This window comes from Haliotis cracherodii, unplaced genomic scaffold (assembly GCF_022045235.1).
Source record: "Haliotis cracherodii isolate W230 unplaced genomic scaffold, xgHalCrac1.p SCAF_3, whole genome shotgun sequence".
Taxonomy (NCBI): Eukaryota; Metazoa; Mollusca; class Gastropoda; order Lepetellida; family Haliotidae; genus Haliotis; species Haliotis cracherodii.
This window is the reverse complement of record NW_027266286.1, coordinates 3,340,446-3,628,803: the sequence shown is the minus strand read 5'-3', so window position 1 is coordinate 3,628,803 and position 288,358 is coordinate 3,340,446. Positions and strand designations below refer to the sequence as shown.

At 41.6% G+C, this 288,358-nt stretch overlaps 6 protein-coding genes and 1 pseudogene across 7 annotated transcripts; 2 read left to right on the top strand and 5 right to left on the bottom strand.

Moving 5' to 3' along the window:
- Window positions 1-301: 301 nt before the first annotated feature.
- LOC139474172 (uncharacterized) lies at window positions 302-909 on the bottom strand (annotated as a pseudogene).
- A 10,026-nt stretch (window positions 910-10,935) lies between these two features.
- LOC139474169 (cilia- and flagella-associated protein 251-like) lies at window positions 10,936-12,171 on the top strand. The gene is made up of 3 exons (XM_071257066.1): window positions 10,936-10,981; window positions 11,392-11,657; window positions 11,857-12,171. The coding sequence occupies exons 1-3, from the start codon at window positions 10,936-10,938 to the stop codon at window positions 12,169-12,171; spliced, it is 627 nt and encodes a 208-aa protein (XP_071113167.1).
- A 67,994-nt stretch (window positions 12,172-80,165) lies between these two features.
- On the bottom strand, window positions 80,166-81,846 carry LOC139475011 (uncharacterized). The gene is made up of 3 exons (XM_071258220.1): window positions 80,956-81,846; window positions 80,625-80,857; window positions 80,166-80,276 (listed from the first exon to the last, which is right to left on the bottom strand). The coding sequence occupies exons 1-3, from the start codon at window positions 81,423-81,425 to the stop codon at window positions 80,266-80,268; spliced, it is 714 nt and encodes a 237-aa protein (XP_071114321.1). The 5' UTR covers window positions 81,426-81,846; the 3' UTR covers window positions 80,166-80,265.
- Window positions 81,847-81,927: 81 nt separating this feature from the next.
- Window positions 81,928-86,181, bottom strand: LOC139474162 (uncharacterized). Its single transcript, XM_071257049.1, has 3 exons — window positions 83,274-86,181; window positions 82,540-83,030; window positions 81,928-82,329 (listed from the first exon to the last, which is right to left on the bottom strand). Exons 1-3 carry the CDS (start codon window positions 86,179-86,181, stop codon window positions 81,928-81,930), a joined length of 3,801 nt encoding a protein of 1,266 aa, XP_071113150.1.
- A 398-nt stretch (window positions 86,182-86,579) lies between these two features.
- Window positions 86,580-87,041, top strand: LOC139474161 (baculoviral IAP repeat-containing protein 3-like). Its single transcript, XM_071257048.1, has one exon. It carries the CDS (start codon window positions 86,580-86,582, stop codon window positions 87,039-87,041), a length of 462 nt encoding a protein of 153 aa, XP_071113149.1.
- A 4,999-nt stretch (window positions 87,042-92,040) lies between these two features.
- On the bottom strand, window positions 92,041-210,655 carry LOC139474715 (intermembrane lipid transfer protein VPS13D-like). Its single transcript, XM_071257815.1, has 77 exons — window positions 210,538-210,655; window positions 199,460-199,599; window positions 198,875-198,952; window positions 190,645-190,757; window positions 189,211-189,288; window positions 188,465-188,560; window positions 186,549-186,665; window positions 185,163-185,288; window positions 183,080-183,372; window positions 182,416-182,584; window positions 181,076-181,171; window positions 179,027-179,234; window positions 178,076-178,213; window positions 177,449-177,615; window positions 176,560-176,708; window positions 176,214-176,329; window positions 175,723-175,805; window positions 174,559-174,763; window positions 173,727-173,889; window positions 172,789-172,920; window positions 171,828-171,918; window positions 170,898-171,028; window positions 169,441-169,541; window positions 168,271-168,436; window positions 167,735-167,922; window positions 164,151-164,345; window positions 163,877-164,001; window positions 163,377-163,527; window positions 161,131-162,856; window positions 160,590-160,734; window positions 159,918-160,095; window positions 159,150-159,399; window positions 158,153-158,333; window positions 156,822-157,541; window positions 156,007-156,246; window positions 155,264-155,492; window positions 152,667-152,891; window positions 152,070-152,194; window positions 151,870-151,968; window positions 150,264-150,503; window positions 149,569-149,707; window positions 148,836-149,002; window positions 146,935-147,016; window positions 146,000-146,117; window positions 145,239-145,300; window positions 144,846-144,942; window positions 142,457-142,612; window positions 141,349-141,490; window positions 140,246-140,383; window positions 137,170-137,308; window positions 136,540-136,599; window positions 134,482-134,686; window positions 133,070-133,280; window positions 131,742-131,921; window positions 130,809-130,975; window positions 129,684-129,737; window positions 128,569-128,649; window positions 123,278-123,422; window positions 122,488-122,657; window positions 121,386-121,509; window positions 120,882-120,954; window positions 120,120-120,276; window positions 118,974-119,046; window positions 117,211-117,438; window positions 116,690-116,762; window positions 115,833-116,011; window positions 115,167-115,427; window positions 114,755-114,901; window positions 113,351-113,484; window positions 111,879-112,060; window positions 110,811-110,884; window positions 110,537-110,704; window positions 109,805-110,008; window positions 107,182-107,435; window positions 104,377-104,543; window positions 102,510-102,664; window positions 92,041-100,775 (listed from the first exon to the last, which is right to left on the bottom strand). Exons 2-77 carry the CDS (start codon window positions 199,554-199,556, stop codon window positions 100,683-100,685), a joined length of 13,389 nt encoding a protein of 4,462 aa, XP_071113916.1. The 5' UTR covers window positions 199,557-199,599; window positions 210,538-210,655; the 3' UTR covers window positions 92,041-100,682.
- Window positions 210,656-238,417: 27,762 nt separating this feature from the next.
- LOC139474699 (uncharacterized) lies at window positions 238,418-287,701 on the bottom strand. Of its 2 annotated transcripts, none has more exons than XM_071257799.1 (6): window positions 287,533-287,701; window positions 263,831-263,878; window positions 263,106-263,162; window positions 262,329-262,528; window positions 255,100-255,326; window positions 238,418-239,636 (listed from the first exon to the last, which is right to left on the bottom strand). In XM_071257799.1, the coding sequence occupies exons 1-6, from the start codon at window positions 287,606-287,608 to the stop codon at window positions 239,492-239,494; spliced, it is 753 nt and encodes a 250-aa protein (XP_071113900.1). In that variant the 5' UTR covers window positions 287,609-287,701; the 3' UTR covers window positions 238,418-239,491. The 2 variants fall into 2 exon arrangements, with proteins under 2 accessions (XP_071113900.1, XP_071113901.1); XM_071257800.1 differs by having other exon boundaries at window positions 263,106-263,159.
- Window positions 287,702-288,358: the final 657 nt, after the last annotated feature.

The following is a 288,358-nucleotide window of genomic DNA, read 5'->3' as shown; positions in this document are numbered from 1 at the left end:
CAAAATAGATATAGTTCACACACGACTTCCTGTGAGTAAGAGGACACATAGTGATGTATTAGTCATAAACACCAATGTGAATATCAGAAGAAACTGTGAGGACCGGAAGTATATTGAATTTGTATGTTGTAGGATGAGCAGCCAACGGAAGCGGCGTCCCACAAAGTGAGTGTACGTTGTCAGTTGTGCCCGCCATCCCTACAGTTACACACGCATGGGGTACTGGGGACCAGTTCTGACCCGCCATCCCCACAAGGGACACAAGCATGAGAAACTAGGGACCAATTCTGACCCGCCATCTCTACGGGACACAGGCATGAGAAATAAGGGACCTATACTGACCCGCCATCCCTACAGTTACACACGCATGGGGTACAGGGGACCAATTCTGACCCGCCATCTCTACGGGACACAGGCATGAGAAATAAGCGACCTATACTGACCCGCCATCCCTACAGGGACACAGGCATGAGAAACTAGGGACCAATTCTGACCCGCCATCCCTACAGTTACACACGCATGGGGTACAGGGGACCAATTCTGACCCGCCATCCCTACAGTTACACACGCATGGGGTACTGGGGACCAATTCCGACCCGTCACCCCTACAGGGACACAAGCATGAGAAATAAGCGACCTATTTTCACCCGGAAGCCCTACAGGAACACAGGCATGAGAAACTAGGAACCTATTCGGATCCGCCACCACTACAGGGACACAGGCATGTGAAACTGGGGACGTGTTCTGACCCGCCACCCCTACAGAGACACAGGCATGTGAAACTGGGGACCTGTTCTGACCCGCCACCCCTACAGGGACACAGGCATGAGCAACAGGGGGCCTGTTCTGACCCGGAATCCGTACAAGGACACAAACGGGAGAAACCGGGGAACTTTTCTGACCCGCCATCCCTACCGTGAGAATCTAATCAATGCATAGAGTATTTGTTCACAATACATGATACCGGTCTTTGACACTGTGACTGCATCCATGGTCTAATGGTAGAGAGTCCGCACGGAAAGCAAAAGGTCCGGGGTACGATCCGCGGCCGCGTCATACCACAAGACGTTAAAATAGGTACCTGTTACCCTGCATGTGCTCGACAGTAAGTGGCTAAAACAAGTACTGGTCGGCTCGAAGTCAGTATACTGTGTCTGAATGGGCACTATAAAATCGGCATCAGTCCGGTCTAGTACAAGTACACACACACACCACACAACACCACACCACACACACTACACCACACCACACCACACCAAACCACACCACACACACACACAACGCAACGTTAAACACCATTTCACCTCACCTTTGACCACTGTTGTGAAACCAATGGCCCAACAAACTAAGACGTATGGTCAGGGCTAATCCTTAGGGATGCAACTCTGCACAGTGAATTGCCCAAGACGACTGATCCACCCAGAGTCATTTCAATGCGAGGCCTATCACGGCGCAATATTATACTATATTTTTCAATACCTACACAAATATTGTTAATGAGAATACAACGTATCTGTGATGTTGTCACATGTTTGATGTTTGATAGTGGCTACACATGAAACAAACAAGAAATGGTTATTCGATGGTGATGTATTTGATACAGGTATCATAACTTCTTTGAGAGGCATTTAGAAGTTGGAGTACTAAGTAAAGATGAGATGAACAACTTCTTTATTACAATTAGGAGCCACATTTCGGTATAGGTTCCAACGCCGTTATCAAGCAAGTGATGTGCAGAGTATGGTTGACAAGTATATATATAGGTAGGAGACAGTGTTTATACAGTTGAGTAGATTTAAGGTGTAGTACATTTGAGTTGAGAAACCTGTTATGTACACAAAAGGGTAAACATATTAAGTAAGCATAAGATATATGGATGAACAACTTCTTTATTACTCCAACTTCTAAATGCCTCTCAAAGAAGGTAGACATACTGACCAGTGAAGCCGGTATCATAGTTGTGTTTGGACCTTAAGATGGTAGTGTTTCGGCGACTGTTTTCAGCCTAGTAACGCTTTGATAACGTTTGTAATTTTGGAGTCAAATACAAAACTCAAGTGTATACTTCAGTTTGCACGGCAGTTATTAAGCGGTAAATGTATCAGCTGAGGCGCTACCATTCATGTAAATGCGACACCCCACTTCCTACCACAACATACGGTCCACTCCAAGGGAGTGTATGTTGATCAAACCCAGGCCCCTTGCTGTTCCATAGCGCACGGGGGCGTATAAGGTCAAGTGGCGTTTTATTGATATAACGTTTATTTAAAAAAAAATTCAAACCAAAAAATTATGTACATAACTTTCGATATTTCTCAACATTATGCTTATCTTGAAAATTTAGACCTTTTTGCAAATGTGGATGTGTATTGTTTTTTATTATATAAATATATTGTTTATTACAGCCATGGTGCTGTGTTTTAAATGATTTAGTGTTCAATTTCATTGTAACTATTTTTCAATATTCCGATCCGGTGCCACACTAGCTTCATGACAAAATATGTTCTATATAATTAGTCGCTTCCTGAAAAATTCTTGTATTTATATGTAAATCATGTTTTAATAGCACCACGTTTGCCAGAATATGTCTACATTTGATTCATCTTGTATCGTCTATGTAGTGTGATATTTTTTATCAAATATAAATGAATTAATACCGCACGATTGGATAGGCTGATATTCCATAATCTAAGTCGGTCCTGATTAATAAATTTCTTTAGGGATGCAGGCCTCTTTGAATTGCTGCCAAAATAGAGGGATCATTTGTCAGTGCCATACTTCCCCGATACTCCATGCTTTTCTTGAAAGAAGTTTTCTTTGACCGCCGTAATTCATATCTTAAATGAGTAGGAGCCACCAAAAGCAATACCAATAATGGCTACGACGACAAGAATGGGTGATGGTCAAAAACACGGAACATTTTAATATGTGCGAATCTGTGGCAGATGCGACTGTATTGTGAGGAACTCCGCCAATCAACATCTCCTACAGCGTTGTATTTGTTAGGCGATAGTAATCGCCTTCAGCGATCGAGAGATGTGGGGTTTTGTCAGCCTCGGACTGGCCAACAAGAGACGTCAGACGCGGCGAGATGAATTGATCGACTTACAAAGCAAAAAGGACAATGGGAGATCTCTGGAGAAACAGACAAATTAATTTGATAAACTGCATAATTAACACTCTCGACCCCCTCCTATAGCTGGGGTCACTCGTTGAGTGGTTCCAGCGATCAGGGCACGAGTTAGGTCATGGGGTTTGTCAAACAAGTTACGATTATCGCCCCTGATAGCCGTGACATTGACATATGTTACATCTCACCGGTATCGACTCACCGGATGAAGAAATAATGCCGTTTTAAGCGGTTTGATTTAAAGGCACGGAAAAAGCTACCAGTTTCTATGTGAGAAAGAAAACCATTCTCTACACTCTCGGTTTTTTGTCACCAACTGAGAAAGCACATTGCCAGCTGTTGCGTGGAGATTACGTGATGACGCGGGCAGATGTAATCAAAATAATTTATGAAGGCAGATTTACAAAGCATGTAACCATTGGATTATAAGCTATATTCAGAATCTGTCCCTTTACATAAGCAGATACATTCAGCAACGATTCGTTAATCTTCTGACGGGCGTTCATATTTTTGTAATAACGAGGTTGGTATTGTATCAAAGACGTGCAGGCACTTTTCATAATTACTGACACCCGCTTACGTAACCTCTAAATTACGTTATCTATGATCCGTGCCAGTTTCATATGGGTTGTGTAAATTGCAATGGTTTCATTTTGATATAATACGTGACCCGGGTGCCGTTGTACAGAACAACCTTAGCGCTACGACTGTCGTGAGTCTATGTTAAGGTTTGGGAGTTACGATCATCTTAGGGCTAAAATTGATTTGTACAACGGCACCCTAGGTCCACTTCAACGAAGCTATCTTACCAGAATTTTTACTCCCATACTTTAATATTGTCGTAGCTAAGATTGCTTTGTGAAGGGCCAGGGCCCCGTTCCTCAAAGCGATCTTAGTGCTACCTTGATCGTAAGCCTATGTTAAAGTATGGGACTTACGATCACCTTAGTGCTAAGATCGCTTTGAGGAACGGGGCCCTGGTATGTAAACACGTTGTGCATCTTCTTGACTGTCGTGTTACGGCAGCTTCTGGACCTGACCTCCACATGACGGAGACCAAGCACTTCGACATGGAGATCTTACCGTTCTGGGTTACGAGGACTCGTAGGGACGTGACTGGTGTGTTGCGAGTGTTGAAATGAGAGGATGATACGTTGGGACCGACGACGTTAAACTCAAAACAAGTTGAGATAAGAAGGTTTCGAGATGAAGATACACTGATATGCCGGTACGTTGAGATGCGGGTACGTTGGAGTCCCGAGATGCGGGTACGTTGAGGTGAGAAGGCGTCGAAATGAGGGTTTGTTGAAATGAGGGTACGTTAAGATGAAGATACGATGAAACGAAACTACGTTGAGGTGAGGGAACTTTGAAAATAGGATACGTTGAGTGAGTGAGTGAGTGAAATTGGGTGTGTGGGTGGATGAGCAATCTAATTAAAATCAGATCTTAGTTTTCGCTTCCGCTAAACAAAGATCTGAGGACATCCCATTACGGGTCACGTCAGAACGATACTACCGACCAATGAAATGACTAACAAGAAATCGACATTAGTCAATCAGAAGGCAGCTTTCTCGAGCTTTCTACGACACTAGTTTCAAACTGGCGACTACGCCTCGAAACATATTTTGACGTATTCTCGATTAAAAAAAAATAAAACTGATAAGAAGAACATTCTGCATTCTGGAATGGCTTATAGATGGCCTAGATTGTATGGATATATTCATAAAATCCGTAACTGTCGTTCGGAATACCCCGTGTTAAATATTTCGTGGTTTCATGATAAGAAAACACATTCCAACTGTCACTTTCGTGATCTGGTAAGCGACGCTCAGATTGGTTGGATGAAAGGTCGTTCTGACGTGACCCTTAATGGGATGACCTCAGATCTTTGTTTAGCATAGCGAGAACTAAGTTATGATTTTAATGAGATTGGGTGGACGAGTGAGTGAGTGAGTGAGTTAAAGTGTGCGTTGGGGTGAATGAGTGAGTGAGTGAGTGAGTGAAAATGGCTGTCTGAATGAGTGAGAGTGTATGGGTGTTTAACTCTGCTTTTAACAGTATTTCAGTGACACCACGGCGGGTCATCTTGATGTCTTAAATGCTCGAAGTGATGCAAGTCTAAGACGTTTACCACTTTGGCAAAACCTCTGAGTACGGCTGACAAACCTGGACAGACCAGGGCAATCCGGGATTCGAGCCAATGATCATAGTTTCCTGGCACGACCAAGGGACGCAACTCTGCACAGCGAATTGCCATCCGTTTCCCCATCTGAATGATGAATGCGTTTGTACATGCATATTTGAATAGTTAACTCTCACTGGTCGACAGCAGCGTGTCTGGCTATATAACAACAAGAACTAGGTCACAATGCTTGAGTCAAATGACATTTGTTCAACGCTAACTTACACGTACTACAATGCTGCCAGTCTTTGAATACTGCATTTGCTTCGCCCAGAAAATTAACGTTTTCTCACGTTTTTTGATAAATGTAAAACTTCGTCACAATCGTGCTGTCGTTTCTTTTCATTGGATATGGATTATAAACGAAAGACTTGGATAAAGAATTACAGCATCGCCGCCAAAAGTACGTCGAAATCGCTACGTCACACTTTTGATCACATGCGCGCCACTCTCCGCATGACTAACCTTGCTTACACACATTGGAAATGTAATGTGTTTGGTAAAATACGCCGATAATTTGCAAACGTTAAAAAACCCGAGTCTCCCTGAAAGCATTGTGAGTCCGACACATGTCGTAGTTGGTGGAGACGGGTGGGGTGAGGCCGACGTTAAATCACGTGGTTCGTAACCGTTATGAAAAGGAAGAGGACAGATGTGATGCATCTTAAAATATCATTATATATTTTTTAATAAATTTAAAAGAGAAATTGATGTATCCATTTGATAACGTGGCGACTGATGCAAGGTGCTGTGCTATCGCTTGCCTTCTTGCAGACAGGTGCGTAAATGTTGCATGAATGTGCAATCAGCGCCATGCAGGTGAACGTCCACACGCACACCGGCGTCACAGATGCACACTGCACAGCGTTCCCATCATGCTCTTGGTGGGGAATGATTACCCAACAGGTAACTCTCATTACCCTCGGCGTTAGACGCTGATTAGGTCGTGTTCTCGCGAGACTAGAACAAAGCTCTCGTTCATGTATAATCAATGTACGTCTTAAACCGTTAGCATCTTCAGTCGTTGATACTGCATGTGCTGTACGTTCTCCACGGGGGGTGTCGTGTCTTGAAGGTGTTGCCCAGGTATTTTACAAGGGCGCCGCAACTCACACGTCGACACTCTTCGTGTCCGCTTGTCCTTAAAGGCCAAATAACATTGTACCTCTTAATTTGATAACATGGTAGTGTTTAACACGCATGTAGAAATGGAACTAGGGAAACGTGAATGAGTATAGTTACGCCGTTTTCATCAAAATGACTTGAACATGATGGCGGGGGACACACGAAATGTTTCACACATTTCACCACGTTGGGAATTGAACTGGGTCCTTCGGCGTGACGAGCAAACGCTTTAATAACATTACTACCACACCGCCCTAAATGGAGCATAAGAAAAGATACCAAGAACAATCTCTCAGCTCATTTGAGACAATTATTGACGATGTTTTTTTAATAAAATATATATTTCTGTGGACAATATTGGTAGGTGAGGTTGGGGCAAGGGTGACCTGGCGGTCTTTAAAGCGACATACTGTCTTATAATAATATAATATGGAAGAATGCATTTATGAAGGTCTGACTTCCAAGTTGGAAATCTGCCCTGCAGCTCTAAACAATATTATTACTCCATTCAAAGGATCAATGGATCATTCTCAGCTCCCTAGATAATACAACCAAATCTGCCTTTTAGGCACTAGAAGGTGAACAGCCACTTTACCATCTCATTCTACCGGGTACCCATTCACTGCTGGGTAAACAGAGGCTTATTTCGAACAAAGTCACATGACCAAGGAGTCACCACACGTGCTGCATATGCTTCAGTGTGGGCAGGACCGAAGCCGTTGAAACACTCAGGAGTGAAGCTTGCTGCACACAGTTACCCATCCACCTACTATCCGCCACCGTTGCTTAACTTCGCCTGATTGTGACACGTGCGCTGTTAACAGGCCCACGTGCCACCCCGTGACTACGAACCTACATTTAAACGCTAGTCTGGGGTTACAATATATGTGAATCAAATTCAATAATACTTCTCTTATTTGAGCATAGGCCCTATTAATGTATTAATATTTATCTGTAAATACTTAATGAAGCATTTTGTAACCTTTCGATGGGAGGCAATGACAGTTTCCTTTAACCTTTGAAATGTGTCAGATGTTGATAAAGGTAGAAATAATTGATGGAAGATTGACTTCTGATCTGGAGAAAAGAACTAGGTTTCGACAAGGCCCATATCGCATTCAACATCGCTAGCAACACTGCATTTTCTCGATCATATCGATGCTCATGATGTCAATCACTTATTTGTCTGGTCCAGACTTGATTATTTACAGGCAGCTGTCATATAGCTGGAATATGGCTGAGTGCGGCGTTAAACAAGAAACAAACAAACAAAAGAAAAGAAAACCAACCTTGATCTGTGAGCACATCGTGGCTGATGTCATTCATGCTCATACTATACTCCAGGAAGACTTTGATTTAATAGATTCCTGGAGAGATTTTAATCCATCAGAGACCTACTTGGCGGCAACCTAATCCCATAATTTTCTTTTGTAAAATGTGAAATAGAACCTAGTTTTAAATCCGACCACTCATCTATTTGGATAACTCTCAAACTATCAGGCTAGCGAGGGAAAAGCTTTTGGAAATTTAATAATGATCTTTTACGAGATCCGGAATGTGTCAAAACTATCAGAAACGTCATGGAAACAAAAGAACAGTACAATAATGTGGAAAATGGTGAGGAGGATGAATTCATAATTAGCAATCAGATGTTTTAGGAATTCACTGTGCTGAGTTGCATCCCTAAGGATTAGCCCTGACGTCTTTGTTTGTTTACAGTGGTAAAACTTAAGATGAAATTGTGTTTAACGTTGCGCTTAAGATTATTACTCTTATATAGCGTGTGTGTGTTTGTGTGTTTGTTTGTATGTATGTATGTATGTATGTGTGTGTGTGTGTGTGTGTGTGTGTGTGTGTGTGTGTGTGTGTGTGTGTGTGTGTGTGTGTGTGTGTGTGTGTGTGTGTGTGTGTGTGTGTGTGCTCGTCCGGACTGATGTTTAACATGAATACCCCACTCAGACACAGCATACTGACTCCGAGCCGACCAGTCCTTGTTTTAGTCCCTTTATGCCGAGCGTCAGACAGGGTAACAACAAGTACAATCTTTTAACGTCTATTGGTATGACGCGGCCGGGGATCGAACTCAGGACCTTTCTCTCCCCGAGCGGACACTCTACCACTAGACGACAGAGGCGGTCTACTTGATAATGAACCTAATGAAAAAGTAAACAAGCACTTCGTAATTGAAATTGAACTGATTAATGGAAAACTTGAAGAACTACGTCGGGTTAAACCAAAGGGAATGTAAATAAGATCAAAAGCGTTCTGGCTGGAAATGGGGGACAAACTATTTAAACATTTCTCAAACCCGGAAGCAAGGAATGTCACAAACAAAGCATACATGCGCGTTGAAACTGTTAGTGGAAATATGAAAACGAGATTCAGAATAAAGTGAGATTATTCTACAAAAAACTCTACACTAAACAAAAAGTTTGAAATATTGATCTAAACAATCTGTCAGGTACATTTCACATCTCTAAACTTTTAGACAATACAGCTGCGAAAGCAGAAGGGGAACTCAGTTATGAGGAAAAACAACTTGCTGCGAAATCCTTAAAAAATGAAAAAGGTTCTGGCCCGGTCGGATTTACAGCAGAATTAATTACGTTATTTGGGTTAGGCCTAGGAAAGTATCTTATTCGATCTTTGAATGCAGCCTTTTGACAGGGTCGTGTTTGTGTCTGTGAGTCTATGCGTGTGGTATTTTTAACTTTCAAAGTTGCATTTTGTCCCCGATGTGTCTGTCATAGATTTCGAAACTGGTGATGTATCCGTTGTGTTTTGCCGACACATACATTAATCACCAACCACACAGGATGCCTATTACCGCCATGAACCGGAACTATGTACACAGGTTAGCCTTTGTCTGGGTGGGATGTAACACATATCGCGAGGTGGATGTTTACTAGTGGTATGTGTGGTCACATGGAACGTGACGTCTTTAACAAGTTAGCTACACACACACGGAGATGTGATGACGAAACACTGAAGTTTAAACTTCAATCTGTCACTGTCAACCAAAATACCTAAGGCTGTATTGGCTGATTGAAGTAAATTAACTTGAATATTTATTTTAAAAAAGCTTTGGAAGCATTTAGTGGTGTTCACCGATTAATTATATTATATTGTATTGTCTATTGTATTGTATTGTCTATTGTATTGTATTGTGTATTAAATATTATATATTGTATTGTATCGTCTATTGTATTGTATTGTATATTATATATTTATTGTATTGTATCGTGCATTGTATTGTATAGTGTATCGTATTGTATTGTGTATTGTATTGTATCGTGTATTGTATTGTATCGTGTATTGTATTGTATCGTGTATTACATTGTATCGTGTATTGTATTGTATCGTGTATTACATTGTACCGCAGGCATCCAGGTACAAGTATCTGCTCAAATGAGGTTTTATTTGTTCCTTGACCAGTGGATCCGTTTGTATTCCATTTATCATTCTCAACTCCATGGGGATTATATAACCCAAGCTGGCTACGGGCGCTAGAGGTATTTTACATCCACCTAAAATATCGGGTGCCAATTTCTTGCTGGGTGAACAGAGGCACATTTGAACTAAGTCACTTGGCGAGGATGATACCACACGTTTTGACACTTGTGTTTCGGGGTACCAAGTAATGCCGTATCGAGTGGACCAACATGCTTTTTGTTTGTTTGTTGTTTTACGCCGCACTCAGCAATAATCCAGCTATGTGACGGCGGTCTGTAAATAATCGAGTCTGGTCTAGACAATCCAGTGATTGACATCATGTACATCGATCCACGCAATTGGGATACGATGACATGCATCAACCATGTCAGCGAGTCTGACCACCCGATCCCGTTAGTTGCCTTTTACGGCAAGCATAGTCGCCTTTTATGGCAAGCATAGGGTTTTACCCCGGAACTTCACGGGTCACCAACATGCCAGAGAGGAAGATGAGCGACGTCAAGTTTCATCAACTCGTGTAATTCTTGGACAAGCAGTATTGCAGGTTACAGAAAGGGGCGAGTGGCGACGAATGGTCAAATTTGATCGAAAATAGAATGGTTAAAAATAGAACCCCAAAATACAACACAGACCACATATGCACGTGCATGAACGTCTTTATGAGCGACGTTGGTCCCTATTTCACCGCCCCTAATAGTTAATATGGGTCTTTTAAAGGGAACAGTAGTAGAGCGACTCGTCACTCGGGTGTGCAAGGTCTTCAAATAGTTGATACAAGAGACGTGGCTAACCCATTCATCACAGTGGATATATATGCACGATTAGGTTAGAATAGAGAGTGTACTCTCTGTGTGAAATACAATCACACGAGGAACGGCGAGATTTGCCGGGTTTTTGCTTTGACTGTGCCCTTGTTACCTGCGCAAACAAACAGTGGAACCAGTTTAGTTTTTTGCTGAAATTGAGCGTCACGAGAAGGTACATTCAGGCCTGCTGTCGCGGCAACTAGAACTACATCGGGCCGGTCGCGACATCATCGGTAATGACCCCAGATGGTCTCAAATTAACAACTGATTACTCAACAGAATGTAAGTCTACGCTTGCCATATGTCGCGTGGGTTCGCGTCAGCCAATAGACTAGCCCTGATTGATCACGCAGTTGAGAACGAGACAGACAGTCGAACAGTCTCGCATCTTTTCGGTCGTTCCCGAGATGTTTATCAAGGACTTTTGTCGCTGCCTGTGAAAAGAAATAAAAATAATGTCCATAAGTGCAGAATTTTCGGTACCTGTTTGAGTAATAATTCTGGTGATTCTGCTTCTTGTCGATGTTGGATATGTCTGACGGCACCAAACCGTGTTGTACTAAACGTCATCACAAGCGGGATGCGCAAACGCTGTTATGGAAGTCATCTTTCTTCCATTCTTCCAGTAAGTGGGAAGAGAAGACAAAAAGGAAGAAGAAAAGGAAGAAGACGAGGAAGAGAATGAGAAGAAGACGAGGAAGAGGAAGTAGAGAAAGAAGAGGAAGAGAAAGGAGAGAAAGAAAAGAAAGAAGAAGAGGAAGTAGAGAAAGAAGACGGGAAAGTAGAGAAAGAAGAAGAAAAAGAAGAGGAGGTAGAGAAAGAAGAAGAAGGGGAAGTAGAGAAAGAAGAAGAGAAAGAAGAGAAAGAAGAAGAGCATGAAGAAGATAAAGTAGAGAAAGAAGAGGAAGAGGAAGAAGAGAAAATAGAAGTAGAGGAAGTAGAGAAAGAAGGAGAGAAAGTAGAGAAAGAAGAGGAAGAAAAAGAAGAAAAAATAGAATAAGAGGAAGTAGAGAAAGAAGAGGAAGAAAAAGAAGAGGAAGGGGGAGTAGAGAAAGAAGAGAAAGAAGAAGAGCAAGAAGACGATAAAGTAGAGAAAGAAGAGGAAGAGGGAGTAGAGAAAAAAGTAGAGGAAGTAGAGAAAGAAGAATAGGAAGTAGAGAAGAAGAGGAAAAAAAGAAGAGGAAGAGGGAGTCGAGAAAGAAGAGGACGAGAAAGAAGAGACAGAAGAAGAGGAAGTAGAGAAAGAAGAGGAAGAGGAAGAAGAAGAAGTAGGGAAAAGAAGTAGAAAAAGACGAAGAAGAGGAAGTAGAGAAAGAGGAAGTAGAGAAAGAAGAAGAGAAAGCAGAGAAAGACGAAGAAGAGGAACTAGAGAAAGAAGAAGAGAAAGAAAAAAAGAAGAGGAAGGGAAAGTAGAGAAAGAAGAGGAAGAAGAAGAGAAAGAAAAGGAAGATCAGGAGGAAGTAGAAAGATAAAAATATATGTCAACATTATACCATACATTCATACAGAAACACAAACACAAGGACATTGTAAGTTTATAACAATTAATTTTTTTTCATAAGTATATGTAATAAGTAATATGGTACATCTTTTAATAAACGTTCATTCTTAGTACCAAAACCTGACTTAATGGTATATATACTGGGATATGTCCAAAACTTTAATATGAAGAAATAAATAGAAAGTGGAATTCATCCTCTATGTCGTAATTGCAAACTGGACATATTCTCAGTGGTCTATCAATTATTGCCAAATATTTCCCGTCTTTGTTTTCCATTTTAAAAGATCCGCTCTAAATCTTAAGAGAATGTTTCTTAACTTGCCGACAGACTAGACTGAGACATATTTCTCTGGTGCTAATAAATTCTTAAATTCTTTTTCTTAATATTAACGTGGACTTGAATTTACGAGTGAGTGACAGTTTTGAAAAAATATATATATGACATATGCATCCTTAAATATGTTTTATGTGTAGAAAGGACATTTGATTGCCATCCGTTTGAGATACCCAGAAAAATCCAAAACCATGAGAAAAAAGGTTATGACCAAATATTAGAGTCCCATGTGTCTCATCCATAGTTATCTACACACGCTAACGTGCTGGGTGCCTTTTCGGGTAATCTGTATTCGTACATATGATACTGTGAGCCAATAGTTTATTGTTCTAAGGAGAAAGTTTACATAAATCGGAAAGCGACCTGTTTCTCCATATGCTATAGCATTAGGAGTTTGCAATCCGACATTAAGAAACCTTACACGCTAGCAGATGGATCAGTTTGTGAGAGAATTAGCTGTATTTGCGCATAAAATATCTTTTGAAAATACCGTTTTCGAAACAATGTCAATTTTACTTAAAGTTTCTAATGAATTAAAAAAAGGTCTTATCCCCTTATTGGCTGAGTCTAACGTTTCCTGAAAAATTAAAGAGTAAACGAAAATATCTGTAACTGGACACAGTTTCAATAAACTTACCTTTGTAATGTCAAAAATCCTTTGTCGAAAACGGACCTGCCCGTTTAAATACAGTTTTTTACTGTTTTATCCAATATTTCAAGTTCCACTTATCGGATTGAGTTTCAAGAATATTTAATTGCGTCTGTAATAGCATTTGGGGCTGTCTGTCTGTCTGTCTGTCTGTCTGTCTGTAACAGCATTTGTAATATATCACATATTTCTAACGCATCAGGAAATTAGGAATAATTTGTCATTAGGAATAACTTCTTTTGACAAATCACTTATGAACAATGAGAAAGGTACATCTTTGACATAAACCATTTGCGCAGTCAAATATCTTGGAACATTTACGGTTGTTCTTTCACAAGATTAAACACATTTATGAGTGTTTATTACTTCTTAAAGCGTTCAGCACTTTATCTTTCAGACAAAAAAGTCATAACATATCCCGATTTACTAAATCGAAAACGTTCTTAAAAATCTACTAAAAACAGACAAAGTTTGCATTTATTTTGCTTAGAACTTTCTGTACTATAGAATGTAATGTACATTATATGGTCAGTAGAATAACCCTGTCTTAAGCTGGTTCCTGGTATTTAAGTGAGTGAAAAATAAATGGAAAAAAATGAATTGTCCCCTCCAAAAATTAAAAAAAATAATTATGCATCAGACTGTTAAAAAATATAGAAGTTTCCGGCCACAAAATTAAATTGTGTGTGTTTCGAATTCTTAAAATATTTAGGCTCATAGCTTTGAACTTCAAAAATATTAAATTAAATTAAATAAATAAGTTTTTTTATCTTTAGCTGGAAAAAATAACTACTTAGTATTCGCATACAAAAAAAGCCCCAACAGATTTCGCATAAAACACAATTGATGATGATTGGTACCTCAGACATGTTATGAAAAAATCAATAAATTTGCTCTAACGGCACAATTCTGCAACATTTCAAACATGGTGGGGGTCATGTAGTTGCAAATTCATTTCTTACCCCAGTCTTCATTGAGCTGTTTTATTTAAACGAATTTACCCAGCCACAGATTACTTTTTACAAACTGTTGCAGGAGTGAGCAATTTTCAATTTAAAAAACCCACGCTAGGTATATTTTCTTTTGCCGCTCAGTTTATTACTCAAGTAAATATGTATATATAAGATATACATTTTTTGAAAGTAAATTTCGGGTAGTAGAAGATACAAACCCGTATCGACGTTGTAAAAGAAGAAACAATGACAAACCAAAAACGAAATAAACAAACTTTACATAAGAACATTCTTCTCAGCTTCAACCGTTTTCATGATTCAACCGTATATATATTTGAAAAGTCAAAATATTTCTCATTTCCAGATTTCCGGATATTGTTGTTGTCTGACGATCCCCGTGTTGCATGCCATGGCCAGTAGATCTGCCGGGGAGTCAGCTGCTGCAGGGGCCATTAAACGCAGAGAACGTGAAACAACTGCATAATGAAAGGCTCTAGAAATCTGATAAAATGTACATTTTGATTTAAAGCCTCATTTATCAAGTTACAACTGAACTGTTTTTATTGTGAAAATTTAACATTTGCACGTGTTTGTTAGGTGCTCAAGAATAAAGTAATTTATTTTCTATGTTTTTTTGTAAATTGTATATTACCTAGTAATGGCACACACGCGCTAAATCCGCAAATGTATTTTAAGTCACATCTGTTGGGATTCAAATTTATTTTCGAGGTAAAATGTATTATTGTGAGCTTTACTTTTAATCCTCTCTCGTTAGGATGGAAATATTTGCCACGACGACAAAACATATTTGAAATCCACAGAGCATGTAACGCACGTGCGTCAATTATGATCCTTTTGTTCAATCACGGCGCCAAAACACACCTAGTACCCGAGATGTCTACTCGTTCAACGTCAAAACACATGATCGGATATGAATGGACTCATTTTATTTTTTCGTAAAACATTGTAAACAAAGATTAAAAACCATCATGAAATAAAAAACCACCATATTACCCGATTACCATTATTGCAGCTTACTAAGCGCGATGAATTAATTGTGTCATAAATTTCACAATTCCCGTAACGTCCACATGTTTGCTCTGCATGGGGTCTACGAGTCTACTCGAGTGTGACCGATGATGGCCGAACCGCTCGGATTTATTCGGATCTCCGTTCTTTATTGTTTGACTGATCGCGGTTGCACAACTCCGATGTTTGCGGTCCCAGGCTGGTCGGAATCGTCTGCCATACGTTTTTCATGGCGGCGTTCCTCGTTTCCGCAGGGCATTTAATTGTTCCTCCTGGTTTGGTTTTTGACGGAGTTCAGCGAGTTTCAAAGACGCGCTTGGTGGCAATGCGATTCCGTGTGACTAATAATCTCTTCGTCTCCCTCGGGGACGTGAGACGGCTTCAACGTCTGGGGCCCTTTCGACTGCGGAAGAAGAAGAAAAAAGACAATAAAAAAATTCACAAGGAAGTAATGGGATCAGTCCAAAACATGATATGACAGAAGCGTTCAGATATAGAAGTAGGAGGTAAAGGGAACAGCCGTGCGATCTTCTACTATTATAATACTTCATTGAAATGTAGATTTAATTAAGCGACAAGGAATGTTTGGAGACGGGGGAAAAGATTAGAATTTCGTATACAACAGATTCTATATATATATTATAATGTATTTAGTGCCATGTGTAATCAAGACAACCTCGTCCAACCTTTTTTGTGGAAAATTAATATCTGGATGTTTTGTGAACAGTGCCGAATGCATTTCGTGTTCATTTTCTTATCAGATAAGCGGTGTTAGGCTTTACGTACCATTTTATATTAAGCGTACACATCCCCAGGCACATAATGTCTCTGGACATTGCAATAACAAAGTGCATCGGTGAATTTCAGCAGCACCTTGTTTTTACGTGTGTGCAGACAGATGTGAAAGTGCAGATGGGCGTCAAGATACAACAGATAACATGAAGAACTCTGATGTTGAAGTTTGTTTGTTTGTTTGTTGTTTAACGCCGCGCTCAGCAATATTCCAGCTATATGACGGCGGTCTGTAAATAATCGCGTCTAGACCAGAGAACCCAGTAATTGATATCATGAACATCGATACGATGACATGCATCAACCAAGTCATCGAGTCTGACCTCCCGATGCCGTTAGTCGCATGGGTTGCTGAAGGCCTATTCTCTACCCGGATCTTTACGGGTGCTGGTATTGTTGTATAAGTCTAGGACAACCTATCTGGATAGATACGAATCATCTCTATTTGCCTACAGTGCCGATCGCCTACAGTAAAGCTGGTTTTTGGTGCCCTTTGCTTACACTATGAATAATGCATCACTGATATTAATTGTGGACTTGTCCAAAGTATTTAGTATGTTATTGTAACTTAACTCTCTGTTGGCAAACTTGTGAGTTTTTTGAGACAATGTGTTGTTTATATATTTCCTCTCAACACCGAGTAGATGAAAAAAAACGAGTTGTGTTCATAGTCCTGCTATTGTTATCTGAATCTCATGAGCAGCCGGTGACCAAGCCAATCATGGACAAGACAGAACAAGAATAAGAGGAACTCCAAACCTGGTAAGAGATTTAGCTGGAGCAACGTCTCGTCAGCCACCTGGCACATCTATAGATGCGTGTGGTGCCCACTCCAGTACCTTCATGGAGCTGAACGACTGCTAAAACTGGACTGAGTGAGAACTGTAAATCTAATATTGTGATCAATGTCCGCAAACAGTGTCTAATATTTGTCAGTGTCAGTGATAACTGAGTATGGCAATGATTTTACCATTTTAAATTTCAGTGTTAAAATGTATTCATTTTCATTGTAAGGATTTTACAATTGTCAAATGTTTTACAATATCAAATAATATATAAAATACAAAAAGTCCAAAGATGAGCTGTATAATTTACTCAACCAGTTTCACGAATGTGAACTATAATATTATATCATTTTAAATTATGTCAGTTATAATTATTTTACATTATATTTTTTATAAATTTGTATTATGTTAAAAAATGTCCACTAAATATACCATAAAACTATTCCTTGTTTGTTGAGAAAGGCATTGCGTGGATAAGTTACCGTATAGGGATGAAGGTTTTGCTGTTATGTGCCCTGAACCATGAAGATGGTTTGATAATATTGTAGGAAATGTGCACTGTAGGCACTAGGAGAAGTTACTGACATTGATACCCCTTGAGAATACTCCGGGGCAGGAGAGGTCCCGTTACATTCAGTCAAAGTAGTTTATTTGTGTCTCACCATTTGTACATTAAGAAGACAAAACTCAGCGGAGCATGACGCATTAAAACACATGTACAAAGGGGCTATGGGAGACAGTAAAGTCAAGAATAATTCTTGGTAAAAACTTCAAATTGTGAGAAGCAAGCATATGTACGCACACGCACATGTTTAAAACTTACACTAATAAGTAAACGTACATTTATCCCTACATACACATAAGGTATATAAGTATAAATACATAACTTAGCTTAATATACACCATTGAGAAGGGACAAGGAAAGGAAATAAAATAAAATAATTAAATGCAAATGAAGATAATAAAATTATACATCCTAGCTACTGTAGTGAGTGAGTGAGTGAGTATAGTTTTACGCCAGTTTAAGCAATATTCCAGCAATATCACGGCGGGGGCATAGGCCTGAGCTTCACACATTGTGCCCATGTTGGGAATCGCGTTACAAGCGAACGCTTTAACCTCTAACATCAGAGTAAGTGTTGTTTTAAGAAATAGGCTATGGTCTAAATCATTCGTGATTAATTATGTATGATATACTGTCTGTAATATACGGGGGTAATACTTTAAAGTGCATGTATATAGTCTCGCTGTATTCCTCTGGATAGCTGCGCTTCTATAACCTGGAAGACATCCTCGTCTCACCCACGGGGTAGGCACACAGTGTCATGTATATGGACTGTATAGGTTTTATATTTGTGTAACACATTGAATGTGTCACGCCTGTAAATTCATGTCATGTGAATTAATTGCGTTATTAGTTAAGTATATAATATGTTCAGAATAACCTAGTACCTATTTATCATGTGTATGTATTTTGTAAGAGATTTATAATCTTTTTACACTTAATCAAATATATGTACTTGGCTCTTACACCGTTGCTTACTGCACATCATAAGAGATGAGGTGGAGTAAGATCTATATTATGTAAAACGGTTTGTACTACTGTGATGAAGACTGGATTATGTGTGCAGTAAATATTTTTATTATTCCTTTAATATGTTTCAGTGTGTAAAATATTTGATGTTCTTACACTGACGAATAAACGTCTCACTCCCGAAGCGTGATCGTCCATCTTGCACATTCACTGCCCAGCTACGCGATCAACCACTGGTTCACCTGCCCATGTTTTAGGCCCATGTTTTTAAACATAGCTGGAACATTGCTAACGTAAAACAACATTCACTCCACTGTTGGATCCCGCCAGTTTATCATGTTAAGTATCTAGCCATGGGCAAACTGCGAGAAATAAGATGATTTACGTTTGGGTGGATCGAAAATCTGACGGGTGAAACGAAGAAACGAATGAACGGAATGACAATTAATCCCAAAAGTTTGTCTGAAACGGAATTACTGTCAAACGCATGACACGTGTAATTATACAATTTATTACACGAACACCTTGTCTATTATCTTTTAAAGCTCCTAATGGTGTCTATTAGCTTAATATTTACAACGCCAGAAGATTATCGTGATAACATATGTTTATCGACATGACCATCCCAAACAAACTTGCCTCACTACTTCCGGCAGTGGTAATATGCTTATAAACAACCACACTAACGATGCCACCAGACTTCTAGAGTGCGAATTGCAGGATGCAAATTGTCGCAATATTGCAGTTATAAACAACGCGATCTTTTCATCTAGATAGAGGTTTGGGGCTAATATTGTAATCAAAGTTAATTACGTTACATTTGCCCCAGAGAATCACACGCATCCTTCCTCGCTGAGACAATCACATGCCTACTGAGCGCAGAAAACGAATAACTGCAGACAATGAATGATTTAGAATGTTAAGGCTGCGCCCGCCTCTTTATATGTAGAGCCGTTGTTATCGGGCATCAAGTCACCGCTTTCTGAATTATCTGCAAACTTATCATGACTTGAAACAAAGCATTTAATCGGGTTTTGCGTACGAAGACATGAACATGTTCTAAGTTAACAGTTATAGAAAAAAATATATGGAAAAAAATATTTAAAAGAATCGAACGTGAAAAGTTTTAAGTTTTGGGTTGAATTTGTTTAAGTATACACACGCAGTTAAAAGTTCGAAATATTTCAGGAATTCAATAGTTTTTAACAACGTTTTTCAACCAATCAGATTGTAGTGCACCCTATTGCTCGTGTTTCAACTTGTTATCGGAATGGAGAAAATATATATTTGACATATTGTCTTATATCATAATTTTTTTCTTTGTTGTCGCACTCGGCATTATTCTAGCCATATGACGGCGGCCTGTAATAAAATGAGAATGGATCAGACAATCCAGTGAATGACATCATGAGCATCGATCTACTTAATTATAATATGATGGCATACATCAACCAGTCTGATCCTTCAGGGAGAACCAAGGGTTAAAATCGGATCCTGTCCTTGGGTTTCGATAACTGTGCTCTTCAGGGACGCAATTCTGCCCAGTGAATTTAAGCGTCTTGGGCCATTTCCTTGATACATGGGTATGGCAAACAGAGGCACGGATATAACGGACATCTACAAGTTCCACTTAATGATTAAGTTTTTCTTTTGTTTGTAACAGATATATATTAATAATATGTATGGATCTTCACTGTTACCTTTGAATGTATGGATTTTATGACTATTGTGATAAGGTTATATGTCTATATGTATGATAAAATTAAATCAAATATATATACTTGCAAGTAATGTTAACGTCAGTCAAATATCGATAATGGTACGTTGACGTTAACGATATATATGTGATACAAGGACCTATTATAGATTGACTGTTGCGTACTAGGACCCCTCCACAAAGCGATCTTAGTGCTACGACGTCGTAATTGCAGTCCTCGAAAAGTGTGGAAACTCCTATATGGGCTTAGGGTGACGTCCACAAAGCGGGTTTAGCACAATGTCGATCGAGACGACCATACTTAACATAGCGTTAAGGCATACTTAGTGCTGAGATTGCTTTATTCACAGTGGCGTCGTTCCCTGATCTTTAGGTTTGGTGCTGCACAATGTCTTGGCCCCGTTTCACAAAAGGCTGTCCTCCTCTAACATAGATTTAAAATGGGCACAATACTTTTTGATAGCTTTGTTAGGGTCCTCGGTTCCTATATTAGCGTTAAGACGACCGTAACTCCCATATTGTCATATAGACTAACGACAATCGTAGGAGCTTAAATACTGTGTAGAACTATCCTAACTCCAGCGCTTTAACATGCACAGACATATATACGCATAGCTTGGTCATCAGTGTTTAGATAATGAATGTCTCCACTTAAAGTGGTCGTGTCCGAGAGTGATTATGCCAAATAAGTATGTCAAAAAAGACATTGCACTTCCGATGAAAGTCTTTCAGGTCAAATAACAAGGGTGTTTTTTTCACGTGTCCAGTAAATGACAGCTCGCCAAGAGGGAGGAAGGACCTGGGAGTCCGCTAATTGCCTCATTAACCTGCTTGACCTGCGTGTTTACAGCTGACCACTGCCCCGGAGGCCCGCGAGAAGGGCTAGATGCACGTTCAGCACGTGACGTTGTGACGAAGAACCACGTGCACTAAGATGACAAATATGCAGAAAATATTTCTAAAAAATTAATATTTATTCCCGCCTTCACATTAAACCAGCAGTAAGTTAAATTTCAGAGAAGTAAAATTGATTTTTTAAATAATATTCTAAATATGAAAAACGTTAAAATTGTATTTTGCTCAATAACCTGTAGGCTCTCGTGTGTGACTAAACTGCCAAAAGAAGGTATTCACTTGAAAATTGGAAATCATAGAAACGTTATCAAAACGTTACTAGACTGGCAACAGTCCCCGAATCACTGCAAACTTAAGGTCCAAAACACAAGTGTGGAACATCACCATCGAATAACCACTTTTTGTTCGTTTCATTTTAGCCACTTTCAAACATGGGTGAAAACCTTTATTCCCAGTAGTCACACTTAATCACAGCTGCATATCACAAACACGTGGCTTTGAGGAAATTGGGTTGCAAAACAATATTTTTTAAAGTGGTCACTGAATACTATAGTCTGTAGGATCAGAAAATACATCACTTGACCAGGTTGACTACTGTATAAACAAAACCTAACGGAATGAGAAAACAATGTTATTTGTATACACGCACTTTAATGGATACCGTTTATCGTACGGGCCCCGAAGATTGGCCTGTGTCGCGTCAGTTATAAAAAAAAATCAGTGAAATGTATCAACCCACACAGTGGGAATAATAAAGAATTTCAGTGAAAAGTATCAACCCACACGGTGGGAATAATAAAGAACTTTTGATTCTATTCTGCATCTGTGTAATGTAGAGACGTCATACACCAGAGGCTGAAGTTCCACTGAGCACATCACGTTGCTCTTAGTTCCCCGTTTAGTTGTCTCCCTTTGATGTGTACGGATCCATGGCCATGGGTTAGAAGACCTGCATACCTTTTGAATATTCTCCCAAACTGAAGTGACATAACTGATATATTAACTAACTGATATATAAACTAACTGATATATAAACTAACTTATATAGGAAATAACTGATATATAAACTAACTGATATATAAACTAACTGATATATAAACCAACTGATATAAACGTACTGATATATAAACGTACTGATATATAAACTTACTGATATATGAAATAACTGATATATAAACTAACTGATATATAAACGAAGCGGCTTTAGACTCAACCTCTAGTTCTGACCTTTCGTTCAGAGTTCGGCAGGTGTAACAGTCTGTCATACAGACCCTGAAACAAATATATCCAATACAGCCCATGCAAGTCAAAATGTTTGGCACGTCTAGATCTCTGCTGTATCTGAAAATGAAGAAAGTCTTTGGGCTCCTTTTTATCATATTTTTTTATAACTATAATTTAACAACCGTTTTTTCTGTAAAATATGTTTGTTTCAGAGACTAGATGCCAAAGATCACAGGTTAATAATAGAACTTACGTATTCAGTGCTAATAATACATTTAAGTATAAAAGATCTTTCTTTGAGAAAAACAGCTAAGAGCTAGAAGACGCGAATGTCACATGAGTCACATCTTCTAAAATATATTTATACTTATATGCGTATATTCCTTTTCAAAAGTAATGTGATGATTTACTTGGATCGCATTAAATGAGAAATATAACTGACTTTGGTCGGATTAAATGAGAAATATGACTGACTTTGGTCGGATTAAATGAGAAATATGACTGACTTTGGTCGGATTAAATGAGAAATATGACTGATTTTGGTCGGATTAAATGACAAATATAACTGACTTTGGTCGGATTAAATGAGAAACGTGGCTTACAACTTCTCCACTATTGCCTTGATTAACATACTGACGGAGAGAAATTAGGGAACATGAAGGTTTGTTTGACGTGAGTGACGTCTTGAGTGAACCTGATTTAGTAGCTTATGCATGATTGTGTTCAATAAAGATCTCCTTGCCTCCACTTACCTACCCACACGAGGCCGAAAGAGAAGAGACCAGTGAGGCCGCCTCTTCTGTTTCATATTTAGATCGGGGCGGTCGGGTAGCCTAGTGGTTAAAGCGTTCGCTCGTCACGTCGGGGTTCAATCGAGCATACTCGATCTACCTTTATAAAAAGGTAGACATGGAACACTTCCAAACATCAGTGACGAAAATGATGTAAGTTACCTTTTTTGACTTGTACCATATGTTCCCGTGTTTATTTCAGGTGAACCATTGACTTGCCTTTGCATGAGTTCGTGGTGGGTACCACCGGTGAGGCAGGATACTATTTGATTTATTAACGCTTCTCATGATTTAGCCGGAATCGTGGACAGTGCATTGCTATCAAGAGAGATTTCTTATGATAATGGCAAAGGTTTTGTGGCTTGTATTTGCATGATTTACAGATTGAAAGCAAAAGAACAAGGTACGATCGGTGGTTTGTTTAATTTTTTTAAGCCAGTCTGGTGAAATAAAAAAAAATGTAAGCCCTAATGAGGAGTGATTTTGTTTCCGCGTTCCCATATTATCCTGCTATGAAGGTTTCCGCTTACAAATTAATCAACACTTTGTGAGAAGTAAAATATGTCTTCTCAAAATTTGATCTTTTCCTTCATATTTGTGGCTGTTTGCTTATAGATCACACGCCTTATGCTATGTCTCACATTGCATTTAATGTTTTTCACATGAAGTATATACATATAATTAATCATTACATTCCTGCTGATAGTACCACATGTTCTCTAATTTGTTACCATGAATATATAGACATCCCTGTTTCCATATCCCTGCTCCGATAATTGTATAATTGATGTGTACAGACTTTAATGAAAGCGAATGTGGTGCTTATATGCATCACATCTGCAGAGCAAGATGATAAAAAAACGCATTTCCCTCAACACTGCTGACAGCTTATATTTCAAATCTTGATTATGAGATTTGGCCGACATGTGCTCGTAAATTTGTAGTCGTGATTCCAGAAAGCCATTAGCCTGAGGACTTTTAGGAACAAAGCACATTCTGGCAAATCTGTTTGATGCTTCTGACAATTTCAGCGTTATGTTTAAATAACTAATAATTGACCTTAATCCCCGCCTTAATCAGAGTCGCTGACCATTGACCCTTAGTGACATGGGGTGGACGAAGAAGGCACCCCCTTAAGAGTGGTCTAACAGGCTGTCATTACGGTAATATTGGTTTGTGTGGTCTGACAAGGGTATATATAATTATTGTATCCAGTGCTGCCAATTATGAGAAGTTGTTAGGCGAGTACAATAAGGAGATGAATCTCCGGCCACTCGTGACCACTCGTGTCATTCCGGAAAAAAGCGGCGTGGAACGTTGTTGTTTTATGATCAGACAGATTCACTGAAAACGTTGACCATATCTTTTTATGGACACGTTGTCGTGGTAACCTGTCATTACCATTCATTGTCACTTTCTAAGTGTCATAGACACTACAGCTATCTAGTGATCCTTCATAACATGTTCACACCAATACCCACTTTCCCTCCACCACCACCCTCCTCCACCAACACCCCCCCCCCCCCCCCCCACACACACACACCATACCCCATCCCCCACACCCCCGCACCCACATCCCTCCCTGTTCCTCTTTTCGCTAAGGATTCGATTGAAGTATTTATTTTAAAATGTTATTTTAAAAAGAATGCTTCTTTCAAAAACGCTTCATGTCCGGTTAAACCAATCAGGTAGCCCTATACAGCACAACTGCCAAATACGTCAGCACCTTTCACAAGTTGAATCATAACCGTCGCATAATACACAAGAAACAATATCATGCCTACAACATTCAAGATGTAATGAATCGACAGCATTTGTTTCTAATACCGATTCATATTTACGGAATTTACGGAAAAGGCCGATATCGGCCAAATGTTGCCAGCATAACTCCAGCTGGTCAAATGCCCACAGGTAGAGAGCTTGGATTAAGCAGTGCTATTATATTCAAGACGCTGCCCAACTGCAAATGATTTGGTTTAATCAATGACCGTATCGAGATAACGAGGCTTGGTACTTGCATGTTCGCTCCTAATTGACTTCTGACCTGTCCAAGATGGGCGGGTCTTTCACCACGCCCCGAGGGTATGGTCCTGGTTGGTCATTAGTGTTGTTTGTGGACTTGTGATTGATGTTGTAAGCTGTTTATTCGCCCTGTGTATCCCACCCTGAATCAGTTCATGTCGGAACATCGGGAAATACGTGAGTTTTTCGTCAGAGCAATTTTTCGTTTCAGCTGATTTGGATCGCATTAAATTAGATGTGTAACTGAATTGGATCGCATTCAATGAGATATGCAGCAGACTGGATCGCATTAAATGAGATATGTAACTGACTTGGATCGCATTAAATGAGACATGTAACTGACTGGATCACATAAAATGATATATGTGAGTGAGTGAGTGAGTATGGTTTTACGCCGCTTTTAGCAATATTCCAGCAATATCACGGCGGGGTCACCAGAAATGGGCTTCACTCATTGTACCCATGTCGGGAATCGAACCCGAGCGAACGCTTTAACCACGCTTTAACCACTGGGCTACCCGACCGCCCCAAATGATATATGTAACTGACTGGATCGCATTAAAGGAGATATGTAACTGACTGGATCACGTTAAATGATATATGTAACTGATTTGAAACGCATTAAAGGAGATATGTAACTGACTGGATCGCATTAAATGAGACATGTAACTGACTGGATCGCATTAAATGAGATACGTAACTGACTGGATCACATTAAATGAGATATATAACTGAATTGGATCACATTAAATGAGATATATAACTGAATTGGATCGCATTAAATGAGACATGTGACTGATTTGGATCGCATTAAATGAGATACGTAACTAACTGGATCGCATTAAATGAGATATGTAGCAGACTGGATCGCATTCAATGAGATATGTAACTGACTTGGATCGCATTGAATGAGACATGTAACTGACTGGATCACATTAAATGATATATGTAACTGACTGGATCGCATTAAAGGAGATATGTAACTGACTGGATCACATTAAATGGTATATGTAACTGATTTGGATCGCATTAAAGGAGATATGTAACTGACTGGATCGCATTCAATGAGATATGTAACTGACTTGGATCGCATTAAATGAGACATGTAACTGACTGGATCACATTAAATGAGATACGTAACTGACTGGATCACATTAAATGAGATATATAACTGAATTGGATCGCATTAAATGAGACATGTAACTGATTTGGATCGCATTAAATGAGATACGTAACTAACTGGATCACATTAAATGAGATATATAACTGACTTGGATCGCATTAAATGAGATATGTAACTGACTTGGATCGTATTAAATGAGATATATAACTGACTTGGATCACATTAAATGAGATACGTAACTGACTGGATTACATTAAATGAGATATGTCACTGAATTGGATCGCATTAAATCAGACATGTAGTTGACTGGATTGCATTGAATAAGATATGTAGCTGAGTGGGATTACATTGATTGAGTCACACCGAGGACTGAGTCATACGAGGACTGGGCCAAACCGAGGACTGGGCCACACCGAGGACTGAGAGGACTGGGCAACACCGAGGACTGTACCACACCGAGGACTGAACCACATCATGGACTGGGTCACACCGAGGACTGTACCACACTGAGGACTGGGTCACACCGAGGACTGTACCACACCGAGGACTGAGAGGACTGGGTCAAACCGAGGACTGAACCACACCGAGGACTGGGCCACAGCATGGACTGGGTCACACCGAGGACTGTACTGAGGACTGGGTCACACCGAGGACTGTACTGAGGACTGGGTCACACCGAGGACTGTACCACACCGAGGACTGAGAGGACTGGGCAACGCCGAGGACTGGGCCACACCGAGGATTGGGGCACACCGAGAACTGAGCCACATCGAGGACTGGGCAATCCCGAGGACTGGGCCACACTGAGGACTGGGTCACACCGAGGACTGTACCACACCCAGGACTGGGCCACACCGAGGATTGGGGCACACCGAGAACTGAGCCACATCGAGGACTGGGCAATCCCGAGGACTGGGCCACACTGAGGACTGGGCCACACTGAGGACTGGGTCACACCGAGGACTGTACCACACCGAGGACTGAGAGGACTGGGCCACGCCGAGGACTGGGCCACACAGAGGATTGGGGCACACCGAGAACTGAGCCACATCGAGGACTGGGCAGTCCCGAGGACTGGGCCACACTGAGGACTGGGCCACACTGAGGACTGGGTCACACCGAGGACTGTACCACACCGAGGACTGAGAGGACTGGGCCACGCCGAGGACTGGGCCACACCGAGGATTGGGGCACACCGAGAACTGAGCCACATCGAGGACTGGGCAATCCCGAGGACTGGGCCACACTGAGGACTGGGCCACACTGAGGACTGGGCCACACTGAGGACTAGGTCACACCGAGGACTGTACCACACCGAGGACTGAGAGGACTGGGTCACACCGAGGACTGAACCACACCGAGGACTGGGTCACAACGAGGACTGTACCACATCGAGGATTGGGTCTCACCGAGGACTGAAACACACCGAGGACTGGGCCACACCGAGGACTAGATCACACCGATGACTGAACCACACCGAGGACTGAGAGGACTGTGTCACAACGAGGACTGTACCACACCGAGGACTGGGTCACACCGAGGACTGAACCACACCGAAGACTGTACCACATCGAGGACTGGGCCACATCAAGGACTGAACCACACCGAAGACTGTACCACACCGAAGACTGTACCAACCCGAGGACTGGGTCACACCGAGGACTGAACCACACCGAGGACTGAGAGGACTGGACCACACTGAGGAGTGGCCCACACCAAGGACTGTACCACACTGAGGACTGGGCCACACCAAGGACTGAGTCACACCGAGGACTGGGCCACAGCGAGGGCTGGGTCACACCGAGGACTGTACCACACTGAGGACTGGGCCACATCGAGGACTGAGAGGACTGGGTCACACCGAAGACAGAACCACACCGAGGACTTGGCCACACCGAGGACTGGGTCACAACGAGGACTGAACCACACCGAGGACTGGGTCACACCGAGGACTGAGCCACACCGAAGACTGTACCACAACGAGGACTGTACCACACCGAGGACTGGGCCACATCAAGGACTGGGTCACACCAAGGACTTGGCCACACCGAAGACTGTACCACACCGAGGACTGAGTCACACCGAGGACTGGGCCACACCGAGGACTGGACCACACCGAAGACTGTACCACAACGAGGACTGTACCACACCGAGGACTGGGCCACATCAAGGACTGGGTCACACCGAGGACTGGGCCACACTGTAGACTGTACCACACCGAGGACTGAGTCACACCGAGGACTGGGCCACACCGAGGACTGGGCCACGCCGAAGACTGGGCCACACCGAGGATTTGGGCACACCGAGAACTGAGCCACATCGAGGACTGGGCAATACCGAGGACTGGGCCACACCGAGGACTGAGAGGACTGGACCACACTGAGGACTGGGCCACACCAAGGACTGTACCACACTGAGGACTGGGTCACACCAAGGACTGGACCACACTGACGACTGGGTCACACCAAGGACTGGACCACACTGAGGACTGGGTCACACCAAGGACTGTACCACACTGAGGACTGGGTCACACCAAGGACTGAGTCACACCGAGGACTAAGCCACACCGAGGACATGAGGACTGAAATATTTAGTAAGAGGCACTTAATTACCGAATTCATGTGAATGTGTGACCCTAAAATAAGTATAAAATACTATACAATACAATATGTGCTTATTATGCCTGATGCAATATATTTGAATTAAAACAAAGAAATCAACCCACAATTTGCCATATTCGTTTTATGAAAACCCCAAAAACATTAGAAGGTTAAATTAACGAGGACATTCCTCGACCACAAATGTTTCATGTAATTGATTTTTTAACGGAAGATAACCTTAAATCTGAAAGAGCTGAAATATTTAGTTGTATCATGATCAGGTCCATGATGCTTCATACGCTAGCCCTGATTGAGCGTTTTATACAAAATAGCGCCTTTCTCTCAACACCGCCAGAAGCCAGGAAATCGTTGCGACCGATTTACGAAGAGATACAGGCAAATGAGAGTGGCATATGGGCGTGGTCGGACAAGATGGGGTAGGGGGTGGCGGTGATTTGCAGGCTAATATTACATTGGTTTTCCTGTATAACCTAAATCTTTTCTTATCTTTACATCTGGGACTGTACAATAATGTTTTTTTCTAATACCTACAACGGCTGGCGGTGTATTAGCTATAGGGTGCTGGCATTGATGGCTAGCCAATTACTGCTGACACAAAGCATGTAACGTATATTTGACACAGAATATTTAAATACAGTGATTCCAACTGCACAAGCCCGTGTCTGATTTACAGGCCATTATATCAAAGGTGCTATGTGTCATGTATTATGAGAATGTCAAACTCGAGAAGTTGTAAACCTTTGTTGAGTGTCAAAGTCAGGCTGTCGTCCCTTCATGAATAAGCTAAAGTACAACGCATTTGCTGTGTTAAGCTTGTGGGAGAGGTGGAATTCGTGTAACGCGCACGTGCTGGACGTGTACCCTCGCCCTGGCGCCCGGTAGGTGGGGTAGCATTGTTGGTCAGAGATATGGTGTTTGTCGTCACCTACTGAAACAGGTGTTCGTCACACTCGTATGCGTGATGACGCCGATTTGGCGCTTCTTGGCACAGCGTGGGGTCGTGTTCATCTCTTTGGATTGACAGCACGGGTTGTGTATGAAATTATTGAACTAAACAAAGGGGTGTAATTATTACAGTCAATGAGAACGATTAGATTTTGTTTGCCACTGTGTATATGCGATATCGATGCGGTCTATGAGTGATCGAGTCTGGACTAAGCAAACCAGTGATCGATAGCACGAGTAACCCTTCCCAACAAACGCGGTATAATGAGACAGAATTAGTACCATTATAAAGCATCCATTGTGACATTCCGATCTCCTGTGGCTATCCAGTTCTCAGTATCGTTAGTCTGTGTAGATAAAAAGTCAGTGCGTTGGCTTTTATAGCAAGGTGGTTGAAGTTATTAAAATCAATCTGAAAATATTTATTTCAGGTCGGCAAAATGTGGATTGATCCGGAGCTGATTTTTGTGTGTGGAAATATACCTGAAGGCCCGGGTTGTTGCCATTGTAATTGCTGGGTAGTATTTGTACTAATTTGTAACCCTAGTTAATTTTGTAATACAATTGTTGATTGTATACCATTTGTTGTTTGTTTGTTTCACACAAAATTATTTTGCGTACATAATGTTTCAATTTAAGAATCGACAAGTATCGACATAATCGAAACCGTACAGTGATTATGAAAACGGTTTTGTCGCTTTTGGTTATAGCATTGCATTATAATTATAGATGTTCAGACATTTTTCGTTGTGCAGTCTAAGACATTGACTTTGTCATGACAAACTGAACAACGTGGAAAATAACCGACGTTAGTCACTGCATCTAAATAGCCCCTTGACGTCATAAAGTGTATACTGTTATTGAACAGATACTTACGCCAAGTTGTTAATAATACTCGATTGTTATAACACGCCTTTGACATCATAAAGTGTTCTTGTGTAGATACTAACGCAACCGCCATGTTGTTAATAATACAACTGATCCGATTGTTATAACACGCCTTTGACGTCGTACTGTTTATGCAAAAACTGAAATGATAATTATAATAAAACATAAGACGTTATGAAGCTTATACAATAAAAAATCATACTGACAATACAAGACATTTGGCAGTTTATTATGGGATGAAATGGGGTTTAACGTCGCGTCCAAGATTATTGCACCTATATAGCGAAGTACACATGTGTGTGGCTGCTTGTACTAGTCCGGACTTTGCCGATAGTGCTAGCCCACTGAGATACCATGCCGCAGTTTAACATGAATACCCCACTCAGACAGTATATTCACTCAGACTCCGAGCCGACCAGTCCTTGTTTAGCCCCTTCATGCCAAACGCCAGGCAGGGTAACAGTTAGTACCATGTCTTACCGTCTTTTGATATGACGCGGCCAGGGATCGAACCCCCAACCTTCCGCTCTCCGGGCGGACGCTCTCCCTCTAGACCACGGAGGCGGTCAAATTAGTATGTACGTAATGTAATGTTTCAAATAAATATCAACAAACTGACTAGCGGGCCTACGCAATAGACATTTGTCGACATCCAGTTTCAAACAAGGCATACAATGCATACCCCAAATGCGTAGGTTGATGATCACTATGTCAATCACTGGATTGTCTGGTCCAAATTCGATTATTTACAGTTCGCCGTCATATGGTTGGAAAATTACTGAGTGCAGCGTTAAACAACAAACAAACAAGCCTGATGCTTTTGCGTTCTGGTAACATATTCACTGTGCGGAGTTGCCTCTCTTTGCAAAGGTAGGATCTGTTGATAGGGAATTTGAATCCCCGAATGCCGGTCTGTCACTGATATCCTTACCGACGGGTTTCGCTGAAGCAGTAAATATACTTAGGAAAAGAAATAAGGGAACAGATATTAAGGGAATCATTGACATGAAATTTCGTAAACATCTGAAGAGTGTCCTGGTATAGTTTTAAGTCACGTATTAGCAATCTCCTAGAAACATCACGACATAAATTTACATAATGGGGGGCGTGACAAGCGAACCTTTAACCACTACACTACCCCGCCTACTCGAAAAAAATTGAAACAATAGCCAGCCATAAAGATTGTTTGTTTGCTTGTGGTCAAACTGGGATTTTTGTTTGACACAATATTTTCCAAATATATATATATCTTTAATCTCTGAAAGGAGACTCCAAGCGATATTTGGGGACCACGTCACGTTACTTCTAAGAACACCCAACAGGTGCAGTGGATAGTTTATTTGTTTACGTTAAAAGTGAAGATAAATTAGTTTTTAACATTACTCTTTTCAACAGTTATCTCATACCGCATCAGAGTATCAAATGGTCAGCACCGAGCAGTGCCTTTGCGATACATTCTACAGAGACCGGGAATTACCGGACACCTGGACAACGTTAACGCCAGGAAGGATATTGTTCCGTCAATGTTTCTAATACACTCTCCAAAGATGGTTTGTTACAACACGAATAACGACAAACACACATGTTTACTTTATGACCCAGATCTAACTCTTTAATGCGAAAAACTAGTTCGATGGTCCCCCGCGCGGCGTCTACCAAACTAAAGCCAGGCGAGCACAGATGACCACTTAATGTCTACTGGAGCAGGTGATGGAACGGTTTTAGTATCCAGCTTCATCTGCCGTGCAAGGGACATTGTCATGTCTCCCTTTGCGAGTCTCGTCCCGCTAATGCTTGCGTCCGTGAAACAATAACTTGGAGTTAAGCCCTAATAAAGATCTGTCTGAAGAGCCAACCACAAACAATTGATGCCGTTTTAAGCCGTTTGTGGGTTAGATGGGCCTGGCTAGCGAGGCATGTGCTCCCTCTGTGTGTAGACGGAATTCATTTCGCCTACCACTGGCTGTTCAATTAAGGCCGGCTACAGTTACCAAAGTTTGAAATCCAGTCTTAGACTGCTGGAGATCGCAGTTCTTGTTGTCTAGTTCCAGTGTACCATTGTACCTCGCTCCAGAGAGGTCGTTATTGTCCGTGTTTTGTGCGTGTGCGCCGGGGACTACTTTCCTTAGCCGTTTACCATCGTGGCACGTGCACCGTTGATGATGTATTCAGGCGCTCCATGGCTAAGACGAACAGCCTCACCCCCTGAGTTTGTTGATAAATAGATTATACTTTCATTGTATAGGAACAGGATTATTTTACGCAAGATAATTTTAATCCAAGGCCGACAATGGACCCGAATTTGCCACGCGACCTATGCAGATATTTTTGCTCGTTATGCGGAGCTATTGTGGTATTTAATTTGATTTCCTTCCCCGTTATGTACCCCAAGGAAATGATCAAAATTCAGGTTTTGATGGGTCCTTTATCAAGTGAGATCGGTTTTAATTTTTCATGCAAATTAATAATTACTGCAGTCGTGCGTAATATCAACTTCTGTCTTTTAAGCAGCTACATGCACCAAAGGGCAGAAACTGCTGCGCATTATGACACCTTTATATTCTACCAACAGAATAATTACAACGTCACAATCAATATCTGCAACACACAAACTCCGAAAATAAATTTTCAACTCTTTAAAATGCATTTGCGTTTCCTTGAAATACTCGGCATATTGAAAGTTCTCATTCACGGTCCTATAAAGCGTAAACCACTGGTAATGCACTGCACATGCAACAAGAAAGGCTTACGTTTAAACTGGGTCAATATAGCACTGGCTCTCCTTGACAATAAAAATACAATTAGCATTTTCCCAATATGTAATGTAACTTTCATCTCTGGGACAAAACCAGCAGCAGAAGGCAGAGGGGAGAATTTTTTGGTTGTCCAAGTTCATTAAAGAACACAATTAAAAAAATCAAGACCTCAATCCTGCGTTTTCGATTACACGATAGCCCTGTGCATTTGTCTCTAAATTACTAATTGGCCGAAATGCCGTCAATGATAAACTCCTAACTCGCAGGGCCCTGGATTCGCTTTGGGCGAAAACTGCCTCAAGTATTTGACTGGAATCAAGCCATCCGTGAAGATAAACACGCTGTCAGGAGCACTCTCGTCACAGCCAGGGAGAAGCATATGTTGCAATCGAGCGAGGCCAAAAAAGCCTGCCCTTGGTAGCTGCCTTTGACCTGACACGTGACCGAACACACCCGAGGTCAGCGCGCGCTGACCTATGTTCGCCGACCAATCAGGGTCTTCGGAGCGCCGGTTTATCTTGACCGTTAATCGGTTTGTTAGTAATCGGTCTTTTTCTGTTTAATTAAGGGGCCCGTGTGAAGGATGTGGGGAGAGGGGGTGGATTAAAGCAGCTACAATTAAAACGCCATCACCAGTTGCCGATAATAGTGAGCATGCGTGGCATTAACATCCAGGTCTCCTGAATATCAACCGACATGATTAATAGGTGAATCAGTTAACCCTTTCCTGATGGACTGTTGATACAAGCTGTTCCGAGAAAACATTACACATCCTGGCCTTGGGAATAAAGGAAACGATTTGGGGTAGAAACCATGAACAGATGAACGTTACTAGCTCGTGTTTGTATATCTAATGATGACAGACGGAAGAATCAACATAGATCAGCAGTTAGAGAGAGTAAAAGCGACAAAACCCTTTCAATAGCTACAAGAGATCTCGGGAGTAGGCTTCCGACTGTATCATTTGCATGTGTTTATAAATCATTAAAAATTAGTGATGATAACACGTGTTCACGAAAAGGTGAGCGTATTGCACTGGTGGCACCCGTCAGAAACACATGCAAAGGCAAGTCAATTGTTTACTTGAAAAACACGGGAACATATGGAACAAGTCATTAATAAAAGAGGCAATCCTTCAGTAAGTGAGTGAGTGAATTTCTACGCCGCATTTAGAAATATTGACCAACTGGTCGGATTTACGTAATAAAAACAATAATGTGCATATTTATAATGTGCCAAATCCACGACCTAAAGCATGCTCAAAGCGCTACATTATTACCCCGGTCAGTTGACAAATGTACACTCGACTTTCATTCTCATCTCCCTGGGGAGTATACAGATACGTACATATAATCACAGAGACGTATAGAGGTTGCAGAATTTCTGTGTGATGTCAACCGTTCCTCCTACAGTGCCTGAACCGACAACGCGTAAAATACGTAGGCATATTTCCTGACCAGAAGAAGTTTCAACTTGCCAAGTTCCAAGGATAAAAATTGTTTCTTAGAAAATAGTTTATAGACTAGTTTTGAAAATAGATTCACTATAACATCCAATCTGTCTGTAGTGCACACGAAGTAGTATATGGTTTTGACTCAAGAGGTGGTATTTACCGTAAGAATCACAGAGTGTGTGTGCTTGTTCTTGTCAAAAGTACCGTACTTCCTTCAATAAACGAGTTCTTTTTTCCGAAAGGTCCTTAGATCCGACGATTAATATTTGTATTTTTTAATTTCTATTTGTAAAAGTTTAATTCGTGATCAGATGTTTTCTTTTTTTTGTTTGTTTGTTTGTTTGCAATATTCCAGCTATGTAACGAATAAATAATCGAGTCTGGACCAGACAATCCGTTGATCCGATTCATTAAGTTGCCTCTGACGACAAGCATGGGATAAAGGGGGTCTATTTGAACCCGGAATCCCCATGGTGTCTTTGTGATTGAAGCACATGAATAAAAAAAACATGTCGGCAACAAGGTGAACATCAAACATCGTGTACAACTAATCTTCCATTTTTAATTAAAACCTACTTTGATTTACAATAGTTCCGCTGTGACGATATTTAAACTTTCCTCATCCGGTTTGGAATCTAGGAATTTAGTACAAAATGACTAGCTATGCGATGGAAGTGTACCGTGACATAGTATTCCTTTCATAGCAATCCCCATTTCTTATAGAAACAGCAAACGTTTTTTACCAGAAGGGTTCATGCGATCATATAACGAAAAAAAAACATGGCTATGGTTGCCGATACCCGTATATTTCGAAATTAATCTTGCCTAATAACAGTTTGGTTGATCTGACATTGTGTTTGAGTTTTCAAAAACATCGTTATCGCACCTCGCAGGGATTGAACAACATGAAGCACAGATGTGCCCCGGCCAAACGGTGAGCCACACGCCCAACTCATTACCTCCCCTTTACGAGAGAGCTCTCTAGATGAAAGTCACAAAGCAGGTGCGGGCGGGGTTAGAAGTGTATATGTTTCCGTCAACGCATCATCTCCGACATCCCACTACACGCCAGTACGACATAATAGAAGGATTTCAATAATTACAACTTAATTATATATTGTAGCATATATAAATTATTTTAAAAATCAAAGCTATTATTTTATAACTGGGCTCGACTGAGTTTAGTTGATGTTCTATCTAATCCCACAAAACTCCGGGGAAATATTATTACAACTTATAACAAAGAGGATCATCTGCTATGGTGGACCATTTGCCTCCGGCCCAGCATACGGGTTGCACATATGTCGTCACTTCCCATTAGCGCCCCCTCGTGGCCACCTTCGTCACCACAGTAACCGGCATGGGTAGATGGTAACCGCCGCACACCCCCACCTCGTTACAGTGCCGTTCTCCTCAGGTTTCTCATCGGAGGCCGCCATTATGGCGGTTACATGAAGCAGAATCTGTCTGTTGGGCCAGATCCAATGTCAACCTTTTTTAATTTTGTTTTTAACATAGCCGTAGGTGAGTGAATAGGCCTGGGTAGGCACTATAGGCCACCCTTCAGTCAACCTTTGTTGAAAAACGAGTGATTTAGCTTGGTTTTATGTTTTTCGATTGTTTCAATTTGCTGAAATCGCGCTGGTGCTGACAAACCAAGGATTCTTATCAGGAATAATCTGGAATTCGAACTTGACCCAGCATACACCATTGGACCACCTGTCCTATCTATAGAGTAGTTAAAACGACTTGAAATATCTGTTTTGGACCATGTGTCCTGCATATTCAGATTGACGTACCAACATAGGACAATATCATAGCGAACACAGACCCTAAGATTACTGGGTCATCCGCGCTTCCCTCCTTCGTTGTTATATCCCAGTTTCGTCAGTGAATGACGTTTCTTAACATTCCTGTCATCAGAATAAAAGTATATCAAAGCGTTTTCTGTTCAATCATAATGAGCGAGTATGGTTTTATGTCTCTTTTAGCAATATTCCAGCAGTATCACCTGAAATGGGCTTCATTCATTGTTTTTGTTTATTATTGTTTAACAATTCACTTCGCAATATCCCAGCTATATGACGGCTGTCTGTAAATAATCGAGTCTTGACCAGACAATCCAGTGATTGACATCATAAGCATCGATCTACGCAATTGGGATACGATGACATGCATCAACCAAGTCAGCGATCCTGACCACCCGATCCCGTTAGTCGCCTCACACGACAAGCATAGTCGCCTTTTACGGCAGGCATGGGTTGCTGAAGACCTATTCTACCCGGATCTCCTCGGGTGTCATTCACTGTACCATGTGAGCAATCATAATTAAAACCTATTAGTCCTCTGTTGAAACCTAAACTCTGTTAACACTACCTATATATATACAGTAAACTACGGATATTACGAACTCAAAGGGACCACTTATTTTAGTTCGTTATAACCGTAGTTCGTTATAAGCATATATACAGCATATATACAACACATAGACAGGACTACAAAATAAGTTCGTTATATCGGTCAGTTCGTTATAAGCGTGTTCGTTATAACCGTAGTTTACTGTACCTATATATGTACGTTTCGTCATGTTCTGAACACTCATCCAAACATGTTGTACTTCAAATGTGGCTATATGATATACCGACGAACATCTTGCCTATTGACTGTGTCTCGGTGCCCTATAAGCCATCGGGGTATACTGACAAACATCTTGCCTGTAGACTGTGTCTCGGTCCCCTATAAGCCTTCGGTTATACTGACAACATCATGCCTATAGACTGTCTCTAGTCCTCGATATTTACGACAAGCATGGGGTAGAGTAATTCTGTCCCGTTTTCCCCACATGGTTTTATAAAAGCTCAACTATTATTAGGAGGATGGGTTGACATTACTTCTAAATAGTTGTGCCAAACCAAAACAGAGTTGACAAACATACACTGATCGGCAAAGGAAAGTATACACTTGAAAACTGGATTTGACGAAATGATTACAAAGGTTTTCCAAACGTTACAGTCGCCGAAACACTGCAAACCAAAGGTCGATATCACAACTTTGAAACCCGCATCAAGTACATCACCATCCATAACCATTTCTTGTTTGATATATTTTAGCCACCATGAAACACGCGTGCATACCTTCCTTTGCCCGGCAGTGTATAACTGTATCTGTACTTACTGGGAAACAAAATTCGGACGGTAATACTTTTCACAATCCGAGAAATTGGATGGGAATCTTTAAAAAAAAAACATACCTCAATTTTTTAAAAAATTTTTTCAGTCTTCTTATAAAAGTACATTGAGTAAAAATTAATCTAAATAGATGGGCACTTGCATGGAGTTGTGGAGCGTGTCGATGATTAAACACAACATACAAAGAGCAAATAAAGCACGATATTTAGTATTCAAATTATCCCTGAGCGTTTTATCGTTATTTCTGAAACTGCCAAGTCCACTTTCGGTGCCGATGTGCGACAACAGCCAGCCATTGTATAACATGGGCAATATGCACAGTTCCGTGAGTATCCGTCAAATGTGACCATGTCAAATACAGATATTAAAATGCTTCTGAAAGATGAACTGTGAAATGAGCTGTATGGCAGTCGCATGCTCCTGTCATTTCAGAATGGTTTAAATGAAGAATGCACCGGCTTGAGACAAGATGAGTCACATACGAACTGTGTATCGCAGCGCGCGAGCTCGCGAGTCTGTCTTCACGCGCTCGTTAATACACACTGGAGATGCGCTCGGCAATCACGCGCCGATTGCGCCTGTCGACCAAAAACTTGAAAATGAATTATTATGAATTGCGAATATTAAAGGGTTGATTATGACAATGCCCTCTCACTCGCATCAAGCGGACGGGTCGCTGTCGTTTGTTCACGCCTAATATCGTCAGACATTGAGATTAACCTTTGCCTTGATGTTGTGCAAGATCTCGTGAGATCTGCCGTGATCGTCGGCATCGCAGTACTTTATCCTTCCCTGTCGCCAGTTATCTCCCTTCGTACGGGAATTATCTTTTTATGAGTTGGGTTGGTTTAGATTTTTTTTTTAAGCATCATTCAAGTCTTTGCCCCAAAATACCCATCTGTCCAGTTTTCACAGTTCTTGAAAAGATGAGATTGTTCATTTTTTGGTTACACTTTTGTTTATTGTGATGTGATGTCGTCTTGATTGTTTTGTCAGTAATAAAGTAGGGGGCAAGTGGGGCAATATAACTGCTTTCATCACCGATGCCGGGCCGCTGCAACCATTGTCACGGTCCCCGGTATTATTTAGATTGTCATCACGCCATAATCAGGTTTTTATTTAGTCATGAGACAAATTTATTTTATTAACACATAATGTATTCCTTCACATGGATGGCTGGAGTTGGTACATTAAAGTGTTAGGCCAAGCATTTGCTTGAGTGTTGCTTTGTTGCTTGTGTGTCGCTTTAACGTTGCTTGAATGAGAAGCTTGAACCCCACATGGTATTGCGTGTGGATTGAGTGAGTGAGTGAGTGAGGTTGGTTTAATGGAACTTTGAACTGCATTCCAGTTATATCATGCATGGGGGGGGGGGGGGGGTCCTGAAGTGATGCAGACCCTCTGACGTGTTCCTCATAATAAAGAAGTTGACATTCATATAGTCTTTTCCTTAGGTGAATCACCTCTAAATGCCATTCTTCCTTATGTGAATCACCTCTAAATGCCTTTCAAAGACCTGATGCGACATCAACATGGAGATGACAGGTATAAATCTATACTTGTGTTAAAAGTCTCAACGTATAAATCTATACTTGTGTTAAAAGTCTCAACGTATAAACCTATACTTGTGTTAAAAGTCTCAACGTATAAATATATACTTGTGTTAAAAGTTTCCACGTATAAACCTATCGTAGTGTTACAAGTAATCAACTACCACTAATATAGTTGTGTCATTTTTTCCATGTGAAAGAAAGCGCCGAAATATTGAATTTTTAGTTTGCAACATCTGAGTAACAAATATGTTAAAAAACAATTTAAAACACCCCCCCCCCCCCCCCCCCCTCCAAAAAACAACAACAACAACAACAAAAACCACCAAAAAAATAACAACAAAAAACCCAACCCAAATCAACCCAACAAAAGACCCAAAACAAAACGAAAACAAAACAAAAAACTTCAAGTGCACGGTCCCTGGGGTTACAAAAGTAACCCCTGTGTGGTTGTGGTTCTGTGGGTGGGAATATCGACTCTAAGGGGTGAAGTGTGAGCAGCGGCAGGTCCGATCCCACAATGGCGCAGCTGAGGTCAACAATAGCACATTTGAGGTCACCAACCGTACAGCCGGAGTTACAAAAATGGGCACCGATGGCGGTGATGGGGCTGGTCTATAATCCATCATAATCCATCTCCAAATTGTCCCATCCAAGACAGGCACCTCCCTCTACGGACGCCCAGGACTGTACATTACCCCCGGAACACACTAGGACCTTTGTCATTGACAAACCGTTTAATCGGGGCTTATTACAATAATAAAAGCCTTGATAGTGATAGACAGTGGGAGTACCGACCCACAATATTACCGGCTATTTGTGTACGATACTGCCATAGCTGTCCGTATTAATATGACGATTATGGCAGTTTGACGTGGAATGAAACAAACTGGACATGTCCGATGTTAGCTGAAAGATTAATTGTACCCGTGATCAGCGATGGCCCTGATGGACAATAGGTAGAATATTTTTATAGAAAAAATGACGGATCGTTGTTAAATTACTGCTTTTATCCCCGCTTAATTTGATGAGGAAACTATAGGCTAAGGCTTCCCATATGTCGGTGTGTCGATTGTCGGGACTTGTAGGAAGACAATACTGAGTGAGCTGCACGTGAGATTGAATGGGAGGGCGCTGGTGTTAGTGTCAACCTGTGTGACGGAAGTGGATGAAGGTCACTCGAGACCCGTGGGTGGAATAAGAGGGGTTGATAGTGCCAGGACCGCGGCGAATATAAGTTTTATTGTGATATTATAAAGAGTGAGGACTTTGTATTAGGCTCTGACTTGCATATATCAAGTCCTGAATGTTTGGGGTACTGAAAGGCCAAACGACTTCAGGACAAAAATATATAAGAGAATGCGTGTAAACAATCATATACCGGACAATGGTCACATACACAATCACATATGGGACATATATATGCCAAAAATATGATCCTATATAACACTATCAAATACAGTACCAAAAATATGATCCTATATATGACTATCAAATACAGTACCAAAAATAAGATCATATATATGACTATCAAATACAGGACCAAAAATATGATCCTATATATGAAAATCAACTACAGGACAGTGATATATGACAATCAAATACAGGACAATGATCATATATATAACAATCAAATACAGGACAATGATCATATATATGACAATCAAATACATGACAATGATCATATATATGACAATCAAATACAGGACAATGATCATATATATAACAATCAAATACAGGACAATGATCATATATATGACAATCAAATACAGGACAATGATCATATATATGACTATCAAATACAGGACAATGATCATATATATGACAATCAAATACAGGACAATGATCATATATATGACTATCAAATACAGGATAATGATCATATATATGACAATCAAATACAGGACAATGATCATATATATGACTATCAAATAAAGTACCAAAAATAAGATCATATATATGACTATAAAATACAGGACCAAAAATATTATCCTATATATGACCATCAAATACAGTACCAAAAATAAGATCATATATATGACTATCAAATACAGGACCAAAAATATGATCCTATATATGACTATCAAATACAGTACCAAAACTAAGATCATATATATGACTATCAAATACAGGACCAAAAATATGATCCTATATATGACAATCAACTACAGGACAGTGATATATGACAATCAAATACAGGAAAATGATCATATATATAACAATCAAATACAGGACAATGACCATATATATGACAATCAAATACAGGACAATGATCATATATATGACAATCAAATACAGGACAATGACCATATATATGACAATCAAATACAGGACTATGATCATATATATGACAATCAAATACAGGACAATGATCATATATATGACAATCAAATATAGGACAATGACCATATATATGACAATCAAATACAGGAAAATGATCATCTATATGACAATCAAATACAGGACAATGATCATATATATGACAATCAAATACAGGACAATGATCATCTATATGACAATCAAATACAGGACAGTGGTCATATATATGACAATCAAATACAGGACAATGATCATATATATGACAATCAAATACAGGAAAATGACCATATATATGACAATCAAATACAGGAAAATGATCATCTATATGACAATCAAATACAGGACAATGATCATATATATGACAATCAAATACAGGACAATGATCATCTATATGACAATCAAATACAGGACAGTGGTCATATATATGACAATCAAATACAGGACAATGATCATATATATGACAATCAAATACAGGAAAATGACCATATATATGACAATCAAATACAGGACTATGATCATATATATGACAATCAAATACAGGACAATGATCATATATATGACAATCAAATACAGGACAATGATCATATATATGACAATCAAATACAGGACAATGATCATATATATGACTATCAAATACAGGATAATGATCATATATATGACAATCAAATACAGGACAATGATCATATATATGACTATCAAATAAAGTACCAAAAATAAGATCATATATATGACTATAAAATACAGGACCAAAAATATTATCCTATATATGACCATCAAATACAGTACCAAAAATAAGATCATATATATGACTATCAAATACAGGACCAAAAATATGATCCTATATATGACTATCAAATACAGTACCAAAACTAAGATCATATATATGACTATCAAATACAGGACCAAAAATATGATCCTATATATGACAATCAACTACAGGACAGTGATATATGACAATCAAATACAGGAAAATGATCATATATATAACAATCAAATACAGGACAATGACCATATATATGACAATCAAATACAGGACAATGATCATATATATGACAATCAAATACAGGACAATGACCATATATATGACAATCAAATACAGGACTATGATCATATATATGACAATCAAATACAGGACAGTGATCATATATATGACAATCAAATACAGGACAATGACCATATATATGACAATCAAATACAGGAAAATGATCATCTATATGACAATCAAATACAGGACAATGATCATATATATGACAATCAAATACAGGACAATGATCATCTATATGACAATCAAATACAGGACAGTGGTCATATATATGACAATCAAATACAGGACAATGATCATATATATGACAATCAAATATAGGACAATGACCATATATATGACAATCAAATACAGGACAATGATCATATATATGACAATCAAATACAGGACAATGATCATATATATGACAATCAAATACAGGACAATGACCATATATATGACAATCAAATACAGGAAAATGATCATCTATATGACAATCAAATACAGGACAATGATCATATATATGACAATCAAATACAGGACAATGATCATCTATATGACAATCAAATACAGGACAGTGGTCATATATATGACAATCAAATACAGGACAATGATCATCTATATGACAATCAAATACAGGACAATGATCATATATATGACAATCAAATACAGGACAGTGATCATATATATGACAATCAAATACAGGACAATGATCATCTATATGACAATCAAATACAGGACAATGATCATATATATGACAATCAAATACAGGAAAATGATCATATATATGACAATCAAATACAGGACAGTGATCATATATATGACAATCAAATACAGGACAGTGATCATATATATGACTATCAAATACGACGATGATATACGTGACAGTCATACACAGGAGACTATCAATACAGCGAACAGTCAATAAGTATGTACAGGACAGAAACATTGGCAGAAGATGGAGGCTTGTTATTAGGGATGATGATTTCAAATTCTTGAGGATTCTGTTTCTTTGTTAGAGACATTACATTTTCTCGGTCACTGCTTCAAAACATAATTATAGTTTTCTGAAAGAAGGAGTATTTCTTATATTTTTTAAATGCTTTGATTATGCTCAGGGGGTAAAATCTCAGGAAAAAGTTATTTGTAAATAATCCCTAGACATTCAGGGACAAACTGTTTCTTTCATCATGATTTTGGTGCCCACACACATGTTTAAATAGGAGCGATGTATGACACATATACACGTCACCCAGACACGTGTTTAAATAGAAGCAAAGTATTACACACATAGTCACGTACCCCAGACACGTGTTTGTATATATCACGTTGACAGAAAGGTCATATGGTCGTGTGCATGGGTTTCATCATCCTCGGCTACCAAAGGTATTACATATAATAATAATATCTGATTGTTATATGATACCACCCCCGGGCCCTTTCGCTGAGACCGTTAACATGAAGTCGAAACTTTTCATAACCCCAAGAATTGCTTACGTGATATTTCATAACCCGCTTGTATATTGCTTTCTTCGTTTGTATTGGTGGTTGTTGAATCAACTTTTTATTAAAAAAACCCAACTTTCACAACCCCAAGTGGTTTTTGGGTATTGATTACATCCAAGTCAATTTTACTGGCTTGATCCCCACCTCTGGATCCGCCTATGACACCATAACCATAACAATATTACACGCTGAGTTGGCCGAGAGCTATAAAGTCAAAAATAATTAAAACGTGGACTGAAAACCGGTAGCCTCAGATTAATGGTAGTAATTAGTCTTAATTCACAGAGACGGCCCCCAGTTAATCCTATTGTTATCGCTAATCCTCCAGTTCAGATGCGCCCAGGCCGACAATAAATCTTTGTATTTTAGCCAATCTGAACGAAAGTAGGTCACCAAACAAGTATCATCTTCTTTAACCCTGTTGGCCTTTTGGGGTGAGTGAGTGAGTGAGTTGGGTTTAACGCCGCTTAGAACGCGAGTCCAGTTATGTCCAGTTGGTCAGCTTGGTGTGGGAGGGAAGCCTGGAGTAATGCCGGTCTAATGGACCATTTACACCTATCCGTATTTTCTTTTCCAGCATCCGTATCCGCGAAAACCGCTTTTACATCAAACTCACGACCACAGGTTTCTGGCATGTCTAAGGGACACAACTCTGAACAGTCAATTGCAGCGCCGTACACTACTGGGCCACCCCTTATCTCTGCCTGTGTACATTCAGAGTAGATCCCCAATATGTACAAAATATGACCGTCATGTGAACAACGTGCCATCACATGATCTCTCAGGAACCGTAGCGTATAAAACAGCCCTAGGTCTGGCCCTATCCCGCTGTCTGACACTGCCCGTTTGGGGTCATCAACTGTGCAAGTCGATGTTCTGGCTGACGCAACTGAACGCGATGGGAGGCTGGGTTATCGCCTTCAAGGACAACGGAATGACCTTGAAGCAATGCCTGGCTATATACGCATTCATGAACACTGATTGGTTACCCGTGATCCGTGTAGATTTCGATATTACGAAGGACACAGTTAATTTATTTCTTCAACATACACAAACACAAAGAACGGAGGTTTATCGGATGCCACTACACCTGATGGTTATTTTTTTATGACAAAAGGGGGAGTCCCGTTTCTGATTGTCTGGATGATAACATCACTGAGATAGATTTGCATGCCATTTCTGTATTTTATAACTTGATATTTACATACAACATGGTTATAGACCGATAATAGTGAAATTAAACATGCTGTTTAACAACTTTGAAGCTGAAACACAAAACCCCATGTTTTCCATTGCTTGGCTCCTGTAAACCTCTATCGGAGGCAGATTGACTTAAACCCAACCAAAGACGTATATACAATGGTGCACTCTTTCTTTTATACAAATGCGTGTTAATGTATCAACAGGGAAGTTCAGTTAATATTCAAACCAGAAACGACCGTTATTTTTTCAGACAACTAAATGTAATATAATACACGACAGTTACTACTCCCTTCTTGTCATCCATGTTTCCTGGTATAACCCTACACCTATGTGTTGGTGGTCATTCACTTGAAGCTCATGTAAAAGCCCCACAATGTCCGAGTCCCTTGATGGGATTCGAACCACGGACCTTTTGATCCGAGGTTGGAAACCTTGTCGACATGACCAAAGTGGTTAACCCCGTGAACAAACTGACAAAGTAAGGATGTCATCTGTGGGATGTCTCCACGCCCTGCTACACTGACAAGGTAAGGATGTCATCTGTGGGATGACGCCACGCCCTGCTAGACTGACAAGGTAAGGATGCCATCTGTGGGATGACGCCACGCCCTGCTACACCCAGTTAATGACTTCATTACAGGTGCAGTTAGTGGTAGCACTTCTCTGTCCTTCAAATTACCTGACAAAGACTGTCCGGAATGCGCACATGTGAGTGGCTCCCATTTGGCGTTTCCCTTGTCTTGGGAGATTATTCAAATCAACATAGGGTTATAAATCCAGCTCGGGTGCTGTGAGTGAGTTACATCTGATGTAATATGCACGTGGCAGCGCAGCAAGAGAGGAATTATCACTGGGTTGCAAACAACATTAATCAAAGAATTAACCCATAATACGTTGATCGATTAATCACTGTTATCCCATTAAGTGGATTTGTCCAACATTAACTTTTTATATGTGCAGTTTTACTCCAGCAGACGACATACACCCATCTCCGGGTTTGAAGTGCCTATGCATGTTGTGAAAACAGTGTTCAAATAATTAGCCGATAATACATTGATTGATCATTCGATTTGCTGAACAAGAGAGGACACGGTGGAAATAGTTGTCGTTATGCTATCTTTGTTGACAAAACGGATTTGACACCTGTCTGAAACACCGAAAACAAACAACTTACGTGATCGGTTGAGAAACGAACACGACCCATAACATCCCGAATTAAACGGCGAATAATTTTTATTAGAATGTTACAAAGACACGTGGCATCGAAGAAATGTTTTTGTATAGGTGCAGAAGTATGGGATATTGTTCATATATGTGGATATTGACGGCTACATTCCAAGAAAAAGAATGTGCCTAATATTACACATATAACTTTTATCAGATGTAAGGCGCATTTTAAACATTTCATTTACAGTGCAAGCAGTTAAATTAACAATGTTTAATTCTGACGATGAACTGAATTTATTAAATGTTACGAGGCTATTGTGCGATTTCATATCTAAATGAAATAAAAGAGAAAATATCATGTGATTGTAAAATATTCATTTCAAGAGGGAATGGGTTTCGGTTTCTACACAATTATAGAAAGGGCGCAAAGTTTATTTCACTTTTGTTCATCTATGTTCCAAAATTACTCCGCCAAGTCTTTCTTCTTGCTCGCGGGCATGTGTTCACATTGTAACATCCGGGCTGCGCACCGCTCAACTCGAAAAAACAGTCAGTAAAACATAACCAACATCAGGCTGACTGGGTGCTCGTCCATTACAAAACTGCCAGCACATAATTCGGGAAACGATTTAGGTTCGTTAGCAAAAATGAGTCAACTAGTTATATTTTTGTTGAAAAAATCCCACCTTATGAGTTAATTATATACGTAAGCATGATTATTGCAGTGGGTGGGGTGGGGTGTGGGTGTGGTGGGGTTGGGGGGTGGGGGGTGGGGTGGTGGTGGTGGTGGGGGGGGGGGGGGGTGGAATTGCAGGGGGAGCGTATTGGGAAGTTACCCCACCACACTGATAGACGATCAATGATAGATGATAAGGCGATCCATCTCCCCCTCTCAACGGGTAGAGAGTGATTGTTTGGTCAAAGGCAAATTTATGTTCTTTTATGAATATAGGGTTCAGGTCCGAACTCTGGTTTGGCACTTGAATGACATTTCCCTCTTGATGCCATAGTTTGATCATTGAGCCATCCTTGTATAAACTGGTCTTAAGCCTACTGTCTACAGTGGACGGCAACCATTGGAGGAAAACTCATCTCGGCTCTCCCGGAACCAGGCAAATGAAACGAAGGAGTACCGCCCATCAATTTCATTACCGTAGTTAATGTAAAGAAGTGTACATACATGTTGAGGTACATATATAGTCCTTTCAAGTCCAGTAGAAGTGGTTCATGCACAGAGGGGTCTTTTGGTGATCAATGGCGGGCGTCGAGTGACGGTAACGTCAAGGTGGAGTCCACGACCCAAGAGGAAATGTGTTCGTCGACCTCGGCATGAACGCAGTTGTTCTGCTAGGGGCAGTGGAAACTGTCCCCTCACAATATACAACATCGGAGATGAGAATTCCGTAGCCTGCATCTTTACTTAGTGTCATACCGATGTTATTACAATTCCGCACATGTGAGCTGTTCACAGACATAGACATAGTTTATTCCATAACTAACCACTCTCAGCGGTACATGGACATTAATGCAAGAAAGTCATTTAATAACAGAGGATATTCGCATGATTATAACTATGAGAATATACACTATATGTTTTTAGGTATACAGGAGACAAATCTGCTGAGGTTTCTTAGCACTGAGATTTTAGGAGTAGGTTGTTGAAGTTTATGATAATTAGGCTTGACATAATAGTACTTTTTAAGATAGCGCTGACGATCTGTTTCCAAATGTGTACACTCACACAAGTAGTGAATCTCCGTCACCGACACTAGTACTACAACGCGGACAGACCCTTTCAACGTAGTGTAAAATCTAGCCATCGTCCCTTCTCAGCTGGTAGAGAGTGATTGCTGGTTCTAAACATTGTCAATGGTAACAAGTTTATATTGTTTTTATAAATATAGGGTACAGGGCCAAATTCTGGTTTTATACAAGAGTAAAATTTTACCCTTGATGACATAGTTTAAAAAAATAATTTAAACACGTGCTTTATCTGTAAACACATGCACATCGTGAGAAGATTCACTGCTAATTACCTGTAAATTGATACTCTGGTGAACTGTATAACTTAAGTGTATTTTTGTTTCATACATTTATTTATTTATGCGTAATTCGTTTATATCACGTAACGTCTTTTTAATTGTATTTCAGTATCCCAAACTCGAATCTTATCACCGTTATGTCTACATTTGACGGTGAATTTTGGGAATACAATACGTACATTTTAATAAAGAAAGCTCTTATCGACATTCTGAGATCCGTAAATACATTCCAGCTGAAACATATAACAATTGGTATTTATATCACGTCTATCATGTTAAAACTGTGCCAGCGTTGTTAATATTGTTTAATATAAAATTTCAATTATTTTCAGGGTGTCCGATATGTTTCCTCCCCACGGGAGGGGGGAGGGGGTGGTGGTGGGGCGTATGAAGTAGATGTGACAATGAAAACTAATGACTTCATTTGCCGAGATTGTCTCTCAGTCACTCCCTCCCCGCCTCGATAAACACGAAGTGCAGCGTGTCCCTTTGTAGCGTAAAAAAACACAATACAAAAACAAAATTGTAACCTATAAGAAATAATTATGCAAGCTTTCGCACAAAGCGTCTTTTCAAACTGCAGAGTTTACCTAACCGTCTAGCGAGCATGTGCCGGTGTCATGCGCCATTGCGGCACGCTCCGACACAGGGTAAAGCCGCTTCTCCAGGCATCAGGCAGGGGCAACTACTAATTCAAAAGAGATCATTTACATACGTCACCGCCACGACACACGTCGGCATCAACGACGGATCGGTACGGAAGGCGGTGACGACAAGCATGGTTTCCCTGGCGATACCTTCCTTTCACCTTCTCTTCAGTACTCAATCCACCCGAAAAAATCGCTTCGAAAGTTTTCTGCCTGTTTATTACATGTGGCAAATTATCCTGTAAACGATATTTCGGGGCGAACGACCGGGGCATGGCGAGTTCATGCAAGCTGTCGCATGCTTCAATTTGAAGGTACGCCACCCTGTCTATATATAGCGGTACTTTTGGGAAGCTTTTGAATAATTTCCAGGTTGAAAAGGTTTACTAATTATAAAGCAGTTATACCAACTTGTATTATAACACTATACTTGTCGACCTCTTTGAACTTTGTTTTACTGCAGAGCGGCTCGTGTGTTTAGCATTATTATTGCAATATTGCGTTTCGTACTTTGAAGGTGTAATGTAGAGGTGAAAATTGGAATGAAACTTTTTATTCATTTTGCAAACGGTTGTCAAAAATTTCATTGTGATTTAAATGTGGGTGCATCTTGCACAAAGAAACTTATTGGTCGTTAATGTCAGCAAAGATTTACTGTTAAAACAGCTAGGGTGGTGTGAACTTGTACAGTTGATTAAGTCTGCTGTACAATGGAGAAACGAGCAGCCGAACCAGGGCAAACCTTCTCCTGCTAACCCAAACCAGCGGTAAGATGGTACTCAGTGGATCGGGTGGTCAGGTTCAGTGATCTGGTTGGTTGCCTGTCATTGTACCCAGGCGGCGTGGATTGTTGCTCATACTATCAATCACTGGATTGTCTGGTCCATACTCGATTATTTACAGGCCGCCGTCATATAGCTGGGATATTGCTGAGTGCGGCGTTAAACAAACAAACACAAACGGTATATGTGTTAAACATACTGAATCCGTTGATAAAAAAACATACGCAAGCATTATACTTCTAAAGTGTGCATGTAATTAAAGGCAAAAAACAAGTAAGAAAGTTTGAAACGAAATATAGAAAGCTACCCATAACATAAGTCTGACATGTTTCGTTTTAATTGTAATATCGGGAACAGAGACCGATTCTGGTTTTCTTGAACGCCACTGTGAGTGAATGAGTGAGTATGTTTAATCATTGTACCGATTATGGGAATCGAACCCTGGTCTTCTGTGTGACGAGCAAACGCTTTAACCAATAACCACTAGGCTACCACACCTCTCCGAACGCCACTTTAAACAATACTGTTATATCAAGAAGTGTCAGATTAACGCGGGAGGACAATCCGAATGCCACAGGTCTCGGACGTTTACCATTCCGATGAAACTCACGAGCAGGCCTATGGTGCTGACATGCCAAGAAGCATACATTCAGCAGATGTTGACTACAAAGCGGTAGGGTAGCCTTGTGGTTAAAGCGTTAGCTTCCCAAGCCGAAGTCCGAGATTAGACCACCAATGAAAACATAATGCGTAACGCCTATTATGGTATTGCATATTTTCTAAAAGGGGTGTTGACCCTGACTGACTGACACACACACACACACACACACACACACACACACACACACACACACACACACACACACACACACACACACACACACACACACACACACACACACGCGTTTAAATACGAACCATGTGGCATACACTCATTCATGTCTTAAATAGCCAGGCATATCACACACACGCACACACGCAAACACACATGCACGCGCACGCACGCACGCACGCACGCACACACTTGTTTAAATAAGAACCATGTGGCATACACTAATTTATGTCTTAAATAGCCAGGCATATCACACACAAGCACACACGCGAACACACATGCGAACACACACGCGCGCGCGCACACACACACACACACACGCACGCACGCACGCACGCACACATACACACACACATGCACGCGCGCGCGCGCGCACACACACACACACACGCACATACACACACACGTTTAAATAGGAACCATGTGGCGTACACTCATTTATGTCTTAAATAGCCAGACATATCGCACACACGCACGCACTCACGCACGCATGCAGATCATTTATCAATTTAATCTCATTTAATTATTTAACTTAGGTTCTGACAATAGTGGATTTATTTGACTTGGACAACTGTACCTTACAAACTACGAAGTTTATAAGAAAATATGGATATTTAAAGTTGATATATTTTTCAGAAAATGAGGAAGGGTTACATGATAAATATTATGAAACGCAGAAAAAAACACACGTGGTTGTCCAAGGATCACCCTCAATCACGTACCATGTGACGAAAAGCGACACAGCCTTCCATTATCATAACACCTCTCTGCTAAAATTCGATTCCATTGCTAGATTCCGACTCTCATGAGCAAGTGTTTATGAATCAGTATCAAATAGTGATGACACCAGGTGTTCGCAAAAAGGTGAGCGTATCCTGCCCCACCGGTGGCACCCGTCACAAACACATGCAAAGGCAAGTCAGGTGTTCCCCTGAACAAACACGGGAACATATGGCAGAAATGAAAATAGGAAATTGTATCGGACATATTTTTTTGTCACTGACGGTAAAAAACAGTTTATTTTTGTTCACACATAATTTCTTTCCGATTTGCCGATGTGATGTGAATCAAAGTCTGTGTTTTGACGATAATCAAGTATTAATTACTGAACTTTGATGGTGTGTATGCGAGTGAAGTAATGGTCAAGGTCAAAAGATGTTTATTGTACAAAAGGCCTCCGGCCCATATACAAGAAAGAGTTACGCATGTAGATACAATCATATATGTTACACATTGGGATATACACGTTGTTTGATTAATTCATTTCTTTTGGCTGATGCATGCTTAATATAAAGAGAAAGATTTAATGTATTTGATTCGTTCTTTGTCGTCAGCATAACTACAAAGGCGTTTATCGGTGACATTGCTATTAAATAATCTTTTATATATTTCTTTCGGAGATCATTGTAAAATGGACAGACAAACACAAAATGAATTTCATTTTCTATCTCTAGATTACACAATGGACAAATTCGTTTCATTTTTTCAATGGACAGTTTTCTTCCTTCATTTACAAATAGGTCTAGCAAACCAAGTCGATATTTAATTAACTGTTTTCTTAAGTTTTCCGTAGTGAGTACTGATAAATATATTTCTGGTTGAAGTAAAGTCTTGAAACTTTTGTAATATTCATAACGTGAACTATCCTCTAACGTGGAGTGCCATTCTTGGTAGAACATATTTATGGACCGATTCCGAAATTCATTAAGAAACATATTTACATCTCCAACTGACTGACATAGCCATATAAATCCAAAACCATGCGAAAATAAAACATTTCTTATATGTGATGTCCAAGTATTGAAACCAAATGTATATCTATATATTCTGTGACACTATCACTAAAAAAAAGAAAAAAAAAGTTTATAGAAATTTAGAGATACTTTTGCTTATAACTCGAAAACTGATAACAGATATATCGTTAAGTGTGATAATTCGCTCAGGAAGGAATTACATGACTCGATTTAAAACAATTATTTGATACTAATCCTGGGAGTTGGGGCAAGTTACTGATGTTATGAAGGATGAACGAGAAGCCTGCAGGTGGGAGATGGTGACCGGATTCAGTTAAAAGATGCCTAGAATATTCTGGCACACCTTTTGCTACGAGTGAGTGAGTTTGGTTTTACGCCGCTCTTAGCAATATTCCAGCAATATCACGGCAGGGAAACCAGAAATGGCCTTCACACGTTGTACCCATGTCGGGAATCGAACCCGGGTCTTCGGCATGACGAGCGAACGCTTTAACCACTAGGCTACCCGACCGCCCCCTCCTTTTGCTACGGACGAAGCAACATTTTCTAATAATAATAATACATGATCAAACTTTTGGAAATTCGAAACAACAACTTACCGAACAATGTTCATTCAATAAGCGTCAAATTTGCGTAATTTGGAAAGGGAAATGAAATCAACAACTAATCTTTGATCACTGCTTGTTGGGGTCTTCAGAAGTACGTGCAATATTAATCACGTGATGTCAGAGGAACATGGTGCATCGTGGGTTATTGAAAATCAAAACTCAGTTTGATGAAATTAGAATGTAAAAAGAACAAAACAACTTTTGTTAGGCGATGCACATACTGATTATTAAGCCATATCCTATCTTAGACATACAGAAATATTTCTTATTACTTACAGATTTGTGCAGGAACACTTTATACAGAAATTTGACAAATATTTCCTGGCTAGTTCTAGAATCCGATCCAAATTTTGAAAAAAATTGAGTGACGACTTCGTCAAGAATTATAAACGCTCCGTGACCTGGTTTTATCAGTGAGTGAGTGAGTGAGTGAACAAAACACTTCGGTAAAACAACAAGGATATGCCTCTAATGTTGTTTCTGTACCGTCGTTTAGCTGCACCCATACCCGTTATAACCGATTTTAAGAGTTCATCATGCCCAGGACAGTCACAATATATACGGGTGGACCCGACTTCACCCAGCAGTACCACCACAACGCACTCGTTGTTCCGCCTCATTACCACCCTCCCCACCATGTGACGCTACCCCCCTCAATCCCACCCTCCCCACCCTCTAACGCGAAGGGCGTGGAGCGGGGCTCGGTTTCAGCGTTGTGATTAAGCAGCAAATGCCCGTCAACAGCCCATGAATATATTGTGATTTCAGCGCAACCTGATCACTGCTGATTACTTCGCTCAGCTGCTGTGTCTTACCGCACTTCTTTGTGTGTCTACGTCATCATTAAATGTGGTCTGGAAAATCAATGGCGGCGGTATCCTTGCGCCCCTGGTTTCGTCCTCCCTACCCCATCTGCCCTCGAGTTGAGTGTCGCGCTAATTAGAACACCCAGTAATTAGCATTCATTTACGTAATATAATTACTTCACCTTCGCCTGATGACTGTTAACACCCGAGCGCTCACGTATGGCTCCCCGGCTGAGGGTGACAATATTTAGTTCCATACATCCAGTTCATTAACACTAAACAGGCCGCTAGGGAAAGAATATAATTCCGGGGGCTCTTATCTCACGACCCGGTTTTAAAGATTAAAGTTTTCCAATCGTAAATGAACAGTGAGAGTCTTGGTGGCATGCAATCCAATTCATGCAACGTTTTGAGAATCTGGAAAAGACGCGTTCCTACATATGAATTGCTTTGTTGGTTGATGTGTTTTCTGAAATGTAGGGGCGGTCGGGTAGCCTAGTGGTTAAAGCGTTCGCTCGTCACGCCGAAGACCCGGGTTTTATTCCCGACATGGGTACAATGTATGAAGCCCATTTCTCGTGTCCCACGCCGTGATATTGCTGGAATATTGCTTAAAGCGGCGTAAAAAATACTCACTCACCCACTCTGAAATGTGCCTGCCTCAAGGTCTCTGATGCAAGAGGCACCAGTACCGCATGGTCGTTGTAAGAGTAAAATGGCGTCAGAATAGAAACTGATGTGCACCTTGTGATTGTGCACCGACGTACTCCACGGGGTGGAGCGTTGTTCCAATGTCGACGTTAGGTCATAACATCTATCTTGTCACTGGCCGTCATTAAGCTATGATGAAAAACAACCCATCGGGTCATACACCCGACAATATATGTGTTATAAATCACCTGTTTATACCATGTGCCGTGTAAAAAAACCATAATTTCATGACGTGAAAGTCTGAGATTTTATCACATACAAATGGTGTCTCACACTTCATCACATAACGTCGTCAGTCTGTACAAAGAGAGTCTCACACTTCGTCACATAACGTCGTCAGTCTGTACAAAGAGAGTCTCACACTTCGTCACATAACGTCGTCAGTCTGTACAAAGAGAGTCTCACACTTCGTCACATAACGTCGTCAGTCTGTACAAAGAGAGTCTCACACTTCGTTACATAACGTCGTCAGTCTGTACAAAGAGAGTCTCACACTTCGTCACATAACGTCGTCAGTCTGTACAAAGAAAGTCTCACACTTCATCACATGACGTCGTCAGTGTGTACAAAGAGCGTCTCACACTTTATAATATGACGTCGTCAGTGTGTACAAAGAGAGTCTCACACTTCATCACATGACGTCGTCACTGTGTACAAAGAGCGTCTCACACTTCATCACATAACGTCGTCAGTGTGTACAAATAGAGTCGCACACTTCATCACATGACGTCGTCAGTGTGTACAAAGAGCTTCTCACACTTCATCACATGACGTCGTCAGTGTGTAGAAAGAGAGTCTCACACTTCATCACATAACGTCATCAAAGGGTCCAAAGAGAGCCTCACACCTCATCACATAACGTCGTCAGTGTGTACAGTCTCACACTTCATCACATAACGTCATCAGTGTGTACAAAGAGCGTCTCACACTTCATCACATAACGTCATCAGTATGTACAAAGAGCGTCTCAAACTTCATCACATAACGTCGTCAGTGTGTATAGTCTTACACTTCATCACATAACGTCGTCAGTGTGTACAAAGAGTGTCTTACACTTCATCACATAACGTCGTCAATGTGTACAAAGAGAGTCTTACACTTCATCACATAACGTCGTTAATGTGTACAAAGAGAGCCTCACACTTCATCACATAACGTCATCAGTGTGTACAAAGATAGTCTTACACTTCATCACATAACGTCGTCAATGTGTACAAAGAGAGCCTCACACTTCATCACATAACGTCATCAGTGTGTACAGTCTCACATTTCATCACATAACGTCGTCAGTGTGTACAAAGAGCGTCTCTCACTTCATCACATAACGTCATCAGTGTGTACAGTCTCACACTTCATCACATAACGTCGTCAGTGTATACAAAGAGTGTCTTACACTTCATCACATAACGTCGTCAATGTGTACAAAGAGTGTTTCACATGTCATCACATAACGTCGTCACTGTGTACAAAGAGAGTCTCACACTCCATCACATAACGTCGTCAGTGTGTACAGTCTCACACTCCATCACATAACGTCGTCAGTGTGTACAGTCTTACACTTCATCACATAACGTCGTCAGTGTGTACAAAGAGTGTCTTACACTCCATCACATAACGTCGTCAGTGTGTACAGTCTTACACTTCATCACATAACGTCGTCAGTGTGTACAAAGAGAGTCTCACACTCCATCACATAACGTCGTCAGTGTGTACAGTCTTACACTCCATCACATAACGTCGTCAGTGTGTACAGTCTCACACTTAATCACATGACGTCGTCAGTGTGTACAGCCTCACACTTCATCACATGACGTCGTCAGTGTGTACAAAAAGTGTCTCACCTTCATCATAGTGAGTGAGTGAGTTTCGTTTTACGCCGCTTTTAGCAATATTCCAGCAATATCACGGAGGGGGACACCAGAAATGGGCTTCACACATTGCACCCATGTAGGGATTCGAACCCGGGTCTTCGGCGTAACGAGCGAACGCTTTAACCAATAGGCTACCCGACCGCCCCCAATTCAACATAGAACATCCTCATGTTTCGCTGAAGATGCCCATACGCTCCGAATCATGTGCTAGCCGTGCCACGTCCGGTGGGTGGTCTGTTCCAAGTCGGGGAGAGTTCCTGAAATAGAGAGAGACACAATTGGTGTTATATCAGTACAAGGATACATTGATCAACAAAAGCTTTTGCTCCTTGGTAAGCTATGTAATTCAAACCTAATGTATATTTTCGAACAAATGTTTCTAGTCCGACTTGGACAGTTTAGATATAAAACAACACTAGTTAATAAGAACAAGTGACACACGAAATCACCTATCTTTAGCATGCTACATCTTGTCTCCAAATATAATTTATCTGACGGGGTTAATGATTATATGATGTGTTCAAATTTCATCAAGAAACGATTATGGTCAAAACTGGTGAAAGAAAAGATTCACCTACACGAAAAACAGTTACTAAACAATGCGCTTCTGAGCAGATTATCTCTGTCAAGATATCTAATAATTCGATCTGTACGAGAACATAGGTTATGGAAACTTGCTCTCAATAGACGAGAATATTTTACTTCCTTAGCTAGACCAGTTCGCTTAGGTTCAATGCCAATAGAATCAAAGGAATGTATTTGTGGAACAGTTGCGAATGATACAGTGAAACACGTTTTCATGTCATGCCAAAAGAATTTAGAAGAAAAAAATATCATATTTGATAAAATCATTGATTTGCTTGATGTCAAAATATTTGTGAGAATCTGGACAGACGATGACACCTTTCTGACTTTTCTGCTTGGCGGTTTACCTGAAAAACTTGAAGTTGAATTAGACTACAATGTATGGGCAGAGAGCATGATAAATATTGGTGGTGCAGTTAAAAAGTGGGATGAAGTCATCCGAAGCTGTTTATACTAAACAATGTATATATTGTAAACAAGTGTACATTTGTTAATAACACATGCTAATTGTCCATCTAATAACACAGATAATCAATACGATACATATGTATATGAACTATTTCAGACATATATGTAATCTATATATGTATGTTTGTGTGCACATTTATACTATAGATGTTGTCTTTTCACTGTATACCTTGTACTCTTAATGAAATAGAGGAAATAAAGAAGATCTATCTATCTATCTATCTATCTATCTATCTATCTATCTATCTGTGTTAGTCGTGCTACGTCCGGTGGGCGGTCTGTTCTAAGTTGGGGGAGAGTTCCTGAGCAGGACTTTACGTACTTGTGCACCATCAAGAACAAACTGGATGGAACCAGTCCAGGACACTGCGCCATGTAAGTTCACAGAGACAGAAGTCAAGAGACGCGTTTTTTCTTTAAAAAAAATATGCTTCAACATCAGACGAAATGTCCTTGTGTTCCTGAGAACCACGCTTGATTTCCAGAAATATGAATTATGACTTTTTCACCTGCAGTGGTATTGTCAGCGTGAGACATTCCTTATTTCATACGACTGAAAGACATATAAATAAATCCAGCTATATCAGGGATGACACGAGGCTTCACACATAGCACCCGTGTAGAGAATCGAACCCGGGCCTTCAACTTGGTTTGATAAGCGAACGCTGTAACCACAGGGTTACCCACCGACCCTTAAGTGAAACGAGATGTGCTTATTCACTGCAAAACGTGAACCCATTGTGAGATGTTTTAACCATGAACCCACCCGTCTCATAAGACCAGGAACAAAGTTGATTATTTCGTATATTAACAGTTACGGCTGTCGAATACATGACAGGAGTACTGCTGTGCTGCATCAGGCCATAGATACTACATCTCTGTACAGTGGTGGGTGCTGCCGGTGGGGCAGGACATGCTGCATCAGGCCATAGATACTACTTCTCCGTACAGTGGCGGGTGCTGCCGGTAGAGCAGGACATGCTGCATCAGGCCATAGATACTACTTCTCTGTACAGTGGCGGGTGCTGCCGGTGGGGCAGGACATGCTGCATCAGGCCATAGATACTACTTCTCCGTACAGTGGTGGGTGCTACCGGTGGGGCAGGACATGCTGCATCAGGCCATAGATACTACTTCTCTGTACAGTGGCGGGTGCTACCGGAGGGGCAGGACATGCTGCATCAGGCCATAGATACTACTTCTCTGTACAGTGACGGGTGCTACCGTTGGGGCAGGACATGCTGCATCAGGCCATAGATACTACTTATCTGTACAGTGGCGGGTGCTACCGGTGGGGCAGGACATGCTGCATCAGGCCATAGATACTACTTCTCTGTACAGTGGCGGGTGCTACCGGTGGGGCAGGACATGCTGCATCAGGCCATAGATACTACTTATCTGTACAGTGGCGGGTGCTACCGGTGGGGCAGGACATGCTGCATCAGGCCATAGATACTACTTCTCTGTACAGTGGCGGGTGCTACCGGTGGGGCAGGACATGCTGCATCAGGCCATAGATACTACTTCTCTGTACAGTGGCGGGTGCTACCGGTAGAGCAGTACATGCTGCATCAGGCCATAGATACTTACTTCTGTACAGTGGCGGGTGCTGCCGGTGGGGCAGGACATGCTGCATCAGGCCATAGATACTACTTCTCTGTACAGTGGCGGGTGCTACCGGTGGGGCAGTACATGCTGCATCAGGCCATAGATACTACTTCTCTGTACAGTGGCGGGTGCTACCGGTGGGGCAGGACATGCTGCATCAGGCCATAGATACTACTTCTCTGTACAGTGGCGGGTGCTACCGGTGGGGCAGGACATGCTGCATCAGGCCATAGATACTACTTCTCTGTACAGTGGCGGGTGCTACCGGTGGGGCAGGACATGCTGCATCAGGCCATAGATACTACTTCTCTGTACAGTGGCGGGTGCGACCAGTAGAGCAGGACATGCTGCATCAGGCCATAGATACTACTTATCTGTACAGTGGCGGGTGCTACCGGTGGGGCAGGACATGCTGCATCAGGCCATAGATATTACTTCTCTGTACAGGGGCGGGTGCTGCCGGTAGAGCAGGACATGCTTACCCTTTTCGAGTACACCAGCTGTCACACACTGATTTTCAGTGGTCCTTTCATATAGCTAAAGCTAATTTGCTCTTTACCCAAATGGAATCTGTTTCAGCGGATGATCTAGACTGGTTATGTATTCTCTTGCATTGACAATGTATTACCAACTTATAAAATGACAGCTGCGTACGAATGACTGAAAAAAGTGTGTTTGTGAGTAAATCTGTGATGTAATCACGTTACGCGTTTCCAAGAGACATAACATACCATTGTACTCTTTCGCAACGACATGGGAAACGTGATTACATCAGCGCCCTATTAAAAATGAACATGTCTTTCAACACCAGCAATGCTTGTTTAACTACATTTCATTTGCTCTTTTGATCAATTCGGATGAATACCTATCAAACCGATCAAACCGTTAACCCGCACCGATCAAACCGACTGATCCCGTTTAGCAAACACAGATAATGCACTGTGCTCTATCGCAGCAGATGCGGTTATGATATAATACAATTCGAAGACAAAAATCAAATAAAGTAAAATAGTTCAAATCAGGTGCGCCCCCAACAAACTTCTAGACAATTCAAGGATCGGATTCAGGTACATAACTTTTTATGACTGTCAATGATTTACTGAAAACTGTCAATCTGCAGTGATATAGGACACTTTAGAATGCAGGTGCATATTTGCATTATAAAAATACATAATATCCTGCTAATGCACGATTTATTAGAACGTCTATAGCACAGGAGTGGCGTTCACCGCTCTCCATATCCTCTTCGCCTGTTCACTGAGTGTGCACATTCGCGCTCGAGGTAGAATAATATTGCAGAAAATTTGGGTATGTTGAATTTAATTGAGGTAATTAGTTGTTTTGTGAGGCTACCTCGAGACCCTTCAGCTGCCTGAACGAGCACAAGCGCCGCCATCTTGAACAGCTCCGCCTGGCGGACAACTGCGCACGTGCTGTAAAGGCCGCGTACTCTGCAGCGTACACGCGCGCATCGTTTGTGCACCTCGAAATGCGCCTTTGAAAAGTGAAATTTCAATGGAGGTACTTAATACAACAAATTTCAGATCAAACAGGAACTCTTTGTTTTACAACTCGGCATTTCTCGGATTTAATGGCTATGTTTCTCGCCAGTTCGCTACTTAGCTGTTTTTTTCCTCTGATTTCTTTAAACAGACAACAATGTGACACGTTTGATTCTAGGCAAAAAATCGATTTTTGAAACAAATTTGAGGTAATTATGAGAACTGTTTAACATCTTTTGAAAAACTGTTTCGCTTTATTGGATGAATAAAAGTTTGAGCATGTCGAAGAGACTTGGGGATATAGGGTATAGAAAAAGCAATGGTTTGAGAGTATAAGGGGGATAATTATGACACGAGAGCCCCGTTATGAAAGCCTGTCACAATGAGGCGGGCCCTCCAGCTCCTGCAGTCGTGCAGCTTCGAGGCATGCAACTGTAACAGCTCACAAAAAACAGTATAGAACGAGTTGGTTTTGGAAATTGTAAAAAATTCAAAGAATAGCCTTCAAGAAATTTTAATTCGTTAGGCTGTGTAGGAAATGTCAGCGAGGCGGATACAGAAGAGACGTTGTTGGTCTACATTATTAGTTTTGTGTCGACGCTAAAGTGATTGTCTTCTACTATTACTGCACTGCCATTTGTTGGCGTTATTAGGTTGTATTACAGGTTTACATTTCTTAAGAAACAAACTCATTACAAGACCTTTGCCAGTTGTATCAGTTGGAATATAACAATTTCAATATTGGAAGTTTTACCTCGATTTATAATGCCTTTCCTTACAATTATCTCTCGTTATAATACTTATTCTTATATTTGCATCCCGTTAAAATACCTATTCTTATATTTGCCTCCTCTTATAATACCTATCCTTATAGTTGCATCCCGTTATAATGCCTTTCCTTACATTTGTCTCCCGTTATAATACCTTTCCTTACATTTGTCTCCTGTTATAATGCCTTTCCTTACATTTGTCTCCCGTTATAACGCTTTTCCTTACATTTATCTCCCGTTATAACGCCTTTCCTTACATTTGTCTCCTGTTGTAATACCTTTCCTTATATTTGCCTCCCGTTATAATACCTATTTTTACATTTGCCTCCCGTTATTATATATATCCTTATATTTATCTCTCGCTACAGTGCGTACCCTAATGGTTGCCTGCTTCTCCATATGTACCGTTATATTAGTCTCCAAGTACAATATGTACCGTTATATTAGTCTCCAAGTACACTATGTACCGTTATATTTGTCTCCAAGTACACTATGTACCGTTATATTAGTCTCCAAGTACAATATGTACCGTAATATTAGTCTCCAAGTACAATATGTACCGTTATATTAGTCTCCAAGTACAATATGTACCGTTATATTAGTCTCCAAGTACACTATGTACCGTTATATTAGTCTCCAAGTACACTATGTACCGTTATATTAGTCTCCAAGTACAATATGTACCGTAATATTAGTCTCCAAGTACACTATGTACCGTTATATCAGTCTCCAAGTACAATATGTACCGTTATATTAGTCTCCAAGTACACTATGTACCGTTATATTAGTCTCCAAGTACAATATGTACCGTTATATTAGTCTCCAAGTACACTATGTACCGTTATATTAGTCTCCAAGTACAATATGTACCGTAATATTAGTCTCCAAGTACAATATGTACCGTTATATTAGTCTCCAAGTACACTATGTACCGTTATATTAGTCTCCAAGTACAATATGTACCGTTATATTTGTCTCCCGCTGAAATGCTTATGGACATTTGCCAAATCGTAGATGTCGTGTCAACTGATCTCGGTCATTTGGCAAAGCGAAAGTGAAAATTCCAGTATGACTTGTGCCAAAATTATGGATAACGCATGGCGACGATATATTCAAGTCAAATGATAACAGTGCACAACATGTGGCCATGCGGCCATGATATTGTTTTCTTTCGGGTTCAGGGACTGTACATTTTCTGAAAAACATACAGACATACTTTTCCTCCAACATACAATTCCTAACACTAGACATAACCTTTACACTCCCCTTACCTTAACCCTAACCCTAACTCTCACCCTAACCTAAAGACTTCCCTAATCCGGACCTTAATCCGGACCCTATCCCTTACCCTTACCCTTACCCTAACCCTAAACCATATCCATAAACATAACATTCTTCTTACACTCAATCTAACCCTAACCTAACACAGAACCTTCTTACTTTCCTTACTCTGACTGTTACCCTAAACCCCAACCCTAACCCTAACCCTAACCCTTACCCTAACCCATACTCATACCCATACCCTAACCCTTAACCTTTCCCTAACCCTTACCCTAACACTAACCCTAAACCCCAACCCTAACCCTAACCCTAACCCTAACCCTAATCCTAACCCTAACCCTAACCCAATCCCTAACCCTAACCCTAACCCTTACCCTTACCCTTACCCTAACCCTTACCCTAACCCATACTCATACCCATACCCTAACCCTTATCCTTTCCCTAACCCTTACCCTAACACTAACCCTAAACCCCAACCCCTAACCCTAACCCTAACCCAATCCCTAACCCTAACCTAAACCCCAACCCCAACCCCAACCCCTAACCCATACCCATACCCTTATCCTAACACTAACCCTTAACCCCAACCCCAACCCCAACCCCTAACCCTAACCCTAAGCCTTACCCTAACCCATACCCTAACTCTTATCCTTTCCCTAACCCTTACACTAACACTAACTCTAAACCCCAACCCCAACCCCAACCCCAACCCCAACCCCTAACCCTTACCCTTACCCTAACCCTAACCCATACCCATACCCTAACCCTTATCGTTTCCCTAACCCTTACCCTAACACTAACCCTAAACCCCAACCCCTAACCCTAACCCTAAACCTAACAATAACCCTAACCCTTACCCTTACCCTAACCCATACCCATACCCATACCCATACCCATACCCTAACCCTAACCCTAACCCTAACCCTAACCCTAACCCTTACCCTAACCCTAACCCTAACCCTTACCCTAACCCTAACCCTAACCCTTATCCTTTCCCCAACCCATTACCCTTACTGTGACCCTAACCAAAGACATAAACTTAACATCCACTCTAACCCCAACCTAACACAAAACATACACTAAACACTTACACTAACAATAACCTTAACTCTAACCACAGACATAACCTTTTCACCTCCCTAACCCTAACCCTAACCCTAGCCCTAACCTAACCCTAACCATAGACATGACCTGAAACCTGACCCTACACTAACCCTAACCCCAACCATTGACATAACATTACCCCTTACTCTAACCCAAGGCATAACATTAATCCTAACCCCAACCATTGACATAACATCACCCTTACTCTAACCCAAGGCATACCATTAACCCTAACCCCAACCCTTGACATAACATTACCCCTTACTCTAACCCAAGGCATAACATTAATCCTACTCTAACCCAGTAATAAAGTCCTAACCCTAACCAAAGTGTTTTGTCATAAAGGCTGTATAATGAAGGATTTCCATGTGTGCAATACAAAAGAATATCTTTCCTTTACTAATCATCACTACATGACACTACATTTACAAATCATATATATGTTGAAAATAGCCACTCACATATTCTCCACCCTCCTGGGTGCCGTTGTACAAAGCCATCTCAGCGCTAAGGTGATCGTAACTCGATCGATACCTTAACACCATACGACTTACGACAGTCGCAGTGCTGAGGTTGTTTTGTACAACGGCACCCCGGATTTAAAAGTTTCATAAAAGAATTTTCATCAATGTTCCTGCTGTTTATATCTGTTCAAATCAATGTAACATTCTTGTACCAAATACCCAGACAGTATTTCAACAACCTTGACAGTACATTTGTTCATGTAGCCAACTACCATCAAATCGTACAGTTCTTGTTCACATATTCTCCAGGATCCTGGAATCTGAATGCCGTTACTATCATTGCATTTACCTGTTTAACATGTACATATCGCACTGTCTCGATCTCTTAGCAATTGTCTATAGGTTCTCATGTCAGAGACTATAAACAGCTGATATAAAGTCTTGTTCAGATGGATTGTATTCAGTCTTATGAAGGCTGGGTTGTGTCTTCCCAGCAGCTACAGATATCAATCAGATGTTCTCCCTCGGTCGTGCCAGGATCCGATGATGAAGGATAAGAATTCCAGATTCTCCCCGGATACGGTTCTTGGTTTGTGCGCACACTACGCAGCAATTTTATCAACTTTTGACTCGACTCTGAAACGTAAAGACATTTCCATTCCTCTTTTGTACTGGATTTTAAAGTTCCATGAAACTCCGTATTGCTAGGTCCAACAAATGTACCTCCACATCCCTGTCTCGGGGATTAACCCATCTTCCCGAGGCAAGAGCGTTAACTGACTTTACAAGTCCAGATTGGACTATGCAAAGACTCGTTAGTCCAGCCAAAATGTAACTCCATAATCCCAGCCTAGTTCGGCACGGGTGGCAACTGGACTTTTATAGTCAGTTAACTCTCTTGCCTCGGGAAGATGGGATTAACCATAGTTAGCAATACAATCGAAGGGAGGCCTCTTTCTTTATATTCAAAGAAAGTATTTGAGATAAGTGGGATTGGTATCATGTGAATTCACAAAAACTCAAAGGATTTGCTTGACCTTTTACAATCACAGAATAGAACCAAGTTCAATTCCGTCAAAACATTTGATTGTTCAGCTTTGTACACACCTTTATCCTACACGACAAACTTAAGGGAAAACTTCATTCCTTTAACCATGGACCGCCTCCGTGGTCTAATGGTAGAGAGTCCGCATGGAGAGCGCAAGGTCTGGGGTTCATGTTAAACTGCGGCATGTTATCTCAGTGAGCTAGCACTATAAATCGGCATCAGTCTGGACTAGTACAAGCAGCCACACACACACATACTCGTGCATGCACGTTTCTATATAAGTGCAATAATCTTGGAAGCGACGTTAAACCCCATTTCACCTCACCTCAGCTCCTTTAACCATGGGGCATTTGTTACAACACGTGGTGACCATAGTCACAGCTCTATCCTTAGAGGTTCAGGATAAAATCTCCTAAATGAAAGAAAATGTCAGCTGAAGTTTACTGAGAAAACAATATATGTGAAATGCTGGACTTCCTAATTGATAACATTTATGTGAAATTTAAGGATAATTTAGGCAAAAATTACACATCCCTATACACACCAGTTGTGATCCCCTTATAGTGGCTGAATTGTTTCTGGTATATAAATATGAATTGGAACATCTGCTTGGATCGGTAAAATCAAAACAAGGGAATTTGGCCAAGAGGTTTAACTTAAGCTTGAGGTATATCATTGGTCTGATCAACCCACCTGAACTAGAAATAAAAGAGACCTGTGAAACTGACTAATCTGTTTCACACTTAGATCAATGCAAATAATTTCAGAGAGGCAAAAAACAATCCAAATGAGAAGAGGTGTGCCTTTTACTTTCCAACAGTTAATTTTCCCTGTTGTGGAGTAATATTCCAGGAGCTCCAGCCATTGGTGTAAACATTACACATTTTCAGATACAACCCAGCATGATCTTTCTTCGAAGATGTCAAGGAGCGTCGTAAAAATTATGTCTGATGTAATTCGGTAGTTTGACTTGTACCACATGTCCAGGTCTTTTTTTCATATTTGCATTTGCACATGTTTGTGATGGTGCAACGGGTGGGGAGGGATACGCTCACCTTGTCGTGAACACCTGGTATCATCACTATTTAATGGTGATTCTTAAAAACATGTGCATGAAGAAGTTGGAATCGTACAATGGACTCTGCTTTCAGAAGAGATTTTTTATGGTGATGGAAACGTTGTTTTTTTGGTCGTTTTTATTCAACAAGAGAGTTATTTCTTAACGTCACGTAAGGAAATTTGCGGCTATTCGCGGCCAAACCAAGGAAGGTGAAGTACTAGGAGGGAATACATGGACTAACAAAAAGTCCTAAATCGTCTTCACCAGGAACAAATTTCATCAATATCACTGTTGTTTAGATCTATTCAAATCAATGTAACATTCCTATACTAACTACCCAGACAGTATTCCAACAACCCTGGCAGTACATTTGGACACGCAGCCAACTACCATCAAATCGTACAGTACTTGTTTTGTTAAATATCTCAGAATATATTCATCACACAAGGTTATACATTGCTCCACATACTAAAATAGCCCACAAAGGCTAAATCTGACACAAAAGTAGGCTAGTGTTAATTATCAAAATCGTTTTCAAGCTGTAAAAGCACCCAGTTCTCGACTCGTCGCTATTCGCGCATGATGTCGTCAAAAGTAAAGATAAAAACTTCGACCTTTTTTGAGTGTTCCATATATATACTTTAACGATTATGATGCTAAAGCCTTTCTGTGCATAATGTAAGTTCGATTTAGTTCTGTATACATTTTAAAGGAACTAAAAAAGTGCCTAAATCATGCTTCATCTGCTCGAGTGAAATCACATTGTTTTCACTCACCAGCGAGAAACTGGTCGTTGCTACCTACGTACTTTCGGTTTGGCTTACCCCCTCTGGTCAATGTCTTTTTTTTAAATCAAGCTTCGTGACGCCTGCAGACCAAACTTACGGGAATAGATACGACGTATTGCTGTGTGAAAAAAACATATCACGCCCATTGACCTCAGTGACGTCTTTCGTTTATTGACGACTTTAAGTGACGTATTTGTTAAAAATAAGATGTGCTGACGTGTATAAACAACATGTCCGTGAACAAACGTGTGAAAACATAGTTATCAATAGTTATAATTGTTAATAATTCTAAGAGTACTACCCCTATACATCTCTGCCATAAATACTGTATTTTGACTTCAATCACACGAACTAAAATTATCAGATTTTCAACAGACGTCCTCTTCACTGTATATATATCTTGGAAATAGTCACTCACATATTCTCCACCCTCCTGGGTGCCGTTGTACAAAGCCATCTCAGCGCTAAGGTGATCGTAACTCGATCGATACCTTAACACCATACGACTTACGACAGTCGCAGTGCTGAGGTTGTTTTGTACAACGGCACCCCGGATTTAAAAGTTTCATAAAAGAATTTTCATCAATGTTCTTGCTGTTTATATCTGTTCAAATCAATGTAACATTCTTGTACCAAATACCCAGACAGTATTCCAACAACCTTGACAGTACATTTGTTCACGCAGCCAACTACCATCAAATCGTACAGTTCTTGTTCACATATTCTCCAGGATCCTGGAATCTGAATGCCGTTACTATCATTGCATTTGCCTGTTTAACATGTACACATCGGACTGTCTCGATCTCTTAGCAATTGTCTATAGGTTCTCATGTCAGAGACTATAAACAGCTGATATAAAGTCTTGTTCAGATGGATTGTATTCAGTCTTATGAAGGCTGGGTTGTGTCTTCCCAGCAGCTACAGATATCAATCAGATGTTCTCCCTCGGTCGTGCCAGGATCCGATGATGAAGGATAAGAATTCCAGATTCTCCCCGGATACGGTTCTTGGTTTGTGCGCACACTACGCAGCAATATTATCAACTTTTGACTCGACTCTGAAACGTAAAGACATTTCCATTCCTCTTTTGTACTGGATTTTAAAGTTCCATGAAACTCCATATTGCTAGGGCCAACAAATGTACCTCCACATCCCTGTCTCGGGGATTAACCCATCTTCCCGAGGCAAGAGCGTTAACTGACTTTACAAGTCCAGATTGGACTAAGCAAAGACTCGTTAGTCCAGCCAAAATGTAACTCCATAATCCCAGCCTAGTTCGGCACGGGTGGCAACTGGACTTTTATAGTCAGTTAACTCTCTTGCCTCGGGAAGATGGGATTAACCATAGTTAGCAATACAATCAAAGAAAGGCATCTTTCTTTATATTCAAAGAAAGTATTTGAGATAAGTGGGATTGGTATCATGTGAATTCACAAAATTCAAGGATTTGCTTGACCTTTTACAATCACAGAATAGAACCAAGTTCAATTCCGTCAAAACATTTGATTGTTCAGCTTTGTACACACCTTTATCCTTCACGACAAACTTAAGGGAAAACTTCATTCCTTTAACCATGGACCGCCTCCGTGGTCTAATGGTAGAGCGTCCGCCCGGAGAGCGGAAGGTCTGGGGTTCATGTTAAACTGCGGCATGTTATCTCAGTGGGCTAGCACTATATATCGGCATCAGTCCGGACTAGTACAAGCAGCCACACACACACATACTCGTGCATGCACGTCGCTATATAAGTGCAATAATCTTGGACGCGACGTTAAACCCCATTTCACCTCACCTCAGCTCCTTTAACCATGGGGCATTTGTTACAACACGTGGTGACCATAGTCACAGCTCTATCCTTAGAGGTTCAGGATAAAATCTCCTAAATGAAAGAAAATGTCAGCTGAAGTTTACTGAGAAAAACAATATATGTAAAATACTGGACTTCCTTATTGATAACATTTATGTGAGATTTAAGGATAGTTTAGGCAAAAAATAGGCATCCCTATACACACCAGTTGTGATCCCCTTATGGTGGCTGTATTGTTTCTAGTATATAAATATGAATTGGAACATCTGCTTGGATCGGTAAAATCAAAACAAGGGAATTTGGCCAAGAGGTTTAACTTAAGCTTGAGGTATATCATTGGCCTGATATCGTTCAAAATGGTCACATAACCACTGCTATACCCACCTGAACTAGAAATAAAAGAGACCTGTGAAACTGACTAATCTGTTTCACACTTAGATCAATGCAAATAATTTCAGAGAGGCAAAAAACAATCCAAATGCGAAGAGGTGTGATTTTTACTTTCCAACAGTTAATTTTCCCTTTTGTGGAGTAATATTCCAGGAGCTCCAGCCTTAGGTGTAAACATTACACAGTTGGAGATACAACCGAGCTTGATCTTTCTTCGAAGATTTCAAGGAGCGTCATAAAAATCAGATTTGCATTTGCACATGTTTGTGACGGTGCAACCGGTGGGGAGGGATACGCTCATCCCTATACACACCAGTTGTGATCCCCTTATGGTGGCTGAATTGTTTCTATATAATTATGAATTGGAACATCTGCTTGGATCGGTAAAATCAAAACAAGGGAATTTGGCCAAGAGGTTTAACTTAAGCTGTTTGGTGGGGAAGGATACGCTCACCTTGTCGTGAACACCTGGTATCATCACTATTTAATGGTGATTCTTAAAAAACATGCGCATGAAAAAGTTGGAATCGTACAATGGACTCTGCTTTCAGAAGAGATTTTTTATGGTGATGGAAACGTTGTTTTTTGTCGTATTTATATAATTATTCAACAAGAGAGTTATTTCTTAACGTCACGTAAGGAAATTTGCGGCTATTCGCGGCCAAAACATAGATGGTGAAATACTAGGAGGGAATACATGGACTAACAAAAAGTCCTAAATCGTCTTCACCAAGAACAAATTTCATCAATATCACTGCTGTTTAGATCTATTCAAATCAATGTAACATTCCTATACTAACTACCCAGACAGTATTCCAACAACCCTGGCAGTACATTTGGACACGCAGCCAACTACCATCAAATCGCACAGTACTTGTTTTGTTAAATATCTCAGAATATATTCATCACACAAGGTTATACATTGCTCCACATACTAAAATAGCCCACAAAAGCTAAATCTGACACAAAAGTAGGCTAGTGTTAATTATTAATCGTTTTCAAGCTGTAAAAGCACCCAGTTCTCGACTCGTCGCTATTCGCGCATGATGTCGTCAAAAGTAAAGATAAAAACTTCGACCTTTTTTGAGTGTTCCATATAAATACTTTAACGATTATGGTGCGAAAGCCTTTCTGTGCATAATGTAAGTTCGATTTAGTTCTGTATACATTTTAAAGGAACTAAAAAAGTGCCTAAATCATGCTTCATCTGCTCGAGTGAAATCACATTGTTTTTACTCACCAGCAAGGAAACTGGTCGTTGCTACCTACGTACTTCCGATTTGGCTTACCCCCTCTGGTCAACGCCTGTTTTTAAAATCAAGTTTCGTGACGCCTGCAGACCAATCTTACGGGAATAGATACGATGTATTGCTGTGTGAAAAATACAAATCCCGCGCATTGACCACAGTGACATCTTTCGTTCATTGACGACTTTAAGTGACGTATTTTTAAAAAAATAAGATGTGCTGACGTGTATAAAAAACAGGTCGTGAATAAACGTGTGAAAACATAGTTATCAATAGTTATAATTGTTAATAATTCTAAGAGTACTACCCCTATACATCTCTGCCATAAATCCTGTATTTTGGCTTCAATCACACGAACTAAAATTTTCAGATTTTCAACAGACGTCCTCTTCACTGTCAATTACACACACAACTAGTTGTGGCCAAGCAGTCTCGTAACTACCCAAGCCATCATTCGTCACCACTCGCCCCTTTCCGTAACCTGCAAGAAAACTCATCCCCCCTATCGTACATATGTCTTGCATCATAAAAATATACCCAAGACACAGTTAAATGTGTTTAATCATACTGGTTAATTCTGCATGTCCAGTTGTGCTTTAAATTGCATCTGAAATATATATAATATATGGGGAAATATATGTGAACCATTCCGCAACGAGTTGACAATTGTTTCAGGTCTGCCCGTTTGCGCTAAGACGGAGCCCGGTAGCTAAAATGGCCATGAGAGGGGCACGAGTCGCTATTCGGCTTGTCCCGGAATAACACGAGTTGGTCACGAATGCCCAAGCCATGGCGTCATAATGGCGACAACATCACTTTTTTCCCTCATCTACTACTAGAGGTAGATATAATTGGGGAGGTGGGACGGAGTACTTCAGATGTAATAGAGGTGGTATTCTTAGATCTGCCTCTAGTTACTCCCTGTGCAATTGACAGCAATCCTCATCTGGAAACCATTATTTACTGATTCTAATCCTACTTGAGATAATTTCCTCTGAAAATCCCCCTGATGATTTGAATATCAGGAATTTGTCAAGAATCAGTCAAATGTATGATATTTTCACTAGATTTACCGTTATATTTGCTGATCTTGATTGTAATAATGATGTCATTTCTAATCTGTTTCTGCTTAAGGACGACATTTCTTGTTAAATTTGGTCTGTGACTCTAATATCGGTGATGACGTCACTTCCGGTATGTCACTTCCCTTGTTCTAGTTAATGACGTTTCTATTGGTCTATTTCTACCCGAAGACGTCATTTCCTTATCTGTCCCTTCCTGTCTAATGGAGACATTTGATATCCAGGGTGCTTCTAATCAATCCTGCACCTAACAGACAGAATACCACCCACCCACCCCTTTTTTTCGATAGAAGGGGTAAAACTATTTTGATGATAGTTTGCGCCGCGACAACCGGACCAAGGGAATATATGTCCTCTGCACGTCACGCAAATAAAAGCCGGTGTAGATGGTTTGTGAGGCCCATTGACAGCTAGAAACTACTTGTTCTACTGAGACTGATGTCCATGAAGCCAAAATCGTGGCTAGGACTCTGATTTCGTGGGCTGAGCAGGATCCAAGACGTGGCGTAGAATTCTGAGTCTGGGTATAACTTGATGCAACTGTAGCTTTTAGCCAGCCTGCTATAGTAGCCTTGGTAATGTCCTTCTTGGAATTAGTCTTACAAGATAAGAAGTGTCTCCTTCGATGTCGTCTATGTTGGTCTGCAGCTGCGAGATGGAACTTGAGAGCTCTATATTGGACATAAGAGTCTGTCTGGGCGGTGCACTGTTGGTCCTAATGCAGGAATTGTATAGTGTCTATGGCCCAACAGTCCCATCATGGTAGATTGATTCTTGGCTACGAGGTCTGGGAGCGATCTCAGACTTATTGAGGTCCAATGTTGATTATGGGTGAGACTAGAATATTCGAAGGCATGTAATTCTGAAACTGTTGCTGCTGTTGCCATGGCTAGGAGGAAAGACGCTTTCCTGGCTTTTTGGAGTAGGGTAACTTTAGCCAAGGGCTCGTAAGGTTCCGTTAACAGTGCCGATGGTACCACAAATAAATTCCACTTGGGGAAGATACGAGGTGTTCGAACATCTTCTAGTAGAAAGGATCTCATTGGTCTGTTTAGAATGGGATGGTTTCCAATAGAGAGTCCGACATGTTGAAGTACAGAATGAAGGGCTGATCTATAACCTTCTATCGACCTGTGTCGGACTTTATTGTCTTGACGTAGATGAAGAAGGAAGTCCGCAGTCATACGGATTGATACAGCATTATCAATAATCCCTTGTCGTCTTCTCCATTGGACGAACTTGTCCCATCTGTTGTCATATATAAGGGAGGATAATGTGACAGGATCAGATAGTTGTATATATTTTTGAGAGTTTAATTAGTTTAGATTTTTACTGAATTAAATATTCAGTCAAGTATGTTTTAAACATTATATACTTCACACTTCAGCTCTCCTAGTTCTCTGTTTCAGCTTACTGCATGAGTACTTTGTCACAGCCTCAATCACCTAGTGCACTATCACACAATAGCCTGCCCAAGCGCGCCCCTCAAAGCACCTTTGTGTTTAATATAGGGTTTAGTTTTTACTACAGTAGAGATCACATTTGATGTTACTGTCGAACGCACGTATCACGTATATGGGACATTTTAGAATTCACAATTTGGACTAATTGTGGTGTTTGATCTATGGACTTTGGAATTCACTTCTAAAGATGTAGCTCTATTACTCGTGCAGAGGTCTGTGTCTGGACTGATGAACCCAGGTCCACACACTTGGGTTTAAAAACATTTATCAGTAATAAACTTGGCTATAACTGCGAACAACACTTGCGTCTGTCCTTCATGCCATGAAGCAGTCCCAGTTTCAATAAGGTCTCCACGATCAAATGAAGCCTCAGAAGCTATGGCAAGCTCAGAGTATTCGGATGTCTGCATCTTCTGCGTGATAACTTCCAAGCGGTTAGATGTATGCTAGGTAGATTGTCGTGGAAAATGTCTTGACTTGGGTTGTCGTAGCAGATCTCGTCAAAGCGGCAATTGGATAGGTTCCTCCATTAGTAGTCTAAGTAGTCTGGGGAACCAAGACCTGCTAGGCCATATTGGAGTTTTCAGTATTATTACGCAGTCCGTCTCCTCCACCTTGTGGATGACTTTGTCTAGGAGAGACCATGGTGGGAATGCGTAAGCAAACAGATTCGTCCAATCCATCGATAGTGCGTCGATTTGGTGAGCTCTTGGGTCGGGAACTGGACTGATATAAACCGGAAGTTAGTTGTCCCATAACTTGGGTATACAGGCGACTATCTGTGGATGTAAAGTCCATTCCGTTGACACTATTCCCCCCAGGCTGTCAGCCAGTTATTCAGTTCCCCGGGTATATGTTCTCGCTTCCATCCGGCAATTGAAGGAGTCTGCCAAGACAAACAATTGTGTAGTCTCCGTCATCAGGGAGCTGGATCTGGTTCCTTTCTGCTTCTGAATATAGGCCACTACTGTGGTGTTGTCCGTGGCTATGAGAACGGATGATTGGTAAAGATTCCATTCCAGGATGGCGTAATAGATGGCCTTCATTTCCCTGCAGTTGATATGAAGGTTCTTCTCTTCTGTATTCCACGATCCCTGTACTGTGAGGTTTTCCATATGGGCTCCCCATCCAGAATCTGACATAGCCGTCCAATCAAATCGAAGACATGAGCGAGAGAAATTATGTGCAACCTTAGCGATAAGCAATATGGAGATAGGCGTCACTTCAGAAACGAAACTTTGTGGCGAATGGGTCAATGGTATTTGTCATAATACATTTGAAGATATACCTGGAACATCGACGATGCTGCAAGGTTTCTGTTTAGATAACAGTCTAGACGTCAGACCATTAAAACACCTGTTTCTAAATGACACTTTTATACATCCACGAATCTTACCTGTTCTCATCAGCACTTAATGCTGCCATTTTGTTTGAGAAATGTTTTTATTTCCTTTTTGTTGGTTTTATTAGAAAAATAAAGTGTTCAGTGCAGTTTGACAACATTTACATACTTGCAATACGTCTTTGACCTTTGCCTTTTAACGTGTTTAGAGTGATATATATGTGTCCATGATTTGTGAACCTTTTTTCTCATTTGGCACCAGTTAAATATCATTATGTTTTCAAGATGAAATGGTTGTCATCAAAGAGAAAATATGAACAAGGGATTGATTACACATATTGAACAGCAAACGAAACGCAGTTTGTATAGGAAAATGCTGAAATGATGACAAGTAAGAAGTCGTCCATTCGCACAAACACAAACTCAACCAAACCGAGGAATGTTGCAGGCACGACCCGGGGAAAAGGCAAATGCATTTTCACTCTTAGGTACTTATAAAGTATTTTTTATAAAGGTGGCTGTCAAACAATATCGATTCAATATTCACACAAGAAGGTCTACAGTTCAAACGAACGAAGCCTAGACTGCCTCCTGGGTACAGAGGAAAGGGATGGTTTGCTTTGTTTGTTGTTTAACGCCGCACTCAGCAATATTCCAGCTATATGACGGTGGTCTGTAAATAATCGAGTCTGGACCAGACAATCCAGTGATTAATATCACGAGCATCGATCCACGGAATTGGGATCAATGACATGCTTTAACCAAGTCAGCGAGCCTGACCACCCGATCCCGTTAGTCGCCTCTTACGATAAGTATGGATTGCTGAAGATCTTCACGGGTACAGAGAAATGACCTTAGGAATGTTGCAGTCCGGTAACTCCGGTAATTGCTGTAGCCAGACGGTAAGGACGTCATCCCACCACTATCACAAGACATACCCAGAATCACCAATAAACATGGTCCGTTGCTGATCAACAACATCCTGGCCGACCCAGGGTCACAACGCAAGAGTCACTCATCTCAGGAACAGAACTCAAGCAGCAGCAAGAACAGCACATGCAACAACATCCCCACGTCGACGTCCGTATGTGGGACCAATCTTGACACGAAATCGTCAGCGACGTCTACAGAAGGCATTCTTTCAGACACTTGTCAACTCGATAAGGCGACGTTGAACCGCCTGTGTGCAAGCTTAAGACGGCCACACTCGCTACATCTATACAACGAAGGGTATTTCTCTTTGACGTTCTCTGTTCCTTTGTAAACGTCTCCAATGCCAGCGTAACAATCACCTTCAGCTCTTAAACCGACAGTTCTCTCTATAAATATTCACTCAGCCATCAATAGTCCAGCCATATCTCTATAAAAATGTGATTTGACAACACTTGTGGACAACCTCCCAAAAGTTCAGATCATTAATGGCCGATATATTGCTAATATGCTTTGACTGCGAGAAACTATCAATATATACATATATACGTCGTGCAAAACTCACTAAATGTGTGTTGTTCCAGGACAATGCATATGTGCACAAGCCAAGGCTGAATTGCATGACTGTGGCTTTGAACTCATTGAACATCCTCCGTATTCACCAGATTTGGCACCGTCAGATTTCCGCTTCTTCCCGACAGAAGTCTGGCAAGCGCTAAAATGGTGATGACGTCATTCTTCTCTTGAGGACATTTTACACCACCAGAAAGAAACCCACAGCACCTGTGAGTGGGGTTCAGATACGCCAGCATTGTTGGCAGCGTGTGGATCTCACAACATTGTTGGCAGTGTGTGGATCTCCGAGCATCGTTGGCAGTGTGTGGATCTCCCAGCATTGTTGGCAGTATGTGGATCTCCCAGCATTGTTGGCAGTGTGTGGATCTCCCAGCATTGTTGGCAGTGTGTGGATCTCTCAGCATTGTTGGCAGTGTGTGTGGATCTCCGAGCATTGTTGTCAGCGTGTGGATCTCCGAGCATTGTTGGCAGTGTGTGGATCTTCCAGCATTGTTGGCAGTGTGTGGATCTCCCAGCATTGTTGGCAGTGTGTGGATCTCCCAGCATTGCTGGCAGCGTGTGGATCTCCCAGCATTGTTGGCAGTGTGTGGACCGCTGAGGGAATGATGTTGAAAAATAATTAACAACCAACAACGCAGTCAGTCGTAGACTCATAACTCTTTCTGTTGGGAAAATATAAGATATCGATTTCTTTTGTGATTATATCTGTTGTGTTTTCTATGAGGATACTATCATATATATCTCTTGAACACGCTGGCATGGAACCTTTAAACCACCTATTGCATATCAATTGGCCCTTCGTCATAGCCTGGTATAAATGTTGTTAGCAATTACGATCCATACTTAGTACAGATTCGACTTTGATTGTCTTAAAAGTAATTGGACTTTTCGTGGGATACTGGTATGCTGGAAGCGAACTGTTCTGAGTTCATGTTGATAGAGCCAGTCAGTGCCCGCCTGAAATGTCGTGTATTATATTCCAAAGAATTACTTCGAAACAACACTCTTCAATTTGCAGTGGAAGCATATATTAACACCACACTCTTCAATATTCCAGCTATAACCGTGCCCCAAAATAAGTGACTGACCTCCCGTCGGGGTACGATGGCAGTAGTTAAGTACTGTGGTATGGAACACCTCAGGATTATGGAACCGCTCAGGATTATGGAACCGGAAGTGACGTCACATCCTCTGTGACGCCACTTCCGGTCACGTGACCTGCGCAGTGCATGATGGGACTCTGCGCGTGCGCCTCCAAGATGGCGTCGCTTCCGTTTCCGGTGGCGTGCGCCTCCAAGAGGGCGTGGCTTCCGTGTCCGGTGGCGTGCGCCTCCAAGAGGGGCGTCGCTTCCGTGTCCGGAGGCGCGCGCCTCCAAGAGGGGCGTCGCTTCCGTGTCCGGAGGCGCGCGCCTCCAAGAGGGGTGGCGCTTCCGTGTCCGGTGGCGCGCGCCTCCAGGGGGTGGCGGTGGTGGAGGGAGGGAGGGAGGGAGGGAGGGAGGGAGGGAGGGAGGGTGGTGGTGATGAAGGGAGGGAGGAAGGAAGGAAGGAAAGGAGGAGGAGGAGACGGGTTCATGGTGTGGGTGGGTGGGTGGGTGGGTGGGTGGGTCGTCAAAGCAAAGGAGGAAAGTTGTCTTTCGGGAGAGATGGGTGGCCCTGAAAAGGGCCGTTGGAAAACAAACTGGAAACTGGAAACTGGAAACGACAGGAAACGTCAGGAACACTGGAACACTGGAACACTGGAAAAACTGCAAACGATGGGACACTGGTAAAAAACAGTGGGGTAGCATGGCCCCATGCGTTAGTCACTTTGTTCAGATGATCTCTCTTCTTCACCCTCTACTTCCATCTCATCCTCGGACTGAAGGTGTCGTCGGCGCTTTGAAGCGTGCTTTCTTGAGAGGCTTCTGACCCGTTTTCTTTTCTCTACAAGAGGTGTGATGTCCGCCCGGAGTTGTGCGAGGTATTCTTTTAGGTCGAGGACATCGACGTGCACGTCTTCGATGAGATGAACCACTTGTGTCACGGGTGTCACGGGTGTCACGGGTGCCACGGGTGTCGACGTGGACGGTGTTGCTGGCGTTTTCTTTCGACTGGGTTCTGGGCAATCTGCAGCGAAATGACCCAGGGCTTGACAGTTGTAACAGCGGTCCAGGCGATGGGGGGTCTTCTTTCGACTGGGTTCTGGGCAATCTGCAGCGAAATGACCCAGGGCTTCACAGTTGTAACAGCGGTCCAGGTTCCGATTCTCCTGCTTCTCTTGACTGTTCATCTTCGGACAGACATAGTGACGGTGACCTTGAGTGCCACACTCGAGGCATGTCACTTCAGGGCAGTACAGGTAACTGTGACTGTCGGTCTGGCACTTCATACAACTGTATCGAGCTGACATGATGGGTTTGATAGAATGCAGTGTGTGTGTGTGAGTGGCTTCGCTCTTGTTTTGTTTTTTATAGGAGAGGTACTGACACCCACCCTCCTGATTGGTTCCCCAGGCAGCGCCGCCGATTGGTTCGTTTCGGGGCCTGGTCTGCACCTCGGTTTTCCAAAACGGACCGACCCCTGTGTTTCTTTTCCATAGGAAATGGATTTTACCATGGGAGAGAAAGCACAACCCCGGTTCGACCAATCAGAGTCCCGCATGACCCGAGCACGGTCTCTGATTGGTCGACAACCCAGGCTTCGGATTGGTCCGATTTCGATCCGGTTTTTTAATCGGGGTGTGCATTTCGATCCTGTTTTGTTTTTCTTCATCCTACAGACCTCAGAACACGACTATGAGTTTTTAAAAAAAATTTAATCCCCTCGCTCACATGAACCAACACCACAAAACAAAAAGTCACAGGATGAGGGGGCCGTCCCTGTGACTTTTGTGAACACTGGGGGGTATGAACGTCTGTACACTTTGAAAAAAGAAACGTTGTCACTTGGGGTGAACAAGACACTCGACTCTTCTCTTCCGTGCTTCTTGGGACACCAAACGTCTGTATTTTTCGTTCACTTCTCCATCAGGACAAAACACACACAAGTATTCGCAGGGGACTTTGGCGTGCTTCAGATGTTCTTTCCAGGGTTGGTCTGTGGCTTCCCATTGGCGGAGTGCCACACCGCAGCAATAACAGGTCACACAGTCACCTTGTCCTGGATAGAAATAGCCAGCCATGGCCATGTCATACGGGGTCTGGGTCATCTGTTGAGGCCACGTTTTAAAAGATCTCAGACGTTCTTGAAATGAATCATAGTGGGGATGAGAAGGATGACACAAGGTGTAAGAAGGAAAAGGTCCCTCCAGAATGTCACTGAGTCGCCACGTGTCGTCCCTAAAGAGGGAACGTTTTCTCGCTTCTTGTTCTCTTGCCTTTTCAGACACCCGTTCGGAATCGGTGACGACATCTCGGGAGGATGACATGGCATTCATAGAACGTCTTTGCTCCATGATGACGGTGACTTCACTGAAAGAAGGTCTGAGGGTTCGCCTGCTTTTATGAAACTCTCCACCCTACTCCCTTCCACGGAAGGTCATGACCTTAGCTTCCACCTCCTCCACCTCATCACGTGACGTCATCCTGTGTTTGGGTTGATGGACACACGGCATGATCCGTGACATGATCCATGACATGACATGGTACACGGAGAAGGGGTGTGGGGATCGATGCGTACTGGAATGACCGACACCAGGCAGCTGATCTTTCAAGCATGGCCTTTCTCTTTTATCTATTTTTTATTTTAATTTTACACTTGGGTGTGCACTGACATGACAGATGCACAGACAGACGGACAGACAACGTCAACGACATCTCAACTCAACCTCTACCCTCGGTTCGGCACTCTATTGGAGTTGAGATCAATCAAGACACAAAGAGTCAGTTCAATCAATCACTGTTTAATCATGAAAAAACCAATCACAACCAGATACAACGGAAATACGAAAAGTCAATGGAGGAGGGAGTGCTTTGCATGTCCCTACAACAACAACAACAATAACGCGACAACGTTTTCCTCTTCCATCTTCAAGCCCATAAGAGGTGGTCCTCCCTCAACCCTGTGAGAGGTCCATCCGTTCAACACGTACAGTCTATGGTCTCCCTGAAACAGACATGACACATCACTTGATCACGGTTGCAGCTTACGTGTTGACAAGTTCTTCGAGTGAAGAGGAGGATCACCATAAGATGTGATCCTCAGCAGATGTGATAGGCATGTCATCATGTGTCATTATGCGGTCATAGGTCAACATACTACAAGTACAGTCTATGAGCTCCAGACCACAGGTATGACACATCACTTGCCCGCTGTTGCAACTGATGTATCTTAACATGTTGTTGTGTCGGCAAATACGACATCCGCGTTGTAGGGGAGTGAGTTGAGCTTCTCCATAAGGATCCAGGCCAACGTCGTTGTCATCTTCATTATCATCGCAAACCAGGGGCGTACCTGAGGAGTAGACATGAACATCTTCCGGGGATGTTGGTGACCAAGAAGCCTCAAGCAGGGGGAGCGTGTCCAGATCCATGGAAGGGAGAGTGGCCAGCTTGAGCGCTTCATGATCCTCACGGTCACCCGTCGCCATCGTCACAGCAGGGGCATTCGGTGAATAGGTGGGCTCCCGAGGGGTTTGTTCCCACCACTGTTCTAGCACGCCCTGGACTGAACTGACATCAGGGGTCCTGTCAATCATAGGACAGAGTCCATTTATCATAGGAATAGGTCATGAATATGAATCACATCAAGAATGACTGAGACAAAGAAGAGCAAGGGTACTTACAGCTGTTCTTGAGGAGAGATCTTCAGAGATAATTTCTTCCGTGATCGTCTTTTTGCAGGCGTTGCAGGTTTCAAAAAGGATGTCCCCATCGTTTCGATGTCTGTGGTCGCTGCAGCCGTTGTTGCTGTTGCTGCTGTGGTGGTGGTGATGGTGGTGGGTGTTGCTGCTGCTGTGGGGATCACAACGACTGTGGGCTTGCTTGTCTTTTTCTTCTGGATCTTCTTTATCGTCTTCTTCGATGTGCCTTTCTCGGGTTCAGTCAGCTTCCTCATCTTTGAACGTATCTGTTCGCACATCAGGTTGTCGCCCTTCGCACGTAACTTGGCGTACGCGTCGTCGGTCTTCATCTTTAAACACAGCAAGTCGTACACTTCACCCCACAGTTCAGCAGTCATGTCACCGTTCCCATCTCCACTGCTTCCTTGGCCACTCATGTCGCTTCGTGTCTTGTCATTCAATCGTTTCGACATGATGTTGTCCGGATGTTCTGTTCGTTGTTGTTTCTTTTCAAGTCTTCACGGAGGTGCGTCAACACTTGATGGTACTCTCTCCAAACACGTGTTTCTTCCAGATAAAACGCCAACAACCAACACAACGTGAGGAACATCAATCAGAGGGGGGCGATGTGGTTGCTTGGTCCGTTCAGTGAAAAGTGATGACCGGAGAGCATCGGTCGTATTAAAAGCCACGGAGGTCCTGCTTTCTGATTGGTCCGTTCCGGTGTCTGGTCTGAGTCTCCATTTTTCCAAACTGGACCGACCCTTGTGTTTCTTTTCCATAGGGTTAGGCTTGTAGCGTGAGAGAGAAAGCACAACCTCGGTTCGACCAATCAGAGCCCACCATGGCTCGAGCACGGTCTCTGATTGGTCGACAACCCAGGCTTCGGATTGGTCCGATTTCGATCCGTTTTTTTTTTTTTTTCTGTAAGGGGTTCATGTCGATTCAGTTTCGATCCCCTTGTCATGCAAAAAGTTATAGAAAGTCGTCTCTGTACCCAAAGGGGAGCGTGTCTACAGGTAGGCCTGTGGTGTCGTCGTAGACCACACGTCGCTTGTCGTACACGGTACGATAGTCTTTTCGGGTGGGGCGGGTCACGAGTGCGTTTTCGTGCCGAGGTCCTTTTCGAATGATCTGATGAGGGTAATCCAAACTGATTTTCTCTTCCTCCTCTTTCCCAGACCGTTGTCCCAGTATCAGTCCTTTCATGGTGTCAAAGTTGAGATGGCGTTGGTTTCGGTAATTCAAAGTGAACCCTCGCACTTTGCAGGTCGTGCGCGTTCCATCGGGTCTGGGGTTCATTAACTCATAGCCATAGTTTTTGGGACCTCCTGACACAAACGTCTTGATGGTGTTTCCGTCCAGTTCATCCGTAAACTCACCCAACGAATGACCCAGCTCTGGATTCGCGTCGTGGGGTCGATGAATGTAAATGACGCTGTCCGTGTCAAAGTACAAGACCCTGCGGCCCACCAGGGCAAGGGTCTCGTACAGCTTGAGACGTGCTTGGGCGGTGACCCAAGCAGCGATGGCGACATTGAAATGAGAATGAGGGGTTTGGAATTCTTTCCGCTGGGTATAGGTCACTTCCACCATGTGTTCGTTGACAACGGTCACATCCTCGATGGTATTGCGGTCATCCCTCCACAAGGCAAAGTACTGTGCAGGATCGTTCATATAGACGTTCTGACTGTAGTCTACCCGTTGCCCAAACTTGCCCCAGAGCGAATTCAGTTGCATCTTGGCAATCGTGCGGCGTCCTGGATTTTTTTCGATGCGGTCCTTGTCCAACCGAATGCCTTCTTTGTCGTAGATCTCCTGGATGTAAGCGTCGTGATCCGTACATCCTTCGGGGTATCCGCTGGCTTCGAGCTTCTCCTTGAAATGTCGATCGATGTAAGTGTCAAAGAGTCCCACTTGCTGGGTGTCGGGGTCATGCTGTGCAAAGGTGTCAAAATGCCAAACGTCGTAGATCTGAAGCACCCGGTAGTCATACTTCTTCACGGCTTCCTGGAGTTCTACGTTGGCGTACGTCCCCACCCATGACCTCTCTTCGTCCGTGTGTTCGCAGGGGGAGTCTGACCGGGTATCGGCACACGTACGGCACAAAGGACAGAGCAGTTTGCCGCCCGATCTGTAAGGCAGTAGCGGATGGTAGAGTCGTTTCGGGGGTAGGACACGGCATTGGATCAGGCCTTTCAGTTCAAACAACGTGTCCACAGGGGGTTGATGGAGAAGGGTCGGGTGTCCCGTGGGAAACGCTCCGGTCTTACAAATGTAGGGATAAAGGGAACAAATATCAATGTACTTGATGGTTTCACCTTCTTGGGCTTCGTAGCATAATCGCGTGGCATTGGTGCGTCCTCCATAGAAGGCGTCGCGAGGGTTGAGCGGCCCGGGGACGTGACGACAGTGGGGTCCCTGCAAGAAAGCACGTAGAGCGGAGTCCTCCCGTTGCATTTTCGTAAATTCGTGCTCCCACAGGGCGACGACCCGTTTCACCTCAGGGTGTTGACTCAAGAGACTCAAGCGGTAGTGGGTGTCGGTGTAACGGGCTCCCAACGACGTGCCCAGGACGGGATGCGGTTCTCCACGTCGGGTCTTGTGACAGGTGTTGCACCCATGCCAGAAACAGCCCAGGAATTCGTAGACGGTGCCTGTCGCTGGATCGTACCCATCCACGCTGTACCGATGTTGACCCTCTCCACAGGTGAACTCTTTTTCACCGCCATTCCTGGCGTGCTGGAGGTGCAGATGGGGGTCCCTTTCCATCAGAGAGTGGAGCCAGTGCATACAGGCCTGGGAATAGTTTCTCTTGGGTTGGTAGCCTTGAGGTGGAAGAATGGCGATGGTATTGGGTTTCAGGTCGTGTTTTCGGAAGGATTTCATGGTGAACGCAGCAGCTGTCATCACTTCCACAAAGGGATCCATGCCCACCGAGTGGATGGCGTTCTGTCGGAAGTCAGCGCATCCCCGTCTCAAAATGTCCACATCGCTCTGGCAGTAAGCTAAAAGTTCTTCTTGTAAGTCGAACAAGGCTCCTTCTTGCACTTTTTGGGTATGCCACTGGAGGAAGGCTGAGCGTTCCGCGGGAGACATGCCATCGGGATCGTACGTGACGGCTGGTGGATAGGGACCTCTGTAGGTCTGGTTGACTCTCGTATTGAAAAAGTGTGGAAAGTACCCTTTCTTCATTTCTTTCAACCCAAAGCTCTTGGGAAAGGCTTTCAGGGGGTAAGGGATGAAATTTAAGCTGTCTTCGAAACACAGCCGTCCCAGGGTCATCTGTAAAATTTGTTGGCCATGTCGAATCTTGGTGGGGAGCGTCACCAGGAGGGGGGACAGGCCCTTCAGGATTAAGTGTAAATCATAGGATCGTGCATTGTGGGCCATCACATAAATGCGATCCTCCTTCGGGACTGTATGGCAGGAGGTGTTCTTGTTCTTTGGCTTCTTTGTTTTCTCCACTTCCATGACCTCTTCCACCTCCTCCACCTCTTCCGTCTCCTCCGCCTCCTGCTGGGGTGATGCATGCCGTTGACGTTTGGTAGCGTCCTTTCTTGAGGGGGTGCCATCCCGTTTTCTTTTTTTCCCCAGGGGGGCTGTTGTGCCCTTGCGTGTGCTGTCCTCCTCTTCCTCCGGGTTGGGCTTCTTCTTCTTGGGTATTTCACACAACGTGGTCAACCACACACACACATCATGTCGCGTGGTGGGCCCTCGAAACACGATCTCACGGCTGGGACCATACCCTTCTTCTCTCCATGGGCAGTGTTCGCACAAGTTCTTGCTCACTTCACTGATGCATCGTCCACATCCTAGTTGCACCACGCACAAATTTGGAATGTGTTCCCCCGTGTCTTGCATGCATTCAAAATCGTAGAAGACGTATTGGACGTCGTCTCGTACGTGATGTTGTTCCTCTTCCCCCTCCTTCTCCGTTTCCTCTCCCCCCTCCCCCTCCCCCTCCTCCCCCTCCTCGTTTTCTTCACGGAGAGGCGTCATGTAACAGCGATGGTCTGGGGTCATGGGTTCTCGGCACACCAAGCAGGGATGTTCTTCGTCGAAGCACTCGTGGTGAACCATGGGGGTCTCCAAGACGCGGACCAGCTGAAAACAGTTCGGGCACCTGTGAATCGATTGACAGGCGCTGGGTTTTCCCTCTGACGGTGACTGGAGATGTCGGGTGTAACACGTTGGATTGGGGAACCAACCTTGACATGTCAAGCAAGGGATCCCGAGCTCTTCCTGGGGTCCACAATAGCTAGAGTAGAAGCAGCGGTGACAGCGGTATTCCTTGGTGCAGGGATGTTTTTCGGGATGGTCGTAACGTTTGTCGCAACGTTCGCAGTAATGGTCAGACCCGTAAAAAGCGGACATGGAAGTGATGACATCGTAGTGCTGATCATGATGGTATAGATGCAGCACCGTGGCGTGAGGTGGAGCCTCATCACACTTGTACAACAGTCTCTGACCCACCTCTTGACTGTAGACTTTCAGTTGATAATGCAGGTGGGTCAAGGCCCGTCCCACGCGTGCGAGGTCGTCCAGCCCCCGACAGGGACCTTCAGGCAGGCCAAGGCGTCGAAACAAGGCCCGTGCCCGTAGGCCTTGAACGTCGACGCGATTCGTTCTCATCAGTCTCACTAACTGGGCTTTCCATGCTGGGGTCAAAGGATGGGGTTTGTGGGCATAATGCTGTGCCACCACCAGGGCCCGTGCCAAACAGGATTGATCTTCGTTCTTGATCCGTACGATGCACCTTTTGCGTGTTAAAAAAGCTTCGAGTCCAATCACGTTTTTCACCCGGGGAGCACCACTGCCCGATCCTAGCCTGTCGGGATCTGCGACGTGTACTAAAGTCACATCCATGGTGTCATCGATGTTCAGGTCTTTGTTGGACTGTTGGACTTTTTCCACGGCCTGCAAAATATCTGGCCCATGGAGATCTTCAAAACGTCGAAAGGGAATCCGTATGGGGGTGTTCAAAGCGGGATGATCGATACCTAGACCAATACGATCTCCCTTCTGACCTGACATCTGTTCATAAAAGTCATCGATCACCCTGTCAAATAAAGCTGGCAGTTCCAGGGGGACGCGTTCCGGTGGTACGGTGTCCAAGTAGTCTGGGTTGAAAGTCAAACGATAGGTATGATTAGCAGTTCTTAACCGTCTGGAGCGGGTGGTATCTTTCCTCTCCAAACGATAGGGCGTACTTTGGTTGCTCGTCATGATAACGATGTGTGTCTGATGAACGCCTGTACTCTAAGAGGGTCTGAACGTCTGATGGATGGACAACCCTTCCCCAAAACAGGATCGAAATCGGACCAATCCGAAGCCTGGATTGTCGACCAATCAGAAGACAGCCTCGACCAATCAGAAGGCAGCACCCGACCCGAGTTGTGCTTTCTCTCCCATGGTAAAATCCATTTCCTATGGAAAAGAAACACAGGGGTCGGGTCGTTTTGGAAAACCGAGGTGCAGGCCAGGCCCCGAAACGAACCAATCGGTGCGTTGCGTTTTGGACCAACCAGGAAGCACCCCATTTCGATCCGGTTCTTCCCCCATAAAACAAGAGTGGATTCGAATGGGTCAGTGTCACTTGTAAAATTGATGTGATAAAATCAAGAATGGCTGAAACAAAGAAGAGTGGTACGACGACGACGACGACGCGTGGCGAAGATGTGGGAATGGAGGGTACAGATACTCGTGCATGTTGGAGTAAGAGTCATGCCGAGGAGACGGTGTCACTGCTCAGTCAAACACCATCGCACTATTATCTGCGCTTTGAAAGAAGGCTCGCTTCGTTTGAGACGTGGCCCACGCAAATGTATCAGACTGCTGAGGAGATGGCTCATGCGGGCTTTGTCTACACTCAGGGTGCCGATGGTGTGTGCTGTTTCCAATGTGGTGTGCGGCTGAGACAATGGGCACCCCACGACAATCCTTGGGCGGCACATCACAAGTGGTCCCCAGACTGCGATTACCTCAAGCTAACCGGGCTGGTGAAACACCAGAAGCAACTACAACTACACTATCTCTGCGAAGAGAAACAGAGGTACACGAATGACGTAGCAGAGCCGGCTGCCTAGGAGGACGACGTTTCCCGTGTCCTGCGTTCCCGTTCAAGTTCCCGTTCCAGTTCCCCGTTCAAGTTCCCGTTCCAGTTCCCGTTCAAGTTCCCGTTTGTCTACAGTTGTTGTTGTGAATGGTTCAATCTGTTTCCGCTTCCTGTTTCCAACAAACTTTTCTTTGTTGGACCCACAAGTGGTGTCACGGTGGTCACCCCGATGACATACCCAGATGGCAGCAAGTACCCCTTCGACGATCCTTGTCTTGTCAATAAGCTTGGACATGATCATTCTTCTTGGACAGCAGCAGAAAAGTTTTCTTCTTTCCCAAAACGGCCCTTTTCAGGGCCACCCATCTCACCCAAAAGACAACTTTCTACCTTTGCTTTGCCAAACAATGACAATCCAAAACAAAGAACCCACACCCACCCCTAGGCCTCTTGGAGGCACACGTCTAAAAATAAAATAAATAGATATAAATATAAATAGATCAATAGAGACACGTGGTACACCACGTCAAACATCACGTGTGCATGAAAACACGTGTCACAGTACGTCTGTCGACTTACACGGGTGTCAACACCTCGGTATCCTTAAATAATCATAATAATAATAATAATAATAATACTAATTTGAAGACACACACACACACACACAGGACACCACGTGTACATGACGTTCACATCGCGACACTACGTTTTGCCTGACCACACGCTATTCTATACATCAACGTCAACGTCTGTTTGAAGACATACACACATACCCACACACACACATGCACACATGACATTCCGATTGGCATGGGAGTGACACACACGTACATCACGTAGGCATTCCCACGTTCATGTCTACCGATGAAGGTCCACCTTCCTTTAGCATTCAGACGACCGTCTACCTCAAAAAAAATACCAAGGCTACCCAAGAAGAAAAAACCGGATCGAAATCGGACCAATCCGAAGCCTGGGTTGTCGACCAATCAGAAGCGGTGCTCGGACCAGGTGGGGCTCTGATTGGCCGAACCGGGGTTGTGCTTTCTCTCCCATGGTAAAATCCATTTCCTATGGAAAAGAAACACAGGGGTCGGTCCGTTTTGGAAAACCGAGGTGCTGACCAGGCCCCGGAACGAACCAATCGGAGCTGCGGTCTGGCGAACCAACCAGGAGGGTGGGTGTCAGTACCTCTCCTATAAAACAACAGTGGATTCGAGTGGGTCAGTGTCACTTGTAAAATTGATTCATCATGATGAGCAGCAGCAACAGCAACAGCAACAACTACCACATGAAAGAAAACTGGGATTTAGAAATCGCCACAGTGAAACAACCTTTGCCCGGGTGGAAAGAAGCATCACCACCACCACCACCATGGTCTCCAGCATGGCAATGCGACAGATGCCAAGGGGGCCTGCCTGTGTACGCCCTTGGCACAAGGGCACGGGATGGGACTTTCGAATGTGTGTACTGTAAGACCATCCTCAAGGACACCTACGTGCGTCGGTTAACGCACACCAGTAGGTGTCCTGTCAGACGTCAAATGAAAGTCCACCCGTGCCTTTGCACCATGGCGTGCACATGCATGTAAATATCAAAACGGCCCTTTTCAGGGCCACCCATCTCTCCCGAAAGACAACTTTCCTCCTTTGCTTTGACGACCCTCCCACCCACCCACCCACCCACCCACACCATGAACCCGTCTCCTCCTCCTCCTTTCCTTCCTTCCTTCCTCCCTCCCTTCATCACCACCACCCTCCCTCCCTCCCTCCCTCCCTCCCTCCCTCCACCACCGCCACCCCCTGGAGGCGCGCGCCACCGGACACGGAAGCGCCACCCCTCTTGGAGGCGCGCGCCTCCGGACACGGAAGCGACGCCCCTCTTGGAGGCGCGCGCCTCCGGACACGGAAGCGACGCCCCTCTTGGAGGCGCACGCCACCGGACACGGAAGCCACGCCCTCTTGGAGGCGCACGCCACCGGAAACGGAAGCGACGCCATCTTGGAGGCGCACGCGCAGAGTCCCATCATGCACTGCGCAGGTCACGTGACCGGAAGTGACGTCACAGAGGATGTGACGTCACTTCCGGTTCCATAATCCTGAGCGGTTCCATAATCCTGAGGTGTTCCATACCACAGTACTTAACTACTGATGGCAAGAACTAATTCTAACCCGGCATCCCCACGGGGATGTCCAAGAACACTGGGTACTAATGACGTGGTCATAATTATATTGAAATGCATACATCAATAATACAATCAGACAAAGGTTATTTGGGTTCATGTGTTTTTGGATGAGAAGGGTGAACCCATGCTTGTTTATCGCTACACTAACAATATTCCAGCTATATGGCAGCCCTCTTTAAGAGACCATAGGTAACTCGGTCCTATTCAGACGATTGAGTGAGTGAGTTGGGTTTTAACGCCGCTTTTAACATTATTCCAGTTATATCACGTGTCAGCTTAATGTGGGAGGAAAGCCCAAAGTGATGCAGGTCTCAGACGTTTACCACTTCGGTGGAACCCACGAGCACGGGTATGGTGCTGACAAACCTTGATACATAAACGGGGAGAACCGAGATTCGAACCCACAATCATAGGTTTCTGGCGTGACCAAGGGATGCAACTCTTCACAGCGAATCGCGGCGCCTTAGACGACTGGACCATCCGTGCCCCCTCTATTCAGAGGAGCTGGACCAGGTACACCAGTGGTTGAAAGCACGGGCAACGATCAATGCCTAAGAATCTGCCCAGACTAAACCCAAACCGCTCATAAGGAGCAGGGGTCGTCACATTGTTTGGTTGTTGTTTAACGCCGAACTCCGCAATATTCCATCTGTATGACGGGGGTCTGGACCAGACAATCCAGTGATTGTCATCATGAGCATCGATACACGCAATTGGGATACGATGACATGCATCAACCAAGTAAGCGAGCCTGACCACCCGATCCCGTTAGTTGCCTCTTACGACAAGCATAATCACCTTCTACGGCAAGTATGGGGTGCTGAGGACCTATTCTACCCCGGGCCTTTACGGGTCCGTCACACTGACAAACTCTCAGCAATACTGCTGGCTGAAGTGGTGTTCCCCAGCATGTATGCTGTTCGTAAGAGGCGACCAAATGGATCGGGTGGTCACTACATTGATAAACCAGGAACTGGATGCTGTCAGTCAAAGGACATTATGAAACCGAATCGTGACAGCGGTTAGATTAGTCCTGTTTGTTTCTATTGTATAAAAAAGAATGAACGAACTGGGAACACGTTGCAACCGGTAGTGAATTATGACAGTAGATGTTATGACCGTCAACGATCTTGAGGTGAGGTGAAATGAGGTTTAACGTCGCGTCCAAGATTATTGCACCTATATAGTGACGTACATGCACGTGTGTGTGTGTGTGTGTGTGTGTGTGTGTGTGTGTGTGTGTGTGTGTGGCTGATTGAACAAGACCGGACTGATGCCGATTTATAGTGCTAGCTCACTGAGATACCATGTTTAACATGAATACCCCACTCAGACACAGTATACTGACTCCGAGCCGACCAGTCCTTGTTTTAGCCCCTTGATGTCGAGCGCCAGACAGGGTAACAAGTACCACCATATTTTAATGTCTTTTTAGTATGACACCGCCGTTGATCGAACCCCGGAACTTCCGCTCTCTGGGCGGTCGCCCTACCACTAGACCACGGAGGCGGTCTATACGATGGCGATAGGGGTAAGATGACAATGTTTAAATTCAACGTTTTTGGAACAGCAGTGCGTAGTACCACCACAATTTGTCAAACATTCATTCACTCGAAGATGCATACTGCGTATGAGTCTCCCAAAGGCAATTTGAGGGAATATGTCCCACTCCTCTTGCAGCACCTGGCCGAATTCAGCCAACGTTGTCGGCGGCCTATGACGTCTCCCTATCGTGTGTTTAATAGGGGAAGGGTCTCGGCTCATGGTTGGTCATGGCATTCTTAGGATGCTGGGCGACTGGAGGTGAACATTGACGTTTCGTGTACGGTGGCCACAGGCGTTGTCGTCCTGTAACACAAAACGTCGACCCACATACCATGCAAACAGAACAACAAAGGGCGTCAGTATGTTATCCAAATAGAACAGTCCAGTGATCCTTCCTTGCACAATATGGAATGGGGTTCGCTCAGTTATAGAGTTGCATAACCACAAAATAAAGCTGTCACGGACATTGGCTTGACGTTCATCTTGACACTGCCAGACACGACCATGCAAAGTGAATCTGAAAACATGACACGTTACCCTAATTTTGACGCTGTGTACGTCATTGACGACTGTTGGCAATATGACAATTTGTCAGGTGCGGCACAACACATGGCCGTCAGTCATGGAGATGTACTTCATGATTCCTAATCATCTGACCCATAATTCATATTCCAGTAGCCTGGAGAGTGAGTGAGTGAGTGTGAGTGTGAGTGTGAGTGTGAGTGAGTGGTTATACGCTGCTTTTAGCAATATTCCAACAAAATCACAGCGGGGGACACCAGAAATGCAGTAGCCTGGAGAACGTTTGCTGCAGTTTCGATTTTGTAGAGCCTGATTTTGGATCAATCCTGTACTGTCATTGACATGGGACGACCTGAATGTGCTCGATCTTCAACATCATGAGTTTGTTGGTAACTGTTCCAGTCTGCTAATCACAGTTTGTTGTCAGCACTTGTCTTTGTTCTAATTCTTGGCATTCATATTCATATGTCATGATCCCCTTCTTTTGTTTAAGAGTATAGTATAAGAGTGAGTGAGTGAGTGAGTATGGTTTTACGCCGCTTTTAGCAATATTCCAGCAATATCACGGCGGGGGACACCAGAAATGGGCTTCACACATTGTACCCATGTCAGGAATCAAACCTGGGTTTTCGGCGTGACGAGCCAACGCTTTAACCACTAGGCTACCCGACCGCCCCGTATAGTCTAAGAATCACTGTGAACTGGTCCTGGTGGGACAAGGTATATCTACAGTTATATACACTGGTATAACACGTCAACAAACAACAGCAACAAGGTGGCGATGAAAGCAGGCTTCCCCTGTTTATTACCAAGTTTGATCATAGAGAGGCTTACCTGTGTGACCCAGCTTGTTGGGGAAACCAGCAACAACAACAACCAACAACAAACAACAAACAACAACTCTTCACAAAGTGACGGAACAGCTGGCTGATGCTCCCTTGTCACACACATCACATTACATCAGAGAGTAGGATTAGTATTGCTATTCCAGAGTTTCCCTTCTCAGGCGACCTAATTACAACCATTCCTGGGTGCTTTATTCTAGTGGACAATGGCGCTTGTGGAACACAAGGCCTACAGCAGATGGCAACTGAAACTGGTGGTTTTATGGAACATCCAAGGCTACCCAACTGCACCCAATAAATGATGGAGTAGAAAAGTTAAAAGACAAGATTTGTTTCTTATATACCCATCGAAAAATGTTATACACCACCCTTCCTTATTTTCAAATGCAAACATCCATGCATATTTTTGAAAATATCCACACATGACACTGATCTGGTTTTGAAACCACCAAGACCTATTTCATGTGAAGAGAACATTTCATGTTTCTTGAGATAGCAATAAGGACTAAGTATTGTCAAATGTTGCAAGATAGTCAGTGCAATCAATTGAAGGGGTAGTCATACCACTTTTGCCACAGAATAGACGCAAAACAAGTTATTAATTAATGGATTAAGTTTCAGTACTGATCTTAAATGTCAGCATGTCACATTGAAATAAAGTACAAGCTATGCGTCAAGAAAAGATTTTTTCACTATATTTAAAAAGTATATTAACCAGTGCTTAGCCTTTTTCTTGGTGCATATATGAAATAAGAAAGTTCAGCACCATTTTTAATAAGGCTTGCATAAGAGCTCCAGGGCAACCAATTTAATGATATTCTGTATGTCCCATGTTCAGATCTCAAATATTTAAGTATGAAGTTTAACATGAATTGTTTCCAATACCTGTGGCTAAATACCAAGGAAAATAAGAAATATTGATATACGTTTGATGTAATAAAATGCTTAAAGAGAAAAGAACAAGTATGAAACAAATTCAAGATTAAGCATCATTATTATACAAGGCACTTTCTACTGGTCACCCTCTGACGGACTGGAACAACCCACATGACAGGTAATGATCCTCATAATAGACAGAGACATGATCAGCATTATAACATTCTCCAACTTTAAACTGGAAATGTGTAAAATCATCTTAAACAATTTCAACGAAATACAAAAAAACTAGGGTTGTGATGATATGCTGTTTACATGAGGAACTGCCAATAATCACCATACATGGATGCAGCAGTTGTGTGCTGTGTTGTTAGCATAGGAATTCCTGATACCTAAAACAAAATATTACTTGTAAAGGAGACGTTTCTATTTGTTTGTTTATAAATAGATTGATTTGATACCAAATACTATGAGCAAAAAGTGGAGAAATCATTAAATTGTATTTCAGTTTACCCACAGGTTCTGATTTAAATGGATTTCAAAAATACAAACTTGCTTCTGAAAATAATTAAGATAATAATGGTCAGAATTAGGTAACTCATACCCAGTATATATCTTAAATCCCAGCCACTGAAACCTGTGAGAAATGGAGATGATATCTCTTTTACTCTGTGAGGTCAACAATGTAAAGAAAAAGAAAATATAATATTCTTATATACAATAATTTATTCTTCTTTCAGTATTTTTAAAAAAGGTCCTGTAAAACATAAAATAACACAGTGTCAAGGACTACTGTTTTGGGCTCCTAGGTTGTGTCACGTTCTGACTCACATAACAACTTGTTCTTCACAGATTTCTAGAGAAAACTGAAGGCTGTTGCTTCATAAAAAACAAATCCTTTCAATAGTCTTATGAAAATAACCTCTGATAAAAATATTAATATAACACTTTCAGTGAAAACTGATGCAGATACTCATACAGTTAGTTTTTCTTATTCCTGTTTACCCAAGGTGAAAATTTCTCATGATATTTACACAAAGAATTAAGTAATATCATGACATACCAATGGGCATTCCAGGGAAGAATAGATCCCCAGTACTCCATGAGTGTCCCCTGTAGGGATTCCAGGGAAGAATAGATCACCTACACCCCATAGTGATTCCAAGAATAGACCCCCAGTACCCAATAGTGATTCCAAGAAAGAATAGATCCCCAGTACCCCATGTGTGTCCCCAGTAGGGTTTCCAGGGCAGAATAGATCCCCACTATCTCATGTGTGTCCCCAGTAGGGTTTCCAGGGTAGAATAGATTCCCACTATCCCAAGTATGTTCCCTTTAGGGACTCCAGGGACAGAATAGATCCCCACTATCCCAAGTATGTTCCCTGTAGGGACTCCAGGGCAGAAAAGATCCCCACTATCCCATGCATGTTCCCTGTAGGGACTCCAGGGCAGAAGAGATCCCCACTATCCCATGTCTGTTCCCTGTAGGGACTCCAGGGACAGAATAGATCCCAGTACCCTTGCCAAAACAGCAGACCAGTGAGTTTCAAGGGTTACAATGTTTGACCGGGTGATGGTGTGTCATCCTACCCTGATCGTAGGGGATCATTGCCTATGCTATAAACCTCTGGCTTGCCTGGTCCAGCCTTGATCAGGACTTGAAAATTTACAGGCAGCCATGATACAGCTGGCATAAATACCCACATGCACTTCCTTGCTCAAGTCAAGGAGAACCTTAAGTGATGCAGGTCCTAGAAGATGCCCCAAAGCATTTAATTACGTTTGATGCTATAGTTTTCAACATCAAGATAGTAAAATAACCTAAACATGTGGACACATCAGATTTGACAGCAAACAAATACTAATATAGCACAAAAATATATTTTTAAAGATCTTCGAAAAATGTTTATCCAATTGATTGAAAGAAAGTAAATGTAACCTCAACTCGAAACTATGAATCAGAATTGTCGGTGATTACAAGACAAAGGCTGTGCTGTGTGCTACTATCTCTGTGCATGACTGAGTCCATCAATATTTCGGAATCCAGACGACTATTTATACCATAGAAATATATATATTTATGGTTTATGATCAATACTATTAATACCAAAGACAAAACATTGTGTTCTGTTTTCTAAACTTAAAATGATGTTATCCACAAAATGGAATGGGCAACATTTTTCAGCTACTCATAAATGCCAGGTGCCCTCATCAAACCATGGTGATTATTCTTTGGTATTTTTAGTGCTCATGGAACAGCTTCTTTCAGTGGCATTTAGAAGTTGGTGTGATGAAGTAAGACGAGTTCTATGGATGAACAACTTCTTTATTACAATAAGTGCGACATTTCGGTGTAGATCCTAACACCTTTATCAAGCACACTTAGGATCTACACCGAAACGTTGCACTAATTGTAATAAAGAAGCTGTTCATCCATAGAACTCGTCTTACCTCATGGAACAGGTTTGTACCAATGCCTAATGCCTGAAAATACCGTAGCTCTTCTGCTTCACACCTCATGACTAAAATTCAGAGATGGGGTTGGCAGTGAAGAAACAAACCAATTATAGACATTGTGCATTTCAAAATTCTAAAGTGATCTGAAGTTACTCAGGGAATGATTATTTTGCCTTTATCCTTAAACTTAGAAATAATGTAAAGTTGTTCAGTGGAAATGCTGAATGTCCTAAAAAAATGGTGATGTGAAAAAATAACTAAAATAGTTTGGATCCTTCGTTCAGAGAAAGTTTCTGAATGTCTGGAAACGCTAAAACAAAAACAAACCTCAGTCTTAGTCTGGAGGTTTGACCATGCAAAATTGAATTTGGACCTGAACATACAGCATGAGGTTTCAAATGTTAAATTTGCATGATCTAATCTGTAATTGTATATCCTCATTTCAAAATGCCAACCTACAGTGACTGCGAAAGAACTTTACAAAACATTTACAATTCTGATAGGATGAAGGTGTCAAATCAGCTTTTTAAAATCATAGGTGGTTATTGTGGTTTGAAACCTCTGATTGGAATATAGACTTTTCATGCCAAAATTTGCTGGCAGTCATTAGGGCAAATCTGGAATTCAAACCCATGAGTGAGGTGCGGCCACCCTAAGCCCAACAATGTAATAGCCCTGTCATGGTTGTCACATCAATAAATCACTTCAAACCCAGGAGAAAAAGCAAAACTAACAACAATCAAGTAAACTGTCCACATACAATTGCACTAGGAGCAAAAACAATTCAAACACCAAACAATATACAAATGATAAAACTCAGTTTTATACAAACAAAACATGATAATCACATTGGCACTTGTGTTCTAGATAATCCTGAGTGATGAGTGCATATTTCATAATGAATGTCTCCTTCCACCATGAGAAGATGCCAGTCTACCAGGAACCCAACTTGATCAGGTCACATTTATACACTTCTACCTGGTAGTTCAGTAACCTTCAACCTGGTCAGTGTATTGAAACAGTCGCCAGGCATTTCTTGACAAATATTCTTGAACCAAGGCTCTAAACAACACCTATGCTATCAATGTCAATCATCTGGTCCTTCTGAACACAATACACTTCTAAAAGACTCCGTAGAAAGACAAGTGTGGTTTATGCATATAACAAAACATGGCAGTTTATCATCGAGGGACCGGTCATGTATTATAGAGGGGTGGATGGGGAGTGAACAGCACCCAAATATAGGATGAATTGTCACTTTACTTTCAAATATTGCTTTTTCTTTTTTCTCAACACACTACTTTGACTATTTTGTATCCATGGGAGTGTCATGATTAAAAAATATACTACTCCAAAGAAGATAAAGAACACTTGATTATGTATGTTACAATAATTAATCTGTCATGTATTTCAGTTATGATGGCATGTCGTGATGTGGGAGGAAAGCTCACCATGGCTTAGACATTACCCTGAGCATGGGTTGGCACTGGCAAACCAAGAATCATAACAAAGGCAAATTTGGGATTCAAACCCAATTGAATTTTGGTATACCTCTGGGCCCAAACTGTGAACAATGGTGTGTGGTTCTCTGCTTAGTGGGCCATCTGAGCCGTTAGAGTGCATTGAGAGAGGACCATATATATTTGGTGTTCCCTACTGGATTTCACTCCCAATACAGCTCCCTCTACAATATAACTCCGGTCAAGCGAAGTATATACACTATGGAATGTAAACAGGTCATGCTATTCTCAATGAGCTGACATCTACAAGGAACAAACTCTCCTCCACTAGATTCAGGACGAAGCCACAATGATGGGTTACCTCCATCTCTCATGCTAAAACAGACAGAAACCTAAATAATCATACAATGTGGGCTTTCAGCCTCATCATTTCGCTGACTGGCAATTATACCAGGAACTTGGCACAATGCAGGCCAGGGCTGGACGAACCATTAGGCTTCCTGGGCCTCACTTAAAGGTGGGAATAACAACATACTGACAAGTGTAGGCCTTCTACAAGTCTCACACTATGTCAATATTTCCAAAATTCATTGTTTCAATTTTACATGCCCAAAATGTCCATTTTCAAAATCACAGAAACATGCATGGCTTCATCACATAATCATTGTTGAATCTAAACATGTATATATACCACTCAAAAGAAGTGAAACAACACCTTTTGTTTCACATGACTATAGTTAATCTGTCATGGCTGTTGGTATTGCTGTTGGTATTGGTGATCCTTAACTTGTTTTGAGTGGTATAGTTAAGTGGCTTCAGAAGCCGTATGAAGACAGGATATATTTACGGAAACCAACCTGTTTCATTCTTAGAAATCCATGTCAATCTTGCCTTCATAAATACCATTCATAAATACTATGCTATATATATACACACAATTTAAGTAGCCACACAATACTGACGGACATATATACAAGTGTAAGATGCTTCTTCACAAAGTTCTATGTACAACGCTATGTATATATCTACAGATCACAATATCATTATGCACAACATGACTCCCGTCTACTTGGAACAAATCCATTTATACAAACTAGTAAGACTGGCTAACAAGATCTATAATCGGAATTATTGTCGATGGAAATATTAATATTTATTGATATCAAACTGTTATCATCGATAATAACTCACATAAACTGTTGTGATAAAATAAAGTTTTGATTTACCGACTTGACAATGTGAATAATGGAAATTGTCGAAGACGGAAGTGTTTTTGTTGTATCTCAAATGTGGACAAAGTAATCAATGCATACATGTGTCACTGCTCACCAGTGGTGTGAAATCTGTTGATTTCTTTCAGGACATACTTCTTGCATATTTGCTTAAAGTTCTTTCGATATTTATGGATAATTGATCAATATTTAGTAAGCAATTATTGACCTCCATGACCTATATTGACAGCCAGCCCTACAAACAGAATAATATGCATGTATCACACAAATGAAAGCCCTCTCAGTGTTGTTGATGTCGGGAGGTAGGGAGATGATATAGGGTCACCATGACCACCGTCTAGTCTAGGAGGCATGGATCTGGGTGATATGATGGTATTCATGGGATACTGGACCATGCCATCGTAAACTTTCACTGACATTATATCACCATGTCAGTGTTAAACAATATTTCACAGGCCAGCTCAACTTAATTACATAGTTTACACATCTCTCATCAGTTTTAGCCATAAAATAATACCCAAACAAGAAATATATAATAGTGACAATTCAATAATACATTTAGTCACTGAGTGTTCGTATCATAAAATGATTTATTTCTATCCCTCCTGCCTTCAGGTATTTGGAGACAAATAAAACAAATAATTAATGTGGCCTGGACTTATCCTTGAACATCAGCATAATTCTTTACACTTTGAAACCTAACATAACCACAGTTTCTAGTGCTGGAATTGACAGCATATCGGAGGTTGTGGCTATAGTATTTGAATCAAAGGACCCCCTCCCCCACCATGTTCTCCAGTTTAAAGATACAGGTTATGACAAAAACATGGCTTTCAAGCTTATTTCAAACACTGTTATTACATCACATACTTTTTTTTGTTCTCTCCCTTTTAGGAGGGCGATCTTTAACAAGCTTGTGTTAATGTTGTCATATTTCATTCACTGAATTTCATACAGAAGCTCCCTGTCAAGGATCGATGCATTAAGAGTATTTAACTTTCCTAAAATAGTTATTTTTCAAATCCAAATGATTTTTTTACTTATTTCCCTCAATTTCTAACTTGCAGCGATATCCCCTTGATGATGTCCTATATTGTCAGTAACTAAACACTGCTGCTGTAAGATGAGAATCAAAACACTTCTTGTTTCATATAGAATATTCAATCCAGCTTTCTCATCTGCACTGCTTCATGTTGGCCAAAGATCTGCTTCAGCTTTGCCGTTAAGGGTTCCTGATACCACAGTCTAGGCAATATTGCTGATGGGGACTTTGTCTAGACCGCAAACATTAACAACATAAAAAGATATAAAACAACTTAAAGTTAACTAGGTTCCACTGCATATGCATATTTCTTGTAATATTTAAAAAATTATTATTATTATTATTATTTAAAACTACATCACAGGCTAACTTTACGACTGCGCACCAAGTTATTCCCATCACTAAATGGGAGTAACTACAAAGCTGCCTGCAAGAGTTACCTCCCTTAACATAAACGCTTCAATAATACAACTGACAGCAATCTGTCTATTAAGCAAGGATAGTCAATTGTATCTCCACCATTGAACCTGGCTATCAAAGACATATTGCATACAAGTTATCATTCATCAAATCACTACAGACCTACCAAGTCCTGTACAGTAGCTACACTGGAAGATTACATAACTAAATGCTGTTGAGTATTTCCTGAATTGGTATTACTTCCACGTCTCAGATGGCGTTCACTCTTTTCAAAGCTGTTTTCATTAGATCCAGTTTACTCAAAATGTATCTAAAATTACTATTACATGAGAATTTTGAAACCAAACTAGGTAGCAGAAACAAACCTGTTCTGTTTTTTTTAGTTTGTTTCCATTTTTGGTGTTCATTTCCATTACAAACTACAAGAAGCCTGATTCACAATGGTGGCAAAAACAACCACGGCCAGGTTGAATCTAGGTTGCGGAATGACCTGTTTTCATAATGATGTTTTCCTGTTTGGGATATCATCACAATGTCATCTGGTGTGTTTGTCAGTTGTCCTTGTGTTCGGATGTCATCATGATGTCATCTGGTGTGTTCATCACAGATCCTTGGTTTCGGATGTAATCATGATGTCATCTGGTGTGTTTGTCAGCTGTCCTTGTGTTCGGATGTCATCCCGATGTCATCTGGTGTGTTCGTCACATATTTGGATGATGTGATGTCATGGAGGTAGGAGGTGATACTACTGAATGTCACGCAAGGACTAGATTCAGATGTCGTCATGACATGAGTGTTAAACTGCTGTGTATCATGACGAGACTAACGACCCACTTCCTGGGACTGTTTTTGGTAACATAGGGCCAGGACATGTTTCACACATCTGGGTATTGTTTTTTCCCTGAAATCAATGACCTTGCACCAGCAATCTGAAGCACATTTCTGTGGATAACACAGCATCACACATTCTCCTGTGACAGCTGTTATGTTATGATGTCATACATCAGTGCCATCTTGTGATGAATTGCAAAATACTAGGATTTAATACACATGTGCTTTGACACAGTGTCAACCAGGCTCTGTGTGAGATCACAATTCCAGGTCGTCTGTTGATGGGAATGGCTGCAGAGTGTGGACAACCTCTTCATACAAGCCCTTCGCATAGTTGATCTCATTGGTCACCTGCAAAACAAAACGATAAAACCCTTGCAAATATGTTTTCCTTATTTCTCCCTACTGATAATTCTAAAGAAACATTTTCCAACTTTGTGCTTATGTAATTTATTTTCATCTTAATTTCACGACCAACACTCGGGTTTTGGAAACAATACTTCAGACAAAAGCTGCTGGAGATCTGGGTGAAGGAGTGAGTGAGTTGGCTTATCACCACTGGGAATGTTACTTCGGGGACATGATGGGGTGTCAGTTTAATGCAGGAGAAAGTGATGCAGGTAGTAGACATCAGTCACACTGGTGAAATCCTTGGGCATGGCGCTGACAAACCAGGGATAACAATCAGGTAAATCTAAGCACCAGGTGAGGTGAAATGGGGTTTAACGTCGCGTCCAAGATCATTGCACTTATATAGCGATGTGCATGTACGTGTGTGTGTGTGTGTGGCTGCTTGGTCTAGTCTGGACTGATGCCGATTTATAGTGCAAGCTCACTGAGATACCATGCTGCAGTTTAACATGAATACCCCACTCAGACACAGTATACTGACTCCAAGGCGACCAGTCCTTGTAAAAATTTTAGCCCCTTAATGCCGAGCGCCAGACAGGGTAACAACAAGTACCATCTTTTAACGTCTTTTGGTATGACGTGGTCAGGGATCGAACCCCGGACCTTCCGCTCTCCAGGCAGACGCTCTACCACTAGAACACGGAGGCGGTCTCAAATCTAGGCACCATGGTCACACTCTTGAAGATCAGGGTAGAGGGGGCTCTGTCTGACAGCCATGGGCTGCTGAAGACCAATTCTTCAGCAAACCCATGCTTGTCTTAAGAGGCGACTATGCTTGTTGTAAGAAGCGACTAATGGGATCGGGTGGTCAGGCTTGCTGACTTGGTTGAAGCATATCATTGTATAACAAATACGTAGATCGATGCTCATGATGTCAATCACTGGATTGTCTGGTCCAGACTTGATTATTTACAGACTGCCATTATATAGCTAGAAATATTGCTGAGTGCAGCATTTAACAAGAAACAATCAACCAAACAAACCAATGATCTATTATCAGCAGATCCTGGCACATTGATGGAAGGCAACTCTGCAGAGAGAATCACTACCCTAATCCCTATGCCTTGCTAACTGCAGATCAAACTAGAAAGTGTTTTTACTCGTAAAAACATATGTCTCCCCCCACTCCCCTAACCCCCATTCATTCGTTTACTTCACGTTAAACCCCATCTCTTCATTCCCACCCTCCATTACTAAATAACAGAGACAAAAATAGAACTCCTAGAAATTTCAAACAACTAATGGGCACCACTTCAGGACTTGGTTAATATGTTACAACTTCATGAAATAATATTGAACAGTTTTTGAGTTATGGTCAGGAAACAAAGCTTACCCCCATTCAGAGTCTATGTTCAACTTATCTCCATGGAAACGAGAAAAAATAAAAATGTCAAAAATCTCTAAATAGCAAAAGGCACCACCTCAGTGCTGGGTTAATGTGTATACAAAGTTTCGCGAAAAAATATTAAACGGTTTCTGAGTTATGGTCCGGAAACGGTGGGAACGCCGACGCCGACGCCAACGCCAACGCCGACGGGAACCGTGCCAAAAACAATATGTCTCCCTCCATTCTGGGGGAGACATAATTCATTTGGTGTCTTGCATTGTTTTGTGCGAGGTGCCATTTAGGGCAACTACAGGTTCGGAACATTACACTCAAGAACTTGTATTTACCTTTAGTGCCACACTATGACGCTCACACCGCACCTGCGGCCGCTTGATGTTGTCGGATGATGCAGATCCTCCGTTGTCGGCCTTCATGCTCAGCTCGATGTAGTAGCGCTTGGGGATGGGTTTACCCGTGGCGGGGTCAATCGGCCGGCCCACAGCTGCAGCACCAGGACACATGTTAGATGTACATTTCATAGCATGCATTGTCATCAACTACTAGACTGATTCTAGCATACATTCTCACTGCCCATCAAATATAGATGACCATACAAAACTCTAGCCTGGGCCAGATGATCTTGTCCTTGTTTCAAGCTCAAAAGACTGATGTTGATGCTATGGAAGAAAACAATATACTACCCAAAAAACCTGATGACTATTGTTAATCTGCCATGACATGAGAGACTAACTATAGTCACGTGAGGAAATTGGGTGTTCTTTAACTTCTTTTGCTGAGTATATTTCTGCATTGCCCATGATTCACCAAAACATTATGAGATACGTACTAGTAGCCCTACATTCCAGTTAACAAATCCCCTAATTATTCTTTATGAGAACTTAGGATTCAAATCAAGGCTTCAGATACACAAATAACATGTTGTTGAACACTGCCTGATTCGGTTCTCTGTTGAGAAATCAGAAAAATCTTCTAAGACTGAAATATTAAAATTCCACACATGAAGTATGCTGACTCCAGTTTGTCAGGACAAAACTAATGTGAGCCAGGGGCATACTTGTAGTGATGTCTTTCATGATCCACAGGATTCATGACAACTTGGTCATTCATACAAGACTTTAACACGATTCATGACAACTTTGTCAGTCATACAAGACTTTAACACGATTCGTGGTCAGTCATACAAGACTTTAACACAATTCCCACAAAGCTCACAATATTTACTGATGATCGACTTATGGATGTGTACTGGTCTGTATTGAGGGCATTTAACTTTTTGCAACACAGATATTTCTAAAATCTTTGTTGTTTAAGCTGACTGTCCGATTGAAAGAAGGGTGTTAGAGTGAATTTGATTATAGTAGGCACTCTTGTGAACAGAACTTCATCAAATTCACATTTTGATATTGAGGTATTTAGGCAAATCATTCACATTATGAACAATTTTGAATAAAAGTACAATTAAGAGTATTTAACTCAATAAAATATTTATACACATATGGATAGAGCATTTCTGGGAAGAAACATCGTGATGTCTCTTTGTAACTGGGCTCTGTTTTGTACAAGTCAACAAAAACATGCACATTTACGTATTCCCTCAATTTCTAACATATTGCAAAATGGGAATAGATTCTCTAACTGGTTCATATGGAATGCCATATCTTCCACAACTTGACTTTTAGCTCATGATTCTTCAGATTGACTTACATTTAGTCATTAGAACACTACCACACACAACAGTTCAAGTTTAGTGATTTAGCGTTGTGATAAAAAATCACAACAACTGACCTCCTTAATGACAAAACAGTGCCAAACTTCAGAAAATTGCCTTGTAACAAAAAAAAGGTGTCTCCAAACAAAATAAGGTGAAGGAAGAGAATTTATGAATGTCAACTTCTTTATCACTGTATATGACCGCAGATAAGCAGACTCCGTAGATAAGCCGAGGTATTAACTTGACCATTGAAATACGAAAGAAAATGATATAACCCCCAGGTAAGCCGAACCAGGAAGTCAAAGGCAAAAAAGTCGGACTGCGAAGTCGGACTGCAAGAAACACAATAAAGAAGTTGACATCCATAAATTCTCTTTCTTACGTGTATCACTTCTAAATGCCTTACAAAGACCCCCCCCCCCCCCCCCCCCCCCCTCACCCCCAAAGCGTAAAAACAAAAGTTTGCCCTAACAACTACTCACGATCCTCCTGAACATTACAGCGAATGAGGTCCTTGTGTAGGATGTCGAGGACAATATCGTCCTCCTGCCCGGACGGTTTGCGCAGGAAGTACACCTGTTTGGAGGTGATGAGGACGTGGAGGGAGTCCTTGTGTGCCTGACCACGCATCTGCTCCAGGGCGATAGGACTGAGGACAAACAGGGCACATAGATACACCAGTCTCTTCACACTGTAGACATGTCTAACTTAAAGTGTCATCAATACAATATATAGGTGAGGTGACATGGGGTTAATGTGGGGTTCAAGACTATTGCACTTATATAGCAGTGTGTACCACTCAGTACACAGACTCCAAGCCTACCAGTCCTTGTCTTATACCTTCTATCCTGAGTGCTTGCTGTGCAGAGTTGTGTCCCTTGGGCACGCCAGAACCCTATAATTGTGAGTTCAAATCTCTGTTCGCCCTGATTATGTTTCTAGGTTTGTCAGCACCATACTCGTGCTCGTTGGTTTCACCGAAGTGGTAAACATCTGAGACCTGCATCACCTCGGGCTTTCCTCCCACATTAAGCTGACATGCCATGATATAACTGGAATATTGATAAAAGAGGTGTTAAACCCAACTCACCCACTCACTCATTCCTGAGCGCCAGGCAGGGTAATAAGTACCATCTTTCCATGTCTTTAGGGGGGGCCTTGCAGGAGGATTAAACCACTGACCTACCGTTCTCTGGGCAGTTACTCTATCTACTACACCATTGAGGCATCCCAAAAACATACAGAGGCCTTAGTTGATCTTCACAAAGCAATCTTAATGCTGCAACTATTGTACATCTCTGTGAAAGTATGGGAGGTATGACAGTCGTATAGTGCATTGATCACTTTGAGAAACAGCACGTGGTCACATTGTATTCCTGTGTCACACAGGATTCACAGCATGTTCAGTAGACTCTCTTGTTTTATGTCTAAGGAACTCCATTGGTTGTCCTACATACGGTATGTTCATACAGAGCCTAAACAATCATGTATGAGGGAGGGAGTTCGGACTAATGCTTCTTTGAGTGAGTGAGTGAGTATAGTTTTATGCCGCTTCTAGCAATATTCCTGCAATATCACGGTTGGGGACACCAGAAATGGGCTTCACACATTGTACCCATGTTGGGAATCGAACCCGGGTCTTCAGCGTGACGAGCGAATACTTTAACCACTAGGCTACCCGACCGCGCCTACTTCTTTGAGGAGTAGTCCAGTTATATCACTGTATGTCAGCTTACTATGTTTGGTTATACTATGTGTGGTTATACTATGTGTGGTTATACTATGTTTGGTTATACTATGTGTAGTTATACTATGTTTGGTTATACTATGTGTAGTTATACTATGTTTGGTTATACTATGTGTGGTTATACTATGTGTGGTTATACTATGTGTGGTTATACTATGTGTGGTTATACTATGTGTGGTTATACTATGTGTGCTTATACTATGTGTTGTTATACTATGTGTGGTTATACCTCTGTGTGCTTATACTATGTGTGCTTATACTATGTGTGCTTATACTATGTGTGGTTATACTATGTGTGGTTATACTATGTGTGGTTATACTATGTGTGGTTATACTATGTGTAGTTATACTATGTGTAGTTATACTATGTGTGGTTATACTATGTGTAGTTATACTATGTGTGGTTATACTATGTGTAGTTATACTATGTTTGGTTATACTATGTGTGGTTATACTATGTGTGATACTATGTGTGGTTATACTATGTGTAGTTATACTATGTGTGGTTATACTATGTGTAGTTATACTATGTGTAGTTATGCTATGTGTAGTTATACTATGTGTAGTTATACTATGTGTGGTTATACTATGTGTGGTTATACTATGTGTGGTTATACTATGTGTAGTTATACTATGTGTGGTTATACTATGTGTAGTTATGCTATGTGTAGTTATACTATGTGTAGTTATACTATGTGTGGTTATACTATGTGTGGTTATACTATGTGTGGTTATACTATGTGTAGTTATACACATCCCCAAAACATACAGAGGCCTTAGTTGATCTTCACAAAGCAATCTTAATGCTGCAACTATTGTACATCTCTGTGAAAGTATGGGAGGTATGACAGTCGTATAGTGCATTGATCACTTTGAGAAACAGCACGTGGTCACATTGTATTCCTGTGTCACACAGGATTCACAGCATGTTCAGTAGACTCTCTTGTTTTATGTCTAAGGAACTCCATTGGTTGTCCTACATACGGTATGTTCATACAGAGCCTAAACAATCATGTATGAGGGAGGGAGTTCGGACTAATGCTTCTTTGAGTGAGTGAGTGAGTATAGTTTTATGCCGCTTCTAGCAATATTCCTGCAATATCACGGTTGGGGACACCAGAAATGGGCTTCACACATTGTACCCATGTTGGGAATCGAACCCCGGTCTTCAGCGTGACGAGCGAATACTTTAACCACTAGGCTACCCGACCGCGCCTACTTCTTTGAGGAGTAGTCCAGTTATATCACTGTATGTCAGCTTAAGCCATGAAAGCCTGAAGTCATGAAGGTCTTAGATGTTTACCATTATGATGAAACCCTTGAGCATGGGCATGGTGCTGAAAAAACAGGAATCACAATCAGGGCGAATCTGGGACAAGAACCAACAATCATAGGATCCTGGCATTTCCAAGGGAAGCAACTTGAGTCACCTTAGATGGCTAAACCACCCATGTCCCTCCTACATTACTTGTTTAATATTTCAACATACAATTACAAATCCAAGTCTGTATACAAGTCAAGATACAATCACAAAACTTACAATTCTGAGAAGTCGTTGTCATTGAGCAAGTACAGGAGACGCTGGGCCTCTGCCTGTTGGCTGGAGTATGATGGGAGAAGTCCCCCCGGGCCCTGGCAGCTGCGGGGGTGTCGTACCCGGGGAGGCAGTTGCCGAGAGGAGCTCCGACTCGTGTCCCGGACAGCATTGGCCACACCCGACGTCAGGTCAAAGACCCCGGCAACTGGCTTGGTGACTGTGCCGATCACGCCCTTCCCGACTCCCTTGAAGAAACCCTGCAACACCAAGTCACACTACAGCAAGATCCACACAGCAGGAGCATTCCAAAATATGATCCTGCTACCTACCTAGCTTAATTTTAACTTCATCACAAAGTCACCATCAACGTAGGAAGATTACTTAGAAATATGTCTAAGATATTTCGTCATGACAATATTTCTCCTCTGATGCACTCATGATTGTTACATCTGTATTGATCTCCCACACTTAGTGATCTGATTCGGGTTTTCTCTAGAAACTATGGGGATTCTGATTTACAGTAGGTCCCATATAGCCTGTGCTTGTCCGGAGGGCCAACTGACTGGGCTTGTGTGGTTATACTATGTGTGGTTATACTATGTTTGGTTATACTATGTGTGGTTATACTATGTTTGGTTATACTATGTGTGGTTATACTATGTTTGGTTATACTATGTGTAGTTATACTATGTTTGGTTATACTATGTGTAGTTATACTATGTTTGGTTATACTATGTGTGGTTATACTATGTGTGGTTATACTATGTTTGGTTATACTATGTGTAGTTATACTATGTTTGGTTATACTATGTGTAGTTATACTATGTTTGGTTATACTATGTGTGGTTATACTATGTGTGGTTATACTATGTGTGGTTATACTATGTGTGCTTATACTATGTGTTGTTATACTATGTGTGGTTATACCTCTGTGTGCTTATACTATGTGTGCTTATACTATGTGTGCTTATACTATGTGTGGTTATACTATGTGTGGTTATACTATGTGTGGTTATACTATGTGTGGTTATACTATGTGTAGTTATACTATGTGTAGTTATACTATGTGTGGTTATACTATGTGTAGTTATACTATGTGTGGTTATACTATGTGTAGTTATACTATGTTTGGTTATACTGTGTGTGGTTATACTATGTGTGGTTATACTATGTGTGGTTATACTATGTGTAGTTATACTATGTGTGGTTATACTATGTTTGGTTATACTATGTGTAGTTATGCTATGTGTAGTTATACTATGTGTAGTTATACTATGTGTGGTTATACTATGTGTGGTTATACTATGTGTGGTTATACTATGTGTAGTTATACTATGTGTGGTTATACTATGTGTAGTTATGCTATGTGTAGTTATACTATGTGTAGTTATACTATGTGTGGTTATACTATGTGTGGTTATACTATGTGTGGTTATACTATGTGTAGTTATACTATGTGTGCTTACACTATGTGTGGTTATACTATGTGTAGTTATACTATGTGTGCTTACACTATGTGTGGTTATACTATGTGTAGTTATACTATGTGTGCTTACACTATGTGTGGTTATACTATGTGTGGTTATACTATGTGTAGTTATACTATGTGTAGTTATACTATGTGTGGTTATACTATGTGTAGTTATACTATGTGTGGTTATACTATGTGTGGTTATACTATGTGTAGTTATACTATGTGTGGTTATACTATGTGTGGTTATACTATGTGTAGTTATACTATGTGTGGTTATACTATGTGTGGTTATACTATGTGTAGTTATGCTATGTGTAGTTATGCTATGTGTGGTTATACTATGTGTGGTTATACTATGTGTGGTTATACTATGTGTGCTTATACTATGTGTGGTTATACTATGTGTGGTTATACTATGTGTAGTTATACTATGTGTAGTTATACTATGTGTAGTTATACTATGTGTAGTTATACTATGTGTGGTTATACTATGTGTGGTTATACTATGTGTGGTTATACTATGTGTAGTTATACTATGTGTGGTTATACTATGTGTAGTTATACTATGTGTAGTTATACTATGTGTGGTTATACTATGTGTGGTTATACTATGTGTAGTTATACTATGTGTGGTTATACTATGTGTGGTTATACTATGTGTGGTTATACTATGTGTGGTTATACTATGTGTGGTTATACTATGTGTAGTTATACTATGTGTGGTTATGCTATGTGTGGTTATACTATGTTTGGTTATACTATGTGTGGTTATACTATGTGTGTTTATGCTATGTGTTATTGCACTCTGGCGTTGTTCATACATGTTCATGCTATCCACCACTGTCTTGTTTGGTTCAGACTCAACTAGAATCATGTTTGAATTATGTGCCAAAACAGAGCTAGTCCCATCAGCACCTTTTACATAAGGATTTGATTGCATGCAGCTTTAAACATTCATTTCCACCAAAGGACATTCATGCTCATTCATTTCAGGTAACCTACATAAAATCAACGACATATTTTTCTGCTGATTCTGCAGTTTCTGGCCACTTTCAGGAGCTACAACACTATCACACGTCCTCTATGAAACACAAGCCAAACATATACAAGATCCCAATACTAAAACATGTTATCTTCTCCAGCAGTTGTTACCTCAACGCCCTCTGCCTTGGCGCCAGATATCGGCTGAGTGAAGACGCTGGTGATCCCACCGAAGATGCCGTAGCCGAGGCCCTTCATGCCGGCAATCAGGTGGTCCCCGGTGGAGCAGGACTGCTGGCGGATGAGGTCCCGGGTCTCCTTGTGGTTCTCATCCATGGAGGCTGTGGTCAGGCCGTCTGACAGAGACCCCGCCACCTGGACACACAAGATGGGGATATGTATAGCTCATTCGTGTATTGCTGAGTCAGCACACTTAGATTTGTAGATCATTGATACCCTTGTCTGTTTGGGTAATGTATAACCTGATATATCAGCTGTAGTCCATCAGTGTTTACATCATTTCAAGAATTCAGTCTCGTAAAAAACATATGAATGTCAAATTTTCGTTTATACACTTATGAACATCAATTTCTTGGTTATCTTGTCCAATGGAAAAGCCTTACATCATGTATATTTCACATTGATAATCATACACAGTTATATGATATAATTTCAACAATAGATTCACTGAGCTGTTTTCTCCACTCAAAAAAAAGAAGAAAAAATAGTTTGATAATACACATAATAACCTATTCATAATCCAGGATTAATGGATTATCTGTCACATATGAAATAATATTGAAAGTCCTGCCTTCACCAAGGCATGGAAATTACAAAATTATTTCCCTTGAGACAGATTATCTGTAGTCTTTGAAGCTTGTAAGTTATTCTCTAAATCCTCACCTTGGCAGCCGAGTTTGACACTCCGTGAGCCACATTCTTGAGGAGTCCCCCTACATTGCCGTCCTTGATGAGACCGGAGATGCCCTCCGTCACGTCGTTGAACAGCCCCAAGGGGTTGCCCAGGAAGTCCACAGAGCCAAGGATCTTGGCAGCTTGGCTCTTCAACTCCTGGCAAGATAAAACAGTTTAGTTGAACACATGCAACATTTGTAATGGCACATATTTCTGTTTTGTCTTGCCTGATGTAACTGATGCATCGACGCTGAGACCTTACCTCTGTGTAGTGGCTCATGATCTCGCTGATGAGGAAGGAACTGGTCTCAAACGGATGACTCCTCACATAGGGATCTGCAACATGTCATAGGAGTGAGTGACGTGTGCTCCAGGTGTTGCTCACATGGCATCGGTATCACTAGGGTTTTACAGTATTCTTTAGAGGCTTAATGTTTTTACTCAATTTACTCCAGTCTATTGGGTAAAACAAATGACTGGACATTTCTAAGGACATGCTTACCCTTTTCTTGAACTCCTGGTGTCATCACTGATTTTAAGTTATCCATTCATTAATTATGGCTATTTCGCAATTTACGCCCAATGGAATGCTTCGGCGGGTAATAGAGACTGGTTATTTACTGGCATTGATGTTTTCTGTAATAAATAATTAATGTTGTGCCCAGTGGGTCTGCGCCTAAGTTACTATAAGTGAAACATATTGATGTTTGAGCATCATTAACTGTAGCAGAGCTGTTGTATATCATGCCTGCAGTCTATTTGTACATCACTATAAAGATACACCATTACGCAAGGCGACACTGGATAAGTCAGCTCATCACAGTCACACAATTGGGTTGTTGAAATGTTTCATGCATATTTGCAAGAAAGGAACTCAAAATAATTAATTTCTTTCTGTGTTTATTTTCTGTAGATACACAACTTGTCTGGAGCACTGAGTCTGTTGACATAAAATGGAAAAAGTACATAAGTGAATACTAGCCCAATATTAGGAGGTCCTGCCATGGTTAGTTGGTTTGTTGTTTAACGCCGCACTCAGCAATATTCCAGCTATATGACGGCGGTCTGTAAATAATTGAGTCTGGACCAGACAATCTAGTGAATCATATCGATGACATGCATCAATCAAGTCAGCGAGCCTGACCACCCGATCCCATTAGTCGACTTTTACGACAAGCATAGCCGCCTTTTACGGCAAGCATGGGTTGCTGAAGACCTTTTCTACCCCGGAATCTTCATGGGTCCTGCCATCAAACACCTCAACGTTCCACAATGAAACTGTAGGCATATTGGTTGATACACTTTGAGGTCAAACGTTAAAACTACTTACCCAGATCCACTTTGGCATCCTCAAACGCTACGAGTGTGGTGGACTGGGCGTGTTTGATGGCCTTGAGTTCGGGGGGCAGTTTACTGGTGGTGACCATGCTGAGGGTGATGCGGCTGACGTTCAGCTTCAGGGCACCAAAGTAGTACCGCTTGGCCTGGATAGAGGTGGCCGCTGACAGCACTCTGAAACAACAAACACAGTCCTCCGTCAGGTCCAACTATTGGTGCACTATGATAAATTCTGAGTCTGTGTTGTGTATGGAAATAACGTTAGGTAAGTCGATGTAAGGCCATCATAAATTTATTGTTAGATTTTCAAACCTTGCTCCCTCACCACAAAACAACCCACCTCACCCTCAAAAACCCCACCAAATGACCAAAAACCCCAACTCATGACCAAACATCCAACCTTAACACCAACAACACATCAACACCAAACACCCCACTTTAACACCAACCACCCCACTTTAACACCAACCACCCCACCTCAACACCAACCACCCCACTTCAACACCAACCACCCCACTTCAACACCAACCACCCCACTTCAACACCAACCCCACTTCAACACCAACCACCCCACTTCAACACCAACCACCCCACTTCAACACCAACCACCCCACCTCAACACCAACCACCCAACCTCAACACCAACCACCCCACTTCAACATCAAACACCCCACCTCAACACCAAACACCCCACTTTAACACCAACCACCCCACTTTAACACCAACCACCCCACCTCAACATCAACCACCCCACTTCAACACCAACCACCCCACCTCAACACTAAACACCCCACTTCAACACCAAACACACCTCAACACCGAACACCCCACTTAAACACCGAACACCCCACTTGAAAACCAAACACCCCACTTCAACACCAAACACCCCACTTCAACACCAAACACCCCACTTCAACACCAAACACCCTGTCTCACATCATCTTAAAATCACCAAGTACCTACAAAAAAAAAAAATCCCTACTTGAACCCAATACAAGAAAACTGGACAGTTTTCCCTTCTTTACGATGCTGTTTGTTGTTTAACACCACAGCACAATATTTCAGCTCTATGTCGACCACCCGTAAATAACTAAGCCTGAACAAGACAGTCCAGTGATTGATATAATTCAGGCAATGATCCTTGCTGTCAGATCAAGCTGTAGGCCTGTTTTAACCTGGACTCCCACAGGAACCTCTTTCAAAAGTAATCCTGCACAAGTCAGATCCTGCTTAACCTATAACGTATTGTTATCATAATCCTGCAAGTATAGCCTGTGATGCTAAATGCAAGGTTAGAAACTAACAGTTTTCGGCCACTAATCCTTATAATGATAACATATAGCAAAACCCTTAAAAAGGGCAAATTTCTACTAGTCCTTATGATACCTTTACCATTGGGCAGTTTGGCAAGGACTATAGGACTAGTGCCAATTTCTAACGCTGCTAAATGGAAATGTATTTCACCTGTGTGTGTCGAAAGTGTCCTCCAGTGTTTGAATATTGGCATCAGCTTTGTGATAGCCAAAAAACTGAATCAGTTTCCAAAGCAACATCTCCTCCAAATGAACCGTCATCCTCTTGTTTGACACATACAAGTGCTGGAAGATCAAACACAATACATTTAGCACCAGAACAGATCTATGTAATCTTAACCTTTTTTGATTTTGTTGTTATTTACCGCCTCACTCAGCAGTATGCCAGCTATATGTATATGACAGCGGTCTGTAAATAACTGAATCTGGACCAGACAATCCAGTGACTGACATCATGAGCATCGATCTAAATAATTGGAATACATTGACATGCATCAACCAAGTCACCAAGCCTGACCACCTGATCCTGTTAGTCGGCTCTTACGACAAGCATAGTTGCCCCTTACAACAAGCATAGTCGCCTTTGACGGCAAGCATGGGTTGCTGAAGACCTATTCTACTCCGTAACTAAATAATTGGAATACAATGACATGCATCAACCAAGTCACCAATGAATAATGATTACTTGTGTCAATAGATACAAGTCACTGAGCTGGCCACTTTTTCTCTAGTCTGTCTCATCTGTAGTCCGTTTTAAAATAAAAATATGTTGTGATTGTGTATTTAGGTTTGACACCCACTTGAACAGTATTTCAGTTATTTTATGACAAGTGAGACTATTATAGCTGGGAAAAACCTTAAGTGACGCAGGTCACTTTAATGAGATCAACACGCATGAGTATGGTGCTGATAACCAAGGACCAAGGATTAGGACGGCTCTTGGCACCAATAAGGGATATACCGTATACGAGGTAATAAGCGCCCTGCTCTAATAAGTGCCCACTGCGATATTTGCTAATATATTGGCGAGTAAACAATCCCAGTTAGCACCCCTTCCGATTGATCAATGTACACAAGACTTATTTATTCATGTATAATATGCACTCATGTGCTATATGCAGCCTTAATTATGGGCAATTAAATTCTCGAAAATATATCTGTCGTGTATAATACGCACAGACTTTTCTTTTGTATCATTTCAGGCTGTCAGCATAAACCACGAAATTTACGATCTTTCAACTCTTTTTTTCTCACCAAAATTATATTCTATTAAGAGTCCCCTATTTCTAAGTTTGAGAGCCCCCCGGGCACTTATTACATCGAATACGGTAACTGTATTTGTTAATATGTGGATACGAAACTTCCTCTCAAACACAAAACTGCTCTATGTACTTTGGGAATGACTTAATGGCAGCCATCTTGGTTTGCCTAAGGCTGGCAGTTGTGACAACATGTGTGAGTGCAGGAAGTGTATTGTGTTGGCAGATGGATACAAATGAATATATGAAGAACCTGTGTCTGGCTATTTTAACAACCTTTCCATCCGAACATGTACCTTGAATATGTCGGCATTCCACTTGGTGCTGGGGACTTTGTGAGCTGTGATGTGGAGAGCTGGGGTGTTGTCAGGAACGTCTTTGCGGGAAATCGGTGTCACGTACATCACCACGCGCCGCTGGGCACCCAGGAACTGATTGTCAATCTGGAAGGAAGGCAGCACTGAACATCAGGGAAATATTTGTACATATGTTTCAACCATTGAATAGTGCAATCTTTCGTTCCAGTTACTCATTCTTTCATAAAGTTGGCTGATCTCATGAACCACAATCGTATCACAACTACCGTTGATCTCTTCCTTCATAAATCATTTGAAGCTTAGTCTTACATAACTTGACAGAAGCAGTTGATACTTTTCACACATCAACAAATATTACACGACCGAGGTGGTAGCACAAGATGTAGTTTACCTGAACTTCTCCCACACTGAGGTCCAAGGTCATAAGGTCAACTCTGGAGGTCATCTCCACGGTGATGTTGGAGAGGGATATATAGACAAGTTCCTCAGGTACAGAGTTGACAAGAGACACCCCAAGTCCTCCTTTAAGGTTGAAAATGACCTCAATGTTCTGGTTGGGCACAAGTTCTGCCTTTGGTGACCCAGGACTCTTCTTGCCATTCTGTGCGTGATCGTAGACCTCCCACTCCCCTATGGTCCTCTTGGTTAAACTCTGGAGTCAAACAACACTGTATCAGACATTGTTCATAAATACTTGGTTGTACAAATGTAAAATAATATAGAAATTGGTAATTGTCAGTGTTTTCTTCCCATTTAGTCTTTTTCTACATTTTATAATGCAAAAATGTCAAAGCAGGTAATGGGAAGTCAAATTTTACATCACATTGGCTTTATCACGGACTTGAAGAAAACAACCCTTTTCTTTCATTAATGTTTCAGAGAAGTCCAGACAACATGGAAGTATACATCTCACTGTCTGTTGCCTGTCACAGAAGCCCAGACACACAGAGGTAAAACTCACTGTTTGTTGTCTGTCAGAGAAGCCCAGATACCTAGAGGTACAACTCACTGTTTGTTGTCTGTCAGAGAAGCCCAGACACACAGAGGTACAACTCACTGTTTGTTGCCTGTCAGAGATCTGCAGCACACGGATAGGCCCCTCCATTGTCGCCCTGATGACCAGCACTCCCGAGCCAGGGCGGAGCTTGCTGCGAGATATCTGCATGTGGGGTGGGGTCGGTGTCGAAGCCTCACTCTCGCCCTGCGATTGCCAGGGACCCAGTACAGCAATGGCACCTGTGACAGTCAACACACGTGTTGATACACTAACTGGGGAGACGGGATGAACACAGTGGTAGACTCAAGAAGCAGCTTCGACTTTGTATACATTTATTCAAGAAGAAAACCTTCTGTGTTTTCAATTTTTTGGTTTAAGTGAGTGAGTGAGTGAGTATGGTTTTACGCCGCTTTTAGCAATATTCCAGCAATATCACGGCGGGGGGACACCAGAAATGGGCTTCACACATTGTACCCATGTCGGGAATCGAACCCAGGTCTTCGGCGTGACGAGCGAACACTTTAACCACTAGGCTACCCCACCACCCCTTTTTGGTTTCACGATTTGTAACCTGTAGAACACATTCAAAACTGAAAGTATAAGTATGTGTTTTTCCTTTTATAGAAAATATACAAGGATGCTGACTGAAGCTCTGTGACATGGTTAAGATGCCATACAGAACATGCTGGCATCAAATTTAAAAAATCTTTGATACACTTCTTTTACTCTCTCTTAATCTTTATTTGTCAGATCCAAAGTAAAATATTCTAGGAACCATTATTTTGCACCATTTATTCAGGAAAATCAGTGTTTGAAATTGCCTTTCAGTTGGGTTTGAATTGTAGAGGCTTTTAGGGAAATCCTTTTAGCTGGGAGACCAAGCAGCTTGCAGGATTCACATATGGCAGGATACGTACCATCTTGCAGTCCTCGAACTCCATCTATTGACTGGACACAAAGGGTTCCAGCACTGCAGCAGAGTCGACCATCCTACAACACAAACAGCAGCATCCAGTCACAGGGTGTTTGTGTGGCCGCCTTGGCCTGATCACTTATTACTGATAAGTGGAGGGTGAGTGAGTGAAGATTTACACTTCTTGGTGGGATCATGGCATTGGCATCGCAATTATCATAAATACCTCTAGTTCAGGCAATGTGACCCAGTTATATGAAGATGGGTGTGTTTGTGTGTTTAGATGTGGTTAGGTGTTTGGATGGGAGAGGGGTGGTGTAGTTGAATTTTGGATGTGGGGGGTGGATTAGGGTGCGTGGATTGGCAACTTTCAGGTAATTTTACTCCTGAGGATTTTACTGAACATATGCGTTCATGTGCGACTAAAAAATGTATAGAACTAAGATGATTAATGTGTCACTTGTGCAGTTGAATACCATCATTGCGTTCAAGTACTTGGACAGAAACTGAGAAGAGCACACACACCTCAGTAAACCTCCATGTCTGTGTAGACTTCCTCCTCAAATCCGGTTTCTTCAGCACCAGTGGTACACATCTTCCAGGCTGGGGTGCGATGTCCCCGATGTCCAACACCAGTCCAGGGGAGGGCGTCGTCGTCGACTTCTTCTGGGGGTCACGCGGTGGCATTGACCCCTCATGTTCGAGCATCCCTGAGCTTGTCATACGCCACAACTGACTTCTCTTCCCGTTCTCCTGAAATAACAAGTAATGGGTATGTGTGAGAAATTTAAATGACTTCATGAGCATGCATCCATGCCTACATGCACACAGGAATACATGACCAAGATGACGAAAATCTGAACGTTTGTGGATAAGTAGGACCTCTTTTGCTTAACCATCTTCATGAAAGAGATGCTGGTTGGGTAAAATAAAAACAAAAACGAAAAGAATTTTGCAGTGTTAATCCCTTCCACATTTGTGACATTTTGGTTGTAACATACGACTGACTTATGTTTTAGACTTTGGTCATAAAAATCTTGACCTGTGCAGTCAGCCCTGGGACAGTCACATGACCGACATCGATTCAGGTCATCACAATCTTGACCTGTGAAGTCAGCCCTGGGACAGTCACATGACCGACATTGATTCAGGTCATCACAATCTCGACCGGTGTAGTCAGCCCTGGGACAGTCACATGGCCGACATCGATTCAAGTCATCACAATCTTGACCTGTGAAGTCAGCCCTGGGACAGTCACATGACCGACATCGATTCAGGTCATCACAATCTTGACCTGTGAAGTCAGCCCTGGGACAGTCACATGACCGACATTGATTCAGGTCATCACAATCTTGACCTGTGAAGTCAGCCCTGGGACAGTCACATGACCGACATTGATTCAGGTCATCACAATCTCGACCTGTGTAGTCAGCCCTTGGACAGTCACATGACCGACATCGATTCAGGTCATCACAATCTCGACCTGTGAAGTCAGCCCTGGGACAGTCACATGACCGACATCGATTCAGGTCATCACAATCTCGACCGGTGAAGTCAGCCCTGGGACAGTCACATGACCGACATCGATTCAGGTCATCACAATCTCGACCTGTGACGTCAGTCACAACAATGAACAGTGTGGAATTGAGATGACCAAGTAACGTACTGGACTAAAGAAGTGCAGTGTCAGTGGTCACATCTTGACAAAACCTTACAGCATCTCTACACTACGCAGGTTAAACAATTTGGTCTACAACCTTGCAGTCAAACCATGCAGTCATGAGTAGGTGAGATGGTATCAAACAAGTCTTTATTCCAGTCATAACAAATGGATTCCACACATGGTACTAGTGACAGGAACCAAACCAGGTTGTCCATGAGACATGGAAGCGTTTTAACCAAGAGGCTACCCTGCTGCCCTTCAGTAGAACAAGAGTGTGTGAGTGAATTGGGTTTAACGCTTTTAACAGTATTCCAGTCATATCGCGGCCTGTCAGCTTAATGTGGGAGGAAAGCGTGAAGTGATGCAGGTCTCAGACGTTTACCACTTCCGTGAAAACCACGAGCACGGGTATGGTGCTGACAAACCTAGAAACATAATAGGGGCGAACCGGGATTCGAACCCACAATCATAGGTTTCTGGCGTGCCCAAGGGACGCAACTCTGCACAGCAATTCGCGGTGCCTTAGACGACTGGGCCACCCGTGCCCCCCAGTAGAACAAGAGGTCTAAGAGGGACAAAGTATGAACAGCTATCAGTTCCGTATCAACAGAACAAATACACTCACCTGTCTCTTGAAGACGAGATTGTTGTTATGGACACAGTCGATGACCAGGTGTGTCTCCGGACCCTTCCAATTCCTGCAAGACAAGCATGGTATCCTTGTCAATAAGTCTGGTAAGACAACCAAGGATCATGTGGGTTGGTGGGTGGGTGGGTTCAGCCCCTCCGTTTCTCCAATTTGAATCCTCACCACAATGAATGCTTCCAACCATATATGGTCGATATCTATCCTTAGTTCCAGAGAAGAAGTTGTTTAAAGCAACATAACCAAATTACCCCTATTTGGCCCAACCCCTCCATTTGTACAATTTTGAATCCTCAACACCAGAGAATGCTTCCAACCAAATATGGTTCATATCTATCTCTTAGTTCCATAGAAAAAGTCATTTAAAGCAATATAGCCAAATTATCACTATTTGGCCCTGGCCCTCAGTCCCCTGGGGGGTCAGCGCTACCATTTGTACAGTTACAATCCCCAGCACCTAGGGATGCTTCCAGTCAAATTTCATTAATTTCCAATAAGTTGTTCAGAAGAAGTCGTTTGACACACGGAGGACAGACGCCACGGTGTGGCATAAGCTCACCTTGGTCCTACGGACCAGGTGAGCTAACAATGGACCAAGTACCATGAGATAGGGGGAAACATTCTGTCCCTTGTGTTCCACAATGTGACCTAAGTCTAAATTAGCAGGCATGTACCTTGGTCTCATCTACTTGTGAGTCCTGGAGACTCTTGAGAATATTACGGGTGATCCCAGACATGAAGGTAACCACAGTGATCTACTCGATGTCTATGTACGCTGGTGACATGATATGCTACACTGGACTTCACACAAAGCTGACGACATCTAGCATTGCACATGACACTGTCAAGACAGTTCAGAGAAGAATGTTGATTTTTTTAAAATAAGAATAGAAATGACAGTTAAGTTCATACCATATGTAGTTTTAATGATTCGTTCAGCCATACCTTTTTCAGTCCCATACGACACATTGTTATTTGCATCTGGTCTAAATGTTATAGCATATAGGATGTAGCTTTCTGAGTCCAGCCAACCAGTGACGTTAGAGTGTGGGAGTTATGATGGTCGCATCTCTAAGATCATTTAGAGGCCCTGACATGGCACCCCTCATGTAAATCATATCTTACAGGTCGAAGGTGTTTGTGACTGCCAGATACAGGAAGTTCTCGTAACACAGCTGATGTTCCTCCTCCAGCTTGTTCATGTTGTAGTCGGCAGACTGTCCACCGTGGATCTGCAGCGTCAGGAACGGATCCAGCGTCGGCTCATCCCATGCATACGACACTGTCAGAAGAAGGTGAGGTGAGGTGAGGTGAGGTGAAATGGGGCTTAACGTTGCGTCCAAGATAATTGCACTTATAAAGCGACGTGCATGTACGTGTGTGTGTTTGTGTGGCTGCTTGTACTAGTCCGGACTCATGCCGATTTATAGTGCTAGCTCACTGAGATACCACGCCGCAGTTTAACATGAATACCCCACTCAGACACAGTATACTGACTCCGAGCCGACCAGTCCTTGTTTTAGCCCCTTAATGCTGAGCACCAGACAGGGTAACAACAAGTACCATCTTTAAACGTCTTTTGGTATGACACGGCTCGGAATCGAACCCCGGACCTTCCGCTCTCTGGGCGGACGCTCTACCAATAGACCACGGAGGCGGTCTTCAGTAAGACTAAAGATAGAAATTGTTCTATAAACTTTTGTTTCCATGTGTGTCCTATGGGATTGTTAAAAACATGTTAGTGTGCTGCAATCTGACTTGTTGAAAAATGGATTTCGAAGTCTGAAAACTTCTGTATTTTGCAATGGTTCCTGAATTGTTTTCTTGATAAAACAGAAATTCTCAGTCTTAAAAATAAAAACACTGACATGACTGCAGACAACTTACTGCTGGAATGTGGCTTCAGAAGGGTGCGGAACTTGGCTTGGTTTGTTTTTGCTTGGTTGAAATACACAGGGACCTATGAAAAAAACAAATAGTTTCAGTCAAATCCAGACAAAAACAAAGTCATCAAGACTGACCTCATGATCCAATGATGAACAATGCTGAGGACTCAGGTAACTGAGTGACACAATCAACTGTCACAGGACCTGACCACCCGATCTATTACATTGCTTCTATGACAATCATACGTTGCTGTGGACCTGTTCTAACCCGGAACCTCTATGAGGGACATCTAATAAGCTATGTGAAGGCTGCAGGTCTTCACTTGGAGGTCTTCCATCCAAGTAATATGCCTACTCTGAATCCTCAATCCTATCACAAAATGACAACTTCTAAAGGCATGAGGTACTCCGACTGTGTGTCACTGAAATCCCCACGGGGCTTTCTCAAGGAAACATAGCTCACATCTGCATCTGAACACCGACTACTGATGTTGATTGTACCCACCTCTGACAGGTTGTCTAGTCGGAACGGGGGTGGCTGGATGTCGGCATCGGCAAACATGATGAAGAATGTCGGTCCCTGGAGGACAACCTCCACCTTCAGAAGCAGGCAGTCTCCCTGACCATCCCTACAACCCACAGGGATACACAAGAGTGAGTGAGTGAGTGAGTGAGTGAGTGAGTGAGTGAGTGAGTGAGTGAGGAGGTGAGTGAGTGAGTGAGTGAGTGAGTGAGTGAGTGAACAGTACACTTCAGTAAGACAACAAGGATATGCCTCTGTTGTTTCTGTACCATCATTTTGCCGCACTCATACCCATTTTAACAGATTATAACCGAGTGAGTGAGTGGGTTGGTGGGTGAGTGAGTGAGTGAGTGAGTGAGTGAGTGAGTGAGTGAGTGAGTGAGGTGTGTGAGTGAGTGAGTGAGTGAGTGAGTGAGTGAGAGAGAGTGAGTGAGTGAGTGAACAGAACACTTCAGTAAGACAACAAGGATATGCCTCTAATGTTGTTTCTGTACCGTCATTTTGCCGCACTCATACCCATTATAACCGATTATAACCGAGTGAGTGAGTGAGGGATCATAATCAGGGCGAAATGGGATTCGAACCCACACTCATAGGTTCCTGGTTTGTCCAGGGGACTGAACTCTGTATTGAGAACTGTGGAACTGTGCCTCAGATGATTGGCCAAGGCCCGTAGTGAGGACAGTTATTAGTCTGAATTACTGGAGGTGGGTTTTTTGGACAAAATTCTTGCAACAGCTGTAACGATACATTGTTGAGATAGGGATATGTGTTGATGGTTAGGTAGTTATTATAGGTTAGGTAGGTATTATGATACACAATACTATAACTGAAATATCAACACTTGGCATATGCATGTTATCATCATATATGCACTTGATTATCAGTACAGATACCTGACCATTTGATACGATGCTCATATATGATGGAACAGAATATTGTGATGCACCAAAAGATATAACCATTACACCCTACACAAAAACCCTCTTTCCAAATAATAGATGGAGCTCACGAAGGTGAGAAATCATATCAAAATGTGAATACTTAAACTGATAGTAACACAAGAAACGCGTCCGTGACACACCTCATGTTGATGTGGAAAGAATTGACCTTGTCGATCCGGAAGCCCCCTGACCAGTTGCAGCCCGCAGTGTCCAGCATGAGGACACACAGCAGCTGGTCAAAGTCCTGGCGCGGCCAGTGGAACGGCAGCTTGCAGCTGGGCAGGGCGGTCAAGTACTCCTCCGAGCTCAACTGAATAATAATAATGCAATATATTTACGATCTATTATTCTTATCAAAATAGTATATATTTACACTATATCTGAGCGTGGGAGAGGAGATAATATTACACCGAATCTTAGGCTCGTAAGCCAATCAAAATGTTTCAGTTAAATCAAACCATTGTTCTGAAGCTTCATCTGCTCTTACAGCATCTTAGAGTCAACAAATCATATTGCCGGTATACATTTATGGCTCAGAGGGCAACGTGTCATAAAAACACATATGACCTGGGGTAAATAGCCTGAAAATCTGGAATGTTTTCAAAGTATCCTAATGGATCGACTGATTGAGTGATTGATTGAGTGATTGAGTGAGTGATTGAGTGATTGAGTGATTGAGTGATTGAGTGATTGAGTGATTGAGTGATTGAGTGAGTGAGTGAGTGAGTGAGAGTGAGTGAGTGAGCGAGCGAGCGAGCGAGCGAGTCTGTTGTTATATTGCTTTCAACAAACTTTCTAGTAAAATATCACAAGAAACCTGCTTCACGCACTATATCCATGAACTTCGGAATGGAACCCAAGCCCTTGGCGTGACGAGTGAAACCATTTGGCTACCCCAGCGCCCCGTCAGTAATAAGAAGTATGACCTACCTGTTTCTCTGTGTAGTGTTTCTGGGCAATGGCCAGCGTCCTCTGTGACTGGTTGTCAATGACGTATCTAGGAGCAAAGGTTACAATGTTGGTGTCTCGGTAGTTCCCACGGCCAGGGCTCACTTCAATACCGATGTTGTACACCCTGCAACAACACACAGGACGAAGACGTGAAGTAAACGGGACGAATCTTAGGCAAACATTTAAAATACTCACGAGAAATGACGCGGGCTAATTCCTGTAAGTGTAAAAATGTGTTCTGAAAGGGTGTCACCTTTTCATGCCTTCACCCAGGACAGAAATTATTTTATAAATTTTTTTTATTATATCATTGCCATGAGCAAGGAGTGATTTACAATTGTTTCCGGTCAAACAACTGTGTCAGCTTGATGTGGGAGGAAAGCCAGAAGCAATGCATGTCTAAGACATTTACTATTTTGGTGAAACCCATGGGTATGGTGCTGACAAAACTAAAAACATGATCATAGTGAACCGGGATTTGAACCCTTGATCAATGAATAAGCCATGAAGAATTTATGACAATTAAATGCTTTGATTGATCACATGCTGTACCTTATCATTTATAGCAAACTGGATCAGCGAGGTACATAACAAGTTTAGAATTATCAAATAAAAGTTATAGAAAGCCTCTGCTTCCTGAGTCAAAGGACCAATAAAATGGTAAACATAGCATGTCTTCTAACATAGGCTTCTCTCTAACTGATCACAGGAGAGGAGAGAAGTGCTCTGGTATCAGGTCAGTAGGGTTGGGACGAGTCCAAATTTACTACCCACCCAACCCCCAATTACCCGACCCTACCCGGGTACCCACTGTAGATCTCAAGAGATAGGTAAAACATGTCCGATTGGGAATAGTTTGACCATACTCCTGTCCAAATATATTAAGATACACGTATAAACCGATCTGGTCATGCATACACTGAAGTTGACTGATGTTTTATCATTATGCAAACATATTAAGTCAGAAGGAATGTGTGCAAAGTCAGAAAGAAATGTGAACATTTATCACTTATAGTGTAACCATAGAGTACTAGATAATGTTTGCCATTAAACAATATGATCACGTGACTAACCAGGGGTCCGGGGTCGTCCTGTGGGTACCTGGGCTTACTCAGCACCCATCCGACCCGGGTACCCGAGTTATCCGTCCCAGCCCTACAGGTCAGAGTACCAAGAACAGGCGATGTAACATGCTTAATGCTAAGTAAGGATAAGAATTTATGGGTGAACAATTTCTTTATTACAATTAAGAGCGACGTTTCCATGTAGGTTCTAACACCGTTATCAAGCAAGTGACGGTGTTAGAACCTACACGGAAACATCACTCTTAATTGTAATAAAGAAACTGTTCATCCATAAATTCTTATCCTTACTTAGAACTCCAACTTCTAAATGCCTATCAAGGAAGAAATGCTTAATGTTGTATGGTTGTATCAATAAAATACTATCACATTCTCATCATGAGAGCAAGCACCTACTTGCACAACAGCTATGTACATTTAGTTCTATGTATAACAGTGTCTCATGCCAGATGTCCATGCCTTTTACCAGAGAAGTAAAATATGCATTCATATTTCATCACTGAATACAAGAACAACATAAATGCAACAAAATTAGGAGATGCATAAGAGAGAGACAATAAAATATAAGAATCTGGCAAAAATGAAACAAGAAGTCTTGTAAAAACCATCAATGTTTGGTGTCATCAAGCATAATAATATCAGTGTTTGGAACTAAAGGTGCAAGACAAGACTTGGATATATTCTTCTAAGGTCTAAGAGAATTATTATCGTCAAAACACTAATCCTTTCATGACGATGAAGAAACAACTCTCCATTTTGTGAGTACAGAGATTGTTATAAACATGAACAGGATTCTTGACAATCTAGCTGGTAGAATCTATTTTTAGTGAATCACCATGTTGGGGCGTATCAATGCCCAATATCTTCTATTTTTATTTTGGGAACTTTGTCTCTATAAAACCTCTTTGTGCTACAAGTGTAAGTGAATGTTAAGTATTGGAGATACGACCATCATGGTGCTTAGTTTGCTTAATGGAACGATGCCGTGATCTTGCAACTTTAACTGTAAATGAAGACAACTGAGGATAACAGATGCTGCTACTACTGCAATCAACATATGTAGCCCTGTAATTCTTTAAGACATCTTTGAGACAATATTTCACTGCACAGGGCATGTGGCTGCCCCGGTTTGCCTCCAGGAGTGATACAGTGACTGTGTTTCTCTTTACCCAACTGAGCACACTCCTCACAGTAAACCATATCAATAATATTCTATGACAAAATACCCCAAATTTAAGTCAGACAACTGGACTGGAAACTTTGCAATTTACCAGACCAGATAAAATGTTGCCAGTCCAGAACTGTTTAATGTCAGTTCTCAGAAAATAACAATAAACTGGTGGATTGTCAACTTAGTAACTTCGACCCCCGACCATCAGGCTTGCAAAGTTTCAAAACCAACCGTCCATCAGTAAAATAGGTCGGGTAGGTGGGTATGTTAAACACTGTCTATGAGCTACAATGTTCAACAAGCAGAATCACTAAATACATGTAGCAAAGATTAAGACAAATGACGAGTACACCTAGATCATATATCCATAACCGCCAAAATGTTTTAAGCTTAGGGCTACATACGTGGAGAGCTACACTAGTGTTGGTGTGTTGGTGTGTCTCTGGTGTACCTGGTGGTTTGAGAGACGGAGTGAGGCAGACAGAGGGGGTCACTGTCAGCATGTGGTGGGGAGGAAAGAAGGATCAGTACAATACAGCATGGCATTAGGCAAGACCAATTTAATTACATGCTTTACAGATACACTTTTAATTTTTACCCCTCATCCACCCCAAAAAATCCAACATCCATTTTCACTGTTTCTTCAAGCCCCAGCTAAAACTTCCCATTTAGCAAAACGTTACTATTTCACCACTTCATTTGACCCCCAAACCCATAAAGTTGAAAACATGGTAAAAGGCACAATTTAGACATTTGATTTTAAAAAGAGATTTTTATTTATATTTTTTTGCCCTCTTGCCATCAGGTATTTTTAGCATAAAAATCTAAAAGGAAAAATCAAGTAATTATTTAGGACTGGCCTTAATCTTTACAAGTATATTGATATGACTGGTGTTATTATCCTTACAACTCTGATACATGTGTATCATGCTTAAACACAGCACATCCATCCAAATCTGAGGATATGGTGGTAGGCAAGAGAATTAATAAGAGTTTTTATTCACTCTACCTTGATAACAGTGTGAGAATCTATATTGCAATGTCTCTATATGCAAAGAATCAGAAGCTGTTGTCCATGAAGTTATACGCTTTCTTATTTACTCACCATCTTCTAGAAAGCCAATCAAACAGTTATATCAGCTATATTTTGATGTGTCACTAACAGGAAACGGAACATGAAGTAGGCAACACACATTTACCACATGGAGGAAGCCTCCATGAATGGTGCTGACAGACCAAGGATCAAGGGCCAAACTGGGGCCAAAACCCCACACAAGCCAATCCTGGTGCAGATAAGGGACACAACTCTGCACAGACCACTAGGCCTTCTAACTGATCACAGTTGTTGCCCAAACAGACTCAAGTCAATTCTATTGTCAAAAATTACTGGTGAGTAGAAGACCTTTTTTTTGGTACGACTAGGGCCCCATTCCACAAAGCGATCTTAGCGCAAAGGTGATTGTAAGTCACATACTTTAACATAGGTTTATGACAGTTGATCCCTAAGATCGCTTTGAGGAACAGGGCCCTTGAGTTACTTAGATCCCTATCAGTTTTGTATATCCCTACGAAGTATTTGATTCAGCTTCCGACTTAAGAACCACATACAGTCTTAAACCCTGTCATCTCGAACGTACCATATCTTGAACCTATTCTCCAGTGCCGACAGCAATATTATATAATGTTCATGCTTGTTACCTTGATGTCCGGATATCACAAAGCTACAACATGGTCCCCCTTGATTCAAGATAACGGGGTTCAACTGTAAAGGTATTTATTGTGAATAAAGGCTGGCTCACATATTCTTACTGAGGTATGTCAGCTTCATGAGGGAGGAAAGCCCAGAGTCTATGCCAGTACAACATGTTGACTGCTTTGGTGATACCCCAGAGCATGGGGAAAGTGCTAACAAACCAATCATTATAATCACAGTGAATCTTGGAATCAAACCCATAATCACTGTATTCTGCCACGACAAAGGGACACAACTCATGGCCCCTATTACATGCAGATTTTTTAAAAGAGTTCAAATGATTCTTTGTAGTTTATTCAAAATATGCAGAGTTATTAATTAACAAGGATTTATTATTTAATTATTTAATAGTAATAGGCAACAAATTAATATCCCTAGGCTACACTACTAACTACCAAAAATAATTGTTGTAATTTAGTTTCATTATGAGAGCCTCTACTACAAACACACATTGAACTCACAAGTAAAGAAACCAAACAACAGAATGATCTACATGCACATGTTATTCCGGGATAGTACAATAACTAGGTACTTAATGCTTGGCAACCAAGTTGTATGATGTGAAGTATTAGTTTATTGCAACATGTCTCAAACTAAATAATAAATTGTTTTTCTATGTCCGACATGTAAATAAGTACACCGATAGAAAAAAACAAGAATATAAAGAAAGAACACAAGAAAGAATATAACAAAGAATTAAAAAAGAGTTAAAAAAAGAATGTAAAAAAGAATCTAAAACAGGAGGCACCACAACAAAAATTAAAAAACATGGAAGCATCTGACAACTCTTACCATTTACAAATTCTCACAATTTACACAATAGGTAATATCCTAATTCCCTACCCGTACACTAGTAGCAAGGCCTTCACTTACAGATAAGAGTTTCGACAATTATGAAAACAAATTTTCTTCTTTAGATTTGAACATAAATATTATCTTTATAGTTCTCACTTAAGAGTAATCAAAGGAAAAAATATGGACAAAGAATACTTGATGAAAAAAGTCATTAAATATTACATTAAAATATTATTCTGCTATTAAAAAAATAGCTTTGTTATTCAATAGAAATATATGCAATAGTAAAGCTTGCCATTCCCAAGAGCACAGAGAAGTATCTATTCCCTAGAGTGGGAGGTAATCCTTCGTCCAGATGAATGCTGGCCAAAATGGCTGCAAGCAGAGTTAGTTGTACGACACTTACTGAATGCTGTTAGGAATGGCTAATAAGAAGCGCTGTCGGGCCTGGGTTTGCAGATCTACTAACCAGTCAGGTCTGTTGCTGTGTCGAGGCACGATGTGGAGCTGCCTCATGCCGATCCCTCGCTCCAGGGAGAAGCGCTTACACCTTCACAAGGAAATGTTGTCAAAGTGTCAAACACAGACAGGGATCATTCTGGGAATTTCTGACGCAGGCCAATTTAGCATTGTTAGGTGAAATTTTGAAAAACTGCATTTGAAAAAGTTGGAATTTTTTAGATTTATGGGCCAAAGTCCAAGGGTCCTTCCCAGAAATATCCCTGCACAGACATATTGGAACACTTCCATGCTGCATGGAAGCTTGCATGGAACATTTTCTTATTTCATTGTATTCATTAACAAATACAATATATATCAGGATCAATTCTTTCTATCCCAAATGTGTGAGAGTGCATGTTGTTTAAGGCGGAGTCAGCAATATTCCAGCTTTATCACAACAACATGTATATAACCAAGTCTGCGCCAGTCTGCGTGATGCTTGGGAACTGGGGAGACATGAAGTGTTCCACACCTGTGGGGCATAATGATAACGAGCCTGAGCCACCTAGTCTGTCAACATGCCTGTCCGCCCAATCACCATGTCGCCTCTTCATACAAGCATATGTTATTGAGGGCCTATTCTGACCAGGAATCCCCTAAGGGTATGTTCCAAATTAAAATTGCATTCCTGTTTGTTTTACATCAATATTTATTAAATTATCCTGTAAAATTCCTTGTTTCCAACAAAAACTCTGTCTTTGTATCAAACTCTGGCACAGACGAACCAATGCTCTTACCACCAGGCTTCCCCACTGGCCCTGGAGACCAGGAAGCTTTCATGTGGTCACAATATTTGTTTGTTGTTAACGCTGCACTCAGCAATATTCCAGCTATATGATGGTGGTCTGTAAATAACCAAGTCTGGTCCAGATAACCTAGTGAGCATCAATCTGAGGTAATTGGGATACTATGACATGCATCAACCAAGTCAGCGAGCCTGACCACCCGATCCCATTAGTCGCCTATTACAGCAAGCATGTAGACCTGTTCTGTACCCGGATCTTCATCGGTCGTGGTTACAAAATCAATACCTGATATGGGTATAGTACCGGAAGCCTTATACCTGACAGCATCATTTCTTACCACTGTGGGAGAGCATTCTCTCCATGGACAGATTTGCCAACTCTCATGGTGCACCTGAAATTATTAAAAAACAATTTTGGTTCCAGTATAACAAATACTACACCTAAAACCCTGCACAAGGTCATGGTGAGTGAGTGAGTTAGGTTTAATGCTGCTTGTAACAGTATTCCAGTTATATCACGGCGTGTCAGCTTAATGTGGTAGAAAAGCCTGAAGTGATGCAGGTCTCAGACGTTTACCACTTCTGTGAAACCCATGAGCACGGGCATGGTGCTGACAAACCAAGAAATATAATCGGGGCGAACTGAGATTCAAACAAAGTAGTTACTATTATTAAAGACCTGTCGATGAAGGACAGTAAAACAGTAAGGTAAATATCACAGTTTAGATATAAAACAAACCTAAGCAATATTAAAACAAATAAGTTTTCAGTAAATTAACTCATATGAATTAAAACCAGGCTATTGACCACAAGCAACCAAAGCTAGACCACCTAACTGGGAATCATGGGACATGCAGAGCTTTTGCTTCCTGCATGATTCCCAGCAGGATTTAGGGACATTGTTACTTGTAGCTGTGTAATGAGGACACTCATCAACTGCTACATTGATATACAGTAGGATTAACAGAAACAGTTGAGAATCACAACTTAGATTAACACAGCAAACATATCAGCTGAAAACAGTGGTCACCCGTGTGTCAGTAACTGAAGGCAGAGGCCATATTTGAGAGATTATTATTAGACTATTATATGGTCTCTGTTGAAGGCCATGCCCTCAAATAGGTTTGTTTTGAAAGCCAATTTTGGAGCGTGTGATTTCTGCACTTTTACTTGGACATTTCAATACTTTCTACAAATATTATGAATTTTTTTCTCAGAAATTGACTAAATGCATCTTGGAAAATTGATATTCGCAACAAAATCACAGTCATTTTTATTTTTATCTTTACTTGCCTTTTTAACAAAGAAACTATCAAGGGACATAACTCTGTAAATTGCCAAATGCAAAGTTTCCTTTATCCTGCTAGCAATGTCAGATGTGGAAAGCAAGACAGACAGACAGCACCTATTCCTACAACCACAGTGGCGGAAGGTAGTAACTTGTTTGAAACACATCAACTCACAGATTGGGAGCCTCCTTGTCCGAGAAGCTGAAGAGAAGAGGGGTGACACTGCGAGCCAGCTCATGCTCCTCCAGCTGTCCGGCCGCCTCAGCCCGAGCACTGTCCTGTCGGAATATCAGCGGCAGACCGGACTTGTTCACAAGCCAGTACGGGGCCTGCAGACTCAGCTGGACATCACAACACAAAGTCACCACAGGCAATAGCAGAGTCTCCATGTGGTATTTTAAATTATGACAGTAAGCGAGTGAATTGGGTTTTACACTATATCAGCGTTTCAGTGAACACACTTAAAGAATAACCAACAAACTAGGATTCAATATCATGCACATCAGTTTCAGGCATGACTGAGGCAGGAAACACCTTTTATAACATGTGCACAATTACTTCATATTTAAGAGGAAATTGTGTAGATACATTTTCAAACATTAACTTGTGGTCTGGTTTGTTGTCTAACGCTGCACTCAGCAATATTCCAGCCATGTGATGGCGATCTGTGAATAATCGAGTCTGGACCAGAAAAACCAGTGATTGACGTCAAGAGCATCGACCCACGCAACTTGGATACGATGACATGCTTCAACCGGTGAGCCTGACCATCCGACCTCGTTAGTCGCCTCTTACGACAAGCATAGTCACCTCTTACTGCAAGCATGGGTTGCTGAAGACCTATGCTCTATCTGGATCTTCACGGGCCTCATTATTCGGGTTCCACAACAAGTTTGGGGTAAAGAGGAACTATTCTGATCTGGATTCCTTACTATAGTCCTGGTCCCCGTTCAACAAAGCGATCTTTGCGCTACGACTATTGTAAGTCTATCTTAAAGTATGGGAGTTACGATCACCTTAGCGTTACGATTGCTTTGTGGACAGGGCCCTGATGTACAAGGATTCCAAGCTGACAATAGCAAGCGAGGGCGCTGTATGCTGGCTTACCTGCAGAGATCCTCCTCTGGCAGACTTGATCCTGAGGATTAGCTCCAGCAGCCTCTTCTTGTCGTCGTAGACACGCAGCTTGACTCTGTACTTGGTGGTGCTAGGGGGGATGGTCAGCTCCTTGCACTGGGGGAGGTTCTCCAGGTGCACGCCCAGCAGCAGGTCATGGCGCAGGTCAGCCTGGGGGGTGACATGGCAGACATGCTTTGATATGCAGCAGAAATAACTTGACAAAACTTAAAGTTCATGTCTGTTTTCTAATTGAAACTCAAATTTACACCATATTTTTATTAACTAACAATTTCAGAAACAATTTCTAAAATAATTACAACAATAAGTCCTTATTTGACATTCATTTAGTCCTTATTTAATAATCTTTTAGTCCATATTTGACTATGTTTAAACGCCTTATTTGACAAACATAAAAAACATTATTTGGCTTTATTAAAGTCCTTATTTGACATTTTATGCAACTGTGCCCTGATTTGACACTGTTAGAGGCAGCTCTCTATCAAAGCATGACTATAAAGTGACAAGCCAAGGGTGAGCTCGAGATTTCTCTGACGTATGCCACCGGTGTGCCACTTGCAGCTGTTCAGAACCTGAACAACACCACACCTGAACAAGTGGTGTGTTCGCACGAATGCTTCCAATATTTTGACGGGGTTCGAATCCTTCTGTCCACGTTTCATATGGCAGTGATGCACATTTTGGGCATATTTCCCTGGGTACAGAGATGTAGACATAGAGGGACATATAGGGCAATAGGGCAATAGGGCAGAGAGCCAAAGAGTCATATGTGATAGGGGAAAGAGACACATCTGGAGTATTTTCAGAAGGTAGAAGGCAACTGTAAGACCTGCAATGCCTCATCGGGCAATGCCCCGCTGACTGAATATACTATTAGAGCATCATTAGTTGAGGCACTGCCAACTTGTTGAAACACAGATCACAAGAACATTGTTTCACTTAACACTGGGGCAGTGGGGTAGCCTAGTGGTTAAAGCATTCGCTCATCACGCCGAAGACCTGGGTTTGATTCCCCACATGGGTACAATGTGTGAAGCCCATTTTTGGTGTTCCCTGCCGTGATACTGCTAGAATATTGCTAAAAGATGCGTAAAACCACTCACTCCCTCACTTTAACACTGTCATGCTGATGAGTTGTAGTGTTTGCAATTAAAGGGGGGTCTTGGTGTTCTTGAGACACTCTGCAATAGTATTTGAACCTAGGGGCCATCTAAATCTTCAAGTTTTAACATAAGGGTAAGGACAACGCCCCCACACCTTACAAGCTTAATAATGAACATGAGTTGTAATAATCTCACCCCATGCAGTGCTGCTGACTTGCCCGGCTTGAGGTTCCCCGAGATGTCGGTCTTCTTCAGGTAGTAGTGCATCTCCAGGGGCAGCAGGTTGGTGATGGTGAGGGGGGGCACCAGGGTGATGGTGTGGCCGGGCAGGGAGGGGGTGGAGGTGCTACCATTCTCCAGGGTGATCACTTCGGGGTACAGCTCCCTTCGCACTGACACACAGAATCTGGGAAGGACACAGATTCATATAGAATCTAGGATGGCTATTTGTACTAAAATCACCAATATCAACCTGTGGCTGATAGAATAAGCTGAAGTATGGTGATCACACCATAATGAAATCACAATTAATAGTTCGTTTTCCTTGAGGTCATTTATTTAAATTGTATTCATCGCCACTGCTGTTTTGGTAACATGATCAACACCTTACAACAGGCAGTGTCCCTACTTCAGGTTGGTTTGTTGGTTGGTTGGTTTGTTGTTTAATGCCGCACTCGGCAATATTCCAGCTATATGACGGCGATCTGTAAATAATCCAGTGATTGATATCATGAGCACCGATCCACGCAATTGGGATTGATGACATGCATCAACCAAGTCAGCGAGCCTGACCACCCGATCCTGTTAGTTGCCTCTTACGACAAGCATAGTTGCCTTTTACGGCAAGCATCGGTTGCTGAGGACATATTCTACCCCGGATCTTCACGGGTCCCCCTACTTCAGGTGAAGCATGGGCACTCCATGGAGACCTATTCTGTCAGGGAATCACCATTGGGAGTCAAGAATAAGAGTGGGATACCAGAAACATTTAATGTTCGGGAATACACCTGGGAAACAAGAATGTAATTAGTATCTTATTTCAGTTGACAATGCTCATCCGATAAGCAAGGATATACTTAAATAATCTAGTAACATAAACTGCATTATTGTTTGAGTCACAAATAACAAAAATCAAGTACAGTTTCCACTAATATACAATTTCAAGACTAGTGCTATCACTTGTACATATTATAATAGTTATTTGATAAAAGATAATTTCAAATGCTTTTTGGCTACCAACAATATTGGCTTCTTGATTTTACCACTGGCTACCTGGAAAAAAATGCTTGTAGCCATATGGCTACTTGGATAAAATTTAAACTTTGAGGCCTGAATAGAGACCTATGGTCTCCTGGTAGCGCTAGGGCGGATAAAGACGGATACCTTGTGTGTTACTCAATCTGTGTCGCAGGGTCAACAGGAAGTAATATCTTGTTACTTTCTTCCATTCTGTGTTTGCTGAAGAGGACTAACAGCAACTTAATCATCATGTATGGCAACATGTTTCATTCCTGTTCCCATTACACGTATCCAACATGGATTAATAGCAACACATTTCGGAAACAACCATCAGCTACGGACAAATGATCACAACAAGCTGCACCCACCTGTACATTTCCCCAGCACCATCGTTGCTCTTACACTCTCGGATGCCATCACTGAGCTCCCCGGCCTTGATGACCTGTCGCCAGTGTAGGGGACGGTCACAGTAGTCTACTGGCCACTCCGCCGGCCGAGCCTTCAGCGTCCAGTACACCTGGGGCAGGGGCACCGGGGTGGGGACATTCCGCTGCAGGGTCATACACTTGGATCCTGGAGCAGGAATCATCCACATTAAATCACCACCATGCTTATGGCTCTGTTATGTGTTCATAACCATCAGGGTTAAAGGAGGATTATTTCATGCTTTAATAGACATAAATCTCGTTATACACAAATCACTTATAACATTAGTGAGCTGACCATCATGTTAAAGGGCTGTAAGGCAGACAAAAAGAATATTGTTTCCAATTACATTACATTACATTAGACCGTAGGTGCTATTGGTAATCATAATCCACACACACACACACACACACACACACACACACACACACACACACACACACACACACACACACACACACACACACACACACACACACACAAATAACATCACTTCAAAAACAGGGTACTAAAACATGTAACTTGGCACTAGTCAGAGTCAGTTTGTCTGATGTTAAGGGTATCTATCATTAGAGCAAGAAAATTGTCATGCCTTTCAGACAGGGTGGTCGTGTTAATATGTTAGTACTATAAGGGCTAGTCATCCCCGTAAGCTATAACCTGGAACCTAGAGTTTGGTATGGTACTGTGCAGAAACATTGAGTTACAGAATGTATGGCAAATGTATCTAGATATGTTGAAATGTCAATAACACTTTTAGAGTTTACACAACAACACATATTGCGTGGTAAGGAGCATTTTAAAAGGTATGTCATGTGGGGTGAACTCTCCCTATATATTCAGCCCTACTTTGGACCTAGGTGTGTTTCACTGAACTACATGCTGTCATTGTGTGTGGGGGGTGGGGGTGGGGGTGGGATGAACTCTCACTATATATTCAACCCTACTTTGGACCTAGGTGTGTTTCTCTGAACTACATGCTGTCATTGTGTGTGGGGGAGGGGGTGGGGTGAACTCTCACTATATATTCAGCCCTACTTTGGACCTAGGTGTGTTTCACTGAACTACATGCTGTCATTGTGTGTGGGGGGTGGGGGTGGGATGAACTCTCCCTATATATTCAACCCTACTTTGGACCTAGGTGTGTTTCACTGAACTACATGCTGTCATTGTGTGTGGGGGGTGGGGGTGGGATGAACTCTCACTATATATTCAACCCTACTTTGGACCTAGGTGTGTTTCTCTGAACTACATGCTGTCATTGTGTGTGGGGGAGGGGGTGGGGTGAACTCTCACTATACATTCAGCCCTACTTTGGACCTAGGTGTGTTTCTCTGAACTACATGCTGTCATTGTGTGTAGGGGGTGGGGGTGGGATGAACTCTCACTATATATTCAACCCTACTTTGGACCTAGGTGTGTTTCTCTGAACTACATGCTGTCATTGTGTGTGGGGGGTGGGGGGTGGGGGGTGGGGGGGTGGGGTGAACTCTACCTATATATTCAGCCGTACTTTGGACCTAGGTGTGTTTCTCTGAACTACATGCTGTCATTGTGTGTAGGGGGTGGGGGTGGGGGGTGGGGGGTGGGGGTAGGATGAACTCTCACTATATATTCAACCCTACTTTGGACCTAGGTGTGTTTCTCTGAACTACATGCTGTCATTGTGTGTAGGGGGTGGGGGTGGGGGTGGGGGGTGGGGGTGGGATGAACTCTCACTATATATTCAACCCTACTTTGGACCTAGGTGTGTTTCTCTGAACTACATGCTGTCATTGTGTGTGGGGGGCGGGGGGTGGGGGGGTGGGGGGGTGGGGGGTGAACTCTACCTATATATTCAGCCGTACTTTGGACCTAGGTGTGTTTCTCTGAACTACATGCTGTCATTGTGTGTGGGGGGTGGGGGTGGGATGAACTCTCACTATATATTCAGCCCTACTTTGGACATAGGTGTGTTTCACTGAACTACATGCTGTCATGCAGCCAACAAGAGTGCTAACCTGTAGGTTCAGTGGCGGACAATGCATGTCTATATGCAGAAAGAGCATAGGATGTCACCTCTGAAATTTTGTCAACTCAAAATTTGAATTGTTCAATGGAGTTTATCACAGATACACTCAAAGGCAAAAGTTACTGAATTTTAGGTTAAATGTTTATAACAATAAATTAGAATGAATGACTATGAGCTATACTACAGCCGCAGGTGGACACAGGAATAGGTTCCACATATTACACTCACGTGGGGAATCAAACCCATGTCTTCTGAGTGAACAACTAAACACCTTAACCACTAGGCTACCCACCAACCTGACAAAAAACATGATCAGAGTTACTTTTGCCTTTGAGTGTATATCTAAGGCAATTTGACAAGAAACTTAATATATACATGCACTACTCATTGAGGGGTCTTGCTGAGAAAGTTAAGAATGCAAAAGATGAACATTTGGATTGCAACAATTATTTATTTAAAATTCAAAAATAAAATGGGTTCTTGACACTTAAAATCTTTTCAAAAGACAATAAATCTCACCTTATAAAGCTAAATGTATTAATAAATGATTTCGAACTTAAAGAAGAGTGATAGAACATTGGACCCACTGCCTCGGACGAACATCGTAGATCTTCCTCACCTGTCTCATCTGTGCTGGCCATCCTAACCTGCAGTGGACAGTCCAGCTGATTGACCACAACGAGGGACGACCGCACCACAATCAGCTTCCGTGCACTCCCATCCTGCTTCACTTCGATCACAATGCATGCTGGGTAAAGCTACAGTGAGAGAGACAAAGGATTACATCAGCGCGATGTTGAACTGGGAAGAATGATGTAACATAAAATAATCCACCTGAGGATACGTAAGAGGTGACTGAGGATCAGGTGGTCAGGCTTGCTGACGTGGTTGATGCATGTCTTCAATCCAAATTGCGTGGATCAATGCTCATGATGTCAAGGACTGGATTGTCTGGTCCAAACTCGATTTTTTACAGACCGCCGTCATATATTGCTGAGTGCGGCGTTAAACAACAACAAAAACAAACAAACAAAACCTGAAGATACCTTATACGATATGTGCATTCACAAAGTTTCACAAAAAACAGGCCTGACAATTTTTCGGGTTTGTGTATTGCCTAAAACGAAGAAAAATGCTAAATCTTAGTGTATACTACCACACGAATGAGTCCAACCATAAACATCTTTCCGTTGCAAGAGAGTTAACTGACTTTAAAAGTTCAGTTTCCACCCTTGCCGAACTAGGCTGGAATTCCTGGGCTCAATCTTAGCGTCGCCAGGGGTTATTACCAGTTACGTCCCTTTTATGTCTCTCCTATGGACCAATCAGATTTCACCTCTTGTATCACTTGCCTTTGCTTCACACAAAATGGCTGCCCCCAGTCAAGATGATCTGATTGATAATCAAGATCTATATTGTGATAAAACGGGTCTTATCACGTGAGCTTTGCAAATCCTGCTATCGACCGAAATCTGCATGACAGTTTACGAACCGGATTTCGATTTCGGTGCATGATTTTGATTGGACTATGCATAGACTCATTAGTCCAGCCAAAATGTAACTCCATAATACTAGCCTAGTTTGGCACTGGGGAAAACTGGACTTTATAGTCAGTTAACTCTCTTGCCTCGGGAAGATGAACCACAAACTAGTCTATAGCAACCAACTCATATTACCCAGGTGGAACATGGAGAATATCAATAGAAAACAAGGTACAATTTAGTATCTACAAGTATCATGGCTCGCGTCTTGTGAGATGTGACCCGTGAAGATCCGGGTTAGAATAGGTCTTCAGCAAAACATGCTTCCTGTAAAAGGTGACAATGCTTGTTGAAAGAGGTTACTAACGGGATCGGTTGGTCAGGCTCACTGACCTGGTTGATGCATGTCATTGTATCCCAATTGCGTTGATTGATGTTCATGATGTCAATCAATGAATTGTCTGGTCCAGTCTTGATTGTTTACTAACCGCCGTCATATAGCTGGAATATTGCTGAGTGCGGCGTTAAACAACAGACAAAGAGTGACTGAGTGAGTTGGGTTTAACGCCGCTTTTAACAGTATTCCAGTTATATCGCGGCGTGTCAGCTTAATGTGGAAGGAAAGCCCGAAGTGATGCAGGTCTCAGACGTTTATCACTTCGGTGAAACCCACGAGCATGGGTATGGTGCTAGCAAACCTAGAAACATAATCGGGGCGAACCGGGATTCGAACCCACAATCATAGGTTTCTGGCGTGCCCAAGGGACCCAACTCTGCACAGCGAATCGCGGCGCCTTAGACGACTGGGCCACCCGTGCCCCCAACAGACAAAGAAACAAATAAATATTGTGAGATGTATCACTATGTGAGGTTGGTGTATCATGGCACTCCTACTATACAGGAGAGAGTCCATCAACATCAATGTCAGTAAATGTCTTGATCAGTACTTGTTACATAAAGTAGCTGTCTGATAGGTCATTTGCTGTCTTGTAAAACCCAAACAAGTTCGTTGTCGGCCTGTATCATGATGTCATAATGTTTCACATCACTGGCTTGTCACGTCATAATTGACCCTGTGACCAGATATGCCGGAATGTATCATAGTCAAGTCTCGTAAATCCGACACTCGTTAATCTGACAATCGGCTTTATCTGACACTAATGATTGAAACAGATTAAATCAGAGCTATCTACACCCGTTAATCTGACAGTCTCGCACTCCGACTCCGTCGTCTGCCCACGAGTACACAGCTCGTGTTTTGATGCGAGACGAGTCTTAAGCTTTGCGGAACCAGTTTCAAACTTGCGACTTCCATTCCAGACTATGTTTTTAACGAACATTGATACTACTTAATTTCGTTTTTCGATATACTTGTTAATCCGACATAATCATATGCAACCAACCATGTTGGATTAACGGGACTTGACTGTACTATGTTATCTGTGGGTGTGGACAGATATCCCGGAATGTATCGTACTATGTTATCTGTGGGTGTGGACAGATATCCCGGAATGTATCGTACTATGTTATCTGTGGGTGTGGACAGATATCCCGGAATGTATCGTACTATGTTATCTGTGGGTGTGGACAGATATCCCGGAATGTATCGTCCTATGTTATCTGTGGGTGTGGCCAGACTTCGCGGGTGTATCTTACCGTGTTGACTGTGGGTGTGGCCAGATTTCGCGGGTGAGGCCAGATTTCGTGGGTGTATCTTACCGTGTTGACTGTGGGTGTGGCCAGATTTCACAAGTGTATCTTACCGTGTTGACTGTGGGTGTGGCCAGATTTCGCGAGTGTATCTTACCGTGTTGACTGTGGGTGTGACCAGACTTCGTGGGTGTATCTTACCGTGTTGACTGTGGGTGTGGCCAGATTTCACGAGTGTATCTCACCGCGTTGACTGTGGTTGTGACCAGAACTCGTGGGTGTATCTTACCGTGTTGACTGTGGGTGTGGCCATTTTTCGCTGCTGTGGCCAGATTTCGCGGGTGTGGCCAGATATTGCGGGTGTATCTTACCGTGTTGACTGAGGGTGTGGCCAGATTTCGCGGGTGTGGCCAGATTTCGTGAGTGTATCTTACCGTGTTGACTGTGGGTGTGGCCAGATATTGCTGGTGTATCTTACCGTGTTGACTGGGTGTGGCCAGATTTCGCAAGTGTATCTTACCGTGTTGACTGTGGGTGTGACCAGACCTCGTGGGTGTATCTTACCGTGCTGACAGTGGGTGTCTTCTTGTCGGGCTCGGTATATCGGAAGTACACGCCCACCTTGTCCACAGTGATGGGGGTGAGGCGTTGCCAGCCAGCCACTGTCACCAGCAGCTGGTTGATGTGCATCCCATGGGTTTTCTACAAGACAAACATTTGCTGATAATACTGAACTTATAGAAAGAGCGTCTATACAAAAACATAGCACAGCTATTTTATCAAGGATGGCAGCTACTTGGAGCCACAACTTTCAGCTCTGCAGTCATGTAGATTCATCTCACTCCCATATCTCACCTGGGGAATCTGCAGTTCTAACTACAACCACAACATTGTAGTTGATGCATTTCACCCAGTGTACACACAATCAAATCAAAAGGTGACTGCAATGTCATCATTACGAAAATTATAAATCAGATGCAGTGCTGCCTTGTGTTCAATGTCACATATCTAGCTACCCGGTGTCATCACAAAGACAGCAATCTTATGTGTACCCCAGTGTTCTAAATCAAGAGTGTCCTGGAATCCTTGAGGTCTTCTCAATGGCATTTGAATCTAAGAATGCCTTCTATCTTTAACGTGTAACATCAGTGACAAATGTTATATTTGAGATAACACTTTCTTAGTAAAGTACAGATTCTAGTATTGATCTAGTCAGCGATCTAACCCACTCAGCCAATGAGGCTTCCACAAAAATGAAAGTCCAACAGTGGTAGTCTAGATCCTGTACTTTGTATACCCCTCTGAGCCGTGCCAATTTTACACTTGTCAGAGGGGTACACAAAGTACGGGATCTAGACTACCAATTTTGTGGAAGCCTCAGTGGCTGAGTGGGTTAGATCGCCGACTTTGTGAACCGGCAATAAAGTACTTCAGTTTGAAAGTGTGGGTTCGAATCCCGGATGGGACTCAACCAAAAAAAGTACTTGAATCTGTATTTTACTAAGAAAGTGTTATCCTAAATATAACATTTGTTACATTTGACCACTTTCTGAACTGGCATTGTATATGTTCATGTAACATCAGGGTTATGATAAGGAGACCCCTTGACTTGCATGCTTCAGTTCGATCACTGGACACCATAGGCTAGAGTGTAATGAGTTGCCTACCTTGTGTCGAAGTTTTTCTCTGCGATGGAAGTAAAATGGTTTGGACTCTCCAGTTGTGACCCGTTTCCAATCGGAGGCCTGAATGTAGGCATTGTCATACGACTGGACATTCCCCGTGTCGTTCATGCCTTCCTTCGGTTCACTGAAAACAAACATACAAACTGCAATTACAGCCTTCCCTCCTATACTGCCAGAAGAATTATTTACAATGTGAGTGAGTGAGTGAGTTTGGTTTAACGCAGCTTTTAGCAATATTCCAGCAATATCACGACGGGGGACACCAGAAATAGGCTTCACACATTGTACCAATGTTGGGAATCGAACCCGGGTCTTCGGCGTGACAAGCGAACGCTTAAACCACTAGCCTCCCCGACCGCCCAATTTACAATATGAAGTCCAATACATTCATGGCATACAAAGTTGCCTTTGCTTCATCTTGTTTAATACACTGAGGCACCCACAAACTGTCACTACTTCCAAAAACATAATTCCATGACAGCAGTTTAATAATTCAGAGTAAAACAAGATAACATCAGCTTGGTCACAGGTTTATAGGTGAGGTGAAATGGGGTTTAAAGATGCGTCCAAGATTATTGCACTTATAAAGAGACGTGCAAGCTTGTGTGTGTGTGGCTGCTTGTAATAGTCAGACTAATGCCGAATTTATAGTGCTAGCTACTGAGATACCATGCTGCAGTTTAACATGAATACCCCACTCAGACACAGTATACTGACTTCGCGCCGACCAGTCTTTGTTTCAGCCACTTAATGCCAGAGTGCCATGCAGTGTAACAAGAAGTACCATCCCTAGGTATGGCGCAGCTGGGGATCGAACCCCAGACCTTCCAGTCTCCGGGCAGACCCTCTACCACTAGACCACGGAGGTGGTCTCATAGGCTTATAAAGATATCAGTTCTGCAGACAACCGGAATACATATTGACATCATGAGCATCGATCTACACAATTGGGATATGATGACCTTCATCAACCAGGTCAGCAAGCCTGACCACCCGACCTCGTTATTTGCCTCTTACAACAAGCATGGGTGGCTGAAGATCAATTCAACCCAGATCGTCATTGATTCTTAATTATTCTGAACATCCTTACTTTGATGGAGACGAGATGGCAGTGATGTACCACAGGTCGCAGCCTGTGTCGTTGCGGATGGTGTAGGGGATGAATGGAAGGCGTCGACGGAGTAGTTTGGAGGATGGTAGTGAACTGGGACTGACAGAATCCTTTACTTGGGACTTCATACTGTCTCTGAAAAACAATGACAGTTATTGTGGATTTCTCTACAGCATAAGTCAGGGTTCAAAATTGAGGAGGTCCTGGTCCCTTGAGATGCTCTCCTATGGCATTTGAATCAATGGATCCCCTTAACCTTTAACTGTTAACATTAGGGCTATGATAAGGACCCCTTGACCTATCTCTACAATGTACCTATGTAAAATGTCACTTAGTTGAAGGGGGATATCCTCACAACAGATATCCCATTCTTCAACAGTCATTACTGATGAGGCTGGGAGAGTGAGTGTGTAAATGAGAGTTTGACACAACACTCCAACACAATATTCCAACTAAGCCACTCTGGCCTGTAAATAATCAAGTCAAACCAGTGATTGACAGCATGAACAAGGATCCGCACGTCTGGGCTATGATGACACCTCCTTACACTGTTACACATCATAACTACCCAATCCTCTCCCACAGTGCCCTTACAACAAGCAGGATGAAGGTGAACCTCCTTACACTGTTACACATTATAACTACCCGATCCTCTCCTTCAGTGCCCTTACAACAAGCAGGATGAAGGTGAACCTCCTTACACTGTTACACATTATAACTACCCGATCCTCTCCCACAGTGCCTTACAACAAGCAGGATGAAGGTGAACCTCCTTACACTGTTACACATTATAACTACCCGATCCTCTCCTTCAGTGCCCTTACAACAAGCAGGATGAAGGTGAACCTCCTTACACTGTTACACATTATAACTACCTGATCCTCTCCTTCAGTGCCCTTACAACAAGCAGGATGAAGGTGAACCTCCTTACACTGTTACACATTATAACTACCCGATCCTCTCCTTCAGTGCCCTTACAACAAGCAGGATGAAGGTGAACCTCCTTACACTGTTACACATTATAACTACCCGATCCTCTCCTTCAGTGCCCTTACAACAAGCAGGATGAAGGTGAACCTCCTTACACTGTTACACATTATAACTACCCGATCCTCTCCTTCAGTGCCTTACAACAAGCAGGATGAAGGTGAACCTCCTTACACTGTTACACATTATAACTACCCGATCCTCTCCTTCAGTGCCCTTACAACAAGCAGGATGAAGGTGAACCTCCTTACACTGTTACACATTATAACTACCCGATCCTCTCCTTCAGTGCCCTTACAACAAGCAGGATGAAGGTGAACCTCCTTACACTGTTACACATTATAACTACCCGATCCTCTCCTTCAGTGCCCTTACAACAAGCAGGATGAAGGTGAACCTCCTTACACTGTTACACATTATAACTACCCGATCCTCTCCTTCAGTGCCTTACAACAAGCAGGATGAAGGTGAACCTCCTTACACTGTTACACATTATAACTACCCGATCCTCTCCTTCAGTGCCCTTACAACAAGCAGGATGAAGGTGAACCTCCTTACACTGTTACACATTATAACTACCCGATCCTCTCCCACAGTGCCCTTACAACAAGCAGGGAAAAGGTGAATAGATAACAAGCAAAAAATTGTATCTTGATTAAAGATTTTTTAAGATCATTTTCCCCTTTATTTTAATATGAAGCTTTGACAAAACTTTTATTTTTCTGCTAAAGGATTCTATGGACAGAATTACAATCAGAAAATGAAAAAAAGATAGTCTTAATTCATTCTTATTTGTGAAATTGTTCCATCTTTGATTCATCAAATTATAATTGTTCAAATAAACCTAATGTAGTCTCTAGCCATTCAAAACTTCTCACAGAACAAAGCCTATCCAGAAGAATATACATAGTTAATGAAGAAGATATGAAACATCTTGCACTATAAAACACAACCAGCCCTTATTTTTTCCCAACACAAGTAATACAACAAGAGTTTGCCACTAACGGGGCTATATCCCCCGCCCCTGTTGCAGAATTTATGACATAATTTAATCTAAACAAACCCTAATCTTTTCTAACCAAGGTGGACTTTGTCATGGAAATTTTGGAAAAAAAGAAGAGTTTGGAACCTAAGACCATCTTGTTGCCATGGAAACGTAAAAAACACAAATTTCTAAAATTTCTAAATAGCAAAAGGCACCAGTTTAGCATGTACTTGAAAGACCTGCAAAGTTTCATGAAAAAATATTGCACAGTTTCTGAGTTATGCTCCGGAAACGAAACGTGACGGACGGACGGACAGAGCCCGTTTCTATATTCCCCGCCAACTTTGTTGGGCGGGGGATAAAAATATAACTTCAAATAAAAGACCGTGGCCTGACCTGTTGTCCTTCAGGTAGTCTTCCGTCCAGTTGCCCTTGGTCAGGTGATACTGTTCCAGGAGAGTGCTGGTCAGATTCACATTCAGCACCTCATTGGCTGGAACCAACATATCAATAGCATGAGTGAGTGAGTACAGCTTTATGCCGCAATCAGCAATATTCCCTCAGTATCATGGGCTTCATACACTGTACCAATGTGGGGAATCAAACAACAGCACCTTGTGTGATGAGTGTATGCTTTAACCACTAGACTAGACTACCCAATACCCTCAATAACATTAACAAGCTCATAGACAAGCAGATTCCTCATCATCAGACACAGCTGTATGTGAAAGTGATGTCTTCATATCTACTGACAATATTACAAAGTAGAAAGTGCAGTAATTGACTTACTTGAAATCTGGAAAGACATCTTTTCTTCTGGTTCTTTAAACTGCTTCCACTCTGCTAAACACCTGTGAAACACAAACATGATGATGTACACTGAGAGGTGACATCGGAACACCGAGCATTGAGTGAGTGAGTGAGTGAGTGAGTGAGTGAGTGAGTGAGTGAGTGAGTGAGTGAGTGAGTGAGTGAGTGAGTGAGTGAGTGAGTGAGTGAGTGAGTGAGTGAGTGAGTGAGTGAGTGCACAATAGTACAAGTATACATAATTTCTCCTGTAAATATTCAACGATTTAGTCAAACCACTGATTGACAGCATCACCAACAAGGCTGGTCAGAGTTCTTAAGACAAGCTGGAGCCCATGGTCTCTGCCGTATTGGGTGAGTGAGTAAGAGTGATATGCAGCATTAGTAAGAGTATAAATATGCTGACCTGTAAACAATCAATTATTTAGTTAAACCACTGATTGACAGCATCACCAACAAGGCTGGTCAGAGTTCTTAAGACAAGCTGGAGCCCATGGTCTCTGCCGTATTGGGTGAGTGAGTAAGAGTGATATGCAGCATTAGTAAGAGTATAAATATGCTGACCTGTAAACAATCAATTATTTAGTTTAACCACTGATTGACAGCATGTCCAACAAGACTGGTGGGTTTTACTAAGACAAGCTGGAGTTGCTGTGGCTCCTATTTTCCCCCGGAAAAGTGATCTGACTAAGTGATCTGACAGAGAACTGACAAGTGCAACACTAGAAACAGGGGCAGCTCACCTCCATGTCTCCAGGAAGGGCTCCCAGCCAGACAGGCTGCGGTTGTAGTACTCTCCGGTCATCTGGAATATCGCTTTACCTTCAATGTTGGGCTCCATGGTCTGGTTGAAATGGATACCTGCAGTAGGAGAGTGAGTGAGTGAGTATGGTTTTATGCAGCTTTTAGCAATATTCCAGCAATATCACGGCGGGGGACACCAGAATGGAGCTTCACACACTGTACACATGTCGGGAATTGAACCCAGGTCTTCGGCGTGACGAGCGAACGCTTGCAGTGTCTCCAGTGGTTTAGCCAATGAACACAGTTCAGGTGTCTCAAGACTAACCCAGTTGTACAAAGACTTAAAAATAAATTAAAACTTATCCTAATAAGTCGTATCATCATATCATAAGTCATGTGATGTCATGATAATCCAGTGATGTGAAATACATGCACATAAGTTAGGGCTGGGATGGGTAACTCAGGTACTCGAGTCGGATGGGTACTGAGAAGGACTACCCAGATCCTTGGCTAGTCACGTGATGTATTGTTTAATGAGAAAAAATCACTACTCTAACTCCATGGTTACCTATAAGTCGCTAATGTTTGCATATCTTTATGACTTTAGGCACATTCCTTGAGTTGTTGTGAGTAAAGGTACAGTTTCAGCCCACTTCAGTGTATGCATGACCAGATCGTTTCATATGTGTATGTAAATACTTTTTGCCAGTGGTCCGGTAAAACATTCCCAAATGGACATTTTGTACCCAACTCATGAGACCTACAGCAGTTATCCGTGTCGAATCGGGTAATAGGGTGCTATAGGTCAAACAGTCAAGTTGGATGTGTAGAACCTCGGACAAGTGTAACTATTTCACAGGCCCCGGGAGTACAAGACAACAGGGTTTGATTGTAGGTTTGTGTTGTAATAATGACCTGTGTTTAGTCAACCTACCGCTGAAGGAGATCTCAGCCAGGGGGACGTCAGCATCTCCACAGTCATCTATCAGACACAGACACACAGACACTGCCTTCAGCTGAAAGTCATCAGAGTGGTGGAGTTAATCTTATGATAGTGTGAACACAGTGAATATCATTTACTTTGACAGATCTCCCAGGGTTAACATCTATGAGAGAATTGGTGTTAACGCTGCTCCAAACTGTGCTTAGATATGGCTTAACAGTGTAGATCGGGGTCACAATGGCTCCTAAGCTAGATTGGGGCAGTTACGGTTTCACAGTGTGGATCGGGGTCACAATGGCTCCTAAGCAAGATTGGGGCAGTTATGGCTTCACAGTGTGGATCGGGGTCACAATGGCTCCTAAGCTAGATTGGGGCAGTTACGGTTTCACAGTGTGGATCGGGGTCACAATGGCTCCTAAGCAAGATCGGGGTCACAATGGCTCCTAAGCAAGATCGGGGTCACAATGGCTCCTAAACTAGATTGGGGCAGCTATGGCCTCACAGTGTGGATCGGGGTCACAATGGCTCCTAAGCTAGATTGGGGCAGTTACGGTTTCACAGTGTGGATCGGGGTCACAATGGCTCCTAAGCAAGATCGGGGTCACAATGGCTCCTAAGCAAGATCGGGGTCACAATGGCTCCTAAGCAAGATCGGGGTCACAATGGCTCCTAAGCAAGATCTGGGTCACAATGGCTCCTAAGCTAGATTGGGTCAGATATGGCTTCACAGTGTGGATCGGGGTCACAATGGCTCGTAAGCTAGATTCGGGCAGCTATGGCTGCACAGTGTGGATCGGGGTCACAATAGCTCCTAAGCTAGATTGGGGTCACAATGGCTCCTAAGCAAGATTTGGGCAGTTACAGTTTCACAGTGTAGATCGAGGTCACAATGGCTCCTAAGCTAGATTTGGGTCACAATGGCTCCTAAGCTAGATTGGGGAAGCTATGTCTTCACAGTGTGGATCGGGGTCACAATGGCTTCTAAGCTAGATTGGGGCAGTTATGGCTTCACAGTGTGGATCGGGGTCACAATGGCTCCTAAGCTAGATTGGGGCAGTCATGGCCTCACAGTGTGGATTGGGGTCACAATGGCTCCTAAGCTAGATTGGGGCAGCTATGTCTTCACAGTGTGGATCGGGGTCACAATGCCTTCCAAATGTGGACTGAGGTTACAATGGCATATGAATGTGGACTTTGGTTACAATAGCTTCTAAGTGCTAAGTTAAAGCTGCTCGGAACGTGCTCAGTTATATCAAGGTATGTCAGCTTAATGTGGGAGGAAAGAAAGAAGTGTTGCAGGTCTTAGGTGAGTGAAACCCACGATCATGGGTGAGGTGCTGAGAAACCAGGATTCGTATTCTGTGCAAATCTGGGATTTGAACAATGATAATACATTCTGGCATCTAATTCTGCAGCCCCCATGACATGACAATTGTTCAAGTGCGTGAGTGAGTATGGTTTAACACCGCTTTTAGAAATATTCCAGCAATATCACGGCGGGGGACACCAGAAATGGGCTCCACACATTGTACCCAAGTCGGGAATCGAACCCGGGTCTTCGGCGTGACGGGCGAACGCCAATTGTTAAAAAAAATATTGTTCACTATACATGGTACTGCATGGACTTTACTTGTGAGCTGAATTGTTTGATCGGCATTACTTAAAAGTTGACAGATGACAAAGTAGACACAATTTATGGATAACAACGTTAAATACTGTGAAGGCAACATTTTTATATAGATCTTCATACTGTTATCGGATAAGTATCAGATAATATTGGATCTATACTGAAATGTCACCTTTACAGTAAATAAAGAAGTTGTCATCCATAAATTCTGTCGACTTAGTCACTAAAGAGCTGCAGTTGTGCAGGCGTCTGCCTCATGATGTACCTCGGCTGATGTGATGGCGAAGTTCTGCTTGTGGTTCTGTGGGACATGTGTGGCATTCTTTGCCAGCCACAGAGCAGCAGCCTCCTGGCTGCCATCACACTCTGACAGAGCCTTCTCACAGTCCTTGTGGCTGAAGCCCAGCTCACTCAGCTTCTTCAGCATCTCCTCTGGAAAACAACACCTCATACTTCAGCCATATTTTACACTGCTACTTTTCCCAGATTTATATCTTTGGGGTTTAACAGACTTGTTTGGTCACCATGGCTTCTTAGTGGATTGGGGCCACAATGGCTTCCTAAATTTGACAACAGATTTTGAACATTTTCAGATCACAGAGAATACTTCCATAGTAGTGAGTGAGTATGGTTTTACGCCGCTTTTAGCAATATTCCAGAAAATATCACGGCGGGGGACACCAGAAATGGGCTTCACACATTGTACCTATGTCGGCCGGGAATCGAACCCGGGTCTTCGGCATGACTAGCGACATTTCCATAGTAAATGAGTTCATGATTAATACTGCTTTGTGTTTCAGTTCTATCACAGCGTAATGAGGAAATACAGCTGAAATGAGGCAAGTTGTAGACACTTGGCACAATGGTGATGAACCCCATACGCATGGATATAGTGCTGACAGATCAAGGATACTAAATGGGGCAAAAGGAGAACAAGCAGATCCTGGCAAAGGTAAGGGATGTAACTCTATGCAAATCTATACGGGCTAGACACCTACCATGCTGCAGCGTTGTGCCGGTATACTGGTTGTGCCTCTGCTTGGCCTGGAGGGCCTGCTGCGGCAGGGAGTTGAGGATGGAGAGAAACAGCATCATGTCATGGTATGACACACGGATTGTCATTGTGTTGAAGTTTACCTGTCAAATAAGTTCAGCTTTGTCATGTCACAATTCAAAATAGTCCGTCAGTTATAACAATGGATCATACAAAAGTACCAATGTCAGAACTTTGAAGTATGGAAAAGGATTATTTGAAATTTTCAAAACATAAAATGTTCTCATCTATAGATGTTGTATTTAGTGTCCTGTGTAAAACAAAGACATTGTATCTGTGTGACTAGGGTAATAATTGATTGATAGTTTGACAAACAAAGTGTTTTGAATGACATGAGCAGCATTAGAAATTGGCACTAGTCCTGTAGTCGTTGCCAAACTGCCCAATAGTTAAGGTATCATAAGGACTAGTAGAAATTTGCCATTATTAAGGCCATATATGTTATCAGCATAAGGACTAGTGAACTGAAACTATTAGTTTCTACCCCTGATGAGTAAAATCTGAAAGGACTGCCACTTGTCCCAAACACAGTTTCTTTCAAAGCTGTATTTCAGTCCTGAAACCTGTCAATCAGACTGATATTGATAGCAAAAGATGTGTCCAGATTGAGCAGGTTCCAGTGTTTCAAGGTGTCCATACCTCCAGTAAGAGTTGTCTCTGATCTGCCTCCTTGACATCAAGAAGCCCACCCAAGGGGTTGGGTCGGAGATCGGGGAGAGGGTTGGCGTTCATCTCGATGCTGATGGTCATGGGGTCCACAATGGACAGTGACGTGTCCTCCTCGGACATGAGACAGCAGGAGAAGACCTCAATGCTCTGCAGACTACACCGCAACACCTTGTCTCGGGCCTGAGGCTTGTACATCAGGACAGCCGTAGTCTGGGGGATAGCAAAATAGTAAGTAATTTCAGCTCTGCAGATCCATTAATATGCATTTGTGGTCAGAAATGTGACAATGAAGTGTGTGATTATTTTGGTAGAACATCATTTTTTACTTTATTTTGCAAATGATCAGTTATTTGTGTTACAACAGTGATGCATATAAATAGTGGAGGGGGTCTGATGTCATCTTCCCGAGGCAAGGGAGTATAAAGTCCAGTTTCCACCCTTGCCGAACTAGCCTGCAATTATTACATTTTGGCTAAACTAACGAGTCTATGCATAGTCCAATTAAAATCGCATAACAAACTAGACATCCAATTTGTTATCAACAGAAATTTCAAAGTGCAGATTTCGGTCGACTGCATGATTTGCAAAGCATGTGTTCTGCGAACTGGGTGTAGACAGATATTTTGCAAATTTATTTATGCTTTTAATCAAGCTGCTCACGCAATTTGATGCACTTCGCAGGGTCAGACCTGTTTTATTATCGAGGAGACCTGTTTGATTATCGAGCAGATTATTTTGACTGGGCGACGCCTGTGTGATATGAGAGATGGAATCTGATTGGTCAATAGGAGGAACATAGAAGGGACATAACTTGTAATGGCCACTGGTGGCGCTAAGATTGAGCCTGGAAATTCCAGCCTAGTTTGGCAAGGGTGGAAACTGGACTTCTATAGTCAGTTAAGTCCCTTGCCTCCGGAAGATGTCTGAGGGTGTCTTGCCCCCTTTTTATGATGATGATGGCTATGATTACTACCCAGCAGTCTAGAACAGGGTCCCTCACATCATGGGAGTACGTCTACCAGTATTTGTTTGAGACCCAAACCTTTCCCAATTTGAATGTTAAATATCTACTTATCATTCCAACTTTTAAGCACAGCTGCAGGCTCTTGTCACTAAGAGATTGCCATTACATCGGGTGGACCATATTTACATCCCGTTACATGAACTGCATACACTCTACAGGACTACAGCATAGTGTCCCATTTGTGTAGATCGATGATCATGATGTCAAACACAGGATTGTCTGGTCCAAAATCAATTATTTACAGACCACTGTATAGCTGGAATATTGGTGAGTGCGACATTAAACGACAAACAAACAAACAAACAAACAAACAAACAAACAGATTAACAAGTTACTGCAGGCCAGCATTGTTCTCTTGCAGCTTTAGATTCCGATCATGTCTCTCACCTGTCCTCTATCACTTCGTCCATCTACCAACCTTATCAGTAGTGATAACATAACACCACCTGAGTTTGAACCTAAGCCTCAGGGAGACCTCAACGTGAGGCAAATGCTTATTGCTAGCAGGCAAACATCAAAGGTTTACTGCTACACTCTGAAACCTGCTTGTACCTTGAGAATGACGGCATTGGTGTCGATGGTGGTTGCATCCTCAACAACGACAAACTGGGTGTCTGTGATGTTCAGCTTCAGCTCAAAGGGTACATTCACCTGTGGGGAGAAACGATACTTGTAGTGCTGACCCAGCATAGAGGTATGCAGAGCAAATACAGTAGACACAGTGTTGTACAGTGCTGATGAATGCGACTCACCTCCTCTACAAAGGGCCCCCTTCTTGTCATGATGCCCCGTGACACAGTGAGGGGGGAGGATGTACGGCCCATCCCCCTCTTTTTCATCCCTCCCAGGCTCTCCGTCTTCACCTCGGTCTGTGGCTCTGAAACAACATTCCTTGGTTATTACATCATAACATATGTCTTACAACTTAGGTTTTAGTGATCGACAGAAAGCTTTATGTCACAGTCTGATCATTGATCATCCGTCTATGCCAAAGGCTTTAGAATCTACGAGCCTTAATACGTATTGGGCATTATTTTTAGTACGTTTTATTTGGATTTGTTAATGCTGATGTTACTGAAATGCTACTTACTCAGTGGGGTGGGGTGGGGTGGGGTGGGGTGGGGTGGGGTGGGTTGGGGTGGGGTGGGGTGAGGTGGGGTAAGGTTAGGTTAGGTTAGGTGAGGGTGAGGTGGGATGAGGTGAGGTGGAATCAGGTGAGGTAGGGTGGGGCGAGGTTGGGTGTGGTGGAGTGAAGTGGGGTGAGGGGTGTGGGGTGTGGTGTGGTGGGGCGAGGTGGGATGTGATGGGGTGGGGTGTTTAGTGTCACTGAATTTCACAAAAGTATTCACCTTCTTTGAACGGGTTCTCAGCATCTGTGAGCAGGAACTCCTGTACACTGAGCAGCCAGTCGAAGATACACATGAGCTTCATGTTGTTAAGGAGTACAGTGAACTGGGTGCCCACGGGACTGGAGCGGTAGTGGAGCTCCATCTGGAGCCCGTCCTTCCTCCAGCGGTCCGCGGACGGTTGTAACACAGACACAAACACGTTCGGGCGCGCGTTCATCGGCTGTGCTGCAAACATACAAGGTCACGTGTCAACACTCAAGTGATTGGATGATTGATTGTATGATTGATTGTATGATTGATTGTATGATTGTACATTGAGGGGCACTGTTCACACATTGGGGGGCACTGTTTGCACATTGAGGGGCACTGTTCATACATTGGGAGGCACTGTTCACACATTGGGGGGGCACTGTTCACACATTGAGGGGCACTGTTCATACATTGGGGGGCACTGTTCACACATTGTGGGGCACTGTTTGCACATTCAGGGGCACTGTTTGCACATTCAGGGGCACTGTTTGCACATTGAGGGGTACTGTTTGCACATTCAGGGGCACTGTTCACACATCGAGGGGCACTGTTCACACATTGGGGGGCACTGTTCACACATTGAGGGGCACTCTTCGCACATTGAAGGGCACTGTTTGCACTGTTCGCACATTGAGGGACACTGTTCACATATCGAGGGGCACTGTTTGCAGGTTGGGGGGCACTGTTCATACATTGAGGGGCACTGTTTGCACATTGGGGGGCACTGTTCGTACATTGGGGGGCACTGTTCACACATTGGGGGGCACTATTCACACATTGAGGGGCACTGTTCACACATTGAAGGGCACTGTTCACACATTGGGAGGCACGGTTCACACATTGGTGGGCACTGTTCACAACATTGAGGGGCACTGTTCACACATTGGGGGGCACTGTTCACACATTGAGGGGCACTGTTCATACATTGAGGGGCACTGCTCATACATTGAGGGGCACTGTTCGTACATAGGGGGGGACGGTTTGCACATTGGGGGGCACGGTTCACACATTGGGGGGCACTGTTCATACATTGAGGGGCACTGTTCACACATTGTGGGGCACTGTTCACACATTGAAGCGCACTCTTCGCACATCGAGGGGCACTGTTCACACATTGGGGGGCACTGTTCGTACATTGAGGGGCACTCTTCACACATTGGGGGGCACTGTTCACACATTGGGGGGCACTGTTCACACATTGAGGGGCACTGTTCATACATTGAGGGGCACTGTTCACACATTGTGGGGCACTGTTTGCACATTGAGGGGTACTATTCATACATTGAGGGGCACTGTTCACACATTGGGGGGCACTGTTCACACATTGGGGGGCACTGTTCACAACATTGAGGGGCACTGTTCACACATTGGGGGGCACTGTTCACACATTGAGGGGCACTTTTCATACATTGAGGGGCACTGTTCATACATTGAGGGGCACTGTTCGTACATTGGGGGGCACTGTTTGCACATTGGGGGGCACGGTTCACACATTGGGGGGCACTGTTCATACATTCAGGGGCACTGTTCACAACATTGGGGGGCACTGTTCACACATTGGGGGGCACTGTTCACACATTGAGGGGCACTGTTCATACATTGAGGGGCACTGTTCATACATTGAGGGGCACTCTTCACACATTGGGGGGCACTGTTTGCACATTGAGGGGCACTGTTCACACATTGAGGGGCACTGTTCACACATTGAGGGGCACTGTTTGCACATTGAGGGGCATTGTTTGCACATTGAGTGGCACTGTTCACACATTGGGGGGCACTGTTTGCACATTGAGGGGCACTGTTTCGCACATTGAGGGGCACTGTTTGCACATTGAGGGGCATTGTTTGCACATTGAGTGGCACTGTTCACACATTGGGGGGCACTGTTTGCACATTGAGGGGCACTGTTTCGCACATTGAGGGGCACTGTTCACACATTGGGGGGCACTGTTCACACATTGGGGGGCACTGTTTTCACATTGAGGGGCACTGTTCGCACATTGAGGGGCACTGTTCACACATTGGGGGGCACTGTTCACACATTGAGGGGCACTGTTCATACATTGAGGGGCACTGTTCACACATTGTGGGGCACTGTTTGCACATTGAGGGGTACTATTCGTACATTGAGGGGCACTGTTCACACATTGAAGGGCACTCTTCGCACATCGAGGGGCACTGTTCACACATTGGGGGGCACTGTTCGTACATTGAGGGGCACTGTTTGCACATTGAGGGGTACTATTCGTACATTGAGGGGCACTGTTCGAGGGGCACTGTTCGTACATTTAGGGGCACTGTTTGCACATTCTCCAATGCAGGAATATGACGTACAATGCTCTACCCACCCTGAGGAAGGACAACTCCTGCTAATGGAGGAGGGTATTTTTTTACAAAAGAGGCACAAACTAAGTTTTAGACATTTCTTTAGAAAATACTGTCTGAAAATACTTTGTTACAGAACTAAATCAAATAATGCTTTTGTGTTCATCAAAATCTTCTCAATTTTGTTTATGATGATTTTAAATAATCCAATGCGAGGATTGCACTTCTGAAAAAGAACTTACTCTTGAACCTTGTATCTACAACAACAATCTCGTGTGAAACAAGGTCGATGTCCTTGGTGTTGTCAGAGAAGCTCTCGTAGGACAGCTGTGAGTGTATGAAGTCCATCTTGGCCAGGGACACCTCCGGACAGCTGGGTCCCTGGTGGTGGGTCATCAGCAGCTCCACGCTGACGTTGTGCAGGTCTACCATCATGCTGATACACTTGTACACATCACCGCTCAACACCGTCTGAAGGATGCACATATACATGCTGAGGAGACTGCTAACCTTCTAGTGCCCTGTAAGCAGCTATGGTTGTAGACACCTCATGTAGCAGAGGATGCCATTCTAGTGCACACTGATTCATTGCTCAGGGTAATAATAATCAGGTGTTTTATTATTGCATCATCATCATCATCATCATCATCATCATAACAATATAGAATCATCATCATCATCATCATCATAACAATATAGAATCTAATTTATTTTTCTTATACAATTGTGTAATATATCATCATCATCATCTGGAAGAAAATATATCTTATTTTGCTTTTTATATCATCTAGAAAAAATAATATTATTTTGCTTTAATATCTTAATATATTTAGAATCAAAGGTTGCAATAACAAACCCACAGAAGGAATCCTGGAATAATTGTATGATGTATCATTGCATGGATATGACAGACTTACTTTATAAAAATCGAGGCATTTCATGACTGTTTTTAGCAGTCGTAAGTGTGGCATCTATCAACTCCTACCTGTATTTTGGGGTCCTGCAGATGCGTCATCATGGGGGTGCGGAACTGTTCCACTTGCTCCCCCAGGTTGTGCCCCAGGATCCCCCGCACCAGCTTGTACTGGGCAAGGTCAAGGTGACAGTAAATTGAGGACAGCTTGCCGTTGACCTGCCAGTCCGGGGAACTATGGCTGATGTCACACTCCAGGTTCCTCTCCACATGCAGATCTAACTGACACTTCTCACGCAGAATATTCCCTGGCTGAAATTTCCAACAACAAAATATATTCAGAAACACATATCACAATGTAAGCATTGCCAACTTATTGTCTTTCTTACAAATGATCAAATACATTGGTATGATTAAAATGAGTGAAAACTGCCAAATATTTCGAGGATATTACCTACAACACATAGTCTCTGATACCTAAAATGAGTGATTGAGTTGGGACGCCCCTTTTAACAGTATTCCAGTTATATCGCGGCGTGTGAGCTTGATGTGGGAGGAAAGCCCGAAGTGATGCAGGTCTCAGACGTTTACCTCTTCGGTGAAACCAACGAGCATAGGTATGGTGCTGACAAACCTAGAAACACAATTGAGGCGAACCGGGATTTGAACCCACAATCAAAGGTTTCTGGCGTGCCCAAGGGACACAACTCTGCACAGCGAGCCGCAGCGCCTTAGACGACTGGGCCATCCGTGCCCCCTCTGATACCTAAAAACAAAATTTGAAACAAAACTGAACAAGCCTAACTTGAGTAACTAAAAGTGGATTCTATTCATACACTTCCAGGCAATCATTCCCATTCGGTGCCACTCAGATTATACGCACTCACCTCCATCTGAACCACATACGTTGAGAACTCCATATCCCTGAGCAGGTTGTTGCCTCTGTAATTCCTCTTGCTGACCCGCTTGGCTGTGAACAGGTCCATGTCCTTGAGACTAAGGGACCACACATCTAACATACACATATGAGCCTCGGGGGACTGGGGGGAGCTGGCACCGTTCTTCTTCTGGGCCAGGTTGAGCTGGGTGTCGCTGAACGGCCTCTTGATGCTGGCAGCTGCCTGTACTCCCGCAGCAATGGGATCAACACTCGACCCCTCCTTCTCCGGGGACTTGATGTCAGCTACATCGTGCACCATGTACACTCTCTCGTCCAGGGTGGCTGGCTCGTGTTCTCTCAGGTCGTAGTCCAGGCTGCCATAGATGCTTTGGGACATGGGGTCACTTGAAGACTGTGGAGCGAAGTACTCGCTGAACATGCTGTCCGTCATTGCACGATGAACTACGCCAGATTTTTCCTGGAAGCCTTTCCGGCGATCTTGAGCATCGGTGTCACTTTTAGATTTGGCAGGTTCCTGTTTACCCTTCTTGTCAAATCTGTTTGTGCCTTCGGCTCCGTCTACGAGAAACGTGTTGACAACTCGGAGTGTTCCGAGATCAGCAACAAGAATGTCGTCAGTTTTTGAGCTGTGCGGTATGAGCAGAATGGGAGACCCAGCTTCAATGTCAAGCTTGATTCGGGATCCTCGAGAAGCAGATTCACTTATCTGAGTACCGAGAGACAGAATAGATCAGTATGTTATTATCAGAATTTGGTAAATGGGAATAACTGAGTGAGTGAGTTGTGATGAAAGGGCTGTAACGTCTCATGCAAGACTATTACACTTTAATAGCAACAAGAATGTGTGTGTGTGTGTGTGTTTGTCTGTGTGTGTGTGTCTGTGTGTGTGTCTGTGTGTGTGTGTGTGTGTGTGTGTGTGTGTGTGTCTGTGTGTGTGTGTGTGTGTGTGTGTGTGTGTGTGTGTGTGTTTGTGTGAACTAAAAGTTATAGCTAACTGAGATACAATGTATACTGAGACTGAGCTGACCAGTCTTTGTCTTAGAAGCTAAATGCCAAGTGCCAGGCAGGGTAACGACAAGTACCATCTTTTGGTATGATGATTTTTGAGTGAGTGAGTGAGTGAGTCTGGATCACGCAAACCACTGGGTGACAGCATGAGCAATGTTCCAGGTCCTCAAGGCATGACGGCACAGAGTCAGCCATATTACATCAGGTATACATTAGGACCACCAAAACCTCATGTTAGTAGAAAGTGATAACACATCAACAGCTGTGGTCTGCAAATGTTTGATTGAGACAGATGTGTCTGTGAGCTACCTTTTGTCCAGCTGAAGCAGCTCTCATCCTGCCCAGAACGTCCTGCAGCTGTAGGAAGTGCTGGCAGAACGCCAGGACCTCCGACTGGAAGCGGTTGGTGTGGATGTACCGTAGCGACGACATCCGCAGCTTCAAGTAGATGTCATATTCCTTCTGCAGCTGGTCGTCAGGGAAACCATACCTACACAGTGTTCGAAACTGAGTCAAAGGTCCTTGTCGTAAACCTAAAGTTTAACATCTAGAGGTCGTTACCATAGCAGCAAACCTCAAGGACCCCAGGAGTCACCATGATTTTGAACACTGCTACTCATATACCATGTTTCATGACAACACATTTTAAATGAATATTTGTTATTACCATTACGTTAAATCTTATCAAACCCAAACATGTCAATTTAACTACTGGACCCCACCCATAAAGGGTGAAAAGCGCTACAAATATTGCGACTCAATCATTTAACATGGACTTGCTCCTGTCGTAATAATACAAATGCCTTGAAGATTGGACCCCTTTGGCCTGTGATAAGTAGAAACAGCAGAAGGCCCGTCAGTGATAGAAACTAACTGTTTCAGTGAGTGAGTGAGTATGGTTTTACACCACTTTAAGCAAATGGGCTTCACACATTGAACCCATGTCGGGAATCAAACCCGGGTCTTCGGCGTGACGAGTGAGCTCTTTAACCACTAGGCTACCCGACCGCCCCACTAACTGTGTCCTTACAATGATAACATATAGCAAAACCCGTAAAAATGGCAAAGTTCTACTATTCCTTATGATACCTTAACTAACGGGCACTTTGGTAAGAACTATAGGACTAGTGCCAATTTCTAACCCTGCCTGTATAAATCCAGTGGCTTGACTGTCCAGTTGACAGGCTATACACTATACACAGCTGTTGACGAGCAGTGTCGGTTGAGCACAAGTTATTCAAACACTAACATTTACCAGGCTACCAGGCTATAAGGATATGATAAAGATATGAAAGAAGCTACTTACTTGAAGAAATCAAACTCCAGTGCCTGTCTGCCCAGCGTGACGAACCTTTGCTGGTAGAGCTTCCCGTGGGGTGAGTGGTCAGAGAGGGTCAGGCTGCCCAGCTGACCCCGGCAGGACATGTTGAAGTCCCGCTTGCTGATGTGGGAGTGGAGACTGGTCATGGACACCTGGGCCAGTTCGTACTCCGGCTTGTTGAGGATGAGGGTGAAGCTCTCCACGGCAAAGTTGATTTCCTGGTTTACAACCTCCTCTGGATGAGGAAGATGGAAGGATTGGAGTGTGGGTGAGGTTGGCTTTATCATGTTTATGTCACTGAACAGTATTTCAGTTGTATCGTTTGATTGTTTGTTGTTTAATGCTGCACTTAGCAATATTGTAGCTATATGACAGTGATTGACATCATGAGCATCGATCCACGCAATTGGGATTGATGACATACATCAACCAACTCAGCGAGTCTGACCACCCGATCCTGTTAGTCACCTATTACGTCAAGCAGAGTCGCCTGTTACGGCAGGCATGGGTTGCTGAAAACCTATTCTACCCAGGATCACCAATTAGATTAGTATTTCAGGTAAATCACTGGGGTGAGCCCACAGAGATGGCAGTACCACTCCTTTTCCCATGAGCACAGGTACGGTGCTGACATCATTACAGTGAATTTGGGATTTGACCTTAAGATTAGCAGATCATGGCCAAACTAAGGGACATAACTCTGTACATAAATCTTTCAAGACCACTAGACCCTCAGATTCTGCTAGTGCTCACCTGTCTCAGGTGTGTTGAGGGTGCTGTCCCCGTCAGACGTGGGATCAAGGACGGAAGTGTCGGACTCGGTTTCGTGGACCTTGGCCCCCATCCCCAGGAAGTCAAGGAGGACCACCCATGTCTGCAGGTTGATCGTCATCTCCAGGCAGCTGAAGTTGACATCGATGAAGCGGTTTGTCTGGTTCATGAAATAATGGTCAAGTCATTGAAACAGATATAAGATAGGGATGGTCTGATCTGAAATACTTCATTCAGAGTATTGAGTGAGTTCCTACAATATTCCTGCAATGTAATGGCAGGGGGACATGGCTTAACACTGTATCCATGAGGAAATCAAACATGGGTGTTTGACTTGACAATGAATACTTCAGCCACTAACACCGCTTTTAACATTATTCCAGTTGTATCACGACGTGTCAGCTTAATGTGGGAGGAAAGCCCGATGTGATGCAGGTCTCAGACGTTTACCACTTTGGTGAAACCCACAAGCATGGGTATGGTGCTGACAAACCTAGAAACACACCCAGGGCAAAACAGGATTAGAACCCACGATCTTAGCTTTCTTGTGTGCCCAAAGGACCAACTATGCACATTCACTTAGCCACAGACAATTGAAACAGCCATATTATTAACAAAATAATATATTGAACAAATGTGTTAAATCATAACTACCTTGTTATATTTAGTTGTATAGTCTGGGGACTTCTTGTCAACAAGCACAACATCGATGTGGACAAGGTCCTCTATGGGGGGGTCCTCTGGGTCGAGGATGTCACGGAGGGTTGGGGATGGTGGCGGTGTCTGGGGGAACATCTCTCTGAAAAAGTGGGGGAGCATATCTTTTATAAACATATATAGTTCCATAGTGGTGCATCATATATCTACATCTTTTACAAGTTTCTTAAATGGTTTTAGGACAATTTAGACTTTTCCTATTTTTTAAGATTAATATTAAATAATACATTCTTCTGCTTCTACATCATAACCAAATTTGTTCTTTCTTTATAACATAATAGCAAATAATCTCTGTATGGCCTGTAATATGGTCTACCTTTAAACCCTGTGCATATATTTGGCTACTAGCTGCCATTACCATTTAGTGTCAGGAATCCTCACAAGGGCATCAAGTGTAAACATTATTGTCTGTTGCATATTACCATACAAATTACACCCATACCCATTGAAATAATGGAGACGAGTAAAGTAAACCCACCTGTCCTTCCCCCTTGTTCTCTGGTTCTGGACGAAACCAATGTAGAATGCTGTGGTTTGTTTCTTCGATGTGGGCTTCGGGGTCTTCTCGTGGAAGCTGGATGGCAAGGATGCTGGCATGAGAGGCACTGGAGCAATGATGGTACTGTCGGGACATGATGTCGACAGGAATGTTTTGGGTTTCGCATCATCAACATCAGCTTCTTTATGTGAACTACGAGAAACCATGATTTGTCTATGAGCCGATTTCTCGGATTCTAACAAATCATCCATTGAGAGAGATTTCAGTCTGAGCTGCATCTCGGTCACAACTTTATTATCTTTGGCATAATTCATTGAAAAGTCAGTCAGCTTGAGATCAACTAATCCTTGTTCCCCCTCCCCGAAATCCCCCCTCAGTTCAACCTCGAATAGAGGAACTTCAAAATGGAAATGCTTTGCGAGAAATCCCTCCTGTAAAGTTGACTCTTGCATAGCCAGGTTTGTTTGAGATTCAGAGTGTCCTTCAGCTGCTGCATCTGCTGCAGGTCCTCCCGAGGAGGTGGAATCATCAGATGCATCAGGAGCAAAGTCATCCTCACTGTACGTCAGGTTGTCTAGAGTCTGCAGTATCTGCTCATACACCTCCTTCGACAACACCAACTTCACTGCCGGCGTGATTTTGGCACACACATTTAACACATTGCTTATTTGGGCTGGTTGCACTGACTTTTGAGGAGTCCTGGGTGGGAAGTCATCATTTGAAACCTCAGGGTTGATTATTGGCACTTCAGTTGTTTCTTTGGCAATCACTAAATCAACAGCTGTGTCATACAAAATGGGCACACCGAGTTCATATGAAAGACTGTAGTAGGACTTCCCCATGAGTGTTGCGGATATGCTCTGTCCTACTTGAGTATTGTATTTCTCCAGATCCAGAGAATACAGGTTCATGTTTCTCAGGGATATGTGCACCTCTTCGCTATGGTCCATAGAGTCATGTATCGTTGATGCTGAGCTGGACTCGGTGAGACTAGAGTTGGACACGGTGATCTCACCGAGGTGAGCCAGAAGGACCTGGTAGCTTGTGGGTGTTCGTGGAAGGGCTATAATAGGAGTCTCCATGCGGGCTGTAAACTTCAAACAAGACCCTCTCTGACTAGACAGATCGGTGACAGACCCAAAAGTATTGTCTAACAACACAGTGTCTGTCAAATCCCCTAGAGATACGTCTCTGTTAAGGGTGCTGGTGCTGAGGTCATGCGCTTCACGTTCAACTCGACCGCCAACCAGACCCATGGCTACTTCTGTTGCAGCCTTGCCAATAGAGGAGGCAAAGTCAGACATGTAATCCTTGAATTCTGACATACAGTCCATCAGCTCATTGAGGAACTGAGGTGAATGTGTATAATAAACAGATGCCATGGTGAAGTCAGAGTAGACTTCATCCGATTCTGGGAGAGCTTGCCCAAAAGTACCATCTCGGGCTCCTTCAAGTAATGTTTTTTTCACATTGAAAGAAAAAGCCTTCTTTGAGCTACTCTTAGCATGAACAGTATCAGTGAACACGGCTTCATCACGAGCGGTCTGGTACATAGCGCATGGAATGGTTCGTGGAGAAATGAGTGCCTCTGACTGGTCAAGCTGGCTTTCCCCGACGCTGAACACCTGCTGATAGAGACTGCCCTCTGGTGTGACATCGGTCAAGTGGAGACCGCCAAGACTGCCCTCTATCTGCCAACTGTCATCTGAAACATGGTGGATAACAAACCACTTAGACAAACAAATTACGGGTTACCATCGTTACACATGGTTACACAGTCCAAATCTTAATCCCCGACTTTAAACTTTTTTCTAACTTCTTGTGACCTTAAGTTAAGGCCACACCATGATCCAAGACAGTAGAATAGGGAGTCAAATAGACAAAATCCTAAATCAATCTTTTTTCAAGCTCTTTAGCAGGTGCACAAGACACAGGTAAGAAACCGATGGAAATCTGCCATTGACTATCATAACGCCCCATTGCCCACACATAAAATGTTTAAACATGAATCCTCAGATGAAAGTTTATGTTATAAAGTAATATGACTCTTGATTCCATTCTCAAAATAATGATACACCTTAAACACTTACATTTCATGAGAAATGAAAGTACATTGAACAAAGTTTGTTTGAAGAATAGCTTCTTTCTTTCTGGCAAACATACATGTGACTATGTTTTATGTTATGTCTGTGAAATCAATAGACAACTGAAAACCTGGACTTTACCGAGGCATGCCTCTATCTTGGCTGTTGACATGGTTGCTGTGGCAACCTTCTTCCCAACCTTACGCCCTTCCTTCTCACTGAAGCGAGGCAGCAGGATGTTCAGCCTCTTAAAGTCAGCTGTCACCATCACCTTGTCCATCTTGGGCTGAAACTAAGTTTCAAAACCACATAAGAAACAGTTTGCATTATGAATAACTGTAATTTCAGCAGCATCCAGAGCCACATTCCAAAGTGACAGAGGCATATATCATCTCCGATTATTGGACAAACCCCCATTTTAGCTGATTGAGTAAAAGAGGCTGACTCAATAGCCTAAAACCAGACGAGTCTTATTACTTGGTGGCACTTGTTTATTGTTGCTATCAAAAGAAGGTCAGAGGTAATTAGTATATTGCCTCTGCTTCAGAATCCCCACAGAAGACATGCATGGAGTACTGGTGAACCTCTCTGCACTGGGATCTCAACATGATCCTTAATGATACAACAGAGAGTGAACGTACAATGATGGAGTCTTGGCGTCTGGACGGGCGCCTGTCCTGAGGAGGTCGGGAAGACTGCTTGTCGCTGGAGGAGGGGAATGCTCTCTTCAGGAAACTTAGAATCTCTACAATGGTCTCTTGGTTAGCTGGAACACATCAACATAGATGTACAATGTGTAATCAGTAACAAAACATATACTGGACATGACATTTTGCAGTGAAAGCAAGGTTACGTGTCATCAAACTAGATGTGTTTGCAAGTACAGCAGATCCTGTTACAGCAAGGGTAACTAACCTATGAAATCCAGACTGTTGAACTGGAGGTTGAGTATCTGCATGCCTCCATCAACTGTCTTGTCCCCCTCCGGTCCGGGGTCTATGATCTGCTCGTACTCCATGATGATGAGGGCCTCGGAGCTCTGCCCCAGACTGGTGAAGGAGGGACCGTTTACATCCTCTCCGGGATTCAGTGACTGGGGCGAGCTTGGTCCTTAAATAATGACATTCATTCATTCATTCATTGAGCGAACGAGCGCGAGTTTCAAAGCTAGCAAGGGTGTGTGTCGGTTGTACATGTGTGTGAGTAGGAGTGTGTGTGTACATGTGTGTGGGGGCTGGTGTATGTGTGTGTGTGGGCTGGAGTACATGTGTGTGAGTAGGAGTGTGTGTATATGTGTGTGTGGGCTGGTGTACATGTGTGTGTGGGCTGGTGTATGTGTGTGTGTGGGCTGGAGTACATGTGTGTGAGTAGGAGTGTGTGTATATGTGTGTGTGGGCTGGTGTACATGTATGTGTGGGCTGGTGTACGTGTGTGTGTGGGCTAGAGTACATGTGTGTGTGGGCTGGTGTATGTGTGTGTGTGGGCTGGTGTACGTGTGTGTGTGGGTTGTTGTACATGTGTGTGTGGGTTGTTGTACATGTGTGTGTGGGCTGGTGTACATGTGTGTGTGGGTTGTTGTACATGTGTGTGTGGGTTGTTGTACATGTGTGTGTGGGTTGTTGTACGTGTGTGTGTGGGCTGGTGTACATGTGTGTGTGGGTTGTTGTACATGTGTGTGTGGGTTGTTGTACGTGTGTGTGTGGGTTGTTGTACGTGTGTGTGTGGGCTGGTGTACATGTGTGTGTGGGTTGTTGTACATGTGTGTGTGGGTTGTTGTACATGTGTGTGTGGGTTGTTGTACATGTGTGTGTGGGTTGTTTTACCTGTGTGTGTGGGTTGTTGTACATGTGTGTGTGGGTTGTTGTACGTGTGTGTGTGGGTTGTTGTACATGTGTGTGTGGGCTGGTGTACATGTGTGTGTGGGTTGTTGTACATGTGTGTGTGGGTTGTTGTACGTGTGTGTGTGGGCTGTTGTACATGTGTGTGTGGGTTGTTGTACATGTGTGTGTGGGTTGTTGTACATGTGTGTGTGGGTTGTTGTACGTGTGTGTGTGGGTTGTTGTACATGTGTGTGTGGGCTGGTGTACATGTGTGTGTGGGCTGGTGTACATGTGTGTGTGGGTTGTTGTACGTGTGTGTGTGGGCTGTTTTACCTGTGTGTGTGGGTTGTTGTACATGTGTGTGTGGGTTGTTGTACATGTGTGTGTGGGTTGTTGTACGTGTGTGTGTGGGTTGTTGTACATGTGTGTGTGGGCTGGTGTACATGTGTGTGTGGGTTGTTGTACGTGTGTGTGTGGGCTGTTTTACCTGTGTGTGTGGGTTGTTGTACATGTGTGTGTGGGTTGTTGTACATGTGTGTGTGGGCTGTTTTACCTGTGTGTGTGGGTTGTTGTACATGTGTGTGTGGGTTGTTGTACATGTGTGTGTGGGCTGGTGTACGTGTGTGTGTGGGTTGTTGTACATGTGTGTGTGGGCTGGTGTACATGTGTGTGTGGGTTGTTGTACATGTGTGTGTGGGTTGTTGTACATGTGTGTGTGGGCTGGTGTACATGTGTGTGTGGGTTGTTGTACATGTGTGTGTGGGTTGTTGTACATGTGTGTGTGGGTTGTTGTACATGTGTGTGTGGGTTGTTTTACCTGTGTGTGTGGGCTGGTGTACATGTGTGTGTGGGTTGTTGTACGTGTGTGTGTGGGCTGTTTTACCTGTGTGTGTGGGTTGTTGTACATGTGTGTGTGGGTTGTTGTACATGTGTGTGTGGGCTGTTTTACCTGTGTGTGTGGGTTGTTGTACATGTGTGTGTGGGTTGTTGTACATGTGTGTGTGGGCTGGTGTACGTGTGTGTGTGGGTTGTTGTACATGTGTGTGTGGGCTGGTGTACATGTGTGTGTGGGTTGTTGTACATGTGTGTGTGGGTTGTTGTACATGTGTGTGTGGGCTGTTGTACATGTGTGTGTGGGTTGTTGTACATGTGTGTGTGGGTTGTTGTACATGTGTGTGTGGGTTGTTGTACGTGTGTGTGTGGGTTGTTGTACGTGTGTGTGTGGGTTGTTGTACATGTGTGTGTGGGTTGTTGTACATGTGTGTGTGGGTTGTTGTACATGTGTGTGTGGGTTGTTGTACGTGTGTGTGTGGGTTGTTGTACATGTGTGTGTGGGTTGTTGTACATGTGTGTGTGGGTTGTTGTACGTGTGTGTGTGGGTTGTTGTACCTGTGTGTGTGGGTTGTTGTACATGTGTGTGTGGGTTGTTGTACGTGTGTGTGTGGGTTGTTGTACGTGTGTGTGTGGGTTGTTGTACATGTGTGTGTGGGTTGTTGTACGTGTGTGTGTGGGTTGTTGTACGTGTGTGTGTGGGTTGTTGTACATGTGTGTGTGGGTTGTTGTACATGTGTGTGTGGGTTGTTGTACATGTGTGTGTGGGTTGTTGTACATGTGTGTGTGGGTTGTTGTACATGTGTGTGTGGGCTGGTGTACATGTGTGTGTGGGTTGTTGTACATGTGTGTGTGGGTTGTTGTACATGTGTGTGTGGGTTGTTGTACATGTGTGTGTGGGTTGTTGTACATGTGTGTGTGGGCTGGTGTACATGTGTGTGTGGGTTGTTGTACATGTGTGTGTGGGCTGTTGTACGTGTGTGTGTGGGTTGTTTTACCTGTGTGTGGGGGCTGGTGTACATGTGTGTGTGGGCTGGTGTATGTGTGTGTGTGGGTTGTTGTACATGTGTGTGGGGGCTGGTGTATGTGTGCGTGTGGGCTGGTGTACGTGTGTGTGTGGGCTGGTGTATGTGTGGGGTTGGAGTGTGGATGTACGAGTGCGTGGGTAGGTGATGTGTGGGTAGGTAGACGTGATGTGGGTGAGTGTGTGTGTGGGGGGGTTGGTTTGTGGCTGTACATGTGTGGGTGTGTTGGTATGTGTTTGTGTGGGTCGGTGTACATGTGTGGGAGTGTGGGTGTGGGTGTGTGTGTGGGTTTGTGGATGTGCGGGTGAGTGTGTGGGTGTGTGTGGGTTTGTGGATGTGCGGGTGAGTGTGTGGGTGTGTGGGGGTTTGTGGATGTAGATGTGTGGGTGTGTTGGATATGTGGTTGTGTTGATGTGCGGGTGAGTGTGTGGGTGTGTGTGGGTTTGTGGATGTAGATGTGTGTGTGTTTGGATGTGTGGTTGAGTTGATGTGCGGGTGTGTGTGTCGGTGTGTGGGGTTTTTGGGGGAGTACATGTATGGGTGTGTGGTGGTTGGTTCGATCAAAACAAATGTAAACTCAACCGATTAACAATCTATTTCACTAAATAATACATGTTGATACTATTGCTAGCGTAATGTGGCATCAGTGTTAACTATTGGTATTTTAACATGTCATTGATATATTAGCATTATGCACTGGTCAATTGTGCTGCAGTGATAGTTTGATCAATCATTACACCCCTACTCTTTACACTATGGACAACGTGTATAACAAAGTATACTTCCATCCCAACACAACAAGGCTCTGCAAGAGTGTACTGACCTGTAAACACCTGGAATGCGGAAGATATGGCTTCCTGGATGGACTGGAAACTACCGCTTTGGAAGGAGCCCGATGCCATGGGGGAACTAGCACCCTCCATCCCTGGTGAGCCGGGGGAGATGGGGGATGCGGGGGACAGGGGAGACCCAGCGTCAGATCCACGGATACTCCCACTCCGAGTGTCTAGTCTGGAGAAGGAGTGAATCGTGTTTAAGTTCAAGCCAAAAATAGAATAGTTACATTAAAAAAAGACTGAAAATTAATCTGACAAATCAAAGGCTGATACCAAACATTTGTTACATGCTGGTGTAGTGGTCAAAGTCATTTAATAACAATTATTCCACCATCAGCAATATTCCAGCAACATCTTGGAGTCTGGACCAGACAAACCAGTGATGGACAGCATGAGCAACAATCCATGCGGCCCAGGTCATATAGTTGTAATAACCCTATCCTGATTAGTCAGCACTTACAACAAACACAGGGGAACTATTCTGTCCTGGAATCCCCACAAGAGTTATGGTATTTTTACTTACACAAGATGTTTGTGTGATGCAATGAGCAGCTCGAAGTCTGGTCCGTAGCTCTGCAGAGCATCCACCACAAGGAGACTGTGGACCGTGAGCTTGAGGGAGGTGTTTTGGGACTTCTTGGACACATCAGCCTGCACATCGGTCACACGGAACTCGGCTAGAGCTTGACCTGAAGAAGGGTGAAGCCAGACTAGACACGGTCCATGGTAGGGCTTCAATACATACACTGGGACAAATCCTTGACAAATCCTCTTACAATTGGACAGACACATCAACTCAACAACATAACTTTTGACTAATTTGCGTTTATGTTTGAAAACAATAATGTTTACATTATTCAGCTGAGATGTTTATCAAGACCAATGACAGTATGTGACCAATCACTAGTCCAAAAATTGAGGCTAGTAATATCTTCTTTGGGCTAGTATGTGAGTTGGGTTTACGCCACTTGTAGCATGTTCCTGCAATATCCCGGCTGGCGCCACTGGAAATGGATATCACACATTGTACCTGGGTTCATGTTGTGATGAGCCAACACTTTTCCCAGCAGGTAACCCACCACTTCTCTGGCTTGTAAGCTTAGCTCATGACAGCCCCATGTTAAGGTGAGGTGAGGTGAGGTGAGGTGAGGTGAGGTGGGGCTTAACGTTGCGTCCAAGATTATTGCACTTATATAGCAACATGCATGCATGTGTGTGTGTGGCTGCTTGTACTAGTCCGGACTGATGCCGATTTATAGTGCTAGCTCTATGAGATACCATGCCGCAGTTTAACATGAATATCCCACTCAGACCCAGTATAATGACTCTGAGCTGACCAGTCCTTGTTTTAACCCCTTAATGCCGAGCGCCAGACAAGGTCACAACAAGTACCATCTTTTAACATCTTTTGGTATGACACGGCCGGGGATCGAACCCTGGACCTTCAACTCTCCGGGCAGAAGCTCTACCACAAGACCATGGAGGCCGTCCCCGATGTTAAGAGTACCATCTACTTGAAATGATGCTGAGGGTCAAGACCAGGCAATAGTTTTTGCAAAAGTGTTTGGTTGAGGGTGAAATGATGAGCAAAAGATAAATAGGCAAATTGCTTATGTTGACAAAAGTAAAGTGTGTCTAAACCAAGACAGTGTTGTCCTTGTTTGATGCCAGCCAGACAGCTGTATCTCCGTACCCTGGCTCTGGATCTCCACGGAGAGGTTGTGGATGAGGAACTGCAGCACCACCAGCTTGTTGTCTATCTCCTCCTTGCCTTTCTTCATCACAGTCTCACTGCTGTAACAGTCAAAGACCTCAGTTAGGGTAGACCCTATTTCTAGCATTATATTTATTCAACACATACAGTCTCACTGGTATAACAGTCAAAGACCTTAAGAATTACTTAGGTCAAACATAAGAGTTGGTCTTTCAAGAACATAAAACATTCTGGGCAATTAGAACCAGGGGTCCGGAAACCGTCATATGCGCCGGACATGTCCGATTGGGAATCTCAAATGTCCGGTCTAAAATATTGCTTACCGGACATTTAAATTTTTCTGTCCGGACATTTTAAAAAGTATTGTCCGGACATTCTTAAATTTGATCGGACATGATCAACAGTTAGGACTGAGCAATTTCTGTCTGCAGTTGTAACACAATGAAGATTATCTACACTGACAAGCTTTGTTTGTTTTGATTGCTGTAAATACATCGTACCTAGAATGATAGTCAAATCGGTCAATCACTGTAATAGGCAATAAACTGAGTTGACACTGATTAATCGAGGATTTATTACTGAGAACATCTTGTTAATTTGAGTAAAATGTGTTTACAACTGTACACAAATACCTTGCATCAACGATGTACCTCATTATCCTCACAATGCTACGATACGTAACCTCAGTCAAGAAGCGAAAGCGTGACGACAGCTAGTCGACCGATGCAGATCAGTCGAGCGGATCTGCCAAACCCTCAAAGTCTGAATGATCATTTTGTAAGTCGTGGCTAACGACTTTCACTACGTTGACATACAACGAGGATTTGCAGATTTTATTGTTTTCAGTAGCTAGTCGTATATTGAACCTTGATTGACCGCCATTTTTCTTTCTGTGACGATCGATATCAAATTTGTTTATGGTCAATAATTAAGTATAGATGAAAAAGTATTCAAATAACTATTGCTATCAACGATAGTTTAGGATTTATGATTATATTATCTGTCTTGTTTTTAAATAATCTTTAGCTTAAAAAACAAACTTTTCCCGTGAGGTCACGTGATAACCAAATATGGGATAATAGTCTCGATCCAAATGTTACAACGCGTACACTTGAGCAGACTCATGAATATTAATTAGACCGTTCACTACGTTGACAGATCGTTATTATAACCGAAACAAACGTATGTTTTCCATATATATCTAAAATGATATTATTTGTTATTAATTGTCCGGTGAATTAAACAATTTAAATTGAAACAATTCATAATTCATCATATTATGAATACGTAACAACTTGTAATTTGTGTGTAAAAAGTCGTACGCTGTTTGAAGGGGGCGTGGCATAAATGTAAATGTCCGACTGGGATTTTAAATCTTCCGGACCCCTGATTAGAACTTTTGACTATGTTGGAGTGAAGTAAAGTAAAGTTCTTACACCGATGCCAGTGACTGCTGTGCCAGGTCCGACTCAACACTGGACATTGACATGTTGTCAGCGACTGTCTGGAGGGAGGAACCGGAGCTACCCCTCGACACAATGTCCACGGAGGTGTTGACGGCATGGATCTGGAAATACAAGGTGGACGTCATCACAGGCATAATACCATCGTGCAGTGGTAGAAACTAAGAGTGTTAGTCCATTAGTCCTTATGATGATAACACTGTAATGAAAAACCCGTAAAAGTACCAAATTTCTACTTGTCCTAATGATACCTAACTATTGGGCAGTTTGGCAAGGAATACAGGACTCTGTGCAGTATCTACAGGCGGTATCCATGGGGGTGTATCCAGTATCCAGAGTATAACATCTGCATTTTATTTTGTTTAATACCATTCACACAATAGCTTTGTTAAGGAAACAACGTCACCATCTCCATTTCTTTCCCTAATGAGCTTGGAATTAACCTGTACAATGAGTGAGTGAGTGAGTGTGTATGGTTTTACGCCCCTTTTAGTAATATTCCAGCAATATCACGGCGGGGGACACCAGAAATGGGCTTCACACATGGTACCCATGTCGGGAATCGAACCCGGGTCTTCGGCGTGACGAGCAAACGCTTTAACCACTAGGCTACCTGACCGCCCCCTTAACTGTACAAAATTCAAAACTATATTTCATATAGCTGGAATATTGCTGAGTGTGGTGTTAAACAACAAAGGAACAAACAAATTATTCTGATCTGCTCATATGACAAGCACACATACTCGAATCTGACCCAGAATAGCCAGGGGGTCATAAACTGCATGCATCGACTTGCATAACATTGAACATGATTAATCAATGGATCAAACATCTAAAATCTCTGAAACATTTATTTTCACATCTGTTTAACATAGCTAAGATGGCTTGTTTCATTAATCTGACCTTTCTTTCATTGAGATGGAAGGTGAGAGATGGAAGAGTGCCGGACAGCTTCATCTTGGCCCACTGTGGGTCTGCCGTCACGATCAGACGTCTGGGCGCAACACACAGTTCAGAAACATTTCCACATAAAAATCATGAATATCTGGTAATTTAAACCTTGAAAACAATCTTGTACGCTCTTGTTCTTTCTACTTGATTTACAGATACTGTTTCAAATGCCATCATGGCCATAAGTTTGGTTAAAAGCAAAAACATTGTGTGTTGTTTCTCTTTTCTCCCTGGATCAGATGAAATGTAGACAGAATTAAAATTCATAAAAGTGATTAATCAGGTTAGAGGTGAAGATCCCTTAACCTATTGACCTGCTTGAATGGAGTTTATATAATAGGTGAGGCGAAATGGGGTTTAACGTCGCGTCCAGGATCATTACACTTATATAGCGATGAACAAACGTGTGTGTGTCTGTGTGTGTGGCTGCTTGTACTAGTCCAGACTGATGCCGATTTATAGTGCTAGCCCACTGAGATACCATGCCGCAGTTTAACATGAATATCCCACTCAGACACAGTATACTGACTCCGAGCCGACCAGTCCTTGTTTTAGCCCCTTAATGCCGTGTGCCACACAGGGTAACAACAAGTACCCTCTTTTAACGTATTTTGGTATGACATGGCCAGGCATCGAACCCCGGACCTTCCACTCTCCGGGCGGACGCTCTACCACAAGAACACGGAGGTGGTAGTTTATATAATATGGTAATAGTTTAAGGGGACTGATTGTTAAAATATCATGTAATAATTCACATTGGTCTGTGGACCTGTTAACTATGGGATCAAAAGAAACCCCATTTAAACACTGTGATTAACATAACTGCAATAGGTTTCAATAAAAGAGCACACATCTATGGATCCATTTGTATATTAGGACATGTTTAACTAAGAAAGAAACACAGGAGACTGACCTTTCCAGCTGTAGGGAGATGCTGAACTTGTCGAGGATGTGCATGCGACTGTTGCCCCGTAAGTAGGCGTGGCGCCAGTTGTCTTGAGGTCGGCCCAGCAGCACTTGCATGTCTGTCAGGTCCAGCTTGTATCTGGGAAAATAATGACTTCCAACAACTGCTTCTACTCCTGTCTCAATACAACCATGTGTCTCTCAAGACTCAATAATAAAACAGCTTCTATAGAAACATATACATTTTATACTATTCTTTTTATGAAAATGCTATTTCTCAGCTGTACACAATGATATTCCCATACTGTGCCTTGAAGCACTTACCCCTACAAGTATCTAGGGAACACCTGGTGTAGTGAGTACCATTGTTAAGCCTGCTCAGTAATTCTAAAACAACATCATTCAGGGAACACGAAATGAGTTTTGAACTTAATCCAGTGATAGAACTCTGGTGTTCTCCATGATAAACAAGCATGATATACTAATAGCCCCTGCCTATATGACATGGCCAGTTGTGTGCAAGTCAAGAAAAATGGTACGGATTTCAAGATCTGCTCCGTAAACGAGCCCTACCATTTGAGCCTAAGTCAAAGTCGTTGCTATAGAAACTAGAAAAAATAACTTGTTAAAATGTCCCAAACTATCAAAAGGGACTAGACCTATCTATGTGCCCAATTTGGTTAAGATGTCTTTCATTGTGCTTGAGTTCTGCTCCAGAAACGACAGGCAATTGACGGACAGAAGGATGGACAGAAAGACGACAGATGGACGGACAGCACCCATTCCTATACCCATCTTCAACTTCGAGGCGGGGAATAATAAACACTCACAATGAGGCTAAGCAACCAATCCACCTCAGTGGCAGACATTCATTAAACTACAGACTAAAGAGCCAAGATAGTCCTGGAAGGAACTGTCAAGGCTGAAGCAGGCGGCACCACTGACCTCTCATACAGATGGTCCATGACGGCAGTGGAGGACACCCCCGTGACGGAGGTTGCCGAGGTCTCTCGGGTCAGCTGGCTAGTCGAGGACACTGACCTCAGAGGGGGGTCGTCGTCGAGAGCGGACTCGTTGGGCGGGGTGGTCAGTGGCGTGTGGAAGTCATCTGAAAGACAGTAACAGGGTTACCATGGTTACCATGGTTTCAGTGTCCAGTAGACTCTTGAATAATGATTTCAACTTCATACTTTATCTCTACTTATTTCCCTATACCAAATACACAACAGAAACAAAACAGTATGTAGTGTTTGAAACAAAGGTCGAAGTCAATGGGTCCTGGTCATCACCCTTATGCTGGATGTTGGAGACTGGGGGGGGTTGGGGGGGAAATACTGTAAGGTCAGGTTAAGTGAAAAGGGGTTTAATGTCATGTCCAAAATTATTGCACTTATATAGTGACATGCATGCATGTGTATGTGTGTTGCTGCTTGCTCCAGTCCAGCCTAATGCCGATTTAATAGTGCTAGCCCACTGAGATGCCATGCGTCCGTTTAACATGAATAACCCACTCAGACACAGTATACTGGCCCAGAGCCGACCAGTCCTTGTTTTAGCCCCTTAATGCAGAGTGCCGGACAGGATAATAAGTATCATCTTTTAACACCTTTTGGTATGACGTGGCCAGGGATCAAACCCCAGACCTTCCACTCTCTGGGCGGACACTCTAGCACAAGACCACAGAGATGGTCAAATACTATAGGAGAACCCTCCAGATCCCCAGGACCCCCGTGATTGTGAACTCTACTGATGCAGTGCCAGACAGCTGAGTGTGTACCATCATTCTCCTCATGTCCGTCTGTATGCAGCGTGGTCTTGGAGTCGGTGCGCGAGCTGCTGCTGCTGCTGCTGGTGCAGGTCTGGAGATTCAGCCGACCCAGGTCTATCACCACCATGGGGCTGGTGGGGTCCGTGTAGCGCTCCGGGATGATCAACTTCGGGGCAGAGATATCCAGTTTAATGTCCCAGCGTGTCTTTACACCCTGGCAAAACAGATTTGAAAATAAATCACATAATGTGTTCCGCATAATAAAGAAGTTGACATCCATAAATTCTCTTACTTATGTGTATCACTTCTAAATGCCTTTCAAAGGCTAGATTTTAAATTGATTTAAAGCACATGCCCAAAAAATCATTATGCTTCGAAGCACTTCATTGCAAGAATAGTATGTAGTTGCCTGAAGCAATCTGTTCAATGCTTAAGGCATCCTACAGGCCAGTGGCCTTTACATGATTCAGTCAAGTACAAGAAATATCTAATCAGTGTTCCTGGTCTGTCATGCGAGTAGATACGGAGCTCCAGATAAGCTTTTGGTGTTGTGGGTATTTTACCCATGCATTTTAAAATGATTGGGTATCAGTAATTCTATCTGGGTATTCAAATTTCTGTTACCCACTAGTTTTTACACATGTGGGTATTTAAGTTAAATATTTATAAACACTATTCATCTAGTCCCTGCAAACTGGTGTCGTGTGGGTTCGAGAGCTTTATAAAATGCAACGATACTTCCACAAGAAAGTGTGATGGCAAATGATCATGATGTAACTGTCATCATGGAGTTTGGCAAGCTTGACGGAAGGCCCGTTTATAATTTCAAAATAAGTTGCTGATTTGTTAATCGAATACGCAGGGTTACTTAACACTATTTTGATGATACGCACAAGTTTTATTTTTGTAGCGTATCTGTAATTTTTGGTTGCATATTTGATATGCTTGGATTTTATTTTGCTGCGTATTTCTGCATTTTTTATGCGTATTTCCCGCAGATACGCAGCTTATCTGGAGCTCGGTAGATACCTTTGATGAAGACTGTTTAAGTAAGCAGCAGATACGGGTCAATGCCACCTTTAGGTAAATCTGCTGTGATGCTTGTTTGACATATACAGAAGATTATTAATATGTGCTGCATTGGTTGCTCTGGCAACAGGGTTTGCAACTGACCTCTGCCTCAAGAAGTTGATCTAATGTTTCCATGAGCTGCTCTGGGGATTTCTTCTTCAGGGCTTCAAATTTCCACGCTGAGGCTAGAGGCAGACAATGAACAGATGAAGTGTTTCCAGACTAGATGACAATACTGTGATATATGAGCTATATAGTTCTCCTACTTCTACTGATACATACTGTGTTTGTCTGTTTGTTTCTTAAAGCAACAATTTTTCCATCTATATGACTGTAAATAATCCAGTCTGGACTAGACAATCCAGTGATTGACATCATGAGCACCAATATATGCAATTGGGATAGGATGACATGCATCAACCCAGATCTTCATCACTTATCTGCTGACCAGGCACAGTACACAGCTCAGAAAACCATATGCAGAATTTGGCAGCAGCTGTTTGACCCAGTCAGCGTTAATTTTAGCTGCCAAAAAAGAAGTGGCAGTGTTAGCATTGTCTTTTTCTGAATAATATAACAAGAGAAAGTCTCACCTCTGGATCTCCGTGCCTTCTGTGCTCGACTGACTGGGGAGGAAAAGAATCCCTTCACTTGTTTGATGAATGCTGGAGAGTACACGATGTCCAGAGGCCGTGTCTTGATGCTGGTTCTAGCAATGAAGCAAAACCATCAGACACTCTTCCCGTGTTTCATACAAGGGTTAGTCACCTTCAGGAGGACCAGTCTCCAATAACCATGATACTTGATTCATGACTTTCACAAGACCAGAAACATACTTCAAGTTTTTGATGTAAGAATCCCTGTTAGAAAGTTTAATACCAGTGAGTTAAGGACACTCATGTACGCAATGGTATTTCACTAATCAGACCATTATCTTACTTGTATCTAAAGAAGCTAGAGGGAGGGTGCTTTTCGTATGAAAGCTCGAAGAACTTCCACTCCTGTGTGTCTTGCAGCGCTGGCCTGGGTGACAGTCTCTCTGCTGTTCTGGGACGAGGTAGGGGACTCGGGGAGTGGCCGATGGATTCCTGAAACACCAGGGACAAATCAAACTTACGTACCACAAGTTCCAAATGACATTTGCAAGCATCAAATACTCAATAACACCCGCAAATCTGAACATAATGTTGATCCACTTTCCATGTGTGGCAGGGACTAAGAGCTGTATGATGATTGTGAGTGAGTGGGCGGGTGAGTGGGCGCGTGGGCGGGTGAGTGGGCGAGTGGGCGAGTGGGCGGGTGAGTGAGTGAGTGAGTGAGTGAGTGAGGGTGGGTGGGTGGTTTTAGGGTGAGTGAGTGAGTGAGTGAGTGAGTGAGTGAGTGAGGGTGGGTGGGTGGGTGGTTTTAGGGGGAGTGAGTGAGTGAGTGAGTGAGTGAGTGAGAGTGAGTGAGTGAGTGAGTGAGTGGCTTTAGGGTGAGTGAGTGAGTGAGTGAGTGAGTGAGTGAGTGAGTGAGTGAGTGAGTGAGTGAGTGAGTGAGTGAGAGCTCTCTAGACAGGGGGACACGACACATTGTACCCATGTGGGGGAATCAACCCAAGTCTTCGGTGTGAACACTTCAACCATGAGACTGCCCTACTGGACCACCCCTCCTGTAACCTAATGAAAGTGCATTTGCAACTACGCAACACTGTAGACATGTAATAATTTTAAGAGAAAGAAAGTAGGGTTAAAATGTTTGGTTGCCAACTGCAAGCTGTGTGGTTCCGGGTGCTTTTGCAGATGTTTGGCATGACGATGACAACTATGATGATGATGATGAGGAATACCTGTGATTGTGGAGAGATGATGTAAGGGAACACAGAGTTGTGTGTGGTCTTGTCTTGGAGATGTAGACTGCCCACGGCTAACTTGAACTTCATAGCGCTGGTACGGGGGCGAGACTCAAATTCCATATTGATAGTGGAACACTGAAGCTCAGCTAGAGGACTTGCAGCTTAAAGAAGAAACACAAGACCAGTTACCACAAATAGAGGACTTTCGGTGTAATAATTATGAGGAAGTTTTAGCTATCATAAATTCATATGATACGCAGTTACTTCTGCATTAGATTATGTACTCGCCAACAAAATATATGCGAATACCATATGTGAAGACTTACTCTTATACTGGTATGTTGTGTGAACCGACGCTCATGAATGCATCACATGTGACATCAAAGATCCATGACTCGAGATGCACCATTTGTCTCGAGCAGGATTAACATGTAAAGTTTGGAAATCGCAGATACTGTGGCTGATTGTTAATTTTGTCATGAAGTGGTACATATTGGAAACATCTCGGCTTAACATACGTACTTTTCTATATGTTTCTCTATTTCGCTATTCTCTTGGCGGTGAGTACATTAGACAAATAATTAAATGTTAAACGTAAATGACAACAGGATTGACATTCACCTTTGTGTGGTCCTCTGCTCTCCACCAGTTCAAAGGACCCTTTGGACAGGGAGAAGGTCATGCTGGCAAACACGGTGTCTTTACGCAGCAGCGAGGTGTTCTCAGTGGAATCAAGGATAACATCCAGTATTTCTTGCTCTGGAATACAGGAATTGAAGTCACAATCACCTCCACACTTCTGGCATCGTAAACAGATTTCAACAGCTATCATGAACAAGGGAGATGGTTCTATGGACAAACAACGTATTTGTCACATTGAATGCCATATTTCTTACTTGTTCATCATACAAACTTCTAAATGCTCCTTAAAGAAGTTAATAGTTATCATAGCTTAAGTAGCTGGATATGTTTCAGTTAAAGATGCCTATCTTCAAGGGGAGGTCGGGTAGCCCAGTGGTTAAAGCGTTTGTCCGTCACGCCGAAGACCCGGGTTCGATTCCCGACATGGATACAATGTGTGAAGCCCATTTCTGATCCCCCGCCGTGATATTGCTGGAATATTGCTAAAGGCGGCGTAAAACCATACTCACTCACTATAAACTCCAAATCTTCTGAGAAATGAAATGGCATGGCAGAATAGGTCCCAAATACACCATGCTTCCTCTTTCAGCTTATGTACCTAAGCATCTGTACATCGTCTTGATTGCAGTTTTTGCATTCAGTCAGTCAAATATGTACTAACTACTTACAAAAAAAAACGTGTTGCCAAATGTTTCGAGCAACTATTTTTCTAATTCCAATGAAGTTACCTACCAATATAGTGTACATACAAGTAGGTAAATCTGCAAGACGAGACAAGCTCAACTACCACTGCCCACATCTCAACAGTTACAAAATGTCTTGAAGAAAAAAGAAGAAGAGTATGATCATATTTTTCCAACATACTGACCAGGATTTATTCATAAGAATCTGTAAACTAAGACAATGAGTAAACAGGAGAGTTATAATCACCCAGCTCTGCCTGCCCAACTGCCTCTGCGGGCACGTCAACGTCAGACTCCCCCTGTGTGTCATCAGAGCTACCAGCCACCTCTCTCTGTGGATCTGCCGCTTGGTACCACCCTGACCAACCCGGGAACCAGCGTTGGAACAGTCCCTGCTGATGCCCTCCTGTAGGACTCGGAGTGGACTGGTCCACTGAGGAGGGGCTTTTCCTTGGCTGAAGGGAATGAAACAATAAACATCCTTATAACCTTGACATGCGGATACAGAATCCAGATAGTGTGTATTAGTGTTTGTTATAAGCACAGATCTATTTGTCTGTTTAATGTGATCTTTATAACTTGAACATCACTATGTCATCATTCAGGATTCAGTGTGTGTGTGTGCGTGCGTGCGTGCGTGTGCGTGTGTGCGTGGATGTGTTGTGTAATGCGCTCTCAGCAATATTCCAGCTATATAGAGGTGGCCTGTGCATAAGCCTTGACTAAACAATGCCGTAATTGATATTGCGAGCAACGATCCACGCCGTTGAGATACGATGAAATGAAGTCAACCAATCCACCAAGTCTGACAACCTGATCCATGATGTGGCTTCTTATAACCACATAGGTTGCTGTGAATCTCCTGGGGGGCAGTGTTTGAAATAGCTGTCTGCCTGCTAGCCAAATGCCAATGACTCTAAATTTGGGTTAGTAACATTCCCGAAAAGCTGGCGCGATGGATAGTTAAAAATTAGGTATCAATAGATATTTATGTCTGCGAATAATCAAGTCAGTTAAGCCATCATTTAATATCAAAGTCTGTTGTCATTTTGTATTTAATAGTTCATCGAAAACTGACACAGAAGTAAACTGGGTTCTTGCAGTATAGTGATTATGACTGATATACAGGTTTGTTTGTTGTTTAATGCCACACTCAGCAATATTCCAGCTATATGAAGGCGGTCTGTAAATAACCAAGTCTGGACCAGACAATCCAGTGATTGACCTCATGAGCATCGATCCACGCAATTGGGATACGATGACATGCATCAACCAAGTCAGTGAGCCTGACCATCCGATCCAGTTAGTCGCCTGTTTCGATGAGCATAGTCGCCTTTCACAGCAAGCATGTGTTGTTGAAGACCTATTCTAACACGGATCTTCACGGGTCGATATTCATGTACACGCATTGTTTAACTTTATAGTCTAAAAACAGATTACATAATATGTAGGATGTAGTCATAAAGTAGGGCTAGTTAACAAACCCTCCTGGCCAATGAAGTTCTACACTGCATGGTGGTAAGAGGTGAGGTGAAATTGGGTTTAACGTCGCGTCCAAGATTATTGCACTTATATAGCGCAGTGTGCATGCACATATGTTTGTGTGTGTGGCTGCTTGTACTAGTCCGGACTGATGCTGATTTATAGTGCTAGCCCACTGAGATACCATGCCACAGTTTCACATGAATACCCCACTCAGACACAGTATACCGACTCTGAGCCGACCAGTCCTTGTTTTAGCCCCTTAATGCCGAGCGCCAGACAGTGTAACAACAAGTACCATCTTTTAATGTCTTTTGGTATGACACGCCGGGGATCGAACCCCGGACCTTCAACTCTCCGGGCAGAAGCTCTACCACAAGACCATGGAGGCCGTCCCCGATGTTAAGAGTACCAACTACTTGAAATGATTCTGAGGGTCAAGACCAGGCAATAGTTTTTGCAAAAGTGTTTGGTTGAGGGTGAAATGATGAGCAAAAGATAAATAGGCAAACTGCTTATGACACGGCTGGGGATCGAACCCCGGACCTTCCGCTCTCCGGGCGGATGCTCTACCACTAGACCACGGCTGTCTGGTGGTAAGAGAATATCTAAGAGTCATTACAGTAATCCATCATCTCAGACACTGGTTACTGGGGTCATCCTAATTGGCACTATGGTCAGATATGGACACTCAGCTTGTTTCAAATGATACCCAATATGTTCCAGTGGTCTTGAGCAACTGACGTTTATTTCTTATGACACATCAAAGTCGAATACTAAAACAGTTTGACTGGGTTTCGACATAAACGCTTACCAGTCTGTTTTCCGAGCGCAACTTGGACAGGATCAGTTCTCTTAGAACCTTCAGCTCATCAAAACCAAGTTCTTCTTCCAGATCTTCCAACGAGGTCTGAAACACCAGCAGCAAGAACTTGTGGGTTACTAAACACTTTTACATTACTCAAGACACTTTCTCAGAGTTCAAACCAATTTTTTAAAAAGCACAAGAAATATGGATTTTCAGTTTTTTAAAGTAACTTCTTGGATAGGCATTTAGAAGTTGGAGTACTAAATAAGGATAAGATTTATTGATGAACAACTTCTTCATTACAATTAAGAGCGACGTTTCGGTGTAGGTTCTAACACCGTTACACCATCACTACCCCCGAAACGTCGCTCTTAATTGTAACGACGAAGTTGTTCATCCATAATTCTTATCCTAATTTAGTTTTATAAAGGTTTGTAAGGATATTTGTTTCAGTTTATGTGTCAACACTGTATATAACAGGCAACAACCTGTCTTCACATGGTCTCGCTATTGTTGTTGGCCTTCAAATTTGCTGTGTAATGAGATTCTGTTATCAAAGTTTTGAAGGTATGGTTACTGGTATTAACTTCAGGATGTAATTGAGAGGGGTTGGCATTCAAAATACCGTATTCTACGTAATAAGCGCCCAGGGCGCTCTCAAAATTTGAAATATTGGGCTCTTATTAGAATAAAATTTTGGAGAAAAATAAACAAAGTTGAAAGATTGCAAAATTTAATGGTTTATGCTGACAGCCTGAAATGATACAAAACAAAAGTCTGTGTGTATTATACACGACAGATATATTTATCCAGAATTTAATTGCCAATATTTAAGGCGCAAATAACACACGAGTGCATATTAAACACGAGTAATAAGTCTTGTGTACATTGATAAATCGGAAGGGGTGCTAATTGGGACTGTTCACTAGCCAATATATTAGCAAATATCGCCGTGGGCGCTTATTAGAGCGGGGCGATTATTACGCGGATAAGGTAACTTCAAGGAAGTGATGAATTATGAGATCCCATGCAATAAATCTAACACAGGAAAGTTTCAAAAGACCTTTACTGGAAAACCACTCCAGGTCAAGAAAGAAGTAATGTCTAGAAGCAAGTTGTCTTAATCGTGTAAAGTGTGTTTGGTTGTTGCTTAACGCCTTAGCAATATTCCAGCAATATGACGACGGTCTGTAAATAATGGAGTCTGGACCAGATAATCTCATGTAAAGTTTGTTTGGTTGTTGCTAAATGCCATAGCAATATTCCAGCAATATGACGACGGTCTGTAAATAATGGAGTCTGGACCAGACAATCTCATGTAGAGTGTATATCCAGGAGACGTGTACCTTGACTCCAGGCCCTGGGTTGTCTTCAGTCAATACAGAGGTGTAGGCCTTGGTGTATGCTATCGCCTTGCCAGCCCTCTCCAACATGAAGGCCTTCGTGTGGCGCTTGTTTCGATCCTGGATCTTGGACAGATGGCAGTTGATGGCAAATGTCCACCATTTCCTGGGACTAAGGATAATGATAATAATAATGATAATGATGATGATGATGATGATGATGATGATGTGCATATTTAAAATGCACCAAATCTACACCCTAAAACATGCTCAAAACACTACATTATTACAAAGGTCAAATTTGAATTCTCAGCTCCCTGGGGAGTAGACAACCCAAGCTGCCTTTTGATATGATGTGACAGGATTATGAGAGTATGAGAGTGAAGGTGAGTGAGTTGCGTTTACCATTCCTTAACCAGTATTTCAGTTAAATAATGGCAGGTTCTTAGTTTCAAGGCATACATGAATGTAAACTAAACGAAAAAGTTTTCATACCTACTGCCAACTGCAATGCAGTTTTCATTATCTGTCATGGCGGCCACTCTAGTGAATTGGCAGAACAGGTGCAATATTTTGTCATGATTCTTCAAGAAATGGTTGACATCGCAGTTTTATAAGTTCCCCTATTTGGTCTTTATATAGCTTAAATATGGGGGATGCCCATTACCTATTTTTGACGGTTTCGGTCGGCCTCCACTTCCGGTGTTGTCTCCTCACGCCATGCCGGTCAAACTCACTCTGCCACAGCAGGAGACTCTGATACTGCTCTGTGCTCAGCTGGAAGGCGGTGTTGTCCAGGGTGATGTCCACGCGGATCCTGGGGTCAGAGGCTGACCGGAGGGGGAGGGTGGTGGTCCGGCGTTTGATCTGGGCCTGGGCACTCACTGGGTTTAACATGTACTCGTGGTCGTGGAAGTTGCCATCGGCAGTCGATACAAACATGCCACGCTGGAGGGCATCCTGTTCAAGTAACAGAAACATTAGAGTGTTCAAAACTAAGCATGAAAGTCAAGGGGTTCTTATATAATGATAAATATTTTAGGGAACAGAATTAATGGATGTCAAGCCCTATAATATGAGGGACAAAACGTTTCGGAGTATATGCCAACTCATCACCCAATGAAGGAGTTAAATGTTGTGTTACTAATAATAATGAAGTTGACATCCATAACATCTCTTCCTTATGTGTATCACTTCTAAATGCCTTTCAAAGACTAAAATATTTTAGGTTTTATTCAGATTTAGGGGTACCAAGATTCAAATACATTAGGAGAAATTATCAAGGACCCCAGGACCCACCTCAGTTTCAGATACTGCTATTAATATCATGTTCCAAAATACATATAATTTTAACGCCTTAGATGTGTTTCTTGTACTTGTAAAGTTTAATCAGATCTGTGGCATGGTTCCTCTCTACATAAAGAATACACTCAATAATAGATATGTAGGTCAAGGACTCCTTGCCAAAACAGTCTTTGGTAAATGTTTACTTGTTTGTTTGTTTGTTTGTTGTTGAATGCCGCACTCAGCAATATTACAGCTCTATTATGGTGGTCTGTAAGTAATCCAATCTGGACCAGACAATCCTGTGATTGATATCATGAGCATCGATCCACACAATTGGAATACAATGCCATGCATCAACCAAGTCAGCGAGTCTGACCACCCGATCCCGTTAGTCGGCTCTTGTGACAAGCATAGGGTGCTAAAGACCTATTCTAACCCGGATTTTTACGGGTCCTTTGGTAAATGACATCATGACATGTCCATAAACATAAAAGAATAGTGAAGAAGTTAGCTTTTGGATACATACCACCATCCTACCGCCAAACAAATAACTGACACTCAGGTGACAATTAACTGAAGTCCAACCTATTTACTAAAATTAATCTTCAATTAATTTCAAACCTGACTAGGTGAGGTGAGGTGAAATGGGGTTAAACGTCGCGTCCAAGATTATTGCACTTATATAGCGACGTGCATGTACGTGTGTGTGTTTGTGTGGCTGCTTGTACTAGTCCGGACTGATGCCGATTTATAGTGCTAGCCCACTGAGATACCATGCCGCAGTTTTTAACATGAATACCCCACTCAGACACAGTATACTGACTCTGAGCCGACCAGTCCTTGTTTTAGCCCCTTAATGCCGAGAGCCAGACAGGGTAACAACAAGTACCATCTTTTATCGTTTTTCGGTATGACGCGGCCGGAGATCGAACCCCAGACCTTCCGCTCTCCAGGCGGATGCTCTACCACTAGACCACGGAGGCCGTCCAAACCTGACTAGGAACACGAAGCTCACTGTCGGAGTTAACAGGCCTTCATGAGTGAGTGAGTAAGTGAATGTTTATGCCACGCAGCAGCAGTATTCTGGCAATATCACATTGTGGCATGTAGAAACTGTCAACAAATAATCAGCCAGCTCACACATTACAACAAACCTGTTGGTTGGCGCTTACAACACAAGTGGGGTTTCATAAGTTTAAAGTGAGCAATGAGAACGGACATGGTGCTGACAACCAAGAAACAAGTGCATGAGTGAGTAGTGAGTATGGTTTTCCACCCTTTTTAGCAATATTCCAGAAATATCATGGCAGGTGACACCAGAAATGGGGTTCATACATTGTACCCATGTGGGAAATCGAACCCAGTATGACGAGCGATTGCTTTAACCACTAGGCTACCCCACTGCCCCCTTGTGCCTTAGATCACAGGACAGATGGTAATACACCAGCTTCTGAACCACTTACTGCAAGGTCGGACATGGAGAGGTCCCCCAGCATGGAGGCGTTGGTATCACAGTACACAGAGAAATCCTGTAGGTCGGCCAGCTTGAACATAGTGTCACTGTCTGAGCTGCTCACAAACTTGGACATCTGCAACATCAGATACCAAGTGTTCAACAGTAACACATGGAGTCTAATGCATGAACAAGGTTATGATGACATGATGTTGGTAAAAGGAGTGAGTACGGTTTAACGCCACTTAACGCAATATTCCAGCAATATCACGGCAGGGGACACCAGGAATGGGCTTCACACATTGTACCCTTGTCGGGAATTGAACCCAGGTTTTCAACGTGACAAGCAAATGCTTTAACCACTGGGCTATCCAAACGCCCCTGGTAAAAGGAAGAATAAGTACTGATAGTAAGTCTACAAAAATGACCAAGTATACAAACATTTCAGAGCTTCACTCATCTATTCCTTATCCTCAAAGAACAATGTTGATAGCAGCCTGCAGGGAGGATGTTTCTAAAGGAATGACAATATATCAAGCAATCTCATCAAAATCAGATCTATGTTCTCGTTGCCGCTAAACAAAGATCTGAGGACATCCCATCACATCAGGACGATTTTTCGCGAACTTTGACCGACGACTGAAATGACATCAGCCAAGTTGACAAGCTTTCGACCTATCGAATTCCAATTCTGTCTACGCTTGAAAAATATATTGACACAGTTCTCAATTAATATTTTGAAAACTGAACAAACAAACATTACGGAATGTCTAATATATGGTTGAGAGTGTATGGCAGTGCTTCCTACGTACTGTGCAATGCGTCCTCCGTTCAAATGTTTATCCCACGGAACCGACAGATAGACAATAATTTTGACGGAATCAGTCGTACGGGCTGTAACTGTCGTTTGGAATACCCTGTGTTAAAGTTTCCGAGGTTGCATGATTAGAAAACCCATTCCGAATGTCACTTTCATGATCTGGTAAGCGACGCTTTAATTGGTCGGATGAAAGGTCGTTCTGACGTGACACGTAATGGGATGTCCTCAGATCTTTGTTTAGCAATAGCGAGAACTATGACCTGATTTTAATGAGATTGATATATCAAGCCTTCCATATCTTTATTATTTGATTGTTCAATTTGATTCATCATTGTACAGTTTCACTTCAATTTCCCAAGTGGAAGGAAGCTAAACAAACATTTCTAAGAACATATCAAGGTAGATTTAAGGTTAAATTCCCCTAAGACATGCAAAATAAAATTGGAAGAAAAGTGTTAACTTTGAGAACGTTTAGGATAGAAGGACCCGTAATATAAGATACACAATTGTCTGGCCTTATGAAAATGAATGGTGACAAACTACTAAAGTACTGGAAGCACAGTGATGGATACTAACCCAGCTCCTGTCTGTGCTCTGGGCACTGAGGTTCTTGATGGTGACACCACAAGCAAAGGGACAGGACGGGTTGAGGTACTCGTCTTCATATCGGATATGTACATCCTTCACATGTAGCTGACATCAAAACAAAAGTACCAGTCAAACACATGTATATACAGAGCATCCCCGAGTACCAGTCACACACACATGTTTATTAAGAGCAAGCCAAAGTACCAGTCAAACACACGTTTTTAAAGAGCAACCTCAATTATCAGTCAAACACACATGTATATACAGAGCAACCCCCAGTACCAGTCAAACACATGTATATACAGAGCATCTCCGAGTACCAGTCACACACACGTTTATTAAGAGCAAGCCCAAGTACCAGTCAAACACACGTTTTTAAAGAGCAGCCCCAATTATCAGTCAAACACACATGTATATACAGAGCAAAACCAAGTACCAGTCAAACACACATGTATATAAAGAGCAGCCCCAAGTACCAGTCACACACACATGTATATACAGGGCAACCCAAAGTACCAGTCAAACACACATGTATATACAGGGCAACCTCAAGTACCAGTCAAACACACATGTATATACAGGGCAACCTCAAGTACCAGTCAAACACACATGTATATACAGAGCAAAACCAAGTACCAGTCAAACACACATGTATATAAAGAGCAGCCCCAAGTACCAGTCACACACACATGTATATACAGGGCAACCCAAAGTACCAGTCAAACACACATGTATATACAGGGCAACCTCAAGTACCAGTCAAACACACATGTATATACAGGGCAACCTCAAGTACCAGTCAAACACACATGTATATACAGAGCAAAACCAAGTACCAGTCAAACACACATGTATATAAAGAGCAGCCCCAAGTACCAGTCACACACACATGTATATACAGGGCAACCCAAAGTACCAGTCAAACACACATGTATATACAGGGCAACCTCAAGTACCAGTCAAACACACATGTATATACAGGGCAACCTCAAGTACCAGTCAAACACACATGTATATACAGGGCAACCCCAAGTACCAGTCAAACACATGTCTATACAGGGCAACCTCAAGTACCAGACAAACACACAGGTATGTACAGGGCAACCCCAAGTACCAGTCAAACACACAGGTATGTACAGGGCAACCTCAAGTACCAGTCAAACACACATGTATGTACAGGGCAACCCCAAGTACCAGTCAAACACACAGGTATGTACAGGGCAACCTCAAGTACCAGTCAAACACACATGTATGTACAGGGCAACCCCAAGTACCAGTCAAACACACAGGTATGTACAGGGCAACCTCAAGTACAGTCAAACACACAGGTATGTACAGGGCAACCTCAAGTACCAGTCAAACACACATGTATATACAGGGCAAACCCAAGTACCAGTCAAACACACATGTATATACAGGGCAACCTCAAGTACCAGTCAAACACACAGGTATGTACAGGGCAACCTCAAGTACCAGTCAAACACACATGTATATACAGGGCAAACCCAAGTACCAGTCACACACACATGTATATACAGGGCAACCCAAAGTACCAGTCAAACACACATGTATATACAGGGCAAACCCAAGTACCAGTCACACACACATGTATATACAGGGCAACCTCAAGTACCAGTCAAACACACATGTATATACAGGGCAAACCCAAGTACCCGTCACACACACATGTATATACAGGGCAACCTCAAGTACCAGTCAAACACACATGTATATACAGGGCAAACCCAAGTACCAGTCACACACACATGTATATACAGGGCAACCCCAAGTACCAGTCACACACACATGTATATACAGGGCAACCCCAAGTACCAGTCAAACACACGAGCAAGAGCAACCGAAGAGTTCAAGAGTTTTCACTTTCTGTCAGTACTGATGCTTACCTGAATATTCTCCAGGATGTTGGCAGCCATGGACGCCCCGTACGAGAACCAGGAAGAAGACGAGGCATAGTCCTGTTGTTTCCCTTGTCGTTGAACCTACAACACATGGTGGTTGGTGATGTACCAACAATGACACTCTCAATGCCTTACAGTGTGTTAAAGTTACCCATACTTAATGTTGGAGCAATAGGTGGAATAGTTACCCTGAAAAGGACATTACCATGAATGTAAGGCCATCTCTTTCAGTCTGTGTATCTCGCCTCCGCTCTGTTCATTGGAATGAGTGGGCAATGGAAACATTGTATCTGGAGGTGACTCTAACCTGGTTTGTCTGTCTGATGGGCAAATACCATCACAGAATGACTAATATATGTATGGTGGCATTCCTAGCAATCTTTCTGTTTCACCAGCCCCTCTTAAGGGTTTTGCTATGTTTTCATTATGAGGACTAGTAAAATGTTAAGTAAGGATAAGAATTTATGGATGAACAACTTCTTTAATACCATTAAGAGCGATGTTTTGGTGTAGGTTCTAACACCGTTATCAAGCATGTGTTATCCACTTGGACACAGATGATCACTTGCTTGATAACGGTGTTAGAACCTACACCAAAACATCGCTCTTAATGGTATTAAAGAAGTTGTTCATCCATAAACTCTTATCCTTACTTAGTACTCCAACTTCTAAATGCCCATCAAAGATAGTAACATGTTAGTTTGTATTGCTGAGAGTGCCACTCCACTCACCTGCCACTTGGCCTCCAGAGCATCCAACATGTCTGTCTTGGCACTCCTCTCAGTCTCCTTCTCCTTCTCATGGTCGTACTAGAACACAAACAACAACAGTGTTATCCACGTGGACACAGAGCATCCAACATGTCTGTCTTGGCACTCCTCTCAGTCTCCTTCTCCTTCTCATGGTCGTACTAGAACACAAACAACAACAGTGTTATCCACGTGGACACACAGCGTACTACACTCACAGCTACCATTACCACAGTGACAAGAACGATTGCAATCTACACGTCCAACTTACACACATCCCATTCATCAAACAGAACACTTCCATGATTAAAGTGTTATCATGGTTATCAAAAGACAAATCCTTTTTCTGAGATGTATCAATGCTGAGTGAGTTAGTGAGTTAGTGAGTTAGTGAGTGCATATCAAGAGTGAGTGCGTGAACATGTGAGTGCATATCAATAGTGAGTGAGTGAGTGAGTGAGTGAGTGAGTGAGTGGTGTTAATGCTGCTTACAGCAATATTCTAGCCATATCACAGTATATGTAATTTCATTAGGGACCAGTTCAAAAGTTTGATGTTGGATAATAATTCCTTAAGTCTTGAGGCATACCACCACTGTGACCTCTTTTGTCATGCATTCTTGTGTTTTCCTCTGCTTTTTCAGAAAGTTTGTGAAATAAAGTTTATTGACGAGGTGCTGCAAATCATTTGTATCGGTTTTATAGATTAAATCTGCCATTCTATATTACGCATTGCACCAGATGGACTATTGTTGGTGATTATAAAACTCTACCTCATGGAAAGACTGGGTGTATTTAATGAGAACTCCTAACAGCAGAGGAACGAAAATAGGATCGGTTTAGTTCAGATACTGTATAAACATTGTGAAATCAGCAACCCAGTTGATTTTGTCAGATGGAAAACCTGCAGGGCCATTAACTCCCCCACCCCTAAACTTAAGAATTTAAGATTTTTTTCGAACTCTTGAACTGGTCCCTTAGTTCGAAGATGTTCATAGATTCAGAAGGAACAGTGTTTAGTTATATGATGGTGTGTCAGCTTGCTGTGGGAGGAGGGCCTGAAGTGATGCAGATCTATGGTGCTGACAGACCCAGGAACAGAATCAGGGCGACTCTGGCCTTCAGACTCAGAGGTGGATCCAGAATTGTACTGGCCAAGAGTACAGTTAACATGTAAGTTGTCTGAAAAAGGGGCATGTGTGCACCCCCTGCATCCACTCTCTGTATCCGCCAGTGGGACCAACAATCATTTGTGATTTCTGGCATGCCCAAGTGATGCAACTCTGCACAGAAAACCGTGGCGCTTTAGACACTTTGCCACACCAAACTGCCGAGACTGTTCTGTTCCTTGCATCAGTCTAGTTCACTAGATGTGTCAGAACAGATCAATCAAGGCATAGGAAGGTTTGGGACTTACCTTGATGTCAGTGAGCGGCCCTGCAACCAAGTAGAGTTTCTCTATGGAGATGACCCATGGTTCACTTCTTAGTCGACTCAGCGGGATCTGCAAGGTGATCTTCCCAATCAGACCTGCCATCAGGAAACAAAACACAATGAAAACCTGGGATGGAGTTAACTTATAAGATGGACAATCTATGTAGGTGTCAAACTTGGTGAAGAAATATTGTACGGTTTCAAGATCTGCTCTGGAAAAGAGCACTACCGCCATTTTCAGTCTAAGTCAAAGTCGTTGTCATAGAAACTCGAAAAATAAATGTTTAAAAAAACTATCAAAAGGCACCAGTTCACTACTAGGCCTATGTAAGTACCAAGTTTGAATAAGATATCTCTCATGGTCTCATGACAGTACACACACCCTGTGCACTCAAAAGAACCCACTCGTCCAATGGTAGATGACCAGATGGTGGAAACACAAGTGTCCAAACATGTGGTGTCAGTCACCCTGGGCAAGTGACTTCGTTCAAAAGTGCCTAAGTTCACCCAACAGGGAATGGGTATCCGATATGTGAGGTGGATGTAAAAACCTTCTCTCGCCCGATGAGGCAGCTTGGGATGTATACTCCCCAGGGAGTTGAGAATGATAACTGGAATGCAAACAGATCCACTGGTCGGGTAACAAATAAAACTGCATTTGAGCAGATACTAGTACCTGTATACCTGCTGTATATAAATCATAAATAAATCAAATAATAATTTAAAAAAAAACCAATAGTCTTAGACCTGGGCCCACTTGCACAAAACGATCTTAGCGCTACGACTATTGTAAGCCTATGTTAAAGTATGGGAGTTAAGATCATCTTAGCACTAAGATCGCTTTGTGCAAGTGGGCCCTGATCATGTATTCAGCACTGTATTGTGTGGGCTCCATGTTGCTAATCTAACTACCAACTCTTGTCAAAAAAACAGATGATGCAACACATGGCAGTTCCCTGATGATTCTATTGTGATCAGTTGGAATATAATTGCTATATCGGTTGAAGCATGAACATCACATTGTTGCTGCTATTTAGGTTCTCAGCAATAACAGGTAATCAAATGGTCCAACATATATTGTAATTAATACTACCCTTTGAAGGAACTGTACCAGAATAGGTGAGGTGAAATGGGGTTTAACGTAGCGTCCAAGATTATTGCACTAATATAGCGATGTGCATGCACGTGTGTTAGGCTGCTTGTACTAGTCCGGACTGATGCCAATTTATAGTGCTAGCCCACTGAGATATCATCCCGCAGTTTAACATGAATACCCCACTCAGACACAAAGCCGACCAGTCCTTGTTTTAGCCCCTTAATGCCGAGCGCCAGACAGGGTAACAACAAGTACTATCTTTCAATGTCTTTTGGTATGACGTGCCCGGGGAGATAACCCCAGACCTTCGGCTTTGGGCGGATGCTCTACCGAAGATCACGGAGGCGGTCTGTACCAGAATGAATGAAGAAGCAGTTACTGCAGCTTGACCTGTGTAACCAACCCAGGACCCATCCTTGGTTATCCAGTACAGTACATGCCCATTCTATTCAACATGCTGCACACTTTCACCACCATAACTCAAGGTCCGAGTTTTAATTCAAATGGTACAAAGCTACAAAAACATGTCCAATGAAGCATCTCAAATGAGCTGGAGAACATCTGTGTTAAGTTAGTGTAGGAGAGATGCAGACACTGACGACACTTCTGAAACCATGCTAGGATGGTGAATGGGTCCAGGGTATTTATCATGATAGAATGAAGATATAATACCCTGGACTAAGGAGGATGACCCGGGCCTGGCACGGACCCAATGTAAGTGTTCATCAGTCTACAGGTGCAGGTTGAGATGAGTGGACTATCAGTGTGCCATAATGAAATTTTGATTGGGTCATGTTGTTTTGGACAATAGAATGTATTTAAATCTTTTTTTTAAAATTATCATTTACATGAAATACAAATGTTAATGTGATGACATTCACTGACATGATGTAGCAGGGCTTGATTTAATAAACTAAATCTAACTTGCACCAAGAGCATGTACAGATTCAAAGTTTGTTGCACAAAAAAACCCATGGGTAAAACCCATATCTTAATGGACCAGATTTGACATTTCGAAAAAACTTTTTTATCCGATCAAAGTGCCTTGCTTTTAATTCAGTCAGCTTCTCAGTTCTGAGTGAGTGAGTGAGTATGATTTTATGCCATTTTTAGCAATAATCCAGCAATATCACGGCAGGGGACACCAGAAATGGGCTTCACACATTGTACCCATGTCGGGAATCGAACCCGGGTCTTCGGCACGACGAGCGAACGCTTTAACCACTAGGCTGCCCGACCGCCCCCACATCAGACAGGGCAGCTACTGGATGATCCCTACTACAATTAACTCCCTGCAAAGACAAAATGCAAAAGCATTTATATTTTATCATAAAATGTCTGTTTGGTAATGACCCTCCAAACATGCCATATATGTGTATTATTTTTTATAGCCTGCCCTTGGGAGTGTTATATTATCCAAACCCCCATCCCCCACCCTGATGAGGAATCAAGTTGAAATATTTTTTTTCAATGACTGCAGCAAAGACCTGCGATTCAGAACTACTTTCTCAAAAGGAATTCCCGTACCTTGTGTCAACTACACACAAATTGATGCACAGAAATTGAATAACAATCCTTCATGGATATTGTAAATACTGTAGCAGGTTCTGGGATAATTTTGTAACATCACAAGTAGCATACCGAAACACATAACAATTGAATTCTAAGCCTTCATAAATTCTAGTTTAGAAATTGACAACACTACATGATTAATGTCAGGCCATGAGCTGTGTTGCCTATTAAGTCTTTCAATTACTGATATATGACTCCATTATACGTCTCCTTGGGGTTTAACATGGGACAGCTGTTCATCCCCACACTGTGTGTGTGAGCATTGGCGGTATACCTTTCAGCTCGATCGACAGCATGTGTTGTCACAACACTACCAACAGCATGCCACACCATTATTGGCTGTGTACCAATCACCTAAACTGACAGCTGTGTTGTCACTATATCTATTGATTTGATGGTGTTTGAACATCAAATCACAATTGACAGTATGAAGCCAGTCTGTCAGACTGTGAACCTACATTTCATAGTTGACTTGAAAATGAAGCCTGGCTCAGTCAGACTGTGAACTTACATTTTACAGCCGAAAGGAAAAATAAGCCAGGCTCTGTCAGACTGTGAACTTACATTTTACAGTCGATAGGAAAAATAAGCCAGGCTCCGTCTGGCTGTGAACTTACATTTTACAGTCGATAGGAAAATAAAGCCAGGCTCTGTCAGACTGTGAACTTACATTTTACAGTCGATAGGAAAAATAAGCCAGGCTCTGTCAGAATGTGAACTTACATTTCACAGTTGACAGGAAAATGGAGCCAGGCTCTGTCAGGCTCTTGCCGAACTAGGCTGGAATTTCCAGCAGCTATTACAAATTATGCCCTTTCATGTCCGTCCTATTGACCAATCAGATTCCATCCCTCATATGACTTGCATTTGCTTCAAACAAAATGGCGGCACTAAGAGAAGAGGATCTGCTCGATAATCAAGATCTATATTGTAATAAAACGAGACTTACCCGATGAAGTGCATCAAATCACTTGAGCACATCAATTAAAAACATGAAAAGATTTGCAAAACATCTGTCGAGGCCCAGTTGGCGGTACACATGCTTTGCAAATCCTGCAGTCGACCGAAATCTGCATGTGTCAATTCTTGTTGTTAATGAACCGGGTGTCTAGTTCGTTACTCGATTTAATTGGGACTATGCAAAGACTTGTTAGTCCAGCCAAATTGTAACTCTGGCATTCCAGCCTAGTTCGGCAAGGGTGGAAAATGGACTTTCATAGTCAGTTGACACCCTTGCCTCAGGTAGACGACATTTCACAATAGACAGGAAAATGAAGCCAGGCTGTGTCAGCCAGTCTCTGTCAGCCAGTGAACTTACATATCACACTAGTTTGTAACATATGGACATTCTCATCAACAAAAGTCTCAGTTATCTACGAACCTGGAGTGAAAGAATTCTAAGTTGCATTATATATGCTTATGGATTATTCAATAGACACAATTTTGCTATTAACCAATTTGGATCAGATTCCAACACACAGCTTATACCATTTAAACTGCCACTGATTATACAGAAACCTGTCCTAGTTCTTACCATTCACTGACCACTGTTAAATACTACTCAAAAGAAATTGAAGGACACTCACTCTTTTCAGGTGTTCAATATTAAGGGGGTCCGTGGACCTTGATGTTTGCTATAATAAGTCGAACTGTTTGGAGTCCTCTGTCCTTACAGCGGGAGGGGGCACAGGTGGCCCAGTTGTCGCGATTCGCTGTGCAGAGTTGCGTCCCTTGTGCACTCCAGAAACCTATGATTGTGGGTTCGAATCCTGGTTCGCCCCGATTATGTTTCTAGGTTTGTCAGCACCATACCTGTGCTCGTGGGTTTCACTGAAGTGGTAAACGTCTGAGACCTGTGTCTTGTTGACTATACACTCATTTCTTCTGACTTTAATGCATGATCATATCGTTTAATACGTGTATCTAAATAGGGTTTTTTTCAGGGGCTCTGGTAAAATAATTACCAATCAAACATTTTGTACCCCCCTCGAGACCTACAGCAGGCAACAGGGTAGTATATTTGGACTCCCAGGCCTACTTGGGCACTGGCACAGGCAGGTCACACTCCTCAAAGACACTTACCGTAATCATTCTCTGGAGTAATTTTCATTACCACAGAGTGTATAATAAGTTGACATCTGGGCCCAAAGAGCTATTTGTTTTTCCACAATAGCTGTATGGCCATTATTTTCGATTTCGGTTTTAGTTACCATATCAAATATTCTTTGTGTTTTGCCTCACATATTTGATGTATTTTCTATGGTGGAATTACTACCCTTGGTAAACGTTCTTTTGGTCATCAGTTCATATAATTGAGGACCTCATACTAAAATTGTAACCGTGGTAACCAAAATGATTAAAACCCCTATATATGTAATACAATCCTCAACAAGTCAGTGGAATAAGAATAAGCATAGTGTTAGTCACTGTCATTCTACCATCCACAGATTGGATCAATTTTGGCAAGTGCAGAAAATATTCATGATGAAAATTCTTAATATTGCAACAGCTTGAAACAAAAATCATATTCATAAGTGATCAAATATAATAGCATGAACCATTTGCACTGAGAATTGTACAGCTTTCATCACTTGTTAATGTAATTGTTCAGTTGCATTTGGTGGACAGTTCAGGAAAGATGCATCAATCTAATCAGCTAATGATATTTATCCAATAGCCAACATCCAGAATGGCACTGAATCAAAGATGAGCTAGGTGCCACACTTACTGATAGCACCTTGAATACATCAACCCACTTTGAAACAAAGAGTTCACATGCATGTGGAAATTATAACTAAACATGATGAATAAGGGTTATCTCCCATAGCAGTTACCACGTGACAGTGTGCCACATGTTCTGGACATAATATTGAATAAACATGATAAAAATGTGACAGTTGTGAAATTGACAAAAAGCAAAGGCATTCAGACAATCATATCTGCGTTCCGTATCTCAAAAACGAATGTAATCTAGGGAATCTAAATGCGAAAAAATAATGCCACGCTATCATATTGTGGTTTGTGAGCACCAAGGCATCTACAGATCTTGGTGTGAACAGGTATTGTAAATAAAATATCTGATTTTATAAGATTGCCCGAGATACTATTTGAGTATGATTGCAATAGTGTTGAATACCTTAAGCTTAAAACCTACAACCATTGCATGTATGGCGACAATGAAGCACCCATCTACTCTCAAACTGACGTCTACCATGTCTACATAGCAAGCTATTTGGTCATATGTTAAGGATTGTCAACCTTGAAGAAAACCAATCTCATTAAATTCAGACCTTAGTTCTCGCTACCGCTAAACAAAGCTAACTAAGGTCTGATTTTATTGAGATTGGAAGAAAACCTGGTGATCAAGTGTCACATGGCAACCTTAAAATTTGAATACGATAGAAACATTCTTCACAAATATTCTTTCTCTACTGAAACATTTCATGGGGCAGTGCAGACTGAAAGCATTCATCAATATTCCAGGGATCTAGAGAATCTCACCCAAGTGTCTTTTGATATCAAATATATCAACGAGTGTTGATATAATTGATATCAAAAGACACGAGGGTGAGATTTTATTTATCATCCAACATCATTCTTCCAACTTTTTCAATTTGTAGACAATAATTAGCAGTGTCTTCAGTGTAAAATACAGCTAACAGCTTCAGTAGCAGAGCCATTAGTGATGTCATTTGATTGTGACGTCATGGTAACCAGTGATGTCACAATGGTCTGCAAAGCATTGTGATGTAATTTCATTGCAGCGATATCTACAGTGTAGATATCGCTTGATCTCATCCAAGCATATCTCCTGTGGGAGCCAGTTTTGGATGATAAAGTGCAAGGTACCTTAGGCATAAAGATTTGATCACAGGAAATTCCTTTATGTCATTACCAAATTGGAAACATATCTTGAGGACATTTTGAATGACAGTCAGTGTCCCAGAAAATGAACCCATCCAAACCTCTAATATTCATAGATGACACTACACAAAGTTTTACACATAAGCTATTCAAGTGTTGATGTAGCACATCCTCTTCATGTACTCAGCCACACAAACCAAAGGATGTTTTCTCAACATGCATTAAAGCTCTTATAGCTTTACCAAGGGTTAAAGTGGAACAAGGCTTGGTCCAATATGTACTGACTGTCCTGGAAAGTTTTATTCAAACAGACATCCATCCTGTTCACAGCGCAACGTGGACTAGAAGCAGTTAACCCATGAAGATCCAGGGTAGAATAAGTCTTCAGCAACCCATGCTTGCTGTAAAAAACGACTTTGCTTGTTGTTAGAGGCGACTAAAGGGATCAGATGATCAGGTTCGCTGACTTGGTTGATGCATATCATTGATTCATAAATGCGTGGATTGATGTTCATGATGTCAATCACTGGAGTGTCTGGTCCATACTTGATTATTTACAGACCTCCGTCATATAGCAGGAATATTGCTGAGTGCAGTGTTAAACAAGAAACAAAGTGGACTACATATAGTTTATATAATACAACTAGAGTTTCGAAAAAACAACTAGCCCTTCCAAGTTTTCACTAGTCTCGGACTAGCAGACTAGTGGATGTTTAAATATTATCATGAAAATGCAGAGATAGTGGGTTTTGAACATCTTCACAGAGTATTGATAATAACCATGTCAACCTGTCCAACAAAGTTCAAGGCCTACTTTATTTACCAGTAAGTCTTTGAATGGCATTTAGAAGTGATACACATAAGCAAGTGATATCACCTATCAGCACTAATTAACTGTTACGTATTGACTTCCATTTGTCCATTGCTTATCACATATCTGTGCCAATAAACTTCTGTTAAGTTTCCACCTATCACATAACTTTTGTTGTTCTTACAGGTACATGTACATATATATGCTCTCTGTTTCATAGCATTCATTCACCTGATGAAGGAGTAAGTATATACTCCGAAACGTTGTGTTCCTCATAATAAAGAAGGAGACATCCATAAATTCTCTTCCCTACTTTATTTCTGTACAAACTCAGATCGTGAGATGCATGTATGATACATGTATGTATGTATGAATAGCTATATGCACTGACTGCCCTACTCACTCTTCTCACAAGCAGGGTACACATCTAGTCTGGTCCCATCATTGGAGGATAATCTCACTTTCAGTGAGTCATGTTAATAAGTTGGAAATACCACAAATTACACATCAATGGGTGAGTGAGTGAGTATGGTTTTATGCTGCTTTTAGCAATATTCCAGCAATATCCCGGCGGGGGACACCAGAAATGGGCTTCACACATTGCACCCATGTCAGGAATCGAACCTAGGTCTTTGGTGTGACGAGCTAACACTTTAACCACTAGGCTACCTGACCACCCCAATTCACATGAAACTGTCCAGAGTGGATGATATTGAAGATGATGAACTTGGAGATCTGCTGTGGTTGTCAGGGAAGAAAGAATCGGTGATGTCCTAACATTGTCAGCATAGACAGTGGTTAACAGGGTCAAAGATGCAAAAAACTTGACCATTTCCATAGCAACTGATATTTGCAGAGTACCAAACTTACCTGATTTTACTTCCAGAGGAATGTCAAGGCTTTTCAAGGCATCTTTTTTCAAAGGCAAATTCTCAAGTTCAACAGCTCCTGCAATGTGAGCAAGAAGTAGATATACTGCTATTATTAAATGAAAACATGTACATGCTATTAGCATGATTAAAAATAATGAAAGTACATTTTGCAATGTAATACGTTCAGTTACATGTTCTATGGGCCTAAAACTACAACACACATGTCAAAGCAACAGATTCAAACCAGAGCCAGCAGATTGAGGCACAATTAAGGGACACAACTCCTGATCATAGTTTTCTGACATGCCTAATCATGCTAACAGCCCTAAGGGCAGGGTTAGAATAAATATCAAAAGCTTTAATAGCCCAGGTAAAGATAAAATGCCCTGGTAATGTTAAAACAATGGGGATATGTGGAAATTTGCACTCGCCCGCTGGAATATGTACCAGCCCCAGGCTGGCAGGTTAGCGTTAAGTTCTAAACCTTCTAAGGGACACAACTCTGCAACATGCTGCCTTAGACGACTGGACCACCCGTGCCCCTCATATACTGCATGTACTATAAGAGTATTGGGTATCTCACCTTGCAGCAGAGCGATGGACAGCTGGTCCGTGTTGAGGTTCTCCACGTACTCCCCCACATAGGTGTTGAGCACCCACGCAGCCAGGCCCTCTAACATGTTGCTGGACTGTCACCAATACACAACTGCATCAGAGGTACAACTGTAGACAAGAACATTCCATTAGAAGCAGAAAACAGTTAACGTTGTCATGGTTACAAGGCACACACTAATCATGATAATGGGAGGTGAAATGGGATCTAACATCATGTTTAAAATTATTTCACTTTTATAGTGAAGTGCATGACTTGTGCATGCTAACACACTAGTCCATACTTATGCCTTTTGTTCAGTGCTAACCCCCTGAGATACCATGCCACAGTTTAACACGGATACAGTACTGAGACACAGTATAGTGACCTCGAGCAGACCTGTGTGAGTGAGTGAGTATGGTTTTACGCCGCTTTTAGCAATATTCCAGCAATATCATGGCCAGAAATGGGCTTCAGACATTGTACCCATGTTGGGAGTCAAACCCAGGTCTTCGGCATGACAAGTGAGCGCTTTAACTGCTAGGCTACCCCACAGCCCCCAAGTGCCAAGGAGGATAACAGTTAGAATCTTTGTACAAAGTTTTAAACGTCTGAGGATTGAGAAGTTTCAATGAGACACAACCATGACTATTAGTGTATATATTCCATGCAGAACATATTGCTAAGTAAGTTGTTACACACCTCAATCAGCAATGTTACAGCTATGTTACAAGTTACAACAGCCAGTAAATCCGAGTCACAGCCAAGCAGACAGGTGGTTGATGGCAAGAGCAACTGAACACACTTTCTGCGTATACTGGGTCTATGACGAACCTGTGCCTGGATCACAGCACACAGGAAGTGTACACCTCTCCGGGTATCATAAATGCCAGAACAGGATCAGCATACCATTGAGACTATCTTCCAGCTTTCACAGAGAACATAGCACTCTGTGTTTTCTCCAGCCTGTCTGACGACACAGTTTGAAATGGCTTTCTAGTATTACTAGAAAGCTTACATATACTGGAAAGTCACGGTATAATACTGTATACCGGTACTCATTATCATATTTCTCGCAGCTGACAAGACACTTGAATAAATACTTTATATTCAAATTACAATAAATATTTATGAACATGAACAGATGCATGCAGAGCTCCTATGGTTGTCATGATTTACAGGTGCATCTGGACGGACTGATCCATTGGGTCTACCATGTACATAATGTATTCATGCATGTCGTAATTCTGCATTGATTTTCAAAAAGTAAAATTTACAATGTTATGCAAAAACTAGGCCTGATACCAGTAGGGTAGCCTAGTGGTTAAAGCCTTGGCTCGTCATGCCGAAGAGACGGGTTCGATTCCCAACATAGATATAATGTGTTAAGCCAATTTCTGGTATCCCCGCCATGATATGCTGGAATATTGCTAAAAGCGGCATAAAACCATACTCACTCACTCACTTACCCAGGCTAACATCATCACCTGGACATAACCTTACTGCAGATGAGGTAACAAAAACTAAGGCTGATTGCCTAAAAGTAAAACCATCAGACTGAGAGAGTAGAGTTTTATGCCACTTTAGCAATATCGCGGCGGGAGACACCAGAAATGGGCTTCACACATTGTACCTATGTGGAGAATCAAATCGTATCATGACTCAAATATTATATGCATCCAGTCTGTGTTAAAATGTTTTGAGTGTACCACCATGAAGTTGTCTTTTGACACCATTTTCAGAAGAATTTAGTGTTTATAGAAAGAGAATATCATTTTAATGTCTTCTGATATCAGAGACCATATAATAGATGGACGGCCATCTAGCCTATGCGCAAAACCATCAGTGCTGCGGCTTGTACTGCGCAACCTGTCCGGAAGTGAGCAAAGACGCGTTCACTGCAGTCATCGTTGTCACCTTTTTTTCCATGCAAAAAATATATTTCACAATACATATTTACACTCATGTATTTCTTAGCATTGTCAACATTACAACTGAGATTTGTTGGTGCACTGAAGCATGTCGTTGTCACTGTATTTGATGACTGTGATCACGCTTTGTCTTTGTCCGGGAGAACAAAATGGCGCACATGTAAAATCGGCAAAAGAGCAGATTTTGATTTTCTATAACGGCCTCTAATTCGCAATAAACGTCCTTGGTTACTGAGGTGTATAAAAAGGAGATATGTTAAAAATTAGTTTAGATCCATTAACAAATTTAGGGCGGTTGCGAAATTTCAAATTTTGCGATTAAATCTGAATTTTTCCGAAATAATTACATCACAACTCTTAGTTTTTGCATGCTTTCAGACGAATGTGTTCCTATTTTCGGTCCTCAAATAAATATTTTCACATTCATCACGATTTTCCCTTTTGCATGGAACCAAAGTTATTTAGGTACCATCGGTAGTTTTTGGGGGATGATTTTTGGCACAAAGCCATATTTTACGTAATATATTTTAAGTTAAATTACCAAATAGCAGACGACATAAACTGCATTTTGTCTGTGATTATCGTCCACATACATCTTTTGAAACATTCTACAAAGTGACTTATATCGTATGATATTAGAATTGTTTTCGTAGGACGCATATTTTTTTTACAATTGTTTTTGCCATTTCTTCGTAAGTTTAACATACCTATTAACTTTGTTTCAGTTAGGCTTCTATCACATATTGCGCTGAAGATTACTACATTTTTTTATGATGATTTATATTTGTTATCTTCTGTACATTTTGACTTTATTAATCATGACTACATTTAATATATTCTTTATTTTATGCCGTGTAAATATTGATTATGAGCTATATGATCTGGGCCTAAACCCAATCATAATAATGTAAATATTATGAAGGTAGCCTGCAACCTCGGGGTATCGCGGTACTTGTCATGTACGCTGAATGGAACAAAATGCACTCACTAACCGTTATGATTATTCGTGTTCTCTGTATCACATATCATTCATGTTATCAAACAATGCATATTTTACTGATAAAAGTTCATTATTTACATTAGTAGCTCCGAGTAAAAGCCGGGCCTCGCGCTCTGTTTGACAAGGGAGAGAACTCCATCGTATCGCGGTACAGAGAAAAGTTGTGTATGGAGGTCCGAATTGGACAAAAAGAGGACATAATTCTACCAACCACTTGGTATGATCATGCCAGACATCAGTGATTTGTCCAGACAAGTGCAAAGACAGCACAAGTAAAATTCTAAATGTGTTATCAGCAATAATGAATAAGGATCCAATGCATTTTTACCGAAGAGTAAGAGAAAAATATTTTTACAAGTCAACAACAAAATATCAGAAATGATATTTTAAGATTATTTTAAAAAAATTGGATGACAATAATTTGTCACTAAATGGAAAAATGTTAAAAGTCAACAATAAATATATAAAAAGCACTCCCAGTATGCCCAAAGTATGTATTTATCTTTTGGTTACTAGTGAAGAACGTATTTCTAAGTTTGGCATTATGGCCCTTATGATCTCCCAATAGATTCTGGGCACAAATCGGGGAAAAATGTGCAGACTACGTAACTTCCGTTACCTCATTAGTCGCCATGAATATGCAGATGATCTAGTTCAGGTCAATAGAGAAAGTTTACTTGGGGAACTGTGGGTTATATCGTTGGCCATTGACAGATGGGGGTAAGGCAATATTACAACAGATGCCAGAAATATGTATCAACGCATTAATAACTCCTTACTTACAGCAGACGGAACATTCCAAGGAAATTGAAATTGTTTACGAAGTGAGCACTTCCTGGTTACCGATTTGCATCAATAGACAGCCGCTAAGAGGCGTGTCCCGCGTGAACTATCGGAAATCACAAATGCCGCGATACGATGAATGCCGCGGTAACATGGGGTCCGAGTATACTACTTACTTTGTGTATTTACACAACAATGAAAACATCATACAAAAATAAAAATCTGTTATATGAAATATTTGTATTATAAAATTACAGTAAACTACGTTTATAACGAACTCAAATGGACCACTAAGTTTAGTTTGTTATAACCGTAGTTTGTTATAAGCGTATATATACAACATCTATACAGCAAATGTCCAGGACCAAAAATTAAGTTTGTAATATCCGTCAGTTTGTTTTAAGCGTGTTCGTTATAAACATATTTTACTGTATCATTTGCTTTGTAAATGCCAAGAAAGAAGAAGGATTATATCGGCAGTCGTCGGGAGAGAAATTCGAGAGAACAAGGTCGAAAGTGTCATTCAGTAAAATAAATAGATGGTCTACTGTCCTTTCGTATGATAAATACATCTACATGTGTCAGAGTTTCTGATGTTTTGTTTTGTTTTGATACTAATGGTTGCATGCCTCGTTTCAGGTTAGAGTTTAAAGTTTGTTTTTCATTGATCAGATGTAAACAGAAAACCATGATGAAACAATTTGGAAAACTACAAATGTTACAACAGTTTACGATATACTAGTATATATCTGGTACCATGAAGCTATATTGTTATACCTGAAATACCTAATTATTTGTATGCTGAAATATCAAACTAATCGGGTAATATCAAATAACGTTTGTTATACTACAATCGCCCCCTTTGCGTTGGAATTTAACGGTAGCCTCCCTTTGAAAAAACATATCTTGTTCCGGCAAACCTCATTATCACTGCTAGCCCCAAACTGGCATTAACCAATAACATTTGATTACTTGTGAAGCCCATTGTCGGACACATCGAAAAATTCATTAAACAACGCTCGTAGTTTAAAGGGTATTTTAATTCACTGGTGCTATTAGTATTATAAAATAGTAGCGAATTTACATGAAATAAAAACATTAACATGACATCATTCTGGCTAACAGTAAAGCATTTACACCAGCCAGTGACCATGCATTTTTGCAAGTAAATCTAGCCTGGATTTATTATAAGATATGAAGTTAATCTGGAGATATATTTTGTGAACATCGGGAATATGGTGATATGTTACAAGTGTCTTCCTTCCTTCTTGGTGAGTTTTATTTACACTTCCTGTGTTCCTGTGCAATTTACTGGATCGTAGTTTTCTGTGTCGTTCGTAGTAGATTTGGTATATTTGTTTATTTATAATAGTTAACAATTGCAGCATAGAATGAGATATATTAACTGATTTTTAAAACAAATAGAATACGTCATAAAATACTTTTGATATTGGAACAGCTTTTTCTTCCCACGCCCTCGAAAACCTATGCTCGTAGACTGCCGTCATATTTTCATTTCCTATCTTTTTTTTTGAGTGAAACTTTTTGGGAGGTATTATCGACTGCTTTTTAGCGGTAACATCGCTGGCATTCTATTCAGACCAAGAGTCATCCGAAACCAACCCCTGGTCGTAGAATGGGATTTCTTCTAAGTCCAAGTCGAAATCATCCCAGTGAACGAAGTCGTCCATGGCTGCGGCAAATGTAAATTGAAATAAATGTCCCGGAAGACACACATGTTCAGCAAATAATTTGCAGCCAACTGACATGTGCTAATGAGAGATATGATTTTATTGGATTGTCGCTGGTCGTAGTCGGAGATATCTCGGCTAAGGGAATATACTTTTGCCCCTGATATTATGTAATATTGTTTAGTTCAGGTTACCAGAATGGTCAGTCGTGAATGTCTGTGCACCTATTGCTCATCTGCAGGGGTACAGGGAGGTTGACAGCAGGGTGTCGGGGTGTATCAGTTACATGCCAGGCCTAGCGCTGATGGTTTATGATAAACTGTTGGAGAGGGCTGTCCCTCTATTATATGGTCTCTGCTGATGTCAAATATATCAACAAATTGTATGGCCACAGATTCAGTGGCAGGGAGATTTGTGATGTCATTTGATTGTGATGTAACAATGATTTGCAAAGCATTGTGATGCAATTTCATTGTGGCAATATCACCTTCATATTGTTTGACCTCACCAAAGCTATATCTCCTGTGGAAGCCAGTTTTCAGACAATAAATTGATTTTTATAACCTGAAATTACTAGACCAAAATATATTTTACTATTCTTGGGCTTAGTGGACCAATGGTAAATGATACAGTAGTCTATTAGCTTCTCAGCATGACCACTAACCATGGCTTGTTTACACTCTACGGTTATTGGCAATAGTTACATCCAATGTTTAATTATAAATATAGTTATTAATTATCTTGGATTATCACTGATTATTGAAACAGATGGTGTGTACTGATATTTATATGACAAGCATTCCTAATTTGATTAGCATGGATTTATGTGATACCGATATGTGCGTCCAGTTATGCACAAATGTTTAGAATGGACACAGAAAAAATATATATTGCATCCTGAAGAACGCACAATAATATTCATAGTACCGAATGCTTGAAATGAAATATATAGTTCCTGTAATTAAAGTAATTATTAAATCTTACAGAACACATGGTACAGTACACTACACCCAAGTGTTAACCTTGAATGTTTTACCTATGAGAAAGCCCCCCCAGGTCTTAAAGCAATGAGATTTTTTGGTGAGTGATGAGATTTCCGAGACATTTTGTCTTCCCACAGTGGAAACTGTATTTGATATTCAGTATTTGTGACTCGAATTATGTTGCAATTAACGTTACCAGATAATATAGATACATCCTCCGATATTTTCCAAGATTAATTATTCCACTGTGAATTTTTAAAAATATTAGCATTAGTATCAACCAAAAAATGCACTAGTATTTATATTTCTGCTCATTGTCTACTTTAGGAGAAAATACATTAATATTTATGTATTTCAGTTCAGTTCATTCTTGACTTTAGGAGTATTTATTTGCGATAATAATTCTAGATACGTCATGTTTACCACCATCAGCTGTTCATTTCATTGGCATGCGGGGAACAAACAGTTCTAGATCCCAAAGAGGCCACCCTGACTGTAGATCTTCGACAATGTCTGTTAACAGTGGTTAAGATCGTAATTTAATATATTCAAAGCGGTGACATGAAATAGCGACAGATGTAAATGGTGTTTGCCATGTGCAGCAGCCAGAAAATGTTTAAGAGTAACTGGAAGTTGAAAATATTGTTGACATTCACGATGTTTAAGAGTTACATTTGAATGAATAAGTCACAGTTTTCAATAGATATGGACAAATCTGGAAGCAAACATATCCTAAAAAATCTCCAACTTGCTGTATGGCCACTAGAAATAGTTCAAAATTCATAATTCATGCACATTGGCCATTCTTGCAACATGTGCAAGAAGGTACATTAATGAAAAACAGTGCTGTGTTATCTAAAGTCAAGGCGAATCTCATCTAAAATATGATCATTTGTGATCTGAAATTTGTATATTCTTATCGAGATAGAGTTGTATGTATATTCATTTAGGTTTGGTTTTGTCATTCCAAATTCAAAATTTGCTTGTGTTTTGAAACTTTACCCTTGATTGCATTTTGTCTCTTGATTTCTGTTTTGATGCACATACATGAACGTCTTTGCTTTCTGCTAGGATTTAAGTTACAAAAAAATACGGCTAATGACTTGTTGCAGATCACTGAATACGATTTGACAATCAGGTATAAAAAAATGTCGTGCAAAGCTCCACGCAGTGACATAGGAATCATTAATGCACAGTAACAGATGGCATGCAGTGTTGCGAGTATGCAAATCCAGCATTAGAAATTGGCACTTAAGTACTCATGGAAATGAAAAAAACCTGTTTTGCTGGATTTAATAATCGACACAAAGCATTACGATGTAAATGTAAGATGCAAATATGAAATAACAAAACAACTGGAAAAGTACTATCTCAGTGCTCAATACAAAATGTACTTTACAGGAGGTAATTTGTAAGCACTTTCAACATTCAAAAATAAAACTAAGTCCAAATTGACATGTCAGAAACAGACTATAGGCATTATGCAAATAAGCCTGGAAAAAAGTTATCAAAACAACAATAAAAATAACAGCTATGTTTATGTACATAATAATAATGACATGTAAGTTGTTGTTTGAGAAGGGAATATGTTACTTTTACGTTCTGATATTTTGACGATGATTCACTATCCCACAGTGCACTCACAAATCACTAACCATTGACAAATCACATGCACGTGGGTTTCAAGCACCTGTTTTCACCTGTTGTCAAGGTGTCATAGGTCATGGACGTTCACCTTGATCTACTAACACCTGGTTATGCTCAGTTTCACAATAGTCTGTTTTGTTCATATTTTTACACACTTTTACGTGTAAAAAGACATAAAAACCTTTGATACGCTGTATTTGTGCCAAGGCCCAATTAGTACTAATTGAGTTGTTTGAATATTTCTATATTTGGTATATTATCTGCATTTATTTAAAATCTGAGATCGAAAAAACAGAGTTTTTTCATTTCCGTGAGTACTTTAGTCCTGTAGTCCTTGCCAAACTGGCCAAAAGTTAAGGTATCATAAGGACTAGTAGAAATTTGCCCTTTTTAAGGGTTTTGCTATATTATCATTATAAGGACCAGTGGACAAAAACTGTTAGTTTCTACCGCTGAAATCGCTGTTTTGATTAACAACTTTTGACGATTGAAGAAACTATTGAGTAAGTTTTTTATTGACATTATTAGATTCAGTAGATCAAGGTTCACTCAAGGAATTTTCTGACATGGGCCCTTCATGTGAAAATTTCAAATATTCCTGAGGTACGCCCATACAGCACAATGTTAAAATGCCTCATTGTATTTGAAAATGTGGGCCTAGAATTATCCCTGGTAGATAATTTTTTCAAGCAATACGACTTTTTTGATGTTTGTAGGTGAAAACGAGAGTGTCAATGCGGATAAACTATTGAAAGATGTACGCTATTTTCAATTGTGCTGAATTAATGTTGATGACAACTATGCGAGAATATTGTGGCCTAAGTCAATCCCTGTACACCATTTCATTATTTTACAGAACCCTCATTTTTCCTATGAGGACCCTTGAAAGTAGTAATTGGACCCCTAGTTTTGTAGGTCAGGGTAAAACCCTGGATCATGTTGGTTGGTTGGTTGGTTTGTTGTTTAACGCCGCACTCAGCAATATTCCAGCTATATGGCGGCGGTCTGTAAATAATTGAGTCTGGACCGGCAATCCAGTTATTAATATCACGAGCATCGATTCACGCAATTGGGATCGATGACATGCATCAACCAAGTCAGCGAGCCTGACCACCTGATCCCGTTAGTCGCCTTTTACGACAAGCATAGTCATCTTTTACGGCAAGCCTGGATCATGTAGACGGTTACAAACAAATATGAGTATAGCCATGATAGTCATGTAAGCGTATATTTAACTTACATTTAACACATCATGCATAAACAGCACTACCTAAACATGACATGGCAGTAAATGTTGGTCTGATATTGTCCATCGTGTACTGGATTGTTGCACAGTAATACAACTGATGTTCAGTGGTTCATATATATAACTATGTGAACAGTGAACATGGTAAAGGTATAGTGCCTCAGCATCGGCCAGCAGACATGGTTTAGTTTTCAATCTTAGTCAAACATTTTAAAAGGATAGAAATCAACTGAAGTTTGTACTTTACACATTGTGAAAGAAGTTAAACATGGTATGATCATGATAATGACAGTGTGTTACTTCCAATGTACACTATGATCATGGCCCTGAAAGTATGATCAGCTTGACTCAAGGAACCTACCACTGTATCAGTCGTATTTGCTTTTGCAAGGAGACACCGAAGGCCCAGTCATCGAGGGCGCCGCGATTCGCTGTGCAGTTACGTCCATTGGTGAGGTGAGGTGAAATTGGGTTTAACGTCGCGTCCAAGATTATTGCACTTATATAGCGACGTGCATGCACGTGTATGTGTGTGTGTGGCTGCTTGTACTAGTCCGGACTGATGCCGATTTATAGTGCTAGCTCACTGAGATACCATGCCGCAGTTTAACATGAATACCCCACTCAGACACAGTATACTGACTCCGAGCCGACCAGTCCTTGTTTCAGCCCCTTAATGCCGAGCGCCAGACAGGGTAACAAGTACAATCTTTTAACATCTTTTTGTATGACGCGGCCCGGGATCGAACCCTGGACCTTCCGCTCTCCGGGCGTACGCTCTACCACAAGACCACGGAGGCGGTTAGTTACGTCCATTGGATATGCCAGAAACCTATGACTGTGGGTTTGAATCCCTGTTCATCCTGATGATGTTACTAGGACCATCAGCACCATACCCATGCTCGTGGGTTTCACCAAAGTGTGAACGTCGAAGTCGAAGACCTGCATCACTTCGAGCTTTTTTTTTGCATGTTTAGGGAACTATTTACCTGGGTCTATCAACATGAACAATTTTGAATCCTCAGGAATTTCAGACATGAAAATGGGGTCCGTGGCCACTTGGTGACCACTGTATCAACAACAGATGTTTTTGTTAGTGATTGTAAGCATGCTAAGAGAGTGAGTTTGGCTGAACAGTTTTTTAGTTATATCACAGCTTGTCATTTTGACCTTCCAACTTTGTATGTAGCGAGTATGGGATGCAATATCCAGTAAAGACCTGGCGTGATACAAGAAGATATTACATGTCTAAGAGATATTGGGATCCTTGAGATTTTTCGGGTTGTAAAATGTGGGGACCACATAAATCTTCATCTCAAACAAAGAACAAGATTAGGTGTTATAGCAATGTTTGATTGACAGTGACCATGATGACACCTTGACTTTCAATCATAATTTTTATTTGTGGTGCATAATCACGTTTGACAGGTCCAAACATATAATTACAACGTATATTCATTAATACCAAAATACCATGATGACAACTTCATTCTGGACCTAGCTTGTCACACTGATCAAGTAGATCTATGTGACTAAGTCGACTTATCAACATTGAGATACTCCTGCGTCATGTAATAATGACCTTTAATCATTAAAAAAAACAAAGCATAGAGTGTCAAATCAAATTAAATTATAGGCATGACGCAGACGACACGATAGAGGATGCCACACAAGCCACTGATGCAAGGACAGCAAGTGTGTTCGTCATTTAATTAGACTCGTAGAAGCAGCCGAACTTTTTTGACGAGTAAATATTTTTCAGTTTAAGTGATTAAGAAACATACTTACCATTACAGTGGCTCCCCTTGTTACTTTCTCTACATATCCCAATCCCTTCTTAACGATCAGGCGTGCATGAACACTGGTTATGTAGAATCATGGTTTTTTTTCATTCGGGTTGAGTCCAATGACAGTGTTATCAAAGTGCGTAATGGCGACTGTGTATATTATACTATACGTCACACCACTATATAGTATGCAATATTTATTTCATATCATTTCCTTAGTACTATGGAAGAAACGAAATTATTTGATTCTGTAATACTAAGAAATATACTATTTTCATATAAAAGATATGAAAAGATATAAAAGATATGAAAACTTTCATAAAAATGGAATTTTCCTAATTTCTTTCAAACCTTTATTATGCTAAAGATGCTAGTTGTTACGAAAATACTTTATGTAGTAGAATATGAAGCGAGTAATGGGGCATAACTATGTTCAGTACGCACCAGTGATACGACTCATGCTATTTCGAAATAGCGTTCATATATATATATTCCATTTCTATTATCAAAATGTCCACTTAAATATATAACGGACAATATGCATAAGGTATAACTATGAATTAATTTCACGATTTTGCGAAGCGAACGCCATTTTGAAATAGTGATAGAAGCGTTCTTAATATATATCTTATACGATGTGCAAATCAATGCATTCGTGACCTCGTGTCATATGGAAGGACTGGTGACAAATACCGACGTTTTAAATGAACAGCAGATATGCTGTGATCATGTGTATGTAACAACAGAGTCTTCTTCAGGTCGAAAATGTACCCAGTGGTTGGACATTGTTTTCATATTTCATTTTCTTTCCAGATAAATAGCTTTGTTTCACCAGTGACTGAGTTGGGTTTAACGCCGCTTTTATCAGTATTCTAGCTATATCGCGGCGTGTCAGCTTGATGTGGGAGGAAAGCCCGAAGTGATGCAGGTCTTCGACGTTTACCACTTTGGTGAAACCCACGAGGACTGATATGGTGCTGACAAACCTAGAAAGTAGAAATATAATCGGGGCGATCCGAACCCACAATCATAGGTTTCTGGCGTGCCTAAGGGACGCATCTCTGCACATCGAAATGCGGTGCCTCAGACGACTGGGCCACCCTTGCCCTCTTTGTTTCACAAAATCGAAGAGTGTTTAAAAATGACATTGTTCGACTTTTCTTTATGAAAAACCACACTTTTAACGAAAATTCTTCCTTGTGATAAATGCAGAAATGATAAGGTTCCCCAGCTTGCAGACATTATGTCTGGAGAACCGTATGTTCAAGGTGCAAATGACAACATTCATAACGTGAACAATGAAGTGATCTATTAAGTAATGCTAAATCATACACCCAAATGTGTTCGTGTATCTTTGATATGTATATATATGTTACAGTTAATGTCTAAAATCAGTCAGTTTGTAAATGAGCAAGATGTTGAAATGAGTGAGTGTTTAGCGCCGCTTTTAAAACACTAGTCCAGTTATATCACGGCGTCTCAGCGTATTGTGGGAGGAAAGCCCGAAGTGTTGCAGGTCTGAGACTTTGGTATAACCCACGAGCACGGGTGTGGTGCTGACAAACATAGAAACGTGATCGGGGCGAACTGGGATTCGAACCCACAATCATAGGTTTCTGGTGTGCCCAAGGGACGCAACTCTGCACAGCGAATCGCGGCACCTTAGATGACTGGGCCACCCGTGCCCTCCCACAAGGTGTTGGAAATATAAAGGGTTTTATTGGTAAGTTCAAACAGAGATGTGTTTGATAAATTGATAAATTGGGACATTACTCAAAGCTAAGCTTTTATAGAAATATTAGATTATGTAATAGTTATGAAAATTACTTTTCATATGTGCATGTTGATGCTTACCGAATTTGATTTTATATACCACCATTATACCAACATATCATTGTACATCACCATTAGCGACTATGCTTGTCGTAAGGGGTGACTAACGGGACCGGCTAGTAACGCTCTTTGACTTGGTTGATGCATGTCATCGTATCCCAGTTGCGTTGATCGATGCTCATGTTATCATTCACTGGATTGTCTGGTCCAGACTAAATAATTACAAACCACCGTCATATAGCTGGAATATTGCTGAGTGCAGCGTTAAACAACAAACAAACAAACAAAACATGTCCATCATACCAAAAGCTGTACACGTTCTTGCAAAATTTCATTTCTTAGGATTGAAAAAGCATGCAAGATTTTTTGTGTATTACTTAAGTTCTTATATTATGATTGATCTGTACTTTAGGTGCCCCAGAACAGTATTGTCAGTTGGCCTATTACTTGAATATAGCTTGACTTGAGTCATTTTGTACAATGACTGATTCACTCAGTCATGTTGTCATATCGGCCGATTCTGACAACCTTTGTCTGAATGAACAAAGGCTAATTACCCCGTTGCTATGACATCAGTTAACGACCATTACTTATATGTTGTTAATCCAATTTGCATTGACTGTCTGCCATCCTGAACGAAATGTGCAACTATGTCACTGATTAATTATTGTTGTTTATATTTATGATTTAATAGGTCAGGTGACCTTGGCTGTATATAAGCCTTGGTTCAGTGATGAAAATTAAATGGCCTGGTGGACCTGTGTGCGAAATACGCATGATGTCGGAAAGCGCACGTAAAATCTCCAAATCATCATCATCATCATCATCATCGAGATTAAAGTCAGTTTGGTCTCACCGTCATCCCAGCTAGGTGCTCCGGGGCACCAAGACAACAACCACTACTACCATGTGCTGACCTGGCACGTCGTGCCTTTTTGAATACATATCTACCTGTATAAAGTAAACTTTATAGACCACAAGCCATCGACCTGTTATCACTTCCTACCAAGAACCGTACGCCGACCCAGTGCATAAATACGAATATGCAAATAATAATTAGTAACGTTCCACGTGGCCCCAACGCACGCGCAGAATACGCGTTGTTAAGTTTAAGAATTAACTGAACATTTCAGTCATTTTATAAACTGACCGCTCTAAAATGTCAGACAGAATACTTGACACTTCGACATTGGCCATACGATAACAGTATCATATTATGCTGCACTTTTGAGTCAGTTACGGGGTGAAATTAAGTTTAAGAGACAAGGGAAACTGAGAAAAGATGTGCACTTCCATCAGGACAACGCGCCGGTGCACAAGTCAGTCATTGTCATGGCAACAATTCGAGTGTGGCGTAGAACTCCTTCAGCAACCACCTTATTCTCCTGGACCCACTTGCACAAAGCGATCTTAGCGCTAAGACTACCGTAAGCCTATGTTAAAGAAGGGAGTTACGATCATCTTAGCGCTAAGATCGCTTGAGCAAGTGGGCCCTGATCTGGCTCCGCAAGACTTCCATCTGTTCCCAAACATGAAGAAAGCTCCAGCCGGAGTCCATTTTGACTCCAACAAGGACGTCACAACAGCTGTGGAGAATATTTTGGATAGCCAAGGGGATTTTTACGAAACTGGGATAAAATCCCTCTAACATCGTTGGCAAAAGTGTATAAATGTGGAAGTGGATAATAGTGAAACATCTATCATTTTAATGTCTTCAGGTAAAGTTTGGAGCTCAGAACTTGTCAATCATCCCTCGTATCACAATATTCCAGGTTAGAATTGATCTTTAGCAACCCATGCTTGTCGTAAGAGGCGACTAACAGGATCGGATGGTCAGGCTCGCTGACTTGGTTGATGCATGATCCTGAGCATCAATCCACGCAATTGGGATACGATGACCTGCATCAACCAAGTCAGAGAGCCTGTCCACCCGATCCCGTTAGTCGCCTCTTACGACAAGCATAATCGCTTGGTTTGTTTTTGTTATAGCCGTATGGCGCACATTAGAATGTTAAAACAAGTTTTATCATACATCTTTGAATTCTGCAGCGAAGACCAATGTCGAAAATCTAAATTTTGACGTCAATATTGAATGATTGTGACGCCAAGCGGCCATGACACCTTACGTCAGTAATGACGCCAGTATGACGTGAACGTTGTCGATGCCTTTGATGATGTTAGACATTATACGAGCGGTTCAGGTAATGCCGATTTCGCAGGGAAAGGGATTTTATTACTTAAAGATATGTGAGTTTTACAAATAATAACATCTTTTTATTTCCCACAAGGGCTTACCGATCGAGCGACAGTCACTGGAAAGTTGAAGCAATATGACGTCACGATGCCGAATTGATGAGAATATTACAGCGGGGATATTTGAATGTATCTAACCGAGTGACCTGACAAAATTTGATATTTGCATGAGTTGCGCAGAAAAGGAAGACGTTATATTCATTATGTATGTCCTTACTGATCTTTTCGACCCTTCCTCGAAAACCATAGTGTCACTGAGTCACCCTGAAAGTGTTCCGGCACGGAGTTGTATATCACTTAACCATAGTGACACTGAGTCACCCTGAAAGTAGTTCCAACACGGAGTGGTATGTCACTTAACCATAGTGTCACTGAGTCACCCTGAAAGTAGCTCCAACACGGAGTGGTATGTCACTTAACCATAGTGTCACTGAGTCACCCTGAAAGTAGTTCCAACACGGAGTGGTATGTCACTTAACCATAGTGTCACTGAGTCACCCTGAAAGTAGTTCCGGTACGGAGTGGTATATCACTTTACTATAGTGTCACTGAGTCACCCGAAAGTAGTTCCGGTACGGAGTGGTATATCACTTCACTATAGTGTCACTGAGTCACCCTGAAAGTAGTTCCGGCATGGAGTGGTATATCACTTCACTATTGACCTTTTTCACACTTTCGCCATCTTGGATCGAAAACGAGGCTTGGAGAGCATAGCTCCATGCAGTGAGAGTCGCATCAGCTCATAGGGAACAGACAGCATGTTGTGCATTTCACTGATGGACATTTTAAACAAACAAAAAATGGTATCCTCTGTATCTAATACAGAAGTTAATTCACATTAAATCATGAGGTCCAAATAAAATATGCCTGTAATACACTGGAATTAGCATTTTGCTGTCAGGATCCCGGAAGTGAATCGAAAGGTGCATTTCGAGATACGTATTTCAGAATTAGATTGTTTTATCATAACCTCGTCGGCATATAGGTACAGTGTGACAGTACATTCAATGACAGAAGTTTTGTATCGTAAATAAACCGCATAACATGAAACACGTCAGTGTACTTTTGCAAAATTGCTCAGTCAATGCGTGGCTTGGCGAACTTTAGATCAATATTGAGATCATGCATGTTTATTTCACGTTTCATAGTGGTGTTTGCTGCACAACGCACTATCGTTTTGCCATGAGTCCAGTTGACAAAAGACACTTTTTTTGCTAAGATTTTCATTTTAACATGTTACAATGTTAATTATGAAAATAATTCGTGTGTCAAAATAAATTTTCAGAAGGGGCGATAACTCTATTCAGTGTATACAATGACAGGTAATACTTTCAAACATCACTTACTTAACTTATTATTGCTGATTGAGATTGCACCGTGCACGACAAAAGTAATAATGTGTGAACAGTTTAAAATAAGTTAAAAGGAAACTAAAAATTGATAAATATAAATAATGTATGAAACTGAAGAAATATAAGAATTGATACAACTACCAACCTCTTGAACACCTTCACCTAATCCTGTATGATGATAGGTAATTGTATATCAAAAGGAAGCTACTAATACATTTATCCTGAACAGTTTGAAAATGTCTTGATCACATATGAGTACAGATAAAATAACAAAAGATGAAAAGGAATCAACTTCAACTGATAATCAAGCCAAGATAAAATATATGTATCGGTACAAATTATGTTGATGGAACAATCTGGATTTCTCATATTTAACAAAGAAAAACAAACCAAAATTTTCATATCTTTATTTCTCACAATATAAGTTTTCAAAACTTAACATGGACTGGGTGTCTTTGTCAGTCAAAAGCACCTAATTAAATTCCAGCAGAAAACAAATGGTACAATGTGCTTATTCAGTGTCCGATAAATATTGGCCATGTTGATTTGTGAGTGAATAAGGCTTTTCACTTCCTCGTTCTATTTAAGTGAAATGTGACAGGAAGCACATTTGATGATTAAATGATTATGGCTTTCTCGTCCTTTGACAGGACGCACATTGTAACCATTGTGTTACTGTCAGCAGAAAGCTCCACCAGACATCCGTCACCGGATACTATTACTTCATTGTGTTGACTCGCTTGCCTGAAATGAATAATTCAATAATATTGTGATAATATTCCTACTTCAATAACATTTTTTATAAACAATGCATATTCACCTTCTCTCAAAATATTGCTTATTTAGAAAACAACATTCTTCTGAAATAGAGAAGTTTAAGGAAAATTAATCACAGTGTGTAACATTACATGCTACTTAAGAACAATCTTGAAAGAATGAATTCATCTGATATGTCGAAAACACAAACTGTATATTCTTTGTAAACAGTAAACTCAACAGATGCATCAATTTAATGACAGTGTACTACAGCTCTTTATATCAATGTCACACAGAAATTCATGTTGAAAACATACTTTCGCTGGAGTGAAAATCAGGTGAAATATCACGTTTTGTCACACCTACAGTCAGTCTGCCTCATTGACATTATAGTTTTCTGAGTAAGGTCATGAAAATCACAAAGAAAATATAAGACTTGAATTTATTTTGTCAAATGCAATGTTTATCCCTTCATGTGGTTTACTAAAGATGATATCTTGACTTGAAAATATTAACTTTGTCAGATCACAAGATGAAATATTATTATACATATTTTATTGTCCAAAAAGACAAAGGGCAGCATTTATTACTGCCTTCTCCCTATATACAGTTATACACAATATTGCATAATGAAAATGAACAATTTACAGTTGAAGCTTCACATTGTGGAAACATAATGCGCAATATATATACAGTGCTCATATGAAGGATATGTACAATGTGCTGGAAAGTGAAGACAGTGTGCATCTCATACATATTATACATTTTAGTATAGAATATAGATTTAACAATATTAATGAATAACAGTTTGGAAACAATAATATGCTAGCTACTGAATCTGTTAGTCGTTTCTATAAATTTGTGTACAGAAAAGACTATTTTTGTATTCAGGAAAACATCTAAGTTTGGATCACCAAAAGAATACTATGTAGAGTTTTTTTGTCCTCCAAGATTATCGATAGCTGTCAGTAATGTCTCCCTAAAATCATCATATAAGGTACAATCGAAGAAGAAATGGAATGAATTTTCACAAGGAGCATGCTATACAAGGAGCATGAGATAAATTCATGCTATCATCGTTATTTGACAAGGAAAACAAATTTCTTCTATGTATTTATATTTTTTTATTTTTCTCGTTTTGATTGAATTATAAAAAAATATCAAAATGATCACACCACTTGACTTGATTGAAATAAACTAAAGTTCTAAAGATTGTTAACAATAGTAAAATATTACATCATAACAATATAAATATTGCAAAATGACACAGTAAGCACAACTATATTCGTATATATAAATTGATATGATTAATAATCAATAATACATGGCAATTGCTTGCACAAAAGAAATCTTTTTGTTTTAAAAGTTTCAAAACAAGTTTGTGGACATAAAACCAGATGGGTTTCACAATTAAACAAAGGGAATTAATGAGTTATGATTGCAATACGCATGAGAATTAAAAATAATTCTGTTTATAATTTAAGTTTTTAGTAATGTCAATATCAATTTATGCATTTGAAATATTTGAATACAAACTGTTAAAGAGTTATCTGTTTCTGTAAATTATATAAAGATCAAATGTAGACTGAACATTTACTGGACATTAATTAGTTGGGGTTTTGTTCATTTCATGACATGATTAAATTGGTACAGTAAATTAAATAATTCAGTTGAAATATTACACCTTATGCTATCTAATCTGTCAACATTGACAATCAAAATAACAACTGTTCACAATCACAACAGCACAAGTAGATCGAGAGGTCTAATATTTTATTGGAATGCATTTGAGTCCATTACAATTTACATCGAATACGCAACTGATGCAAACTTCTGATTTGTTACGATTGTAAATTCTCAGTAGGTTACAATTTGATACATTATATCAACATATCAATTTAGTTAGTTTCTGACATATATCTAGATGTGGTCAAAAGGTCAATATTTCGACTTCAAATACAACCCGCAAAGTTATTTAGACTCACAATAAATAGTTTGGCTTAATGGTGTGTAAACAATGAATTATTCTTTACAAGATTTCAGTAGCATTTGTATTAAGTCTGTTGAGCTACCATAAACTGCACTGGGAGTTACCAGGTGGTCATGGATATTTTAAATTGAAATCACAACAGAACGGCCAGACTCAAATTTATATCGATAAGGAGACCAGATAACAGTAGAATAGTTTGTCAATAAGAAGTGTTCAATACTTACGATAAATGTACGGGGATGGTTAAATTGTCGCAGTTTGTCCCGATTGCGTGCCTTCTTGACATCTCCATGTGTTTCATGTGCTATCCAGCCTTCACCTTCTGCTCTCCAAGCCTCGCTTTCAAACCGGAAGTAGCGAAGTGTGAAAAAGGTCAATAGTGTCACTGAGTCACCCTGAAAGTAGTTCCTGCACGGACTTGTATATCACTTAACCATAGTGTCATTGAGTCACACTAAAGTAGTTCCGACACGGAGTGGTATATCACGTAATCATAGTGTCATTGAGTCACACTAAAGTAGTTCCGACACGGACTTGTATATCACTTAACCATAGTATCATTGAGGCACACTAAAGTAGTTCCGACACGGAGTGGTATATCACTTAACCACAGTGTCATTGAGTCACACTAAAGTAGTTCCGACACGGAGTGGTATATCACTTAACCACAGTGTCATTGAGTCACACTAAAGTAGTTCCGACACGGAGTGGTATATCACTTAACCACAGTGTCATTGAGTCACACTAAAGTAGTTCCGACACGGAGTGGCATATCACTTAACCAAAGTGTCATTGAGGCACACTGAAAGTATACGTAGTTCCGGCACCTAGTGGTATATCACTTTAAAGTGAGTTGTCGATTTTATATCTTTAGGTAAACACAATACTTTATCATGACATGCATCATAAATGAAGCGAATCAATATTCTATTTGTCCATTGCCATTGCCATTCTATTAACTCTCAGTGCTAATTACCCACGGCCTCCCGGTTGTCTATTGTCCAGTGCCTTTCACCAATCAGTGATGATATAAGCCCTGACTTCTTCCAATTGTCCATCGCTATCACCTCACAGCGCTAGTCAAGTGTTGGCATTCATTCATCCATTGCTAATCACCTATCAGCGCCAATTATCTGTTGGCTTCCCTTGTGACATTTCACCTTTATTATCTTAGTACCTTTGTTGTTCTTACAGGTACATATATATATATGCTCTCTGCCTCATAGCATTTATTCATCTGATGAAGGGGTAAGTATGTTTTGTTTTGTTTGTTTGTTGTTTAACGCCGCACTCAGCAATCTTCCAGCTATATGACGGCGGTCTGTAAATAATCGAGTCTGGACCAGACAATCCAGTGATTGACAGCATGAACATCAATCCACGCAATTGGGATCGATGACATGTATCAACCAAGTCAGCGAGCCTGACCACCCGATCCCGTTAGTCGCCTTTTACGACAAGCATAGTCGCCTTTTACAGCAAGCATAGTCACCTTTTACAGCAAGCATAGTCACCTTTTACAGCAAGCATAGTCACCTTTTACGGCTACCCCGGAATCTTCACAGTAAGTATGTACTCTGAAAAGTTGTGTTCTTCATAATAAAGAAGTTGGCATCCATAATTTTCTCTTCCTTATAAGAAATATGCATAATACATTTTTTATACTATTGAAAGTCTTCATTTTCTATTAAAATGATGGGCATAGGAAGTGACCATCTCGGTACTCTGCATGTTGTCTGTCCCCCGGGACCACCTCAAGACTACACATTTATATCATTCCATCAAGAAGCAAAGATACATCGTAATTTCTAGTTTCGTATAGGTCATTCTCTAAATGCGTGAAGATAAGCGAGTTAATGTAAATGAGTGAGTAGTGAGTGAGTATGGTTTGACGCCGCTTTTAGCAATAATCCAAAAATAACACAAAAAATTGGCTTCACACATTATACCCATGTGGAGAATCGAACCCGGGTCTTCGGCGTGACGAGTGAACGCTTTAACCACCAGGCTACCCCTAGCAGAGGAAGCAATGGAAAGAGGTGGCAAGTGCCTGTTGCCACGCTGACACCCGGTGTCTGTCTTATACATGATGCTCTGACTTACTGTTGGAAGCGGGGCGGTCGGGTAGCCTAGTGGTTAAAGCGTAAGCTTGTCACGCCGAAGACCGGATTCGATTGCCGACATGGGTACAATGTGTGAAGCCCATTTCTGGTGTCCACCGCCGTGATATTGCTGGAATATTGCTAAAAGCGGCGTAAAACCACACTCACTCACACTCACTCACTACTGTTGGAAGCGTCTGTTTATCACTGAAGGCCCCTTTAATGCGAACGATAAGAACCACACATGTAAAGCTGTACACCATTTTCTTGTCATGCTCAGTTTCGTGATGCAGCTTTGCGCCTCTTACGCTGGATAAATACATCAAAGGTAACATTAAACGTTTCTGGTAAAGGTTACCATGTTGTGTGGATGATGAAACATGAACTCAAATTAAAACAAAAACATCAAGGAACATCAAAATAGATGTAGTACACAGAGCAAACAAACAAGGCTATAGAAAACAGGGAACAACGTGTACTATAGAACGCCAGAGGTGGGTAAAGACACTGAAGGTCAACAATCAGAACACAGATCGCCCGGTGGCGCTGTAAATTGTGCAACTTCCTATATATGACGTCATGATTTGTGTGCACTGGGAATCGCACTCCGGCGCAGTGGTGACTTAGCATAACACCACTGTCACAGGCTAATTTGCATATCACGTGACTGGACTTTTCTCTTGTTCTTAAACAATCGCGCTTTTTTCAGAAATCAGAATAGAACGGACTATTGCAAGTATTTTGGGGCGATTTACATATTGTTTTGCATAATTATATAGATATGCTACTACAACTGCGACAGTGAGTTGCATGATAATATATATTTACACAACAAAGTGACCGTATCGCTAGCTCTCCATATAGGACTCCGATGACAGCACGTGCCGTACAACGCAAATGGAAATAGTTTTTCACGATTTAGGATATTTCCTCAACAAAAGTTAACCATTCTATGACACATGTTGATCTATATACGTAGATCTGTCAAAAATGAAACTGATGAAAAACATATGCAATATCATGAATGGACTGTGTGAGATGTGACGAATCGTCACAAGGCGCTGACCTATGGCAGAGGTACTATGCTGGCCGTATGGAACTCTGGGTAGGAGAGTGACTGGGAATGACACCTTCAGTCTGGTTTCCTGGGTATGCTGCGCTGGCGCTTCACGAGCGCCAGCGCAGCATACCAAGGGAACCAGGCTGTGACACCTCATGCATATATTTTTTCGCCGATAGAGCCCTTTGAAAATAAAATGTGCATTTGACAGAAGGTATTTATATACAAGCTTCTGTTACTATTACATCGCATTAAGTTTCAATAATGTTTGCACTTTGCATGCATGTATCATGGGACGGAATGTGTCGATTACACTCAAAACAATGTACATATTGCACCGCCATCTGCCGTCCTTTATTGTGAATGTCGGTTGACCTTTAGCGTTTGGGGTCCTGCGACGCTGTCTTGTCACCACTGATATTGGTTTCTGTATTACATTTGACAAATAGTATCAGAATTAGAAACATGTCCATCTGCTGTCGTATCTGGCCGCCCACGAACGGTGGTCGGTATATTGGAGTATAGATGGTCCTGCGCGGCAGATCGAAGACGGAAAATTGAAACCGTTTAACTTGTGAATGAAAACATAAACTCTGGAATTGTGGCAACCCGAAATACAAAACTGCTGATTAGACGTTTAAAGATGCGCTGGTCCGAATCCAAAATTCACGCCAATTTCTCTCAGCACCTTACACGTGCACGATGGATTCCTGAAAGTGTAAAACGTCTATAACCTTCGACCCATGAAGATCTGGAGTAGAATAGGTCTTCAGCAACCAATACTTGCCGCAAATGGCGACTATGCTTGTCGTAAGAGGCGCCTAACGGAATCGGGTGGTCAGGCTCTCTGACTTGGTTGATGCATGTCATCGATCCCAATTGCGTGGATCGATGCCCATGATGTAAATCACTGGATTGTCTGTCCAGACTCGACTATTTACAGACCGTAGTCATATAGCTGGAAGATTGCTGAGTGCTTACTCTTCACTCTTTACTCTTCACTCTGAAATATTTGAGTGAATGAGTGAGTATGGTTTTACGCTGCTTTTAGCAATATTCCATCAATATCGTTGCGGGCTTCACACATTGTACCCATGTCGGGAATCGAAAACGGGTCTTCGGCGTGACGCGCGAACGTTTTAACCACTAGGCTACCCGACCGCCCCCTGAAAAATATGAAATAATGTAAAAAAAAGAAGTTGAGCCTTTTGAAAAAGGCTACAAAGTCGTTTACAGTGTCAAAACGCTGTGTAGAGTTGTGTCGTTTCGGCTTGTCATTATAGTTGGGTTATTGGTGTGTTAGCACCATATGATTCTGATTCGTCACAGTGATCCTTTGGTCCGTATAAACAGACTTTGAATTTTACAATATCTCACTCACACGCATATACTGAAGAACAGTTCCTTGCGAGTGCAAATTATAGTCCGTTAACTCCCTTGCCTCGGGAGGATGAATATGCTAAACGCTGAAACTTAAACTATCGTTACAATACAATGAAGAGATTCATCATCCTCGTCAGATTTAAGCAAATATTCACAATTTACCCGGCTGTGGCAAAATGACATCATACAGTCATCAAAGACAACCCAAGTAAACTTGAAAATTATACAATTATCAAAAGTTATCTGGGCCGAAAACAGTCGCTGAAACACTGCAAACGTAAGGTAACAAAAAAACAAACTTATTTACTTCTCCGACGCTTTTTATTTCAAGTCGACGATTAATCAAATCTACACAGTTTGCGGAGACGATCTATTAATTGCACCGGCACTAATTTTGATTCAAGCTGCTTCAGATCCCGCCAATAAGAACAAAACAGCGCTTATGAGACGAATTACGGTAACAGACAAACAAAAAAACAAAGACTTTTCTTGAAACGTGGGTGGCAGCTGTTCCAATTACAAAAGACATAATAAAAACGAAAAACGTGAAGACAACCTACACAATCATTTTAAAATGAAATAGGAAGTTAAGTCGCTATTAGTATGGCTTCAGCTATTTCTGTCTTTTGTTTCCAATATTATGTTGCCAGCTATAATCCTTTTACGCACTGGGTGCATTTGAGCGAAAGACATTATTTCGTAATACCTATTATTCATTCTGTGGAAATCAAGAAGTACATTGTGTAACAAAACATTTATTGTGCATTCTCCTGTTGTAGTATTACATAGTGTTTATTCCTAATACAGGATATTTACCATCCCCCAACACACAAGCGTGATAACCTCTTCATCATATAATGTCATTCTTTAATTCCGTGCTTTAAAATCGCTTTCCCTCTCTCACAAACATTACCGAAACATTGAGAGTTTTCCTGGAATGCGCGCATTAATATTTATTACCTCACAGGGTAAGTGATGTGTCAGTCGGACAGTGATAGTAGCCAATATAGTTCCAACTGAAATCTGTTTCTTATACAGTGGCGAATCAACATATACGCAAAACAACAGTTGTTTTTAATTGCCTTTCGCGGCAATCCATCGGTCTGTCCGCTAGAGTAACTGCCCTTTGTCAAAGGGAAGCTACTCTAACCCTAGTCTATGAGACGTCACGGCCACGGTCAGACGTTGTTGACAGTCGGTCTGTCCTGTCATAACGTTAAGAAGTGTAGTCAGATGTACACACAGCGACAAAACGAAACAAGGTAACAATTCAAACATATTTCGGCCAAATCCAACTATTTTTATTTGTGGAGAAGGTTTCAAGCCACAGAGGTCTACAAGCACAGATATGGCTACTGATCCCGTTTCGCTAGGCCTCGTGCCCTCGCAAAATTGTTTCGAAATTTATACCTCCAAAGTAGCCAAAACTTATAAAATGCCTTAGCTACGCCACTGTTAGACACTGATTTTCAATATATTAGACTGTTCTTTTGAAAATGATAGCAATTATCCCTGTAGTTTATCCAGATTCCCGATGGTTAATTCTGACTCGATCGCCGAATGACGAGGACGACGCCATGTTTGTTCATAAACAGTGAAAGTAGTCCTACTTGACCTTTGATATTTGCATCACTATCCACATATGATCCCAACGGATATCGTTTTTATCCGTTGGCTTTATCCTGCAGAGAAACCCACCCATTATATGATAAACTGAGATATCCCATACTGCTACAATGCTAATAAACTAACGTTTAGTCTTTGAAATGATTTCAAGGTTTTCTTTTTTCTAATGTCTTATATATATCATAAAAAGTGCCCATATAATCACTATATTTACCCATTATATGATAAAGTACGGTATGTGTGTGTGTGTGTGTGTGTCTGTGTGTGTGTGCGCGCGCGTGTGTGTCTGTATGTATCTGTCTATGAGTGCACGCGTGTGTCTGTGTGGGTCTGTGTGTGTGGGTATGTGTCTGTCTCTGCGTGTGTGTGTCTGTGTGTGTGTCTGTGAGTGCGCGCGTGTGTGTGTCTGTGAGTGTGTATGTGTGTGTCTGTGAGTGGGTCTGTGTGTGAGTGTCAGTGTCTGTGTCTGTGTCTGTGTGCGTGCCACGTCAAAGATTTGTTGATCCCGCTCAGTGCATATAAGCACGTGCTTTGTAGGTGGAAATTTGGAAATTGGGAAGTCATTTTCGAGTATTCTGTCACTTGGGAGAACAATTTTATCACAGAAACATTGATATTTCATATAGGCGAGTATATTCAAAGGTCATATATTATATTCTGTCATCTATTGACATGGGTTTATTGAACTGATAGTAAATATCAGCTGTTATCGGTCTTTCTGACAAACTCTTTTGAGATAACTGCTGTCAAACAAATGTGTAAGATCGAATTCCAGGTCCGTTATTGGCTATTCCATGCTGAAGGTTAGATTATGACGGATTACTTTCCTGATTGGACTTCATTGATAAGTTTCTTGTGGTTCGGTCGCAGTCACCTTCTGTGTCGAAACTTTATAGTTTTAGTGTTGAATAAATGTCCGCTGATCTGATCTCGTTTACATTATCAGCATCGCCTTGCAAATCCACAGATGTGGCTGAAACGCTTTAGCGGAGGGTCACATTAGGTATGAATAACAGACAGTAATCCGGATGACGTCACTGAGATCATAGAAAATATGCATCGATTCGATCCAAAAATGGTACAACTTAAGGGTGTGTAAGAAACAGATTACTGCAATCCTGCCTCTCAGATACCATTCATCTTAAAACTGGTTGTTTCAAAACGTTTCTAACTTGCTTTCGCTCGTCAAATACGTTATGATACAACTCGCGGTAATATAAATGGTATCTGAGAGACACTCGTATAGTAAGCCCTATAAGGTAATAAGTGAGGTATTTGTAACGCCCCTGTTATGGCAATATTCGAGCTAATCATGGCAACTTCCAACATTGAACCGATGTCGGTATTCGAGTCGGGTCATTCTCGTGACTAGTCTACGTTATCATCATCAGACTATCAAGCACCCATTACTGAGGTTTTACAGCAGTGACATTAATGGTACTTTTATTTATGTATACGCTTTGGATCGGGTGATCAGGCTCAGTGACTTGGTTGACTGCATGTCATCTTATCCCAACTGAGTGGATCGATGCTCATGATATCAATCACTGGACTGTCTGGTCCAGACTCGAATATTTTCAGAACGCCATCGTTTGCTGGAAGCTGGAAGTTTATAACGAATTTAACTTTGAAATTTCCATTGTATAACTGGAAATTTTATAGAGTAATTTACACAGCAATTTCAAAAGAAGAAACTGTCAAATCTCTGACCACTTACAGCTGCGGCATGTTTTTGTAAAAAAATGGGAAAAAAACCCGTTTCCGTGACATTTCTCGTCCGTTTCATTGCAATATCATTAGCTTAATGTGAATCACGTCGATACAGCATCTGACACATGACACTCAAAGAGCCGGTGTCTTTATTTTATTGATGCTATTATCTAGGCCAATTCATTTCCTGGACAATCGTAATGAATTCAGCGTCCATCTCGCAGTTTATTCTTGTGGTGTATCCCAGCAGGCTTGCCCTCATCTGGCCTACACCTTATATCGCCTACACCTCATCTGGCCTACACCTTATTTCGCCTACACCTCATCTGGCCTACACTAAATACAAATGGTTACTTCAACACCCCTGTTGTGTAGAAAGGTACTGTCCATTAATCCATTAATGATTTCATTCATTAATATGAATTAATGACCTGAGTACATGGGCCTTTGAACTAATCCGATGTTTTCATAGTGGTATCTGATCCTTGAGTTTGTTTTGACTGTTTATACAGGATAACTGTTATAATCCACTTTTAACAGGTCTACTCATCTTAAAAGTTTTGTAAGTGTGTATACATTACCTTACCTGATATAATCCAATCTGAGCATTTTAACAGGTCTACTCATCTCCAAATTTCTGTAAGTGTATATATATATACCTTAGTTAGTACTATTGTTTCGTGTGCGACATACGCTTGCAGTCGGAAAGCGTTTCTCTTTACTTTGATCAACGAAATAGCTTCCACAATGTTAACAGGGTCACCTCATCTCCAATTTAGGAATAGGTATTTATGTTAGTTTTCAAATTGTGCAAATCTTCAAAGAGCTGAGTTCGTTACTTCACAGAGAGGCTGGGTACCGGTACAGGTTGAATGTCAAGCGGCAACTTGCTGTTCACTGGAGATGTATCCAACAACCATCTTGACGGTTTCCACAACGGCCTGAAGAAGAGAATGCCGAGAGCCCATCCCAACATCTTCCAGTTTGTCAAAGAGCTCAAGAAGATCGAGACAGCAGATAGACGGTCAAGAAGGCAGATTGGACTGGGTGGTGCCATGAGACCTCGTGCTCGTGTTGACCGAGACCGAGATGCAAGGACCGAGAGACTGAAGCAGCAGCTTGCTGCTGGCAGAAGATCAGTGATCCTGTTTCTGGATGCAGTTGGACATTTCATCAAGTTACAGTAATGTTGCTAGTAATGATGTAGTGCTAATGTTATAAAACACGAAGATGATGGATATAAATGTACAGTGCTATGATAATATATGTGTATTTATGATATTTGATGTTGTGAAAACATTCGAGTTGTGAAGATGATCTCATATACAAAATGAAATTACAGTATCAAAAGTCATTCACATTCTTTGTTATCTTGTTGGAAGAGTTCATTTGACTTAAGGGATAAGGGTACAAGTGTGATGTGCACTCATCCATAAATTTGTTTTGATAGTAGTGTGGGCGATATGAGGTGTGGGCCAGATGAGGACGGGCCTCCCAGCATGCACCGAGTGGTCACGTGTCATTCCAACAGCCCTGTGTCAGTACACACTCTTGATGCTTATGTTGATGACTGTCAAGATATCAAGACTCATGCCTGAAACCAAGCCATATTTCAACCTTCGTTTTACCTTCACAATGACTCTCAGATATCACGTTAATCAAAATATAATGGATCACTGTCTGAAGATGTGACAGATTGTTTCTCAGCGTTGATACTGCTGTAGTTTAATCTCTACGGATTATAATCAGTGTCAATACATTGTGTATGATGAGCAAGATTTAGATCTGAAATGGATAGCCATCCGACACTATGGGTAAAATAGCAATGCTTTATAACGCTATTGAAAACTGAAAATTACAAATAATTTATTGACTAAATATTTAAACATTGGGGGTCCGTTTCACAAAGAGACCGTAGCGCTAAGACGGTCGTAAGTCTATGTTAAAGAATAGCTCGTGGCAACGCTACGGTCGCTTTGTGAAACGGGTCCCGGGTATTTCCCCCGCTTGGTCATCAACAAACCTCATGTCAAGACCTTCCCTGTGTACCCTGTTTTTAAATTATATACATTACAGAAATTTCTTCATCTTTTAATGGGGGCGGTCGGGTAGCCTAGTGGTTAAAGCGTTCGCTCGTCACGCCGAAGACCCGGGTTCGATTCCCGACATGGGTACAATTTGTGAAGCCCAATTGTGGTGTCCCCCGCCATGATATTGCTGGAATATTGCTAAAAGCGGCGTAAAACCATACTCACTCACTCATCTTTTAATGACAGTTTCGCGCGAACTCGAAATCCAAATTGCTTGACAGCATATTAATTTACATATCAAAATCTGTATGAAGTTGCCGGTTATCTGAACCCCTCTTGCTATCTATGTAGTTGAACACAGAAAAGATGGAGATTGTTTGATGATAAAGGTATGTTCGATTACGTCAAGGCTAGACGCAAACCTTATCAGTCTGATGATCGACCGGAACTAGTATACCTGTTGGTTGGTTTGTTGTTTAACGCCGCACTCAACAATATTCTAGCTTATATGACGGCGGTCTGTAATTAATATCATGAGCATCGATCGACGGAAGTGGGATCGATGACATGCATCAACAAAGTCAGCGAGCCTGACCACCCGATCCCGTTAGACGCCTCTTACGACAAGCATAGTCGCCTTTTACGGCAAGCATGGGTTGATGAAGACCTTCTCTACTCCGGATATTCACGGGTCACTAGTATACTGGGGTCAATGAGTTTAAATATAAGCAACAAAACCATTTCCATATTCATAAAAAATCTCTGCTTAAACCAGAGTCGATTGTACGATTCCGACTATATAATAACCAAGTGTTTATGAATCACTATCAAATAGTGGTGACACCAGGTGTTTATGAATCACTATCAAATAGTGGTGACACCAGGTGTTTATGAATCACTATCAAATAGTGATGACACCAGGTGTTTATGAATCACTATCAAATAGTGATGACACCAGGTGTTTATGAATCACTATCAAATAGTGATGACACCAGGTGTTCGGGAAAAGAGTAGACTGCCTCACTGGTGGCACCCGTCACAAACACATGCAAAGGCAAGTCATGTCTTCATCTTAACGGATGTCAGGTGAACGAGTTCGAGAAAATACTACTGTTATGTCAATTTACAAAACAAGTATTGATAATTTCATTTTAATGCATAGCAGTCACACCTCGGACCTAATGTTTTAGTGGGCTTGTTAGTTTTACAGAAATGGTTTTACATAGGCTGGAGAAATTTGTTTCTTTGCAGTAACTATAAGCTCTTTTATGCAATTAGAAATGCAATCATTCAACAGCGAAGGGGTTCCCGGTGGGAGGATATGGTGAAGCACACATTCTGACGTCGAATAGCCAACTTGGGTTGTATACTTCACAGGGAGCTGAGAACGTACCTGTTTCAATTGGTCATAGAAAGTCTCCCCGAAATGTGCAGTCTCCTGTGTGCTCCTCCTTTATTTGATATATCCCAAAGTTTCACGTATCTCTTAAAAACATCTAAACATGGCACTCATCTCTTTTTGCTAAAAGTCTTAGATTCCACCAAGGTTGTTCTAGAACTCTGCGTGTTCCTCAGGATGATCGCGGGTACTAAGTCATGCCGTATATGGTGCAAAGAGTGAGTGAATGAGTGAGTGAGGATGGGTTTATGACGCTTTTAGCAAAATTCCAGCAATATCACGAAAGGGGACATCAGATATGGGCTTCACACATTGTGCCCGTGTGGAGAATCGAAGCCGGTCTTCGACGTGACGAGTGAACACTTTATCAACCCCACCGCCCTGGTGTAAGGTAGAAGAAGAAGCAATTGAAAGGAGTCAAGAGCCTGTTGCTATGGTGACAGCCGGTGTCTGTCTCCATGATAGGTAATACATGATGCTCTGACGTACTGTTGGAAGCGTCTTTTTATCAAAGAAGGGACATAACTATGTTCCTACTCGTTAATCTGGAATTAATTGATCCGGACAATAGTTAATCCGGACAATGTGAAACTATACTGTACAGATCTACACAAACATTTTAGAAATGAGGCCTTTTGTAACGTAACACAGTTATTATCAATGGGATTCCCAGGTAGCCTACATGCATGAAAAACATGGAGCTGACCCAGACCTGTTAAAATAAAATTACGAGACATCTGACGAGCAACATATATTAATGTATATCAACAATGCTTGCAACTGTTAAAAATGTGTTCGTTTCTAAAGATTTATAACTCTTGTATATTCAAGTGCTTTTTGTGAAGGTAAAATTGATTATTTATCGAGTTCGACGTAGAGGACCCTATCACAAACTGTTAACATGGAAAAGATCAGAATGCCTAAAGCATCCCCACAGGTAAACTTTGTCTGAAAATATTATGCACACTTAATCCCTATATTACTTATTAATTTTCTTTATTGGGTTAATTTGCAGACAATGACGTGTGAAGTAACTATAACGCTCACTCGTTTTTAAATTTCGTTTTATTTGTTTAATGACCCACAACAATATTGTCAACGCGCATTTTGACAGGGAATTGGCTCTTGGGGAAATCAGGGACCAAATCGACATCACTGTCCCAGAACGTTTCATGCACAACATGTAAACAATAAACAACAAATACACAATGAACGAAATACCTGCTCTGACAACACAAACACAGCTCAGAGCGGAACTCCAGCTCAGAGCGGAGCTCCAGCTCAACCTCAGGACGTTACCTTCGAGTGGCACATCCTGCTCGAGGTCGTCCCTACACCAGCTCTCGGAATACCAAGCTGACTAACAGTGTAATGATAACACATATATCGTAATGAACAACAATGGACAGACGGTGACGTTGCTCTGGACATGGGACTTCTAGGGGGTGATGAACCGACACAGCTCAGGGGATGAACAGTTAAGGCAATAAATGTCATACTATAAATAACAGTAATTAATGGGGAGTGACTTGGTAGCCCAGGGTGGCTGACAGTCAATATACAATAAAATGTTGGCGAGGATTAACAACGGGGATCAGCGTCTCATAAATAATAGCAATTAAGTTATGTAGACATGTACATGTCCTGGCTACATGGTAATTAGGTTGTCCCAAATCAGTCGCTATGACAATATTTTACACAGAAAATATTTATTAAATTTGATACTTTTTTTCTGCTCAAACGATTATATAAGGAATAAACGACCCCACATGACGTAGGTAACAGACAAATGGGTACGTTTGACATTTCCAGGGCCTCTTAAAGTTGCATTATACATCTTGTTTAGAATGTAAACATAACATACTTAAGAATTTCTGTATCTTTTGAAAAAAGCTCAAACTTTGACATTCATATGTGGACATGAAATCCTAATTGTTTTATTGCATACTAAATTATAAATTAATACATGCTTACATGTTTTTTGAAAATCACGGGGTTACCCTTAACCTAACTTACAACCTACGCAGTTCAACAGCTTACAAAAATGATATAAATTGTCTTATGATTAATATATACTCTGCCAAAAACTCGGAAAAGTAGTAAAATCGTATATAAATGAGTGTTGTCGACATCCATACAAATTTAATACCAAAATTGAATATGTCTTTTCTGCTTGGATTGGGATTGATTTGTATGGAATGAATGAAGAACTGCAGACATTTGGTGAAAAGATGATGGAAAAATCGCAAAAACACTACCGCGTGAGAGCCTGGCGCCGAAACATACCAACATAACATGCACGTGCAACGTCACCTTTTGGGCTATAAACACGTTGGTTTTCATGTGCATGCCATCTCAATCATACGGCAAATGAACAGCGAAAACATACCACGAGGGACGGAAGCCCAACTTGGCAACGCAGCAACGCCATCGGAAGACAGGAGAATCATCTTCCACGTAGCACAAGCACCATTGCAAGACTGTGGAAGCGTTACCAGACACAAGAGACAGCACGTGACCTTCTCAGATCCAGTCGACCACGTATCACTACTACATAAATTTAACTACAACTGGGGAATTTAACGGCACAACGTTACACTGCCTGCAGACTTGGTGAACATACCCGGGCAGCAATTCGGGATCTGATTGCTTCCACTGGATGACGATGCCAGTCAGCTCTGGACTCTAATGATGGTTATACAAGATATTGAGAACAGATGACGTTCGCCTTGAAATTCTACTGTTCGATGTGTGTCAAATGGAACCCGGGTCAAGGACAATGATGTGTGCCAAGTTTGGACAATCGACCATCTGTTGAATGTTTTTATGATATATAAAATCTACATCAATATTCACATTTGCATATCTTTTTTTGCGGAGAATATGTTAGATTACTTAAAGGGGAAACTTAAAGATAATGAATGTCACCATCGGTGTCCCAGTGGTGTCCCAGTGGTGTCCCAGTGGTATGTGACTGTGCAGATGTCACGTGCCGCCTAAGCATTGTGCGGATCCTCTTATCATAAGTCAAGTGATCAGATGCATTCTAGAATCGGATGTAGACCCCACGTGTCTTGTTTTCCTACATGCGTGGCTGACTGCGGGTCATCTGTGGAACGATACTGTACAGAATGAGTGAGTGAGTAGTGTTTTACACCGCTTTTACCAATATTCCAGCAATGTTACGGCGGGGACACACATTGTGGGGAATCGAACCCGGGTCTTCGTCGTGACGAATGAACGCTTTAACCACTAGGCTACCCGACCACCCGATACTGCACAAGTTTACTATAACGTGCTGTCGCTACACTTTGGAGATGAGGTCATTTGTTTTGGTGTCATATATGTGGCAGACATAGGTATAATCAGGAGGAATTCCTGCCAGCCTACCTGCATGCACTTATAGCTTTCATATAGATTACGAGACAAATATGACAAGCGTCATATATTAATGTGTATCAACTCTTGGTTTTCAAAAGAGTGACATTGATTATCTACCGAATTCTACTCACAGGATGTCATTTTGAGGTCACGTACACGAAACAATTATACCTGAAGCATCCCCACAGATAAACTTTATCTGAAGTAACTAAAAAGGAATATCCTTAATCTCCCTATCGCTTATTATTTTGTTTCTTTTTCTAGACAATGACGTATAAAATGATTATAAACCTCTTTTGCCTTGTTTGTTTGATGACCCTCAACGATACATATACAGATTATATTTGTTTAATTTGCCCCTTTTGCCTTTTCTGCAGAATAAGAAATAATCGTCAACGTATGATCTAATTAACAAAGACGTTCATACGTAATCATTTACCAAGTAAAGCTTACGATAAATAATATTTAATACAATTTACACCTTGTATTTATTTCAATGACGCTTTGACTACAACCATTTATGTCAAAATTCGCAAATCAATGATTTGCTGTTATTAGCAAAAGTTATTTTGATTATTACTTACTTATATATTTATCAAAAATTAATATCGTCTCTTTGTGTTCGTTTAACATTCAGGAATCCACTTTTCGGAACGTTGGGTCCATGACATACCAACTATTGGTGCACTGTCAAGACCGGGAGACAAGAGGCATTGTGAAAACCACGGTCAGTTAAACTTACTTGGTGGATGTAGATACAAGAAGCATACAAATCTTGGACAATGTCATCCAATCACACTTGCTAGCTTATTCACCTCGCACCCCATCACTCTACGGAAGCGGCTGGGAGTACAACTGGTTTCGATTTAGTGTAGCTACGCCTAATGATTATCAGGCTGTCGTATACAATTTTTGTTACGCAGTCGTAGTTCTGATTTCGAGGATATCGTCTAATTGTCAAGACGATAAGGGGTGTTTTCAAAAGTCCAGTGAAGCTGAAAAATGAATGGATGGTCACTGATAACAATCGCTGTTTTTGTGGATTGGCGAATATGTACAAAAACAATTGTCTGAACATCTAGGGTCTTTAAGTGTGCCATTAATCCTGGGGTTGTTGGTTGCAACTTACATGTTTCATGTGGCAGTGTATATTTGTGTGAGGCGATCGAATAATGATGAGTTGTGGTAGTGACCTTGATTTAGAGTGACCTCCCTTGGTTGTTTCTATGTCTAAACTCTTCCCCAGAGCGTGACACCTTCGTTTCACTACCTGCATTGAGAGATCCGCTGTGAGGAGCTTGACTTGTTTACAGTTGTCGTCACTTCATGAGCTACATGGTTCCAGTCGCTCCAGGCAGTATATTCGGGAAGGCTGGCTGTATCTTTATAGGTGAGGTGAAATTTGGTTTAACGTCGCGTCCAAGATTATCGCACTTATATTGCGACGTGCATGCACGTGTGCGTGTTTGTGTGGATGCTTATACTAGTCCGGACTGATGCCAGTTTATAGTGCTAGCTCACTGTGATACCATGCCGCAGTTTAACATGAATACCCCATTCAGACACAGTATACTGACTCCGAGCCGACCAGTCCCTGTTTTAGCTCCTTAATGCTGAGCGCCAGACAGGGTAACAACAAGTACCATCTTTTAACGTCTCTTGGTATGACGCGGCCGGGGATCGAACCCCAGAGGGTGCGGAATACCTGTCGGAAAACACCGAGGATTCTGCCTATTTCTAACGCTGATAATCGCAGAAATCAGATCTTAGTTCTCGCTCCGGTATCGCTTAACAAAGATCTGAGGACATCCCATTACGGGTCACTTCAGAACGACCTTTCACCCGACCAATCAAAGCGTCGCTTACTAGATCATTAAAGTGACAGTCGGGATGTGTTTTCTAATCATGCAACCTCGAAAACGTTAATATTCCGAACGACAGTTACGGCCCGTACGACTGATTCCGTCAAAACCATCGTCTATCTCTCGGTTCCGTGGGATAAACATTTGGACGGAGGAGGCGTTGCACAGTACGTGGGAAGCACTGCTGTAAATCTCAACTATATATTAGCCATTCCGAATGTTCGTTTGTTCAGTTTTCAAAATTTTAATCGAGAACTGTGTCAACTTACTGTTCAAGCGTAGTCTGAAATGGAAGTCGCCAGGTTGAAACGAGTGCCGTAAAGCTCGAGAAGGCTGCTTTCTAATTGGCTGATGCCGACTTCTAGTTGGTCATTTCAGTGGTCGGTCAAAGTTCGCGAAAGGTCGTTCTGACGTGACCCGTAATGGGATGTCCTCAGATATTTGTTTAAAGGCAGCGAGAACTTAGAACTTATTTTAATGAGAGTGTAGCGCCGATTCCTGGATTCAAAAACAGGACCACGTGCCGACTTTCATATTTAGGCCCATTATTGAATATTGCTGCTGCCACACTCTCCCCAAAAAGAAACGCACATGTGATTTTCTTTATAAAATTTCTCCATATTTCACCTAAAACGTTTTCACAAAGTTACTTATTTCACAAATGAAACTTTACAATGTTTTCTGATTGGATTACATCGCCAAAATGCACCGTTCGGTAATTTATTGACACTTAAAACGAATGTTTCGAAAATGCCACGAAATAAGCGAGGAATATATTTTGCATGCACTTGGCACGTGGTGCTCGGGGAAATAGAGCATGGGTGCATGGGTGCCATATTACGCTGGGTTAACGTTTGCGTGACATTTATGCCAGTCAGAATTGACAACAGACAGTATGAATTTGATCATGTGAAGTTTGACATTCAAAGATATTTGCCTCGGTTCAGAAAAAATCGTTTGAAATAAAAAAGACGTATGTAAATATTTTCACCTGTGCATTTCCTTTTTTGGTAGTATATATTGCTACATTGTATTGCCTTTCATGATCTATAACCTGCTCCTGTGTGTGTGAGTATTGCTGTTTGGTGGTGGTTGATCTTGTGATGTTGTTACCGCTTTCACAGTGTAGTTTGTGGTGCTGATTTCTGGGTTGACCTTTGTGTTTTAATCAACACGTAAGAGGCGTCTCGGGTTGCGTCCCTTGGGTGTGCCAGGAACATATGGGTTCGAATTCAAGAGTACGTCACATTCACCATGGTGGTAAACATGTAAGGTCTACATCGGGCTTCCCTCCAACATACAGCCGACAAGCCGGGACATAGCTGAAAAACATTTCGAAGTGGCGATAAATCAAAATCAATCATAAACTCATGAGATTCCCCTCTTCCCTGGTGAAAGCTTTCCTGGACACATCAGTTGACCTTAAAGTTGTAAATGCTCACAATGTGAGAAGACCATTCTTAGTGTCGCCGTGTGTTGTTGCAATGCTCGGGGCGGTCGGGTAGCATAGTGGTTAAAGCGTTCGCTCGTCACGCCAAATCGGGTTCGATTCCCGACATGGGTACAATGCGTGAAGCCCATTGTTTGTGTCCCCTGCCGTGATATTGCTGGAATATTGCTAAAAGCGGCGTTAAACCATACTCACTCACTCACTGTTGTAATGCTCCAAAGCATTCGACATTCGACATTCACCCACCGCGCGGTGGCATAGTTGCTTCAATACAAGTTACCACCACCCACACACACACACACACACACACACACACACACACACACACACACATGTTCTAAGTCTGAAAACAGCCAGTGTGTGCCTGTTTATTTGACATTCAGTTATTTTATTTCATATACTCAAACACAAGAGAAAATAGGATCAGATGATGCAACATCCTCTTTTAATTCTTTCAAAGAGTCGCTATTTGTGTTTTATGGGAAGAAAATAGACCCAATAGGACTTTTACAATTTTATTTAATAAAAATGTAAAACGAAATCATAATTTCAAATTGGAGTTTTGTCCAACAGGCTGAAATGAGTAGTGTGGCTATTACTTCAGAAATACGGATATCCTCTATGTATCGTTTTTAATTTGATTGCTTTGGAAGTTAATAAGTATACCACTCAACATTTGATTGGGATATCTGAGTGTGCAGGTGGGCACTAAATGTTTGATGTCATACGAAATAAAAGCGACAAAACCTTTCTATAATCATTCGCAAATTAACGATTCTGAGGCAGGCATACATTTTTTCACTTTCAGGAAAATATAGTGATTATATGGGCACTTTTTATGATATATATATAAGACATTAGAAGAAAAGAAAATCTTGAAATTATTTCAAAGACTAAACGTTAGTTTATTAGCATTGTAGCAGTATGTGATATCTCAGTTTATCGTATAATGGGTGGGTTTCTCTGCAGGATAAAGCCAAAGAATAAAAACGATATCCGTTGGGGTGATATGCGGATAGAGATGCAAATATCAAAGGTCAAGTAGGGACTACTTTCACTGTTTACAAACAAACATGGCGTCGCCCTTGTCATTCGGCGATCGAATCAGAATAAACCATCGGGAATCTTGAGAAACTATTGGGGTAATTGCTATCATTATGAAAAGAATAGTCCAATATACTGAAAACAAGTGTCTAACTGTGACGTAGCTAAGGTATTTTCAATCTCATTAAAATCAGATCTTAGTTCTCGCTACCGCTAAACAAAGATCTGAGGACATCCCATTAGGGGTCACGTCAGAAAGACCTTTCATCCGACCAATCAGGGCGTCGCTTACCAGATCATGAAAGTGACAGTCGGAATGTGTTTTCTAATCATGCAACCTCGAAAACTTTAAAAGGGGTATTCCGAACGGGCTTAACGACTGGATCTATACAATCTAGACCATATATTAGCCATTCAAGAATGTTCTTTTGTTCAGGTTTCAAATTTCTAAGCGAGAATGTGTCAAAATGTTTCGAAGCGTAGTCGCCAATTTGAAATTAGTGCCGTAAAGCACGAGAAAGCTGCCTTCTGATTGGCTAATGCCAACTTCTTGTCAGTAATTCCATTGGTCGGTCAGAGTTCGCGAAAGGTCGGTCTGACGTGACCCGTAATGGGATGTCCTCAGATCTTTGTTTAGGCATTTGAGGCATTTTACAAGTTTGGGCAGCTTTGGAGACATAAATTGTGAAACAATTTTGCGAGTGCACGGAATCAGAGGCCATATTTGTGCTTTTATAACTCTGCGGCTTGGAACCTTTTCCACAAATATAAATAGTTGGATTTTTCCGAAATATGTTTGAATTGTTACCTTGTTTCGTTTTGTCGCTGTGTGTACATCTGACTGCACTTCGTAACGTTATGACAGGACAGACTGCCAACAACGTCTGACCGTGACCGTGACGTCTCATTGACTAGGGTTAGCGAAGTTTCCCTTTTTATCAAAGGGCATTTACTTTAGCGGACTGACCGATGGACTGCCGCGAAAGGCAAGTAAAAACAATTCGTGTAGGCAATTGTTGTTTTGCGTATATATTCTTCCGCCACTGTGTAAGAAACCTATTTCCGTTGGAACTATATTGGTTACTGTCACTGTCCGACTGATATATCACTTACCCTGTGACGTAATTTATATTAATGCGGGGTGAGTGAGTGAGTGAGTGGGTTGGGTTTAACGCCGCTTTTAACAGTATTCCAGTCATATCGCGGCCTGTCAGCTTAATGTGGGAGGAAAGCCCGAAGTGATGCAGGTCTCAGACGTTTACCACTTTGGTGAAACCCACGAGCACGGGTATGGTGCTGACAAACCTAGAAACATAATCGTGGCGAACCGGGATACGAACCCACATACATCGGTTTCTGGCGTGCCCAAGGGACGCAACTCTGCACAGCGAATCGCGGCGCCTTAGACGACTGGGCCACCCGTGCACCTGCACATTCCAGGAAGACTTGCACTGTTTCGGTAATATTTGTGAGTGAAGGAAAGCGATTTTCAAGCACGGATTTGAAGAATGACATTATTTGAGAAAGATGTTATCACGCTTGTGTGTTTGGGGATGATCGCCAAGGCTCGCTAAATACAATGTTTATTCCCACTCGCGTGATAACCTCTATATCCCTTTCAAAAGTTGAGTGGTGTATTATGTGACACTATTCGAATGACAAGAAAGACGGTGTTTTTTCCCGGTATTTAATCCGGCTGGTACTGTACACGGTGAATAAAGACCCTAGATGCGGCCCTGGATGAACGGAGATATAGCACAGTTACAGCTGGATTCCACCTGGATCCAGTTCCAGTCGTAGTAGGTGTCGCCGGGACGTCGCACCAACGCCATCACGTACGACTTCTTCGGCATGCATCGCGACCAATACCTGTGACAGAGAATGTCAGGAGGGTTAGAAGGACAATGTCAGCAATGGCCATATACATAGTGTGTATTGATATAGAGTGAGTGAGTGAGTGAGTGGTCGGGAGACGGTGACAGGCAATAAAACCATGGCACAGAGTCTGGTCACCTGGCATACAGATATAACTATAATTCACATATTGGGCATTGATATAGAGTGAGTGAGTGAGTGAGTGATCGGAAGACGGTGACAGGCAATAACATCATTGCACAGAGTCTGGTCACCTGGCATACGGATATAACTATAATTCACATATTGTGCTTTGATATAAAGTGAGTGAGTGAGTGAGTGAGTGAGTGAGTGAGTGAGTGAGTGATCGGGAGACAGTGACAGGCAATAACATGGCACAGAGTCTGGTCACCTGGCATACGGATATAACTATAATTCACATATTGTGCTTTGATATAGAGTGAGTGAGTGAGTGAGTGAGTGATCGGGAGACAGTGACAGGCAATAACATCATGGCACAGAGTCTGGTCACCTGGCATACGGATATAACTATAATTCACATATTGTGCTTTGATATAGAGTGAGTGAGTGAGTGAGTGATCGGGAGACAGTGACAGGCAATAACATCATGGCACAGAGTCTGGTCACCTGGCATACGGATATAACTATAATAAGTCTGGTCACCTGGCATACAGATAAAACTATAGTTCCCGAAGGCAGGCAAAGGACACGCCACATGCCAAGTTCTCCTACACTGACACGGGTGGTGCCGTTCATTGTCATATCCTCAGGATTCACATATTTCTGGATTATCCAATCAGTGACACGGAAATTAAACATGGACGTGACATGGACAGCACCATTATTGTTTTCTGGTGAGATGAAATGGGGTTTAACGTCGCGTCCAAGATTGTTGCACTTACGTATATAGCGACTATTGTTTGGTTAAGATTCACCTGTCGAAGTGGCGGTCGGGTAGCCTTGTGGTTAAAGCGTTCGCTTGTCACACCGAAGACCCGGGTTCGATTCCTGAAATTGGGTACAATGTTCGAAGCCCATTTCTTGTCCCCCGTCATGATATTGTTGGAATATTGTTAAACGCGGCATAAAACCACACTCACTCACTCACCTGACGAAGTCGACTGAAACGTCGTGACAAACAACAGATAAACTGTCAACCATGGAGTTTTTGCTTTCATGTACAATCAACTTCTAAATGCCAACGGCTGTTTATTATGTATGTATATAAGATAGCTACGCGATAAATCGCAAAGAACAATAAAGAGCAAAGCGCTCGCAACTCTTTAATTGGACGACGTTATTTTGGATAGCGATACATCTAGTGAGTTGTTCCCCATAGATCTAGCTGGGCAACGTAGATAAAGGCAGTTGCCGAACGATCGCCTCCAGAAGTAGGAGAGATATGATAATAGGCATATGTAGAAAAGGTGCAGATAATCGACGTGATGTTTGTGAGGATTGTGGAAATGCTAAACTTAAACCACCTTTCGTAAAATGGACTTGTCCGACATTCCCCATGTTGGAGTCTATCCAGGGAGTTCTCATTAGCATTTGGGTAACTATTTTCAAACCTTGAACATTTTATCAACATCCTTAAAGAGGCTGTACATAATGTTGATATCTCATATGAGAAATAAACGATTCCTGGTCGTTGTTTATCTACATAAACATGGGGTTTATCTACGTAAATCATTGCTGGGAGAATAAACCACTCGGGGATGCACTCGTCGTTTATTTCTTTAATATAAAGACGTTCCACAGTAATCGTTAAGAAGACGAAGGTCCGGATCAAACGTCTTTCACTAAAACTCGAAACTTCAATTTCATATCTCAGGAAATGCTTTTATTTCATTCAGTCTCAATGGCTGTGAATTTTCACTAAAACTCGAAACTTCAATTTCATATCTCAGGAAATGCTTGTATTACATTTAGTCTCAATGGCTGTGAATTTTAAAGAAGATACTTGTTGGTAGCCATCTGAGAATTCAAACAAGCGATGTTGGCAAGCTGAAGTCTCAGCTGGTTAATTTCAGTGCAATGAGCCGCCTGCTGCTGTGTGCTTTGTACTCTCATTCATACACCCCCTTAATCAGCAGCATCAGCCGCGTGGACAGATGCTAACACCATCGGGGGAAGCACGGCGTGACGGGAATGCCCAACAATACTTACAAACGTTCATTGATCTTAATCGGAATTGATAATGTCATTTAGAAATAAATGACGAGGGATCTTGATGCACTAGCTGCGATATTAGGCCTATCGTGATCTTGAAAGGCAATTTATTCATGAAAGGACAATCTACTCAGTCTTCCTGTCATTGTAAAACACGGTGTATTACTGTGAGTAGTCCCCCGATACACGCTACCAGTATATACACAATGCAGTCAACATTCAAGGCATAGTAGACTTGCACAATCCTCTAGGGCAGTAATTATTAGTTTAAATCATAATTTTTAGATTATGTACAAAATAAGAACAAGTTGTCCCTATAAAAGACTGGAGTCCTTGCTGTCCACATATCTAGACTTGCCTATTAGGAGATTAGAATTACCACGCGTCCATAGACTTTTCTTAAAGTACAGCCTTGGAGCAAGGCTAACGGTATAGCGGCACACGGGAGTGTCCCATGTGTATTCTGTCTATTGGATCGTAGTGATTTTGTTACGAGCTATAATTCTGAAACTATTGACATTTCAATGTTGTACTAAAACAAATATACAGGACAAGGAAACTATTTTTTTCATTACTGGTTACTGAATCAATCCTTGTAAAACTACAGGCTGAACTTTCTTAAAAAATATCAAGATGTCATAATAATTGGTGTGACCATGTTCCCACAGTTTGAGTTACCTGCCGAGAGACCCGTTGCGGGCACAAGATATATCAACTATTTCACAAACAGATGTTACCGAAAAAAACCCAACTAAAACTTGTGATCTCGTATTGATAAATTCATTAAATGTGAAGTGTACATACATATAGGCTAATTCCACGCGAAAAGTCTATTGACACACGGAACTCAAACTCATGTTTGTCTTCCTAAAGAGCTGCCAATTAAGACATCCAAAGTCTGGCTGTCTGCATGAACAGTTTGTAGGGGTTTCCACTGATAAGTCCTCAAATTGCATAACTATATATGTAAATATAAAACGCCAACGCCAGAGAATAACCAGTCTCGATTATCCGCCGAAACAGATTCCATTGGGCGTAAAAGGCAAAACAACGTTGAAAATCACATGAATGGATCACTGAAAATCATCACCGAAAAGCATCACTTCATGGATTGTTTGATCAAAGAATTTGTGCAAGGGACATATCAAACAATGCCACATTGGCGAGTATGTTTCCTGAGGAGCAAATCTGACAAAACCACGCAACAGTACTCTCAACTTTTGACTCGACTGAAGACATGTTCATTCTTCTTTTGTATTGGATTCCAAAGCTTAAAAAATCTGCACAGCAAATGTGCCACCAAATCCCTGTCACAACGATTAACCACAGCCCCCAAAACAATCAAGGACGGACTTTCTAAATTCGGAGATAATATTTGAGAAAAATGGAATTCACACCGTGGGGATAATACAAGGCTGAAAATATTTGCTGGATAGGAAACAGGTTCAACTCTTTCAAAGACATTTATTTCCAACTTTGTACACCACTACCACACACGACAAATTTAAGGGACAACTTCATTTCTTCATCCACGTGCATATATCTGTCCCTAAACCTGATGAAACACGTGATAAAAAAAATCAAGACCAGCTACAGGTGCTATCGATATGGATAGTGTTATGTTGCACCCTATTTAAAACGGTTCACCACGAGCATATGGTAGGGACAAACCAAGACTTATGGTCGGGGCGATCTGTGAATCGAACCCACCACGAGCTGGTGTTATTCATTCCTGATATAGATCCGACTGGTTAAAGATTTGTAAGAATTATCGATAAAAGAATCAGGGGATAAGTAAGTTGAAGAGAAATTAACAGAACAAATCGAAAAAATACAAAATGCAAATTTCATGGATTATACTGGAACGCTTTCATGTACCGAAAAATACAAAAACAGATGTGGCGTGGGAGGGTCATTAGTCTCATGGTTACATCAGAAGGTCGCAGTGCTGATTCATCGAGTACAGTCCCCCTGAGACAGTTTGGGATTTATACAAGATAATTGCAAGGTAGTAAAGAGCATATGAACCCAGTCAGTGAACACAAAGCTGTGTCTCGTGGGCGGCCTGAGAAAATGATCGCTACCTAATTTTATTTCAGGTCTGTATTAAGCACGGGCGCTGTCAGCAGGCTATCATTTGGGTAATGCAAGACCACTTGCCGCTGTCACGCTTCCTTGTTAAATGGCCAGGAAGGGTTTGTTGTTTTCATCGTAGACGTATTGAAAAGGAAATTGGTCACCGGTTCTCGTCATAGCAAGCACCTAGTGGTTAGGTATACCAGTGATGTCATCGTGCCACCAGTTTCATAGCCTGCGAACTTAACGTGAGAAGTTGGAATTTAAAGATGAAAATTATCATGCTGTTTTATATGACTGTGGGTTGACATATACAAAGGTGTAAGTTATATCAAATGGTTTTGTTCAACAATGGCTCGTTTGACATAATCTTTTAGCTTCGGAAAGAAGCAGTAGAACAGTGTCAGAGTATGCAAGGACTGAAAATAGTTTCATATTCTCATGCCAAGAATAAATCAGTACATTATAATCGGTTTATGTCCGTTAACGGGTAATGCAAGGTTTGTGAGACGATGGGGGATTACAGTGCTATAGATGATCCCCCCAAGAGATACATGATCCAAGTGCAGGATGTGTTATAACCACGCCATGTTCTCAACATGGGGTATTTTTTCTATTTTCCATTCAACTAATCAATTTGTCAATCCATTTTCCAATATATCTGTCCAGTTATCAAGATGTTGTCAGCTCCATACTCGTGATTGTGAATAGCACCAAAACGGTCAATGACCTTCATCACTTCGGGCTCTCTCATACATCAAGCTGACACACGGTGATATAACTGGAATAATGTTCGAGGTAGCACTTATCTATATCTCCATCCACTTCTCTACATTTCATCCACTTATCTATATATCTCCATCCACTTCTCTACATTTCCATCCACTTATTGACATATCAACCATTTGTCTGCATATCCATCCACATATCTACATATCATCCACTTATCTATATATGTCCATCCACTTATCTTTATATCACCCACCGATCTATATATCCATCCACTTATTTACATATTATCCGCTTATCTATATATCATTCATATTTCTCTATATCCATCCACTTATCTATATATCATCCACTTCTCTATATATCATCCACTTATTTACATATCATCCACTATTCTCCATATCATCCACTAATCTACATATCATCCACTTATCCATATTTCATTCACTTATATACATATCATCCACTTATCCATATATCATTCACTTATATACATATCATCCACTTATCCATATATCATTCACTTATATACATATCATCCACTTATCTATACATCATTCACTTATATACATTTCATCCACTTATCCATATATCATTCACTTATATACATATCATCCACTTATCTATATATCATTCACTTATATACATATCATCCAGTTATCCATATATCATTCACTAATATACATTTCATCCACTTATCCATATATCATCCACTTCTCTATATATCATCCACTTATCTATATATCATCCACTTATCCATATATCATTCACTTATATACATATCATCCACTTATCTTTATATCATTCACTTATATACATATCATCCACTTATCCATATATCATCCACTTATCTATATATCCATCCACTTATCTATATATCATCCACTTCTCTATATATCATCCACTTATTTACATATCATCCACTTTTCTCCATATCATCCACTAATCTCCATATCATCCACTTATCTACATATCATCCACTTATCCATATTTCATTCACTTATATACATATCATCCACTTATCCATATATCATTCACTTATATACATATCATCCACTTATCCATATATCATTCACTTATATACATATCATCCACTTATCCATATATCATTCACTTATATACATATCATCCACTTATCCATATATCATTCACTTATATACATATCATCCACTTATCCATATATCATTCACTTATATACATATCATCCACTTATCCATATATCATTCACTTATATACATATCATCCACTTATCTATATATCATTCACTTATATACATTTCATCCACTTATCCATATATCATTCACTTATATACATATCATCCACTTATCTATATATCATTCACTTATATACATATCATCCACTTATCCATATATCATTCACTTATATACATATCATCCACTTATCCATATATCATCCACTTCTCTATATATCATCCACTTATCTATATATCATCCACTTATCCATATATCATTCACTTATATACATATCATCCACTTATCCATATATCATTCACTTATATACATATCATCCACTTATCCATATATCATCCACTTATCTATATATCCATCCACTTATCTATATATCATCCACTTCTCTATATATCATCCACTTATTTACATATCATCCACTATTCTCCATATCATCCGTTAATCTCCATATCATCCACTTATCCATATATCATTCACTTATATACATATCAGTCACTTATCTATATATCATCCACTTATCTATATATCATCCACTTATCCATATATCATCCAGTTATCTATATATCATCCACTTATCTCCCTACTCCCTATCATCCACTTATATACATAACATCCACTTGTCTCCATATCTATCCATTTTTCTGTATATCACCCACCTATCCACACATCCTTATAATAATAATGATAATAATAATAATAATAATAATAATAATAATAATAATAATAATAATAATAATAATAATAATAATAATAACTACAGATTTATAAAGCGCTGGTATCCAGTTCGAAGAACTGCTCAAAAGCGCTTCATTTGAGTCTACACAAAAAGGAGACATTACACAGCTAGGAAAACACAAAGCCTCAATACTCCAAGAAAGATTTGGTGAAAAGATAGGTTTTGAGTCTTGATCGGAACAAAGTAGGACTGTCAATGTTCCTAATATCCAATGGCAGCCTATTCCATAGCTCAGGGGCAACTTTGGCGAAACTCCGACCTCCAAAAGTCTATATATATCTATCTATATATCTATATCTATCTATATATATATATATATCTCATCCCTCAACCATATTGCCATTCAGCTTTCTTTATACAATGTATATACATGATCTACTATTCATTCATTCACCAGTCTTCAATCAACATGTCTGTGTCACGGGAAGCGGAAAGAATGGAAGGCAAGAATCAGGTACTTCCAGATCCAATTTCCGCGCAATATTAAATTAATTATCCCTATCTACATCCACGTTGACCCTTATCTGCCCTAAGCTGTGCGATGTGACTGAGAAGGCGATGTGTATTCCGGACACGGCTTAACTGTACCTAGTTTATCAAATTCATCTTCACGATGATTCCTTGCAAATGAGTATTTTTCATTCAGTCATAAAAGCTGTTAATCTATATTGAGATTCCGTGATAATGGATTCGACGTATTTAGTATTAACTGCCATAACAATATCATATTTAACTAAATGGAGATTTTACAAGTATTTATAGTGCCCCGTGGAGATTCTATATCAGAAAAGCCCCATAGGTTCTGATGTATGCATATTAGGAATTTGGACGACCGTTGATCATTCTTTCAAACAGTACACCTGGTCGATCAGTTACAGACCGCTGTTATATTTTGGGGATATTGCTGATTGTGTTTGTTTGTTTGTTTGTTTGTTGTTTAACGCCGAACTCAGCAATATTCCATCTATATGACGGCGGTCTGTAAATAATCGAGTCTTTACCTGACAACCCAGTGATTGACACCATGGGCATCGACCTACACAATAGAGATAGGATGGCATGCATCAACCAGGTCAACGAGCCTGACCACCCGATCCCGTTAGTCGTTCCTTACGACAGGCATGGGTTGCTGAAGACCTATTCTCTACCCGGTTGCTTATTGTGACGTAAAACAGAAAACAAATAAACATTTGACGCCCAGGACTATTGTGTCATCGTTGCTACCTGTCTTTACGGTAGAACCTCATTTCTTACACCACTTTTACTCGCATTTTGTTTCAATGATGTAACGGTAATATAATTTCCATCCATCGATTGATTCAGAGCTAGCGAACCCTTAATATTGCAACTATGTTTAAATAAACTGTGACGTTGCATGAGAAACTCCATACGGTTTCTTCACATGATGTCAAAGTTGTAGCTCACTTGGTTTTATGTTTTTTTCTGAGATACCAAAAATAAAAGCGACAAGATCATTTCCATAATTGTTAATTGTTAAAACTTACTTTTTTATGAAAATTGTATGAATGGCGGTTACTACCGGTAGGGCAGGACATGCTTATCCTCTTCGCGAACACCTGGTGTTATTACTGATCTTCAGTGGTCCATTCTTATAACTTTCACTGCTAATATGCCCTTTACGCCAAATGGAATCTGTTTCGGCGCATAATCTAGACTGGTTATTCTTTTGCATTGATGTTTAATATATTTAGAATCACTATCAAATAGTAATGATACCAGATGTTCGCGCAAAGGTGAAGGTATTTTAAACACATTTAATTCCACAAAACTTTGTGATACGTTTCTCTTTTCACAGATATATGGAATACCTGACAGTGGAAACAATCATGGTGTATTAAGTATAAAAGTAGGTAAGGTTAACTGGTAAAGTCAATTTCGAGATAATGTTCTACTTTGTTGGCCATTCTAAAGTAACCTTGGGTCAGACAGGGAACAAATTGCTTCCACCCACACAGTGACCGATGGGGTCACTTGGAAGTGCTTAGACCCAGAGGACATCACACAGATCAGCAGGTGCGAGGTCACGCAGTACCACAGGCAGCAGGTGCGAGGTCACGTGGCCTCCAGGGTTCAATGTCACGAGAAAGTTGAGGTTGAGGAAATCTCAATGGAGAGAGGTAGATGCAGTGGAGTAGTGACACACTGTCCTACTTACGGGTAATTGTATGTTTTCAACACCCACTAGTGAATGAAACTGACAAGTACCTAATGGTCTCTTGCAATGACCACTGTCTGCCCACAAAATGGGCCTGACACCACTGTACTTATACAATAAAGACTATGGCATTATACTGATAAGAATCGCGTCGATTTGAGAAAAAACGCGAAAAAAGGGCTTGGTTTTTATAATATCAAATGTGGCTAGGTTTGCTCAAAATAATACCAGGTTTGAAAATCCCATGCGCCCTAGTCTTGTGGCCTGATCGTCAGTCCGAACTGTTTGTGATGTTGTTCTTAACCCTTGTCAGTATTCTTCAAATGAATATAGCGACAAAACCTTTTCCATATCCAATATAAATCTCGATTGTACAATTCCGACTATATCATGAGCATGTGTTTATGAATCACTATCAAATAGTAATGATACCAGGTGTTCGCGAAAAGGTGAGCGTATCCTGCCCCACCGGTGGCACCCGTCACAAACACATGCAAAGGCAAGTCAATTGTTCACCTGAAGAAACATGGTCAAATCTTTTGGTCAAATCCGGTTTTCAGGTGTATGCTTTCTTAGGTCCTGCAGTTTAGTTTAATGTAATCCCGTGTTGTTTTACTGATGGTTTTACTGTCCTGTATTGTCGGGTTTTGATATGAAATAAAGTTATAAATACAGTAGGTTTCACGCATTGGAATATCTCAAGTATGCCTTTAACAGCTGAGGAGATGTCTCCCTTTAACAACTGAGGAGAAGTCTCTCTTTAACAGCTGAGGAGGTCTCCCTTTAACAACTGAGGAGGTCTCCCTTTAACAGCTGAGGAGGTCTCCCTTTAGCAGAGGAGAAGGAGTCTGTCTTTAACAACGGAAATGTCTCCCTTTACAGCAGAGGAGCATTCTCCCTTCAACAGTGGAGAAGAAAGCTCCCACAAACAGCGGAGCAGAAGTCTCCCACAAACAGCGGAGAAGTCTCTCTTTAACAGTGGAGGAAAAATCGCCCTTCAACAGCGGAGAAGAAGTCTGCCTTTAACAGAGGAGGAGCATTCTCCCTTCAACAGCGGAGAAGAAGTCTCCCACAAACAGCTGAGCAGAAGACTCCCACAAACGGCGGAGAAGTCTCTTTTTAACAGAGGAGTAATCTCCCTTCAACAGCGGAGAAGAAGTCTGCCTTAAATAGCAGAGCAGACGTGACGCACATGGGTAAAGTGGATATGATTCTGGCAAAGCCAGAATTGTGATAAACGTTTGGGATTCGAACCCATGACCAGAGGATCCTGACAGCTAAGTTTTATTTGTGTGTTGTTTTATGCCACACTATTACAGCTACATGACAACGGTTTGTAAATAATCCAGTCTGGAGCAGTGATTGAGATCATGAACCTCGAATCGCGCAACTGAGATACCAAATCACCAAGCCACCTGCTCCAATTGGTCGTCACCTTATCCGGAAGCCCCTCGGATTCTGGCAACCATGCCTCATCATAACATACAGTAAACTACGGTTATAACGGACTCAAAGAGACTTCTAATTTTAGTTCGTTATAACCGTAATTCGTCATAAGCATATATACAGTACAACTACAGCAAATAGTCGGGACTAAAAAGTTAGTTCGTTATAAGCGTGTTCGCTATAACCGTAGTTTACTGTAATAGTATGTGCCAAGATTACTAATGTATTAATGTATTCACAGGTGTAAGTAAATATTGTTAAAATATACTTATCATTTGTATTTGGATTAGGTGTAACATGAATCAAAATGTTATCAATTCTATCTCTAACGTTCAAGACTTCTCATGCGGTTGATGTATTGAAGTTTTCATTACAGCCAGAAATAAACATCTGGTTCTGAGAGTTTGTGTTAATTGCAGTATCTGACGTCAGCAAGGCATTAAATTATGTATCTTCACCTTTAATGTTAACCATGTCGATGTTATTAAGAGATACAGGTGAACAGAGAGGTGAACAGCTTGTACGTCATCAAGGATATCGTGTAGGGGAATTATGGGTATTGTATTATTTACACAGATCTATTCTCACTCACATCGTCATAAATTTCGAAACGGACAATCCGGATATACTTAACATTATGTATTTAACATCGAATATGGAATAAAACTGTACTTCTTTTCTTTATCTGAGTTTAAATAAACAACGTTTTTCATTGAAAGAAATATATAACAATGATTAAATAAATTGTTCTTGAGACTTTTGTATGCGGAAACAAGCATCGCATGTTTAAAATCCTACTTCGAAATTGATATGTTATATTGAAGTGTGTCTGCGTAAATCGAAAATGAATCGTCATTTTGTGAACATATCACAAATAAAAATGGTAACACCCTTTCGATATTCACAAGTAAACTCGGTTTAAAGTCGCGTTCATTGTACAATACCGACTACACCACGAGATTGTGTTTAAGAATAAGTACAATGATAACTACAGGTGGTCGGAAAAAGGAGAGCGTATACTGCCCCACCCGTTGTACCTGTCACAAATACATTCAAAGGTAAGTCAATTGTTCACCTAAAAACACGGGAACATGTGGTGCACAAACACAGAATTATTTCATTCCCAAGGTAGGACGAGATATGACTGGATTCAATGTAGCTTACGGCATACGTATCGTACGATGTCATCGCTGAAATGGCGCTGCATGAGGGGAATACGTACATACGCACGTTTATACACATTTCGAGATACAAGAAGACTAACATATAGAAACACGTTTGTTTCCTTATAAATGAACGTGGTGTAAAATATTGAAAAGGTTAAATGCCAGTTATCATGTTTTATGTTAAGTGTGATTCTGGAGTCTCCGATAAGGGCATGCTAATCTCTGTCTGAAACGTTTAGATAAGAATACAGCTTTCCATTTTCAAAAGATCTACAACGACAATTTAGACATGTATAATCTATCAGAACATTTATTTAAACACAAACTCATCTCTCAAATATATATATTTATATAAAGAGCTTTTCACACGCACAAATCCGATCAATCATATAACAGATCTGTGTCAAATGACCTCTATCACGACAATTAAAACACACTGATAAGTCGATACATGTTTCCCTCTAATCTAATCTTCTCCCACAGGTGCCCCCTGTCCATCAACGATAACAACTTTAGCTTCGCTTGAAATATTTGAGAGCGGCGTGAATTTGAAAAGCAGCTGTGTCGAAGGCTGGACGTTTCTGACACTTATATGAGTGAGTGAGTGAGTGAGTGAGTGAGTGAGTGAGTATGGTTTAAATAGCTTTTAGCAATATTCAAGCAATATCATGGCGGGGGACACAAGAAATGGGCTTCACACATTGTGCCCATCTTAAATGTACCTCTCTTAAATGAAATACGACATTGACACTGATACATGCCAGGCAATGCTGTTAGAACAACAGGTTTGTGAACTGACATCTCTTTGGTATGCATTCAAAGGTAAAAGTATACGTTAATGTGGAGATCTCAGTTAGCCAGAGGGGTTATGGGTGGCCAAGTCGTCTAAGGCGCCGCGATTCGCTTTGCAGAGTTGCGTCCCTCGGGCATGCCAGAAACCTATGATTGTGGGTTCGAATTCCAGTCCAACGCGATTATGTTTCTATGGGTTTGTCGGTACCATACCCGTGCTCGTGGGTTTCACAGAAGTGGTAAACGTCTAAGACCTGCATTACTTCGGGCTCTCCTCCCACATTAAGCTGACACAGCGCGATATAACTGGAATACTGTTAAAAGCGGCGTAAACCCAATTCACTCACTAACTCACTCAGTCAGAAAATCGTCGAATGTTGACGTCATTCTAAATATGCCCCACCTAGTAGTAAATTTTAGATACTTACAACTATTCTGCGTGTTAAACATGATCCATCCAGTATCTTCCTACATGTATACGTCATTCTAAATATGCCCCACCTCGTAGTAAATTTTAGATACTTACAACTATTCTGCGTGTTAAACATGATCCATCCAGTATATTCCTACATGTATACGTCATTCTAAATATGCCCCATCTAGTAGTAAATTTTAGATACTTACAACTATTCTGCGTGTTAAACATGATCCATCCAGTATCATCCTACATGTATACGTCATTCTAAATATGCCCCACCTCGTAGTAAATTTTAGATACTTACAACTATTCTTCGTGTTAAACATGATCCATCCAGTATCTTCCTACATGTATACGTCATTCTAAATATGCCCCATCTAGTAGTAAATTTTAGATACTTACAACTTTTCTTCATGTTAAACATGATCCATCCAGTATCTTCCTACATGTATACGTCATTCTAAATATGCCCCATCTAGTAGTAAATTTTAAATACTTACAACTATTCTTCATTTTAAACATGATCCATCCAGTATCTTCCTACATGTATACGTCATTCTAAATATGCCCCACCTAGTAGTAAATTTTAGATACTTACAACTATTCTTCATGTTAAACATGATCCATCCAGTATCTTCCTACATGTATACGTCATTCTAAATATGCCCCACCTAGTAGTAAATTTTAGATACTTACAACTTTTTTTCATGTTAAACATGATCCATCCAGTATCTTCCTACATGTATACGTCATTCTAAATATGCCCCACCTAGTAGTAAATTTTAGATACTTACAACTTTTTTTCATGTTAAACATGATCCATCTAGTGTAATTATACATGTATACGTCATTCTAAATATGCCCCACCTACTAGTAAATTTTAGATACTTACAACTATTCTTCGTGTTAAACATGATCCATCCAGCATCTTCCTACATGTATACGTCATTCTAAATATGCCCCACCTACTAGTAAATTTTAGATACTTACAACCTTTTTTCATGTTAAACATGATCCATCCAGTATCTTCCTACATGTATACGTCATTCTAAATATGCCCCACCTACTAGTAAATTTTAGATACTTACAACCTTTTTTCATGTTAAACATGATCCATCCAGTATCTTCCTACATGTATACGTCATTCTAAATATGCCCCAGCTACTAGTAAATTTTAAATACTTACAACTATTCTTCATGTTAAACATGATCCATCTAGTATCTTCCTACATGTATACGTCATTCTAAATATGCCCCACCTCGTAGTAAATTTTAGATACTTACAACTATTCTGCGTGTTAAACATGATCCATCCAGTATCTTCCTACATGTATACGTCATTCTAAATATGCCCCACCTAGTAGTAAATTTTAGATACTTACAACTTTTTTTCATGTTAAACATGATCCATCTAGTATCTTCCTACATGTATACGTCATTCTAAATATGCCCCAGCTACTAGTAAATTTTAAATACTTACAACTATTCTTCATGTTAAACATGATCCATCTAGTATCTTCCTACATGTATACGTCATTCTAAATATGCCCCACCTCGTAGTAAATTTTAGATACTTACAACTATTCTGCGTGTTAAACATGATCCATCCAGTATCTTCCTACATGTATACGTCATTCTAAATATGCCCCACCTAGTAGTAAATTTTAGATACTTACAACTTTTTTTCATGTTAAACATGATCCATCCAGTATCTTCCTACATGTATACGTCATTCTAAATATGCCCCACCTAGTAGTAAATTTTAGATACTTACAACTTTTTTTCATGTTAAACATGATCCATCTAGTGTAATTATACATGTATACGTCATTCTAAATATGCCCCACCTACTAGTAAATTTTAGATACTTACAACTATTCTGCGTGTTAAACATGATCCATCCAGCATCTTCCTACATGTATACGTCATTCTAAATATGCCCCACCTACTAGTAAATTTTAGATACTTACAACCTTTTTTCATTTTAAACATGATCCATGTAGTATCTTCCTACATGTATACGTCATTCTAAATATGCCCCAGCTACTAGTAAATTTTAAATACTTACAACTATTCTTCATGTTAAACATGATCCATCTAGTATCTTCCTACATGTATACGTCATTCTAAATATGCCCCACCTAGTAGTAAATTTTAGATACTTACAACTATTCTTTATGTTAAAAATTATCCATCCAGTATCTTCCTACATGTATACGTCATTCTAAATATGCCCCACCTACTAGTAAATTTTAAATACTTACAAGTATTCTTCGTGTTAAACATGATCCATCCAGTATCTTCCTACATGTATACGTCATTCTAAATATGCCCCACCTCGTAGTAAATTTTAGATACTTACAACTTATTTTTATGTTAAACATGATCCATCCAGTATCTTCCTACATGTATACGTCATTCTAAATATGCCTCACCTAGAAGCATGCGTATATGCACACACTTATGTTCAGGTGTAACAATACTTCTGTCCGTCAGTCATTTATCAAAACCAGAAACAAATGGAAAGGTCTACACTACCTTGTCCGATGAATTCCTCGACAACACGCAGGGCATTCTGGGTTGTCCATGATTTCATGTTGTGTGTTACAGGTGACTGTGTAGAACCATTGGTGACCTTCGTTGCCCTCTGGCGGCTGGAAGATTTCTACTTCCGTGTCATTGATATCACGTGCTGACCTGAGGAGCCGCCATTCAGTCCTAGACGGACACACTGGTTCTGATAGGGCATTCTGGAAGGTACGTTTCTGAAACATGGTTGAATTAGCATTAGATGAACAAAGGCTTCACTCTAAGTTGTTTGGTAGGATTATAGGCAGCTTTGGGGTCGCACTGAGGAGGATACCTTGAACATCAATTCAAATATGGAATAATAATAATCGAGCCAAGTGAACCTGATGATATCACGAGAAACGATCCTAGCCGAATCAGCCAGTCAAACTCCATAACAGTGGGTTCCTGTGACAAGCACGGGGTGGTGATTACTTATCTGCCCGACCATTCCCAGTCGTGGCGTTTCTAAAAATTGGTTTACTTATACCAGCATTTCTCTGATCATAAATACTGTGAAGGTGAATCAACATCTGAAAGATACACATGTATTTGGTACCAGCACATGTGGACTTAAGTTCACCACGCAAACATTGAACATGCATTGAACATGCTATAGATTACCCTGCAAAGAAGGATGAGACAAATTGAACTTACTAAAGATAACCTTTTGAAGAACCAAAGAACAAATTTGAAATGCTATAATTACTTTTTCTTTCCCAACTTTCCAAAAAGTAGTTTTCACAAATATATCCGTACACCAAAAAAAAGGACCTTACTCCCCATGGGTCGGAATGAGCGAGAGAGTGAACACACGGAACTACTGACACTCCTTCTGATACAACTAAGATAGTTTATGGTTTTCCGCCACACAATATGCCAATGGTATGACGGCTGCCTGTAACCAATCGAGTGTGGAAGAGACAAACCAGTGATTGAGTAAGGTAACACGCCAACCAAGTCGCCTTATACGACCAGCATAGGTTGCTAGGGCTTGGGGGCACGGGTGACCCAGTCGTGTAGGGCGCCGCAATTTGCTGTGCAGAGTAGCGTCCCTTGGGCACATCAAAAGCCTACGTTCGTGGGTTCTAATCCAGGTTCGCCCCGATTATGTTTCTAGGTCTGTCTGCACCATACCCGTGCTTAAAAGTCTGAAACCCGCGTCACTTCTGGCGTTCCTCCCGCTTTAAGATCACACGCCGAGATACAACTGTTCAAATAGGCGTTCAACCTATCCACTCATACTGCAAGGGGCAGTTGACCTAAAATTCGACGGAGGTCATAAACAAGGGCCAATCACAACGAGTAAAGCGGGCTCCTGGGGCTCAATATATCGGAACCATTGTAATAAAGTAAACGGCAGTAGGACAATACCCCGATGCCATCAATACATGACACTGCGCCCGGTGACGGTATCAGAGGGCCAACATTAAAAGTGTCCGGACGGTGCTCCTGCCACGAGAACGTTATGTCATTTGTGTATAGTTATAAAGAAATTTCAAAACATAATCACCCAACTACAACAGTGAATGAGTGAGTTTTGTACGCCGCTTTTAGCAATATTCAAGCAATTTCACGGCGGGGACACCAGAAATGGGCTTCACACATTGTACCCATGTCGGAGATCGAACTCGGTGTTCCACGTGACGAGCTACAAGACTACCCGACCGCTGTGCCCCCCCCCCCCCCAACTTCTACAGGATAAACGAAAACCGGATATATAACACACACTCGATAATGGATAATTCATATTAGTATCTAATAGTGCAGTTTAATTTAGATTAATCTGAAACTGACATTTTGCTGTCAATGTATTTTCGTACTCATACACTCATACCAACCGCTTGACATTTATCAATTGGTACTATCTCATCCATATATAGACTTTGTCTTCGTTCAGGAAGAAACAATCACCAAGGATACGTGACACTTAATGAGGTACTTGCAACTTTTAATATCAAAATTACGGCGCAGAACACAGTCCACTTTACATTCGTCATAATTTGATATTTGATATTAATTGTCTAAGACACTACCGGTAATGAGAACATATATTGGTGGATTTTATAGTATGAATATAGCATTTAGAATATCGTGAACAACCTGTGGCAGTAATAATACTATTATAATATTTCTCACTATTTGTAGATTGGATGTATGTAGAGAACTGTTCCCACCTTTGTGATATATATGCTTGATTAATATTATTGTAAATCGATACATGATCCTGATCTTTTGAGACCAATCCATCCATCCATCCACCAATCCAAGAATACATTTGAATAAGCGCCGGACATTGTATTTTGGCAGGTCTATAAGCCGTCTTTATTTTCGAGGCAGGCTCTTAATTTTGCAGAAAGACGTTTGCAACAGGCTTTCTTATATTTCAACTGTGCAAGATGGCACACAAGAAAAACATCAAAACTACAATATTGGGATTAAGAACTAATTCTTTTCAGCCTCCCTTTTGAAAATATACTCTCCTTTGATGGTAAACATGAAACGGACTGACAGTGCTGTCAAAGGTTTAGGTTAGTTGAAATAAATCCTTTTTCAATGCGTATGGAACAGGTTACGGTTAGGTTAGGTTAGAGTTTGGGCAAGGGCAAGGGCAAGGGCAAGGACAGGGGCAAGGGCAAGGGCAAGGGCAAGGGCAAGGGCAGGGGCAGGGGTTAGGGTTAGGGTTAAGGCTAGGGCTCAGGCTGGCTAGAGCTAGGGCTAGGGTTGGGGTCAGGGTTAGGGTTGTAGCTTGACCGGGCGATATTTTTTGCGTCTCTTGACCCAGTGTTTAGTTTAGTTGTAATATATTTTATACAGTGCTACCTGGATCAGGAACAAAATGACAACTAAAACAACAAAACTTCCTGAAATGTATTTACAACAACAAATTACAATAGAGTCTTTCAACAAGCACCGGGTGTTTAGTTATTTCTTAAGGTCTTTGGGGCGTTGGGGGAGCCAAGTAGTTAAAGCGTTCGCTCGTCACGCAGGTTCGATTCCCCACAAGGGTACAATGTGTGAAGTCCCCGCGTCGTGGTCTTGTTGGAATATCGGTAAATACTCACTCGCTCGCTCTGAAGGTTCCTATCCCGGGCGTTTATTCAAGAAATTCCGCTATACACTACGTCAAGACGCGTAAATTCTGTCAGTATGCGGGATATGTTAAACGTCAATTTAGTGATAAATGTCAGGTGGTTACAGTGCTAATGCCGTCAGTTAAACGTTATTAGCGTGATCATTGATACAGATGAGGCTGTACATAGATGGAAATACACTTAATTCAGTCATGGTGTTCGTGAACGTCACAGGCTAAGTCAATAAGAGATTTTGAAATAAATATTGAAGTGTAATGGGTTACGCGCCGCTTAAACAACATTTCGGTTACATCATAGCGTATCACCTTAACGTTAGGGGGAATCTCATTGTGACGCAGGACACAGACGTTTACAACTTTGGGGAAATTACGAACGCTAGTATTGCACTGACAAACAAGGTTTGTTTCGTTCGCGACAACTATTATTTTCTCGCTGACAAATGAGGCATGATTTAGGCAAGCTATTAACGCTTTATGAATATTTTGAACTACAGTAAACTACGGTTATAACGAACACGCTTATAACGAACTGACGGATATAACGAACTGACGGATATAACGAACTTACTTTTTTGGTCCCGACTATTTGCTGTAGTTATGCTGTATATATGCTTATAAGGAACTACGGTTATAACGAACTATAATAAGTAGTCCCCTTGAGTTCGTTATAACCGTACTTTACTGTAAATCAAACATCAAGGGGCTTCCGGGTCTGAATCGTTATAATATGTATGTACGATACACAATAAAAAGTTCGATATTTTATTTTTGCACGATAGTTACTTTCAAGGGTGCTTTTCAACGGGATTACGACATTACTAATTTCAACTAGCGTACTTATGAGTATTACCTTTGTCTGACGAATATATTCTGAGGTATTTAATGAAGCAAAAACTGTACGAGTTGATTGTAGTTGCCTGCATGAACGAGGTTGTCGGAATACTGTCTGGGTAGTTAGTATAAAGATAATACATTGAGCTGTACGAGTTGATGGTAGTTGCCTGCATGGACGAGGTTGTCGGAATACTGTCTGGGTAGTTAGTATAAAGATAATACATTCAGCTGTACGAGTTGATGGTAGTTGCCTGCATGGACGAGGTTGTCGGAATACTGTCTGGGTAGTTAGTATAAAGATAATACATTGAGCTGTACGAGTTGATGGTAGTTACCTGCATGGACGAGGTTGTCGGAATACTGTCTGGGTAGTTAGTATAAAGATAATACATTAAGCTGTACGAGTTGATGGTAGTTGCCTGCATGAACGAGGTTGTCGGAATACTGTCTGGGTAGTTAGTATAAAGATAATACATTGAGCTGTACGAGTTGATGGTAGTTGCCTGCATGAACGAGGTTGTCGGAATATTGTCTGGGTAGTTAGTATAAAGATAATACATTGAGCTGTACGAGTTGATGGTAGTTGCCTGCATGAACGAGGTTGTCGGAATACTGTCTGGGTAGTTAGTATAAAGATAATACATTGAGCTGTACGAGTTGATGGTAGTTGCCTGCATGGACGAGGTTGTCGGAATACTGTCTGGGTAGTTAGTATAAAGATAATACATTCAGCTGTACGAGTTGATGGTAGTTGCCTGCATGAACGAGGTTGTCGGAATACTGTCTGGGTAGTTAGTATAAAGATAATACATTCAGCTGTACGAGTTGATTGTAGTTGCCTGTATGAACGAGGTTGTCGGAATACTGTCTGGGTAGTTAGTATGAAGATAATACATTGAGCTGTACGAGTTGATGGTAGTTGCCTGCATGAACAAGGTTGTCGGAATACTGTCTGGGTAGTTAGTATGAAGATAATACATTGAGCTGTACGAGTTGATGGTAGTTGCCTGCATGAACGAGGTTGTCGGAATACTGTCTGGGTAGTTAGTATAAAGATAATACATTGAGCTGTACGAGTTGATGGTAGTTGCCTGCATGAACGAGGTTGTCGGAATACTGTCTGGGTAGTTAGTATAAAGATAATACATTGAGCTGAACACATTAAACAACAGGGACCTTGATTGAAAACCGTTCTTGCTGTTGACATTTTAGGACGATCTGTTAGTGAGACGTAGTACTTTAACTTCCTTTCTTTGGACGCGAATAGCTGCATAATTGCTTCTCTGCCGTTAAGAACTCTCTTGTGGAATTAAAGCGACTTTTCCATCATCATAAAAATCTATTCTAATATCAGAGTCGATTGTACGATGCCGACTATATTATAAGCATACCTTTATGAATAACTATCAAATAGTGATGATACCTGGTGTTTGCAAAAAAGTGAGCGCATCTGATTCATATGCATAAAGAACATGTACAGCCATGAGGGGAACACTTGGTGCCAAGGTGTATCGCGGATCAGGGTTCACTTGAGACAGTGATTTGGTGGTACATGTGCTGGGTCCAGCAATATATTTATCTTTGTACGGATTTTTAAGAAGATTTGGAATCCAGCAGAAAAAAAGGAATAGGCATGTATTTCGGTTTTAGAGTCGAAAGTTACTAATACTGACGCATGGTTTCGGCAGATTTCCTACTCAGTTAACATACTCGCCCGATACAAGGATGTAGTATTGTTTTATACACCAAGTGCCTTCGTGGGTCTTTAGTTCCAATTTGACGTTATTCTTTGTTTTTAGAACCATGGACATCAATGCAATTAATTAGTTATGTGTGTCATTTAACACCTATTAATGAGCGTCAAACACCCATATCAAAAGGAAATATGACTTAATCTGCAAATTATGTCTGAAGACGTACAAATGAATTCACAGTAATCAGTAATAGCAATGAAAAATGGTTTCCATCATTCCTTGAAGTATAATGTCCTCAATATTGCCTCATTGTTGGCTTATCGGCAATTTGGAAGGCGGGAACAAGATATATATGAGATGGTGTCAAGTTACAACTGGCACGACAGTCAGAAATAGAAAATCAACAACCCAGACTGTGTTCAACCAACAGCCACCGACTCGTATTTTTTGTTAAATATATCACAATACATTCATCACATATAGGTTATAATTTGATACGGATCCTAAAATAGCCTAACAAAACTATAACAGATACAAAAGTAAGCTAGTATGAATTAATAATAACGTTACCACAATAGTAAAAATAATAACATCGAGCATTTTATTATGTTTTATATTAATACCATAACGATTATGGTCTGGGAGCCCCTAAATGCAAGACAATGTAAATTAAAAGGGTTAAACACTTGGATGCTTTATGTGCTCGGCTGAAATCACATTTTTATTATTGTCCAGCGAGAAAATGTTAGCAGTTACCTACCAACTTCCGACATGTTCATCTAACACTGTAAATTTTGTGTGTGTGTAAAAACAGAAGTTACAATTGTTGTTCGTATGTTTGGAAACATTTACAGAGGGCATGGGTTCGAAAGATTGGTTTTGATATTCCTTTTTGTTAACCAGCACCATACCTCTGCTGTTGGTTTAACGGAGATCGCACACAGTGAAATATTGTTCAAAGTGGCATTGTACCCGGCTTATTTAATGTATGCATGCATATGCCCTCATGTAACTGAGATACGAATATAAATGCCCCCAGGACTAACGCCTAACAAAGGCTTACCATATAACAAATAATAAGGGGTTACCATATAACAAGTGATAAGGGCTTACGAAATAACAAGTAATAAGGGCTTACGAAATAACAAGTAATAAGGGCTTACGAAATAACAAGTAATAAGGGCTTACGAAATAACAAGTAATAAGGGGTTATCAAACAAGAAAACAAGTAATAACGTGGGTAGTGAGAAGGCACAAAGAGAGTTTATTACAAGTAAATCTGTTAGCTCGAATGCCGTAATATGATGGAACGTAATGATCCAATATCGACTCCGCTTGTCTCGAACTACTTATAAATCGACATATACTCCCCCGTACTTTGAGTCGAGGGGGTTTCCCTGTATGTTATAACTACACATAGTAGTGAGTGAGTATAGTTTTACGTAGCTTGACGCAATAGTCCCGCAATACCGGGGTGATGAATATATGCTTTGACCAATCAGGTAACCTACCGCCCCTCACTGATGGAGACCCGAGCTGTCAGATACATATAAACCATAATATCAGAATGTACCAACCTGCGGTATATATTTATTTCTCTGTGGTATTTGTGGTTTCCTGGATCCAACCTTTAGCCTTCTGTCCATAAGTGCAGGGTGGTTTTTAAGGAAGGCATACAAGCCCTTAAGGCGGTCTTTGAGGTACTGTGCCTGTTCCATACTTAGTCGATCCATATGGGGCTCTGTTGTCATCTGCCTTAACAGCTCGTCCGTGAACGCTGCAGCCACACAAACACAGGTGCATCAGCAACGTCCAATACGATTCGTATTTGTTACAATCAATGATGTAGTGAATGTTGTTTAACGTCTCAGTCAGCAATATTCCAGCTGTACCACACCGGCATGTAAATACATGAATCTGAAAGCATGAGGAACGCCTCACACTATCGGGGCAAGATGGCGCACGATGAACCATGTCAGCCAGCTTGTCCACCCGATCCTCTTTAGTCTTTTATGACAAGCGGGATACTGGGAGTCTAAACCTACCCGGGGTCCACATACCGCTCAATTGTCAAGTCGCTATCTCTCTCTCTGTCTCTCTCTCCCTCTCTCGCTTTCTCTCTCTCTCTCTCTCTCTCTCTCGCTTTCTCTCTCTGTCTCTCTGTGTCTCTCTGTGTCTCTCTCTCTCTCTCTCTCTCTCTCTCTCTCTCGGGGTCCACATACCGCTCAATTGTCAAGTCGCTATCTCTCTCTCTCTCTCTCTCTCTCTTTCTCCTCAACACCCCCCACCCCCACCCACCCCACCCACTTTCTCTCACGTTGTAGGGGACCTGCGTGTTATAACGATGTACATACCTTCTATGAGTAATGGAGCGGCCCCGTTATCAAATTGATATTGTTCTGCAAAGTCTGCTGAAAGAATAAGCGTTCAATGTAAACAATAGATTCAAAAACATGACTTCAGTTGTTAAACTGACGAGTCCATAAAAAAGGATTGCTCCGAAAGATCAGTGAGTAAGTGAATATTATTTCACGTCGCAATCAGCGATGTTCCAGCCATATCACGACAGCCCGTACACTGGAGTCTGGGCCAGACAAACCAGTGACTGAAAGCATGACCAACTGTCACAAAAAGAAACGCACAGAGGAGGTTTACGTCCCATTCTTGAATAGCCGTTTACGAGCTTTGTTTCATTTTGTAATCTTCCAAACACACATACGTTCAACGTGTGGCCGTTAAAGCCTTGTGGCAGCCACTGAATGGAAACCCCATATATGCGTTTCTTTTTCTATTATTTTGTGTGTGTGTGTGTGTGTGTGTGTGTGTGTGTGTGTGTGTGTGTGTGTGTGTGTGTGTGTGTGTGTGTGTGTGTGTGTGTGTGTGTGTGTGTGTTATACAGTTTTCGACAATGGTCGAATGATTTTTATATGTTATAAATATGTTTTACTGATCCTAGGCATATGTTAAGGTAAGAAGAACAATATAAAAACAACGAAATGTCAATATATTAAGTTTTCGGGTATGAGTACTCGGATATAAATAGCTGACAACTTTAAAGTTGCCACTAGGATCAACTTACATCGGCTCATGTCCTCTTGGTTTATTCCCCAGTTTATACTATTACATTCTGAAAGGAAGAGCAAAACTGTCAGTGATGAAGTAGAAGAAGGAGAAGAAGAAGAAGGAGGAGGAGGAGGAGAAGAAGAAGAAGGGGAGAAGAAGGAGAAGAAGAAGAAGAAGAAGAAGCAGCAGCAGCAGGAGAAGCATTTTATTTGCATGAAGACCATACACAAAGACAAAATCCGATAATAAACAGAGGTCGTAAATATAATAATGTCGCAGCATTACAAAACATGCTTTTTAAAAGCATAACCCATGTAGTGTAATAATGTTTCGTTGCTTTTACACATAACCGGTGTAATTTGTGAATCTATAACTTTATTGCAAGCTGGACATTTTTTAAGTGATTTCTCTATTGTTAAATATCTACCGTCTTTGTTTTTCAGCTTAGAAAACCACAGCTCTAAATAAAAATTAGTGTTACTAAACTTCATATCAGATAAAATTGAAAGATGTTCCTCGGGTGCCAACAGTATCACGAAAGGGATCTACGCATTTAGAAAGTTTTACAACCACATAAAAACAATCTCCTTTTGTGCATTCTATTCAGGATCACTCGGCTTTTCCCGATAACTAGATAAAACATCGGCAACATTCGTGACCAAATCGTGTAATTCCGGGGTAAGTGTTGTAGGTTAGGGAAAGATGAAAGTGATGACGAATGAACTTGGAAACAAAAGCGACTAAGCCCTTTGTGATTACCAATATTGGAACTAGATTCACTCATTTCACCAGTCACATTTCTCAACACAAACCTCCGCCAAAATCGTACATAAATATCACACGTTTCTAACCGCATAGCCAATTTCTGTTAGTGAGTTATATCGCGGCGTGTCAGCTTAATGTGAGAAGAAGCCCGAAGTTATCTAGGTCTGAGACTTTTACCACTTTGGTGAAACCAACGAGCACGGCTATGGAGCTGACAAACCTAGAAACATAATCGGGTGGAACCGGGATTCGAACCCACAATCATAGGTTTCTGGCGTGCCCAGGAGACTCAACTCTGCACAGCGAGTCGCGGCGCCTTAGACTGCTCCCCCAATTTATACCAAGCAATGGATTCGAATCCCGATTCGCCTCGTGCTCGTGGGTTTCACCGAAGTGGTAAACGTCTAAGACCTGCATCACTTCGGTCTTTCTTCCCACATTAAGCTGACACGCAGCGATATAACTGGAATACTGTTAAAAGCGGCGTTAAACCCAACTCACTCACTCACCCAGCCAGAAAATCGTCGAATGTTGACGTCACTCACTCACTCACTCACTCACTCACTCTATCAAGCAAACACATAGTTTTCCGACAAATATTTTTTTTCTGCCGTTATCTTTTATTCATAAATATAAAATGTCAACACCAGAAAATAATCAGTCTCGATTATCCACCCAGACAGATTCCACTGGGCGTAAACGAAAAAAATGAATCAGAGATGATGATGATGATGATGATGATGATGATGATGATGATGATATAGTTGGAATCGCACACTGGACTCCACTTTTGTCTGAGAAAGGGTTTTTATTTGCATTTGCATTACCCAGCATCACAGTCACGTGAACGGCGTAGGACGATGGAGTAGGTGAATTTTATAAGTCGAACGAAATGTTTTAAGGAAAAACTGGACTGCGAAGACATGAACTTGATACCTTTTATAAACAGACTTTTTATCATCCAAAACTGGCTCCCACAGGAGATATCGCTTGGGTGAGATCAAGCGATATCTATACTGTAGATATCGCTGCAATGAAATTGCATTACAATGCTTTGCAGACCATTGTGACGGCATTGGTTACCATGACGTCACAATCAAATGACATCACTAATGGCTCTACTGCTGAAGCTGTTAGCAGTACTTTTAACACTTAAGACACTGCTTATTACTTCCTACAAACTGAAAAAGTTGAAAGAATGAAGTTGGATGATAAATAAAATCTCACCCACGTGTCTTTTGATATCAAATATATCAACACTCGTTGATAAAAGTGGAAAAAAATCCTCGACAAGCCTCGGAGTTTTCCCACTTTTATCAACTCGTGTTGATATATTTAATATCAAAAGATACTCGGGTGAGATGTATACAACACATTTCGTGTTATACCAAACGAGGAAAACACACTTTGATGTGAAATCCAGATAAACACTCTTTACAGATAAAAGTACACATTCAGTTGCACAAATGGGATCATCGATTTGCCTTTTCATATAGCCTTTATGTAGCGTTGATGATTAGGTTATTCCTGTTATTTATGATGTTATTATGTGTTTCAGGGTATCGTTGATTTCCCACTATTTGGCGTCGCAATAAAGATCTCTTCCTGAATCACAAGCCGGATGTATTGTTGATAACGTGTTTACCCTACAGTGTCTTGCCCAAAACAACTTTCCAAACGCAGATGCACATTTTATTGTCTTATTGTTAATTTTGGCGTTTGACTCTGTAAATAGGAGGTTGCTATGGTATTCAACAAGAAGACGGGCATACACGGTCGACTGCTGTAGTTCTCAAGGACTCATCTTTAAAGTACGGAGCGCTGTTAGAACATCTTATTGTTCCATATCAGAGTACTTTCATTCATCACGCGGTGTACGACAAAGATGTGTGCTTAGTCTGTTTTTGTTCACAGTGTTTATGCTGGAGCTTCAGTCAGTGTTAGAAAATAGTGGGCTTCGATGAATTTCTGAAAGTCACGAGTATTTTTAATTGTTGTAAGTGTTATATGCTGATGATTTGTGTTTACGTGATGACTCTGTGGTTGGACTATAAAGAAACATTGATGTATTAGATATTTTTGGTAAAGTATGGGGTCTTCAAATTAATATGGCTAAGACAGAAATTTTGGTTCTCAGCAGAGGTGGACCTCTGCGACGTAATAAAAATATTTTTTGGATGATCACTTTATCAAGGTCTCAGCTTTTTGCAATTATTTAGGTATATTATTTTCCAAAAGACTTTCATGGACCAAATGCATTGAAACACTTGTTGTTAAAACAAATAAAGCATTTTTGATAACAATTGTTTGATACTAAAATAAAACTAATTGTACTTATTGTACAACTGTATGGAGCCGAAATATGGGAATACCCGGTTCGTCAGTCGGTGGAATCATTCTATTCCAATTTTAGATGTTAGTGAAAATATTGCATCCAATACAGTAATATTGTTTGAGTAGTAGATATGGATTATATGTTGAATGTCATCTAAAATGTATAAAATACTGATGTGCGGTTTTGGACTGGTGACCTCAACAATGTTATATGTTTGTGTTGAAAGTAGATGACAGTACAGGGATCACATGGGCATCACATGTTAAACAACTGCTGAATCTTTATGGACTTGGAGTGAGTGAGTGAGTGAGTGAGTATGGTTTTACGCCGCTCTTTGCAATATTCCAGCTATATCATCGCGGGGACACCAGAAATGGGCTTCACACATTGTACCCATGTCGCGAATCGAACCCGGGTCTTCAGCGTGACGAGCGAACGCTTTAACCACTAGGCTACCCGACCGCCCTTATGGACTTGGAGATGTATGGCACGCACAAAGTGTAGGTGATGTAAAGAGCTTTTTAGATATGCTTAAACAAGGCTTGCAGGATTGTAATATGCAGATGCTTCAGGTAAAAGTTTGTGAATCACTAAGAATATGTTATCAATTCAAATTATTATCTGGGACTGAATTGTATGTAACGGGCATTAGAAATAGAAAATTTAGATGTTTTCTTTGTCCATTAAGGGTGTGTGAATTGCCCATTCGTAGTAACCTAGAGAGACGCTAAGGTATTGATTGTGATCATCGACTTGTGAAATGTGTAGTTCTAGCTGAATTGAAGATAAAATACATTTCTTATATGTCCTGCATATTTTAATTTGAAACTTATGTCCATTCCGGATATATATCATAATAGTAAGAGTGTTATTTAAAAGGGCTTTTAAGCTGTAATAATAGTTTTGTATTAATTAATGTAGCCAAATATGTGAAAAAGCCTTGTGTGTACGATTATCAAAAGTGTGAAATCCGCAATGGTCATAAATGCGCTTCCTCCTGTAAATCACTTACCAATTATCTCCTTTATATGTAAATTGGCCTATGGCCTCCAATACAGAAATAAATATACTTCTCACACCCGTGGCGTGTGCTTGATGAAAATACGAAGACAATCCCTACACTGCTACACAGCTATTTATCAGTTGTATGTCCAGCATTCAATCTGATACACAGATTACAGTGGAAGAGGTCTGGTTACGGACCATAGCCTATCTAGTCATTGTAAACTACGGAATAGCATGAAAGACTTGAAGTAAATGATGACAAAGTGAGGAAAAACACCAGCCCTAGCTGCGCATTTCGATCTAACGCCGTGAATCAATTACCTCCCCCCACCAACGCATGTAGTTTGATACGTGTCTCACATCCCCAGTGTGCAGGATTCATGAATTAAACTCCTCATCTGATATCTATCCTCGTCCCACCCCCGACCGCGGACGCCGAGCCTTGCCGCTATGTGCTGTGCGTGCTGCGAATTATAACCCAAGAGACAAAAGTAGTACCTGGCTGTTTCCCGTCAACAGGAATTACAACGCGGGTCCTGGCGGCCAGGACAAGACAACCGGCGTGTGGCGTTATTCACATCCCACATAACTTGAGGTGTGTTCACAATGCCCTTGCTCTAAACCCTCCTCCTCTTTTACCTAACCGGTGATTACACTCAAGAAGTGAAATTTCCCGAGCAACTGTCCACGTTGGAGTTGCGCTTTGGAGATGCAGTTTCAAGCATTAGCATGCCATTGAGAGAAGTACATACATTAGTTTTGTCGCGGGTGCAAATGTACCGGTTGTTAAAAAGCTAATACAGATTAATTTTGTGTCGTGTTCAAATCAAATAAGCAAATAATGAGTACTGAGGCTCTTGGCACATTTACGGCATTTTCAGGCGTTTAGACTTTCAATGTCGCCACAATTTGGTGCAAACGTCGAGAGGGTCATACGACGTGTACCCATGCCTTGTCTTGACGACCTTTAGCTTGGAAACGTGAGTCGTCTGTGAGATAGCTTAGTGGGAGAAACAACAGATCAACGTAGGAACAAACTTATTCCCTTTACTTCAAAGACACACCCACACCCTAAGGGTCCTTGCCCAACAAAAAGGTTAAAATTCAGGTTGACTCGTTTGCACACCTCCGATTGTGATGTCAGTCATTTACAGAATATGAAATATGATGAGCTGTTGGCTGAAACTTATAAAACCTAAAAGTTGATTTTGTCTGATGGAAAACCTGCAGACTGTGCAGAGTTGCGTCCCCTAGCCGCGACAGGATCAGCATGTATACAGAGGTGTTTCTAAGAGAGACACGTTCTATGATCTTGTACCTCCAATCATGAATTCTAATAACACATCACAAAATGAATTTCAATTATAAGGAAAATACTCCAGAATCAGATCCCAGAAATAAATATACACAAATCATTTAATGCCCCAGTTTAAATTGATATTGACAAATAGCGACAAGGTCATATTACACCGTTTTAACGTCCAGTGGATGTGGAACTACGATGATCAAGGGAAAGCTCAAATGAATGTAAATAGAATATTCAATGCTGTGTTGACACAATCAAATAGAAGCAATAGACTTCAAAGAGCAATGCATGTCCGACCTGTTAGAATGACAATGCTGACGCACGTGGCTGGGAAATCGATAACAGGTCTTTCACCCCCCACGCCACCACCCCGGCCATCTGTAGTTATCATCCTTATCATATCCCGGATCCGCCTCTGCTTGCGGTGGTAAATTTGTCGTTTGAATGTCATTGTCGTTTTTAATATGGTAAATTGTCATTCTAATACGTGATGAGGTACAAGAGTGAGTGAGTGAGTGAGTGAGTGAGGGCAATATTACATCTTATTGACATATCTTGTAAATAATCAAATCTCGGTGGAGCAAGTGGTTGGATGTGTGAGTCTCGAATCTCGTTGGGGTACGATGGAATGTATTTAGCAAAGGCGTAACCACCCGGGTTTCATTTCCATTGGATACGTAAAGGGTTTTGTCGTTTACGACAATGAAATAAAAACGACAAAACCATTTCAATAATCATAAGAAATCTCTAAAATCTGCTAAAAGCTGCGTCAGTGGTACTAATCCGACAATATCATAAGCATATGACATACAATCAAATAGTGATGACAGGAGTTCGCACCTGTCACAAACACATGCAAATACAAGTCAATTGTTCATCAGGAAAAAAAACCCACGAAAACGTATGATACAAGTCAAAATAGGATGTTGTACCAAACACCATTTTAGTCAGATTTGGAAATGTCCTCCACGTGTCTATCATAAAACGTCTGCAATCTTCACCAAAGCCTTGAATGTTGTAACCCAGATCAAACAGATTTGGAGCAAGATACGTATGAAGCTCTTTGAAATCTTCGTAGTAAGCGCATGCTCGATTGTACCTGAAACGTGAATTGAAGGCACCAAATGTAAACAAGTTTCACTGGTGCCCTATATTTCTAACTCAGATGGGTAAGTCAGTGGATGGGAATTGGCTATTTGACCATTGTCAAAAATACCTGAAGCTAAAGTTAAACTTTGTTGCCAAAGTCTCTTGTTTGCCAAACGTTTATTCATAAAGAAACAGAACAGCGAGGAGGGAAACACAATTGGAACCCAAGGGAAAGCCAACTTGCCTACATGTCTTATCTCCAAATTGTACTTTGATGTTAACATTGCGGACGTTCAGCATTTCACACAGTGTCTTCCCAGTATTCAGATGACATTTGCCTTAGAGATGGAACTAAATGCCACACGGACCAAGGAATGAAGTTTTCCCTTAAGTTTCAATGCGGATAATAACGTACAAAGTTGAAAAATCAAATCTTTTGATCTTCGAAGATTGCAAAATTTCAAGCAAATCCATTGCGTTTTTGAGAATCAACATGGTCCACAAATGCATTTGTTCTGTGAATGTAGAGAACGTACTTCTTGATTTAATTGAGGATTCTGATTAATCTTTGGGACGGGGGTATGATGGCACATCTGCTGTATCCAGCAATATATCTCTCCCTCTTTGCACTGCTTCTTATAGAACTTTGGAATCCAGTACATGGGAATATTGTAGATTCAAGCCAAACGTCCAAAGTACTCTTCCTTAGTTGACGTAATGGCCTTATATGTGGCATAATATGATATCACATATCAAGTTCTTTTATCAAACAATTAATGTTGCGATACTGACATATTACTTTATATGAGGCCTTGTCAGCTGGAACAACTACAAATTTTGTTGTTTGGGACAGAATAGGTTTAATCCAATTCTGTTGTCTTTTTTCAGTTTGTGCATTCTACTGATGACGAAGAGACGAAGGTTAGTGTCATTAACAGAGAAGTCTTCTGGGATTAGTTGACCAGCAGGTTGGTAGCAGTATGATGAGTGAGTAAGTTTTGGTTTTACGCCGATTTTAGCAATATTCCAGCAATATCACGGCGGGGGACACCAGAAATGGGCTCACATTGTACCCATGTCGGGAATCGAACCCGGGTCCTCGGCGTGACGAGCTAACGCTTTAACCACTAGGCTACCCGACCGCCCAGCAGTATGATGAGTATTGGCAGCCACAAGTCATGGAAGTTACAATATGAGCTCCACGCTCTGCAACACGTTCCTATGATGGTGTTCGTATATGAAGAAAAAACTATCGGCGGTTCCTGACATTGGAACTACTTTGGGACATCAAAGAAAGTGTTTTCTAATGAGAATGTTTAACGCACCCATTCCCTTGATTGTATCGTTATCAAATTCAGTGGTTCTGGTTTGGCCAAACATTTCAAAGCAATATGTAGAACTATACTCTCTTGTCTATAGTGTGGACCCATCCGTCAACAAAACGTTACTGGAGTCGTTTGATTTTTTTCAACGAAACGTGATATAGTCTTAATCTTACTTTCTGCAGTCCCAGTAGTTCCTGAAGCAGAGGCAACAAATCAACAAATATTCCAAATCAACGGTATCATTTAGCTTCTTCCTTTCATGTAACCACGGCTGCAGCGTCTCTAGGATGCCGGAAACATTGACGTTGACGTTGTCGATGGCAGTTAGGTGGTTAGAAAGGCTACTAACAAGAAAGGGGAATGGGTACTGGGAACCTACTCTACTGGGCACTTATTCTGATGATCCGGACTACCCACTGGGAGACAAGCATAATGTACAGGAGACCTTGTTTGCCGGAAACCAGGCCTTTTCGCGAACACATGGGTGTCATCACTACTTGATAGTGATCCATAGAGTGGCGGATCCAGGGGCAGGGGGGTCCGTCTCTGTCATAAGTATAAAACGTCAAGGTCAGAGAAGAACCAGTCTCGAATATCCGCTGAAAAAGATTCCTTTTGGCGAAAATCACACACTTATTATATGGTCAGAATCGTTCAATAGACTGAGTTCTTGTGAATATGGACATGCTTTTTCGTTGCTTTTCTTTCCGTGACAGCATCAATGTTGGCGTCAATGTCGTTCTGATGGCATATCATGAAGGAACAGTCATGAAGTAATGGGGAAGTCAGAGTTAATATCCTTAAGGGCAACGTTTTGTTCAAAATGTATTCACTAACATACTGTATAGAAATACTACCATTCATTTATTTTATTTGAGCATGTCGCTGAACACTTGCAAGAGAATTAACCTTGAATTTAAAATAACTTTGTTTTCATTTAAGTAATGCTGTACACATAGTATGTGAGGGTATCATTTTGTTATTAATACTGTGACGAAAAGGAAACGAAGTTGTAATGAAGGGGTAGGATTACACAATGTTCATAAAGCTGAACGTCGCTTGGAACAATATTTCTACTAATTTAGAAATTCTAAAATTAAGACATGATAGTTTTCCTCCCAGATTCAATATTTTTCCAACAAGCAAATCAATGTAAGAGTGAGTGAGTGAGTGAGTGAGTGAATGAGTGAGTTAAACTCCGCTTAGAGCAGTATTTCAGTCACTGAGGTGAGGTGAGGTGAGGTGAGGTGAGGTGAGGTGAGATGAGGTTATATAGTGCTCTATTACGGAGACGCTCTATTACGGATACACTCTATTACGGAGACGCTCTATTACGGAGACGCTCTATTACGGATACGCTCTATCACGGAGACGCTCTATTACGGAGACGCTCTATTACGGATACACTTTATTCCGGAGACGCTCTATTACGGAGACGCTCTATTACGGATACACTCTATTACGGAGACGCTCTATTACGGAGACGCTCTATCACGGATACACTCTATCACGGAGACGCTCTATTACGAAGGTGCTCTATCAAGGAGACACTCTATTACGGAGACGCTCCATCAAGGAGACGCTCTATCAAGGAGAGTCGGTCCAATGTGTAGGAAGAAAGTACAAAGTGATGCAGGTCTTAAACCCACGAGCACAGGTATGGTGCTGAAAAACGAGATTTAAGTCAGATCCCAGAGCCACAGGATGCTGGCACACCTAAGGGAGGCAACCCAACACGGCGCATTGCAGAGCCTTAGACGAAATGGCAGATTCGTAAACGATATATTACAAGCTACAATACACCAAGGATACCTTTAGAAACATGTTTTTAGTCTTTGATAACCTTGATTGACCAGGCCCGGATTTGGCATGCATGTGGACAATACTAGGCTGAGCTTTTCGTGATATCATAGCTATGGAATTTTCAAGCTTCGCGAAGTGACATATGAGAAGTCCCTTATAATCATATTAGGCACTTCTATAATAAACTCGATTTGCCATCTGCATAATGTCGTCTCCCCAAAATAGAAAATTGAAGGAGTGGGTTTCTGATTAGCAATTCTCAACACGTATACTCTGGGTGGGTGCACTGTCCTCTAAAGTAGCCCAGAGGTCAGAGGTCAGAAGATCATGATGACCTCCCAATGCTAATCGTGCGTTACGTTTCATTTCGCCCGGGGTATGTATTAATAACTATTGTGTATCAATGTGGACCTTTCTTTAAACAACATGTACTTTTGTATATGTCTCGCTTTGATTGTTTTTATCCTTTCATCGTCCTAAATTCAGCATGAAAAAGATATGATAATATATATTTTTAAACCAAAATATATCGATTCTTTGAAACTCTTTTGAGCATCACCAGCACGCATGTGCCAGAAGAGACAGTGTATATTTTCCCCGGGATGTAATATTGACATGATGTTTTGTTTTGTTTATTTGTTGTTTACGCCGCACATAGCAATATTTCAGCTATATGACGGCGTCGACATGATGTAATCTCCCATTTGAAATTAGCTGCTATACAATTCATCAGTTCTAGAATATCTCCATAATTATTTCCCCGTTTTTCATTGACATGAATGTTTTGCTCTAAAATACATCTTCTCATTTAAGGCCGTCTTAATTATTGTGTGTGTTTCTCATCTCCGGTCCAAATTATAGTTTCGCTCCAAAACATAAATTCATTCGCCCACCTCCGGAATAAAAAAAATTAACGAATTTTACGATTTTTTCTTCAAAAAGGTATTTTCTGCATTTTATAGGAAGGTTGTTCGAAGAAAGGCAGTGGCTTTGCCTGCAGCTTAAGGTTTTTTTTTTGCACTTTGTATAATCTCTCTGCCTTTCACGTCTCTTAAGGTCCGATCACCGACACAGCAACGAAAACAAAGAAAACACAATAACGATACCATAATTTTATGAGAACATGACTCTTTGCACAAAAATTAAAATGTATAACTAATTTGGATCGCCTTAAGTAGTAAACTGTGTGTTTATCTGGCTCTAAAATGTGGGTTTACCTACCAATAGCATGTGGCATACCTGGCACTAAACTGTGGGTTTACCTTGCACTAAACTGTGGGTTTACCTGGCACTAAAATGCGGGTTTACCTGGCACTAAACTGTGGGTTTATCCGGCACTAAAATGTGGGTTTACCTGGCAATATAATGTGGGTTTACCTGGCATTAAAATGTGGGTTTACCTAACACTAAAATGTGGGTTTACCTGGCAATATAATGTGGGTTTACCTGGCATTAAAATGTGGGTTTACCTAACACTAAACTGTGGGTTTACGTGCCACTAAACTGTGGGTTTACCTGGCATTAAAATGTGGGTTAACCTGGAACTAAAATGTGGGTTTACCTGGCACTAAAATGCGGGTTTACCTGGCTCTAAAATGTGGGTTTAGCTGGCTCTAAAATGTGGGTTTACCTGGCACTAAAATGTGGATTTATCTGGCACTAAAATGCGGGTTTACCTGGCTCTAAAATGTGGGTTTACCTGGCACTAAAATGTGGGTTTACCTGACACTAAAATGTGGGTTTACCTGGCATTAACATGGGGTTTACCTGGCTCTAACATGTGGGTTTACCTGGCACTAAAATGGGGGTTTACCTGTCACTTAAATGTGGGTTTACCTGGCACTTACATGCTGGTTTACCTGACACTAAAATGTGGATTACCTCGCACTAACATGCGGGTTTACCTGGCACTAAAATACGGGTTTACCTGGCACTAAAATGCGGGTTTACCTGGCACTAAAATGCGGGTTTGCCTGGCACTAAAATGCGGGTTTGCCTGGCACTAAAATGCGGGTTTACCTGGCATTAAAATGCGGGTTTACCTGGCATTAAAATGTGGTTTTACCTAACACTAAAATGCGGGTTTACCTGGCATTAAAATGTGGGTTTACCTGGCACATAAAGAAACATCGCTTAAGCCAACAATGGAACGGCTTGACTGATATAAGATGACGTCATCTTCAATTACGGCCGCACGATAGCCAAGGGTCGTAGAGTGCGTGAATCGCACGTGACATTTCTTTTCAAAGCTTTTTGCGCAAACGAAAAATAGAAAATACCGATGATAGTTTGGATATGGACATCAGGTGTTTTCAAAACAGCAAAGGTGATGTGGTATTGACATGCACAAACTTCTGTGTTTCGAGTACTCAACACTAGCAAATTTGAAAACTATTAGGTTACCGACATTTCAATAAAATAACGTCGTTTTACTTCTCTGTCACGTAAATTCTATTAGATGCGAGACAGCTGTGACGTGAAACTGTATTGAGTATTGAGTGAATGAATGAATTCGATATAATTCACTTACAGTTACACTTCTGACAATCAACAACACAATGGGAAATGTTTGTTTGTTTGCTTGTTGTTTAACGCCGCACTCAGCAATATTCCAGCTATATGACGGCGGTCTGTAAATAATGGAGTGAAGACCAGACAATCTAGTGATTAACATGATGAGCATCGATCCACGCAATCGGGATACGATGACATGCATCAACAAAGTCAGCGAGCCTGACCGCCCGATCCCGTAGTCGTCTCTTACGACAAGCATAGTCGCCTTTAACGGCAAGCATGGGTTGCTGAAGACCTGTTCTACCCCGGGATCTTCACGGGTCAACTGGGAAATGCTGAAAATGATACATGGTAGCACATGTAGCTTCAATACCCTGAAACTGAGGAATACACCTTCGCATTGTGGCGCTGCGAGAAGCTTGAGAGTAAAAGTGAATATCGCTCCGCGCTTTTCTCCCTGTAATATTGATTCGCCTAACAAAATAATTCAGTGCAACCTTGAAGCAGCAACATGAGACACCGAACACTAGATGTGTGATTAGTCACGTACTGCCAGCCCGTCATTACCTTAATACAGTTCACGCCAAATCTCTCGGTAATTAGACATTGAGAAAGTAATAAGCCTACTCTTGCAGCAGGTATTAAGGCGGAGGAGCATGTTTGACTTGATCACAATCTCTATCCATGTACTCTATGTAATATTTGCGACAAAGGATAAAGTTTTATTTTCGAAGATTTCGATGAAGGGAAAAGGTTAACACACCTAGAAATAACTAAAGTTACGCGTTAGCCAGTTCTAATGTATTTACTTGTGAAATAAAACATTTATCGAAAAGGGCGTAAAATAACGCCTCGTGACGGAATTACTTTCAATCTGGCTCGAACGTCTTTGTTTCTTTTGGACATTTAACGGCAAGAAATACATAATCCAAATGGAACGTTTACTTTTTGCTGTCAGTTGTGAACATGTCATCTTTGCCAAGTCACTCGAGGAGATAATACTGTACGACTATGCGAAGTCACGTAAGATATAGTTTTATAACGAATGTATTTCAAACCTAATCTGACGAGCGGAAGCATCTGTCTGTGACGAGTGGGCAATTGATGTAATACTCAGGCAAACCTTGCATGAAATTCAAGGCTGAAAAAAGTCCCTTGTATAAGAGTGGCGCATGAATTCGACATTCGTTGTTTGATTTTTTGTTTGTCGGTTGTTTAAAGCAACACTCAGCAATATCCCGGCTAAATGACAGTGGTCTATAAATGATCGAGTCAGATAATCCAGTGAACAGCATAAATATCAATGACTGAGTGAGTGCGTGAGAGTGGGTTTACGCCGCTTCTAGCAATATTCCAGCAATATCACGGCGGGGGACACCAGAAATGGGCTTCACACATTGTACCCATGTCGGGTATCGAACCCGGGTCTTCGGCGTGACGAGCTAACACTTTAACCACGAGGCTACCCGACCGCCCCTCGCCTCTTACGATAAGAATGGGTTGCTGAAGACCATATTTAACCCGGATCTTCAAAGGTCACGACATTCGTAGCAGGTGTGATCTGGCAATGCGGTGCGCAGCCTTCTTGGAGATCTGGTATAAGAAATAATGGTTACAATGTCTGAACACAACAATCACCGAGTCAGCCACATCAGCATGAACGGAAAACTCTTCATAACACCAACCTTGGTTCAGTGTAGGCGAGGGGCGCCAGAAAGACGAATCGACACATTGAGTCGTGTCTCGAGTCAGCAGATGGTTTAAAAATGTGGTGCAATTACCATTCAGGCACCATCAATTACGGGAACATTTGACATTTGAGATCCGGGGTAGAATAGGTCTTCTGCAACCCATGCTTGCCTTAAAAGGCGACTATGCTTGTCGTAAGAGATGAGTGAGGGGATCGGTGTTGATGCATGTCATCGTATCCCAATTGCATGGATCAATTGCCCAGGATGTCAATCACTGGATTGTCTGGCCCAGCTTCAATTATTTACAGACCGCCGTCATATAGCTGGAATATTGCGGAGTGCGACGTTAAACGACAAAAAAACAAAAACAAAGGCAACTGCCAAAACTTCAAAAATATCAAAAATTCAGTGAGTTGTAGGTGCACGCATATTGCTCCGATGCCTCCCTAGTGTTTCATGCAAACAGAAATAGGGGTGTCGGGACACAATACACGTTGAATAAGTAGTGGTCACTTTAACGTTTGTTAATAAAAATGTATTATTACCCTAATAATCTCAGTATTATCTATGACCGCCTCCGTGGCCTAGTGGAAAAGCGTTCGACCTGAGAGCGGAAGAGCCATACGTTAAAAGATGGCACTTGTTGTTACTCTGACTGGCATCAAGGGGCTAAAACGTGGACTGCTCGGCTCGGAGTCAGTATAAACTGCGGCATGGTATCTCAGAGGGCTAGCACTATTAATCGGTATCAGTCCGGACTAGTACAAATAGCCACACACACACATACGTACATGCACGTCCCTGTATAAGTGAAATAACCTGGGATGCGGCGTTAAACCCCATTTCACCTCACCTGTAAGTATCTATACTGTCATATACAGTAGGGGATCGAGAAATATATATGTCATATCGGTCGTTAGAAGAAAGATCAACGTTGAATAAAGGATGCCAGAGAACCAGAACACATCGCCCAGCATGCCTAAAACATTGCGCGTGGACCATGCCATTCATCCGTTCATATAGGAGTGTGTGTGGGGGGGGGGGGGGGGGCATTAGTACTGCTTATATACATTATCCACAATAACGCAAAAGCTCTCTACTCCTGATTCATACCAGCTTAATGCAGTATTTGTGATCAGATTGGCAAAGCGTCGTCTACACCGTGAGGGTCGCCTAAGGACTATTAACTTGCTGCAAACTGGTAAAATTCAGCATGATAGCCAATATGTTCAATGTTTAATGTGTTAATGATCGGCTTCAGAAAAAAACTAACCCAAACAGCCAATCTAAGCAGTAGTGGGACAAGAGTTCCGTGAAGGAAGCTTCGTCGTCATTGAAGGAAGTATCGGCATTCCAGTCTGCCTCCGAATCACTCTCTCCAGAAGCATCTTTGGTGAGGGCGATAACATCGGTGTTCACTTACGCCTGGCCACCGAGTTCAAGTTACTGACCAGGTGATCAGAAATCGTCCCCTAATATGCATGCTCGGCGGCCACGTGTTGTGCCACAGTTAACTAATCGACACACCCTAGCCAGACGCCAGTGGTGTTTAGAGCAGGGAAACCAGGGGAATCGCCGATGGTCTCGTGTAAAGTTTGAAGATGAGTCCAGCTTCACCCTAGACTTTGGACGCGTCGGGGGGCGTCGTGTCGAACGGGAAAAGCCGAACTAGGCCAGGTGCTGCAAGAGGAGAAGACAAGACTCCCTCAAATTGTCAATGGGAGGTTGATTCGGAACAAACAAATGTTTGACCAATCGTGGAGTCATAACCCTTTAATAATAAGGTTATCTTATATGTTCTGTTGTTTAATACACACCCAAGTCGCTTATCTTGATTATTTGCAACCTTACAAAACACCGCCAACATATTCTTTTGATTGTTTTGTTAAACATAAGTCTTTTTGCTTTTCCATCCAATCGATACAACCAGGGAGTTTATTACAAACGAATATCCAATATAATAAAATAAATATATTTAATTATATTTTAAAAAACGCCATTTTGAAAAACTTTTTTGCCATTTTTATGTCGTCTTTATATTTATGTATACTTTTCTATCTTAATAAAGACATGAATAATCAATATGATCTCACTTACTTTAAATACTTAGAGGTTTATTTTCATGCTGATAACAAAGAACACATGAACTTTAAAAAAACATGAAACCTGTAGATTTATTGGCTTAACATTTACGTGTGATTTCGTTTCAGACATACTCTGAAATCCACAAGATGCGAACTCAACATCACCTCCTCCGCCTACTCCATGGACTGAGACGTGGTACAGACATAGGATCTGGGAGGGATTAAAGATGGGGATTAAGGATATAACCCCCTAATCTGTCTCGTTCTCAAGCCGGAGAAGTCATGAGGAAATAACGCTGTGGCATAAAGTCGGATCGGCATTCGAAACATTACTCCTGTGACATTCTGTGAATCATGTACATGGTGCGCTTCATAGCCTTGCCAAATATCCAAAATAACCCTGATTTAACTTTTTTCTTTTATCTAATTCCAAATGAAATTTAATATTGGCACCTTATCATACCAGTCATGTTTTGATGTAAAGTGACCTCAATTGTATTGAAAATCTTACCAGTTTTACATGTTAATATCGTATAATTTACACTTCAGTTGAGAGTGGGAAATTTCTTCTTTTTTTGAATAAATAAATTAAATGTGCAGTGTATAAGCTTGGCTTAAGAGGAAACATCGATATATCCATGACTAGATAAAGAAGGTTTACCGCCGCATATTTTATATTGAGGCTCATCATCATCATGATAATAATAATGATGATGATGATGATAATACCAGTCCTCTGCTTTTCTGTTTGTCATTAAATCCTTTAAGCTTTTCTGCTTAGCAAAGAGGAAGGTTATCATCCTGTACCTCCTCAGCACAGATCCCCAACACCCCTGACTCCCCTCCTTTACATGGATGACCTTGAACTTATTGCCAATGGATGATCCCAACTAAAAAAAACAGATTCTCCTTGTCGAGTCCTTTTCTAATGATATCGTCTTGTCCTTTGGACTCGACAAATGCAACATTCTTCCTCTGAAAAGTGGCAAGGTAGTAGAGGGAGGATCAGTCAGTTTACTTTGAGGAGGAGTCATTGACCATCTCGTGGAAGGTCAGGGTATACGTACTTAGGGATGCAGATTAGGGACAAACTCCAGAATGCCCATATCAAGGAAAAACTTGAACGACCACTGCATCGAGTTTATGTGCAATGTGTTGAGAAGGTCAGCAACCCTGCAGAGTCCTTCGCTTGGAGGAGGTCGGCTGGCCTTAAAAGTGAAACCCCAGGAGCAGTCACTCCCCTCTCGAAACCGTCAATGTGTGATTTTGCATCAAAATGTAAATATGAAATGTAGATTATGTAATGAATTTAATGAGACTGTCCAGCACATTGTCACTGGATGCCCAGCATGGGCACAAACACAGTATTTTAAGCGACATGATGGTGTGACTCGATCCTTTTATTACCGTCTTTGCAGTGCTTCATGGAAAATGATCCATACAAAATCCTTTGGAATAGGCCCGTATACAGCCATAGACATATCCAGGCCAACAAACCTGATCTTGTCCTTTTTGATAAATTCATTGAAATCGTTTATATTATTGAATTTTCTGTCCCTTTTGACACGAATGTGATTATCAAGATTGAGGAAAAGCATGGGAAATATGCGGACCTCGCTTCACGCTTGCATCCAAAGTGCCAAGTTGTCCGACTCCCCATTGTTCTTGGTGCCTTAGGTTTGGTACATCCCAATCTGTTGACTTACATTGGGAGAGTACCCGGATTTGCTACCAGGAATATAGCCCTTCTGACAATCTGGGTAATGCAGAAGGCTGAAGTGAGTATGAATAAACATCAATGATAACCTATTCATTATTGTTTTGCAAACGAAAATTAAGAACAACGAAAGAAATGTAAACCTTCACTGACGTCAATGTATTGTTGAGATGACGTAATGTTACCAATTTATGACGCCATGAACATTTAGTGACGTCACATCGTACTGTTATCAACAATGAAACAATGATACACTTCATACACGTAATCTCAGACTTTAGCAAACTTATTGACTTATATGAATTATTATAGACGAAGAAGGCTTGATGACTTTCGAGCAATAAATATACTCAAACGAAGTAGACAGAATGAAGTTGGCACCATATGGAGGAAGACATGTAACAATTCAAGGAAAGGAAATATTTGCGATCTTAATCGTCTAAAATAAATTCACTTATTTCCGTTTGACGTAATACTACGCATATACTGTTTATACAAAACATGTTGAGTTGTTTCGGATGTGACAGAGAAGACTAAGCTCGAGACACAACATGTATGAAAAAACAGTGCAAGGAGTTTGAACCTCGTCATCCGTTCCTCTAAGGGCTACTCTCAGTTTCGCAAAGCGCCGTGAAGAGTTGCTAAACAGTTACAAGTGTACCGTTATAAGACTGAATTCCTTCTTGGAGCTAGATCCGCCATGATCGAGTAGGTCGGCTGGTTGAGAATAACCGCTGTGGTAGCATGGCGTGTTATGGATTTTAATACCTTTGAAAACAACAATGGTTCGTATGCGGCTTTCATGTTTCTATTTCAGAACAATTGTGCCATTTTCGGGGGCGTTGGACGAGACTTCTTCTTAGGACACGCGATCCTATTTTGGGAAGCATTGGATCCGTAACGTACGATTGAAAACGTCAATTCATTTTGACGTTGATTGTGTTAACACCATAGGATTACATAGCTGGAAGGTCGGACAAGTGACACATTGTTAACAGAGAAGCGACACGACATTAAATACTTAAGAACTGTGATCCCGAATATAGACCTGGACAGTTCGTTAAACCGGGCATTGTTACGTTTCCTGTGCTTATGGCGCTAGATACCCTTACGATTGTCGTAAGTCTATGTTAAAGTATGAGGGATACGACTGTCGTAAGTTGATGTTAAAGTGTTAGAGTTACGAGCTTCGTAAGTCTATGTTAAAAGATGGGAGGTACGACTATCGTAAGTCGATGTTAAAGTATGGGAGGTAAGGCTGTCGTAAGTTGATGTTAAAGTGATAGAGTTACGACCTTTGTAAGTCGATGTTAAAGTATGGGAGGTACGACTGTCGTAAGTCGATGTTAAAATGATAGAGTTACGACCTTTGTAAGTCGATGTTAAAGTATGGGAGATACGACTGTCGTAAGTCGATGTTAAAGTGATATAGTTACGACCTTTGTAAGTCGATGTTAAAGTATTGGAGGTACGACTGTCGTAAGTCGATGTTAAAGTGTTAGAGTTACGACAATCGTAAGACTATGTTAAAGTATTGGAGGTACGACTGTCGTAAGTCGATGTTAAAGTGTTAGAGTTACGACCTTCGTAAGTCGATGTTAAAGTATGGGAGGTACGACTGTCGTAAGTCGATGTTAAAGCGTTGGAGTTACGACCTTCGTAAGTCGATGTTAAAGTATGGGAGGTACGACTGTTGTTAGTCTATGCTAAATTATGGGAGATACATACGACTGTCGTAATTCAATGTAAAAGTTTGGGAGTTACGACTGTCGTAATTCTATTTTAAAGTATTCTACAGTGGAACCTGTCCAATTCGAACTCGGTTGGGACCGGTAAAAACGTCCGGTTTACGGGAGGTCCGGATTACACTGACAACAAAAAGTTAGACTGAAGACAAAACGAAAAGCAATGATCATACATCTTTATTGGCATACACATACATTATACATGAAATGTTGACCTGCACTGTTATTAAATACACATGCTTTCCGCTTCGGTTTTGGCACTGACTTAAATTTCTCAATTGAAGCACCTTTCTTTGCAAGTGTAAGCTCGATAAGCCGTTTCTTTGCCAGACAGCCGATTTAGACAGCTTCTTTTCACTTGTAAATTGGTTGTTGGGACCGTAATTTAGTTCGAAATCCGAAGTGTAACGAGTCCGAATTAGCATGTTGTGGGTCAGTTTGATCATGTATTGGGGAATTGAGAGGACCGGAGCAAAGGCCGATTTGTACCGAAATTCGAGTTGACAGAGTCCGCCGGATTTGGAGAGATTCCACAGAAGTTACTTAGCAGTTACTTAGTAGTCAACATAGTACTTACTTGTAAACATATTAATGACTCAAAAGTCTAGCTCTCTAACGGCCGGTTGCCGTCTTGCACAAACAGACAAAAGTCGGCTGGTAAGCTTTTACGGATATCATGACGTCACTATGTTGGATGTCACGTCACCTGCTTGTCACGTCAAGATTGCCCTGTTCACATTTTGAATTAGATAAATATGGCCAGCTGGGTTGATGTAAAATTCAGTTATATCTGGAGTTCAACTCAAGGTATATCAAAATGAATTTAGACATCCGAAACTAAATTCAAGATGTATTGTTTGTCTGTAAATAATCGAGTCTGGACCAGACAATCAGTGATTGACATCAGGAGCATCGATCCACGCAACTGGGATACGATGACATGCATAAATCAAGTCATCGAGCCTGACCACTCGATCCCGTTAAGATATCTTGAATTCATCCAAGCTTCGTGTGCAATACGAGATCCAACCAGTAAAAGCCGAACACGGGCCAACGATTCTCTGCTACGTACATCGCCTATGTAAGCAAATCAATACGTTCCATTATCACCATGTTATCTGAATGTGATATGAATACACTCTGATCTGAGTGACCGCCGTGGCTGACATCGTAACGTTCAATGTATTCCCGACTTATCCTTCCTGTATTGATTGCTCACACGATAAGCTGCATTAAGCATGTCCCACCCCCGTTGTTTCAGTAAGAATAGATCTGTTCATTTGTTGTTTAACAAAAGTATATTTGAATGTGAGCGAGTGAGTTAGTTCTACGGAAAACTCGAACCGGACGCGGATTGTATCAAAGCCTCATTAACTAATGGCTACATTAAACCCTATTGATACATTAAACACACGGGAACGGGTGTGGTATTGACAGGCCAAGTTTCATCATTAGGGAGTCTGTGTTCAAATTCACGATCAGGGCATCCTTGCAAGGCTAAGGGAGGCAACTCCTTGGCTTAGCGCGTTCAGGGTGATTGAGTCAGCAACCGTGTGTGCTCAGCAATATTTCACCAGACTATATAGTCTGGAACCAGAGAACAACCAATATACCGAAACAGATTCCATTGGGGGTGAAGGGAAATAGTGTCGAATATTATAGGAATAGAACACTAAAATCAGTGATGACACCAGGTGTTCGCGACAAGGGGAACCACGCCCTGCTCTAACTGTGGCACCCGCCACTCACACAATTTGTATTACGAGGGGCGTTCAATAAGTTTGGCAACTTGAGCATTTGTGTTTACACAAACAATGTCAATTTCTGGCAGGTGTGACACTAGTCATAACATCAGGTTGACACCTGTCATAAAAAGTTCCAGACACAACAATGAATTAGATGTGATGGCTTCATTCACCTAAGGGTGGTCACAATCATGGATTCTCTCAAACATGGACAACGCGCTGTAATAAAGTTCCTTACCAAGGGGGGATGCAAAGCAAAAAAAAAAAAAGATCGCAAGTGTAAAGTGATGGGTAAGGATGCTTCTGATTATTCCCTATTTTGCCTTTGGTCTCTACAGTTTAAAAGGGGTAGGGAGTCAACAGGCGATGACCCAAGGCCAGGCAGACCTTCAGATGCCACCCAACCGGAAACCATTGCTGCTATAGAAAGAAGAATTGTGTCTGACCGAAGAGTGAAAGTACCTAGGGAATTCCAAATATCAGTTGGAACTGTTGGAACCATTATTCTTGAGCATCTTGGTATGTCCAAGGTATCTGCAGGATGGGTGCCTAGAAACCTCAGAGCTCAAGATCACCATCAGAGAACTGAAAGTTGTCGAGATCGCCTGGATCTCTATACTGCTGGTGCAGCCGGATTTCTTTCTCGTCTGGTGACAGGTGATCCACCATTAGGACCCAGAAACTAAATTGGAATCCATGTAATGGAAGCACCCCAATTCTCCGCCTCCGAGGAAGTTTCGCACTCAACCATCGGCTGGAAAGGTAATGGCCACTATATTTTGGGATGCAAAAGGCATATTACTGACTGATTACATGCCACTAAAAATTACAATCAATGGACAGTATTATGCTAATGTAATGGAAGAATTGCGAAAATCTATTCGCCAGAAACGCCGTGGGATGTTAACATGTGGTATTCTACTTTTGCATGACAACGCTCCGGTTCAGTCGAGAATTGCACAGGTCGCCATATGTGAATGTGGATTCGAACAGTTAAATCACCCACCCTACAGCCCAGACTTAGCCCCCAGTGACCATTTCCTGTCCCGGCAAATGAAATCTGCCCTATGTGGAAGACGCTTCCAGAATGACGAGGACATAAAGGCTGCCACAGAAGCGTGGTTAGAGGGCCAATCTGCGGATTTCTATAAAAGTGGTTACTAAAAGCTTGAAGTACAAATGGAATAAGTGTATTGAGGTGAATGGAGATTATATTGAAAAATAAAAGCGCAAAAGATATTCTGCGACTTGGTCTGATATTGAAGTTGCAAAACTTATTGAACGCCCCTCGTAAGTAAGCAAGTGTAGATTTTTAGCCTGGACCAGCAATACGCATGCCATACGGCGACGGGCTGTAAACAGTCGAGTCTGGACCAGACAATCCAGTGATCAGTATCATGAGCGATGATCGCGTCTTCAAGCCAAGCCTGACGACACGATCCATTAAATATAAAACGTCAACGCCAAAGAAAAACCAGTCTTGATTATTCGTCGAAACAGATCCATTGACCGCAAAAGGAAAAACAGCCGTAAAAAAATATGTGAATGGATCACTGAAAGTCAGTGACGCCACCAGGTGTCCGCGAAAGGGGAAGCATGCCCCGCCCTGAAGTATATGCCAGGGGGTAACACGGTGTGAAATCGCCATGTGGAGGTCACAGTCTGAGGAAACATCGTGCATCAAGCAACGCGTTATATTCAGTACATTCTTTCAAATGCCTCCCATTAAATTTCTGTGCTGAAACCAGGAGGTCATGTCGTCTGGGGCCGAGCTATTGCCTGGGAGGTGTTACAATTATACATTAATCTACATCTTTGTAAAACAGTCTTGCCGATCAATGGAGTGTGGATGGTGTCAGGACTTTAATTAATATCTCTCCATCACTGACGTCACAGACATAAATAATATTCTTACAATCATTCGGGCATTTGTGAAGTTCATTTTCCTAAGTATTTGCAAATTATAATGATGTTGTGTTGGTAGAAACGTATTATTTCATATAAATTAAAAAAACATTTAAATAACTATTTTTATATCTTAGAAATATTTTTTATCATTTCCAAACTCAATTTTGAAATTAAAATATAGAAAGTTAGAATGAAGGGAAAGTGATAATTAACAAGAGAACATTAGAAAAAAATGACCACAGAATTCTTGTATAGGCGCTGCAGTAGGAACTGTTGGACGTTTATGATCAAGATCAAATATTATATTGTATTCAATGCATCTGGCTCAAATACAAGTCATTATATACATGCATGTGTATATTCAGATGTGTGTCAATTTGAGGTCAACAGTTTTTTTTCAATTGAAGACAATGAAAAATGTTCATGGAAAGTTTGAATTGAATACATGAATTATTTTTACGATACTTGTCTCACAAACTGTTTCTACTGTATGTGTGCAAGTAATGAGCAGGATTTATTCCTCGACGTGTAGTCTTACCAGCCGATGGTGGCGTTTTCCAAGATACTGGCAAAGTTTCTCGTCGATGTGTAAAATAGGAAATATTGAAACATACCTGTATTATCCATGGATATAAATAGCTCCACAGTGTGAACACAATCAATAAGATTTCTCAGTGACAATTCACCTGTAAGTTTGATGACCGCCAGGTATAGCAACACAAACTCGTGGACAAGTCTGAGATGAAACGTTAGCGTCCACATCGGCCTTCAACAAGGTGTCGTCGTCTGCCCAAGTCATAGGTGGCGCAATATGCACGTGCTGCTTGCTCCTGCCGGTGTTGCTATGCTGCTCATTCCGTATGATCCCCAAACATCCCTCCCTCAACGCCAACTTATATACGACTCTCCCACTTCCGGTCGAGTGAGCGAGTCCTACTCGGATGAGGGACTTTGAGGGGCGGGGATGTCATTGAGGAGGGAGAGGGTGGGAGGGACTGTTTTACCAAGGTGGCGTGAGACTTGTCGTTCCAGCCTCAGCGGCTTTAGATCATGAGCATGATTTAACGCTCTATGTTGTTAATTATGACTCAGGTGACATATATAATGCTTAATAAATACAGATTGTTTTCACGTAGTAGATTGTCGACTTTCTTGATGTCTGTTAATCTGAGGTCGTAAAGGGATAGCTGGTGTACACTTGTACCACGCAACAGGTGCGTAGAGTCGAGAAGCCGCTGATGGCAATGTCCTAGTATTGATTTCCTTGTTTGGATGTTGGAGTGTGGTACAGCCTTCATTCTGAAACGTGTAATGAAGTCCGATGAAACACAGTGAATAGAGCTACTGGGGGTATATCTGTACCAACACACACGCCTGTGGTGTGTAATGCGCCATGTATTTGCGCTGTGTATTTGTTGGCTTAAGTAGGGGATTATATGTATTATCTAATGACACACTAGAAGGATATGGATGGGGATGGTATTTATTTATTTGATTTAATATTAATTTATT

What these genes read in the sequence shown, in the direction of transcription:
- LOC139474169 (XM_071257066.1), top strand. Translation starts at nt 10,936, where the DNA reads ATGACCCCAGATGGTCTCAAATTAACAACTGATTACTCAACAGAAT. An exon ending in AACTGATTACTCAACAGAAT is followed by an intron (nt 10,982 to 11,391) that starts GTAAGTCTACGC and finishes AATGAGAAGAAG; the next exon opens with ACGAGGAAGAGGAAGTAGAG. An exon ending in TAGAGAAAGAAGGAGAGAAA is followed by an intron (nt 11,658 to 11,856) that starts GTAGAGAAAGAA and finishes AATAGGAAGTAG; the next exon opens with AGAAGAAGAGGAAAAAAAGA.
- LOC139475011 (XM_071258220.1), bottom strand. Translation starts at nt 81,425, where the DNA reads ATGTCGAAACGATTGAATGACAAGACACGAAGCGACATGAGTGGCCAA. An exon ending in ATCTCTCCTCAAGAACAGCT is followed by an intron (nt 80,858 to 80,955) that starts GTAAGTACCCTT and finishes TATGATTGACAG; the next exon opens with GACCCCTGATGTCAGTTCAG.
- LOC139474162 (XM_071257049.1), bottom strand. Translation starts at nt 86,181, where the DNA reads ATGACGAGCAACCAAAGTACGCCCTATCGTTTGGAGAGGAAAGATACC. An exon ending in ATGCTACGAAGCCCAAGAAG is followed by an intron (nt 83,031 to 83,273) that starts GTGAAACCATCA and finishes ATACCCGGTCAG; the next exon opens with ACTCCCCCTGCGAACACACG. An exon ending in TCAACGAACACATGGTGGAA is followed by an intron (nt 82,330 to 82,539) that starts GTGACCTATACC and finishes TCGTTGGGTGAG; the next exon opens with TTTACGGATGAACTGGACGG.
- LOC139474161 (XM_071257048.1), top strand. Translation starts at nt 86,580, where the DNA reads ATGGCTGAAACAAAGAAGAGTGGTACGACGACGACGACGACGCGTGGC.
- LOC139474715 (XM_071257815.1), bottom strand. Translation starts at nt 199,556, where the DNA reads ATGTTAGAGGGCCTGGCTGCGTGGGTGCTCAACACCTATGTGGGGGAG. An exon ending in AGAGCACAGACAGGAGCTGG is followed by an intron (nt 185,289 to 186,548) that starts GTTAGTATCCAT and finishes CTGATGTTGCAG; the next exon opens with ATGTCCAAGTTTGTGAGCAG. An exon ending in GATGTCTTTCCAGATTTCAA is followed by an intron (nt 144,943 to 145,238) that starts GTAAGTCAATTA and finishes TGTTGGTTCCAG; the next exon opens with CCAATGAGGTGCTGAATGTG.
- LOC139474699 (XM_071257799.1), bottom strand. Translation starts at nt 287,608, where the DNA reads ATGTGGACGCTAACGTTTCATCTCAGACTTGTCCACGAGTTTGTGTTG. An exon ending in GGCGGTCATCAAACTTACAG is followed by an intron (nt 263,879 to 287,532) that starts GTGAATTGTCAC and finishes TCTTCCTTTCAG; the next exon opens with AATGTAATAGTATAAACTGG. An exon ending in CGCTCCATTACTCATAGAAG is followed by an intron (nt 262,529 to 263,105) that starts GTATGTACATCG and finishes GTGTGGCTGCAG; the next exon opens with CGTTCACGGACGAGCTGTTA.